The 288,358-nt window shown below is 43.6% G+C and overlaps 8 protein-coding genes across 9 annotated transcripts in view; 3 read left to right on the forward strand and 5 right to left on the reverse strand.

The window, feature by feature from the left end:
- Positions 1-3,340: 3,340 nt before the first annotated feature.
- LOC310992044 (phosphatidylinositol transfer protein beta isoform-like) lies at positions 3,341-21,389 on the reverse strand. Its single transcript, XM_083980010.1, has 11 exons — positions 21,315-21,389; positions 18,161-18,191; positions 16,595-16,740; positions 16,259-16,350; positions 16,086-16,093; positions 15,883-15,957; positions 15,710-15,793; positions 13,244-13,321; positions 9,022-9,132; positions 8,571-8,693; positions 3,341-6,120 (listed from the first exon to the last, which is right to left on the reverse strand). Exons 1-11 carry the CDS (start codon positions 21,332-21,334, stop codon positions 6,073-6,075), a joined length of 816 nt encoding a protein of 271 aa, XP_083836136.1. The 5' UTR covers positions 21,335-21,389; the 3' UTR covers positions 3,341-6,072.
- Positions 21,390-22,045: 656 nt separating this feature from the next.
- On the reverse strand, positions 22,046-194,117 carry LOC310990925 (tetratricopeptide repeat protein 28-like). Of its 2 annotated transcripts, XM_083978487.1 has the most exons (25): positions 194,047-194,117; positions 191,105-191,404; positions 89,181-89,328; positions 84,331-84,603; positions 83,033-83,163; positions 58,835-59,342; positions 48,788-49,584; positions 48,109-48,653; positions 45,469-45,992; positions 40,619-40,728; positions 37,411-37,540; positions 37,102-37,320; positions 34,936-35,095; positions 32,195-32,335; positions 29,052-29,196; positions 28,702-28,881; positions 27,963-28,507; positions 27,056-27,303; positions 26,826-26,950; positions 26,490-26,721; positions 26,169-26,245; positions 25,488-25,511; positions 24,580-24,709; positions 24,340-24,447; positions 22,046-24,241 (listed from the first exon to the last, which is right to left on the reverse strand). In XM_083978487.1, exons 1-25 carry the CDS (start codon positions 194,074-194,076, stop codon positions 22,629-22,631), a joined length of 7,443 nt encoding a protein of 2,480 aa, XP_083834613.1. In that variant the 5' UTR covers positions 194,077-194,117; the 3' UTR covers positions 22,046-22,628. The 2 variants fall into 2 exon arrangements, with proteins under 2 accessions (XP_083834613.1, XP_083834612.1); XM_083978486.1 differs by lacking the exon at positions 25,488-25,511.
- Positions 194,118-201,451: 7,334 nt separating this feature from the next.
- LOC310990892 (L-serine dehydratase/L-threonine deaminase-like) lies at positions 201,452-203,769 on the forward strand (the record flags this gene model as incomplete). The annotated part of the gene is made up of 8 exons (XM_083978432.1): positions 201,452-201,501; positions 201,600-201,756; positions 201,977-202,016; positions 202,119-202,258; positions 202,442-202,533; positions 202,999-203,226; positions 203,347-203,471; positions 203,576-203,769. Exons 2-8 carry the CDS (start codon positions 201,604-201,606, stop codon positions 203,767-203,769), a joined length of 972 nt encoding a protein of 323 aa, XP_083834558.1. The 5' UTR covers positions 201,452-201,501; positions 201,600-201,603.
- A 2,007-nt stretch (positions 203,770-205,776) lies between these two features.
- hectd4 (HECT domain E3 ubiquitin protein ligase 4) lies at positions 205,777-241,864 on the reverse strand. Its single transcript, XM_083979236.1, has 76 exons — positions 241,163-241,864; positions 237,060-237,613; positions 235,294-235,383; positions 235,078-235,205; positions 234,218-234,326; positions 233,256-233,394; positions 232,768-232,938; positions 232,464-232,656; positions 232,201-232,362; positions 231,495-231,608; positions 231,258-231,398; positions 230,927-231,162; positions 230,676-230,818; positions 230,473-230,543; positions 230,271-230,376; positions 230,060-230,180; positions 229,804-229,932; positions 229,270-229,394; positions 228,744-228,897; positions 228,534-228,637; positions 228,140-228,338; positions 227,888-228,007; positions 227,697-227,801; positions 227,411-227,574; positions 227,045-227,290; positions 226,511-226,703; positions 226,020-226,124; positions 225,812-225,904; positions 225,563-225,731; positions 225,074-225,209; positions 224,825-224,969; positions 224,539-224,705; positions 224,187-224,333; positions 223,907-224,091; positions 223,577-223,730; positions 223,184-223,464; positions 222,887-223,073; positions 222,706-222,787; positions 222,410-222,612; positions 221,448-221,583; positions 221,079-221,261; positions 220,778-220,942; positions 220,505-220,674; positions 220,214-220,329; positions 219,985-220,088; positions 219,496-219,657; positions 219,199-219,347; positions 218,981-219,060; positions 218,561-218,724; positions 218,169-218,406; positions 217,889-218,025; positions 217,668-217,794; positions 216,984-217,121; positions 216,744-216,880; positions 216,496-216,656; positions 216,228-216,409; positions 215,930-216,135; positions 215,697-215,827; positions 215,385-215,590; positions 215,113-215,292; positions 213,148-214,547; positions 212,845-213,052; positions 212,514-212,737; positions 212,268-212,413; positions 212,056-212,159; positions 211,780-211,903; positions 211,126-211,316; positions 210,768-210,914; positions 210,469-210,588; positions 210,213-210,368; positions 209,998-210,101; positions 209,466-209,687; positions 209,196-209,362; positions 208,866-209,061; positions 208,492-208,714; positions 205,777-207,972 (listed from the first exon to the last, which is right to left on the reverse strand). Exons 1-76 carry the CDS (start codon positions 241,307-241,309, stop codon positions 207,836-207,838), a joined length of 13,359 nt encoding a protein of 4,452 aa, XP_083835362.1. The 5' UTR covers positions 241,310-241,864; the 3' UTR covers positions 205,777-207,835.
- Positions 241,865-247,432: 5,568 nt separating this feature from the next.
- LOC310991044 (phospholipase A2 isozymes PA3A/PA3B/PA5-like) lies at positions 247,433-249,923 on the reverse strand (the record flags this gene model as incomplete). Its single annotated transcript, XM_083978614.1, has 3 exons — positions 247,433-247,571; positions 248,316-248,448; positions 249,632-249,923. 3 exons carry the CDS (start codon positions 249,921-249,923, stop codon positions 247,433-247,435), a joined length of 564 nt encoding a protein of 187 aa, XP_083834740.1.
- Positions 249,924-253,281: 3,358 nt separating this feature from the next.
- LOC310990868 (rabphilin-3A-like) lies at positions 253,282-272,145 on the reverse strand (the record flags this gene model as incomplete). Its single annotated transcript, XM_083978399.1, has 18 exons — positions 271,923-272,145; positions 259,715-259,804; positions 259,579-259,590; positions 259,207-259,332; positions 258,928-259,057; positions 258,703-258,786; positions 258,445-258,613; positions 257,045-257,221; positions 256,755-256,928; positions 255,312-255,391; positions 255,093-255,167; positions 254,604-254,713; positions 254,336-254,462; positions 254,187-254,243; positions 253,911-254,065; positions 253,743-253,824; positions 253,513-253,609; positions 253,282-253,412 (listed from the first exon to the last, which is right to left on the reverse strand). The coding sequence occupies exons 2-18, from the start codon at positions 259,786-259,788 to the stop codon at positions 253,282-253,284; spliced, it is 1,860 nt and encodes a 619-aa protein (XP_083834525.1). The 5' UTR covers positions 259,789-259,804; positions 271,923-272,145.
- Positions 272,146-273,484: 1,339 nt separating this feature from the next.
- Positions 273,485-279,251, forward strand: vps33a (VPS33A core subunit of CORVET and HOPS complexes). Its single transcript, XM_083979899.1, has 13 exons — positions 273,485-273,613; positions 273,941-274,006; positions 274,164-274,291; positions 274,419-274,602; positions 274,823-274,939; positions 275,078-275,252; positions 275,675-275,868; positions 276,421-276,547; positions 276,829-276,896; positions 277,010-277,147; positions 277,285-277,422; positions 277,521-277,689; positions 278,347-279,251. Exons 1-13 carry the CDS (start codon positions 273,512-273,514, stop codon positions 278,538-278,540), a joined length of 1,800 nt encoding a protein of 599 aa, XP_083836025.1. The 5' UTR covers positions 273,485-273,511; the 3' UTR covers positions 278,541-279,251.
- Positions 279,252-282,656: 3,405 nt separating this feature from the next.
- ppp2r2aa (protein phosphatase 2, regulatory subunit B, alpha a) overlaps positions 282,657-288,358 on the forward strand; it is a 12,522-nt gene continuing 6,820 nt past the window's right edge. Inside the window, exons 1-5 of the mRNA XM_083978935.1 lie at positions 282,657-282,940; positions 283,334-283,411; positions 287,618-287,715; positions 287,889-288,054; positions 288,175-288,287. Of these exons, the coding sequence (XP_083835061.1) occupies positions 282,934-282,940; positions 283,334-283,411; positions 287,618-287,715; positions 287,889-288,054; positions 288,175-288,287 (462 nt within the window). The 5' untranslated portion in view covers positions 282,657-282,933. The remainder of the gene's footprint in view (positions 282,941-283,333; positions 283,412-287,617; positions 287,716-287,888; positions 288,055-288,174; positions 288,288-288,358) is intronic.

Consider the following 288,358-nt stretch of genomic DNA (forward strand, 5'->3'; position numbering starts at 1 on the left):
CAAATGTGCTTTAGCCTACAATGGATCCAGGGTTGTGTGTGTGTGTGTGTGTGTGTGTACGTGAGGGGGTGTCTTTCCCTCCTAAGATTAAGAGAACTGTGTAATTATTTGAAATAAAGGAAACATGTGGGATTAAAATGTACTTTCATTCACCAGCATGGATGTTTTCTTTGGTGAAAGGAGAACTCTATATTATATCTTTCCGACATTGTGGACAGTGGGCATTTAGAGAATTTGCTGTCAGACAGCTCTGTACCGATTGGGGGGGTGCGGGGGAGGAGAGGGGGTGGGCGATGAGAGACTTTTACCAAACAGACACAGTGCCACCTAGCGACTGGCGTCAGTGGGGAGTGTGTGGAATAATTGGCCACTGATGATGAAGCTTTCAGAAAATAGATTTGCATAATAGGAGGTATACATGTCTGAACTGGCATACACTGCCAACATAAACTCCAAAATCTACCTTTGAATATAAGGCATTAGGCACATGTACAATAATATGTGTATTTATTAATTTTTTGCAAAGCCTTTAGCACTAATAGTTTAATCGGTCATTTTACATTCAAGAAGTGTATTGTTTTATTTTGATTTTTTTTTTTGATCCAACCCTACTACATCTGAGGGAACCAATATTAGTTTTCTTTTTTTCCTTTAACATTTCCAGTTGAGATATAAATAAGAAGGAATGTGATGTGAGATTTCTTAGATTTGCTTATATAATCATATACACTACATTTACATTGAATTTCAGTGTTGAGGGTGTTTTCAGTGAATACGTATGTGTGTGCCACAAACTGCTGGCTTACAAACAATAAGCCCAGCCCTGCAGCTCGAGGGAAAGGCTGTATGTCAGGGGTGAGGCTGGAAACAGGTCAGGACAAGGCACTGAAAGGTGCTGGGAAGAAGTGTGTATATTTGGAACTTAGGAGGTGTGGATATACACCCCTTGCAGCTGGGAGGACAGAAGCTCAGAGCGAGGAGGCAGGGAGAGACAGTGATTGTGTTTTGAAGGAGACATGGTGTAAAGTACCTGTCTTCGAGAGGGGGAGGGAGAAAAGCATGTTGAGTTGTTGAGATGTTCTGAAGGCTGCTGTTGCTAGTGTGCTGTGCTGTGCTGCTAAAAAAGATCACACTGTCTCAGTATCACCTTGCTGGAGGACCGCCTCCATATCGGAGAGCTGGCTCGACGCTGCATCATTAGAGACAAACACAAAAGTGTGTGCATATCAAACTGTTTCAGCTGCATCTGCCATCACAGCTCTGTGAAGCCCCTTGGAAATACCAGAGTTCATGTTCACTTCTCAACCGATAAAAAGAAATGTTGTAGCGCAAAATCCCATTAAGAGCACTAGAAACAAGAATTCTGCAGCTCAACAGCAGAAAGAGAAATCAAGATATTGTTCTGACTGTAATACTAATACCCCTGTGAGACAGTTCCTGCTGGCTGTCTACAGTCCTCTCAAATGGAGACAGACAAGTTAAGTATGACAAACCGATGGCATGGTCTCTTTCCCCCTGAGTCCCCAGTGATGATAAATGCAGCTCAGAGCTGCTGCTCAGGCGACTTCATGACAATGGACAGTCTACAGGCTTTCAAGCACTGTCACAATACCACACTTCTCTGCAGTGATTTAGCACTCAATTTGTCTCAATATTTTACTCAATAGGACAAGATAGCAGAAGTGGATGTCCCTTCCCTACTCTTAATTCATGGTGTTAAGATTTTCCTCCTACAGACATACATTACTGTGGGGGTTGCCCAAAGAGACAGTTCCTTCCCTCGTTGAGGAAAACGGGGGTGGGTGGGGGTCATCCTGTGCAGTTGGGGCAGTGTGGAGCAGAGCCTCTGTGCGTCCTCTATGAGCCTGTCACTCAGCTGAGCCATCACAACTCCCCGGGTCAGGGCGGGTTAAACAGCATCTGTCATCCAGAGAAGTGCCATTGTATGAAGGGGAGGGATGCGACAGACAAACACCCAGCCCCCCCACCCCTCCCCTCCGTATCCCCCACCCCCCGCCTCTTCGCTTGGCTCCACACCTCTTCCACCTCTCTCAGAACAACAGGAAAGACTCAGGAGAATCTCTGGGGTTAAACTTGACCTGCGCCCGGAGGATGAGGAAACACTCGTGACATCACTGCCAACCCATGAACGCCAGAAATAACTTTCCTGTCCAAGAAAACCTGCGGCCCCTTAGCAAATCTGGCCCCAAGGGAAGGTCACATACACAAACACGTTAGGGCCGATTCAAACTGTGAGTTTAATCTTCACTATGCCACTTCCTCCAGAAACAGAAGCCCTCACCCCCAGTGTGTTGTCTTGTGGCAGGAAATGCATCCATGTGGTGACACGAACACTGCCGCAGCTTTTTCTTCTGTATGGTGTCGGCCTTTGTGATCCATTCTGACACATGTAAGAACACTGGGAATTCTGCTTATGACTCGCAGCAGTGAAGCTGGCTGCTCTGGCTATCACAAAGTGTTTTTAGCTCCGAACATCAAGTCTTTCTTCGGCAACATGCCTGGATGTCCTGCTGTGTCACGTCTTGAGCATCCCTTTGAGATTCATTTTTTTCCTCTTCATCTGTTGCCTCATCTATTTAAATGACAAGGGCTCACTCATGACATGTCCCTTCATCTTCTCTGCAAGCGAGACACATGGATGGATACATGCCTACTGTAGACTACTGTGAGCTGCCACTTAACAGGAGGTGTGTGGGCGACTCGGCCCATCTCCCCTTTTAGAAACAGCATTATTTGCTTGTTCTGGGGCAGATATGACTGGTTTCCTTGCAGCAGGCACATGTGACTGTTCCTCCACAAACAATAAAAAAAAAAAAGGCGGATATCTCCGCCGGCAGACTGGCGGCTCTTCCTGCTCTTTAGCACGGATTCCGCTGTTATTGTGCGACTCCTCTGACCTGCGGGGTCACTCAAAGTCTAGTCCATGCTCGAGTCAACTTTGCTGAGGGAGTGTTTACCTTATCTGATGTTCGTTTTACAGTAAAGGGCGGATAATTTCAAGCTCAACCCACATCTTCAATCAAAATCTGTTATTGTGTATTATATATTAGAGTGACTTAGACTGAGCAGACAACCGTTTAAAAGCTGGATACCTTGTGAAGACTGCATCCCTGGCTGGCCATCTGCGTGCTTGCTATTGCCATTAGGAGGAGAAATAGACACATCTCTTCAGCCAATCTACAAGCACATCCACTGCTCTGCGAATATAAATGCAAAGAAAGAAAAAAAGAAGTCTGAGCACATTCTCCTTGAGGGCCTCACCCCCAACAAACACATGTATACAACCAGACATGAGCAAAATCTGGACATTATTTTCCAGACAAAATTTATTTGATATTTAGGTACAATATGAAGACATAATGGCACACAAAGATCTACAGAAAGAAAAGGCACAAAATATCATACATTCACTACCGTGTCCCCTGAATTTCAAAAGCTGATCGGAAACATTAAAAAGCAAGCTGTCAGAAATTATACAGTTGTAGATTTCATAAATTAGGATAAGACTGTACAGTTGCTTTGTGAATACTTTCCCCTATGTCACCTTTTTTGACAGATGGCAAACTGAAACCATTAATTTGAGTTACTCTCTTTAGCCAACGTGTTTTTAACTGACAGCAGGCGTCATTTAGATAGACTTGGAAACATTGATTATACTGAAGACTTTTTTGTCGCACCTTGAAACACAGACACTCAGACACATACACACAATCCCAGTACAGTCACAAAGATCAATGGGATGTCTCGTGTACTGGAATAAAATGGACTAGACTGTGTCACGACCACCTCCCATCATACTGAAACTGTAAAACCACGTTTCCCATAGAAAAGGATATGGTGAACGGAAGTGAATGGTTTCAATGAGCAACAATATCAAAAGGATCCTTGTGTCGTCTTGTTCACCTGAGAAGATTTTGTTGTTGTTGCCTCAGAAATTTGCTTCCAATTTTTCCTATTTAAAAAAAGCCTACAAATTGCTCAATACATGTAAACATATCAGAAATCCATTTACGTTCTTTGGACAAACCAATAACCCATTACTGAGGAAGTGAGCACATTCCCTCATGAGACTGACAGAAAATAAAAACAATCTTTGAACCCAGAAGATTTCTTAACATCAGTGTCTTAAAAATGTGGAAAATAGATTTCTAAAAAAACAAATCCATAATTCCTGTTGCACAATTTAAGACATTGACACACCAGAAAATGAGGGGAAAATAACACTTACAACCAAACAACACCAGTAAGAATCAGATGAGGAAACCACCTGTACTGTAACACAAGTGATGATCAACACTGCAGGCCAGTGCCACATGATTCTGATGCCTAAAGGGAGAAAGTGCAGTATGGAGTTGAAAGCAGAGATGTAAATCTGCAGCACTTTGCAGCAGCAGTAGCAGTGTACACCTGGCTGTTGCGGGCATGACGGACAAAGTTCTGCTGGCTGAGGAATTGCACTTGCTCAGGCACTGCGACACTAATCAGGAAACATACGAGGGAAATCACATGCTATTCTATACCCTGAAGAAAACAAAAAGTTGTCACAAAACGACTTAGCTCATAAAGCTCTCTCTGCCAAGACTTACTCTTAACAAGTAGCAGCTAATAGCTAGTGCTAACAGTTAGGGCGTCAGGAAAATTGCCAGTCCAGTCAGAAACAAGGGAGGTAGCTAGAGCAATAGCTGGCAGCAGAGATAACAATTGGTTTAATAATAGGTCCAATAGATATAAGGGTCAGGAGATTAAGGCAAGCAGTGCGTGGTGCTGGTGTTGACTGGGCACTGATAAGGCAGTTATGAATTTGTAAACACACCTAGAATGAAGCAGCAGAAGAGGAGGTGGAGACGGAGAACTTCGGAGAGCCAGCTGAGTGAGACAGGCCTCTGGGGTGGGCCGGGTGAGGTGGGACGAGCAGTGCGGTGCAGTTTGGCTTGTGACAGAGGCCGGAGGGGTGTAGCACCATCTGTGACTGTTTTTCAGTGCAGTTCCTCTGGGGACAGCTGTTAGGGAGGTGAATGCTGTGTTGTATGTTGTGTGTGAATGTCTTCAGAATAGGGAGTGTGTGGGGAGGGGAGGAGAGGAGGGAAAAAATAACAAAAAAAAAAAAAAAAGAGTGAGAGCTGTAAACACTTCCAAAGTAACATCCTTTAGCTGAGCAAGCTTGCAGGGATCTGCCCCACTTGAGCTTTTAAGTGATCAGTCACCGCAAAGGCATCCACACCTGCGAGAGTGTTTATGTGTGAGAATGAAATCACATGTTTATCCTCATGTGTACAATGTATGTGTGTCACATGCATGTGTGGGTTTCTATTAAATCTGCACAGGAGTGAGAGCAAATACCTGTACGGGCATGATTGTCAGTGCTAATAAGATGCAGTACTTTGGGTAAGGTGGGGTTATGAGGGAAGGATTACAATGGGCCAAGGCGCCAAGGGTGTTAGTAATCTCTTAATGGGAGCTGTGGCAGGAAGGAACATGAGTATGACAAACAGACAGACTCGTGCCAGGGAATGCAAACCACTGAGCTGCTGTGTACAGTTAAAACCAAGAGGGAGACAGAAAGGTCAGACAGGGCATCATCTTCAGAGGAATGTTTTGGAGGGTAATATTAACAAAAGAAAGAAAAAAAAAAAAAGGAAGAAGAAAAAAGAAAAGCCGAGATAATACAGAGGAAATATTTGGTCCAACACCTGCCACTCTGGAATCAAACCAATGAATTTGCTTTTGTAAAAACTCTCTCTACTGGAAGTAGCTCCTCTTCATATCTCTCCAGAAGGCTTGGTCTCGTCAATAACATGATGCCGATACCTGGCCTTCCTCTGCCCGGGAGATCAAAATTAACCAGAGTCTTATCAGCTAGGATCGTGTTGGTTTCTAGAAATCAATTCCTCAGTGGATAGAATGTCTATGATTGGGTGCAAGTCAGGGATCCACTCTATTGATTGAAGGTAGCAGTGCCCCATCCTCCACAGCCTGAATCAGTTAAGGAAAAAAGTGGCACCGAAAGACCATCGCTGCCGTCATTGTGGGTGTTTGAAATCCTTTGCCTCTTCATTCATCTGCAGCACTGGTTCCCCGGACTTCACCCTTTTTGCGAAGCTGTGGGGAAGAGGAGAGAAATAACACACGTTAGATTTATGCAAACCTAACAGGTGAGGGCAGGTTTAGTGGGCGTTTCATTCATTGCATTCAGTGGAAGCCCTCATGAATCTTTGCTGGTTGTGGTGCAGGGTGCTGACTCATTTCTATTCATTACACATTACTAAGTTTTACTTTTTGCATCACAAACCATTAAAATACAACAAAATGTCTTTACAAACTAAAATCTTCAGCCTGCCCCTAAAATCTACTCCAGCAGTCTTATCAAGCCTCTTGTTTGTCCTCTGGGTAGATAAAAGCATCACTTTCAGATTCTCCCACCCTGAGGCTGATGGCTTTGGAAAGTCAATTAGTGTTAGAATCTGATAGCCGAACACCTTAATGGAACAGTTCAAACTAACAGTGGCACTAAACAGAGGAATAGACGGATCTGATGAAATGGCATGAGGATTCACCCTCCCACTTCTCCATCCTTTTTCCCCATCCTCCCTCCCTTTTTTCTCAATCACAGCACAGACTCCTTCTCAACTGCAGAATTCCATTTGTATGTTAATGAGGGGAAAAGGAGCCATCTTGAAGCCACCCCCCTTTCTTGTCCTTTCCTTCTCTCAGGCCCCCCACCCTCTTCTATACCACCAGCATCAGTATACACAAAACAGGCAAACAACTACTACTGGTGCATCTTCTCCATAACTTAAGAGTTTCTCATTCACACACGCCATGTTGCCAACAACCTGGATGGTTATGTCTGTATGTAAGCTTTGGTCACCATCACCTGGTGTCATCCCATACAGTCCAACTGTGACCCTGCTAACCCTTGAGCCCCGAGGTCCAGGCCTTTTCGGCCTCCTCACCACAGCCCTCTTTGATGGCACCCGCCTGTTTACTTACTCCAAAGGAAAATGGGAAACACATGCTGAATTGGGGCGAGATGTGAGGCTAGTGGAGAAGGGTGGGGGGGGGGGACTGAGCACAAAATGCTGTATGCTGGTAGTAAGCCAGGAATGTTTGAGCCTGGCCCACTTTGGCCAGTCCAGCCCGGATTCCTCCCTTTTTCTCCTTGTACGGCCAAAAGCTCCCAGACTGATATAGTTCCAAGAGCAATCCAGTGGTGAGGCTTTACAGAGAATGTGATTCACAGAAATTAAAGCCTGTGACTTAAAAGCAGACTGTTTTCCTTCTCTGCTGTGTATTTCTCTATGGGAAGGCTCTAGATTGCAGGTACTAGTCTGGAGCAGGCCTTGTGTGTGTGTGTGTGTGTGTGTGTGTGTGTGTGTGTGTGTGTGTGTGTGTGTGTGTGTGTGTGTGTGTTTTTAACTACTGGCCACCTCTTAAAAATAGCATGTGTGATTATGAGAAGTTCTGCCCAGATGTCTGGATATATCCAAAGAACAAGCCACTTACCTACACAACACATACACGCATGACACATTCATCCAAACCATTTTCACCGGGTCAGCAAAACACCTGACAACTTCACACATACGTCATGTTTCTCTGTGATCTGGTGTTATTAATTAATTCAGAGTGAGCTATGGAGTTGCATGTAAATGCATTCACACGTGCACTTATAGACATAGTGGATTAAAGCCATTTCACAACACCGAAGTACAGAGTGAGAGCAGCAACACAGAAATCCCATGAGGAGCAAAGACAGCATCTAAGAGTCTGGCCTTTACCAGTAGGAACTTACAAAGCAACACTCAGACATAAACCTGGCCTGGCTACTCGTCTGCAGCCTTTGTACCTCGCACAGAGCCCTTCTTACGCATCTGGACAAAAATAAAGTACAGTAAATCACAGAAATGGGAATGAGGAGGCATGTGGGGGCAGCTAGGACAAGGTATCAACAAGATGGTGAGTTTGTTTCTTTTAGGTCCCAAAATGCTATTCTGAAATAAAAATGGAGGCCAAGTAAATAACATTTGTAGAGCAAAATATTAACAGAGAACAGCTGAGTGGTTGTATTTGGAAGGTAGCTAGAGATACAGTCAAGTTAATTGAGATTTTGTATGGATATTCAATTAAACTTATCAATTGTTTAACAACAAACATCTGTAATCCACAGAAAAATGAACAGCACAAAGCACAAAGCATAAAAACAAAAATATACTAATTATTTCCAGTACAAGAAGTAAGCACATGGTTATAGTTTAAAAAAATATTCTTTAAAAAAAAAAGGGATTAGAAGACACATTTATAGTGGACAATGGAAAATAATTTGCAAATATGTACAGTGGATAAAATGGCGATATGAATATTCATTTTATAAAGAGTCATTAGACACCGTCACACTGCTTCATCTGCATCTCTGGCAAATATTACTAATTAGTGATGGCAGAGTGTGTACACTCCTGAGGCTGGAGGCAGTTCTGTGCACAAATCCAAACAATGACCAATATGCACAAGATTTCTAATTAATTATGGATCATTTTTATTTATACACTCACCTCGTCCAACTCCCTCTGTGTCTCTGCCTCCATCCGCCGGATGTCATCCATAGTCAGCTCCACCCACTTATCGATCCAACAGAAGAGCTGGCGGTGAAAGTTAGTGAAGATCCTCTTCTCTTGCTGGGGAGACAGTGAAATGTCTGATGTCATCACATTATCAACACCACTCTTTGACAGATATGATGGAAAACATTTTTTTTATGATAATGACTGATATGTAACATGTTTCGTCATCTGTGGGCCGGATTACCATGCAACAAAAGACAAAACTACCTTTTCATCGTAATACATATAAACTTGTGTCAAGTATCTGAATTGCGACCTGGCAGTAATAAGGTCAATCAGGAGTAAAAGACAGTGCTGCTTTTGCAAATGAAAGCCCCCAGAGTACATCCCATGAGCCTACAGTATATAAATGGAGTGGGCGAAGTGTAAACATGTTACTAACCTCATGGATGAAGTTCTCCACTTTGGTCTGCAGGCCCCACCACTTGAACTTGACTGTGACCAGTTTGTAGGCACACATCCTTGGGCAGTCGGTCTTACTAACCAGCTCTTTCTGTTGGGAGAAGAGCACAGCAAAACAACGACAAGACTTACTACCCCATCACTTTTTAACAGGATCACAGTAAATAACGGCAAAAACTAGACAGAAACTTTCCAATGAGAGAATAATCGTAAAAACAGCAGACGGCTGAGAGAATATTATTTTAGACTCATCGTGGCTGCTTTCAAAAACTAAAAATCATTAATACATAATGCTTTGGGTATGGAGCTTGCTGAAATAATTATCAATATGAAGATGTGCTCTGCACAGATAAAAGTACCCTAATCTCCAACACACTTTCTAAATCCATCTGCTGCTTGCACTCTGCCTCCCTCTGAAGAGAAGAAAAGGGAGAGGAGGGGGGTTGGGGCAGAGCAAAGTGGATAAACTCCAGATGAAGGGACCATTTCTCTGCCTCCGCCCTGACAGCGACACCGTTCCCAACAGGCATGCCTTTGTGGCCATGGAAGGCAGATAAAACGGTGCTCGCGAAGCGATAAGGGCGTCGCGGTGCAAAGCTGGTTACATTATTAACACCCAGGACCTGCTCGCCCCCAGAACACACAAACTCTCCCTCCGAGAACACCTGTTTAATTAATCACTTCATTCTGCCTCGGCATTCCAAGAGAAAATGCCACAGACCCGCCTCAATCACCCTCATCCCACTGCCGTTTGATGCTACGATCATGGAGGAGAGCGAGAGAGGGGAAATGAGAAACATTTCTAAATTTGCAGTGGGTTTAGAAAAGTTGTCATCGCTAAAGGAGAACTTCACATGAAACGGATTCTACATCAAAACATTTACGGTGACATTTCTTCTCTCCCTCTCTGTGCCCCACTCAAAGGAGCAGAAGTTTTCAGAAATACAAAGGGTACTGATATGCAAGCATGTGTGCATGCAGAGATAGACAAGAGTTTTATTGCTCTGAGAAGCTGGCAGAAATTGTGCCTCTGTTGTCACATAACTACTTTTTTTTTTTTTTTTTTTTACCTTTTCAAAAACAGTCTTTTTCCCATGTCCACAGCAGACGGGAAAGTGATCTAATTAAAAACACAAAATAAAAAGTTGTGCTTCTTTATTCATACTTTTTAAAAGCTGTTTGGGTGCCTTTGTTCTGTAAAAATTCTTGAAGCAGAGGAAAGTTTCCCATGGTGAACTTTGGGGGCTCCACAGCAGAACTGAAATTCTCAGCGCTCTAACAGTAAGCAGGACCCATTTGTGAGGCTGTGGGTTATGACAGGGTTTAGACGGAAAAGCGGCAAAACTCCTGACAAAGTTTCTGTGTGGATGAGTAACGTCTTATTGACTTATTACTTTCAATCAAAAGTATATCAAGCCTATTCCAATTTGCTGCTTTTCAAATTTAGTACCAATGTCCGTACACAGCCCCCCCCCCCCCCCCCCCCCACTCCCCCCTGTTTCCGTCTTCATCTTCTGTCACACTCGGAGCCTGGCAGGCGGAGCTCAGGGTAGAACCTTTATCTGACCCAGTGACTTGAATTTTCTATTACATCCAATTAGAGGCGAGAAAGAGGTAATTTGTCTTCATCACATTGCAGCCTTACAGTGCTGCAGACACCACTCTAGCCTTCCACCAGCTCTGCGCTCCCAGAGCCACTCAGATTACTACAGGCAATGGTGTTTAAGTCTATGTGAAAACAAATCAACATATAAGTCTAAATTATACGAATATAAAGGCCCAAAATAACTGTGCAAGTTCTAAACGGCCTCAAGTCTATGTGAACAGGTTTGAATAAGACTTGCACATCTGGACGTCGTAATTTATCTCCTAACTTCTTTGAATAACTGCATTAGCTCTGTCAAGTTACATAGGGACCATGAGTGATGTTTTTCAAGTCCAGCCACAAATTCTTGAATGGATTGTGGTCTGGACTCTGTTACTCCGGGACACGAACATTGTTTTTAGGCATTTCCTGAGTAGCTTTGGCTTAGTTTTGGGGTTGTTGTCTTGCTGGAAAATTAATCCTCTCACAAGCTGTACTTTTCTAGCAGACTGCAGCAGGCTTTCCTCAAGGATTTCCCTCTCTTCGTTCATTTTACCTGCTATCTTCATAAGACTTGTGAGACCTGGTGCAGAGGAGCATCTGAGCAGCTGCCACCAGTGAACAACACACACAAAGCTCAATCTTTGGTCTCAGACCACTGAACTTTCTTTTGCTGCATTTTATAGAGTCTCCCACATACCTTCTGGCAACACTTGCCAAAATGTCACATGTTGTTTCAGCAGTGGCTTTTTGTTTGTTGTGGGATTCTTCAACAACTGCTATGAGCATGGTGTCTCCCCATTCCCACCACTGAAGCCTGAAGCTTCTTCAGAGTTGACATAGGCCTCTCTGTGGGGAGGACAGTCTGCTCCAGACAGATTTACAGATGTTCCATATTCTTTCCATTTTACTACAACCTGACTGAGTCTCATCAGTGCTTGGAAATTATGCTTAACTGGAAGGTTACACAAGCCATGTTGCCAACTTTAAAAATAAAAATAACTGCAACAACCATTTGTAATTATGGGGAACTGCTCAGAATCATCTAAGATCACAACCGGATCTTGTATAAATGACCATCATATAGTCTGAAATGCAGGGTTGTGATATCAATTGTCATTTGTGTGTGAATGTGATAAAACCATAGACTGTATAAAGCATGGACGTAGCACCCGTGACATCACCCATTGGTTTGGGGGAGTCCGTTTTGTGATCCTACTACGGGCATTTGAACTGCGCCATCTTGGATTTTAGTGGGAGTGTACTTTCCATAATTGGGAGGAGAGGCGGTAACTCTACGGGTCAGCCGGCCGAGAACTCGCCCAATGAACTCGAAGCAAGACAAGCCAAATCGAGCTAGCCTAAGGCTAATCAGCTAGGCTAACAAGCTAAGCGGCAGCTACACAGCAGTCAGCCCCAGGTCCGACCCGACCGTTAACCGCTGGATGTAGCCGCGGGCCTCTGGGTGTAGCCTAGCCTAGCCCAGCCGATGCTTTAGCAGAGAGCTAACTGCCGGTAACTGTCTATGGACCTGTCACTCAACGTAACCACGCCCCAATTTATGTAAGAATTTTAAGCCTAAACAACACTAAAACGGTTGTGGTACAAAGAAATTCACCCCCCCAAAAGTGTTTTACAGAGGTGGAAACTATCGGTAGAAACCAAAAACCAAAAAATGTACCGGTAAAGTCGGCTATTTTAACATGGGGGTCAAAGGAGAATTGCTCACTTCTGGTCCCAGCCCCCAGTGGCAGCCGAGGAACTGCAGTGTTTTGAACGCGGAAGTGGTATTCACAGGTAAAACCCACAACTCCCCCCTTGGATAAAACTAGGGCTGCCCCCAAATAGTCGACCAAGCACTGGTCGACCAAAAAATCATTAGCCGACCAAAATTTCATTGGTCGATTGGTCGCAGGGAAAAAAAAACAAAAAACATTTGGAGCCGTGTCTTGTCAAAATTAAGCCAACATCAATGACTGAACTGTATATGAAAGGTTATGGGGCTTTTATTTTGAAGGGCCAGATACAGGAAGTCGTGACGTGACACTTTTTTTTTTTTTTTTTTTTTTACACGGCACGGCAATCTCTCTCGTATCACCGCTGTCACCGTTAGCGGGTGCTGTCTGAGCCCCGGTCCCGTCCCACAGCGCTCACCGGCAGTCAGTCTCAGTGTCACGGAGCGGATCCATGATAGTCCCCGCTGCAGTCAGAGACCCGCACCCATAGACATGTCTATGCCCGCACCGCTCCACGCCGCGGACCCCCACCCCCGCAACCCCCTCACACAGCCTGAGCTCAGTAACTTTTTACCCTCCTCATCTACTGTGTTTATTGGTGATAAATGGGCATTCTGCCGGTAATAACGGTGAAACCCGACCGGCTTGTTGTTGAATCTCGGACCCAACACGGCCGGAGTCACGGGCATTAATTAATTAATTCTCAACCTGACCGCGGGCAAAAAAAAAAATTATTATTATTATTATTTTTTTTTTTTTTTTTCCCCTCAAGGTGGGGGGTCGATTAGTCGACTAATCGCCATAAGTGACGACTACTGGTCGACCAACAAAATCTTTGGTCGGGGGCAGCCCTAGATAAAACGTATTCACAACAGCCTTACCTTCCAGGTGGGCCCAAGAGGTCCTCTACCAGTCTTAACTGACTTGAACTTGGCGGGATCCTCGTCTGGCTTGTAGTCCTGCAGTAAGAACAATTTGTACTATGAAAACACAAAGCACATTGTATCTGGTCGCTGCAAAGTCTTCAACAAATGTATCTTATACATATTTAAATAGTTATTCAAGAATATGCTTAAACATTTAAATAGTTATTCAAGAATATGCTTAAACATACATTCAGAAATAAATAGGTGTTGTGTTAGAGATATGTTAACATATACATCTTTTCCAAAAACAAAAGTGCTATAAACAAAAGACTTTCACTTAGCATTCAGTAGGTTACAGTATTGGTGATCTGTGGAGCACTGACACAATCAGCAATCCCTGTTCATTAGGGGGAAACTGGAGCTAGTTTGTCTAATGAATGTGCTTCAATCAGTGCTTGTGTTACTGCAGTGTGTGTGTGCGTTTACAGCCGCTCTGTGCAACAGCACCCCCTTATGCTATACATCCACCACTCACTGTAATGTCCTGTCAAACCTATTTTACTGAACTAAACACTTATTCCCCATTGTGCAGGAGAACCTTGATCCCATGGTAGAAAGATTTTTTAAAGGATATTAGAAAAATACCAAGCGACACCGGGTGCATTCGCCAAGCACATGAGCACATGACAAAGTTGACTTCATAAAGTAGGCAAAAGAAATAGTAATACAAATAAATGAAATGGCTTTCAAATTATCAACAGCTCAAGGGCCCAACAATTTCAAATAAATCATGATGCGCCTGCAGCTAAAAGCTACTTTTCAGGGCTATCGGCCAACAGGAGGGTGCCCAATGTGTGAAAAGAGATAGAAACATCCACACATACACACACACACACACTAATTTGGCTGTTTTAATGCTGAGAGCTCCATCACTATAACAATACAGTGTGCAGCACTAATGAGGCCTGTGAATCGATGTGCCGTGGTAGACGAAAAGGAGATACTCCTCAAGTAAGAGAGTGTGTGTTAGAGCGCGAGTGTGTTTGTGTCGTGTGTGTATTTGTCTAGTTCCGGCATACGAACCACTATGAGCCTTAATTACACTAACAAACTCATCTGTGCTGGCGGTACGCCCCAGGCCCTGCAGCCATGCCTGAGGCTGAGGGCTGATAGGGCCCTCAGACACAACACACTGCTCCAGCAAGGCAAACACGTCCGCCTCGTTAACTACCCACCGCAAACAAACACGCGCACACACACACACAAACTAGTGCTTCTCAGTCAAATAGCCACACATATGCACAAAGCACACACTGAGACACAGTGAAATGAGGCAATGTGATGTCAAATAACAGCAATAACGTGCAACATCTTCAAATAAGATTTCAGAGATTGTAAATAGGAGTATCAAAAACTTATATTTTGAAATATTGAGGCAGTCTTAGAATGCTTAAATAGTGTATAGAAGTCTTAAACACCAACATTTCAAGTAGCTGACACTTCAAATAGAGATAATGCACATATGTTCAATTCATACTGAAATGGTAATCAGAGATGTCCTGAGCCTGTTCAAGCTTATTTTCATGGATCAGTTGCAACATATCCAGCAGAGTGAGACTTCGTTCTAGTGTATCACGTGACCTCCCCTAACCCAATTAGACCTTCACTCCAGTGAAGAATATCAACTACTTGAGTTTATACTTTAGATTCCTGAACTGTGACCTTCAGTTTTTTCCTAATAGAAAGAGATTAAGTAGTCTGAAGCTTTATTACTATAATGGGATAACAGACGATTTAGTCAACATTTAAGTTGTGTAATTGTGTCCGTGTCGGTATTGGGTTCCATCATCTGACAGAAAAGACTCATATCAGGGGACAAAGACAGTTGGGTGGGACATCAAAAATGGTCACATCATTCTATTGTAACCCACTGTTAGTCCGAGGGCCATATGTCTCATTGTGCTTTACATTATGGTAATACAGACAGTTACTAAAATACATCTCCAGCCTGGGAACCAATAAAATACATCTCCAGCCTGGGAACCTCTAAAACGGCTCTTAGTATTCAAGTAGTTTTGTATGCATGTATTCAAAAAATATATACTCCCAATTGCTTTTCACGTGAATATTATTCAGTTCCTTTACTCAATTAATTAAGCGGCAACAACTGTATGTTCAAGTCAAGTCAATTATTTAAATACTCCTAACTTGCTGTGGAAATGTCAAATTAAAATGTTAAACATCAATAGATTGTGGCTCCAGTGTCATGAGTTACAGATATCTATGTTTCTAAATCAATATAATCATTTTTTTTCAATGAGGAAATCCCTGAATCAGTAATGTATTACACCCTCAAAAGATTGATAAAATAATGATAGTTATGCTTGTCACAAATCATTCCTTATGTAACGGGGATTGGGTGTGGTAGTGATCAGATTTGTCCACATGAAGGCGCCAAACTTTTCTCTAGTTTCTACTTACAGCAGAGGACACATGACTTCTGTCTGCGATGTCGATGGGCACGACGCCGACATTCTGCCATGTGGAATTGTCTAGTTTGTGCACCTGAACAACAACAACACAAACACAAAAAATAATAATTGAAAAGCATAGAGTCAAAGCTGATGTTCAAACTGGAGATTATATTTACTCACGTTTTCCTGTGTCCCGAGGTCTGGTTTGTGCCATGTCTCAATCTTAATGAAGAAATTGTCTTTCATATACTCATTCTAGAGGAGGAGTAGGGATATAAGAAAACGATATAAAAAGTGAAACCTTAAACATTGTTGTATCTATGATATGCTGATGATAAAAAAGACATATAAAAAAAAGACAAAGGCCATTTCAGGCTACCTACCGTCACAACTGGATCAAAGTTAAACATGAGGAGAAAAAGGGAGAAAAAAAAAATCATTACCCATGCAATAAAACAAACACGATAAAATCACAACACACATGTATTTAACCAAGGAGAGGAGCACAGGTTTTAGGATAAAGCAAAGGTAAAACGCTATGGGGAGGGGGACTCACTGGTTCTGCAGTAGGGATAGGCATTCCAGGCCTTTTCATGGAAGACCAGGGAGCCTTCAGGGGCTACGAGCTTGACAAACCCTGGGACTTTACTGTGGGGTGGGGGAACAGGATGGAAACAGGTAGATGAGGGGAGAGAAAGGGGAAAGGAAGACACATCGTTTCACTTTACAGGAGCTCTGAAGAGAAGACTGAACAGGAGCGAAACTTGGAATGATTCATAAAGATTAGACAACACTGCCATTGGCTGGTAGCAAGGTGCCATTACACTCTAAGAAGGCTGCTATGAGATGAAATAACTGGCTTTTACAGTGTTTCAAGAAGGAAGGTACGCACCTCTTTAAGTGGTAGATTTTGTGTGTATACTGTCCTTTCTCTCCATTATTTTCATAGGGCTCATTCTTGAGTACCTCGATGCCCTCGCCACCACCCGTCTCATTTTTACTCGCCTCTGCCACAGAGAACAGCTGACCAACTTGATACTGTAAACACAAAAACAGTCTTTTACAATATGCACAGAAAATAAATGTTACAAAAGCTATACACAGCTCATGCATCTTTTTTTTTTTTTTGCCAATTAGGGCTGCATGATTGGGTCGTGGTTAGCACCTCGCTATATAAATACAGACCATTTACCATGATATGAAACATCATGATGAAATTATACAAGCAGACATGCGATTTTAGTGGGACTGAAAATGAAATTGACAATGACATTTGTTGGGTCTCTTGTATTAAGTCTTAAGAATATGATTTGTTAATTTTGTTAATACATTTAATTTGTCTGTGTCTGTACTGTATGTGGTTTTGTGGGATCCCAAATCCCAGTTTAGGAACCACTAGATTAAAGCCCCGTGTCATGCTTGTGTTGTGATTATAGGGAAATCTATTATTGTTAATAAATCATTCATTACTTGATAAGTGTTCTAAAATTGAGCCACTAAACATGCCAAAATAAACTTGCTGAGATATGTTACTGTCCTGCAGTCACTGCAGTGGATTGCACAGTTACATCATGTGCCAAGAAAAACTAAGTACTCAAACAAGTTTGTGCCAGAACTGTGGTGTGGGAGCATGAGTGTTTTTTTTTTCTTCTTTCAAATTATACTGCTTGATTTTCCAAAACAAAATAAAGCAACAGTAATCCTAATCTGGACAGTCTAGTTGATTTGATCAGAAGATTGTGTGATAGATTTGGTCTAAAAATGTAAATAGTCTCATTCTCAGGCTATGATGTTTGAACAAGAGACGGTGTAACAGATGATGTTGTTTGCTTAGGTTTCAGCCATCAGAGCCCTTATTAGCATTTAGCCTATTGCAAAAAAAAAAAAAACGAACAAGGAATGAGCTTTAATATGCAGCTCTAATTGCTTAAGAGATTTCATCACCATATAAGGCAGCGGGGTGAGTCTGGGATTAGTGACATAAACCTCTATAAACACAAGGAACAATTGCCTGCTTATGTAAAAACCCAAGGATTACAAATTATGTGTTTTTGGATCATACAAGTGTGTTGTCTTTACTTGAAACCAGCTACCAAACACTTGACATGATAAAACAGTGATGCATTTACCATTCATTAAATGATATACAGCAATCATTTTAAAGGAAGGCGTATTACAGAGATGTATTGTGATTCCTATTAACCACTGCTCTATGACACGTTCTCAGACCAAATATGGGATTACGATTCCACTGCATGTCAGACAACAGGGAAAAAAATACACTGCTGTGGAAAGCGGAAAATATCTATTAATACAACCAGTAACTGTAAACCAGTTTAGGACCACCAAAACAAGTGTTTCACAGCCTATGCACTCTCACACATTGGCCTAATCTGATGCCAATTATGATCAGGATGAACGGTGGGTGAAAATATGGTAATAAAAACTGATTACTCACCTCTTCAACGCTACAAGGTAAAACCACACGGCTGCAAAAGAAAGAGAAGCTTGTATCATTCACTCAATATCGAGCAATTCTGCCAGAAGCACTACAGTTTTACTACAAGTCAAAATGAACAGACTTAGTGTAACATGAGCACCAAAAAGATTTACATTCATGGATAATTAACATTTTTAGGCTTGTGTTGCAAAATAAAAATTGAAAAAAATCTATGAGAGATAAAACATTACCTTAAAAATATATTGATATGATAAAAATATTACAATGAATAAAACGTATCTTTCAAATCAAACCTAGAACCTGGCATATCTAGAAACATTAGCATTTAAAAACAAAACTCTTAATGCTTTATGCATTTACAATGACGTGTAAGTTGCCCCGTCACGCTGCACACAGTAGAAGCAAAAATGAAAATGAAAACCCAGTACAGAAGATTGGGCATTAGAGATAACCTCCACAAAGCGAAGAAACCAGTACTGCTAAGGAACAGGAAGCTGGTTGTGGTCACTCTTCCTGAGGAAAAAACTACTACTGGCTACGGTAGTTTGACACACTGCTGATTTCAGCAGGAGGAGAGGAAACCACCACTAAACCAGAGTGGAAAAGTTTGAACTGAATGGAGCCAAGACTTAATATAGGTACGAGATGTGACGTGTAATTAAAAGAGAGATCAGAGGAAGTATACCCAAAGATGCAAGTGACGCCATCTTGGGTTAAAATCATTCCTTGAACAACAAATATGCTGTAACAGAAGGTGCAGCTGTTTGAAAGGTACAGTCTTTACTCAATGTGTAGTAAAGGTATACCGTGTGACTTTCCTTCGAATCCCAGCAGAAGTCAACTCCAGGGTGTGGTAAGCTCAGCTGCACTCAAAGCAATTGCAACATTTAGGCTGGTGAACATGAAACTTTTTTGCAGTGACCACGAACCACACCAGAAAAGAAACAACATGGTAGTCAGAGGAAGTTCTCTCAAAATACAAACCTGAAGGAAGGCTGTATTTGACCTGACACTGACACACACGTCTTTGCTTCCAACCAACATGCTATTTGACATGGTTAATGTTGAGCTGGGGCAAAACAGTGAGAATTTACATATGACCCGAGAATGACACTAATTTATTAACTTGTGTTTAAATGAGTCCAGTCTTCACAAATGTTTTAGTTCACTCCAAGTGGCTGTGATGAGAGTGATACCATCTCCAAAGCAAGGATTCCTAATGTGTGATGTTGCCTTTCATCACAATTATCAAGAGGCACAGGGGCACATCATAATAGTTCTCAAGTCTGAAAAATGATCTGGATAGGGGTATCTTGGGTAAATGCAGATAACTTGTTTTAAAAGCATGCCTGTCATTTTAAGTGGAAAATGATAGGAGCACATCATAGATGTGTGCAGTGCACACAGACAATCTGCTGTCGCCAACCCTAGTTGGTGACAGCCCCTCCCCCCTGTGCTTGATGCCGATTTCAGAAATGTCAGCATAATTTTCTGTTTACCACACAAGTGATGGAATAAAACCTATGCATTGCAGAAGTGCGCAAGGGTTTGTAAACATGTTTAAAAATATTATGTATTGCCACCCTGTGGTAACACTGTTACTTGTTGTCTGACCTGTATTTTCTGTGAAACACAGAATTAAACCCACACATCTAACCTGGTAGCAAAATAAACTACAGGGCTTTACAAATAGATGTATAGATGTGAGAAATACCCATTAGGCCTAAAACATAATCGATTGAGAGGTAGGTTGCAATACAACCAGACATGATGAACTCTCAACAAATAATAAGGGATAGGTTTGGGCATGTTCCTAATAAAAACATAGCATGGACTGGAGTGAAGTGCTTCAAGGGTGGGTTCAAACCACTTGCTTGATATACATACTGTAACCTACAAAATAACACTAATCTGTCAGTCAATTTAACGGGGTCTGTTTGTATTTCTCTCCACTCAATCCTAGTCACTTGTATTGCTAATACCAAGGCCATTAAGCTTCTATTTGACGGGCTGACAAACATCCATTAATCTTATCTGTTTGACTCCTGTCAGTTTCCTGTGCTACTGGACCTTTGCTGACACTTTTACATGAACTGTGACTCTTTGAAATGACTTTAATTCAATCTGAGCAGGAGACACCGCACACAGCTTTAACTTCACGATAAAATACAGTATAACTCGCGTCTTTTACAACCCAATGCAAATACAACTACCGTACTTCACTGGATCGATAGACTCATTTTGTAACAGACTTCCTGCCTGCATCTAATCCCACAGCCATTTACTGATGAAGTCAAAGTTTCAAACTAGCGTGCTTATATTTACAAGTAGCTACTAGCTACAACAACAACAGCAACAGGCACACAGGTTTTCTCAAGTGGAAAGAAAACATTAGCTAAACTTGTTTCTCTCTGTGTGTAACTTATGGTTGGATTACTGCACTGATACTTTTCCAGTTGACAGCTGATTTAACGTCAACACGAGCATCCTTTGCTTCAACTTCATGAGTCACACATCTACCAGCTAAGTTAGCTAACTTAGCCTCACCTAAACACTTCTGACGCTAGCTAGTTACTCCAATTAGCTTAGTTTGACACATACACACACTCGTGTATTTAATCAAAGTATTTATGGGGAGTAAGATTAGCTGGCGCCGACACGGGTAACTTAAGTGTCAGTGCTGCTAAGATAACATTAGCAGAGCTGGGTGACTCTGCTCCCAGGTTACACCGTTAGGTTAGCTAGCGTTAGCAAACACTGGGCTAAGTCCTAGCTCAAGTTAGTTTGAAGTTTTACAGCCTGAGCGAGCAGACCTCGATGCGCCAAGTCTTTTAAACTCCTACCACAGACCACAGCCTGACGTGTTCAAAAGTCAGCTGCTTGACGTGGACGGCTGACAGACTGTGAGATGAGAGCAGCTGTCACACAGTGCCGCTGTCAACGCCGGTAGGCCACAGCAGCAGCTCTTGAGCAATCCCACCCTTCCCTCGTGTACAGTATGTGACACAGACACCGAGGCGAGATGAAAAGTTTTCGTCCGTGTCCTGGCACCGAAAAAAAACACGGTGCCCGAGCGAATCCGCCCTTAAACGACACCGTGGTTTCAAAAACGATAGAAACAGAGCAGTTAATGCAGAAACTGAGCACTTACTACTCCTTGATGAGGACCATCGTTGCTCTCTCCTGCCTGTCGACACTGGCGCTGCCCAGCTACCGCTGATTGCCGCTGACGTCATGGGCTGCTAAGAGCTGCGGCGGCCCCTCCCTGGTGAGCGGTGATTTGCAGAGGCACCCGCTAATTAGTATAAACCAATAAGGTTTCTCTATTGATCTTAACCCGCCTATTGTACAGCTGCTCGACAGAGAGACTTACTCAGCACATCAAATTTAAACCACATCATCCAGGCTCTGGTTTATTTACACAGTGATAGAAGAAATCCTTCATTGAGATAAGCAGGGTTTTTCTGTCCGCCCAAGTTTATCTGCTGTACGACCACGAATAGCCAACTTGCTCAATATAATTTACTCTAATGACGTGTCCTAAGGCCCCAACTCCTGTCTGTTCAAACACCTTTCCTCGTGCCACAGCTGGCGTGGAAAATAGGCTGGGGGCATAAACGGTTAAAAAATGTATAGAGGCCAAAAGAGGTGAACCAAGTATTTAGTGTGGCAAATGTACTGTAGGTGTCACAGTGGTGTTAGATGCAGAATAATACGAAGGCAGGAATACAAGAAAGCAGACATGATGTTTTTATTGAAACTGTTTACTGATAAATGACAGATGGTTGTCATGAAACTTTCATGTTTAATCTCAAAAAATCATGGGCTAAAAAGTCATACATGGTACTTAACATTGAATAGCAAGAGAATCCATGCTTCAGAGGAGACAGTCAATTCACAAAGAAATCAGGCAAAATGCCCTTTTGATTTCAATAAAAAATATTAAATCTTTTTTTCCCCACTCTATCCATCTTTACATGGTACAGGTTTGTTCACTTTTTAATAATATAAAAACGCTTAATACTGATTGTGAAACACTGGAATTAATTTACAAAACATAATAATAATTATTATAATATTAATAACAATAACAAACAATAATAACAATAACCATTAAATTTAGAGAAAATCAGTCATAGCTGTTGCATCTTGGCCCACACAAACAGCAACGTTTTGGGGGAAAAATACCAAATGGCATTTACATCTACCTGACACACAGTTACACACAAACACAGTATCAGGTCGTTGAGTATTTCTCATTGCCATTTACAGTGTTATGGGCACAAAGACAAGACACCCTCTGAAGCATTCATGTGCCTCTGCAGGATCACACTCACTGACCAATCAAATCTTCTCATTGTCAGACAAACTTGGTGGACCAATAGTGGTCCTCAAAAAGTGCCCTACTCGTCCAGCACACAGGATAGTAAATGACAGATAAAAGTGGAGGACCGTTTTAAATGTCTCAGCATTTAGAGGAAGGGAAAAATCTTCCAGGCGACAGGAACTTGTATCCGTTGCCAGCAGGTAGTCGGATAGAACGAGCACCAGGGCTACTGCTTGTGGAAATAGTAGGTGACGGGGCCACTTTTCTGGGGTTGGAGCAGTGGTGTCCATTGGAAGAGTTCTTGCTGCTCCTATCCAGTGACTGCAGCCCCAGCTCCCGCAGCTCCAGGCTGTCTTGGGTTTCATTAGGGGAGCAATGACGTGGGGAAAGGTTCAGAAGGCTCAGTACATCCCTACTGCCGGGAGCAAGGGGTCCAGAGCCACCGTGGACTGCTCTGACGGGACCTAGATGTTGCTGCTGTTGCGCTGCCGCGTTAGCCCAAAAGGTCTTCAGATTGTGTATAGCTTGGACTTTTTCATCAATGACCCCTCTTCTTAGTCGATCCAAGTCTGGAGTATCAGCTGATGTAGAGCAGGCCGAGCCTGTAGAGGAGTAGGAGAGGGCAGGGGATGGAGCACTACCAGCCGGGGATTGATGACCAGAACTGGGGGACACATTACTTGGGGAACGAGATATGTGGCCGCTGTACGGGGAGCTTGGGTACTTCAATTTAAATTGTGCATGGCTGTCTAGCGTGGGCGAAGGGTGGCTGCCCTCTTTTTGGGAAGACTCAGAGACTGCAGGACTATTGTAGCCAGAGCTTATTTTCTGCAGTGAGGAGGAACGTGAGGGAGGTTTTGGTCTCGGGGAAGACTGAGCTCGGCCACTGGCACTGCTGTTAGGACGGCTGAAAGCACTGGTTTCGGAGGAGCGGAAGGCGCTGCTCCGAGCTGAGGTTCCTCCGGCTGTCGCGCCTTCTGCCCCCACACGCTGAAGGCTACCCACAGCCCGTAGATGGCTCTGCGTCTCCTCCAGAATCTTCTGGGCCAGCTCCTGAGGATCCAGAGGGACAGTTTTTTCTTCCTGAGACTTGACAGTACTGTCGGTCTCGGTACTAGACTGGTCAGATTCACCTGTATCTGAGCTGCTAACCTTACCCACTTTCTGGAACGGCGAGTTTGGGCTGGGCACCAGGCATGTCTTGACAGGGGATGTGGGGGTGCTGACACTGCCCCTTGACGATACCGATACAGTGTAGCCTCTCCCTGCTCCTGCGTTAGACCCACCAACGACCCCCCTGCCACCGCGGTGGTGGCGCTGGCTGTGGCCCGGCGGCAGAGGCAGAGAGTCACAGTGACTTCCGAGCGGCTCGCTGCTGATAATTGAAAAACCCTCATATTCCTCCTCATCCCCTCGGGCCGCTGCCACTGCAGCAGCTGCCCCATGAGGTGAGGAACGGCTGCGGGGAACGTGAGGGTGTTTGTGGACAGAGTAGTGAGCCGTGGCCCCACTGCGTTGCCGATGACTGAGGAAGTCACAGTCTGACTTGGAGGCAAAGCTCATGGAGGAGGCTACAGAGCTGAGGCTGTAGACAGAGATGGCATCTGATGCCTGGCTGTCCAGGCAAGGAGGAGAGAAGGGAAGACTTGAGTATCCCATCGGCAGGGGGTTGGACACAGACTGGGCAGAAGCTAAAGACTCAAGGGAAGATGAGCTGTCCAGGCTCAGACGCTTGGGCAACTCTGTGGAGTCTGTAGAAAGAAGAGGAGATGTATGTACTGTCAAGTGACTGAAAACATTAAGAGGAAGAGAAATTATGCAATAAACATGAGCAAATCAGTGTAGTTACCAAACAGGGCCAGCAGAGACTGGAGAGCAAAGTGCAAGGTGCGGCGGTTGGCTAGCTTGCCTGTCTTCAGCACCACTTCTTCTTGGCCTACCTCACACAAGTCGAATCCTACACAAAAGGACAACAGTTGTAACTCAGGGACTTTATCAGTGCGCCACTGTGTCTGAAAGTCCACAGGGATGCACAACTGCATTCTGGGTGAGAAGCTGGAGTAGTTTCTTCAGGTAACAGTTGACTCACCAAGAGCGGCCAGAAATTCATGGCATCCTGGCAGTCTCCATAGCTGCACACTGATGGACACCTGAATGGGCAAGAGGGAGAAGTCCTGCTCTTTCTCTCCTGTCTGGAGTTGGACTAGCACCTGGTGGAGCTGGAGGAAAAAAAGAGGGAGAAGACAAAGAGCGGATGTAGTGCAGTGGTTTTGAATGACAACAACAAAACTCACTGAGGAATTCTACTGGACATGTGATGAATGGTAAAAATGAGTTTGTGATTGAACTGTTTCAATTCTATCTAGAACATGAATGATCCAAATGCAGAGTTTGACATTTCTTTTTCATCTGTTTGAGTTCCCTAACATACTGTCAACCACATCTTATTGTGGAGCAGATGTAAAAAGAGAAAAGAAACAGCAGTAGGTATAACTGTTTCATATTCATGAGCACTTGGGGCCACAGAGTAAAAAAAGGTTTCAGCATTTTGGCGGTTTACACGTGCCCTGTTAGCACTCCTGCCTGTTTTGTTTGGGGATTAGTCTGCTTGGAACAGAGACACCTTTGTCAACTTGACGTAACTGTGCCTCTTTACCTCACATCACTCTTCATTATTATGAGAGGTTTGCGTTTACATCATAGCTTTATCCCCTCTACCACCCTGAAACATTCCTGTGACCTGTAATGAACCAGGGTTGTAAATCCTTAAATACTCAAAATCCCTAAGATCTGAAGGAAGTTGAAATGGGATAATAATTATAATCAAGACAACAGGGTAAATGTTAATGGGCTTGAAAACAGAAGTGACCATTAAACTGTCATGCAGCGTTTATACAATGAGAAGGTGTTTTAGAAAGTTTAGCAAGTGAGACAGTGGAGAGTGGAACAACAGGGTGGGAGTGGGATGGAGTCTTGGGTAGGTGAAGGCAGACTTACCATTGCCACCATATTTTTAACAGCCTTCAGACCGCACGTTAGGGGCAGGGGAGAGAGAATAAGCTTTTAATTGCATGCACACAGGCCATTCACAGAGGGTACAAGAGTCAACAAGGAAGATAACAGTAACGAGTAACATACATTTTCAATATGTTATTGAGTTTGCAGGAATCAGCTTTTATAGGTTATGTTCAGCATGTTTCGTGGTCCATGCATGGACCAACGTTTGCAGTGTGAGGCAACAAAACCTGCCAATCAGCAGGTAATTGGATAGCCTTTCAATTTATGCATGTGATAGCCAGCCACATGTTACACGTAAACAGGGATAAACCTCTGCAGCATAAGATTAAGTCTTTGTTGTCACGAGGTTGGGTGCAAGAGAACAGGACCTGGATTGTTAATAAGACTTTGTACTTGAAGGACTGCTGGTCGAGCTTCCATGCAGCATTTCAATGCAGATTAATCTGCAGCTTGAGTGTGTTAGTGGGAGTCCATTCCTGACGTCATTGAGTTATGTAATGATATATCCCTGATATTCACCTTCATGGCACAAAGATGTACCAGAGAAAATGTGAGCAACAGCCCTCGGTAGTGTTTAGTACTTCATGATAGAAATGTTATTTGTTATTTTTATCTGGTGTGTTAGATTTTAAGATCCAGCAGCATTTGTTGAGAACCTACCCGGTTGATGAGCTGCTCTCCTGCCTCTGAAGCTGTGATGAGTTTGCACAAAGCCTGGAGAGCTGGCGGCGGCAGACCTAAGGGATGGGATCAAAGGAAGTTCTTCATTATTCATACTCCAGGCACATTCGTTAAATCCCAAACTAAACAGAACTATAAGAAAACAGGTGACACCATATAAAATAAAGAACAGAACTAGCAACAATGAAAGTGGAATTCACTGAAAATGCGTTGAAAAAAATCATATGTAATGAATAAATCAGTAAAAAGAAGACTAAAAAAATAAAAAGAAGACTAATTAAGCCTGACTCAGGTACACACCCAGTAGTGATTGTAAAGTGGTGCTGCACTGCTGAAGCCTGTCTCCAGGGTCAGCAGTGGGAAAGAAGACAGCAGCAGGGATACCGGGCCCGGCAGAGTCGAGTCGGAAGCCCACAGCTGTCAGCAGGGCCTGCCAGCCCGGGACGCCCCCCACCTTGTTCTCCACACTCTGCTGAGATGTGTACATGGAGTTACGCTGGCCGTTCTGTATCCTCTGAAGAGACTTCTCCACCTGCAAAGAGGATGGTAGTGCAGCATCAGCATTTTTTTGTGGAGCGTTTTGACATTAGCTACAGTAGATAACTTCATGTCAGTGCGCATGTGTCCGTGTCTCACCAAGTGCAGTAAAACTCTCAGAGCATCACGCACTCGATCTGGATACTGCAGAATCTCTGCCAAAGCTTGGCCGATGAGGGAGGATGGACTGTTGAGCTTCACATCGTTGCCAATCAACATATATCCTGGACAGTAAAAATGCAAATAAAATAAAAAAAACTCCATTAAATGTTCATCTATTTTTAATATGGAAATGTAGAATTAAGACACGAGTGAATGCCAGCTCTAACCTGCCCAGTTGGAGGGGTGTGAGTACTGCTTGCTGCTCTGGACAGTCTTCATAGCATCTGCCAGTGCCGCGCTCGCCTTGGTCCCATTCAGCAGGGCAGTGTAGAATGCATGGACAAAAACTTTGGAGGCTGCCACAGGGACGGGCCACAAGGACACGAGAACACACTGAGCCCCAGCTGCCAGGAAGGCCCTGGTCAATCCCACAACACCGTCTGCTGTAACCTTGCTGCTGGACTCTTGGTATGAGCTGTAGCCACAATGAGACAAACATGTGGATAATTTAGTAAGGAAATATTAAAATGTTTATTTGATTAAAATGTAAAGGGATAGTTCACCATTTTGGCAAATTGGCCCATTGCCATAATCCCTATAGTCATCGCAGTAGGTTTGTTACCTTTAATTGTTGGTGCAAGCTATTTTTTAGAACGGTGGAGCAGAGCCGCGAGCTGCTCAGAGCTACGCTATACGGAGGCTAATGGGATTTCTTGGTTTCTATGAGATAATAATGGAACGTTGTGAGACAGAGTTGTTTTTCGAGCTAAATTCATGCAAAACAGCTGATGCACGTTCCTGTCAGGGGCTGTTTTTCGGCAAGCAGTCACTGCATTTGCCTCAATAACAACTCCGTTCTAAAAATAGCTTGCACCGACAAATAAAGTTAACCAACCTACTGCTATGACTAATAGGGATTATGGCAATGGTCCAATTTGCCAAAATGTTGAACTATCCCTTTAAAGCATTATTTGTTTTCTGAAGCTTCCTAGGTTAAGCTACCTTATTCTCATTACCTATGTTGTAGTATGTTTTTTCCTAAGCAGACAAAGTTCTTGGTATGCTTGTAGTTTTGATTCTTGCTTAACAAAATAGACAAAGATTTAAATTTGCTGTCCTAGTCAGTGCACCTACCCCAGCACCACCAGCTTGACAGGCAACCTCAGGTCCAATATGTCTGCAGCTGTGAGGAGGAACTCCTGGAGGGGTGGGCTGTCACAGATACTCTCCACATCACTGCTGTCATCCTGCATGTGGAGAGACTCCGGGATGGTGTAGCCGCTTCCGATGGAGCCCTTCCTGCCTCGTCCGCTGCTGCCTCTCCTGCTCCCTGCACCTCTCCCCATTGTGCCCACTCCCACACTGGCACTTGCCCCACCAGGCACGCTCTCGGGATTCGGGGTGAGCACCAGAGCTGCCAATTTCCAGGAGATGTGGGTGGCAAAGTGGGCGCACTCAGCTTGTGTGAGGGCACTCATCACCCTCTCCTTGGTCGCAGAACAGCCAGCCAGAGGTTGACATCCCAGCAGCTCAGCCACCATCAGAGCCTCCTCCTCTGCGGAGGGCATGGGTCCCCACAGCCAGCGGTCCATCACAGGTGAGGGCAGCCGAGGGTTCCCCACCACTGCTGCCATTGAGACACCACCGCATGGAGCTGGTCCTGGGCGCCGAGAGTGAGCCTGACAGCACAGAAACAAGTGTTAAATCCTAGCTCTACAATGTAAGGAATTCAATTCTGTTATCCATGAAAGATGGCCTAATAGGTTCTTGATAAAGCAGATGAATATAGAATTCATGACTGGACTATTTACAGGAATTTTAAATAGAAATATTGAATTATTTTATGAGTAATAATCTGAATGGGAAGTTCAACCTTTGCATTGGATCCAAGGCCATGGATGGAGGGAACAGCGATGAGGCTGAAGCGTTCATACAGATATTCATTCGAGGAGCTTCCCTTCAGCAGGGCGAAGGGGATGAGGTACAGTTCCCCCTCCAGCACCATCACCAGTTGCCTGTGTCTGCCAACAGGCCCACTGGAGTGCATCAAGCCCTGTCAAGACAAAAAGGATTAGTATGGAAAATACACATACACAAAATAGCATTCAAGCAATACGTGGTGCCTTTTTTGATTTCTATGTCATGGCTGCACCCCCTGTCATGCTCCTCACTACCACACAACAACCCAACAGGCAGGCAATGACCCATAGAGGTAGCACTCACCCCCTCCATAGGTGCAATGAGCAAATCATAAAGTGCCCGGAGTGGAGGCTTGCCGAGGTTACTGGAGCGGCGAGGCAGGGAAGAGTTCCCTTCTTTGGCAGGAGACATGGTGTTACTGAACAGGCTGGTCATACTCTGGCAACTCCTGCATAAACACAAAACAGCACATGCAACAACAGTGTTAATTCTGTACAGGATACTTTTATTCGGCAGGCTCGCGACGGTTTTAGGACACTCCATCATGGATATACGGTAATTGTTTCAAAAATACAGTGTCAACAAGTGTCTGTCATCCAGATATACAGAAATCTATCATTTTCATCAAGTAGATGCTTTTGTCCCACATTAAAACTTGTTGTTCAATTTGTTCAAGTTTAAGTTAAACTCTAAACGTATCACCAGCATCACTTATTCCTTGGGCTAGTCAGTTCTTTCCTCCATTCAGTCTTGCTTTATAATAACTCACGTATGTTGTGCATCAAACTGTCCTTTAACACAAAACCACTCAGCTGCTCGTAATGACATTTCCAGATGTGCTGGAAATGTGGTTGACAAGCTCTGCATCTAACTTCAACAGATATGGCTCTTGGAAAACCCACACTCATCCGATGCAGCACCTATTTTTTGTCTTTGTGTGTGTGGCAGCAGCATAAAACAGCAGCAGCAGCAGCACAATGTTTTTTTTTTTTTTTTTTAGCTGCTGGGCCATAACGTTGTGTGTGCAAATAAAGTAGTAATCTTTCTGTGGCTACCAAAATGCAGGCATACCCCCTCTCTTTTTTCTTTCAACACAGTCAACCATAAAAACTACAAATATCAAAAATCTAAGCACAAAATATGATGTAGATAAGGACAGACCATAGTGGACCTCCTCTGTGATGTGCTACTCTGTGAATGCAGATACAATTTCATATGGCATGAGCAAATATTAATAAGGGTGATATGTCAGCATTGTCAGTAATCTCCACTAGATGGCAGTATTGCACTGTGGGAGTCTGGATCTTACAGAAATAAGAGGCACTCCATGTCATCAGCTTGCCAGAATGAGAGAGCAGAGTGTATGTCTACGTTTTTTTATACAGGGAGCTACTCTACATTTAATCAAAACTCAGAGCTTCCAGATGATGGAAGATGTGTTGGAGAGTGTCCTCAGTACTCTGCCAATAACATAACTGTAGTTTGTGTTTCTGAAACTGAGAAAAATAAGGTAACAGCCCAGAGTGTTTGAGGCATGTCTGCTATGTGAGAGGACTGACAGCGCCCTGCTCAGGCACAGACACACGACATACTGAGAACTGTGCTAATGGTGGCTGTGGGGTTAGAACCCTTTGGTGCTGTCGGCACACAGGGCCAAGCTTTTATGGCTGCACTTGTCACTACTCTCCATCTGCTCCACCAGCCAGAGTTTCTTCCGGGCCCCAGCCAACAGACATCTATCCTGCCCTTCTGGTAGCCCCAGGCCACTGGCTTTCCTCCAGCCTCCCAACACTCTGTCTCTCTCCCAAGCCTTGGCATGAGCCTCCATGGGAAAGCAAACAATCGTTTGTTAGCCTGACATGAAGAATGAGGGAGAAGGCAAAGGATAAGCCAAGAGAAGGTGAGTGTCAAGTGTAGTGGGAAACAGTGGAAAGAAAAGCCTGAGAGCAGTGAGGCTGAAGGTGATGAAGGCTGAAGGCCTGGGTTGGTCTGCAGCTGAAAGGCCTGATTAACGCGTGCTCTAACTTCAACCAAGTGACCACTGCACTCTTTTGATGCAGGCATCCTGTTCTATCAGTGTTTACTGCTTCTTCACTGACAACTTCATCAAGAACATCAATCTCATTATGCCGTCGTTGTGCACAAAAACGGTTTCAATTACACACCGAGGGGATTAGACATGAGAAGACTTTCATTATCACCTTCTCATAGTAATCCTTCCAAGCTCCCTGGTGAAGATTAGATCTGTGTTAAAATAGGACAATCGATAATCACGGCAAATTACGATACTGCACCAAGGAGCACACATCTTCGAATGTTGGGTATATTGTTCTCTCACCTATTTTGATTCAAATGACATTCAATTAGAGTTTATTATGTTTTAATCCTTTCTCTTGATTATGAGTAATTGTGGAAATACTGCAGTGCTCACACTATTTAAGCTTAGATCTCAACATGTTAAGGAAAAGCGATAGGGGAGAAGTGAAGTCAATGGGAAGCCTTGAAAAGCGCATTAATGTACATTAACTGACATCAAACCCCAAGATGTACAGTGTGACTTGAAATGACAATGAGGTTTTCTTCCCTTTCTCTTGCTTTAGAAATGTGATAGACGTAGGCTCATAAGCATGAGGAGCTTTATAATTCAGACTTTTTTGAGGCCCAAAAGAATGAGTGGATTATTACCGGCAACCCATTAAAGAGGCTTAATGAGCACCAAGACTCAATTAAAGCCGGAATTACCCTCTCATCAAAGAGCAGCTCAACTGTGGACGAGGACAGGGAAGTATGACCCAGACACACACACACACACACACACACACACACACACACTCGCATGCACGCACACGTTCTATTGACATACATTACCAATCAGCGCTATGTAAATGAATACTTTGCTTAGTGTCATTGAGTAGTATTCGGAACAAGCCGCAGGCAGACTCACAGAAAACTCCACCGTTGTAAATCACTGCAACAAACACACAGACAGGGCAAACATCTTATAACCACATGGGTCTCAATGTCTGTGGCTGGCAAGCACATACGCACACACCAACACACACACACACACACACACACACACACACACACACACACACACACACACACACACACACACACACACACACACACACACACACACACACACACACACCAAGGCTTCATCAGAGTAGGCAGTTGATAAGGGCTTTAGCAGCTTGGCTCTACTCAGTCTATTTAATAAGGAGGATTCACATGCTGCCTCTGCGCTGGCTAAACAATGGAGAAAAGACTCCTTTCACAGATGAGCCACAATACCCACGAATCTCCTTACCATAGCAGATATTTTTAATCTTTTTCTTTTTTTCCCCCCCTTTTTGGTGGAAAGTAGGTCTGAGTAGAGGCTTGGTGATTAAGACAGAAGACAGTCTGTAAGAGCATCCAGGTGATTCGCAACAATCTCCTACCTGTTGAACAGGTTGTTTCTGGACACCATGCGCAGGAAGCCCGTTGGATCGGTGACAGAATTAAGCTTGTTGTTGAGCTCCTCGAATTGTTGGTCCAACAAATCTCCAGCCTCACTCTCTGTCTCGCTGCTGGAACACCCTCTGAAAAGGAGGAGGGCGGGGGGGGCGAGAGATGCAGTTAGAGACATGCACAGCCACTGAAATGTTGGCAAGAAAAAGGCACTTCAGCAAAGTAGACAATACACAGACTTAGATTGTTTCTCTGCGGATAAATCAACTACACACACTCCTCATCTGCCTAAAATACACACAGTTCGACCCACGCGCGCTTGGCCTAATTTCCCAGGCTTGGTCCAACACCCTGATGGTAAGCAGAGTTAAATCCTTTCATTATAATGCTGGTGATGCTGATCCAGTCAGTGGGGAGTCCACCACTCCCCCCACAATCACTACCTCGCCACCGCTCTCCCCCATCCCTCTCCTCAAGTCTGAACCTCTCTTCTGATGTACCCATATCATGCAACTCTTATATCAGCTTCTTGCTCTCACGGTAGCAGAGTGTGAACTTGCACCAGGGGATCTCTCATCACCTCATGCTCCCGCTACACCATTGCTGTTTCTTTTTTTTTTTTAAATCCTTGCAGTATGCGCCTCATTTGACATTCGTTCTCCCGGGGTTCCTATATACACAGATATGAGTGAACTGGAAAAAAAGTTGCAAACATAAAATTCATGTATTCATACATAAATTTCAACTGTCACAAAGGGCTGCATCCTTCCCTCTCTTTATCATTCTTTCAGTCCTATGCACACATACTCTCCCCATTCTTCTCCATCCCATTCATTTGCTCTCTCTCTCTCTCTCTCTCTCTCTCTCTCTCTCTCTCTCTCTCTCTCTCTCTCTCTCTCTCTCTCTCTCTCTCTCTCTCTCTCTCTCTCTCTCTCTCTCTCTCTCTCTCTCTCTCTCTCTCTCTCTCTCCACACATTACAGAGTCCTGCCTCCCTTTCTCTGCACTCTGGAGAATGAATGGGCTGGTAAGTGGTGCCATATTGTGCCCATCCAGGCGCAGTGGTGTGTGTGCAACTTCCTATTGGAGTAGTAAATGAGCTGGTAATGGGGCAGGAGGGCCAGGCTGTGAGGGGTGGCAGGAGCTGGCACTGGGCAGACCAGCTGGGCACTATGGATCAAACAGCAACTAGAGAAACAAGGCTAACGTCAAACGCAGTGCATGCTCATGGGTGTCGGAGGGTGATTTTTACTGTCAATATATTCCGCCACGTTTTTCCATCTCCTCCCACCGAGCCCCCTCTGGCTGTGTTCCCTGTTGTCTGTTACTGTAGCTCTTTATTCATCAGCACTCTGTCTCTTAAACTTTGATTTTACAATCTCAGCTCCACCTTCTTCCCATTCTTCCTGATGCTCTCAGTAAACCCATTCTCTCTCTTCCTTTACTTGTCACGTTCGCTGTTTGTTAGGTGGGTTCAACTGTCTGGCTATCCAAAGTGCCATTATTCCGTCTCATTTATTCCCACTGGGGAGAGAGCGGAGTACTTTAAGCAGGTAGTGGAGGGCTGTCATCACAGGGTGCAATGGGGCAGAATAATACCTTTTCACACACAGACTCTGAATGATAAAATAACCCTTCTTCAGCTAACTCCGGGGTTAAGTTGGTTTGAGTGTTAATCTTCGTTCTGTGTTTGGACTACATTTGAAGATAAAATGTTGTTTGTTGTTTTTACAATACCCTCTGATGACTGGTTAACAAGGGCTTTCCATAGAGTACTTGTTAAACAGTGTGGTCTGTAGTGCCGCTCCTTCGCTTTTCTGTCAATAAACTTAATGTGGGTGCTTTTTTTTTTTTTTTTCTTGGCCGCTCTTCTCCCTCAGTAAACTAGAATTACCGCCTTGTGGTTGCATGCCTCTGCCAGGCAGTCGAGTAGACGCAAACATGGTCACAATCTCCCCTTCTGTCCCTGGGCTCCAGCATTCAGTGTCACATTATGATGCGACAGTGAAGTTGATCACTCTATTATTTTATCCTATTAGACATTTGTGTGAAATACTTCCATAATTAACAAATGAATTCTGGGGTGATGGCCAACAACCAACATAGGAGTTCATCCTTGAGTTTAGGTGGAAGTTTGAAGAAATTCCCTCATACTGTATTGTGTTCACAACAACGGGAAGTTTTGTTACAATTGGATATGTTCTGTGATATTATGTACTCTGTTTTTATACTTGAACAACGTGATGTACGTTTTGAGATATCATGTATTCTATTTTAGTACTTGAACGCACATAACCTGATGTGTGTCAACATGAAGCCAGATAGTGTGACTGTAGCCTGATAAACAAGAACAAGATGTAACTGCTAAGTCCTCTTAATCTGTCAGTTAGGTTTGTTACTGTAGATACACACCTGATCAACAACAACAACAGACACATGTTGCTTATCACATTCTGAAATCAAATCAAAACTGAATATCAAGAAAAGATTCTTCTGTACTGAACATGTATCTGGTTAGGGCTAAATGCTGAGGTTGATCATGAATTGAGAGGAATTGTCACAACTGCTGGCCATCATAACATCAAAACCTCAAAACATAGTAAGTCATCAACTCAAGTGTGGAGTATTAGGAAAAAAATACGTTTTAATAATTACAGTTAAATGGGTATGTTATGAGCTCAAAAAAACAAACAAAGAGTTTTAATTTCCATCTTGACGCTGTTATCATCTCACCTGCTGTAATAAGACTCAACTCCGAGGGCTTCCCGGGCGCTGGCAATGTGCTGCTCCAGCGATGAGCCACTGATCACTCCACTGTTACCAGCCTCCTGGAAGTCTGATACCCCATCTGACACGCCCTCGCCCAGGTACACCTCATGAAACTTCAGGATACCTGTGGACAGAGAGTGAGAAAGAGAAGGGGGACATAGGAAAGCATGACTGACTTTTTTCAGATGTTCATGAAATGAAAGTTTAATAACAAAAAATAATTGAATGGAACCATTATTCACGCCTCTTTTTCTAATATGCTTGTTTCACTCTCTCATGAAAGAGAGTAATACTGAACCATTTCAGCTCAACACTGTGAGTGAGGCCACATGCAGTAGTGCATCTGCGGAGTGAAATGAATAAAACAAATAACGTTCAATAAAAGATAAGAGTAGGCTGCCTGTGCCATCTGCTGCCCGCCACGAGAGCTCAGCTGAGTTTCCAGCAGAACATCAGAGGGGGGCAGGGAAGAGCACGCTGGGGGATGGAGTACAGGCTGTGTATGTGTATGTATGTTGTACGCTGTGTGCGTGTGTGTGTGTGTGCAGGAGGTGTTGGAGTATCAATGCTGTGTAAGCATGAATGTGCTCATTTGAATGTCTTGCATGAAAAGCATTTGAATGGACAGTATCTGTGATCCAAGTGTACTCTGTGTGTGTGTGTGCACACGTGTGCTCACATTCAGGTCTATAAAATATCACATAATTTTTACAACTGAAGTAATTAAGACTTTAGAAGACCCTTTTTAGTGAATGTAGGCTGTTTAGAGCAGCAGCCATGTTCCTGTGCCAGCTGGATGCCAGGGAATGCCAGGAAGTGACAGACAGACGATTAGTGAGCAAGTGGCTCCCTCTTAGCCCGGGGCAACATTCAGCGCTTTGAAGATCTCCACTTGTCCCTGTAGTGTTCCTCCCCTCCGTATGACTAGTGCTTGGGGGGTCAGGTTCATCTGGTTGCCTGGGAGCTGGATTTGATCAAATGTTCGGGCCTGGTGGCGTGGGACATGGGTCACGGCTCTCATTTCCTCTTTTTACAGCAGAGAGCGGGAGAGAGCCAGAGAACAACTTACAGTACGGCAGCAACACGAGTCGTGTGACATGCACCGAGGTTCACCTGCAGCTTTGCTTATTATTGAAACTGGGATTTCATGAGTAACAGAAACAAACCGCACAACAATCTCTTCGCCTCAGTTGGTGTTACTCGTGTCAACACGAGTGAAGAGGTGCACAAAGCAGAGCAAAAGTGCTGCAATACCAAAACAAAATGAAAAGAAAAGCAAACCGAGAGAAATTATTTTTTGAGACGGTGCAAACAGCAACGTGATTTCCTGTTGGCATGTGTGAAGATGTTGCCTGTGTTGTTTGGCTGTGTCACTATCAATTAGCATGGTTCACTGGCAGATGCCTTCTGGGGTGAGGAGCGAGGCAGGGGGCAAATCCTAACAGTGGAGTGGCAGGTGGCACTGCCACTTGGTGTTAAAGCTGGCCTTCTTACCCCTGCAGCTAGAAACAAGCCACAGCCTCTAGGCCTTTTATCCGCTTTGATTCAAACAAGAAAGTGTGTGTGTGTGTGTGTGTGTGTGTGTGTGTGTGTGTGTGTGTGTGTGTATGCACCCCTGTGTATTTGTGTGTATGTACTTTCACCTTCTTTGCTGTTACAGCTTTGTTTTTTTTTGGTTTATTTTACCTTTTTGTAAATATCTTGTTAGATCACTGTAGTTAAATATTGACTGACTGCTCATATTCAATAGGGATCTATGATATATTTTTGATTTTGTGTTTTAATATCAATGTTATGTATGTTGTTGTGTGCACAGGAAATAGATCAACTTAAAAATAATGAAAAAGTAGTAATACATACAATTAGAAAATTACTTCCATCTCAAATGTGGGGAACAAAGGACACTGAGAAACACTAGTAGGTCAAGTTTCCAGTCACAGTGTCAACATATGACACATATTTCTAATCCATATTAACCTGAGTAAAAGAAATTTGAAATGAATGAACCAAATGATTATTCAAACACATATGGTCTCTAAAAGAGGCGGGCGGGGAAGCTGCCAAACATGACAGGATCTTATCATCCCATTAAGATATAGAGATATTATAATGGAAAAGACAAACTCTTACCTGCTCCTGGAGCCAGCAGCCAGCTGTACAGGTAACCAGCAGCCATGGAGAAATAAAGCACTAAGGCCCTCTGGCTGTTGACGGTGTCCAGGATGTGCTCCACCGTCACCGGGGTGTAGGGATCCGAGTCCTGCTGGCCTGTCTGCCTTTCAACCAGGAGGTCAGCGAAGGCTCGTGTACGACCCCGCTCTGCCACTGCCAGGGCCTCGTCATGGTGGCCTGTGGTTTTCAGAGGTCAGTCAGTCAGTCAATCATCAAACTTAACACCTTGGAATCTAACAAAGATATGAGAACTATGAACAAACATACCCAGGCTGACGAGGACCCTTTGGAGCGCCTGGTAGCAGGACGTTTGCAAGTCAAACAGGGAAAGTTTATAGTCTGTGCTGTGCTGGGCTTCATGGCGGATGGTCTCAAACAGCGCAGACGCCCGGTAGAGCTGATGATAAACAACAACCACAAGATATTTATTCTCAGAGTCATTGATTTGACAGTTTACATATAGTAAAATTATGAAGTGACAGTGAAATTCAGCTTTTATTGTTGAAGGTCGAGGGTGGTCCTATGGATCTCAAAAGGTAATGCATGACACTGGCATCGTTGTTATAGGATTGATTCACAGAGAGCTAAATCATACAATAAATAAAAGCAGTCAAGGGGGTTTGAGAAACATGTTGTAGATACAATTGCAACAAATTGAAACCTGCTACTATTGGACTTTTGGGGATAGAATTATTTCGGCCACTAGATGGTAGCAGACCACCTCACTGATGATCTTTGCCCAGACTTGCTTCCTTCCAATTATTGTTTCTCTCTCAACAGAGGAGAGTACTGTAATGTAGCTTGATGAATCACCATCAAACAAGTAAACCACTCTTCAGGTCTTACACGCCTTAACGTGGGAAAGGGCAATGAGGAGCTAAACCATTACCTGGCCATTTTAGATGGGCTGCATCCAAGGAAATAAATGCTTTGTGAACTCGAGAGGTCTCTCTGTCTCATTGGCCCTTTCTATTCAGCACCAGACATTGGATTGAGAGGAGAGAGACAATGGAGAGGTGGCGCAGCAGGCGTTGTTGCACACTGGCCAAGCGGGCGCTGGCCAGGAGTGCTGATTCATGGAGGCCTTTATTGATTTCCTATTTCTGTGCCTATGGCAGCCCTGTAGGATGACTGGGACTGCTATAAAGCCACTCTCTCTAGGAGTCCAGTGCCAGCAGAGACGGTAAAGCGCTCTGCTCACACTGCTTGACAATAGTTCATACAAGACAAAGAACTGCAGTAGAGATAAAGTTGCTGGTGTGGATGAAATGGATTCTATCAGCACTGTGGGTTTGGTGGGAAAAAAAGAGAGAAAGCCTGCCTGCCTGCCTGTGTGTGTGTGTGTGTGTGTGAGTGTGTCTCTTGTGAGCGTACACATATGCATACTCTGTAGCTCGTCTGACATATCCCAAGGTCATGCAGGAAAAGTGTGTCAGAGGGAGTGAAGAGGGAGAGTGGAGATCAGCAGAGAATCAGCGAGCTCTGCTGCATTAGTGCTCGTAGACGGAGCTGCTAGTCTCGGGCTGATTTTGCTGATAGGGCTGTGGGCTGATTGCTGCACTGCTAGTTTAATCTGTGAGACTTGCAGACATCCCTTTAAGAGTGAAACTAATTTCTCACAGTGCCTTTCTTCTGGCCTGACCCTCCTGGCTAACACATGAAAAGAGAAACAATCCCGAATCTGCTGCGTCCGCACAGTGACTTGCTTGGCGGCGGTTCAGGTGAAATCTGCCACATTCCTCGGCTGCTATGCATTCAGATAGCACTCCCGTGTTTTACCATCACTGACACCAACATGGCTTTTATCTGACATGTTAAGTGAATGTCAATGTCACACTGAATCGGTAGTGCGAGTGGAGCTTGATACACGCGTACCTCTAATGATTTTTGTAAAGTACCCTCCCTGGGGGAACTCTGATGACAGATGATATCAGAGGTTGAAAAAGGCTCAAGCTACAATAGACCACTGATATTCAAGTAAACATGAATGTATTGATTAGCGCTTCTCCTTAGATATGAATGTGAGCTCTGCTGAAAAAAGCTGATTAGAATCGCGACGCATCAGTCGGTGTGTCACGGTGAACATCAATGTCACAGCTGGGGTGTTCAGCTACAATTGGGTTTAAATATGTAGAGAGTGAGGAACATGAGGTCAAGTACTCTCACTCCAGCACCTATGGATGCTTGATGAATCACAACACAAGCCCGTACAAATGAGGTTTGAAGTGGGTCGGGGCATTTGTCAAGGTCATGTGTAGCAACAGGCCGGCTCATGAATAACCATGTGATCCATACTCGGGAGGATAACGGTGTCCTTTCCCACCTCCAATTCGCCCGGGGAGCTACAAGCTCATGGGGTGGTGGGGGGTGGGGGGGGGGTCTAAACATTGCTGTGGTATAAACTGTTGGTGGCAAAGCACTGGATCGCAGTGTTAACATGCACTCATGGTCAAGTGTTAAAGTGGAAAGCAAACATGCAGTGGAAAATATGTTGCACTGGCCTTTTAGAATAATATCTTGGTTTAATTGAACACATTCCTCAATATGACTCATGATCCTCTGCTTTAGTCACCACCTTGGTTCAGTCTTTCTTTCCCAACTCTTGTTACAGATAATTGCAAACAGACAACATTACTTTTTGAAGACTATGATGCAAGACCGAAAAAACAAAGCTATCTGGGTCACATAGATGTACCTAGTGTGCGTGTATCATAGCAGGAATGCTTTGGACTAGATTTTTAGAAATGAAAGCAGCTGAATAACATCCCTACAGACACACGTGACAGCCACTGCTGTTGGCGGACCGCTCACAGACTCGTATCTGGATACACAAAGCTAAAAAAAAAAACTCTTAAGCTGCGGTGTGTGGACAGACTGTAAAGAGAGATGTTAAGGGGATATTCCATGCTTGCCAGGTGGGCAGTGGGCTGAAGAGGAGCGAATATGTGTGTGATGCAGAGGCTTGGGACTCCTGAGACCATGCACACAGATACGAGAAAAAAAATCTCTAGTCATCTGTCGCCTGTCTACTGAGATGACAGCATTCGCAGCCTCAACAGACTCCCCAGCATATTGCCAGCAGACGTGTTCGAGCTCTATAGTCACATCTCCTTTTTCTGTTTCTCTCTCTTCTCTGGGCATTTTCTTTTACGATAAGGGCGTTACAAAAAACTTAAAACCCACACTCCATGTCTTTGGACATCTTCTTCCTCTGCTCATTTGTAACCTCTGCCGACCAACAGATGTGCGCTTATTAGAGGTCAGTTTTAACTACATGAGGTGGTTTTGCTGGAAGGAGTCAAGATGGAGGAGAGGAAGAGGAAGAGGAAGAGGAGAGGAGAGGAGAGGAGAGGAGAGGAGAGGAGAGGAGAGGAGAGGAGAGGAGAGGAGAGGAGAGGAGAGGAGAGGAGAGGAGAGGAATAATTGAGTCAAGGTGAGTTGAGGCAAGAGGAGGAAGAAACAGGAGATATTTTACCTGATGTTGGGCTTCCTCCAGATTCCCGCTGGCCCATAGAGAGAGCCCCAGACGATGGCGGATCTTCGCCTCGTCCTCACGCCGAGCCAGCTGCTCTGCAAGCCGCAGGCCTGTCAGGAGGGGAGGAAACCAGAGCAGATGAGAAAGAGAGAGAGAGAGAGAGAGAGAAGAGTAAAAATTATTCAGAGCAGGCAGACTCTTAGGTATCTTTCAGAGTAACAGATGTAAGCATAGCATGGTACTGATGTTCTGACAGCGAACAGGTTTGGATATTTGGCCTCAGTCGTAAGATACTGCTCACACTGGGGCTAAAACACACAAGCACACACACACACACACACGTCTGCTGTGGAGGGAGGCTGTTAGAGCACTAATCGGACTGCATAGTAATCAATGCTAAGCATCGACTGGCTGAGCAAACACAAACAGCAGCTTAATGTGCATTAAAGAAGCCACGCAATATCATGAAGACGTCCACAAATATTTGCAAACACACTGATGAGCTAATAATAGACTGGATGCAAACTCACAGCGCATGTGAGATTCTGTCTGAGAGACTTCCAGGGTTGTTTGGAAAGGTGTGAACGTGCATGTACACACTGTGTATCTGGGTGTGTGTGTGTGTGTGTGTTCAGTAAGCGTGCCTGTGTCAGATCACCTGGTGAGTGCGCAGTTTGTTTTTCACTTCCAATCCCTCAAGCGGTGTCACATCTTTGCATGTGTCCTCCTCCGAGCCTGCACAGTGTTTGGTTCTGCCCAATTACTGAGATGAAAATGCCACTCCGCAGCAGACAATGATTTAAAAAAAAAAAAAACGACAGCTGCTGGGTCACACATCACCCACAAGGTGCTAAACACGCAGCAAGCGTTCTGCTGGCTGCAATCGGCTATAGCATCGTGCACAGTCCTCACTAAAGCATTGGGCTCTGTATCTGAGTCTATTCTCTCCGCTCGCTTGTGTGGTGGAGGGGGTCTAAACATGCTTTTGGTCAAAGAGAAGGGGAAAATGGGCCAAGCCACCCTCGTCCGAGTTTGCTTTTCTCGGCATTCCTGGAAAACAGTCTGTGGCGGGACCAGATAAGCCAAGAACAGAGAGCGTGACCCAAAACAGCCAGCCTATTCCACAAGACCCAGCACACCACGCAGCCGTAGACTTCATGGCTCCTCCATGGCCACGCTAGTCGGCAGCCTTTGAAGCCTGCAACAGTCTCCCCTCTCTCCTTATCTTTCCACACACCCTCCCCTCTTTCTCCCTGCCTGCCTGCCCTCCCCCCCCCCCCCCCCCCCACCCCATGCATCCACTGCGCTCCTCTCTCCCTCTACCTCCCGCATTCATTTTCTCATCTCGGTGCCTGTGTCTCAGGCCCCCCTCTGCTCTCTCTACCTGTTTCATCTTGACTGTGGCACTGCTTGCGGGGACTCGGCACTGCTTAGGGCTCATTAGGCGCTGGAGCAAGAGAGAGGAAACAGATCTAAATTATCCTTTTCATTCTCTGACAGCATCACCCCTCACTCATCTCTCAACTCCAGCTCTGAGCCTTTCATCTGCACACACACGCGAGAACGCACGCACGCACACATACGCACACACACAAAACATGTCTTTCTCTGAGCTGCTCTGTGATAGTTCTTTATGATCAAGCCTGAATGTCAACCAACTCTATGTTTTCTTTATTCTCCAGTTGACAGTGAAATAATACATGTGAATTATGACTCATGCTGATCTCTGCCTTTCCTCTCTGCCTGCCTCTCTCTCTCTCTCTCTCTCTCTCTCTCTCTCTCTCTCTCTCTCTCTTTCTTTCTCTCCATCCCTCCTTCCATCCATTGCTCTCTCTTTCTCTCTGTTCTCCCACTCTGTATCATTCAGTGTCTGTCACTGTCACCGTGCGTGCCTTTGGTGCGCCCCGCAGGCACAGTCACGTAGCGGTGGCTGACATGAGGATGTGGCCGTGGCTGGCTGCACCCTGAAGAGCAACTAGAGAACACTTTAAAGGCTGCTTGACAGCTGGGTGAGAGATTCTCTGCAGCCCCTGAGGCCCACGCACCTCTGCCTTCAGACACAGGCTTTACGTGCAGACACCACACACACACACACACGCGCGCGCGTTGGAACAAGGGCACGAAATCTCATGCACTGTCGAACCACAAGTGTGCGGTACCAGGAAAAAAAAATCAACCCTCGTACAGGCACACACTTGAAACACTGCCCTTTGATCATGACCACATGTGGAAAAGAATAGTGTGTCACCAACATGAAGTGTCCACCATAAACAAGTGTTGAAGAAAAAAAAAAAGACAATCCTGGAGACATTTTCATGATATATATTCTAACTGCTGTGTTTCTTCTTTCTGTGTAAAAAATAATTATCCTTAGACATTGTATTATGAAATTACTGGATGATGATAGTGGCTGGTTTGCCTTGTATATTGTTGAAGAAACACACCAACATATTTTAAATTTACCTGCATAGTGCTAAAATTGCATTGACATTTTCTGAGCTTAAAGCTGTTATGTGGCAAAGCCTAATTCATAATTTATTATACAATTGCAACCAACACCAATTAATTTTTTATATGGTAGTCCAGTCTCTAATATATACACTCTATACAATGAAGAAAACGATGTTGGTTCTGAGCCTAAGAAATAGTGAACATGCAATAAACTAAACCACAGTGTGTATATAAGTAGCTTAATATAACATCAGACAAACCTATATCACTTTAAAAGCAAGCAACATTCAACTTTTATAGCAGAAAAACAGTTAACACTGAGAACTGTGTGGGATCCATATATGATGATGAAACGTTCTCACTGACATACTCAGCTTTATGTGCCTCTTGAAAAGCTCTGCTGAGGCCTATCAACATCAATGTGTTTTATTTGATACCCTGAAACACTTCTACTATTACGTTTAACATATAAAGAATTTATAATGCGGTAAAAGCCAATGTATACCGTATACGAACCTACAACCTTTGTCGATGCAAGCTGATGATGCTTTTACCGCACAGGTGTGCTTGTATGGATGGGGGTTTATAATAACTTAGTAGGTTTGTTTCTCACATAGAAAACATAATGATATAGTATAAATAGTCTAATTGTAAAATGTACATAATAGATAAAAGATGTAAGTAGAAAGTTATATAAATGTTTTTCTTTACAATATGTATACTGTAAATAAGCATTACTCCTCGCAGATGAGTTGCATTTCTAACAATTCTAACGTTCCTAATCTAGAGTCACCTTCCTTACATACACCAGCGCTGTAGGTTAATATTGTTACTCCATTACTTCTTGTTGCATAAACCAAGCATGGAGAAACTGTAATACCTCCATTAGCGGCTACAATGAGGCCATTGATTTAATGACACTATTGTGTTAATCGTCGAAAAAGTGCATCTTGGTGTGAAATGCCTCCTCTGTTAAAGATTGAGACATCTCTGTGCAGTGCACTTTAATGTGAAATCACAAGAAGATGACTTGAGGAGCAGAGTGAACACTTGAAGTGACAGAAGTGATGTTTGCCTGTCAGCAGTTAATTGGTGTGCATCTCTCTCTGCAGACTTATCATCCTCTACTACCGTGCACCACAGAAGCATCACACACACACACACACACGCATGCAAAAACATATTTACGAATACACACACACACTGACTTGGAGGTCACATGTTGTCAACAATATCTGCACTAGTTTTGGAGCTGCCTTTCTATCCCTCCCTCCAATTAATCTTTTTCAGGAAACAAAAAAAAAAAACATGCAATGCAGCATGAAGAATAATAAAAAAAAAACAACACAAAACTAGAAGTAGGAGCAAAAAAAAAAAAAAAAGAAAAAAAAAAACCTTGCCAACTTTTCGGTCTGGGTAGGTTGGCCAGAAATAATTGGCTGTCAACGATAGTGAAGGCACTGTTCTTTTTTCACAGCCATAGTGAGGAACAATACAAGGACAGTGCAGGGGACAACAGGAGGACAGGGCGGAGACAGAAAGGCTTGTCGCCTTTGTTTCCATTAAAGCTCAACAAGCAGGCCTGCAGAGGGTGTGTGGGTCACTGTGGGCCTGGCTTACTCTAATAAAGTGGACAGAGGAGAGATAAATGAGATGTACTCATGTTTCCTTGATTGCTCCATGCAGGGTGAAACATACTACTGCTCTCTTACACAACCTTCAATTTGCATAGATTCAAACAGGCTTTGGGTCAAACATGGTGGGTGTAGCCTAAGCATCAGGAATGACATTGGGGTGCGCGTGCTGGTGAGGATATTCAGCTCAGCTCGCATCCATGGACGCTTCCACTTATCACGTCTTCTGTGACAAACACTTCCCGCACTGTCACTGACATAATGAATTTTTTGAGGGGCCAAGCTGCAGGTTTTTATTTCACCATAATCTGTGGGGGACAATGAAGCGTGAGAAGCAGGAGTCTGTCAGCCACTGTGTGAAAAGATCCTTTGGCAGCTCACTGCAAAGAACCCTCTGAGAAAAGTAGATATAGAGGTGTGAAGAACAGCTAGCAGTAAACAGGAGAAATGCCTTGGCGTGCATCCTGATAGGTTTGCACAGACATACACACACAAATGCTGGTATACCTTTACAGCACAGAAGACAACACAGACACATAATACACAAAATCCCCCTGTGCACTTAGAACACATGAACACAAAAGCCCCAGACACGCACACATGCATGCGCAGGCACAGACACAAGCACACAGCCTAATAAAAATGTGGCAAAGGCTTAGCTACAAATAGGCTCGGAATTTCATATTCATGAATTCACAAACTCTAAGCCTATCAGCTCAGGCAAAAAAAGGCAATCCTCTCTCCTGTTCCCCCTGACTCACTCACCTTCCTGCAGGTACATGACAGCCTGTGAGTAGTTTTGCAGTGCGTGGTGTGTTCTCCCCAGGCTGCCGTAGGCCAGCGTCTTGGCAGCTAAGTCATTAGTCTGAGCCGCCACACTTAGGTGCTGTTCTTGGAACACGACCGCCCGCTCGTAGTTTCCTAGCGACTCGTAGGTGAGGCCCAAGTTGCCGTAAGCGCGCGCCTGGCGTGTCGGGCTGCCTGCTTCCTCTGCGATCTCCAGGTCGCTTTGGTGGCACCGCAGGGCCGTCTCGTACTCTCCCATAGCTTGGTATACGACGCCCAAACCGCAGCTGGCGTCGCCCTCCAGTAGCCTGTCCTGGGTGTCGCGGGCGATGGCCAGCTGACGCTCCAGACAGGAGATGGCCTGCTCGTAGTTGCCCAGTTGGCTGTGGAGAGCACCCAGCTCGCCGTAGGCCTGAGCTTTGCCTCCGCACTCGCCTAGTTCATGAGCCACGACCAGTCGCTTCTCAAAACACACCAGTGACTGCTGTAGGTTCCCCATGGCCCTGCAGAGGAAGACAGGAAAACCAATGAGTGTCAGAGGCAAGCAGATTAGGCATGAGAAAACAAGCCAACAAAGAAACCTAAAAGAAAAGCTGTCATTGGCACAAATACTCCGATATCTTTCAAGCCTACGATCTTTTAAGCCTTCAACAAAAACCTGTTTATCTCTCTGCTTATCTCACATCTAGGGGAAACTATATTCTTTATTCATGCACACATGTATCTATTCTCTCGTGACTGTGTGAACAGGGAAAGGAATGGACATCGGAGGAAAGCTGTCATCTGTAAAGCTGCCTTCACAGCATTGACGGCTACTGAACCTGACAGACTGAGGAGTGAGCAGGGATGGCTATATGAGAAATGTTTCAGCCATGATATGAAATTGGGCTGTTTTTGAAGGGTAACATTGTTAACCACCCTTTAATACAAGATGGATTGTCTGTCAGAGGATCCCTGCTCCCATCTCCACATTTGATTTGCTTTCACAGCCTTCAAACAGACTTTAGTCACCGTCTCAGGCATCAACAATGGGCCAACGCTGGTTTCAAATGGGGCATTGAAAGAATAAAAGCCGTCAGCTTAATTAATGTTGTGTGATAATGCTTGTGCTTGACTAAAAGCTGTTAGAAGACGAGAAAGGTTTGCGTGCAATGTCTATTATTCCCCTCTGAACTCATGCATGGCTAATACTGCTGTGTGTGATTGCTGCGGTGCCATGCTGATGACGCACAATGAGAAGAAAATCATCTCTGAAATGAGGATTTCGGCAAGCCTTTCGTGTTTTATTTTGCGCTGCGGTCTCCTCGGATGCTATCGGCCTCTTTGACAAATAAGGAGAAATGGAAGGGAGAAGCGACTAGATGTAAGAGGTTGCCTTGAAATAACTGTGCTCTCAGACATCTGTGTGCCAAAGCCTCTTTGCATACAGATAAGGCCGGGGCCACTAGGCTGCTGCTGAGACAGCTAGCACCAGCCGGCTCCGGCTGCCGAGGCCCAGCTCACCGGCAAGGTGTCTCTAAACTACGGTGGTCCTTGAAAGTGAGTGCAGGGAGAGAAATAATATGCCAAGTAGGATTATGGTGATTATTAGTAATACCCAGTCAGTGCAATTATCAGCTGCTGCAACAGCCGAGGGAAACTGATATTGATGTGTTATTCAAAGCCTGATCAGTATTTTTCTACCAATGTGATATTATGAATTCTTGTAACCAGTGTTTTTCTGAAAGTATCTACCCCATGTACTGTTGTTGTTTTCTTTCTCATTTTTCTTCTTATTTGTATTCACTCCCCTGATGCAATTGGAGTTACATGATCCTCTCATTAGACAGAGGCGTCTCCTATAATAGTAGTCTATTAGGACCAACCAGCTTTTTGGGTGTTTTTTCTCCTAACCAGCTTTTTTCTATATATATTTTTGATTGTTGTACTTTTTTCCATGTAAATGATATACTCTCTAAAGAAGTCTCTAGACAGGCTTCCTATGTTTACTTTGTGGTGGAAAATTTGCTGACATTGGTATTGAGTACTGTTCTCTTCTCTATGGAGAATGGTGAATAAACCATGTTCTTTGACTCTGCACCGGCAGAACCAAGATTTCCACGACAACTTTATAGAACTCTGCTATAGAACTATGCTGACATTACTGCACTTTATGTATACGTATGAATGTTTATATGATGTGAATTACCGTTTAACTCTTTGTGTATTTTTTATTTATTATTTTTTCTTAACTCTACCTCTTATTCCTCTGTCTGTTTATTACCTGCCAAGGGACGGCGGATGTAAATTAGAAGGCTTGCTAATTCCGACACATTTACATTTGTATAAACATACTTACGTTCATTTATGTGTATTGTCCCTTTCAAATAAATAAATATGTTTAGATTGAGGCTTATCTCTGTGAATATTTTGATAATAACATATGTATATATTGTCTTTTGCATTATCTTATAAATTAAGGTGATTCATACCAGTTGTACTGATTGACCACCTGCTGGTGGGGGCGGGAACTTGTTTATATATGTTTCGGCCTTGTCTTTTCACCAACACTGCCTTGGTGTGCAGATTTTTTATTCTTTATCCCCATATTATGAATTAGAAACATAATGCCAGGTTCACCTGTGTCCATTGCCCAGGCCTCTGTAGGCCTTCTCCTGGTCCTGCATGCGGTTGAGGCTCTGGGCCACTGACAGATACTGGTCGTAGTACTTGATGGCTTCCTCAAAGTCGCCCAGAGCCTCGTAGCAGTCTCCCAAGTTTCCGTAGGCCCTGCCTCTGTCCATTACTGCCTCGTTGCCGCTCAGCTGTTGTAAAGTGGCCAGCTGCTGCTCCAAGTAGCCGATGGCTTCCTCCATCACCCCTACATTCATTTTAGTGATGCCCATGTTTCCGTACACCTGAGCCTCCACGACGGGATCCTTCAGCCTCCGACCCAGCTCTAACTGTTCTTCGTAGCTCTTGAAGGCCATGGCGTACTTCCCCAGGGCCATGTACACAGCTGCCAGGTGACCGTGGGCTTTGCACTCTCCCGGCAAATCGCCCAGCTCTTGATACACCTCCAGCTCCTGGGTGTGGTAGCCCAGAGCTTTGTCATATTTCTGCACGAGTCTGTAGGTGGCTCCCAGGGCGGCGTAGGCACAGGCCTCCATCCTTCGTTCCTTGACCTGAAACAAGACAGAATTTCACAATATCCACATGAGGGGCATGAATGATTGATGTCAAAATTACATTCTGCATGACATTTCTTATTTATGTGATGAATTGCTCTCGTGTACACATTCGCTGCGTGCGGCCGTACCTGGTGAGCTAAGGCCAGTTGCTGCTCATAAAACTGAATGGCTCCGGCCACGTCCTTTTTACAGACAAATATGTCTCCCAGGTTTCCCAGAGCTCTAAAGCGAGCCTGTGCATTGTTCAGTGACTGGGCCAGTGACAGCAGGTATTTCTGACACTCCTCTGCCTTAGTGAAGTCTCCCAGGGCCTTGAATGCCAACCCAAGGTTACAGTACGCCTTGGCCTGACTCAGTTTATCATGAAGGTCCTTGGCCAGAGCTAGGTCCTGCTCATAGTATTTGACGGCATCCTGATAGTTGCCCAGACAGTAGTGGGCGTAACCCAGATTGTGACAAACTTTCCCTTCGCTCTCCATGTCCTGGAGGTCAGGGGACAGCCGGAGGTACTGCTCATAGTAGGGCACGGCCTGAGGGAACTCTCCTCGAGAGCAGTGAAAGTTGCCGAGGTTGCCCAGAGCCCGCGCCTCACTCTGGACGTCTCTGAGCTCGCGAGCGATGTTGAGGTGGTTCTGGTAATGCTGCAGAGCGCGGTCGTGGGCTCCGAGGGCTTGGTACGCCACGGCCAGGTTGCCGTGGGTGGACGCCTGCGAAGCGCGGTCGTTGACCTCCATGGAGATCTGCAGTTCCTGGCGGTGGTAGCGAACGGCCTGGTCGAAGGCTCCCAGGGCGTTGTAGGCGTTACCCATGTTACCATAGGCCCGGCCCTGAGCAGCATAATCATTCAGCTCCTGAGCGATGGCCAGGTGTGTTTTGTGGAGTTTCAGTGCAGTCTCATAGTCTCCCTTCATCTGGTGAATGATGCCTGTGGATAGAGGAGAGAGAGAGCGAGAGGATGAAGTTAAAGACCCATTGAGAGAGAAATGGAGTAAAATTCAAGTGCCTCGTCAGCTCTTCATGTACAAAACAAGTCATTTGGTTGTTAAAATATGCTCTCTGAGCCATCTGTTCTCTGCTTACACAACACTCTCCCACAAAATTATGGTAATTAAAATGTAGTGCCATCAAACAGAGTTATTATAACACCAAAATAGAACCTTTTGACTGTCTAAGCTGTCTTTGATGATTCTGTCTTAGAGGGGTTTTTACCAAAATCAACAACTTTTCCACAGGGTTGGAAATACTTATGAGAGAACAAGAAGGAAACACATAGGAAGTAAAAGTGAGGGACTGAAGTGCTGATGGAAAGCTCAGCAAATAACTTTAGAAAAAATGAGATAAGTGTGGAGAAACAATAAATAATGGAGGACCCAGTGCATTGAGCGTATTATCTCTGATAAAACGGCATCATCTGAAAAATAATAGCTATACCCCACAGCCAGGCAGCCATCTGGCACAAACCACGCACGCACATACATAGACACAACATCCAAACAAATGTGCACCCACACCCACATACTCATACACGCTGACAAATAAACAGCAGAGGGTAAAGAGACATCACGGCATATCCTCCGTATTGCTCCTCCTTCTCTCTGAGATTCATTATTAATCTCTCTAGGTCTCTTCTTTTGCTTTTGTCAACCAGCTTTCAATGATAATAACTGCGCCAATAATATTAAAGCTCACAGAGAGGATGGCTGCAGGCTGGCGGGGGCAGACAGAGTAACCCAACAGCATTTCTTCATCCACCACCATACAGTACAGCCCCCATCACTACTTTGCTGCATCAGCACAGCAACTAATGGGCTACTAGGACTGGGGTGCAGCCTGTGATGGGACACCAGGGATGGAAATGGTTCTGGAGCCAGAGTGGGTGGGAACCAGTGACGGAGAGGGGGCTCTGTGGCTTGCGGTGAGTATGTGATGGTGCCGCCGGGATTAGTTACCGCCATGTGTGTTTTCCCATTTATTTCATCCGAAACCTGCCACATCGTGGGTCTGAACACAAGCTACATAAACAGTGGGAGTGAAACTAAACAGACGGCTCAAACGACTGCAGATGTAATATAGTGATGTGGATGTGCGCTCGAAAGTTGGTTCAATTAAAAAGCGGCGCGTCATGCCAGTGAGGATGGAAAAAAGCTTTGGTGTGTACAGTATTAGCCACTGTGCTGCATGTTGGCCTTTGTATACACCACAAGGCATTTGCTCTATACAGTAACATACATCCAATACTTTTCTGGGTTGTTGGACAAGGAAGAAATTCACACGACCCACGAGACCCATGAAATGCACCAACACGGATACTTCACTCTACATCAAGTCTAAATGAGAGGATTATCTTCACACTGAACCTGCCTGAACTGAGTGTCTAAAAATCAAACGCAGAATAGAAACCAACTCCTTTTTTTTCTCTGCGGGCCGATTGATGGATTTTTCTGAGAAAACATCATCAAAGAGCCTCTGCCTACTTAATTCAGATCATGACTCAGCATGTAGCAGAGAATTATTGACAACTCAAACCTGATTTGTTGTTTGTTTGCTTGCTTGCGGCCTCAGGTTAAAGTGATACAACATGAACTGACCTTGTAATCATCAGGTCACTGCCCTAAGGAATTGGTATGCTGGGAGCAGCACACAGAACAGGAGGCAGTTGCACCAAATAACACAGGGAGAATTTAGATTGTGAATGACAACTTGCATGTGGTTCTTTGGACAATGTACAGTACAAATAGAGTAAAAGTGTTATTTGCTCAAGCCAAAATAAATGAATGAGGAGCAGACGATGAGGTTTTGGGGTTTCAAGGTTTTGCTGGCACAGACATTTCCTACACCCTGGACAAACCTCTTTGCTTTGCCTTTCCTGTGGAGTCTTTCCTCAGAGTGGAAGCATGTTAGGATTCACAGAAAGGCTAGTTGGAGGAGCAATGACAGCTCTCGCCACAAAGTCACTCCCAAGGTTACTCTTTCCCCAATGGAGGCTGATCTTACTGAAGATATATAATGCCTACTGATGTATTACTAGCAAACATGTCCCATTCTACAGGCTAAAACTGGCTCTGGTGTTCAACAGAGGGACAGGGGAGACAGTCAGGGCAGAGGCTGGGATGTATAGGCAGGTTCGAGGTTGGGTTTGAAAACTGCAGCCAAAATTGCCATAAGCCTCAGGCAATGCCTGGAGGCACACTTGAGGCAAAAAATATATTTCTGTGCCCCCTCCTCATATAAGAGGATTATGGGACCTATTGGGAATAGTATCCATCATGATAGTAAATAAGACCACACCAAACATGCTGGTACAGTAAATACTGCTGGGACACAAAGTTGGAGATAGTGGTGGTGGTGGGGGGTCAAGCTGGAGGAGGCACTATGGCTTTTAGTCCAAATCAAAATGACCTCAAAAATAGTATCAATTTTGAAATTCAACTGAGCCTCTATCGTAAACACTGTAAGCCTGTGGTGCACACTAAATGCCAAAATCTATTAACCATGGCTTGATTTTTTTTTTTTCCTTTCGCACACTGAGACCAAGACAGTGAAAACCCAGGATAAAGAACACCACATCATTCCGTTTCTTTTATACAGAGCCCTATCCATCCAGAGCCCTATCCATCCCCCCATAACAAAAGACATTAAAAGCATGGCAATCATGGCAATGTGTTGTCACTTTTCATTACACAGCTGGCTGTACATAGAGGGATATGCTGCAGTGATGACTTTGAGGGATGGTGTCGTGTTCTGAGTAAATCACTGTGTCATTCTTCCAGGAGCTATGGAGCTCCAGAGCGCTGCTGCCTACAGTTAGCTAAGAGGATTTTACCAACAATGGTGCTGCTGCCACTGGGCTGGGTTGATACTAGAAATAGAGTAGAGATGACCAGTCTGAGCCTGAGATAATGAGTTGGGTGTGTTCCTCATTTTATATTTTAGAATGAGGTCAACATTATATTTTACATTCACGTTTGAGAAGCTCAAAACCAGGGCAGGATGCTGAAATTGCAGTGACTGTGGACAATTTGATACTAATTTGAATCTCTGAGAAAGGAGATTAGTGTGTGTAAAATATCAAAACAGAGAGTGTCAATAGCTGAAGGAAATACCAGAGAGGGTTGACAGCATTTACAAAGCATTTTACTCAAACAGAGCAGTAGTTCATTGCCTCTGAATGCCTTTTAGGTGCAAGATTATTGTGTTGCTGTCACAAGTATTTACAAAACTGCTTGCACCAACCTCTGCTGAAAAGAATGAGTTAAAGGGATGGTTCAACATTTTGGCAAATTAGCCCATTGCCATTATCCCTATAGTCATAGCAGTAGGTTCGTTTCCTTTATTTGTTGGTACAAGCTATTATTAGAACGGCGGAGCAGAGCCGCAAGCTGTTCAGAGCTACGCTACAGAGGCTAATGGGATTTCTTGGTTTCCCTCATCAAATTCATCAAATACACAATCCAACAACTCCACAACGCTCTCTTGGACAAGTTGTGACCTGCACATTTACCACGCTATGAGATAATAACACAACGTTACGAGACAGAATTGTTTTAGAGGTAAATTCATGCAAAACAGCTGATGCGTGTTCCTGTTGAGGGCAGTTCTTGCCAATTTTTTCAAAAAATGGTGAACTATCCCTTTAAGGGTGATAGTCTGACTATGAGATCAGTAGTGTATCACACTATAGTATGAGATTTTAGTGAATGGAAGTTGAAACACTGCATTATCATATGCAAAGCTTAATAGTACAAGCCAGTATATAATAGTGTCTGTTAAGATCTTTTGGGGGAAGTAGTGAGCTGAGGTAGAGACTGGATCCTCTTGGGGTCTGCAGGAGCAAGGAGTGGGTGGAGCTGGGGGGGCTGGGTTTAGTAACAAATCCTTACTCGTAGACATAGACATCCCCTACAGTCTGACTGACGGAAAGACAGGAAGAAGGAGGATTTAAACAAAGCACATAGTATGGATAGAGGGACAAATGCTGAGTGGGTGTTCCTCCAACCGAAACACCCAAGAGTGCTGCACTTGTCCTCCTGCAGCACCAGCTGAGCAGCTTTCCTCTCTGCTCCAGCTGACCCCCTTACCCCCTCCTCCTTCAGCTCGCTAAACCAACTGTTGCCGAACTGTCCACACGCACGACATCTGATTCCTCCTACCACTTAAACCAACAATGTTCAATATCTCCACTCAACTTTTTTTCTTCCTTTTTTTCTCGCCACAATCGTCTCTCCGTTTAGGAACAGATCACGTTTCATGCTGAATTTGCAGATGTGCCTTTAAAAGGACACAGTTGCTAGACGCAGTAGAAAGCCACAGCTCTTTTGTTTCATTTAACAGTATGCAGTGAGCAGAATAATAACCGCATACAGCGAGTGAAACGTTAGTGTAAGCACAAGGACCAGAGGAGCATGTTTTGCAGGGCCTCTCTAGTCCAGTTTCTGGCATGGTCCTCTGTCAGGAGAGTGAAGGGGGCCGTGCTGGGGGAGGCAGGGAGCGTCTGCTGCTTTTCCAACAAACAGAAATTTTGGGACTAGGCTGCAAAGATCAGCTAGCCAGCCAGAATCTCTCTAGTAAGACTGGCATTTATATAGTCCTGGCCACCATCACTTCACCTCTTTTCCAACCATTGTTCCTTTTGCCCCTCTCTCTCTCTTTTGCAGGCCTGCTAATATTTACTCAGGGTATTTACCCAGTCATTAATGGACGGTTAAAGATGTCACCCATCTCAGATAAATGCTCCTTTTCTGTATTTGTTAGGCTCTTCCTCTGTCTTCCTCCTTACAGCGTTCCTTCATTCATCCTGTCTGGGCCATTAGGCTCGCTAAATTCCTCCGTAAATTCAGCACTCTCCTGCTCCCTTTCCTGGTCAGACTAATAATATATCTATGCTCGCTGCCGCTCCCAAAGGCTTAGGTACAAAACTAAATAATCTCTATGCATCATGGCCCCAGGCAAGTCTGGCCCAGGTCTTTAGTTTGTTCCTGCTGTGGCCAGTCTGAAAACAGTAGTGAAGGACTGCTGTTAAGTGTTGTTGTTATGGTGATGGTAATAATGCATTAATTGTCAATTTGTGTCATGACAGTGGATATTTATCAGATCTGCTAACGTCCTGATTATTCTGCCTCTTCATATGCCATTCACTTAAAGCCACTTCTGACCATATTCCTCTCATGACCCTTCCATGATGAGCTCTCAGCCTCCCAGGGTGAAGGGTGTCACTGTATTTCTGCACCGCTCACAACAAATATAGTGGATTAAAAACACAAATCATGGCGCTTAATCTTCTGGTGTGACATTGCTGCAGTTGCATGTGTAATAAAAATCTGTTAATCAAAAGTCTGGATGGAGCAGATTTTCTCCACTGATTCTGTGTGAATGTGGACTCCACTGCTCATTCCCACATGACCTGTAAATGGAAAAAGCTGTAATTGCGAAAGTGTTTTATCATAAAAGGAGTGAAACTAATTCAACGCAGAAGCTATGACCCGTTTTTTTTTTTTTTTTAAAGACCAGTGACGAGATGGGAAAACAGAGCATCGCACTGCACATTGTCTTGATTCTGTGTTGTTTTGTGAATTCTTCTTCCTGTTGTTTTCCTCTTTCTGTTGCTTTATTCCTGTGAACATCAGCAAGAAAGCCTTCCCTGGGGACGCGGGATAAAAAGAGGAGAGGAGGGAAAAAAGAAAAGCTTAATTAGGACTCCTACCTCCAGCGTTTACAACTGATGGAGCCGACAATTCGAGTGACTTCTTTGAGACACATGGTCAAAATGAGGAGGTGTGAGCCGAGCAAAACGCCAGCACAAGGAAGACTAAAAAGGATGAAACACAAATGCTTCCAAACAAACTTATTTAAAGTCTCTTTGAAGTGAAATGCAGGGGGAAAATAATACAATTTAGATTCTGTTTCATGAATACCAGAAATGTGAACTACATGGGAACCTACTGCTTCAGTCCTCTCCCAGATATTAAATATTGCTGACTAGGGGGTAAGTTAGCCAATTAATGAATAATAAATGGGGATGGAAAGCAACATTTTCATATCCTTTATAGGTCAGAGTGTGCTGTGCCAGGGCTGCTGGTACCGCTGGGCATCATGGTTAGATATTAAAGCAGGGTGATCTCTATACAACTGTACCTCACAGCCATGTCAGCTGCTGCTCCACCCACACTACACGCAACATTAACAACAAGCTGAGAGGGCATAATAAAAGTTTGTTCTTTTTCCTGTTTCTGCAACTTCTTCTTCCCATCTCTCGCCCAGTGTTTTTTTTTTTTTTTTGCTTTTATCACTGCTCGTTAATCTTCACTCGATCATTCTTCCCCTCTTTGTGCGCGGCATAAAGGCAGCATTTTTTGAAGTCTGTAACAACATCCTGTTAGTTTTAGCCCGTATCTTCTTGTGCTAGTCATCCTTGCGGGTGTTGATGACGGAATAACAACGCGCACCCCACTGCCGCAAACAAAAAACAACAACAACAACAACAACAACAACAACAATGGGGCAATTACAGACTGATGCTTCACAACCTCCACTTCATTCTCTGTTATCTTCATTATTCAGCTCCTCTTGAATCAGCTATTAAAGGTAATTAAGCGATTCATCAAGTCAGTTTCAATTACTGGGAGCTTGACAGCTGCAGATTACAATCAGTAGGGGTGAGGGGAGTAGATGAAGAAAGTGAGAGAGAGGGTGGCATCAAAAAGTGAGGGAAGAGGAGGGAGAAAGAAAACAGACAAGAAGTATCATCATCAGTGCAGGCAGCGTTGAGCCCCCCCTGCCTGGATGTCGAGAGTTACTGCATCCACATGATGGACCAGCTTGTCCAGACCGTCTCCATGAAGCAACAGGCTTCATAGTTACCACCCACTCATTGAGTTTCTCCTCCGTCACCAGCTGGAGGTCTCTGACATTGCACCAGCTATGCTATCATTACCCTGTCATGGATGGGAAAACTGTAATATTGAAACTAATAATGGCCACGAGCTCTCGAGCCGCCATAATGACATTCATACCACTGATAGAAATAAATTTGCCGCCTAACACGGAGCGTAGTGACCACTCGACATAAAGCTCTCATGTACTGTAGCATCATAAAATCTGCTCCCTAATTTATGACGACCAGTTGCCAACTGCACTTCTAAAAATCAGGTGTGTGTTGGAGCTGAGAGCAACACAGGACCATTAGTCCGGTCAAAGGACGACTTCAATTTATGTTTGGCTGATTAACCCCACTCTCTGCCTGCACACGTTTACTCATCAGGTTAAAGAATAATTCATCTGGGAGGAGCTATTATGCCTCTTAGTTGTCCATTAGAGTCAGCTTTACTGCCATCTTGATGGCTGTCATAAGTCATCCAGCGGAGGCTGTAACTGCTGGACTAAATACAGGAGAATTGGTCACACCATATATCTCACGGGGTCTTGAATATACTGGGACACCTTTTATTCCCAAGGTTGCTTTTACCATTATATTAGCACAAACTGCACGGGAGTATTATATTAGACTCCACAAGGTTATATTTGTATTAATTTAATTTTGAGCAGGGGTTGGCTGTAATAATTACTTTTTAAGTTTCAATCAAGAGATCTGGTTGTATATTTAATTTTGCCCATTCCCATCTTCTTTTATTTATCTTCACACCACTTTTCATCTCAAGATCTTATTAAGTCCAAGCCGGTGTGAAGGTGAGAGCTGAGCAGATTAATGTGGAGACGTTTCCCGTGAAAAATTATACATTTTTCTGGGGGTTTATTTACACTCTGACTGTGAGCGTTATATGCTGACGTTCCATCACTGTAGATACCTTACTGGGATCCAGAATGACTGCTGGCTATGACATACGCCTTTTCTCTTCTCTGGGTCCCATGCAGAAGCCCTGCACTCCACTATTTTATGTTTGCATAATCTACTGGGCACTCTTCACCGCAGGACATTATGCAAACCCTAACTACTGTATCTAAAAACAACTTAACATAAAGTCGTGATAATAGAGTAATATACTGCTGGCCTCTGCCTGAAAGTAAGAAAACACTCAGGTCTTCCTAACCATAAATATCTATGAAAACAATAAGTAAACACCTCATTTAAAAACAAGGACACAGGAAATAATGCAGCCAGCAGCAGCAGCAGCAGCAGCAGAGTGGAAACACTACAATGAAGTGGAAGCTCTTATACTGTATCCCCAAAACAATGAGAGGTTAAGCAGGACTGCATTTGCAGAATAATCAACCCAAGAACACACAGAAAGCACTGTTGCTGAATCGTAATATTCAGTCTCATTGTTTCATCCAATTTCCCCAGTGCTGTCTTATTGCAGCTAAATCCAATGTAGCTAAAAAACACTTTGAAACAAACAATGAGATCGCCTACATCCAGTATGCAAGATGTTGTATTATCTAGCTGCCAGGTGTTTCCTTATCTCTGAGGATGTGCGAAGACGAAGATTTATCATAGTGTATGTGCTGCTGCTGGACACTAACCTTCGCATTGTCCTCGACTACAAAGGTCAGAGAGGAGTCTGAACAGAAAACACGAGCTACATTCATTACATACTGTACATGCTATGAGTGGATTTCAGTCAGGTCCGTGTAGGAGAGATTGCACTATTTTGGCTGATCTCATTAATTACTTGTGTGGAGAGTATAAATAACGAAAATCAACCAGTGTGTGTCCCTGTGAGATTCACTCCAATGATCAATGCTCACACTGAAACAGAGACAGAATGGACTGATAGTGTTCAACTAGCAGACCAAGGTCATGTCCACACCAACAATAGAAGCCTCCGGCAAAACAAAGGCAGGGGGTGTTTGTAAAAAAGAAAAAAAAGAAAAAAAAAGTAGAACCTGTCTTAACATTTTACGGTGGCTAAAGATGCTAACCTCTGTCATTTTAGCCAGATAATAAAATTATTGACCTTTCAGAGCCGTAAAATCCAGTGTCATAGCAACATAAACCACCATTCAATATCTTGGTATCTTATAAATGTATAACTTAAACTGGACTTCTTTGATTTAGACTTGTGTTCTCAAGACAGGTCTGAAAGGCAAATACACTGAACACAAACCTCAGTAGTCATTTCCTCAGATTGGGGATATTGATTATTCTTAGAAATGTTACCATGGAGACCACATAAAGCAGACATATGGAGGAGGTTGTCTTTTTTCTTTTGAATACATACCCAGATTGGAGGAGGCCCTTCCCTCTGCCGCCCTGTCCTTCAGACCCTCGGCGATGGCCAGCTGCTGTTCGTGGTACTGCTTGGCCCTCTCCAAGTCCTGCATACAGCGCGCGGCGTGACCCAGTCCCGCGTAGGCTCTCATCTCGATGGACTTTTCCTCCAGCTCTTGGGCGAGCTCCAGCACGTGAGTGTGGTAAGACATGGCCTTGTCAAAGTTACGGTGGTAGTGGTAGGCGCTGCCCAGGTTGCTATAGGCCCGGGCCTCCTCTCGCTTATTTTCCAGAGCCTTGGCGATCCCCAGGTGCTGCTCGTGGCACTGCACAGCATTGTCAAAGTCTCCCATGGCGATGTAGACGGCCCCCATGTTTCCCAGCTCGCGAGCCTCAGACAGCTGATCCTTGGACTGCTTGGCTAGCAGGACACACTGCTTGTGGCTGGCCAGGGCGTTTGGATAGTCACCTATGGCTGTATATACATGGCCCAAGCTGCTTAGTGCCATTGACGCAGCCTGTGAATGGAGAGACAGAGAGAAACACAGACAGCAACGTGAGAAGTCAGCAAGGTAATATGATTGAAAAAAAATCTCAAATTGTCCCATTAATTAAACCCACATTCTGTCTACAGTGAGTAATTCTGTTGCCTTTGCATCATGTTCCCCACCCACACTTAAACACCCCTCCATCCAGAAGTACTGTAAAGGAAGTGGGAAGAAAAAAAAGTTAAAAAAAAAAAAAAAAAAAAAAAAAGTTCCCAAATCTCTTAGGAAGCTTACGGCTCAGAGACCCAACAAAAAAAACTTGATTTGATTCTGTCTTTGCTGAGTAAGGAGGGGGTAATGTGTGATGCAGATCAGCGCAGCAGCAGGCTTGCTTTAAAGCCGTCAGTTTGCCCACTGCAATCACACTCCATGGCGTGCCACCACCAACAGAACAAAGACACCGCTAATCAGGAGGGGGAGGAGAAGGGCTTTTTGAGCTTCTCACCAGAACTGTGGGGGGGCTACAAACTGACTGACTGACTGACTGACTGACTGACTGCAGGCAAGATCCCTCCAGCTAAAAACATAGAGAACAATATTCGGTGTATTCTCATCTACGCTGCCTTCCATATTCTCAAGCGGTCTCCACCTGTGAAAATAAAAAACTACACAGCGCAATGTCTCAAACTGCAGAAGGAAGAGGTTGAGCAGTGAAATGGAGAGGTTTCACAAAATGCAGTCACGACCTCCTATGTGACACATTCACTGCAGGCTTATTAACTGTTTATACAGAGGGTAAACAGCTGGGAATTGGGGTCAGCTGTCTTTGTGTGAACAGATGTTCAATTAATCATGCAGGGCCCAGCTAATAAAGCATCTCCTTCCTGAGGTCCCACTCTGCATCCTCCAGCAAGGAGGGGAGGGCTGGGATGAAGGCCAGAAGAGAGGACGGACAGTGAAGGCCGCAGCGCTGCCCATCTTGTGTAGCTTGGGGCCTCAGCAGCAGGGATGACCTGGGTCGTCTTAGGGGTCAAGTCTAAAGACAGTCAGTTACAGCGAATGGATGAGCTAGCCCATGTAGTTTCTGCTGTAAGGTATTCATGACAATACTTTTCATATCCATATGTTACAAAACTGGCCGCTGACACCTGCATTCAGTTTCAGAGCCGCGCCGTCTGGAAATTTACATAGATATTATTCCACAAATACATCAAGATGTAATTTGAAGAAATGCACCCGCAGTGGGGAGATATTTTTACTTTGCTCTAGCGCCACATAATGAAAGTATCGAGCCCTCTGAATAAATGAAAAGCAAAGCACGTTGTTGAGGGAGAAAAAAAATCAATACAACAGAGCGCTTCCACAGACACTTTTAAAGACAAACACTTTTCTTTGAATCTTTCATACATTCTTTTTCTAAATGCACACACATACACCTCAACCAACCTATCTTTCCTTCATTTCACATAGCTGCTGATGCCTGGAACCAATTACCTGCTGACATAAGGACTTCCAGCAATTTGCTCAAGTTTAAAGACTCGACAAGGCATTATACGGGCCCAGGGAGGCAATTACCCTCCGTCACAACTGTTGCTGTTTCATGTTCCCAGATAGCCTATCTAGGGCTGCTCAATTACATGTGCCTTTTGAAGCTTTGCTCCATCTCCCTGACTCAAACTTCCACTTTTCTGAGCAGAAAACAGAGAGGATTCCTCATCCCTGTCTGTCTTCAACGGGGTGCGGTGGGAGACGTGTGGGGGGGGGGGAGAAAGCGAAAAGGGAGAGCGCAATCTTTCTCCAGCTGAGATGAGTTGCTCTTGTGATCAGTGTCCCTCTAAAGTGAGACTGCAACGCTGCATTTTCTCCTCAGATGGAAGCCCAGATAGGTAGATAATGAGGAGCCAGGCTTGCCAGTTATGGAGGATGCACTGTGTTTGGCTCAGGGACAGACACTGGGACCATATCTCTCCCACTTCTGACTGCAGCCCCTCTCTCACCACTGCTCATTTTGACTCCCCCGCAGTATCGCGAAATAACATTCTGTCTGGGAGAGAAATAATTGCCCGAAATACATAATTTCTGCCAAATTGACTTCATTCTAATTTGATTCCATTTCTTTTCTGCACTTATCTATCCTCCCTCGCTGTTCTTCCTCCTCCCCCCCTCCCTACTTCACTCATCCCGTCTGCAGAGTCAGATCTGATTGTGTTTACAGAGTCCAGCCCTTCACCGGATGTGTGCTGATTTGATTAATCCTAACACCATCCTTTATAAACTGTTGATAAACTGCTGGCTCTAATCAGCAAACACATTTTACACCAAGGGCCTCCTAATGAAAGGTAAACTGGTTCTGTCTAAGAAAGGGGAGAAAAGGATGAGGGAGGCAGCAGGGGAGGGCTGAGATGACATGTTAATCAGAAATGCTTGGCTCAAACAACATTATTCCATTTCATTCCTCTGACAAGGACGGTGGTTTCGGGTTTCTTGCCGATTCTCCTCTATCAGCCTCCTCCACTAAGTATGTTTATATTCTGCAGCACATTAGAGAAATGGCTGCTTTCATAGCACATGCTAGAGGTAATGTATTGTACTTAGCATAATTAGCCCCTTATGTCATGCAGCAGAGCCGCTCTTGATGGCTGGGCCTGGTGCTGTGTGCGTATTGTGACTCTGAGCCCCTGGTGTGTGTTTTATTTCATTCCCTTGAACAACAGCGTGCTGCCCACCACTTCACCGCTGTGTTGAGCTATGTGGTTATGTCTCGCCTCGCAGCTGTGTGAATATGCCTTTGAAAATCCTTCTTATTTCACTTTGGACCCATAAGCTCTGATATACTCCAAACAATCAAGGCTATCATCAACTCAGAGCCTATGGGGACAAGTATGGTTGTCATGGAGATATAACCAGCGGGATTATGGCCAGCCAGGCCTCTTAGAGAAGACAACCACTATTAACAGAATAGGCAAACAAAGATATGGGCGTGTTTACAACCTAATTTTAGTAGGAGTAAGTAGATTTCAGAAAGATATAATTTCATGTTAGGGAATTGTTCAAGAAAAATTAAATACCCTGTATTTTTTGATGAAATTACTCGGGTTGTGAGAGAGAGAGCAATACTGAACAGGTGCGTGTGAGTGAGTGAGTGTGTGTGAGAGAGAGAGACAGAGAGAGGCTAGAACGTGTGAGGTGTTAAAGAGCCAACAGTTTGCCCTCTGTCCAAACTGCATGTCCTGCAGGGCAGCCACTACTTCAGCGAAGTGCTGTTAATGGGATTATATAGAAGAGGAGAGAGGAGTCACCCCCCTCCTGACAAGAGGGGATGAACAACAGGTTTGATTCTATTACAACCGTGGGGACAACCCTGTCTGCCACTGTACTAATACACACGTAAGGTTTGTAGCTTGGGAAACACGTTGCTATAGCATGAATGCAGAGATTGCAGACACCTGATTAAAAATAAAGACACATACAGTATTGTCACATTTCTGTATATAACACCTTCGATATGTTATTAAAAAAGCAGATGTTCAATAATTTTTATTTTATAACACAGACACACAAGAGGAATTAGCACAAAAAAACACCTAAACCGATCAAACACAATGTGTGTGTCCAAAAGCAGCAGAGTGTTTACTGAGCGTACGCTGCTACCTAACGCCTGGGTTGAACATCAGAGAAACAAACAAGCCACTGTGATATCAATCACTTCAAAAAGATGACTCATGTGACTGAAAACACTCCAGCCCTCCATACAAACACTCAACACACACATGCACACACACACACACACACATCGATGTATTCCACTGCACACACACAAACAGCTGTCTAATTAAAAGGCGGTGCAGAGGGAAGGTGAAGAGGACCATGCACCAGTGTTTCCTTTAACGAGCTGGGCTCAGGCAGCAACAGGAGCTGGCTGGCAGGGAACAGAACCGCACACTGGGGGGAACTGGGCTGGGGCGGGGGGGGCGGGGGGGCAGAGGAGGAGGATGAGGAGGGAGAGAGGGGAGGAGGGGGAGATAAAAGGCTACGGGAGGGATTGTGTTTGAAGGATGAGAGAAGAGAATGCTGGAGACATCCCCAGGGCGAGAATGTCTTTAGATCTGAATTCACCTGCAGAGATGCATTTTGACAAAAAAGGAAACATCTCAACTGCAATAAACTCAGAGACGCAGCAGACCAGCGAAGAGATTCGCTCGAATGATGCCTTCTAAAAGGTGCATGTTTCTTGACGATGCGTGTTCATGTGCAAAAAAAAAAAGGCATATATGTGGGGGAGCAGAGGAGGCACCCTGGTGAAGTCAGTGTGCGGAGGCTGGGGGCGGGGATGAATATGATAAAATATTCAGCTGGTTTTATGAGTGTATACACCATTCTCTTTTCTGGCTCGGTGTTTGCACACAGATATGGATCCTATGGGAGCCACCATTAGATCGGCCAAATGACTGCCTCTCCGCCATATCAAAACCTTCTGTTTTTTGAGCAGGCAAATGCTGTGCTCTGCCAAGCGAGTGCAGGTACAGCTGTGCCTGATTGCTCTCCTCTCACACACACACACACACGCACGCGCACTCACGAGCATAACGTGAACACACACACAGACACAAACACATACACACGTACTGTACACAGAAGGATTCAGTAGTCCGCTGTGGCTGATAAGCGCAGCACAGGCCAGGCCAAGTCGAATTCAACTTTGGTTTGTCTGGAGCCAAATTACGGGGCCCCCTCTTTTTACCTTTCCAAGTTTTGAAATAATATTCATGAAACGCGTAACTCTGTTGTTTCCAGACTCACAAATCAATGCAAAACAGGCCGTGTCCTTACTGTACCTTATTCTGGAAAGCTTACTTATGAAAAGGCTGTTTTTTTTTTTAAAGTATATTTTTTTGCCGTTTTTGCCTTTATTTGACAACACATAGTGAGATAGATAGGAAAGGGGGAGGCAGAGAGAGGGGGAATGACATGCAGGAAAGGTCCGCCCGACGCAGGATTCGAACCGGGGACGCCTGCGTTGAGGACTGTAGCCTCTACATGGGGCGGCCGCTTTAACCACTGCACCACGCACCGTCCTGAAAAGGCTGTTTTTGTTTGTTTTCAGAAGAACTCAGATACCATGCGTACCTGGCTGTTAACAAATTTCTTTAATCAATCATCAGAGCTAATCTGATCTATTAACAGTGATGAGATACCACTGGAGCCACTTGTTTTCCTACGACCTGCGCGACCTCCGACTTGTAGATAAATGACGCCAGCGGGCCTGTAGCTTGATAATTCCTTTAGCCTTCGCAGGACACGTTCACACAGGATTGATTGTCACTAAAGGTCAAGCTACGGGTAAGGGCACTCGTGACGGCTCCTATGCGGTCTGTCAGGCTGTCTGCTGCTCAGACGGTCACACACTCACAAATCCACACACAACTGTACGCTCAGAAACAAGCACGCAGACACAGAAAACACGCATGCAGCATCACATGAAGCGAACTAATGATACAGACAAGCTGCGGTGCAGGCAATGCTGGTGAAAAAGAAAGAAAAAAAAAAAAACATTTTCTGTGTCTGAGCTGTGGGTAGTCTGTGCACTGGTGCCAGGCAAATGGTGGATCATTTGTGGTTACTCCAGAGACCCAGTATATATCCACTCACACATCCTTACACAGAGGCACACAAAGTAATACACAAATCAACCAAATGTATCCCAGAGCTCTGTGGATTATATCTGTGAGTGTGTGTGGCCACGTTTTTTTTTTTTTTGCATTAGCATGTATTTGTGCATTCACGCTGGGGCGTCTACGCTCGAGCAGTATGTGCATGTGTGTGTTCGAAACTATTCTGTGCGAATTGGTGGCAAACAGCCTGCCGAGAGGAAGAAACACAAGAGGCACAGGGTAAAATTGAATCTGACAGTCTCTATTGGTGTTGGTGGAAAATTTGACTGCTCCCTTCAAGTGGTGTGGGGTTTTGATATTTCAAGCTCCCTCTCTCTGTCGGCGCTAGACAAAACCAGGTCTCCAGAAGTGCACTAATGTTAAGTGAGGAAAAAAAAGAGGGAGGGCACCACGGTAACTGAGCCGGAGCTTGGCTCCACCTTTCCAGCCCCGACAGCTTCTACCTCGGCCCCAGCTCTGTCCCTTGTGACAGGATGTCAGCATTGTTCAAATGGAAAAACAGCCCTCCTGCTTTCTGATATAAACACATGAATTTAAAGTCTGGTTGAAGAGGAAATTGAAGAGGTGGCACACAGGGGAAGCAGGGCACAGTGAATGAATCTTAATGTACTCTAAATCAGAGCAAAGCCTTGAAGGGCTGCATGGGGCTGCTGTTTATTTCTGTGCTAAAGTCAAATCTCCATGGGCAGAGCTGTGTGATGCCTGCTAGTGCAGGGAATCAATTCTTGAGAGACCTTGTGGTGACAGAAGGGGAAATCACAGTGGTGTTTGAAAGTCATTCCAGGGGAGGTTTGAGGTAAACATCAAGGTTTGCCACTTTGCAAAGCCTCAAGCTCGGGTCAAAGCAAAGGGATGCTGCCAAAGTAACACTAACAGTGGTCACGAGCAGTTTAAGTGACACTGCTGAGCGTGATCAGAAATGACTGTTCTGATCCAAAACGCTACCTGCTGGAATCACACACACAAAAAAAACAGCACAAACATAGCAAAAATGAAAATAGAACAAAGATCGTTTATACTGATGGTGAAAGTGTATTTGGGCTTAAGCACTTTTAAATGGTGGAAAAATTGGTCAATATGCACAGTTCATATGGTTTGCGCCTCTTTTAGCATATCCAAGCTAATAAACCAATCAGAGTGACATCTCCCATCTCCCTTTAAAATCACACTGCTATTTCAATGGCTTCCACATAGAGTTCTCCTCTATTTGTAGCAAGTTGATTACATATTGTATCAACGCACTGCGTACAGCACTGCAGTATGACACAATGTAACAAATCACAATGTTCACATCTTTTATGTATAATTACGAAAAGTGTAGATAAATTTGACCTTTACTGTTGGAAACTGTAGAAGAGTCAGTCAGGGTGATGAATGAGAAACACTGTGGATTCACCAGGTAGCACTGAACAAGGCTTCTCTGCAGAGCCTCGTTTATGGAGAGGATACACACACTACACAAGGCAATGTTAAGCAAAACACAATGTCGCAAAGAATGCTCCGGCCCTCTGGGGGCAGTATTGTAATTTTCCACTTGACTTCTCTGAACATCTGATGCGCATTTTCAGCTCAAACTGCTTGTGGACAGTATGTCTGTGTTCTGCACCTGCATATGTAGGCGCATATGACTCCCTTGATAATGCTGCCTAAAACAATAGCTAATACTGCACCACTGACTTCAGACCAAGGTTTTGTTGTCGGGTGAATCACACAACTGCTCTCAGATACCAACGTGCCAACAATGTGCCTCACAACTCTCAGTTTTAAGACCCACGTGTCCAGGGATTCTCAGGTGGACGTCAGTGTGGGAAAACTGACTGCATCAGTCTGAAATGACCAAAGAGAATTGCATCTTTGTGTCCAGTATGAGACAGGGCTCGCAGACTCTAACGTTAAATTAAAAGATGCAACATCTGATGATACAACGTCATTTTCAAAGTCCATCCATTAAAAGATAATTAGCTGTTGTTACGGCTTCCTGCTGCGTCTGAGGACACAGCGCCAAATATAGCATAGCTTGCAGGCCCCCACTCGCATCTGAGAGCATTCAGCAGGAAGTCGGGCAGTCAATCCAAGGACGCAGGAGGCGGGGGGTTATTCAAGGGCGTTTTGGAGGCCCAGGGATGGGAGGCACCGTCCCTGTCAGCCAACACAGCTGGACAAATCAGGCCTGACGTATAGGAGTACATAGTCCAACCCTTTTCAATGGTACATGCATATTTCTTTTGTTAGGTGGCGGAGAGGAGAGGAGAGGAGAGGAGAGGAGAGGAGAGGAGAGGAGAGGAGAGAGAGATAAGAGAACACAGGTTAAGGTCTGAGGACCCAGATCAATATGAGCTAGCCAGAGCTGTTGCCTGGAGCAGCCTGACACAATGAAAGAAATGAAGAGTGACAACCAAATGTCCAGACCCTCAGCACCTCACGGTTCTCTTTGAGAGGGGAGACAGAGCTTTTGTGCTGCTCCCCTCTGATCTATCTGTAGCCACAAGTAACTCATGCCTAATGGGTTTAGACTGCATCAGATTTCTGTGAAATAGAAGGATGCATGGCTGCTTTCAATTGCTTTGGTTTTAAGTGTTTTTTTCTTTTTGTCATATGAAAAGGCGAGATTCACAAAATTACTGTGAATCTCAAGTAGATCAATGTTGAAAGAGCTGAGGCAAGAGGACAGTCATCTACCTTTGTAACCTCAGTTCTCTCTTTTCATGTCTAAGAAATATATGAAATGTTTAACCCCCCCGGGCAGGAAGTCAGCATACAGTACATCTCTGTAGTAGTGATATAGTACTGCACATCTTTATAATGATCTGTTCCCACACATCTCATCTCAGTATCAGGTCAACACCAGCGAAACAGAGGTGAAGCGGAGGCTGCTTTCATAGCTCCTGGTTAACATAATAAACCGCCGACTGCCACAGGCCATAATGTTCAAGTCTCTCTTTTGCTTCAATTATGAATTAGAAACGTTTGTTCTCTAGTGAGTGCAGCGAATATGAGGACACCCACAACCATCTGTACTCTACACGAGAGATGGAAGTAAAAATCTGCACACCACCCTGCTTCCTTCAAGACACTTACCAGCCCTGCTGGTCGATGGGTTTTTCTGACCATGTGCGAAACACACACATGGTCACATGGAGAAAAAGATAGATTTTTAGGCTCTTTTAGGTCATTGTTTTTGTTTTCTGGCTCACAAATTCTCTCCCCATCGATCCTCTTTCCAGCAGCAGCAGGCAGCCATTGTCAACAAAGACAGCTCTGATAAACCCAGTGTGTACTATCTATCTGCCAAGGATGTTTCAGCAATTGGGTGACCATGACAGATCTAAAGAGAGAGAGAGTGAATTTTGGATTTATATTGGTCAGGTAGCCACAAACACAGCTCCAAATGAATGCTATTATTGCTGTGTCTGATGGATGTGTGAATAAACAAATATTTGCTGGCGCGTTCAACAGAAAATAAAACAAAACATGATGGATTTTTGTGAGGGAACAATATAAGTTCACAAATACTGTATGGTCTGCAAGCTGAATTTAAAGGTAGTGGCAAATCAAGGTAGGTCATATGTAATGTAACTTGTATCCCGCCAAGTGCAGCTGAATATTTTCTTTCATTCAATCCAAAAGAAAAATCAACATCTACAGTATACGAAGAAGAAAAAAACAACCTGCATCAAAGCAACCTCCGATCGCATACCTGTAAGTCCAATAGTCAGCTCAATCATGCCTTCTACTGATTCATACTCTGAAGTGGTGGGCAAATAAATCCACAATGACATGCAGCTGAGAGAAGGAAAGCACCTCGTTCTACCCCAAGCACAGCACACAGACCATTCAAATCCCTTCCTCCCTCTGTGCTTTTATTCCCCAAATGTAATTACAAGCCTGGTGAGGGTGGCTACAGTGGCCTGGACAGCCTGCAGAACACAGCATCAACACCAACACTTGGTGGGATGAAAAGAAGAGGCTGTCCCTTCCAAAGCACCTCCGCACCTCACTGGTCCAGAGACTGTGGCTGCTCCAAGCTGCACCAGACTAACCCCATGCTTTCAGCACCACTGGCTTTTTCGCTTTAGCCCCCAGGCGGACAGAACTGGTGCGCCTGATAAAGACTGAAAGGAGGATCTTACTGCTGGGCTGTATTATCACATCCATAAACACATTATGCACATATGCACACACACACACACACACACGCACACGCACACACGCACACACACACACACACACACACACACACACACACACGCACGCACATTTGTTCAAAAACACACAACCTCCCACTGTGACAGAGATTTAAGACCATGAGGATGGTAAGCTCCCTTAGTGCAGCATGATGGAAACCAAATCCCAGGAACATTCCTTTCCATGTCCCATCCAAGACACATGTGCCTCCTGGGGAGGCTCTGTCCCTGTTTTGAATGTGTGTGTGTGTCTGTGCATGTAAAGACAGAAGGATCATAACCAGAATTGCCTAATTAGTTTCCTTAAGTCCAAAATTTCCCAGGACAGTACAGCAGAGCTGCACTGATACCTTTCATTTGCGGATAATATGGACCATCGACAACCAGGAAGACAGGCAGAATGGGAGATAAAGATGATGGCAGATGAAACGTCAACGGCGTGCCAAGTTGCTGCGTCGGGCGCAGCGCAGATGAGACAGGAAGGGACGATGGGGCTGTTATTGCTGCTTTTAAGGCCTGTTTTCCAGGAGACGCTGGGCCACCTGCCAGTGGTGCCTCCAGCTGTGAGCACCCGCCACAGGACTCCGATTGACAGTGAAGGTAAATTGTTGCTAGCAGGGGCCCTGATTGTATCTTTCGCCTCTGGCAGAATAGAAGCCAGAGTGGAAGGGTGATTGGCTTTTGTTACAGCCCTTCAGCCACAAATTAAGTGGGCATCTCAGCCGAGCCCCACCGAAAAAGCGCATTTGCTTAGAGCTGCTTTCTGGCCCCTGGAACACATCCTGTGCCCACGAAAACACACATCTGTCTCCGCTCCTTAAAACAAAAGCTTTCTGAGGAAGAAGGAGCAATCCATCCTAATGGACAATGATACATGAAGGGGAAAAAAAAAGGGGGCTGCTCAGGGAGGGAGGAGGCAGGCCCAGACAGCGAGCAGAGAGGGGAATATGTTTACCAAACACTCTGCAGGGACTGTGTTGGAATTTGAAGGCCTGATTTTTCTGGAATGCCTGTTGTGTTGAGGTCACGCAATGTAAGAAGTGGGATTTGCCAGCGTAGGAGGAACACTTGGCTCTGCTACACTCTCCCCACTGAGGACAAGCTGAAGCTAAAAGAAGGTGCTCCAGGTGGGGGGAGGGGGGTAATGGGGTGGGGGTGGGGGGACTTTGTAATCATGAGCAAGAGCCAAAGACTGTCAGCTGACTCAAAGCAGACACATATGCAACACTCGAGTTCTCCTTCTTCCTTCCTACAGTCAAGAACAAGACGGTAAAGTAAAAAAAACAACAACAACAAAACAGTGTGGCTTCACACAAAGCGCCTTTAGATTGGCCTCATCACACTGTGAGTGATGCAGCAGGATACACAGCCATTACATTTGCCCAAACTGCTGCTTAACAAAAGGCGAGCGGGGCTAGTGTCGAGGACCTAAGAAAAGGAGAGCGAGGAAGGGGGCGGAAATGAGAAAGGAGGAGGGGGTTCAGCAATACAGCTGAGCCAACAGCAACAACTATTACATGACTCATCCCACATCTGCAGCAACGGATGGCTCAGGCCCAAACTGAGGTGGACTGTAACCAGAGTCTGCCGAGCTGCACAGCCAATGGACGCCCTGCTATGTACACTGGAGACTAAATAAGACTGGACTTCACATAAAACTTCCCGGACACTGCGTTACTCTTATGTCTGCTCACTAACGCTCCGACGGCGTTCTCTTCAAATTTAGTTTCTGTTCAGAAGATGACTTGTAAATCCCAATCACTACACAAAGAAAAGCTGGTTTAATGAAAACACTGACCGAGACATAAAATCCTGTTTGTGCAGCCTTCCCTGATCATCAGTGTCTGTCTCCAAGTGCACCAGTGTGTGTGTGTGTGTGTGTGTGTGTGTGTGTGTGTGTGTGTGTATATATGGTTTGCAATAAACAGGCGTAGTGCACGCTGGAGACAGGCCCCTACAAAACTCATCATCTCTGGGAACGTGTGATTCCGACATAGCCCAGATAACAGCCATAAAGTGATTTTTCTCTTGTGCATCTCCTCAGAGCTGCAGGCGCGCAAACACACAAACTGCACACACATACAAAGACAACACTGAAAAGGTCCCTTTTGTCTGCTCAACACTGATGAAAAGCTACCCACTGCGAACTTCAATCACATTGGAAAATGAGTTGGAGACGTGCTGTAACCCCGACAGTGTCATTAAGCCTGTCAGTCAGTCCCCTGGAGTGTGGGGAGGAGGAAACCGCCATTGGTCCTCTTCGGTTTGCTGTGTGCAGCCCTGAACTAGACCCGAAGGTACCACAAGCCCCTCCTGCGCAAGATCTATGTCTGACACTGGCATAATGAAGCTATATGATTAGAGATTCTACTTTGTATGTCCATAAACCCCCAAATGTCAAACATTCAGACAAAGGAATCATGCATATTCTAATGGTGCTCAGGGTAGATGATAACAAACATTATCATGTGAGAAATGATAGCTGAAATCCCATCATATATGTTCCCACGCGTTAAAAGCCATGCATGGAACACATAGCCGCACACACACACACACACACACACATTAACAGACAGAGAGAGAGAGAGACAGACGCACAATACATAGAGCAAGATAAGCCTCTGCATGCTGTCAGAGGCTGGTGTGTGATTGGCCTCTGTGGAGCTACTGCTTCTCTCATCATTAACTCTTCAGAGGATCACACTACTCTAATCACGCTAAGCCTCTCTGAATGGTGATGAAGTCAAAAAACGTGCCCATGCACATATTCACAAAATGCCCAACTCATTACACACACACATACACACACGCACGCACACGCGCGCATACCGGCACTTTCTTCATCAACACAAGCAAATAGCAGAATACACACGAGCAGCTGGATGCAATCTGCAGAAGCAAATCTGATACAAAACACTGTGTGAACCAATTATGGCCATTTTGCGGGAACATTGCAGAACTAAGAATCACTTCTGGAGTCAAGGGTGTAATTTCCACTGAGTATAACCCCCCCCCCACACACACACACACACACACACACACACACAAAATTCTATCTCTGATGCCCCACCTTTGGTTGCTCAGTTTGATTTACTCAATAAAATGTCTAAAACATCATCTTATCTTACTTAGCGCTGCCAAAATCCACTTAATCACATTGTCCGTGCTTTCATCTGAGTCACCTTCAGTCATTAAAACGCACTCATTCCAACAGGCTTTCTGACCAGCAGTGAGTCGTGAGAACATTTCATTTTCTTTCCTGCATACCCCTGATAATAATCTAGATTTGACCAGTAATCAAAGAGAAGATTATACAGTGCACTACTTATTATAGCAAATATGAAAATACATTATTTATTATGATGTATTCGGTCTCCGTCAAGAAAACATAATGTTAAGTACAGTTACAGTAATTTACACATCAGTTTTATTTACTACGAAGGCTACGCCCTTGTCCAGAGTCAGTGAACAGCATTTACCTCCCTTCAGTTTCGCTGTATGTGTGCAATTTTTTTCCCTGCAAGCGTATGTGTGTGTCTGTGTGTATGTGTGGCGCAGTATAAAAGAACCACGTCCTTCCAACCTGAGATGACCAATGATCGCACCTTGCCACAAGCAAAAACCAATAGCTGCAATTAAACCTGCTGACAGCACCAGCAATAGCTACTAACTTTTCAAAATTGAGTCTGGCTGGCTACAATAAAACAGCGGCGCAGTCTTTACCTCTGAACCTTATACTGAATATTTTACAACCTGGATTCTACTTTGTCCCTTTTTTATCTAAGACAACACATTCAAGAGCAATTTTTTTCTTGCCGAGGTTGATGTGTAGCCAGCTAAAGGCCTGTCCTGACTGTTATTTAGAGTGCATACTGTGTGTGCTGCAAGGTCAAGTATAAACAGAACCCGTAGGCCTCCGTCCCCTCCTAAGATGGAGTACTTTCATTTCACTCACTTGGGGCCTCGTATTTTCTCTCCATTTTATTGCTTTCTCTGAGCGCTTTCCACAAAGACACATTCCACCTCCTCATACAGACGCAGGGCTCCGGTCCAAGAGAGAGTGGGGAAGGTCTGGATACTGTGCCACAGGGACAAGAATGCTGACAGGGCTGTAACTCGGGACAAAAGCTAAAGATGAGAGTGAGTGGGGGAGACAGAGTGAGAAACAAGAACAAGAGCAAGTCTCGGTGTATAGGAGTTGTTAGGAGGCTGGAGCCCCAGCCAGACTGAGGAGCTATAATCCCCATCTTTGGCGTGATGTCAGGGAGTCTTGCAGAAGACCATTTCCTCACTCCGCAAAAATGCTGCCTCCAACATCCCAGTGTGTGCCGCCGCTATATATAATGCAAACATCAAACGCTTGTAGCTAAGCTGACCTCTCGCTCCCCGGGAGACCCCATGTTCCGACGTAATACAGAAACCATCCCCCCAAACACATACACACACAGTCTGGTCTGCAGCTCCAACACACCATCTGAATTTCACCTTATCTCTAAGGACAAGCTCATCTCTATTTTACAGATGGGCGAGTGGTGAGAGGACTAATCTGGTTCCTATCTTTGACTTCACCCTAAAGATCTGAGGAAAGGAAAGCACTGGGGGAGGAGGGGCTCTTCTTCACAATGCAGGGACAAGGGGAAGCGGAGGAGGAACAAGACATACTGCATCATGAGTTTTGATCGTCAATATTGGTTGCAGGAGTCAAGATACAAAGCCAAGCAATTACACATACAGCACAAAGATACATCATCTCAGGATTTTGAGCAATTACTATTGAGATGTTTTTTTGCTTAAAGAAGATCCATATTTCTTTGATGTACAAGAGAAAGCTAACATAATGGACTCTACCTACAGTAAGCTAAGAAGGGATTAAATGTTGGTCCTTTTAAAACACTCATCTTTACACACTGTGCCAGTTTCATCTTTTAAAGATACATTTTGGGGCTTTTAGTGCTTTTATTATGATAGGACAGTATGAGAGACAGGGGAGAGAGACATGGATGACACGCAACAAAGGGCCGCTGCGCTGAAGGACTACAGTATGGCTACATGGGTGAGCCATCGGAGTGCCCGCCAGTATCATCTTTTGGACATCTATTTGGATGTCATTTGTTTTATCAGAGCACTAAGCATTATGGGTATAAAATCTGGCCAGCTAGAGTAGGCATTTGGCTCAATGCATAAATCAACAATCATTTCCAAAGTCAGACTGACTAACCGGGGCCAGTAATTTCTCCAATGTGTGAAAAAAGGCGGTTTGGCCAGGCCATTGCCCAGAGGACATAGTTGGTCTACAATACTGGCTGTGCCTAACCTCTGCCCTCAGCTCCTAATCACCAATTAGCATGCAGCCTTTTCTCCATATTGACAAAAGGCAAAGGGTATCCGCTCAGAATGCTTATTAAACAGGCTGGAAACAAACAGAGTCCCAAGTTAAATGTCTGCTTCACAGGACATCTTCTAAATGCAAATGCACACGAGCCCTTTGATGCAAGCCAGTGTGCTGTTGAGGGCAGTTGTGGAGGGAGCTGCCTTGGATTTGTTGCTCTCCCTTGTCACAACAATATCTTTTTACCACAGAGCTGCTGACATGATTCATGAGCCAGAGGACTTGATGTGGTGTTGGTGTGCCGGCCAGATGAAATCCCCTCAGTCCACTAATATAGGTTTCTGTGTTGGGGTGTGCTTCACAAGTTACTGTAGCTAAGGAGCCATTTCACACTGCTGAGCTAGAAATAGGTCTTACTGTAGCTAAATCAACCCAGTCCACCCCTCCTCAACCCTTGTCGCTGGAGACAGTATTACACAGTACACACATAATTCTACACACACGTTCAATAAACACATACACACATTTCTTTTCCGCCTCTCTCTTCCCTCTTCTCTCTGCCTTTTCCTTCCTTTCCTTCATAACTACCTCTACTGGCCCTCCCTTTTTCCAAGTACCTCTCTTTCCCTTGCTCCTTCTCCGTCTCCTTCATTAAAATGGACTTCCTAAAGCCTCCATTCGTCTTGCTGACAGCTCCACTATCGATCGGGCTGGAGAAGGGGATGCAGTTCCAGAGCTTTAAATGGCTCTCTGGCTAGCCTGGATGAGGGCTGGGCTGGACCCTGGCCAGAGGGGAGGAGGAGGAGGAGGGAGTGCCAGGTTTAGCCGGGAGGTCTGCCCCAAGTCTGGACTCTGATGCATTTTTGGTCGCCAGTGAATAACACTTAGATCGCCCCGATGGCAAGGATCAGAGTTTTAATGAAAAAGACTCACCAACTCTGTAATAAGGATCGCATTGATGAGATCAGATAATGAATTAATCACGCAGGTTGAAAGCCAACACATTAGCCAGCGTCTCTCTGGACCAATTGCAAGCGTTCCAGAAAGCAAGAACTACAATGGGACCACTCCAAAATACTGGGAAGAAATGGCGGCTGGAGTGTTTCAGTTACACCGACATGCAATTCATTTCAATCAGAGCCATGTGAACTAACGTTCCTCTGGCTGGCGCCTTCAATCGCGCTCCATCCCTTATCGTCAGCCATTATCTAGAGAGGATGAGTTGGCACATTCCGTCTTCATCCCTCTCGCCGTGTGACAACAAATCCCTCTGCCAAGATTAATGATCGGACGTTTGATTTTCCTAATGATTACAATCTCTATGGCGTACTCAGTGTCCTGTGGTGCAGTGGAGAACCCAGACGCGCCTGCTGGAACCCCCACCTCCCTCTGATGAGCACTATCTATACGTCTGTTGGTTGTCATCTATAATCATATAGTGCACCACAACAGCGGAATCAGAAAGCGAGGGAGTCTCCTGTGACCGTGTCACTGTTTATTTGTTATCTAATCTATCGCCCTGTATTGCCATTGATTGGAACAGCAAGGGAGAAAAAAAGATGGACAAGGTGTAATATTCAAGACAAATTACTCAAATCCCCAACTGTGAGTTGTTCAATCTACACAAGACACTGCAGTGTTTAGATTAAGGATTTGTTAGAGTCGCATAAGCAGCAGCAGCTTGTGATGTTTTTGTATTGATGCCTCAAGTAGGGAGTCCATAGCGCGCAGCTTTGTAGAGCCAATTTAAAAATCCAAACCCCTGATGTCAAAGAGGCCTTTAGAACTGGATTGTGTGTACTCTTTCTAAAAGCCACTCTCCCACAAAATATCATGACATGGCCTAAGAGACTGTAAAATGGAGAAAGGGTAAGACAAACACGGGTAAAGAGGAGAAAAAACAGATGAAGAGAGGGAAAAAAGGAGGTGTGGGTAAGGGTAAGGTGGAACAGAAGAAAAGAATGGAAGCTGGGGTGAAGTGGAAGGGCAGAGGAAAAAAGAAATGGAGCATGGGGCACTAAGGAAAAGAGAGAGAGAGAGAGAGAGAGAGAGAGAGAGAGAGAGAGAGAGAGAGAGAGAGAGGAGGCGGTAGAAAAGCGGAGCAGTAGTCGATATAACGGCAGTCATTCATCTCTCTGACAGCCTTCCAAATGCTCCACTGGGGAAGACACAAAGCTGCGTCACCTCGAATGCAGCAAATGCACAGCGCACACACAGGTTTGCATACATGCGCACACACACCCACCGCGGAAGTACATGTTTATGATCCTTGATTTTGCCGTGCGTGCGCACACAGAGCTCCATGTTCTGGGTCAACGGTATGTTACGGGACATAGTAAGTCAGTACATACACCATTACACTGCAACCTGTACAAGCACAAATCATAGCCACAGGCGTCACTCACACATTCGCACTCTCTCACTCTCTCTCTCTCTCTCTCTCTCTCTCTCTCTCTCACACACACACACTCACACTCACACAAGCACATCTGCTGATTTGTTAAAACGATGTGTATGTGCTGCAACAATCAAATCAAGAGCAATAAATCTCAAGGGCAGTTCAAACAAACCCATAAGGTGGGAAAGCGTCTCAGATTTTACATATACATTTTTACAATCCTACATTCCTCTGAGAAATGTGCTCCATATTTCTGTGCGCACAAGTGCGTGCATGCTCCAAGACAAACATGCACATGAACGGACCATGATGCATTCACATGACATTGGAATAGGAGGAACACAGATGTGTGCTTCCATTTATACGCACATACACACTTAAAGATACACACACACACACACACACACACACACACACACACACACACACACACACACACACACACACACACGAATCCTTGTTTCCCAGTTCTGGTCATGGCCCATTGGCTGATGCCTGCCGTCCATCTCTCATGATTCATGGCTAAGCGAGCTGCTGTAGAGCAGTTCTGAACCAGTGGGCCGAGGAGAGCCTGTGTGTCATTAAGGCACAGCGGGCTGGACATGCTGTTAGAGCTGCTGCTCTGAGCCTCGGCCTGGTCTAGTGGTGCAGGTGAGGGAGCAGGTACTTCTGGATGTGCTAGTAGTACTGCTCATGGTGGTTTGAAAAAGTACTATCAACAGCTGTTTGCACTCACAGGCTACACGTTGCCCCTTTTGAGTGTGCACGGTGAGCAAGACGGGTGTTGCCTTTTATTTGATCGGACACCGTTCTCCTACCGCCCCCCTCCCCTCCCCACCCACCCTGCATTTCAGCTAAATTAGCCCCTCTAATCATCCCCAAATCCTCCTTCTTAATCAGCAAAGTAGTAGGGGCTAAAGAAAAGAGACAAGGGTGCCAAGTCCCACCCTCTGCCATCCTCTATTAGCATGAGCCCCATGAAAGGCAGCGGAGGCACACGTCCATACCCTAATGACTCCTTAATGATCCCCTCCTCTGCTAGAGTGCTGACAAACACTGACAAACCCTGACCCTGACAAGAGGAACACCCATGCTTAGCCCTCTTCCTCACCCCTTATTTAAAGGCTCATCTCTCAGTCTTCAGCCTCATTATACCAGCTTTGGATCCAAGCAGGAACCATACAGTACAGCCCCCCCAAAACTAGCAGCAAGATAAACACCCATGATGAAATAGTCCATGTCACTTTCAGAGTGAGGGGCAAAAGTTTGAGTAAATTCCTTTCGGCAGATGGAGCGAGAGCATAGATAAACAAAGCCATAGTAAAAAAAAAAAAAAGAGCGTATGGCGGTAAGACACAGTAGAAGTGCAGAGCCTGTGGAAAAAAACATTGTTTGCATCCTTTTTTTTTTGCTTTTTCCTGATCGTGATTTCCACTTCAACTTGGGGTTGGGGGAGTCGGCGGCGGAGACTCTTTTTTAACATCACACAAGACATAATTACAGAGTGCGCCGCTGCCAGCCCGCCTCAGTTTCTCCTAAATACTCACACCCCAAATTAGGGGTTACCTCTTTCTACTTAAACCTACTATTTAAGATGAAAACGTCACAGACAAACAGAGGGGACAGGAGAGAGGGAGTATGGAGAGGAAAGACCTAGTTTAACAGCTTTGTTTCAAAATGACAGAGAAGGCCTCTGATGGTTACTGGCAGGCCTTGGATAAAGCCAGGTGTGGAAACTGGGATGAAAACAAAAGTTGGAAAAGACACACACGGCTAGAAAAGACTAGAGAGTGTGTTTATGTTCTAACTGCAGTATATATGACAGCTGAAAATCTGCTAAGGATATTTCCAAAAGGCAACGAGCTAAAGAAAAACACTAACTTCACGCTAGCCTATGACCTCACTGGTTTGGACTGCAGCTCCCAGTCCCAGTCGCGGATGACAGAGCACTCACTCTTTGAGCCTTTTCCCAGCTCTGCCTTCGTCTCTGTTTTGTTTTCTTTTTTTTTTTTCAGTTTTTTGTCTTTATAGATGAGTTTCCTGGTCAGCTTCATGACGATTTATTGGTGTCACAGAGTCCGCTGCTCAGCCACAGGCAAGGGGCCAAAACTAACTCTGCCTTTTTTCTTTGCTGTGCTGCACTGTGCTGTAAAGAGCCACAGCGGAGATTATTAGAAGATGAAAAGAGATCCCATACATGGCTCCCTTACTGATACAACAGGACCAAGGTACTGTACTGTCTCTTGAATTATAGAGAACACTCATCTGTTTTTTGTCTCTGTCTGCTCCTTCATCACTCAGAGGCCACTGTTGCACTAAAGACAGGTAGCTTAACTGTTGCAGTAACCCAGAGCTTTGATTTACACCACTACTTAGACACAGTTGTGGTATTAGTATTAGTATTAGTATTAGTATTAGTGTAGCGTATAGAAGCTTGGGTATATGTTATCTAGTGGCAAACACTGTATTGTATTGTCAACTTTAATGGATCAGGTAGATAATTCCAGTTTATTAGAACTGCAGCGTATTTTCTGTGCTTTCGACATCATCTCCACCAGAATCTACACTGTACTCACAGTGCTGTGATGAGACATGTTCAACACATGTTCAACATGGCAAAAAACGCAACCAATCAAATGATCTGAAAATGTCGGCAATGAGTCCCCATTGCAAATCTGAAGCTAAGCACGGTACAGGTCAAAGTTGAACCTGGAAGTCGATTTGCAAGACGTGCCGGAGGTTTACAACAGACAGTTTGGGAAATTTGACCGTTTAACTAACCCAGATGGCAGCAATTAATGTGATAAGCTTAACAAGCTCATTGGAATCGATGGGAGTGATGGCCTAAAAGCTGCAGAAATGAAAAACTTATATAAACTGGGTTTCCTTTGAAAGGTGGCAATATTATCTAATGTGAAAAAAAGAACCAGGGGTCGGTTACAGACACGCACGCACACATATATACACACAAAATCTGTGCTTCTCAAGTTCACAGAGTTGATTAAACGTTTCTGTTATCATCTTCCAAGCTTTTCACCCACACAATCAAAACCTGAAGCTCCACAGAATCAAATCCCACACCCCGCACCATATCAAAGCCACATGCTGCACCATGTCTTTTTATTGAATCAAACATTTCACCGTGTATATTATTTCACTGAAGTCTCAAGGAAAAAAAAAAAAAAAACTCTGTGCACTCCAATCAAAGTAGTTTCGATTCACATATGGCCCGAATTCCTATATCGCTGAGGAGTGGAATGAATGCCACTTCCTCTGTTTAAGTCTCTTCTCTGTCTTCTCCGCACTCCCAGACTGTAGGCAGCACACTGGAAATCACAGTCAGAAACAACATCCTGTCTCCAGTCTCTAGGAAGTGACCTCAGTTTCAGAAAGGCCAGATAAAAAATCCACATCAGAAACAAAAACACCAGGCTGGCCGTAATGAGCTATCCGCCAGGCTCCAGTGTGTTCTGAGGGAGACCAGGTGGTGTGACACACATATGACTCTGATTAGGGGGCCTTCAGAGGAACAAGAGGAGAGGGGGGGTAGTAGGGTGGGCCGTGCTGGACCAATAGGGACGGTCCATATATGATGCAACTATTAGTGGCGCTTAATGACTTCCACTGGGCACTGGGACACTCTGGTACTCATGAGTGGCCCATTTTTCGTTTGTATGTAAGCATGGGGCAGGGGCAGGGGCAGGGGCAGGGGCAGGGGCAGGGGCAGGGGCAGGGTGGGGGGGGGGGGGGGGGGGGGGGGGGGGGGGGCTGCAGTGTGGGTATTGTTTCCCTCTAAGAAGCAACATGTGAGCGGCCTAGACCTCGTGGCTGGAAATGTGACATACTGTGAAATACAGCGAGCCTGATACTGATATGCTGATAGGGCTCTGTGAGGTCTTTAAATGTCATTGAGTGCAGAAAAATCTTATAAAAGCTCTGGATGTGGCAGCAGGGATACAGCATACACACTTGCACGCATACTCACAAGTTAAACCATTCAATCAGACATTTGGTTGGCCAATTAGTGCAACAGCCAACCATGTGCAGAGCAGTCAAACCCCTCAGAGCAGACACTAAGGACTTTGTCTGTCCTCTTATGTCTCTCGCCCCATCTCTCTCTCCAAGCTGATTACATGACAGAGGTTTTTGGCGCTGGTGTTTGTAGACTCATAATAATACTTCTGCTCTCCACGTATCCCCAAACCGCGGGAGGGAGAGATGTCAAGGGGGACCTCTGGCCTCATTCTTCAGCTGTTAGTTTCATCCCGGTGCATTGTGCTGTGTTTGACTGGACTGTTTAAATGTCTCCTGATATCAGGCAACACAAACAAGCAGGCCCCGTCGGCCTGCTGGGAAGGATAAGGAATGAAGGGGAAGCGGAGGCCATTCTTCTCCTTGTGTGACGGAAATTGTGTTGGAACAAGCACCTGTCACCCCCCAACAATGACCACAGAGGTCGGGCAGGGAGACACAGAGAGGTAGGAGACAGAGTGAGGAGGAGAAAGAGGACACCAAAGAATAAAGAACCTAATTTCTCTCTCTCTCTCTCTCTCTCTCTCTCTCTCTCTCTCTCTCTCTCTCTCTCTCTCTCTCTCTCTCTCTGTCATCCTCTTCTTTCCCTCCCCTCCATCTCCACTTTTTTTTCCTTTCTCTGCCCCATATTCAAACAACCTAATCTGTGTAAATTACATTCCACAACAGGCATATGCTCCAAAGCCCCAGACTTAGTGCTACATGAACCAGATAAACATCTGCATTATATCTGCATTAGAGGTCTTCGGAAAAAACCGACAACCCGAAAACCCGAGGTTCCGACCCGACCCGGCTCGGGTTTGGGTCCACTCACAAGAAGTGACGCCGGGGCCGGGTCGGAACCGGTAGAGTTTGCCTCGGGTCTCGGGGCTCTTATTGTGAAAGGCCGGGTCCTACAGTACCCGAGAGGACCCGGCGATTGGCTGTCACAGCTGTCAATCACCCCCGCCCTCCCCCTTCCGTCCAATGCGAGGCTGCGAGCTGCCTGTGTGACTTATGTCACGTGATCAAAACAACTACACGACTCTTATGATGACGTCTAAGGTGACAGTTCAAGCAAAAGTTAGAGCCTCGGTCAGGACTCGGGGCAGTTAAAAAGTTTGTTTATTAACGTAACGTTATGGTTAATGGTTCAAAATGGTTAAACAATCGAGTTGCCGTAGCGTGTTGTTACCGCGGTATGCTCCGCAAAGCACATGCAAACTCCAAAATGATAACGTTAATTAAACAAGAGGAAATGACCGGTGGATTGGCGTTAGCAATGGCTAAGAAGAAGGATTACAGTACATGACCATCTAAACAAGAAAAAGGAGACGTGGATTTATTTCTGTTTACATCACGTTATGGCCAGGGGGGCTGGCAGCGGCCGCAGCCGGAGCAGGTAGAAGAAGACTACGTTTAGGTAAGAAACAGAAAGTAAAAACAAGTCTTATTTAACGCTAGACAACTTGTATTAAATCATTAAGCAACTCGGGCATTTCGGGTCCACGGGTTTTTAAGGGTTCGGCTCGGGTTCGGAACTCATATTTACAATAATAGCTCGGGGCCAGTCGGGTCCGGTGCCAATTTTCACGGGTCCATTTCGGCTCGGAGCTCATATTTACAATAAAAGCTCGGGGCCAGTCGGCTCCGGGTCAAATTTTCACGGGTCCATTTGGGTTCGGGTCCGTCAAATTGGACCCGTGAAGACCTCTAATCTGCATAAATGGTTTGCATTGATAATAAAGTGAACCAGCTGCTAAGGCTATGCTATTGGCCTTTCCTTCAACCACCTCACTCACTCACTCTCTCTCTCTCTCTCCTCCCCCATCACCTTCATCTGTTCCCTGCACCAACTTGACACCCACTTTTTAAATAGACAAAGAGCAGCAGCATCTCTGTGTCCTTCACACTCCTCCTTCAGATACCCTCTAAACAGCCAGAACTAAAGAATGCTGGGCGCAGCACAATCCCACCCCTACAACATGATAAGATACTCTTGGAAAAAAAAGAAAAAAAAAGAACTTTGTAACCTCAATTCATTGTCCTCTGCAACAGCAGTTAGCACTATCCATTTTAAAAACCGCTGTAACTGCTTTCAAGCCCCGTCTGTGTGTGCCTCCTACCTCTCTGTCCTTTAGCTTCATGGCCAGAACCAGCTGGTTGCGATGGTTGGTCAGAGCTTCGCGGTAGTTTCCCTTGGAGAAGAATGCCGAGCCCAGATTCCCATGAGCACGGCATTCCCCTGTTTGGTCACCTGGAGGGAGGAAAAAAGAAAGAAAAAAAAAAGAGTATTTACAGTACAGACCGGATGATTACAAAGCAACTAGTGTTTATTTCACATCATCCCACCGTCACTGGTGAACAGTGATGTGATGAGCCACATCTATGCCACCGACATGCCACTGCTCCCTTAAAAGGGAAAGTGGCCACTCTATGTTCTCCACAGTAGAGCGGCTTCCCTGACAGCTGCTTGTGTTGATCTCAATGCTCCAGAGGGTGAGAGGGGAAAGCCTTATTATTTCTGCCTGACAGAGAGGCCCCACAGACAGGGCCAGAGCTGAGTCTCTGTGCTCCACCTGAGAACCACAGCTCCTTATCTCCAGCTGCTTTGCCCAGTCATGTGTCAAAGTGTGTGGGGGGGAAGAGTGGAGCCAGTCAGTGCTACTCTCCGTTTTTCATTTTCTATCTTCTATCTTAGTTATTCTCTCCTTCTCTGTATGTCTGTCAACCTCTCTCTCATACTCCTATATTAGCAAAAAAAAATGTTTTCTCAGTTAAACACAGCGTTACTCATTTTCCCCCTCATTTTGGCTGTGCTAATATTTAGAGATTACACTGTTATTCTGCTTTTAGATACACAAGATCAAGGGTTTGCAGTCATTCTAGCAGCGCTTCAAGCTAAATGCTAAAGATAGCATGCTGACTTGTCTGAAGGAGATTTAGGTTTATAAGGTCGGGCAGTGTGCAGGATTTTTTGACTTTGGATCCAGTTATCTTGCTCCTACACACCTGCCTCACAAAACAGATGTTTGCTCCTGCTTTGGGTTAGCATGCTAACATGATCATGTTTAATTGTTGTAGTGTTTACAATGTTTCACAACTTTTTTGTGTGCTAACATGCTAAAATTGCTAATCAGCATAAACTAAAAAAAGATGAAACTCTCATTGTTTTAGTCATGAACCAAAGTATTGGGCAAATTAAAATTAAAAGTAGTTTATGATGCTGACTAGTGATGGTTTGCTACTTGGCTCTTTTTTATATGCTTTGAAATTAAATTTCTTTTAGATTTTTGACATAATCTGGAACATGAATGTTAATATAGGGCTGTGGGACACAGTGTGATTCAATTATGGATTGAAAAATGAACAGATAATTGAATAATGAATGATCACTCGCTCCTCCTCAGTTCAGGCCTCTTACCTAAGGTCTTGGCCACCTCTAAGTCTTGCTGCATGTAGCCGGTGCTCTTCTCGGTGTTGCCCAGGGACCAGTGGGCGCTGCTGAGGGCCGAGAAGACAGAGCCGCGGAGCTTGAGGCTGCATGTGCCGATCTTCAAAGCGGCTTCCAGCACCACAACAGAGGCCGTGTGGTGGCTCGCTGTCAGCAGCTCCTGGCCAATCACAGACACCACCACAAAGGGACTTTTGTCCAGCTTCATCTTTTGCAGCTGCTGATAGGTGGGCTCGAGAGACTCTGTGCAGGAAGGACATGAGTAAGATGGAGATTAAAAACAGACTTCAAAATATGCCACAACATAACCTTGTGCTGACATGGTAACTGACAACAATATCTGACGTTAATTGCGGCGACTGTGTTACGTGTTTACCAAGGCTGACAAATGTGACTGCTGTCTGAATTCAGACTCTACTTTTCTCCAGTAATGGGTGTGTTTTGTCTGCCTGGGTAAGCATAGCCTGTAGCTCGGGAGAGTGACGGCTTTCACTGACAATAACTCAACGTATAAGCCATTTTTTCTGTTCCCTCCACTCAGGCCAGAGTAATCTCGGGCAATTTCCGACAGAGCTGCACAAAAATGGCACAAGTTTAGACCAGTGTGGGCAACTGTCTTTATGAACCGCACAGCAAAAAAATTATATTTCTGCGTTTCTCTTGGTGTCAGTTGATACGGTTGTTGGAGAGAATAGAAGCGGCCTGGGTGGGATTTGAGATACAGTTTGAAAGGAGTGACGGGGAAACTAATGCGGCTAATGCACAACAGTAGCGACAGCAGAGGAATGCAGAGTAAAGGAGACACACAAGGTGACCTTTGAAGAGGCTGAAAACGCACACAATGACATAAATCAATGGTGGTGCCGCGCGGGATTCAGGATCCACAGCCCCTTCAGATTACAAAGCCCTCTGGCAGACACCAACATCGAACAACAGGAAGGAGGGGGCAAAGGAGGAGGCACGCCCATATCTGTGTGTGTGCGTACGTGTGTCTTCTGATGCATGTATCACTACATATTTACATCCATACATACTGTAGGTGCATCTCACTGCCCTGTATTTGCAAATATGTTAAGCAGAACTGTTACTAATTAGGTCAAACTGCTTTACAGAAGACTGCACAGTGTTAATGTGCCTGTACAAACTGGCTGTGTGCAACTGTGTGTGTGTAGTTTACATTTTCTCATAAGGCCCCAGCTTTCATAAACTGTTACTTTAATTTGTTTAGACAAACATTTAGGCGCAACAAGCTCACAGCCACAATATCTGAACAAACTCAATAGTTCTTTGAAAACACACACAGATGCTAATTCACCTAGACGCATGCACACACACACACACACACACACACACACACACACACACACACAATATGAGATGCTTCCACACACAAGCACTCAAAAGCATAACTGATGATGCTCTTTCAAGAGCATCGCTTGTGTTCCAGCGCTTGGCAGAATGTCGTGCTTACAGAGACAGTGCGTGCATATAATATCCATTCATAGCTTGTAATTGCCTTCAGAGTGACACCGAGCGCTGAGTCATAAATCAAACACTGAGAGAATGCTTTTTTAAAAAGGTGCCATGGCTGCTGCATTCAAAACAGGTAGTTGTGACAACATTCGAGTGCGTCGTTCCACACGTGCACATACACACACAGTCAAATGTTTTAGCCGGTGTTTGCTGAGCTTTGTATCAAGAGTTACAAGCTCGCCTACATTGACATTCCTCCTCTACTGTATCTTCCTCCCTTTTGTGTTGTATTTGACAATGTATCATCAGTGAGAATGGTGAAGCTGTGAAATGCTGCAAATTTTAAAATATTATATAAATTTAATTCCTTGCTAAAAAAAAAAGCAGTCACAATTTCAGTTTGGGTGATTATGTGATGTTTGTTGGGTTTTGCACCAAATAAGGTGCAGCTGTAATTAATACCATGCTGCCGTACAATGTCAGCTAATGAGCATTATAATTGTATCCTATTAAAATGAAATATTCCCGTAACCACCAGGCTTGTGCTGTGCTTTTGGATCTGTGTTTATGGCGAGATAAACACAGAATCTTCTTGAAAATGTAAGTAATACACATTTTTGGTGTATCATATAATCTTATCATGTAAGTGATAATGTGACACAACGGTTATCGCTGCAGAAAAATTCTCCCCCGTCTTATTCTCTATTTTTATTTCAAAGATCAGATGGTGCGTGTGGTGTTTAAGAGTCAAAGGCACTTTGCTCAAAGGCACCTCAGCAGGACGGATGCTAATGAACACAGGATCCAGATCCTCCAGTTAAAGGACAATCTTTTCAACCACAAATGATCCGGCCGGGGTCAATAACTGCCTCACTGTGAAACCCTCTCCTCTATGGTTTATCTGAAGGGAATCTTCAAGTGGAAAACCCTTTTTAGTTGGCATACGCAGGAAAACAATCCAATAATTAACAGCCAATGGACCCTTTGCACACTCTCTGGCCCTGAGCAGCTGAATGAGAGACAGAACTGGAGCAGGATGAATAGCAAGAATATCACCCATGTGAAATGCATACATACTAAAACACAGCTTCCAATATATAAAACTGTGAGAGGCTGATTTCCCACAGCTCGTTCAATGACACAGATGGAAGATGCTGATATTGGAGGAAAATCTGCTGCCAGGGTGATCGGAAGTGGCAGACGGAGAGACAGAGATACAGTAAGGAGAGGGAGGTGAGACTGCACCAGTTTCCACTTGTGCGAGAGCCTGCTGTTGTGGGAATTACAGTACAAGCCACAGGAGAGCACAACAGCTGTTTAAATCTGCAATAATGAGCAGAAACCTTGATCTGTGCAAGGAGGAGTGGTGGTGTGTGTGTCAGAGACAAAGGGCTGAATTGTATATGACACAGTCAGATTTGGGGAATTATTCATCTAATATTAAATTTACTTTGGAAACAAAGCAAGCTTTGATGAGCTCAACACAGCGAGTCCTTGAAGACATATGCCTTGATATTGTTCTCTCAGGTTCATTATGTGACTTCCTCTATCCTGATTTATTTATTTGCCTATTTGGGTATGAATGTCATCAGCTGGATCTCTTTGCTTGGCGGCACAAAATAAACACAAAGGTGCTTGGGGAGGACTGGAAACATCAGAGTGCAGCGAGATGTTTGTGGTAAGATAAATGACTGAGATAAGTGAACACTGCAATCATAGTTAGATACAATCAGCTCTTTCTTGGCAACACGGGAACAACATTGAGTTTAGACGCAGAAGGGAGTACAGCAGTGTTTACCATACGGGTATAAGAGATTTAAGTGTAATTACAAAGGGATTACAGCTTTTTAGTGTCATTACAATGTCCTTACACACAGAAAACAAGCAGGTGGAAAAGCCTTTTAATTACAGTCATATAATGTATATATATATATAGGCTTTTTGTGACTTGTTCCATATCTGTGGATCAAACAGAAACCACTTGTTCAATTACATTAGTAGGACAGGTAATCAACAAGCTGGATCCTGGGATGAGTGTGCCATGCGGCCGATAAACACGGATGGCAGGACTGTGACGCTCCTCTAACGCTCACCTACCTTTCACTTATCAGGGGACTTTGGCTGAGTAACACTGATTATCCCCCCTGTTTGCTGCCGTAACATTGATTATCGTCCCCCTGTGCCAGGAGCCCCTGCGAGAGGATCATTGCTCTTAATCCTCTGACCTAGCTACCTCTCCTCAACACACCTTGGATTAGGTCCTCTGATGGTTGCCTGGCACTGTGGGAAATAGGGTAAACAATTAAGAGATTAAATGGCTTGGGCTAAATGTTGGTTTTCCCCTACTGAGAGGACCCATTCTGGTCCATGATACACAGGTCTGGGCTCACACCCAAAGCCCTTTTCTTGTTTTGGTTCCAGTGACAGGCTTATATACTGAGAGTCGCTCAGATGGGCCCTCCATTCTTCATTCTCTTTGCAATTTTTTTTTTTCTTCTGCATTTGTAGAAGAATATTCAGAGGAGCAGTGTATGAAATCAATCAAAGACAAACAGCTTTCTCACACAACAAAGCCGCTCGGAGCAACTGATCTTATTGTGGAGTTGAGTAATTTCTGGATTATTAAACCGGGCCGCGGTGATTAAAAGGCAGAGTTTTCAGCAGACTTTGGAAAAAACAGGTGATGACAAAGCAAAGACAGCAGGATGACTCAGTCTTCGCTGGCAGTCTGTGCCTTCCTGATCTGAGGCATATTAAATCCTCTGCAGTGGTCAAGTAAAACTGTTGCCAGGTTTGTGTAGAGGCTCATTAGGCCGCCCCACACATATTACTCATGGACAATCAGGTCACTGCACTTGGCTGATACAACAGATAATAATGCATAACAGAAAAAAAACACACATTTTAGTAACAATCTTGGCTTGAATGTGCTACTTATAAATCCACTCAGCTTTAGGAAAACGGCTTACACAGGGGCAGACAGACAATGGCATTAGTGTTGGATGCTCATTAAGATAAGGGGCTATCTGTGTGTGTGATCAGCCTGAATGACAATAAGATATGCTGAAGCTGCAGGCATCAGGCCTCAGAGTCTGGAGGTAAGTACTTGACACCAGCAGTCAGTCACAAAGGCAGAGAGGCAGAGAGAGAGATAGAGAGATGGCCTGCCTGCCGAATGGGTAAAGAAATGACAGGTAAAGTCACCCTAACACGATTACTGACTGACAGAGAGCGAGGATTATCCGTGGGCAGGCTTTTAGGGTAGCCGTGGGACAAAATATGAGGAGACAGTGAAACAGAAAAGTCACGAACACGCCGTCAACGCTCAGATACAAACATTTTCTTACCTCGTAGTGGCGATTTCATGGCGGCTTCTACCATGCCCACCAGTAGCTGTAGGCTCTTGGGGTCCTGGGCCAGCCCGGAGGCGAAGGCGGCCAGTGCGTCGGCATGGCGACCAAGGTACTGAAGGGCAACACCCTGTCGGAAGTATGCCTGCGGAGAGGGGAAACAGAGAGAGAGAGAGATCAGGACTCCATTCTAGTGCCGCAGCGTGAGTCTTTATACAAACACATTACCAGACACACTCATTTCACGCCATTTGCATTTTTTCCACATGAGTAGTTTTCGGAACATAGCACTTCTCTCCTTTGTATTCCCATAATAGAGTGATCACTGGGTTTTTTGTACTTGTTAATTGGATTATAAGTTTTACATAAATGCACATGTTACACTCTGGCTGGCTGCCTTCTCAGGAGCAACTATTGTTTTTCTACACAGTATTTTATTACTTGTGTTTGCTGTGGGAGTGAACTGCACACATGTAGAGCTCTGGGATTTCTCTTGTCTTGGCTGTGTTGGGGAGAAAAAAAAAGTGAGAAAGAAAGAAAAAGGAGAATGAGAGAGAGCTACTTACTCAAGTCGGTCTGTAGCTCAATAAAAAGAACACCCATAAATACTTCAGCTTGTGCGTTCTCTTTGTCAGGCCGCAGTTGTGAAGTAATAACACAACTGGCCTGGTCTGTTTTTGCCGTATTTTTTTACATCAGATGTGCTATTGTGTCATGTTTTGGATACGTGAACAGCTCTTCAAGCAGGCAAAAATTAAACACATTTGTCATCCAGTCATTTATTCACAGAGCAGAGAAAGTCACATTCTTGCGAGCACGATAATTCAGCACCACTGAGACATAAACTGCACGCTGCTGCTGACATACTGTATCTTTCTGGGAGAGACTAAAATGTTTTGGAACATTCTTCAGTTTGAAAACTAAAACAGACGCCGTCTCTCTGATCCAAAGCTCCATCAATAAGTGTGTTTTTTTTTTGTTTTTTGTTTTTTCATTTTTCTTCAACATGTCTGTTTGGACACTGCTGAAAAAAAAAGAAAGATGTTTCATCCAGGCAAGTTTATGATTCAGTATGTTTGTGTCTAAGGCCTGATCAGACAATAATCCCAGAGAGTTGTTAAACCTGACTCGGGTCCAGTCTAAAAACAGCAGCAGAGAGAGATGGAACTGGATCCAGCTCATTAGTCATACTCCAAACCACTAAATCCCCCCAAGAGAAAGAAAACTGTCTCTCTGAATAGTTGTATCTGTGCTCGTGTGTCAGAAACACACAATTACAGCAACAAAGAACGGGGAATGAAACGAGGGATAAGCATTGTGTGAGGCAGAGACACAACAGCCTGTCTAAAATGTATACTATCTCTAAGAGTCCTGACCTTTTCCTTCTCCCATGTACTTTGTATGTGTGTGTGTGTGTGTGTGTGTGTGTGTGTGTGTGTGTGTGTGTGTGTGTGTGTGTGTGTGTGTGTGTGTGTGTGTGTGTGTGTGTGTGGCAGCAGCAGTAGTAGTAGTCCAGGCTGCTGTCTGGCCACAGCCTGACTGAGTATAATCACAGTCACTCCACTCACAGCTTCCAAAAGTGACACAAGGGCTAATTTGCTATTAGCATCTAAGAGGCCTTTTCATTAGTCTTCCCAAGCTTCTCTGTTAGCACCGTTAGGAAGTGAGAAAGGCAGGGAGGATTAGGGAAAATGAGACATGACATCGAATTTATAGAGACCAGTAATTAATTTTGCTTCCGTCTGAGCCCCCCCACTGACTACCAATCTCTCCAGACCTACTGCCCCCCCCCCCCTTCAACATTTCTACTTCCCTCTCACTTCCATCACAACTCCATTGGAAATGACGAGGACAGAGATTAGATTCAAAGCATTAACCTTTGTTCTAACGCTGTTATTATATGAGCGGAGTGCAGGCCTGGGTATCCGCTCAATATTAATTGCATCTAGTGGCGCTGGAGTTTTGGGCAGGACGCACTGGCAGGAGAGAAGAGGCCCACCAATGTTTCGCCCAAGGGAACAAAAGACATTTAAAAGCATTTCTCCCTTTGATTAGATTTAGCCTACAATATGACCGCTCTCCCAGAGATCCTTCTTCCCTAGTCTGAAGCGGCGTGCCCTGACTGAGACAAAGAGACGAGAGACGAGATGAATAAAACGCGGCTCCCTTGACAAGAAAAAAAAAAAAAAAAAAAAAAACGAAAAACAAAACAAAACATTGGCATCCACTTTAATCCTTTTATTTTACCCTATGCTGTCCTACATAAGGTTGAAAGACTAAACTGTGTGGCGAGTGCATTAAAATACTGCAAACACAAGCACGAGAATAAATGCATAAACGAAAGAGGCACGGCAAAAATGACAGAATCAATGTGCCGTACAGCGTTATAGGATTTTTTTTCTTCCATTAATCTCTCCCTGCCTTCAAAACACATCATGTGGCTTCACAAAGACACACACACACACGCACACCCGAGATACAACCTCAGCTTTTGCATAATCCAACAAGTCAATTCAACCGGCGCTGCTCATAAAAACAGAGGGTTCACTTGAATTTACATTACAGTCACTGAATATTAATTCAGGACAAAACTGACAGTGATACTGGTGAGAGGCTCAAGATAAACTGAGACTGGCATATTTAAGTATGAGCGAGCACCGGGAGCACATACAAGGACCAGACTGAAGAAATAACACCAATAGACTGGCTATGCTATCGGCATGAAGCACTATGGGTGAAGGGAGAGCAAGATTTTACCCCTACACAACATTTTTTTTTTTTTTTTTTTTTAATTCACGCTTAACAGGATCTTTTCTAAAAACACAACAGCATCTGCTCAGAGCTGGTGCTACAGTGACTGGCACAGCAGCCTCTAGCGTAGCCACATGGAGAGAAGAACTGAGGTAGGAAGGTTCGGTACAGGCGCACAGAGAAAGAGAGAGAGCATTACAGGGAAAGAGAGGGCTCTAAAGATAAACTTGTCAACATACGGGCGATACATACATACACAAACCAAACTGGTACGAGTCAGTGCTTCATCTTTCAGCCAAAAAAAACACCTCCCTGAACAGGATGCACATTAGAGAATAACTCCACCAGAGGCAGAGTTCTCACAGAGCGCAGGCCCTCCTGATTTGTGACACATCTGTTAGGCATCTTGTACAACATGACACGCACAAACCAAGACTTCTGATACAGTAATTGTGTTTTGCCTGAAATTCTATCCGGGGTAAATTATTGAACCTTCCTGCATCTTTGCCTCCTCTATTTAATGCAGCAATGTGCTGATACCACAGAAGAGCAGATCGAGTGGGAAGGTTTGTCGTTCTTACCCGTGGGTAAATTCTAGGGGAGTGCTAATGCGCATGTGTGTTGCGTTTGTATGCGTGCGTGTATGTGTGTGTGTATGTGTGTGAGTATAAGAGAGAGGGAGCAAAAGAGAGAGGCTAGAAAAGACATGCGAATAAGAGAGAGGATAAAAGCTTTTCTTGTTTCTCGAACATTTTAATATTTCATGAACGCTTGTTTGATGTAGTCTTAAATATTCATGTTTTTATGCTTAGGAGGAAGAGGGAAATGATGCAAAAAAAAAAAAAAAGTTATTCACACTGGTACATTGTGCTACACACTGTGGGGACTCGACACTCTCTGCACACATACGCACAAAGAAGCACATGCACGCTCCACAGTTGCACACGCTCACTTTCTCTCTAACAAGACACTTACAATGAAACATGGACAATTTTCTTCCAGTGACAGCTCTGTTGTTCACTCTTAGGCCCACAGTCAGAGCAGCTGAACGGAAAGTTGACAAGATTAAGATTGGGAGTTTGGCGCAAGACCAGCTGTTGGAGGCTCCTTTCCTATTAGCAGATTAATGCCCCGGCATATGTCCTTGCCCCCTCCTCAGTACACTGTAACCCCCATGGGTGTCCTCAGCCCCTGGGAGCACGTCTGTGTTTGCACTTGTCTGTCCTCATTCGAGAGCTGAGCCTAACAGGCTTAAAGGAAGAATTCACTGAAAATGTATCTAAGCTAGACATGCTGTTTCAGCAAACTGAAGAGTGATCAACGGGATACAGAACATAGTGTGTCATAGTACGAAGCTCCTAAAACCTTCTCAGGTCAACCTACTGCAGTGGTTCCCAACCTTTTCTGGCTCATGACCCCATTGTGACATCACAAATTTCTGGCGACCCCGTCAATCAAGATGCACCAGCTCAGATATTTGTATGCTGCATTTTATTGGAACTCGATTTAAATTTGAGAAAGTGAAAGTATAGAATATAGTTGTTTAGGATTGTGTGTGGTGTTTTTAATCATATTTTTAAAATGAATAATAATAAGTTTTAAAAATATTTTTATCAGTATTTTTTTTTTAATCAAATACTGGACCTTTCAGGTGACCCCATTTGAATTCCAGGCGACCCCACATGGGGTCCCGACCCCAAGGTTGGAAAACACAGACCTACTGTATTGTTGCACATTTTCAAGACTCTACATACAGTGTAGTGCATTTCCACTGGTTGCTGTATGAAGTGCTTCCAAAACAAAATGCTCACCAAAGACTGCCAAATCTATTTGTTTATCCGCTCCCTGATCTGTCATTTTCAGCAAGGAATCAAATTGCTGAGGTACTTTGTTAATGCTTTGTATCAACGGCACTGCAGCTGGAAACCCGCCCCTGTAGTCAGGTTATTTACAGACAGCTGAAGCTGTTTTCTGCCACACATTCAGAGTTGTAAAATCTCCACCACAATGATGTCTCTCTAAACAAACAGCATAACTCCTCGCCCACAGCGCAGGCAGCCTGTCATTGAACTGACTGCTCCAGCTGTGCTCCAGTGGCCCAAAGCCTATGCGCGGCTTGCTGCGCCATGATCGGTGATCAGCAATAATAGAGATGCTCTCAAATGTGGAAATCAATAGAAGCAGTGTAAGCTCGGTATAAGACGGTGCCACGCCCATCGCTGCTATAAGCGTGTTTAGGATGCTCCTTCTGCAGATGCTTTCTGATCACCCACAGGGCGGTCGGAGCCCAAACAACGACTCTGAAAAGAACCCCCCACTGGTGATAAAATGGAACCCAAATCAGACCATCAAACAAGGACAGCAGGCTGCAAATACACTACACACACACACCCACACACATATAAGCTGAAGAAAAATACGTCAATAACTCCTCAAGAAAACCACCCGTCTGTCTCAAACAAACATGTATTATTTGAAATCAGCTTTCCACATAGAGCCGGACGCTGGGATGGGATTAGCACTAATGGTGTGACAGGAACAAAGGGATTGTTGCTTTTCTTCCTCCCTGTTTCTTGGCTCTTGAACTATAGGTGTTGTTGCCTGGTTTCCAATGTGACCCAGAAATGTCATGTGTTGACCGGGGGTTTAAGACATGTGCCTCCGCCATCCCTTGCACATCTCCACCGCTACACTTTCAAGGTGACACGGTCGATTCGCAGGATACACAAAATGTCAACTGCTTAATTTAATATCCAGGGATAACTGTCGGCCATGACAAATTAGCTGGCAGAAAAGCTCAACCAAAAAAAAAAAAGTGAAATGGAATGATTGCTGCTTTCGGCCTTCTGCCCTTCAACTTGACAAGCTGAGAGCCAAAGAACGGCACAATGGACTCTGTACTTAATTAAATCTATTTCAGAAGCCAATTGCATGAGTTTCTATATCATCTCCCTGCAGGTACAGATCTCCTCCCCCAGGACTGAAGAGGTCTGAGGTCGGTCCTCACAGGGGTAGTGGTGGGGGCATCGCAGCCATCGCCTTGGGTCAAACATAGACCTCTGCCCCCGGGGTCACAGGGATATAATCATGACACAGCTGCCTGTCTATTACTATCTCCCCAATCTAATAAGACCGAACCCTAAACCAGCAAATAACCCTGACCTGAATCGATCAAGTGCATGTTTATCTGTGTGTATGTGTTGCGTCAGTGAGAAAAAAAAAATAGTGACAGCCTCATTTTGCCTCACAGCCAGTGAAAAATTTCTACATAAACCTGGCTAATCAATGAAAAATGTTGCTTTTTCAGGGTTTTGTTTTGTCCTATATGCTGACTATCTGAGAGCTTTTATGGCACACCCGTGGTCAAGTCTACAGTGATTTTATGTTAACAACATAAGCCACATCAAAGGTGCATGTTAAGCACTTATGCAAGTCAAAATGAGGCAACTTACAATCTCCATGTAGGTAGACGCAGTAAAATATTTATGATCCATTGATGTATTCCTCCCTGAGGGCGTTGTAGACTCTGGTGATTGCTGTTCTATCCAAAGCCCTTAATAAGCCCATTAGATTAGATGCCTTTAATGAGAGCAAATTAAACTGATCATTCTTTCTGGAGCCGGCAATTAAAGGGTAAATGTTTCATTATTCAGTGAGCGGTGACAAGAAGACCCAGGTATAATCCAGGTTGCCGGGTGGAGTGTTCAGTGTGAGAGACATTGTAGTAGACTCTCACGGCTGCGAGGAATCGATTAGCCGGCTCACATCAAACTGGCAGCCAACGCAGGACTTCAGATTGGAAAAGGTCATAGTCAGGTATGTGGAATCAATGCTGAGCACTCTGTATTCACTGTGTCTCACATTATCCATCTGGGGGATGGTTTAACGTTTTCTAAAAACAATTACTAAAAGACAAAGAGAAGCTTCAATAAAGAAGGTCAGGGCTTGTGATCGGGGAAGTGTCGTGTGGTGCACATCTATTTTGACAGTCGGTGAAACAGACGGGAAAAACTGATATTTGCTCATTTATCACAAACAGACGAAACAGCACAATAGTGGCAAGCTGTGGGGTTGTGCAGTGACATGCTGTCACAATACACTGTTTGGCAGAGGGAATTCAATTTTCTTCCCGCTACGTGCATGTCCACCATAACTGATGCTTTTCACAAAGGAAATTGACCAATGGAATGTGATAAACCGGCAGATAAAACGGCAACATGCCTGCGGCTCGTTCCAATGTTGGGAAAACCATGTCACACTCCACCACTATGATTTATAGCATGATTTGTCACATGGATGCGGCTAGCATACTTGCATTCTTATTAGCATCTTAAAGAGTCTTGAGATGTGAGGCTGAGAGGGTCAGGGTGCTAAACAGATTTCCGTGCCCCTCTCAACTAGATCCTCGGCTCTGCTCTGGCTGAGCATCGCGCACGAAACCCCACAGCCACAGGGGCTGACTCTCAATTAAAGTAGGCATTAATTACTTAAAGGAGCTTTAATCAATCAAGGCCAGATGGTGAACCTGAAAAAGAGAGCAAACTCTAGGCTGTACAAGTGCTTTCTGTCCAGACCAGACCAGCAGTGGCCATAAAAGGTTTTTATTAGAAAATACCTACAAGGCTTACGTTTTTATAGAGTATACTCTTTGCAACCAAAAAGAGTTGTCAAGCGTAGAGCTGCAATCTGTGTTCGATTTTTTACATATTAATGGCCTTTTCTACCCTTCTAACCAATTATTATGACACCTATTTAATTCAAAAGTGCAACAAATGAGCTCTCTTTGGAGCTAAAACTCACTTATTTCATTTAAACCTCAGGTTCTGAATATTTTAAATCAACACCAATTAAAAAGGCAGCCCTGACCATATGTGTCCTAGGTCTGTGTAGCTGGTCTGTGATGACAGAGGAGGCTACTTGGCCCTGGTGTTGTACTCTCCTGGCCTGAGGCACCACATCCTCCATCTTCATTTGTACTCCCTTAATTGGCTTTGACAGTGAACTCAAGCATGGCAGAAAAATACCCTCCGCTTAGTAAACACTAGCTGAGAGACACATGTTCAGAACATGGTGAAACCAAGCATCTCCATTAAGCATTACGATGGGCAGTCATGTCCAACTGACCCTCTCTCAGCGCCTCTTCAAAGCACGACACTCTGAGCTTCACATCTCACATCGTTCTGCCATGTACAATGATAGATTGACTTTCTAGGGGGAGACAAAGGCTGTTGCGGTAAAAGAAAAAGCAAATAACAAGACGAGGTCAAAACCTAGTACATGGCTAGTGGACCACATCGTAGGCTATTTTGCATTCTGCCCTGTGTCAGCCAGTTTCAGCCCCTCATCTGTTTGCTTCTCCTACTCTTTACGCTCACAAATAAATTATTTCAGAACAGTTTAAGTTTCAATGAAGCTGTAGTAACTTCCTTTGACCAAATTACACCAAATCTTTTTGCAAAACACAATGACGAAATGCAAAGCAAACCTTAGTGCTTAGTGTTCATAAGGGAAATGCAATATGGACTTGAACCTCACACCAAGAGATGGTCTCAGCAAACCAAACTCCATGTTGGTGACATTGCAGGCTGCAAATATCCCTTTAATTTTGAATTACCCAACAGCCATTATAGTGAAACCCAAGTCACATGGCATTCAGCTGATAAATGGTGGGATTATGATGACTCAGTGAGAGACATTTGCTATTATTGCACTAGACCAGCTGTCCAGCCAAAAACGAAACATCCTACTCACTGTTTTACCTGTGCAAAATGAAAACTGGGATGTTCTGAAGTGTGAAGTGATTTTTTCAGACTGGTTTGAAGATCCCAGAGAGAGTCTAAGCCTAACAAGTCATTACCCCCATTTCACTGTCACACAGCAGTCAGAGCTCCCTGTCAGTGTCAGCACTTGTGCTGGGTTCATTAGGTTGGCCTGGCCTTAGTGGGAAGTTGCTTCATCAAATAAGAGTCAGCAGCACAGGCTGCCTGACAGTGTGGCTTCTCCAAAGCTGCCCTGCAATACTTCAAAAGACGCACAGTCAGCCTTTATGGAGAGCTCTAATGAAAAGCATGGCATGAGCCCCTCTTGCTTTTGATACTGTTAGTGAGGAGTCATACATGATTGAGTAAAGGCAAGCTGAATCACAGATAAGGCACTGAGAGGCTGAGAGGACTGAAGAGAGAAGAGGACAGAGTGAAGAAAGACAATGGTGATGGAGCTCAAAGGGTGAGGCATAGACTTAAACCAAGGAGGAGGTGGGAAGACAGAGGAAGAGAGAGAGAGACAGGGAGATAAAGGTTAGCACATGAAGGAGACACCGAGATGCCTCTTGTTATTCCATCCCTGTGTGCTGTACATGTCTACTGCCATCCAGGCTATCAGAGCTCTTTATTGCGTATGACCTGTTTCTCCTTCGCATCTCCCAGTGCAGCAGCTGTATCAGTATACGGGGCTGTTGTGGCTGCAGCACCACTGCTTTGCCATGCTTGTGCACGCAGAGATCTCCCCCGCGATTACCAGATAAATGCACTTTAATTCACAACACATGCGGCGGGGGTTTATATATAGACTCGCTAATTCCCCCTCGGCCACACTGCAATATGAACTCCATGCCGCACCAATTTAAGTGTGTGATGAGTCCCTCGTCGACAAGCTCCTCTGCTTATCATATATATGACATGCTCCGGCACATTACTCGTCCAGGGGAAATTTCAGAGGCTAAAAAAAAAATCAAGATTATGGGTGGACCGGTGTGAATTTTTCATTATTAATGAGGAGAGTAGTTTTCAGGCCAGATTTCCTATTGAGAATTATCGGACAATCCCAGATGTAGTTGAGCTGAAGCGTAGTACCATTTTCATGGAGATGTATCACACCCACAGAGGGGTGGAAAAAAAAACATGCATGGTGCTGCACATTTTAACAAGCGCAGCACTGCTAATGCACATTTTAGCAACAAGTACTCACTATTTTAGAGTGAAATCCTGACAGTCGACTCCCATAATAAGGCTAATTAGCAGAGTTCTACTGAAAGGAGGTGTCCGCCTCTGATAACACTGAGTGGTCCTGTAACACATCTGCACAGCCTCTGTGTTAGCTCATTAAACAGCAAGTTCCCTCAGCGTTCTTTGGCCATCACCATGCATCATTAATTGTGTCCGCCTGCTAATCACGTTAGCTGCATTTCCCTGGCTTTGATATCTATCTCTGTGCATGCTGCGTGACTCGATGGCCTGTCCGGTAATAAGATGAAGGGAACAGGTTTTCTCACCACCTGTGGATACTTCATATGTTTGGGGGAAAAAAATAAACAAAGAAAATAAAACCCTGAATATTGTCATCTGGCCACCAGTCTCTACATAAAAGTAATCCTCCGCCAGAAGACACTCAGGCATGCAAACACGCACATATACACACGGCAAGACAAATAAAGACACTTGCTCAGAGCTATGAGTCATACTACTGTGGGTGCCAACAATCAATGGGGCTCACTGCACCCAGCTGGCTATAGTAGCGGAATGTATTAATTTTCTCATTTAGAAACAAACATATACTACAAATAGATTAATGTTGTTTGATCAGCTTGGCAGAGCGATGCCAATTAGTATGCACGGATGGCAAGAGGCTTGATGGTTGATTTTTGTATGTACTGGTTTTAAAGCATATGGCAGCTGCTAAACACCAGTTCCAATGAGATGACATGACTGTCCATCTCAGCTGTATTCCAGAGCAATATCACTTCCCAAAGAAAGTGTTGCATTACAGGGGGAAAAAAAGAAAAAAAGATGGAAACACAGGGGAAAGAAGAGATGAGGAGCAAGAGGAGCCATGGGAGCTAAGAGAGTGGGAGCTACAGGCGTAGAAATTTGAGGCTATGGTTAGCTTAGGACCAGGGAGAGGTGAAAGTGGCCCTCATTTCATACTACACAGAATTTGGCAATTACTGGTGACAGCGGCTCGCACCAAGACAGGGAAAAAGATTGATCCGGACAAGCAAGACTATGTTTGCTTTGTTAAAAGTAATTAATCACTGTGGCCACGGAGGACTGGCGCCCTGAGTGCTATACGCCTCTATGCGTTTGGCCACATGTGAATATATCCGTGTCACAGCATACATTCCTGCGCACGTGTCGAAAACAGCTGAAGTGAGAGAAAAGGATGGAGGAGAGGGGCAAGGAGAACTTTGGGGAGAAAAAAAGGGGAGGAGGGGGCAAGGAATATGGATGAAAGAGGGAGGGAATGGAGGAACATGCACACACTGCAGCCATTTATTCACATGCATGCACTCAAGAGCACCAGTGGAGCAATCCATCATAAGAGTCCTATCCACACCCACTGAGCAGAGAACTACAGTAAAGGGGAACTGTGGATGAAAGAGGTAGGAATGGGGGGAGAAGAAGGTAAAACTCTCCTTCTTTCACCTTCACTTTGGTCTAAGTGAAATGACGGAGTTGCATCTGCTGCAGCAGGTCTCTTACACATCCCTCGTCATTCTATTTAACCAGTCCCTCCACTTATTTTTTTTGCAATTTAGCAGCATCCTTAAATCCAATCTTGTATTCATCATATTTTAATTGCTCAGAAAACAGTCTCTAATTGAGAGACAAATCTAAAAATGGACTTGTTTTTATCACATTAGACACCCTACTCCTACTTGTGATTACAGTGATTGCAAATCCTGCGTATACCCACTGTTAATGCCTCCTGCATTCTCCCTTTACCTTTCTCCTGCTGGACAGTTATCCAGCTGTCAGACCAAACAGACCATAATTATGGTTTAATTGTCTAAATTGTTGGTCTTGTTGCAAATATAAAAGCTAAGAGAAAAAAACTTGGACTGTGCATACTGTAAATCCCATTAGATCACACACCACACACACACGTACACACTGCCCTGAAGCTCTAAGTGCTGTGAACCACGCTGCCTCCTCCCTCCCCATCCTCCACACTGCAGTGATAACAGCAGCAGGAGCCTAGAACCACAGAAACACAACCCTGATCAATAAGAGCACACACACACACACACACACACACACACACACACACACACACACATTCACAGGGGAGTCTGGTGCTCCTGCAGTACCTGGGGGTCTTAGGGGAATGGGCGTCACTGGGTGAAGGGAAAATTGGATGTGAAATCGTGGGGAGTAAAGAAGAAAAAAAGACAGAGGGGTAAGGCGTAACAATACTATGGGTGTTCTCCAGTGTCATATTTCTATCCCTAAGCAAGAGAGTTAGAAGGGCAGCAGCTGCAGCAGAGAAATGGCCATGCGTTGAGAAAGCACTCATTGAAGTGTTGGCTGTGCAGCCGCAGGCCTGGACACTAATAGAAACAGAATCCGGGGACCTATCTATGTCAGCGCCTCAGCTGAGCAGAATACTAAATCCTCCTCTCGTGCTAATGATTACCCCGAGCAAGGTGCAGGTCCGCAACACCACTTTGCAAATGAACAACACCCAAACCTGCAAATTTAAATTAGCATATTGTCCGGACCTGCCGCTCCACACTCACAGCTCGGCGGCGCGGCGCGGCACCTCGAGGACACAGTTTGGCTAATAAGAGGAACGATTATCTGGCTGCAGCTAAATACTGAGGGCATTGTGCCTTCACACACACACACACACACACACACACACACACACACACAGCTCTTCTCGCCTCTCTGTATTGATGCAACAGTTTGCCTGAGAACAAGCCAGTAGGGTTGCGGGGGTCTGTGGCATGATGAATGGTGAAGAGGTACTGACCCCCCCTTATATAGCCAGGGTGTATGAATTACCTATCAGGCTACCCAGGGAGTGATGACCCCAGTCGGTGTAGCCAACCCCCACCATCATCATTTACTGAGCCACTAGACCCTGTTTGAGACCCTGCCATAACTTAAACACACACACACACATACTGTAGACCCTCTGGACCATTTAGGGAGGTCTCACTCTCATAACTTATCATTAGATGGCACTGTGCGTGAGTGATGTCCTATTACTTAACTACAATACAGATATTGAAGCATATTGGATCATGCTCACCAAGATAATTATAAAAGATGAGCAAGGGGTCTCACGTTGCCACATCGGCTGCATTTGGTTCTGTTTCCCTGCAGTTTGTAGTTTTTATACACAAGACAGCAAGAGCTCAGTAGGAGCGCAGTGTCACCGTTTCATTTTTATTTAACTCCTTTACTCTTCTGTAAAATATGTTACAGTACAGCTCTCTGTGGTGGGAAATATGTTCCTACACATTTTCTAACTACTTCCTATAACACTACCCCTCCTGTATCATTTATCATGTTGTGGCATTAAGATAACATCCTGCACTAAGCCATCTTCTAGTGCTACTCTATGAATAAACTTTCTAATATCAGCCAGTGGTGGCTCATTATGCCGGCCTATCATGCCAGGCCTCTTTTAAAGTGTTTTCTCTCTTGGGTAAAAACTCTATGCTACTATGCTTTTTCTATGCTGCTGGATTAAGCATCCTGTTTTAAACATTTTTCTGCTGCTTTTTTCCCCAGAGCCTGTGGAGATGAAGAGAGCTTTGGAGTGTTCAGAGAGAATTTCATTCAACCTGTAGTGCTTCATGTTCCCTCAAGGGAGTTTTCCTTTCCTCTGTCAGGGGTCTGAAAGCTAAACAACCCTGGAGGAGAGGGCCAGGGAACCACTCATCTGCTGTACAAACATGGTAAGCACAGACATGGTGGAGCGGCTTGCTGTTTACAAGGCTAACCAAGCAGATAGATCACTCCTGATCACTCTCAGAGAGGTCATACCACGATATGCTCATATACAGCAATAGCCCATACGACAGATTCATAGATGCTAAGAACTTTAAGTCATACAGATAAAAACAAATGTTAGCTCAGGACCACAGTTTGAAACACTGGAACTATGACTAATAGCTGCCTACATAAACATTACTTAACATGAGGTTTTATGTTGTTTTCTTTACTCCGTGGAAATGAAAACCACGACTTCAAGCATGTGGAATGGAAAGGTAAAAGATCATAGTTGACCACTGCTTGCAGAGAGTACGAAGCCACCCATGGAGCATTCATCCAAATCAAACCCTCACATCTGCATCAAGCGCACAAACACAAAAAGCACACAGACATAAACAAACAAAATCTATAACAATTTGTGTAACTTGTCTGGACATTTTATGTGCATGTGTGTGTTGTATGTGTGTGCGTTGTCTTATTAAAACCGTTGCCTGGAGAGACCAGAGTAATTACTCAGTCCTTCACAACACCTTTTGGACTTTGGGCCAGATTCAATGTGCTGCTCCAAATGTCACACACCTTAGCTGGCAATTAAGCACCAGTCTCCCTCATTCCTCTTTCTAATGGGCTTCCTCTATTAAAAATTAAAGCTGCAAGGTATTCTTATATCACATTGCAAAAAAAAAAGAAAAAAGTATTGTGTTTTCATAGAGTATAATTTATATTTGCAACAATGTCTTTATACTTTCAATTATTTGAAAACAGGAGATACAAAAGGCCTTTATATTTTCTTTTTGTTGTAAGAACAGGTTCTGTTTACATGCTCTACATCTTTTGTCTCATCCTGCAGTGAAGCCAGGAAATTGCAAATTATTATATTAAAACTGTGAAATTGTGTTCGGTGGCATTTTCTAACAGGTTATATCATTTCAAGGAGGTTGAACATTGCTTACGGTGCATCCCTGCGTCGGATAACGTGTTTTGACACCAGTGCAGAAACATTAGGTGATAATTGCGTACAACAAATCAAAACACAGGTCAAAGAGCAGCCGCACTTAATGCATATACACCAGCCAGAGCAAAGTCTGACACCACTCTCCTGTCAATGCTCATTCAGTGAAGCTGAGTCACATCCACTGTTCCCTATTGAGGCTCTCCACCCCTGTGTCACTCTGCAATGTGTAAAGTCCAATTAATAGACCAGTATCTTCTGCATGCATGTCACACTGGCGGCTGCCGTACCCCCCTCCCTCTTCCTGGGCACGGCTACAACGGGTGCTCAGTGTTTATGTCACCTCTTAATTGCATTTTTTTTCCCAATGGTAGAGGTATGGCTTTGTGCAGACGCCCCGAGGAAGAAAAAGAAGGTCAGGCTGCCAATTTGGAGCTGGCAGGTCGAGAGTAGCGGCAGCACTTAGTTTCGCTTGAGAAGAGAATGAAGGGCTGCTGCTCATCTATGGAAACCAGGACAAACAAAAGAGATAAGTAAAAGGGAAAGGAAGACAAATCCCTCCTCCTCTCTTTGCTGTTATGAGGCTCTGGGAGAGTGACACCAAGGCTTACAGAGAAGCCCCACGCTGCACGGCAACCTGTGAATGAACGGGGACGGCGAGGAACAGGAGGGATTTTCGGAAGGACGTTTTAATGTCTTGTACCACTGAGGATATATGCGGAACAAATACGGCGGATCTCTAATTTCCATTTACACAAAGTGTTTGTCACAGAGGACTGGCCTTGTCTCTCCAAATATGAGCACAATTTAGCAAATACACTGACTCGCTGCCTATAAAAGGCAACGGAGCGTCAAAGTTCTGACCTCTTCATACATTTGAGTTTAAATGAAAATGAATAGGTGAAAAAGAGAAGTATCAGTGACAGCTGGGAATAAATCACAAGCTTTTACTCTGCGACCCTGGCTTAGCTACGGTTTTATTAACACAACCTAGAACTTAAACAGACATGCAAAGTCACATAGAGAAGAGACGGTGACGCTGAAGTAAATCAAAAAGGCACCTTTGTATAAACATCATGTCGCCCAGAGACACTTTGATCTGCCACTGGTGATTAATGGATTTCAGTGATGTGTTCCTGTTCAATACGATGACGCTCTGTAACCTCAAACAGAGGACCTCAGAGGAAATAAATCCCCCACAAACCCCAAAGTCAGAGTGATGTTTGGAAGAAAGTAAAATAAGGAATAAAGTATATGAACTCTGGTCACTGGTTCTGATTGTTCAAGGGGAAGAAAGTGCTACAGTCGTAAAAGACTGCAAGCAAAAGAAATACAGTGCTTACACTGCCTAAATAACAAATGGCCTTTCAGCAAAGTTAAGAGATGTGTGCCCCAGTTGCTGCTATGCCTCCTCTGACTTGAACAGATATGGTTTGACAAAGAGCCAGTGAACCCTGGACTTTTCGTTTCTTTCCATTTCAGAATAATTTCCATTAAACCATCTCATTGTGGCAGTAGGGGAGGTAAGGGGAGAGGGGAGGAAAGGGAGCGAGGGGGTGAGAGAGAATGAAAGGATAAGGGGCAAAGGTAGTTAAGAGGCAGCCGGTTTGGGACTGCATACACACAAAAGAAAGGATAAGATTAGGGCCAACAGTATATCTTTCACCACTGCACTCTGTTTGAGCCCCAGCAAAAGTAGAACCTAAAAAAAATAAAAAAGAAGAAAATATGAAAAAAGAAAGAAAATAATTTGCTTGTGACGACAAATCAGTTCCAGTGAAACTAAGTTTTTTCAACATGAAATGAAAAAAAAGGCACCTATCTCTTTGACCAGGCCTCTGTAGCGGGGCTGACTGAAGGACTGAGGCTATTTAAAAAAGGGAGGCAGTATAATCTCTATAGATCCCCCCTGTTTGCATTCCAGTGTGTTCGGGTCAAACTGTCAGTCTGTCTCTGGCGCTCGCTGTCTGTTGGTCACAATCCAGAGTGTCACTGCACCAAGTCGGGAGGACATGGCAGCTCTGGTCAGGAGTTCATCATGGGTCAACAACTGGGTCCCACCCAAGGGGAACGCCAGCTATTGTTTATGGAGAGGAGATCTTTTCTGCGGGCAGTCAGCCATGACGTTCCGGCCTTATTAATGCAAATATATCTGTATTACACAGGGTGGAGGTGGTGGACTAATTGCCAGCTGATAGGATTAAACTGTGATACTATATTCTTGGGGGACACACAGCGATACATCATGCTCAGCTGAGGTGAAGGATGGAAGAGGGAGGAGGCAGGTGAAGGGTGAGGAAGTTAGGTCAGCCATCAAAAACACACCCATCACTCCAGTTGTGACCCACCTGACCTGGATAATGCGCACCCTGCACCTCCGCATATGCGTGCGCGCGCAGACCCACACTCATACACTCATACACACACACACACACAGAGTGAGGCAGAGTTATAAAAGAGCAGATGCTGCCACACGGTTTCTGCAGCTGTCTCTGCCCTTCGGTCATAAACCAACATCCGCTGTATCCAGACAAACAAACAAAAAATACAGTGGTTTCTGACACCCTGGTCAATTACAGAGGTATATTTATCACAGCCCCCCAGACAAACCTCACACACAAAGGCAGAGTCCAAGTGCTACACCACGACTACTATCTCCTTGCAGCAGATGTGAATATGGCTATTACAGGCTAGTTATCCTCAAACAGCTTCGTCCAAAACCCCCCTCGTCTGCTCATGACCCAAGCCGCTCGCATGACCCGGCGCAGCAAAGGATACGGCCATTACTGTGAATCACCCTAAACACTTGGCTTTCAACTGGGCTAAAAAACTGGAGGAGCCTTTGAACATCATGCCGCATGCTGAAAGAGAGCCTCAGCGCTGGCCCTGGGGGACCTCAAGGCTTGGCCTCAGTCTCATGTTTTTCAAAACACAACCATTGACACAAATGAAAAGAAAATAAATTTGAGGGAAAAAAAAAAAAAAAAGATTGGTGAGAGGAAAAGGACGTGGCAGTCAAGGGGCAAGAGATTTCAATGCCCCAAAGGACCTAAGGAAGACATCTGTGGTAATTTCTCCGCAGATATAAAAGTTATTAACACAAAATGAATAAATGTCTTTTCCTGACTTGCTCTCTTCGGGGGCTCCCTCCTCCTCCCATGCAACATTTCTTTCCTTTTGGGAGTGAATCCCTTTCAGAAGTGCTCGTTTTGATGATGCTGACTCTTCTTGGTCTCTGAGGAGCAATTACAGCTGCCCTGTCAAATACCACAATGCTCCAAAGGACCAGTTCACCGCCTGAGGGGCCCTCTCATACCCCTTGAAACCCCAATTTCAACCTCTGTGAAAGTTGGTGCACACCAACCCTTGAACTCTAATGAACACAGCCCAAGACGAGACCAGGACAATAATGAAAATAGCATCCTAGTCAACAGTGGGATCCACTGCCATATCTCAACCTATCAACCACTACCATTACCCCCAACCCCGTATAAAACCCCTACAGGCACACCTTTCAAAGACAACCTCTATCCATTTTTAACTCCCATGTGAACAAATCCTTATTAGTGAAGGGAATCCAATTCTCTTTCCGAGGAAGACCTTGATGTCCCCAGTAGCCCACCCACATCAGTGATGGCTCTATTCAATCAGCTCCATTGCCAGGAGGTGAGAGAGCGCAGCAGGACGTAGGGGTGGGGGGTGGGGGGTGGGGGGCTATCTAAACGTTCCTCATCATCACCGCTGCGTGTGGCTTTTGTAGGTGTGATCATCTGGCTGGCCCTCAACCGTAATTAAGCGCCTCCTGAGGTCAGAGTGGCACAACAGCAAAGAGTCCAAATCCAGCCCTGCACCTAACAGCACACACGCCTCCCCGAAGGAGGTGAGAGGTGACGAAAATGCAAAGCAGCGCAGCCTCTGTGCTAATGATGCTGTAAGCAGCTGAGAACCTGAATCCTCAGCCAATTAAATACATTTTTGCAAAGTAACACGAGTCACGAGAAAATCACATCAGCGTCTGGCTGTCTGCTGCACGTCGTTAGGTGTGATTGGCACCTGGGCCGTCACCTGCCTGGTTCATGGAGTTCAGGTGACAAAGCTGCCTGATAACATGTAGCTGCTGTAGCATCCTTCCAGAGCAGAGGTGATACCGTTATTCTTCCTTTTTCTTTTCTTTTTTTCTTCTTTTTTTTTTCTCTACACAGCACTGCAGTGATGAAGCTAATTATCAGGGCTGTGGAAAGACCAGGCTGGATAATGTAAATGTCAGTAGAAGCAGAGACAGAGGCTGTGAGCTCTCATCAGAACTGCTTTGAATCTTGCCTCAGTGATCAAAGGCTGGCAGAGAGCAGAGCACAGAGCCAGGCTCAGTTAAGTGAAGGTTAGATTACATTGAGAAACATAAAACATTTACACCACAGTCATTTGCAATAATAACCTCGTGTCCAGCATCTTAGAAGATTCTACACACAATATGTGACTCTTACATTTAAACAGAGATAAGATTAATTAGCATGTCACTATAGGGCACAATCACCCCGTATTCTCTTTATTCATACATTAATAAACACTCCTGATCAACATCTTATATGAATCTTTTTTTTTTTCTAATGGCAACCTAATGCTTTTTTAATTGCACACCTTTCCATTCATTCGCCATAATCGCTGTTCTTTAATGTTTCTGGCTGCGGCAAAGTGGCAAGCTCTACACAGCCACATGTACTGTAGCTGGTTGACACACACATAATGCTGCAGGGCCTTCCTCCCACCATGATGGAGAACCCATGTGTCTGTTTTGTGTTTCTGTTTCCGGGATTATCTGGGAGAATATATACGGGGGCCAAGACTAGATTTATAAAGTGTGCTTGTGGGGGGTGAGTAAATGTAGCCCCTGTGCTGTGTGTTTCAATCAGATTGAGCGGGTGCAAGCGCAGCACATTATTCTCCTCCTGCTCTGCATAGCGCTGTGCTAGGCTATGTCCTCCTGCTGTATTAGTGTGATGTATGACCCAAACGCTGCGCTGCGCCACACCACACCGCACACACTCCTCGCACCGCTCCAAACACCCCTCTGCGGCTTTTTCATTCCACCTGTCAAACAGTTATTCATCTCTCGCTCTCTGCTCCCTCTCTCGGTCCCTCCCTCGCTCACACTTGCTTTATCTTTTCACCCACCCCTACATCTCTCTGCCTTATTGTATCCATCACTTTACTTTGTCTTCATGAACATTCGCACAGCTTTGTTTTCCTCAAACAGAACACGGCGTTGCACATAGTTTACTGCGAACGTTGCACCTGCGTCAGTATATGATATTCTGGCTGCATCAATGCCAGCCAGGATTTTGGATGCATTGAGTATAAATTACTGTTGGGAGGAGTTAGGAGTGAAGTTGGGGGTGGGAATGTGCAATTCAAACAGGATGAAAGCACCAAGGTGTTTGTCATATTTGTCCACAGTGCAGGGCCGCTCTGACAGCGGCTGACGACTCTTTCCATCAGTTGCACTGAAGTGTTTGACAGCCAGTCAAAGGAACAAGAGAGAAAGTGGCTCTTAAGTACCACAAAGTAACAGTGTATCTGAATAACACAACCTGTCAGCTCAGTGCTACTGTGCTTAAGAGATGTGGTGCTCGCACACGGGGGAAGGAAGAAATGAGTGCAAAGGTTGAAAATGTAATCTGAGAAAGACAATTACCATCACTTACGGTGTCTTTTGTGAAGCAGGTCTGTTTTTATCAGTGGTGCTAATTTATCTCAATGGTATTTACACAGGACCATGAGGAGTGCGGAGAGTGAGAAAAAGGCTGTCAAACCAATTCCCACCAACCCCCGCTTTCTTCATTATCTATGGCTGTTGGCTACAGAGATACTTAATTAGGTGGCTAGCTGTACTGTATGCCACTGCTTTGTACGCACCCTTTGTTCTTTTTATGTATATATGCTTTATCATTAAAATGTAAAAAGACAAGAGGTGATGGCTCCTTTAATACTTGAGATGTGAATCAGAAGAGAGGTTATTGATGTTGACTTTAATTTATGTAGGCTAGGTGTTAAAAATACATAAGCGCAGGTCAAAGATTTGTTTTATATTATATATTCCCTCAAAAGACAATAGGGATGTAATTACTTCACTGCTCAAATGCTGGTGTCACCAGTTCAAAGGCTCTTCCATATAAAAAAAAGACTGGAAAGCTGAAGGATTTCCCTCCAAACTCTGCTAAACCTGCAGCAGTCATCGCTCCCACTGAGCAGCTTTGATCAGGTGTGTAGCAGCAGGTGCTTCAGGCATCCGGCGAGGACGGGCCGAGACCTCTCCCCCTAAACTTGGACAGCTAAGGCAAAACTGGAGCACCAGCGCAGCCGCGTGCAAGACACCCAGGCCACCGGCTCCACATTCTTAATCACACTGTGGAACTGATTCAATTCATTTGGCCTGGGAGCAGATATGGAGCCATTACGTCCTTATTAACAGAGTGCGGAGGTGGAGCCACACCTGAATGCTCTTGGAATGGGCACAGCGCTCAGCTGATTCTACTGCAAGAGGGACGCTGTGGAGGAGGAGGGGAGGGGAGGGGGGAGGGGGCAGCTATTTAAAGATGAGGGGGCTAAATTTGATTAATCCATAAACTGATTTACTAGGTCTGATAATGTGCTGGTAACACATCCACACAGGGACTGCTATGATTATATCAGTTATGGTTCATGGCCATCTAAGATAAGGTTAAGCTCGGGGCTCAGAAGAATAAAGGGGCATAATTGAGTTAGCATTACGCCGATACCATGTTATGATTTCAACCAATGTATATAAAGTGTGACATGTACTTCAGCTTGAGGGCAATTGGCAGTGGGCAGTTAGCACATGACATGATTTTCTGTTATCCAAACCCAGTTAATCCAGGTTATCATTCAATTAGCACAAACCTGACTGTGTAGTAGGCTCTTTTAATTGAACGTTGGTTTTTTTCCCCACTACTATGTATTACGATGTTTTACACGACTGAAAAAAATGGGAATTTCCCAATTCTGATTTAGCTACATTCAGAGCTTCACCTAGCATGTTTTTCACTACTGTATTATTTGGCTCCCCGAAAGTAGTCAAATATTAGATAGAAACTGATGATAGAAATGACATGACGCACTCCCTCCATGCATCATCTTGAATGTGCAACTTCTAAGAAGTTGCTTACCTTCCAATTGGTGCTGGACTGCCACACAATGACACAACTATTCAGCCTCCACAGCCAGGCTTTAATGAAACGCAGTGCTCTTAAAAAAAACAGCATGTGTAATCAGAAAATGTTAGTCCAGTCTGAACTGCCTGTGTCACAAGGCAACAAAACAACACCAACTTGTTCTCGACTCCATAGAAAGAGAAACATGGGTTGGATATACTGAGTGACGGCTATAAATAAGACAAGAGAAGAAAACGTGCGAGCAGATGGATGGAGCACAACGTGCCAGCTGATGTGACAGTCCCATGAGGGAACTGTACATACATCACCAGACCTCAAGAGGAGAGGGAGCAGGAAGCCACTCCTCGGCTTGGTGGCTGAAGACGGATCGCCAGGATGGTATTTCCGGAATGTTTAACCAAAGCCTCGGGAAGCTCGAGGGATGCTGAAATTATACACCCCCGCTCACAGGCTGTGCAAGTCTGCGAGCTGTTACTCACGGCTCAGAAGAATGCAATTTATGCATCTGTTTACTAACACAAGCACTTTGTTCTAAACCCCAGGAGGGTCACGTTCCTCTACCAAGTCAGTTTCAATTCCCCATCAAGGTAAATACTGTGTGAAAGCGTTCCCACAACCTGGCACAGTATGATGGATGCTGGGTTGAGTTTTCCAGACTGATCAAAGAGAGAGTTTCTTCTGTTCCTACACTCACATGATACGTGGGGCTTCACGGTTCACAGCGCGCCACATGCTGACGTCAGAGAAGCTCCACACATGGAGCGGAGGGGACTCGTAAAAACATCAGGCTGACATTACATCAGCTGCTGCAGAACAGACACACACTCTGGAGCACAGATGCACGTGTTTACCTGACCAACAACACGAATGCAAAACCAGGGAGATTCTTTTGTGTGTTCTTTTGCGTGACAAACAGTATCCAAAAAAAGTCCAAAAGTATTCCTGTTGAATCTCAACAATCTATTTTTAATAAGAAGCACTTATTAGTTTTTTGAGTAAGATCTGCGCAATCAACTAATAATTACAAGTTGTGAGATAAGAAGAGAGAACAAAGAGGACAAAAATACATCTGTGAGAGTGAGAGGCAGCTACGGCACCACCGTCGCCACCCACCACCCCCTCGGGCCTCCCTCTCAGACACATGTGTCATTAGCCATCCTTTCTCTCAGGCTTGATTGATGTTCCCTCTCCTAACACAGCCATGCATCACTAATCATTTCATATGAGACTACGCGCAAAAGTGGGAAAATTGACTAACCATTAAGAAACCATTTATTGCCAAAGGACGGCATTAACTGGCTGACATTGACTGGTGCTTTCATTTAAAGTTCACCCTCATCAATGGCCAAGGAGCTGTAAGAATGTTAACATGCCCTCTGTTTATTCAGCAGAGGAATATAGAGATATCTCAACCTGTCTGACTTCTGTCTGCTGCAGCTGCCTCTCTGCTGTCCAGGAGCTTTTTTTCCAGGTGCTTGACCAATCCAATATTAGCAGTCCGCTGCTGATGAACGCATTTCTCACTCTCGTTTTCGTTGTCCGAGCCGTTCGGTGTTTGGTCAATTGGCAGACGTGATGTGCCCTCACGCTGAGACTGGGCCCTCGCTTTTCCAGTGGAGTTGCTGAATGTGTGGGAGAATGATAAGCTCAGACTAGGGGAATCCTGAGAAGGCTGTGAGGCATTTTGTGAGTAATCTGACCCAGAGGGCAGGCTTAGGCCGAGCCATGTAGAAAAGGACAATGAGCCAGAGCAGTGGAGAAATTCATACACAGCGGCTTCCCCCCCAAATGACTTTAGACACGCTTCCGTCCGCAGAAACAGATTATTGCTGTTTATCCTCTTTTCATTCTGAATTTTTACATGTGTGAATCGGAGTCTTTGGCCTGATAATGGCAGTTTCTCCACACCTCCCTCTCAGCTATCAGCAGCCCAGGCACTCCGATGTGTACTTTTAAAAAAATCAATTGCTACAGCTGTGAGATGGGAGTGTAATACTGAATACATTTTGTGTTTCCCCCCTCTAATCTTCTCCCTCAACATGTCAGACAAATTGTGCTGCCTCTGCCAAATCTAATAAAACTGGCCCCCTTCTCCCCACAATGTGCGCATATATAGGCACACAAACAAGCCCAACACACACGTGTACAGGGGAGGGGGACAGACTGGAAGTGGAGGGAGATGAGGATTGACAATGTGGTGAGTGGTAATCACAGCCAGGAGAGGATCAAATATGTATGAAAATACCGTGTTGTAGAAAAAAGCGTATTCTTCACACCCTGGAGGATAGACACGCATGTAATCTGTATGCCGTCTGTCCCCGGGCCCTTGTGTTCCTGCTCTTCAAACTCATTCACCCAGACCTGAATCATTTGTGTTTTTGTATTGAAAGATAACAACTGCCCACAATGCATTGTGGCTTCGACCATTCAAAGCCCTGCTTCCCCCTGTGTCATGGTTAAGTCCCCTCTACTCTACCACCTCTCCCATCACATTTCTTTTCCAGTTTGCTTATCGTCGCCGCTCCCTCTGAAATGCCGGCACTTCCCCCCTTTTTCAGCAAAACTGCAATTCCAACCAATGCGGATAATTTATGCGGCGATTTATCCCACCACATCTCGTGACCACCTGTCATGTGGAGATAGCATTCTTGGAACTATTAAGTCGATGCAATTACCAGACAGGGGGGTCTCTGGTTCAGTCAGCATCTTAACACCTAGCAGCCTTCCACCTTATGACTGTGTGTGGAGGCCGATATTACTGTATAAGCAGGTCTGCTGGAGCCCCAAAACCCCCTCTGCCTGTGAGATGTATGGACTTTAGACGTAGGAGCTCGAGTGTCTCACACAGGATCAGGGAGAAGGGGGGAACAACGTTGGAGTAAAATGAGCCATCATCAAAGCGTGTGCGGAGGCTTGCCCATGCTGCAAACGGCGCTGGAACGGCAGAGCGTCGCCGTCTTTCTAATGACAGCCAATTTAATTGAAAATCCACTTCTTTGTCTGAGAGCAAACAATCCAGCGTAGAGGAGAGGGGGCACTCCTCTCTGGCTCACTAGTTAATGGTGAAATACCAGTGGGAGAGAGGGAGAGAGAAGGAGAGAGAGAGAGAGAGAGAGAGAGGGACAGAAAGAGCGTAGAGGAGAGAAATAGAGTGGGAGAAATAAAACAGAAAGCAAAGAGAAGGAAAGTAATAAAAGAGGGCGCAGATATGGATGGAGAAAGGGGGAATTACAGATTGGACTGAGATAAAGAGGCAGAATGATGTGAGGGTGTGAGAAAGAAGAGGGGGGGGAGAGATAGCACGAGAGAGTGCAGAGAAGGGGGGAAGAGGGGAGGGGAGGGGGAGAGCCGAGTAAAATCCAAGCTCAGCAGTCTTCCTCGGGCTCAATTTCCAGGACATGATTAGTTTGGAGTGATGACATGTAATGGGTGCAATAAAAAAAAAAGGCCGCTTCTCTCACTCTCCCTCACTAACTCTCTTGTTCTCTCAAAGAATCACTCTGCCCAAAATAGAAGCCTTGCACTAAAGCTTAAAAACTCTGGGGACTGGTAGCCTTCATCTCTCCTTTTGTTCCACAACTGCCACGCTTGTAAACCGCTACTAAAACAACCCACTAAGTATCTGTCTCTGTATCTCTGTGTCTTCCACTGCAAAGCACCCTTGGGTAGCTCCAGCCAACTTGCTATCATTTCTTAATTCTTAACTTGAGAGCTGCTCCTATAAAAACGTGTCGTCGCTCCCTATGGTGGGAAACCGCGGCCACTTATTTTCACCCTGCACGCTTATGTTGCCGTCGGTGGCGCCAGCTGAGCAAAAAGAAAAAAACAACCTAATGCCTCTCTCATTTTCTCCTCTCTACCAAGGAGAGCTGGTTCACATTGATCTGTATGGATCCTGATTAGCGATAATCACAGCTCCCTGGCTGGCGCGACCTCTCCGAGACTCATTTGTTAGCATTTAGACAACAATAACAGAACTTGTTACAGTAAAGGGCAGGCTTTGGAGCCATGCAGCATACATATTTTGTTGCCTTCAACGGGGATCAGAATTTGCAAATGGGATGAACATTAATAGCACAAAAATGGGGAAAAATTGTGTTGTCACAACTTTTTGGCAGAATTGTGCGTCTGTAATGATTGAAAATGCTGCTTTGAAAGCACGCTGTATCCATTTTCAAAGGAAGGATGTACTGTAGAGAGAAATAGATATCTGAGAAGAGAGCACGGAGAAGAAAAAAAAAAGGAAGATTTGGCCATTTCTGCAGGGAATGTGATGGTTGGTTGACACAAACACAAGCCTCGCCTAGCAAAACACTGCAACCACCCCCCTGCGGAGAACTTGGGACTGTGATAACCACGGAAGAGAATGGAGAACAAAGGGAAATGAAAAAGCATGAATACATCAGGAAGAAAACTAATTGACTTCAAAACACTTGCAAGGGGCTTTGGGTTCGTGAGCTCCCCTCGCATGCCCTCCCCTCCTCTCACTGCGCTCACTTCCATCAACTCATAACCTACTCTTCCACTCCTTTTGTGTTGCAGTTGTACTCTCTTTCATTACCTCTCTACAGTGTACAATTTCTCTGCCGCCTGATAGTATCGCGCTCATTATGAAGCAGTCACTGAGCACAGAGTGTCTTCTTAACCCACCTGTGCTCCTGATCTCCTTAACCTTAGACAGACTGGACTCTGGCCGCACTCCGGCCCCCTGCTGCTGCTGCAGATCTCCCAGACAGGGTGTCCTGGCTTGGCTCTGCCCAAGTGAGCAACAACCTGGTCTCAGCCCTGCACACCAGATTGACTCTGTCTGTGTTAACACCCTGTGGCTAATGTAAAAACACTCCATCTGCTTATTCTAATCCATCCAGCCTTAATAAATGTACAGACTGTATGCGTTTGCTTATGTGTGGCATAAGCCCGGCTCTGAGGGATGAGATCACGTGTTATCTGATAGATGTGATTAATTGATAGCATCGCTTTTATTATGAAGCCTTTGTGTTGTCCTATCACCTGATGATCAATGATAATAAAACAAATGGCAAGCTGCTGTTGCAGAATCTCTCAACATATTTTTGTCCCACAGGGCAGACAGACATACACACACACACACACACACACACACAGCAACATCCGCTGCGATAACAACATCCACAGGAACTACACTGCAGCACGGAGAAGTGGAAATGCACACATGCAGGTGGAAAAAAATCATGCAACACACACACGTTCAGTCAATCACCACAGTAACTCAGACGCTACTACTGTACGCCGACGTGCGAAAACATCCACACTCGCACGCGCACACACAGAGCCTGAGGAGAAACATGAAAAGAGATAGAGGTTAAGAGTAAACATCACTGGGAGGATCATGAGAACTCAGCAGTTTGGGGATGCTAGGAGATTAGCCGCGGTTAAACAGAGCAGATACATGTACTAAATATGCTGCAGAGTTGTTAAGCTTAATCGCACACATCCGGGGGATTAGCCCATATACTTGTTTTAAGGAACCTTTTTGCGAGCCAACGCTGTAAACAACACATTAGTGGGCAGAAAACAAGAGTCACACAGACAAGAGGATGCACTGTCACCGCAAAACAAGAAAGAGAAGCACCGGCGCTGCTTTTGGAAGAATTCAGCAAAAACACGAGGGAGCCGAGCCCTGATGCAGTGGGACCTGTGAATGTAGGCCAAGTGTGTGCACATGTGCATTTGCATGTGTTAAGGGTGTGCGGTATACTCGCGTTTTTTGTGTGTGTTGGTCCTTGAGTGTATGCAAAATGGCTCACATGTGCAGTAACAGTGTGTGTGTGTGTGTGTGAGAGAGAGAGAGAGAGAGAGTGTATTCGGTGTGCGAAGCCTCTGACTTTGCACATCTCACACATGCTGGATGAGTTCTTTCCCTATAATCTCATTTAAATCCCCTTCACACACCATAATTCAATTCTCTCTTCTAGACAATGACCATGTCATCTTAATCTGGCAGGTAGATTATACAGCATCCCACACAAGACTGCTAATGCTGAGGAAACGGCTCTGGCTATTGTACGCTCCTTCAAGGTTGGATGGGCTGCTATAGATTGCTTTGGAGGATTGCTTCTGCCACTCATGTTTTCCACCAGTGGTTTCTTTGCTGTTAATCTGAAGAAGTATTTTCCCCCCTCTTCTTGCTGTTTGGAAAAACCTGCCTGTGTTTTTTCTGTGGCTTTGATTGGTGAAAGTTCAGCAAACCCCCCAATGACACGCTGCTCTGAATACTTTTCTCTGCTCGTCTGTTTCCTTACATGTGGTGTGGCCTCTGAATATTCATAAGCTCCCTTCAACAAGAGCCACCAATGTGCGAGCTTTCCCATCACAGGAAGGCATCTTGTTCCGAGGCCACAGCGGTTACACAACCCATCTTGACCAAAAGGCGGACCTGTTGTTGTAAATGCTTGCAGGTGTTTCAGCCACGGAGCTGTTACAGAGCTGCTGGAGATACGGCGTTGGCAGAGAGCACATATCTAGCTTACGAGCTACAGCTCCCAGGAGACGTAAGTGGGTAATTGAGCCAAAACAAAACCAGCTAATAATCTGTATTTCTACAAATCCTGCTTGATAGTGAATCAGATATAATTAGAAATTTTAATTACTGCCAGTAATCAGCTAGAACATTGAGATGAAATGGAGTGGCAGGTGTGAGCACACTGGTTGTCTGGCTGTGAGGACCTGATGCCGCCCCCATCAAGTCTCCCCCCTAGCCTGCTCAATCAGATTATAGCTAAACCATCCAGCCATAACAGGGCCTATAAGTCCTCCTTCATGACTTAACCACTTATCCCACCTTGATCCACCCAGCATGGCTCCCCAAGCACTGGGCCCAACGTCCCAATTTTTAAGACTACCAAAAAAAAAAAAAAAAAAGTTAACTTCCCAGTGTATCAAGACATAAAATGAGAGAAATTAAAAGATTATGTGTAAACCAGTCAGTCATGTGGACACATTAGCATTTTAACGAGCAGCCCCTGAGTGAGCCTGCTCCTGCTTTCCAGTCCAGCTTCCTGCTGACCTCAGTCTAAATGCTGAAACCAGAGCCTCGGGATCACAGGAACGCTAATGAAGTGTGATGCGGGCCAATGTTACGGGAGAGATGCACGACAGCATTTCAATAGCTTACATGATTTCACCCCTCCTCCTCCCACCACCACCACCCCGCTCCGTAAATCATGGGTCAGAATTCCCTGACGCAGTCCGGCTAATGAAAAGCAGAAGCCCAACAACAACATTCCTACAAAGAATGGCACAACAAGCAAACAGATACCAGCACAACTAAAGAACCGCACCATGAAAAACAGCATTACAGACCAACCGCAGACCTCTGGATTATTGTAAAGAAAAGCCAGTGGGTGCAGACAGTCATTAAATTTGCTTATTTTGTATGAAGCCACAACAAGTCAGACTTTGAATCATAAGTTTAACTCCCACAGACTTCTAAAGCTTTCTTTTCTTTTTTGCCTAATAAAACATAAAAGAAAAATCTGCTTTGTGCTCGTCACATATTTTGGCAGGCGTTGAGTGTTGACACACGGTATTGAGGGCCTGTCAATAGCGCCAGGAACTGGGGTTATCTAGTGAGTAATCATTTAAGGTGAGGCCAGCAAACGCAAGCAGCAGCCAACCAGCGCTGAAGCAGAGGCTGCTACAGCGTATGCCAAACTGTGATCCAAGCATCTACGTATATCATGTGGCGTGACTGAGCCGAGGCAGTGATCACATCAATAGTCTACTTTCATCCTGAGAGTGTTTGTCTCTTCAGAAGTAGATTTGACTGTGGAGCAGAAGGTTCCTCCTGCCTCCGGGCTGTTCCTGTGGAGGTCTTTCTCCTCCTCTGATCAATCCCCTGTGTCTCTTTGTGGGTTGTCCAACAGGCCGGCCAAGCAGACAGGCTCAGTCAGACATGCTTTTCGCCTACTTTCGTCTTCCTCTGTGGACCAGAGGGAAGTGCTCTCCAGCTGGACTAAGTTTGCCTCCATTCCCCCTTTATCTCTCCAGTTGCAGGCTGCAGTTGTTTTGGGTGACACAGTGCACGACTTGTATATTCGCCATGTGGAAGCGCATATGGATGTAAGCGCCAGGGTGTTCAATACGTCGTAACCTCCGAGGAACGCATCATGTCTCTCTGCAGAATACGTCTCCGTGTGCATGTCTCCATTGTGAGCGTCTCAACAGAACAATGGGCGCCAGTGTGAGCCGGCGCTGTAAAGTGGTCTGTGGTGCGACCAGGTGTCTCCTGAGTGGATCCCAGGGGTCCCGTGTCAAGATATGCCTCTGATATCCTAACACCTTTCACTGCTTCTGAGGAAGGAGAATAACCTGAGAGGCCCCTGAAGATCACATCCCACCACAGAAAAATGCTAAACACACAGAAAGACATCTGTTGAATTTTTCAGACACCGTAGAGTCAAAATATCCAGCGAAGCACACACTCCAGGCAGCTGTACAGGAGCGTACAGATCGACGTTTTCATATATCACACAAAACATTATTCATGGACACATCTTGATTTATATGAGCTGCCTGCTGTGATCTATTCACTAGATTTATATCAATATTATACCCGTGAAGTTAAGTCTTTTCATGACTCCAGCCTCTGACATTCTACAATACAGCTCAGTGAGTCTATGCACTGTACATGTTATTTCATGTTCTACTGCCAAAGCTAGAAAGCCGACCAGTGTAACGTTACTATAATCTCCACAGCAGAAATGAAGCCTCGTGATCCACGAGGCTGCCAGAAATCTGAAAATGGATCTGAATAAATTCCACATTAACTTATTTATATACTGAAAGTTTCTTTCAGCATCCACTATAAAGAATTATCAGCAACCCCAAAACTACTGCTGCTTTACCAGTTTTTTCCACTTTGAGTGTGGTCAAAGATGTCAGGTAAAGGAATCATGGAATTTGGTGTGTGAGCGGCTCTTTGATTTTAAGATATTAATCCAAGTCTGTCTTTGTACTTGCGCCTTGCTGCTTTTCCAGATGGAAACTAAAATAACCTCAATTGCTTTCCTTCGGAGAACTTTTACTGTAGTCGGAAACACTACTTTTTTGTTAATGTATACTCCATCGCACTGTGTTCTTAAATTGGCAGCATTTGCAGTCTCCATAAAGTTAAACTAAGAAATACAAGACTCACAGTTGTCTGCAGACATCTAAAATAGGTCTGTATGCCAACCCCCGGTTGCCGAGTTTTATCCTCGTCTGGTGTCCCCTATATTCAAAAGGACAAAGCAAGGTTCTCATAGAGGCAGGGTGCTGCTGTGAAAAGAGGAAACGGGGCTTTGTTTGGAAGGACATGGCTAAATATAACCACTCTCACCTTCCATTCTGTGTCTGCCACCAGTTGTACTCAGCCGAGGTCCCAGTTGCACCCTAGTCACAACCAAATAGACAGCTGGCAGTCAGTTATGTTCCCTCACTTCACACTGTGAACAGGGTCCCTCAGCACCTAGCAATGTCAAATGCACCATTCAGACATCCCTAAATATTTAATCAGGACAAGTAGAAGGCAATCTCCTACATCCACTAGCATTAAACATTTAATACCCGGCTGGCATGATATCTAGTCAGCTGAGATTTAGTCGTGAGACACGTCCAACAGAGAGCCGCAGACACTTGTTCTTTCCTAGTTAAATTACTCAAAGACAAATCCCAGAGCAAAAGATACAGAACACAACCCTCAACGATCTGACACACCCACCCACACACACACACACCCACACACACACACACACACACACACACACACACACAGGCAAACACACAAGGTAAATTCCAGTACAAACATATATCATCTGTGAGAGCTGAAGCAGGTAGGAGACTTGGTAAAATCCCATCAGTCATGGCTTTGGACTAAGGTTAAAAGCAGGACAGCCTCTGTCAAAGCACACAAACCAACCAAGGACAACGAGGGGGGGGGGGGGGGGGGCCTGAGGGCAACATGCAGCACCACAGTAAAGATATAAGTCCACACAAGGTCAGAGCTGCATGGTTATGACGATATTACAATACAGCCCATGCATGGAGTTGGCCTTCGCAGTTAAAGGGGAATTCCATCGATTTTACACATCAAAGTCTGTTTACAGCTCTTGGGCAGTACAACTGCATAAGAAGAAAAGGTTTGTTTAAAGCCTTTTGCGGCTCCATAGAGGGCTGCACAAAATGTACTGGCTCTCTAGACTACAGGTCTGAAAATGGAAGAAAACCAGGGTGTTTGGAGTTAGGAAAGAGTGAGCTTATGAGACCTTTGTAGCCTGCTCCTCATCTCTGCATGAGGCGGCCAGCTTCAGGCTACGTCACTCGCTACGAGCACAGTACATCAGAGTCTCTGACCAAACTAGTCCAATTGAAATTTTGTGTAACAATGTGTAGAATTAAAAAGAAGAAATCTCTGGTTCTGCTGCATTGATTCTTTTTTTTTTACTCACCACTGTGAGTCCCACAGTGATATTAATGTGTGACATTAAATCAGTGGCGTATTCTTTGAATGGAGGCTGATACTAAATGACTCTTAATAAACTGATACTATTTTAAAAGGACAAAGCTGTCTGCATAAAATTTATGCAGGCAATTGTACGGCCTGGTGAGCTGTTGACAAACGAGCAGGTACATGGTACTGGAAAGGAGTCAGTGGACAGTGACTGGTAATTTGTCCAGCAATGAATCATCTTTCAGGAAACTTGGTGTATACATTAGTGCATCAGGTCAGTGAATTACTGGAGCCCTAAAGTCTGGACCTGAACAACAAGCATGTTTGTTTGCTTGATGCGAACATGTCGTCAGTTTGCGGAGGAAGGTGACGTGTGTGGTCCGGGTCGATACTATCAAGTGGTATCAAGTATACAGTGTATACTATACATACAGGCACAAACACACACAACACACACACAGATACAGATGCAGATACTGGAGGTGACCCAGCGCAGTGACAGGATGGGACGTGACTTGATTAAGAATGGTGAGGTAAGAGTGATAAAGTACCACCTAAATCCACCCACATCCTGTGACCCTGCAATAAGTCAAACACCAACGACAGCCACATACACCATAAATAATCCTGTCTGAAGTCAGGCTGGAGCAGCCCTCCCTCTGCTCCCGCTCAGATTCATTCTTTGTCTAAATGTTGGACTGAAAGAGGAAAACTTTGCTTTCAGGAAAACAAACACAAAAAAGACATCGCCCATATAACAACTAATAAGTTGTTAAATGTGGCTTAATCTAACTTTCTCTCCTCCTGGGTCACACATAAACACAAATGGCACACAAACACACCGCACTCCACCTCGTACTTGTGATAATTCATGCAATAACACCCAAACACATGAACACATCATGTGGGGTTAATAGAGCAGGTGTCCACTGCAGAGCTCCCTCTGTACCCTTGGCTCCCGAGCCAATTTTCTGGGCTAATTTGAATAAAAAAATCAGCAAACATTTGCTGGACCATTCAGGCTAATGTTCAATCTGCTGCTCTTTGACACAGTGCCACCATACCGTGCATCTCATTTCCATTCCTGAAGCCTCACCACAAACCTGCCAGCACTGCAGTGTCGTGTGGTGGAAACAGAGATGGGAAATTATGGGGAAGAGGAAAGGGAAGAAGGAAGGGTGTGTTGAGGTGATGCGGTTTTATTCCAGCATTCGCATTGCAAAAAAAGAAAATGCCACTTGTGCACACAAAAGTGTCAGCAGAGCATCATCAAGGTCAAAGGAGAAAATAGAATTTCTGTGTCTGGTTTTAAACAAATCAGCACAGGTGAAGGAAGAGAGCAGAGGTATTACACAGAAAAAATAACGGTGTGGAAAATACATGAAATTGTAAGGGGAGTCTGGTAGCATAGGTAAACAGTCACCACAGCTACAGGCACGGGCAAGATGCTCCAGGAGGAAGCACACACACACTCACACATACAGGATGTGTATATATGTGCGTGCAATTGCGCATGTGCTTCTCAACTGATGTGTAAACATCTTACATACACAAGCTCACAACTCCCAACCTCCCAGGACATAAAAAGTGAAGCGGGGAGGCAAACTGACAACAGAAGGATAGTCTCTTTTGGAAAAATAATAAATGAGGAAAGAGGATGGAGGCAGGAAAAACATGCTCCCATGATGATATACCGCTTGCTTTTACACTTTCCACTCAATTTCCTCCTCTTATTTCGGCACCAATCCCGAAGATAATATCTCTCTCCGTCTCCTTCTCTGTTCCAATGGCATGATGAGGGTTGCATAAAATTAGCTGCTTGATAGGGGGGAACGTGTCCGGGGGCAACATGGAGGACCTTGTTTCCAAAGAGTCTCGACACACTCTGCTCAACCCCCCATATCCCCGAGTAACAACACAAGATCAGATAGAGAAAGGAGAGGCCTGTTTAAAATAGCACCCCACAGACACTCTTCTGAAGATTTGAACAACCAGCAAAAAAAAAAAAAAAAATACGGGGCATAAAATTATGAACTCGGCACTGACATTTTCTCCATGCTCGGTCTGTCATGTAGTCTCATTCCATCCAAAATGAATTAGGTATCAAGTAGTAAGTGGGGGTTGTGAATGTTATGTTGTTTATCGTGGTCAAAAGGAAACTGAAGCTCTTGTCAAAAAACCACAGAGGTGGATCTGTCATCTCATACCCTTCATGCACTTGAAAACAGACAGGTCGGAGCCTTAAATGCTCCATCTACTTTCTGGTATCCAAGTCCAATTACAATTCTTCCCACCAAGCCCTTTCTTTCCACACTCTCACGGGCTGTCAGATTCTGATATGGAGGGCGTTGCAATATTGAAGGTCGGTCAGTCTGCGCACTTAACCTCATTTCCCAACACTCTTCTCTGCCTCTCCCAGTAGAGCCTTTTGATTGGTGTCCATTTGAAAAGCGAGCTTTGGGTTTGATAGGAGGGGTACGGAGGGGTAGGGGGAGATCAGAGCTGCCTCGGCGTAGCCTGAGAAAGGAGCTTTTTGGAGCACGACTCTTGACTGCAGTCAGTTATAATGGTTTTCAATTAACCAAGGGAAAAGACTGAGAACTAATCTGGGCTAGCACAGGAGAACCAGTCATGCAATATTCATGTACACAAACTAATGAAAGCCCAGATTAGCCTACATATTTACATGGGGTCGGTGCTGTGTCGTCCACACATTAAAGGAGTCTGCTGCCAAGAGGGGAGAAAGAAAGAGACAAAAAGAAATAGAAACAGAGCCAGCGGAAGAGGGTACATTGCGAAACTGAATCAGAGTGAGAAGAGATAATGAAGAGCAGAGAGGAGATCAAGAGAGGAGGAAATCAAGGAGAAAGAATGAGAGGTCAACGGGACACAGGGAAGACCTTGAACGAGAAGGAAATGGGATCACGAGATAAAGAGGTGAAGAAAACCAAGAGGAGGTACGACTCCTCAAAAGAGATTAAGGATCATCTGCATTTTGGCTTTTCATCTGCCGTCACTGTAATCAGTCCTCTCCAAAGGCAGACACCAGCCCCCACTCAAAATGACACCAATCTGAATGAGTGATCTTGACAAATTGGGCTGCTAGGGGAAAAAAAGAGGGTCCTCTTTTGACTGAGGAGAGGGCTGCAGACAGTGGGGAGTCTACGGCAGGACAAAGATATAACTGTAATTGGCTGCTACACTCTCCTCCCTCCCCTAATCTCCGACCACGGAAAAGTGGCGGCTGGAGAAAATGGGACAGCGAGCACGAAGAGACTGCGGCAACAGCATAAATGCTCTGCAACCACAAATTTTCAATAATGCCTGAAATGTTATGTACACGCATCAGAACAATATGGCAAATTCACCCGTAATCCTTAGTAGGTCACAAAAGACTTAGAAGACTTCAAAGCTGGATTAATGTGTGACTGGACATACCAATTCCACACTGGGTAACTTCTTACCAAGCATTAACATTGTATGTCAAACAAGAAGCTAATCATGGGTTTAGTTTGAAAATATCCTTTGACCTTTTGTAGAGGTCTCAGAATTAATTTTATGCTCCACAGATATCTAATTTTATGCTTTTACGGACTTACACATTTGCAGAATAATGGAAATGTCCTGATATTTTTCTTCACTTATAGGAAGCCATTGAGCCTGGTGTGCTGCAAAATGCTCTGTGCTAACTGTCGGCTTCTGTTTCATTTCACAACCAGTATATATGATGCTTGTATACATGTGTACGCTGCTGGCTCTGCGCTGAAATGCAACACAGAGAGAAACAATTTTTTCGACTGATTTGTGGAAGAAAAAAACCCTGAGTCTCTTGTTTCAAGGACCCAGGGAGATTAATGAATTCTGTGGCTAGCAGGTTCTCCCCCCACCCGTCTCTACCTGCCTCAACTTTTGGAAATGAAATGTGAGAAATGGGCCAATTTACAGCTAAAGGCTGTTTCTTCCTAAGAGACACTGACATAAAGATGGAGTACAGAGGATATGCAGAGGTAGATGGGGAGAAATGAGGGGTTTGAATTTAGACAGAGGGAGAGAAAAAAGGCAGAAAAAGATGTGAGACAGGAAAGCAAGACGCTGGCACTAATATGAGTGTCATCTCTGAGGGTAGACAGAAGTGCTTGAATTGCATTTTTGGCCTTTAACTTCTCTCACACAAAGAGACTGGAGTTGTAGAGCAGCTCTTGATCTTTCCAATCAGCTACCATGACAAGAGTTGCTCAGATATTCAACATGCAGAAACAAAGGGGGGTGTCAGCATGAAGAAGTTCGCTCCACTCTGAGAAGTTTGAAAGGAAAGCATAAAGAAGTTGGGAGAAGCAGGCAGAACAAAAGCGGTGGAACGAAGGACGACAGAAACGAATATGAGAGGTCCTCCGCCATCTGTTCACAATTATGTCTGGAGTCCATACTGCAGCTTAAGTACTCTATAGCCCACCATTTCTTAGGGTAGTGCCATAGCTCTCATTGTTCCCCCTTTATAACCCAGCATGCATGATGCAATTTATGTTCATCTCATCACGTGTTTGAACTGTTGCCTACAGAAGGAAACATGAAATATAGAGGGGGCAGACACCTACAGAAACCAGGTCACTGTTTCCTCAAGCTGTAACTCTCTTTAATTCATAATGAATTAAATGATGAGACATCTACAGTGTGTGACATCTACAGACGCTGTGGCATTTCCATGGCAGAAAATGCAGAATGTACATTGATGGAGACAAAGCGTTCTGCCCTGACAAGTCCTCGATGGAGCTTTAAGAGGATGAGACCAGGAGGTGGGTGGGAAGCAGGGAGGGGTATCATTATAGCCCCCACTCATCACCACCACCACCACCACCACCAACTCCTCATGGGACCAGTTACATTTTCATTTGATAGGAACTGGAAAATCACCATCTGTAATTAGATTACACATAGATAGATGGAATGAGAAAAAAATGTTAGTTAATTAACTCAAAGCATATTCTAATCAGGTTTCATAACTCCCCCTCCTCTCAACAACCTCCGATCTGAATCCTCTCACAAATCCCCCCGGGACTCACCATCACACAAGCCAAGAAGAGACGGGCACTCAAACAAGATCATTTGACGCTAATTTCCCAAACAGGAAAGCACTTAAAGACGCACTCTGATTGAGACAACGAAGCACGTGCATCAATACCTAATGAGAGAGAATGGAAGTCACAGAATGCGTACATACCGGGTGATCGGCAGAGAAACATCCCTCTGTCTTTTGTTGTTTTGTGTATGTTTCCTGAGATGAACGGTTCCTGTGCCAGGGCGACAAGTTTCCGTCATGGCAGGAAACGAGGACAGGGAATTAAATGAGTCTCTCTTCATGGGATCGGGGACAAGTGGCTGTGATAGCAGTCAAAGAGGTGTCTCTGAAGGAGTGTCACCCGCCGCATTCGCATCACCATTATCTGTCAACCTGCCAGTCCATCTGTCTGTTTGCCACACAGTGCTCTGAAGACTGACAAACTCCATTTACAAAGGAAACATGTGTCACATGTGCGGTGCAATGAGGAAAAAGCAGCGCCCTAAATGTGTTGTGCTGATCCACAAGTCTGCTATTGTTCAACATTTTTCATCAGTTTCTAATTATTAATCCTGTAGTGGAAATAAAGGATCGCAAAGTATTTTCTATCAAAGCCGCCTCGCAGACAGTCATCAGACTGACAGCTCAATCACGCAGCCATTACATTTGTCTCTCACTTTGATTAGAAATCCATTTCAAATGTCAAGTCAATTTTTTTTTTGTCAAAACTAAGCACAACATGAACAAGAAAACAGAGGACAGCCACTAAGACGAGAAGAGCAACAGATTAGATGTCAAACTGTTTGTGGGTATTTCTGCTCTGACATTAAGGTATCCAGTTAATTACCTGCATCAAGGTTTGTTTGTTTATTTGCCCAAAGGACTATGCAAAAAGTACTGAACCCATTTACACCAACCTACGTAGGTGGAGGGATTGTGTATGGTTCGTGCAGTCTTTGACGAAATGCATTCTTGATAAAGTTATTGCATATCTTAGAAAAAACAATGCACAGGAGAGATTTGGTCAATTTCTATCGATTAAGGCCTTGGACCATGTAATTCATTAACTGAAGCAACAGGGAAAAACCCAACTTATTAAATTAGATTTTTAACACAGCGCCAGAAAGACACACTTTAAAACACCAACTGGCGGAGCAACTCGCAGCATTGTCAACAGATTTGCAGCAAACCTGATTTTACCAGTTTGAAATAGTTCCTTTGGGACGTGGAGCAGTCTGGCACATGGAGGACCGCTTTAATTTCTAAACACCTGCTCACTCTCTACTTAGGCCACCAAATACAACCAGCACAGAGCCTTTTCTCCTCTCCAACAAACAATCCTGGTCTGCCATTTCACTGAGAACCACAGCCAAGCCATCTCCCCTGAGTGTACCCACGACGTGCGTGTGTATGTGTGTGTGTGTTTGTGTGTGCGCGTCTGAAGAGCCACCATCACAGCAGCCTGCACCTGCTCTGCCTGAGGCCCTGCTATGCGAGCTACAGGAGCAGCAGCACAATGCGGAGCTGGAGGAGCGAGGGGATGGAGTGACAGAGAGCTGGGGGGAAATGGATCTTTTGGCTTAAATGTCAACAGTTTAGCTCAAACCAACTGCAGCGCATTTTTTGAGAACCTAATATGAATCCATACGAGTTTCAAGCTGATAGCTGTTGAGCTCGTGTGCAACTGCAACGCTATAAATAATACAATGTCCCAGTTGTTTAGAGGAAAATACAATCCGAGGCTTCCAGGTAAGAGGTTTGTGTGCAAGTTCAGCTGTGCATCCTCGCAGACGGGCAGCTTAGCCTGTTATGGGGATGCTGCTGCTGCTGCTGCTGCCGGTGAGAGACTGATGGACACACGCAGTTGTGTACACTGACAAGACTCAGGCATGGATAGTTTCACATGTCCGGCAAGGCTGTGTAACAATAATGTCCCCGGGGCACTGTTGCAAAACCGTGCAATGCCCAGCGGCAGCAAAACAAGAAGCATTCAGTGTCTGTAAAGTATAATGTATCCATTCGTTATACACAAGGCTCAGCAGGTTGAGTCAGCACCTCCGTACCTGAACTGCACCGCTGCTTCATCCAGTCCTAATGGGGCAGCTGAACGCTACTATTCTGTCAAAGATACTATTGCCTGGAAAATACTAGCACAGCAGTTGCAGTTTTCTCTTGCAGCTGCTAAAAGACAACATTGTTCATAGCAAGACGAAGAGGAGGGGCTTAATACACACTCCCAAATGTAAATTGGGAGGGTAATTTCACACCTGAAGCGTTACACCAACTGTTGTGTGCCAAGTTACAGTCTTTTGTTCCAATGAGTGATTATGTATCTTTCTTTTTTTTTCTTCAAGCCCTCATTGGAGCAGCTGGAACGAGTGAATATACTAGTTTTTATTGCAGAAGACTGAGTAGCATTCAAGGCACTAAACATGTTCTGTGCAGCGTGGTTTCATCATGCAGAAACACCCAGACAGGTGGCGAGGGCAGCAAACACATTTTTACATGGCTATAAAGGCAGACATTACTTAAAATAATGTAACGTCACACCATAGACATTGTGTAGCGTCTGGCCGGGGCCCTGCAGCAGCGCTCGGCCTCGTAAGGTATATTTAAACAGCTAAGAAGCCGCTGATGCTTGAGATTTCACAGTGGTAACTGGAGCACTCTCCAGACTGCTCGACAGTATGCGCTCTAATGTGGCCTCTGACCCCGGTCGCAGGAATATAGATCAAGAGAGAGGACTGGAGGAGGGGAATGACAGGGCTGGAGGAGAGATGGAGAAGGCAGAGTATTTCAGTATCTCTGATGGATGATAATGTTTCACAGTTTCCATCAATCATGTCCTATCTGACACCAGGATATCGCTCACCTGTCAAGACAACCATTTGCCAATAGACTTTGAGACAAACACCATAAACCGGCATTTTAAAATGCACCAATACAGTACATGCAGTATGCGGGATAAAAGTTGACACAATATATTCATGGAGGGTGGGGAAAGCATCGAGGTTCAAGTCACATCCACAAATGTAGCCTACAGACATCAGCGCAAGCAAACAAACAAATCCCCATTAGGTTTAAGTCGTACACAACCGGAGGAACATGCACAACAGGAGGTGACAGAGTTGGGGTGAACACAGAGGAGCCATAGAGAGGGGGGGGGGGGCACAGACAGCATTATACTGTAAGTAGCCATGGCTCTGTTAGACTGCAACATAACCCCTAGTTAAATATATAAAAATCTATGAGGCATGAGATCATTTGAGATGGTGAAGAATGGGGGGTGGACCACAGAGGTTTGTTCTGTGGTCCTCATTACTGAATCTATCTCAGCGTGCCTGTCAGTCACCACCTGTCTGTCTGCCTTGTTAGAGGAGCTGGAATCATGAATCTCCCTTAGGAGACAAGCCCCGTGGAGGATATGGAAGCGCTCCTGGCCCACATATCTTAGCAACTATAAACATATGCCTGACATAAGTATCCCAGTATAAGCCTCATATAAATAAATCCAAACTTACAAGAGGGAACGGCAGCTAAGCTGAGCCTGAGAGACAGAGAGGGAAAAGGCGTCTCAGTGGGTCGCACTCAGCACCATTTCTCCTTCCTTCCTGCAGGGTTTTACAGCCAGCAGTAAAAAAAAAAAAAAGAACTTTCCTTAGCTTCCTTCACCACCTTCAGGATGGCAGGAAAACGTGAGGAGAGGGAGGGCCAGATAGGCCAGGGTGACGATGAGGGGAACTAAAACAATCTGCTCCGGGCTAGGTTGTTACTGTGACCCCTGGGGGAGCAGTTTGTGTGTGTGTGTGTGTGTGTGTTTGTGTGTGTCTGCTACACCGTTGGACTGTGAAAACACAGCACAGCACCTCAGTTCCTTCTCAGAAACCGAATGGAAGAGACAAGCCGAGACTGATTTGCTTCTCTCTAGCACCGTGTGCCATTTAACCAAGTGGGCAGTTCTCATGAAGATTCCGAGGTTAATTGACTCTTTTATTTTTCACACTCAATAATCATCAATAATCTACTCTAGAGCAAGATACTGACCATTCAGGTGCCCGACCAGGCCATCAATCCAAGGAATGGAATGTCTAGTCCTGGCTACATGAAGGCTACAGCTAAGCCATGGACACACTCCTGGAAAATTGAGCCTTCAAAGACGGGCTTATGAATCCCATCTCTGACAAAAGAAGAGATGGAATTAGTGGGATTTAGGGGCATCAGTATAAGGCAGGGTGGTATTAGTGGTGCTCTTCACACGTCTCCATCCAGGCTGAATCACAGGGCCTTTTTAAAGCACACAAGCAGCGAATGTCTGTCACAACATACAGCACTGTGTTGGATGGAGACAGCTGCAGGGCCTGAAGACTGAGCCGATGCTATGCCCGGCCCACTGGAACCAGTCCAGTGCAGAGTTATAAAGGAACGTAGGAACTGCGGTTTTGGCAGCTGCACTCTGATAAATGTTGTGAAACAGAGACAAGTATGCATGTTTTTCAAGCCATATGCTGAAAGGGATGTGGCTCTAGTGCCATTGACAGTGCCTTATTCAAAACATGTTTTAGCCAGCTTATGTCTGAAACACTGGCTCTCTACAGTATATGCAAGACTGAGTACATAATACAGAAGCTTAACCAGTGAAAAGAATGAAAAGAATAGAGCTTAAGTCCTGCAGAGGACTGTTCCACCTCATAGAACAAGGAAATGTGTTCCTATTGATGTGGTCCATCAAGTCAGGCCCGCTTTATTCCCTGTGGAGGCACCCAGAGGCAGGCACCTCCTGAGCCCTAAGAGCAGCTGACCACACCCCTGGAACAATGACCTCAATAAAATCCAACATAGCTCCATTTGCTCAAACAGAACCACTGGGGGGTAAAGGAAAGCTGCAGCAAATCAGAAATGAGTGCTCTGAGGCTTGCAGGAAAGCATTACAAATGGACTGTTGTATACATAAATCAATCTTAGCATTTACCACTTGCTATCCAAAAATCCATCTCCACGCTCACAGTGGGCCGCGCAGGTACCAGGAATGAGGATTAATGAGAGCAGGATAGCCTAGTCACCATTGTCTCCATTGTTTCTCCTGTTGGATTTTGACAGTGGACTCCCCAGAGTGCCTTACCCGGCATACCCCTGCAGCCTGTACATACTGCAGACCACTGCGTCACAGCGAGAGCAAGGGGAGGCCTTGCATTCCAGGAAGCTCTTCTTTCTGTCCTCCATCTCTGTCGAGCTCTCCCAATGGGAAGCGCTGGACTGGGATTAACAGAGCGAGGGCAGCACATAAATTTTAGCCATATTGCTGAGTCGCTGTTCCCCACGCAAACCTCCCACCCCTCCTCCCCTCCCACACACACGCACACACACACACTAACACACACACCTCCTTACCTGACCCAATCCCCCACCCCCATCCTATCTTTTCACAACCCAGGAGGATGGGCCAGGAGGGGCTGGCCACACAGTCGCAGCCCGTTCCACTCGGCATGCTGGGCCGTAAATACTGCACAGCATCGGGAACAGCAGGTGCTATCACTCCCTATCATTAATTATCCCCACTGCATCACTCTAGGGCCTCTCACTCCAAACTCCAAATCTCCTGCACCATCTTATTCTTCAGCCCCCCCACCCCTTCCCATTTTCTTTCACTTTCAAATTCCAACCATCTCAAATGCCATCAGCGCACGGAGCTCTACAGCAATTCCATTTCTTCTCCTCAATATCCACCCACCTACCTACATTACTTCCTACAACCCTACACTCTAGCCCCATTCATTTGTCCCCTGATGCGTCTCAATCTTTGTCCAGCCATCTCAGCCTCTCCCAAATGATTCCTCTCCCCCACTGACAGCAGCCGAGGCTGTTTTCTCCTCTCCTCAGATGTGTGTCTTCCAGCACTTCTCTTCACATTCTGACGGGTTTTCCCCTGCTGTAAATGTATTCCAAAACTGCTGCGCTGCTGCCAGCCAGGAGACGTCACAGGGACTGATGGTGCGCTGGGGGGGAGAGACAGCCCCCTGCCCCACACCGGAGAGCTCATAAATAACACCAAATCAAAGAGGAAAAAGCAGCACGAGAAGCTCCCCGAGATGAAAAGTCAATGAACATGGTCAGAGATGTAGGAGTGTGCCTGCCGATGGTTAAGGTCCGAGTTCCCATCGAGAGTGGCCCCAGAAACACGAGCAGGGCGCCCTGTCCTTCTCAGGTGAGAAGGCTTTATGTCAACTGCGTGAAACCCGCAGAAACATCTGGCACAACCACAAAAACAAACAGTCGCTTCCTTCTGGCTTGGTCAGACTGCCACAAGGCATAATGTGAGCCCTAAGCGTAGAGCCTGGGTCCGTAACATGAGACCACCCAACATATTACCGGGCTGCAAGTATGTTGGGCTCAAGATAACACAGGGTGATGATGACTTAAAAACACATCTGGCAGCAAAAAAAAGAAGCATGGAATGTTTTTCAGCTGTTGCAAAAGAAATTCATGGACATGGAAAAAACATAGTCAGAGTCAGTGTCTGATACAGACAGGTATAAGTCACACAAGCTACTGGTGTCCATAATTCATGTCCAAACCACATTGGACAAACATATGAAGACACATAAACAGTGTTCCTTTTACCCAGTGCCTTAAAAACCAGCAATTCCACAGAATGTAACCCGTGGCTGTTTGTTCATTTCAGGACACTTTTAGGCAAGCTGCCATCTCTTACCTGGCCTACTGAGTTAGCATTCCCCCAGGACAGGTACTGTCCATATTTTCTAATGCTTACCTTCCTCTACAATGGGACCAAAGAGCACTGCAGTGTCCGCTGCTGTACACCCACCCTACTGCACTTATGCTATCAGGCAGGACAAGAGCCATGTTAGCATTCCCCAGACTCAGACACAAAACATAAGTGTATCTGTACTTTAAAAGGAAAAAGGCCAACTGTGTATTGTTGCACTCGGCTTTTAAGCTGTCTGTGGGGGAAATATTGATCATCACTGGGCTGACAGCCTTATATAACATCAGAAAACCCTGGTCTATGGCAGCCTCTTGTCATCTGCCTCCCCCTTCTTCGTTTCAACACTTTTTCCTAATCAGCTCAGATGTTCAGGGCATCTTCAAACTGCAGGAAGAGAAAGTTAATCACCTAAATCCCCTGAAAAAAAGAGGGAACTTTACTCTCTTTATCTGTTTCCAGAAGAGATAAGCTATCTGCTGGCAACAATTAATGGAATTGCTCTCTCAACTCTTCATTGTCATAGATCTGGAATTTTGACTCATTAGTGTAATCCATTATGAAGAGGCGGACACCGGACACAGTATAATTCTCCTACACTTTCCATTGATTCCCATCGACCTACACCTGGAGTAGAGAGACAGACTGCAAAGCTGATAAACAAGAAGTGAGAATGGGGAAATTCAAGGACCTTTAGTGGCATTAGTGTGAGCATGTTTTTCTAAGAAGAGCACTGTGTTGTAAAGAAATCACTTCCTATACAGTGCGGAGCACAATAGCTGTTTTCATTCCAATGTCTGCTGTCTGGCTGCTATTGGAAATATCATCCTTGGCAACAAACTAGAGTCCAGGGTGTAGGGACAATGTCACAAACACACATTATATGGATGGCAGGTGATTCAACATATTGAACGCTGCTGTGTTTTCTCATCTAAGTGCTTGTGTTCATACATATGCATCTAGCATCCAGCCTCACCAACAGGTTAATAAATCAACATCACACAAAACAAGACTAACCACTTTGCACCTTGATGAGAGACACCAACATGAGCGATTCGATGGAAAGATAATCTACATATGAAAGACTGTGTTACTTTTAAGATATTTTCAGGTTGAGCACATGTGACTGCACTGAGGCTGGGAATCAATTCCTGCAGTGTGGAGAGGCTTTTAGTCCTCAAAGGGGGGTCTCGTGGATGATTCTGGCAGATACAATGCACAGCTGCAGAAATCATTAGGGCACGCTCACAGCTTTTATTTTCTTTGCTGATAATTCAACATTAAGACGCTTGATTTTGATCATTTACTTTCATCTCTTCTTTCAGGGTGAGATTATCCACATTAATGACACTTGATGTGGAACAAACGACATACAGAAATTAATTAAGGCGAGAGGAGGCACAGGTTAGAAAAACCATGCACAATTAAGTGGATTTCAGCTTCTACCAGTAGCTGTGGTTACACTGCCTCTGGTAGTGGTTACTTGTTCTCTTTATGGGTGGTTATAAAGACAAAACATCATCATGTCTCAGATGAGAAGACAAAAATATCTGGGCCAAGGATGAAAACACACTGTGTTTATGCTACTGCTGAACAAAGTCTTTAGGGAAAAAATGTCTCAAATCATGCAAAACAGCTTAAAGAGGAAAGAAAAGAGTTGAACATCCTTTCACTTTTCTTTCCCTGACTCTACACCAGAGCAAAACCCCACTTCTGCAAAGCTGCTTTTTGTCAGACAGGCGCCCCCTGCTGGTAAAAATCCTAACCATAGGCATTTTAGTGCTACCATTTTTTTTATAGACCCCAGATGATTTTCAGACATTTTCCATGTTGTAATACTCCAAAGCTATGAAAATGAAGCAATAACAGAGAGTCAAATTTGAAAAGAAAGGGTATGTCTGAGCACGGAAACAAGAAACTGAGACACATGTCTTAGTCTTCTCAGAGGATCCTCTTTAAAAAAGCTGCAGGTATCTAAGGAGGGGTGTGTTCATTGTGAAACTTTAAGGTATGATTTTTGGTAAGACGGTAACGCTTCACTTTCAATATTTAATTCTCAAAAGCGTGTTTTCTATTCAGACACAGGACTCAACATTGTGTCTGCTTAGAGCTCCAGAGATTCACTGCAGGACACATTAATCACCGATGTCTTGCTTAGTCCAGATTAAGACTGTAGGCCTGTCTGATGTTGTAAGTAGGTGCAGCACATATAGCACACAGGTCAGAGTGTGAGAAATTAGCATGGCAACATATTCTAAGTCCCTGGGGGGTGCATTATTAATATGCAAGCACATTATAGGTGTGAAGAGTGTAGTGCAACACAGCTGATTGTCTCTCATATTCATTTACTGGGAGAGAAAATGCAAAAAAAAAATAGCGAGAAACATCAAAGTAGGAGGAGAAACTTGTCTTTGGCTATAAACTCCTCTTTGGCTACAGTTCTGTACAGTGCAATGCAGTGCAACTGTAGTCATTACTACAGTATCTATAGGTTGTATCGTTTGTAGTAAACAAATGGAGCAGCCAGTCTGTGACCGAGCCCTGTCTTTACAACTTGGGATCAACCAGACAAAACGTCATTAATCGACATGATTGAATAGAATAAATAAACGTCGGACAGACTCACCTTCTTCCGGGGCTGCCATTTCATCATATTTGTAAACCAAAATTGAACAGCATTAAGATATTATATGAGAATGGAATGTAGATTCAAAGAAATCCAGAGCGCAAGTCATGCTGCCTCTCGACTTCCCTCATTTTTGCAGCAGATTTTCTCCAAGAAGCGATGCATGATGATGTGCGAGTCTCAGCTTTGCGGTAATTTCAGGGGGGAGACAGCACAGTCAACACAAATCACACACTGGTTAAATCCACAGTTGAGCTCGGAGAATAAATCAGAGACACATGGTGTCGACTGACAGTGTTTAAGGTGAAGGTTTCCTGTGCGTAAATCCAAAGTACGAGTCCGCTATGAACCCACTCCCTCCTCACCAGGCGCACAGGAACGGCGCCTCCAGGACCAATCCGCTCTGTGTATTAGGAAAAAAATAATTCTTAAACTTTTCCGAAACGAAGTCGTCCCCCTGTAAGTAGGCTACACCGTTAGTAGAGCGCAATACGGATACGCCGTGTCCCAGTCTGTTCTCTTCGATCAGAAGGAGGCGATAGGAGGACGAGACGTGTTGCCAAAATGCAGAAATATTCATCACAGTGGTCAAATCCCGTTTTCCAGCGGCCGCAACACACTTTAGTTAAGTACTGGTGGAAAAAAGGAGTCCAGCAGAGCCCGGCGGAGACAGCGCGACAAGCGAGGAGATTACTTTCAGAGGGAGGAGGGGGGTACAAGCAGCCAAAAAAAAAAAAAAAATCCCTGGAATTTCTGTGAGGAGCTGGAAGGATATCCTGATTCCTGCAACAGCAACAAACTGGACTACAGCTCTCTGATGACTTCCTTCCCTGCGCTCCTCCAGCCTTGCAGTTTACAGACTTGGAGCTGTGGAGCTGAGCTGAGCAGGCAGGAGGAAGCAGGGTCATAGCGCCGTCGGCAACAGATTTGCCAAGAGGAAAAAAAAAAAAGGAAAAAAAAGAGTGCGCTTTAGGTTTCGGTGCTGAGCTGAAGCTGAAGCTGGTGTCCACACAGGAGGAGGGCTGCGGTTTGCTGTGTGGCTCAAGGACACTTTTCCAGGTATTAAACCTGGACACTCTTGCCAAGTGTCACCCATGTTGTGCCAGTCCAACATCATGGTCAGGGGGGAAAAATTGGTTGCAAAGTGAAAGTTGTTCTTTACATATAATTAGCTACAATGACATTTCAATGATGGTATTACAAACCTACTTATCACCAGCTGACGCTCATATTTATTTCCAGTTTACGCTTCCACCATTAAAATGCTTTACAATATCTGTAAGGAAGCCACATTTTACTATAATTTGCGTATTTTCCTTTAAAAACACTGTAGATTTGGGCAGACTGCAAACATGTGTGACAAAAATGTGACAATGTCTTTCTGCTCAACAGCTCTGTGTAAACCAGCAATGCTACGCAACCCTCGTCACAGTTTAAAGTGGCGTTAATGACCTAAGGAGATTCAAACAACATCACACTCCACTGCAGCACTGACTTGCTCAATAGAGGCTATAATGGGAATAATAAATTGAATTCTTCCATAAAAGACGGTGATTCACAAAGGACAGAGAGCCTTGGATGCTGGAGACAACCACAGCCCTGTGTATGTACACTTTTCCCTCCTTCCTCCTGCTGAGAGCAGCTGTCACATATAGTATACTGTGCAATATTTTATAGCACACACACATCAGAGGCTGCCAAACATTTCTTTTTTTGGTATTATTTGGCTGAAATGAAAGAAAATATCTGCTGTTTTTTTCCACGCTAAGAAACTGACTTTTCATCATTAATTGTGGAAGTGGGCTGAATAAAATTCAAAACAGAGGGCATGGTTATTCTGGTAAAAACCCACTCACCACAATCACCGCCACAGTCACAGAATGAAAACAGTCCCAAAACAGACCGGCTATCAACAGTTACAACACATCAACTGGTGCTGAACACAGTTGTTGCAGCACAAACCCGGAGCGGCGCTTAATACAGCAACGAGCCTGTTGTTACAGTAATCCATGAGGAATAACGTCAATGTAGAAGAAGGTGAATGAAAGAAATGGTCGATATTGATGTGAGGTGAAATCAGTTTCAACAATAGGCCTGTGATTTAAATTGGTTATGGGTGATGGACTTTATGGAGCTGTGGGCTGGTCAATAAACTGGTGTGTCTTCGGGGTCAGCGGGGTCCGTGGTGAACCTCGGGGTCACTGAGATAACAAAAGACAAGCAGGAGGAGGGGGGCATGCTGACATATGGCCCTACGGACAAACCCCTGCTGTGCACAGGGAGTCCACAAGACACTGGGTAATCCACATGGATGAGCATGAACAAAAAAAATGCCCGACACTACATCCGCAGCCCCAGCTGGTACCCAAACAGACTGGCACTCTGTGGTCAAGCACCACGATCAAAGGACGAGTTTGTATTCAAAGAGGAAGTGTGTGTTTGTGTTACAGTATCAGTGTCTCAGCGTCACTTGATAATAGATCACACTGCATGTACTGTAGTTCTTTCTCTGTTGGCTTTGAGGTATGCAGCCACAGTATGGAAACACAGCACTAAGATACTAGTGTTTACATTAATGTTCTCTTTCAGGCAGCACACACTCACACTCGAGACATCACAAAGTCCCACCATCTAAAACAGGTTTTGCACAAGAGACCGTCTGATGAAAGGCATGTCTGATGATCAATCAAAGGCCACTTCAATGTGCTGTTCACCGACAGTCTGTTCGGAGTGAAGCCTGTCATCTGGCATCTCCATACAGAAGCAAGACTCCCTGTGCGTGCCTCTGCTTTCCCAATCAGAGCCGCACAGGAAATCGGACTCCAGCCTTCGGAGGGAAACAAAAACCCCCTCTTTCATTTTCCACAACTTGGAGCTGTTTTAAAGTTTGTGCTTCCTTTTCTTGTTCTTGCCAATCATGCCCTCAAAAATGTCTCCACTGTACGTTCTGATCGGGGGTGTAACTTACATAAAGATATGTTACACCGGGGTATAGGGTTAATTTCGCTGCGAGGGCGATGTGCACGTTTGACGGCTCCACAAAAATACAGACTGACTCATGTGGAGCCAAAGAAAAAAAAAAAAAAGTTCATCATACAACTGCGAGCTATCTCAGAAGGGAAGAGTTGTGTATCCAGTGTCACAGTCTGTCCCTGAACACAGCGTACGAGCGACAGAAACAGGAAAACATGGCTTATTTTGTGGTTTGCTATAAATATTGTGGACCGGGAAATGAAGAGGGAATCGTTTTTAGAGGTAGCAGAAACGCTTCAGGAATGCTACTGCCATCGCTTTACTTAATCACATTTTTTCTTACTGCTTAAATGTCCTTGTAACTGTTACATTTTTTCCACAAGGCCCACACTCTCTGCTGGTTAGTAGCTTAAAGCTGCTGTTCAGTCAGCCACGTTTTGAGTTTAAAGAGTCTGAATTTGCCTACACATAGCAAATCAGTTCCACTTACAGCAGTCAGGAATCAGACAGTTAGTCATTAGTGGGGTTTAATGTCTAACTGAAATCTATCTTTGTGAAATATTCCCATCTGACGCAGGCTAACTCGGTGTTGTGTACAGCTGCTCATTTACTCGCACGTATGTCTGCTCGAGTGTTTATCAGTCTGCATGATGCAAAAAGTGCATCACCCACATGACAGTGAGAGAGACTGCTCAGAAAAAAAAAAGAGAAAACTGTCAGAATGGCTTTTAAAAAACACTCACAGAGGAGCAACAACTCCAAAAGCTCTCCTGACTGTCGGTGGGTAATTTATTTTCACACAGACTCCCGCTCTTAAGTCACGACACTGGAGTGTCGCTGTGCGCTATCTGTCCCCCGTTAGAACCAACGGTGGCCCTTTTTAATTACAAGGCCTCGAGTTTCGAGGCAATAAATCCCACAGCGAGAGCACAGAGATGTGTACCCTGATGTCACATTCACAAACATATGTATACAGAGAGCATACGCACAACAGTCAGCTGACCGTCAGCTCCTTTGAAGGTCTCGGGTCGACACATGCCTTTGTGGAAGATGGTACAGTACATAAAAAGAACAGATATAAGAAACTACAGCGCAGAGATCCTAGATTCATAAAGGAACAGGCCTTGAAAAGTCATGTGTTACATTTCCAGGACGTAAATCTCATAACATATGAATATAATTTACAGGGTTTGACAGATTGCTTCCACACTGAGACATGCCAGATGGATGGATCTGTTTTGAAATGCTTAACAACATTATAATAATAAAAGTGTTAAACAGCAATGACACCCACCCTCTCTGTTGTCCCGAACATCACTGAAAACAAATAACCCTCATCAGCATTCATTCATTCACCTCTTTTACAGTGCTCTATTCTTGGATGATGTTGTGTCAGAATTTAGCCTGCTGTGGACGATGTGAGACGGGTCGTGCGCAAGGGGGGGTGGGTGTGTGTGCACGCATGCATGCATGTACGTGCCCGTGTGTGTAGGTACATGCATGTGTGTGTCTTAGTTGGAGCTCGGTGTTGATTAAGTGTCTGGAGCCTGAGGGGGGATAATGAGAGCCTCTAATTAATGAGCCTGTGCATATCTCAGAGTCACAGGGTCCTATCTGCAGAGAACAACTCCACACACATGCATAGACGCACGCACGCACACACACCTCAGTGTACCATGGGGATCTTTCCCTGCACTGCACAGCAGTTTCTCAAGGGAAGCCCAGCTGGGACTGTGTCACTCTGGCTGCTGTCCCTGATAAGTGTCCTCTAATCGGGATGGATGGGGGTTAGGAGGCCCCGCTATGAGAAGGTCACATGCACTGACCACCCAACGTGCCCCGAGCAAAGGCTTGTGTTAGAGGCCCCGAAAACCATTCCAAATCTTGTTTGTTTGCCTGGTCCTGTCCACGGGGAGCAGAACAGTTCATCTCAAGAGTAGATTCCTGGCAGAACAGAGCGAGGGCAAAACACACACTCACACACACACACACACACCAGGAGGAATCGGTCGGCTCAATGTCCAGCTGCAGGCATCGCTACTCACCATGCAGTTTAATAAACAGTTCAAAGACTCCGGTGATTTGGTCTTGAATGACAAGAAGTGTTTTTTCGGTGGTGTAAAGAACACGCTGTATATTTTCTTTCTGCAGTGCCCTCAGTTCAGCCTCAGCTGGTCAGCAGGTTGCACGCTCAGCAGTTACCGCTGCAGGCAGGTTTGTCTCATTTCGGTGCCACATTGCATTAAACAACACCCAGACCCTCTAGAATCGCATTAAGTCGCATGAAGTCAGGCTGCAGTGAGGGGGCAGAGGAGAACGAGGGGTAAAAACATTCACCCTCAGACACAGCGACCTGGGTTCCTATATACTGACACTCCAGCAAATATAAGTGGGAGGCTGCTGCACCAGCAGTGTCTTCTTGATGGAGTGGGAAGATACTCGCGCAAGAAGTGGCTGAATGTGCATGAAAGACGGCACATGAAAAATCTGCTCTCACACTATAGCATCAGTCAATTTGGTGGACACACAGAAATGCTATTTGTTTAGCTTTAAGTGACAAAAGCCCCCTACTGGTCGCCATAATCATGACTTAGGGAGCAAAGGAGCAGTCAGTGAGATGTTGTTAGCGCAACAGAGCCCACAAAGGAAGTAGTTGGAGGTGGATGGGTCAGCAACACGTTGGCCTTTACCATGGGAAACAATTGTGTGTTTCTCATTTCCTACTGACAGTCATTGTTGGTTTCTTTTACATGGGACAGTGGTTCTTTTCCTAACCCTGACCATGTGGTTAGTAGTGTAACCCCTGACAGCAAAGCTCCCCCAATTTAAAACAAAACCTTGATCTTTCCCCAACACTGACCGGGATGTTTTTATGTCCTAATCACACTGGTGAAAGACAAGACAATAGGCCTTGAACAGCAATGTCATGCTGACGTTATTGGCACCAGAAAATAGATTCTCTGTGTCATTGTGGAGGGGGAGGACCAGCGACATGTTCTGTTGCCCACTGCACATTGTTTTCTGTAAATGCCTACTAGAAAAAATTACAGGGGACATGGGAAATAAGCATGAATCTACAACTGTTCTTTCCTTAACATGAGCCAGCATGTCAAGATAATTAACTTAACTTATCTGTCTCAATACTGGCAAGGTGTTAAGGTATCTTAGTACATAGGATATCTAAACAAGAAAAATATTTCATTTGTACTGTAGTTAAATAAGGAGCAATAGAAATAATAATTAGTTGTTTGCGCCGCCATGTTGCCATGTGTAAAGCTTGTTCAATTCTCATTAAGATCCTAAACTATGAGACGCAGCAGCAACATGTACCTATCCATATCGGCCACACCCATTCCCACCAATAACAACTTCCTGCTCGTTCCTCCTCACAAATGCATTGTTTCAGTGTGCCCACAGAGTGTTTATTCTGTCTTTGGTAAATTTGCTTCACAGTGTGACATATTCAGATGAGCCTGGCAATCAGTAAGAAAAACAAGTATAAGCGCTGCACAATAAAAGGATGGTATTATAATTGGCTCCTACAACCCTAATTATGTGCTAATCATAAGATAAAACTGTCAGCCTTTGTGTGTGAAGTGGAGGTCATTCATGATTTGTCGGTTGAGGGTGTAAAAATGGCTTTCACCAACATCTGCACGACCATCCAAAAAAATTCATCCACAATTTTGGAGTGTAAATGTGTTTTGGTGTATTGTGATGCAGCCAAAAGCCCAGACTCAGTGCCATAGAGAAGACATAAACACCCGTATCTGTATGCTGTAAAGTGTCATAATAAAATGCTGTTGAAAGCTCGCGCTGTTGGAACATTATAGTGTTTAATCAGTGATTCTTCACACAGCGTGATTACGACATATGATTAGGATCTTTTTATTGTCTTTAAGTCCCATCCCCTAATTTTCCCTTTTTTCTTCTTCTTCTTCCAATTACACTAATGAAGAAAGGCTTGTTTATTCCCTGGAGTCGCTCAACAGTAGATTTTGTGTGAAGACATTATGCAAAGAAAGGGACCTTTGCTTTAGAAATGTGTTTAATAATTCAGTGGTCTTGGACATGGATGAAACGGGCTCCAGCATATTGTTTAAATCAGGCCGGCAGTTAAATAGACGCTGGGGTTTGATGTCTGTGGCAGGATCAATAATAACAGCGTTGCCACATTCTCCGACGCATGAGACAGAGATCCTGTGTGGTCCTCATCGGTCGATGTGCTAAACATAGAGGTGGAGCAGGACAATGTATTCAAATGTGTTTGTGTCTCTCTGCTTCCACGGATACAAATACACACACACACGTACGCACATGCACGCATAAAAACACACACAACCATGCTGTGGTCAGACCCCGCCCATCTCCAGTCCCTCATTTAGAAAAACCCCAAAACCAAACTCATGCCTCTCTTTTTCAATTACCTTTCTTCCCACCATCGTCACCACACCAAATCTATCTAAATCCTCCCACAGTCTCTTTTTTCCCCCTTTTCTCTCTCATATCAAATGTATCCATGTGTTGCCATCACAAACACACACCCACACACACACACGTGCACTCGACAATCTGGTAATCATAAAAAGCACATTAAAGCATTAAAGCCACAGTTTATGACTGATGATCTCCTCAATGGAGCTACAATTAATAGGAAATAAAAGCGCAAATATTTAACTACTTCTAAGATCCTCTTGAGTTTAGCATTTGGTTGCTGTGGTTGTTAAAATGCAGATTTATAGAAGCTAAGTATGGCTGAGCCAAACCAGGCCAGATACTGTGGCTTTGGCTTCAACAAAACATTTTTTTTTTTTTTGCCAATGATCAGGCTATAATACCTTAATACGAGAGGCTTATTATGCCAATGACAGCTCTTCCTGCCCTTACTAATCTAACCCCGTGAGAGCGCATCAAATGTGAATTAACCCTTTTGAAGTGGAGAGGGAGGAGTGCTGCACAAAAGGATTCAGTAATGACTTGAGCCCTGTGCAGACTAACAAAGGAAAAGTAGATGAACACAAAGTTGTGATAGTGAGTACAGTAAGTACTGTAGCGTGGAGCCAGCTGCTCTGTCAGATACCTGTAGTAGTCTCTGGTCACTGTTGTGAAGGGATTAGGCCAGTCCACTCCTTAAAGCACTCTGACTTCAGATCAAAGGGGTTAAAGCAGGATTAGGATGAATCTGTCTTGGTAGAACAGGTGTTAATCCTTTAAATTAGCCATGTAGCACAAGCAGGCCTCTCTTTCATCTCGACACCTGACTTATGGGCTGGAATACAGAGAGCTCAGTTACAGGAAAGTGGCGCTGTTGTTGTTACCCCACCAGAATTAGTTGTCCTTGCTCACCCTGACCACTCCGATAACAGCCGCTGCTCTAATGTATCAGCAAGATGACTTCATTTGCATGCAGCCTGTGTTTTGAGAGGGGCTGAGTCAAACAGCTGGGCTCTCTGTTCCCTTTGAAACAAGGGCTACGTAAAGCACACTTTATGATTTGTGATCCTTCATTAATGGGTAGCTTACAGGATGTCCTCGGGCAAGGTGCAGCGGATGTTTCATGAGAAATAAAACAGACCAGCGCTATTGATACGCGTCGTGTAGAGCTGATGTAGCAGAAGAAAGAAGTCGTATGGGGGTTTAACTCCACTCCCAAGGACGGGAACACTCCAGTCCTTTCCTATCAAACTCCTCAACACATGCTGCCTTCTCCCCACCGTTTTCCTCCCCTGCTGTCAAAACCTCCTTGTCATCGGCTTGACTCCTCTACTCAAATCATCTTCATCCCACTCCAGCTCAGCCTCCTGTCAGCTAAGAGTCTGCAAATGAAACCCAGTAAGGGTGCTGGGACAAAAACTACACTGGAGACAAACCGACTCTAAATCTGCACTAAACGTACCGCATGAATCCAGGACTGTCAGTCCACCTGTCTGAGGAGGGATAATTAGCATTTTTTAGACCATGCAGGGGGCGGCGGGGGGGGGGGGGTACAGGGGTGGTGAAGCTGCTTCCCACAGCGCTCCTGCCTGCTGCTGCTTTCACCAGTCTGGCCAGTGGGTTTGCCCCAGTCCGAGTCTCCGGTCCCAGTCTAGACCCCACCATCTGGCCGGTCTGGTAACAGCCGGCCCCCTCGTCCCCTGCAGGCCGGCCGAAGACAGGAAAATGACCCACAGAAGGTCAGGCCAGACTAGAATGGCCAGGAAGAGAGCGAGAGAGCCCAGTGGATGCACCGTACTACTGAGGGGAGTGACAGATAAACTAATGGACGAGAGACAGAGAGTAAGAGCGGGACTGTAAGAGACAGAGAGGACACTGCTTCCTTTAAGCTGCCACCCTCAGCGCGACTCAGTGACTGATGAATCCTTCCATCTTTGTCCCCTTACAGTGTGTGTGGATGTGTGTGGGTGGCTGTGTGTGTGTGTGTGTACTGTATGTGAGCATGTGTGCACGCATGAATAGAATCCTGCTTTTCTCAAACAGATCATGACAGCTCACAGCCGGAACGAAAGCTTCATTTACCCACAATTCAGCAGTAATTCGCAGATCCACAGCAGGACTTCCAGTGTAGATGACCATTTGGAAGGTCATTTTAAAAAAAGCACACGGGAGACGTTTCTCTTTCAGACGGCTACAGTGTGAACACTGAAGTAATTACGTTTCCGTTACTACAGTATGTCGCTGTAAAGAACGTGATTTTGTTTAATCTGGGATCATCCTCGAAAATAAGGTGGAGAAAAAAATTCTGAATCACACACCACCCGTTGACTTTGTTCCATCGCAGCGTGATATCATTCTCTTCATCTTGAAAACCAGTGCTTCTGCTCATTCGTGCATATTGGAGCGCATGAGGCACACAGATAGACATTAAACGGTGCTGTTAAGTACATCGTGCAAAGCAGCACTTTCTGGCTTTTTAAATAGCATATGCTGCATTTCCTCTGGTGTTTCTGTGCTGTGCAGAAAGACCTCAAGAAGGAAAAACTGTTCAATGCATCTATGCCATTTCTTTTGTTTGTGTGTTTTATTCAGACAAATAAAACAACACATAACGCATACATAAATAAATGCATGCACACTTATGTACATGGGGAGTGTGCAACTACAGCTCAATCACCCTCTGGCTGCCAATCTACACAACATGCACTCATCTAATTCCTGCAAACAAACACACATAAACATGTACCTACAGCCACAAACATCCACACTAAAAATGCACAACATTATAATACACATGGTCATGCTTGTAGATACACGCACGGCCATCAAATTCATATTACAACACAGAATTAATGTAACGTCTTGATCAAGACTAACAGGTCTCTGAGGTAACAAATCAAATGCAGCCTTGAATCGAGCTTTTAAATTATAAACAATCTCAATGAAACACTTAATCACAAGCTAAAACTTCCCAACTGTTAGAAAACAAAAAACAAACCACAAATTACATGTGTGAATTTAATTTTTTAAAGCTGTTATCCATCTTATCCATCATTGGTAAATTTCAACAATGACTTGATTGATGCATCGTTCGGTAATGTGGCCCTGGGATTGTTATTATTAGATTATTAGATCAGTATGTTTTTAGTCATTGTGAATAAGATTACAGAGAGAAATGTGCTTTCAAACAGAGGAAATGGGTTTAGACAATAAAATAAAAAAATTATTAATTGTGTCAGCAGAGGTTTTTGCCTTTTCAGTGTCTTCTTCATTGACACGCTGACCTTCACAGGTCTGACAGCTCAGATACAATACTTACCTGATATTTTTTGAGTTAATGCAAATTTCATTGTGAGGACCACGGTGCAGCACAGAGGAGCAAACATCAGCAATTTTGAGAGTAGGTTAGTCTCTCTCTGACCCCCATTCTTTCTTGACTCTCAGTCTCTCCATCTCTGTCTCACAGTCTCCTTCCCCCCTCCCTGGGCCGGCCTGGTCTTCTCTGTCCTTCATCCTCATTCTATTTCATGCCTCGTCCTTCTGTTGCTCGGTCCTCATCCATCACCACCCGCACCCTGCGCCGCATACACCCACACACACACACACACAAACACCCCACCCGCGGTATCAAGCCTGGCCAGATACAAATACAGCCTTCACTGCTGACACACTCCTCTGTGACTCATCACTTCATTGGACTCCATTTGGCATTCATCACATCACAACATCTCTATCACCGCCCGACCGAGACACATCAGAAAAACACTGAGTCAAATCAGCCGTATTTTATTTCATAACTACGTCAGGCCCCCTTTGTCGGAACACTTCATAAAAATTTCAGGCGGCTAAAAGCTACGCATTGATAAGATGCGTGCAGCGGTGCTTGATGTGACAACGGGCTATTTGCTGGATTTATCATTAGCTGAAATGAATCACCTCATCGCACACACACGGGGGTTGAAACGGGATCAAGTTCTACTGAAGGTGTGAGAGTTGAACAGTGGCCATAAACATCTTAGAGGGCGGTCAGGAGGATGAAGGAAAAAGTGCTGAATTACAGAAGCACAAGCAGCTGTCTTAAAGGCTCAGTGTATTTGGAATTTATTAGGTCCTAATGCATCACCACATGTATCATCACGTGTTTAAAGACAAAAGGTGTTGAGAGCAGCCACCCTGGAAGGAAGGGCAAAAAGCCATATATCATAGCTTCTTCGTGACACTGCCTCACTGGCCTCTCTTCTTTCTGTTCTCACTGTAATGAATCATACAAATGTGCTTCCACGTGACAGACGCAGCACTTGAAATGGGCAATATCGCCAAAATGGGTATGTAAAGACTAGGGAAAAAAAGTAGTATGCTACTGCGTGGGTCATATCTTCACCACCTGCGCTTATTTTTCCCTCCATCCTTCTGTTGTTTACGCTGCGACCGAACAACACGACTGATAAATGAAGGCTGTTTGCGAGTCACTAGTTGCATGCTCAATTATCAAGGGATGTGTCGGTCTGTGTTCATCAGCCAGGGAGGGAGTACGCCTGGCATTTGCTCATGCAACCTTGAACCTATCAGACTCATTTTCTTATTGCTACTGATGAAGTGTCTTCTAGCAGTACATATCACTGTTGTTTCATCACTCAGGCATACGCAGCCCCCCCCCCCTCCCCTCTATTCCTGACACTACACAGGTTGGCAGGAGGAGGGAGGGGCCATCCGGAGTTCCAACGATCAGATTGTTTGATCTCCAGAGTGAGATCAGCCGCTATCAGATTAAAAGAAACTTAATGATATTGTGAAGAATCGCACAGCCAAAACATGCTATTAAACTATCCATGCTGATAGTGATGTAGGTTGTGCCCTCATCTGATTGGACAACTCGCAGTGCACAGTAGGATGACACTGCATTACACTGCAGCAAGGACTAAGCCAGTTTCAATTATGTTTGTTTGCTAGAGCCCTCAGCGTCGTGACTCTCACTCTACCAACACAATGGACAATGTAATGAATAAGTATGCAATATTTTTTATGCACAGCTATTGTCGATGTAGATATGTTCGTACAAACTTTTGCATAAATAATTGCGTCATGGCTCAGCATCTTTTCATCACATCCATGTCACATCAGATTTAGAGTTCACAAGTGCAGGAAAACGTGAATACAAGGAGACCAGTCTCAGGGTGAGCAGCAACATCCCGGTGGAGCCCCATCTACTGCCCGTCCCTGTAAACAGGCCTCGCCTCAGGACTGTTTGATGCGGCTGGAGAAAAAGGCCAAAGGATGATGTAATCCTGGTGAAAGCTGAGTTTGAGAGTTGCAGAGTTTCCAAGCAGCGTCCCAACTGCAGCTCCCCACACCCCAGCACCTCCGAAAGGGGCTGGGCATCCCTCAAAGCTCCCCCCCGAGGAGCAACAACAGATGTGAAGATGCTCTGTGTGCATCAATCACCCATTGTCTTTCATCACGCTAGCTACACACAGTGTGTGGTCCGTGTGGAGATAAGCAAAATGACGTAATGCCTCAAGAGCAAACAACTATAATAACATACTTTGAAAACTGCATGCGTGCTATATATAGCATAGAGGATCCAGTCACAAAAACACATAGAAACATCATTAAGATTTGATCTGTAGGATTCATGCACGTGCACTCCCAATGGTAGAATACATACAGCGGGGAAAATAAGTATTGAACGCGTCAACATTTTTCTCAGAAAATATATTTCTAATAGAGCTATTGACATGAAATTTTCACCAGATGTCGGCATCAACCCAAGTAATGCACACATACAAAGAAATCCGAACATTAATGTCCATAAGTTAAGTTATGTGTAATAAAGTGAAATGACACAGGGAATAAGTATTGAACACATGAAGAAAAGGAGGGGCAAAAAGGTTTGGAAAGCCAAGAAAACAGCTGGAGTTTGTCAGTATTTAGAATGTAATCCTGTCTCCTATCAGTGCAAAGTAATATCTGCTGGTTTAGTCCTGATTGATGCCTTTTAAAAAGGTTTCTCACCACCAAGGTGTCAGACAATAAGAATTGCATGGTGGGCAATGGCAAAGGGCTGTCTAAGAGCTGTCTAAAGACCTACACAACCTTACTATTGCAAAACAGGAGTCAAAACAATAATCAGAAGGGTTCCCTAACAGTCCAGGACACTGGTGGAGAGCTTCAGACAGACCTGGGATCAGCAGGTACAGTTGTTTCATAGAAAACAATAAGTAATGCACTCAACTGCCATGGCTTGCATGGTGTGTGTGCATGGAGGCCATGATGGTTGAGTGCATTACTTATTGTTTTCTCTGAAACAACTGTACCTGCTGATTCCAGATCTTTCTGAAGCTCTCCACCAGTGTCCTGGACTGTTAGGGAACCCTTCTGATTATTGTTTTGACTCTTCTGTTTGAAATCTTTGGCTGCGTAGGTCTTTAGACAGCTCTTAGACAGCTCTTTGCCATTGCCCACCATGCAATTCTTATTGTCTGACACCTTGGTGGTGAGAAACCTTTTTAAAAGGCATCAATCAGGACTAAACCAGCAGATATTACTTTGTACTGATAGGAGACAGGATTACATTCTAAATACTGACAAACTCCAGCTGCTTTCTTGGCTTTCCATACCTTTTTGCCCCTCCTTTTCTTCATGTGTTCAATACTTATTCCCTGTGTCATTTCACTTTATTACACATAACTTAATTTATGGACATTAATGTTCGGATTTCTTTGTATGTGTGCATTACTTGGGTTGATGCCGACATCTGGTGAAAATTTCATGTCAATAGCTCTATTAGAAATATATTTTCTGAGAAAAATGTTGACGTGTTCAATACTTATTTTCCCCGCTGTAAATAATGAATAAAGTGGAAAGAAATCTAAAAATCTACCTCCCTAGGTAGCAGACAAGCTCTGATCGTACATGGGAAACTGTAGTTTACCATCAGGATTTGAGCAACTTACACATGCTGCCTAGTGTGTAACTCACTCTCAAGGCTTCACAGTCCACAACTGACTACAAAACACAGGCAAGTACACACCATTAAGAATGGATTATACGCTCATTAGCATTGACACAAAATGTATTAACACTTGGAGATGGAATCAAAAGGTATGATGACTGGCATCGCACCTTTAATTGAAAGGTGCGATGTTCATTTTCACCTTCCACTCAGGAAGAGCGCTCCACAACAGGCTGAGCAGAAGTGGTGCTTGAGAAGCGATTACTACAGTAAATGGCATCTCAACAAGAAGTGGATTTAGGGATAAAAAAGGGGATTTTCTCATCAGCTGTATTCACTATTCAGGCATTTCTGTTCAGCTGGCTTTATCAGAAACCCTCTGAACCAGACAGAGATGTGAGTTGCATAGAGGCAGAGAGGGGAGAAGCCAATTCTTTCACACCGACACTCAAACTGTCTGTCACGCAGCGATGTCTGAGGAAGGATGCAAACTTTCATTACACCTCTCAAATCTGACAAGAGAATCCTGGCTGTAAAAGCTTTCAGTGTTATGTGTTCAGTCTTCATTAGTCTGCACCGATTAACTGTTACTGAGGCATAAAGGGCTGCTCCTGAGCATGAAAGTTGTGACTGCTTGGATGATTCTGTGGGAACAGTCTGGACATCCTTGGCAGGGACTGCACTGATGCGGAGGGCTGAAGGTGTGGAAGAAATCTGTGAGACTGCTCTTAGCTGATTAAAGGAGAAAATGCTTTCCAGAGTTCAGAGTGAATGGCTAATACATTCCCAGAGTCCTGACGGTTAGACACCTGGAGACCATTCTGCCAGGTTGCATTTGTGTGTCTGCGTGGTGCATTAGTGTGCATACAGGTGAAGGGGGGGGGAGGATATACATATGGGTGTGTATGTGCCACCGTAGCGCGGCGGAGAGCAGTAATGTAATCACCTAAAGTTTGGTTTGGATGCACCAGAGGTGGAGGTGCATTGGAGGCTTCTTGCTATGCAGATCCACACAGTTCTCTAAAGAGGATAACTGGCTTTGCAGCACTATCAGCCCATCCAGATGGTATACAGGGCAGCTTTGACAGTCCAGAACAAGCTCTCCAGCTGCTCTGCCACCCCCAAATCTCCCTGACCTAAATCTGCTTCTCCCAAGCAGAGAAGAGAGCTGAAGAGTGGACACCTTCAAATTTCCCATTTTACACAGGGTAATTAACTCTCTCTCCCTCTCTTTTTCTCTCTCTCTCTCCCTCTTTCTCTCTGATGGAGCCTGAGTGGATGATACTGCATGATGCTGTCTTGTCACACAACAGATGAATATTTTTGATGCTCGACTGACTCATGTATTGTGAGTTTTTATGGATAAAATATACAAGTGAAGCCTTGCAGATACAGTCATACAAACAGTACACTGTATGGGCACCTCAGGGAAATCACATACGTTGTATTTTGAACTGAAAACAAGTAAATACAACCCCCTCAGCAAACAGCCTATATGAATATTTAAACAGAAAAGACATTAATTCTAATTGCGGCACGTGCAAAGGTCTGGGTGCAACTTGAAACGTCTAAGAACTTCATTAACCCCCCAGACTGGAGGTCACCGTTGGACAGACAGCGTTATAAATCTGGTCCCAGATTTATAACCTATAAATTATTGAGAATTATTAAATTTTGACATAGCGTTTCTTTTCTAACACATGCAGTTTTTTGGCCTGAAGGGAAATGGGCCTGAAATTAGGCCTATTTCATTTTTTTGTAATATTAAGAACATTTTTCAAAAGCCCTCTGCTACAGTAGGTACTGTACCTACCTAACCCTTATTATTTTTGAACTGAGTCAAGTAATCACTTCAGCAGACTTTGTTTAGACTTGTCAGGAAGGTGAAGAACGGCCATTATCAACTTTCCACTGATCACATTTCCAGAGTTTGATAAATTCTCTGACCCTTCAAGTCTTGTGGTATCACTGAGCAGCCACGGTCTCCTCCAAGCAACCGAATGTGGGTCAGAAAGTGAAACTGACTGATTCCTACAAAGAGGAGAGTTACAAAGAGATATCAAAGCACTGTTCAAAATGTCATGAAGAAATGGCAGATAAGGGGAATCGTCGAAGTCAAGACAAGATATGGAAGACCAGGAAAACTTTCAGATAAAACTGTACAGCAGTTGTACATCTCTTATAACTGTGAAGGAGCTGCAGGAAGGTTTAGCTGATACAGTGGTGGCGTGCTGCTCCACTGTGAGGCATTGATGCACAAACAGCGAGGATCATCAGTCATCATACCTGTGACTGCAGCGTATAAGCCAACATCTGGATCAGCCAGATTGATTTTGGAACCGAGCACTGTGGACAGATGTAGTTAAAATTGAGATTTTGGACAATATTTGATTGGAGGGGGGGAAAAAGCAGCGTTTGATGAATGGAACATATTGCAATCCATTAGGCATGGGGACAGTTATGTTTTTACTTTGGTGTTGTGCGCCAGCTAGTGACACAGGCAACGGATGGAGGGGTAGATGAATACAAATATCAGCAAATTCTGGATACAGCTGTCCAATCAGTCAGGGAAGTAAAGATGAGAGGACGCTGTCACAGGTCAGTGATACAAAGCAGACCTTGGAATCCACAGTGAATTAAAAACTCAAGATGATACTGACCTGGAGATCACTGGAATTCTGTGGATCACAAACCTGCTGCTGTGTATGAGACAGTCTGAAATATCTCAGAAATTGAAATGTAGTGCAGGGGTGGCTGAAAATTCCTAGATCGAGAACAGAAAGACTCTTGACTGCCCCAAGTGAGGAAGCTGTGGGCTCAACCAAAGCAGGGTTAGGCTCCTTTAGTATGTCTGTTTGCTGCAGGGGTTTTCTTTACTTCTTTTCAAAATCAAAAATCAACAAACTACTGTATGTAATTTTCCCAAACTTTTGCATACAGCTGTACATGACAGCACCTCTAATGTGTTTCTGTTTTTTTTTTTTTACCCTCATCAATTTAAAATGTTCCTCCATTACATTCTCATGGTCACCTCTATCAACCTACCTCTGTGGAAGTCCTTAATGTTTGTCAATGTGCAGCTCCACTGCAGCAGTTTGAGGTTATGGTAATTTACTAAAGGGCACCTCTGTAGCAGCAGCTGAGCCAGAGGAGAACAGTGTGTATTCACTTGAGAGAAAAGCAAATGTAAAAAAGAAACAGTTGCAAAATATCATTCTGAGTCCAGGGAACAATTAAGCTAACATAAACATGTCAGACCAAGTGTCTATAGGAGCAGAGGAGGTGTCACAAAGAGGACAAAAAATGGATGCACAGTTTAGAATAATTTATCATTTATTTATCATTTATTTTTCTAACTTGTTTTCTTCATACTCTTAGTTTCGATCAACCAGAGAGAGAGATATAGACACTATCAAACACTGTGCTGTTGGTGAGCTGCTGAACTATAACAACACTGATGATACTGTGGATGTCATCCAGTTCATAAACAATTTGGCATCAGGGTCCAGGAGCATCTCATAAACATTTTCATCATCCTATTCAAACTTCTGGCTGACTAATGACTAAACATGACGGGCCAAATGTGTGTGCCGAGAGGAGAAAACGCAGAATATATACAATAACAAGCTGAGAGAACAAATATGTAATTTATGTGCACAAAGTATTAAACTGAAAGCATGAATTATTCAATTGTACACACAATTTTTCTTTCTACCTGACATATCCCCGGCTACGTAATAACCAACACTGCGCAATTAAATTTCTCAGAAGGATTAAATATCCCCTTTGTCCATAGTCAGATTCCTACAATCATAAACATTTTTCCATAAGGAAAATTAAGATGTGTTTTATTATTTCGTTTAAAAAAAAAGAAAAGAAAAGTGGTACTTCTGTAAACATCTTTTCAATGACATCATATTAACCCGTAGAAGCCATGTTCAGGTTGACTATGGGTGAAAATGCTAATTAAATTCCATAAAGAGCAAATGCTCCTGGTGTAAGGCAGTTCTATCTGTGCTCAGAAAGCAGGGTATGGTAATTTGAGTTGTGATGAACGCAGATACAAATTATAATGTGCCAAGGACTCAAAATACTACAAATGACCCAGTCAAGGAGAGCGCAGAGCGAACGTGACACTATATATTAGGAGCCTCCATCTTACCAGCGCTGCCATCTGACAAACACATGCCTGGCATGGAGCCCAGAGGAGATGGAAAGACAACAGATGCCATCCAAAGCACACCAACCCTGCTGTGTGAGCCTGACTAGGATACATCCAAAAAAAAAGTGCATCCTGAGAGAGCAAACCCAAAACCAAGCCTCACCTAGTTAGCAAAGGTTTAACCAAAGCTCTGCATACACAGGCCCAAATGCTTAACTGTACACACGGTATTTCGATGCTCCAGTCTCATCATCAACATGTACAGGATGATGGTATTTGATATTTCATGTCACCTGCCTCCTCCGCCAAAAGCAGGTTTCTGAGAGCATTATTAGGAGGGACTACAAGGGAACTTCAAAGCTGCATTTCAGCACAGTTTGGTGGGTGGAGTATGTGTAAATTAAACCTTATGTCGTTCTTAGACCGTTGCAAAAAGTTCAAAAGGTAAAATCATGCTTGTGGTTATACTTTTCATGGCATCATTTACAAGTTTATTCAAATATTTATCTTACTGAACAGACAAGGGGCCAATCAAATAGAGACACAGGAGATTAGAAGAGAATCCAGTGAGAGATATGATGCTCTGCCTTGATTGTTATTCTGCACACTTTATTTAATGGCTCTTTAAACGTGGTCTAAAAAAATTTTTCCATTCAACATGCTCCGGTCCTGCAACAATAACAGTATAATGGGACGCCACGCCAGCTTTAGCAGCTCCATCAGAAAATAGGCAGCTTTCAAGTATAAAACAAACGTCATCTTGGCCGCTGAAAATCATTTAAACACTCTTTCCCCCCCACTGAAATGTGGAGTACTTTCAAATTGGAAATATTGAGAAACAGAACTGCTTCATTCAGCTACTGCAATTCTGTGCAAATTAAGAGAAGTGGCGATGTGCAATTACCACCCCGATAGCCAGTTCAATAGCCACAATCGCACAGTCCTGGCTGTCACTTCACAACAGAAGGCGCCTATGGAAATCCACATAGGCAAAGACAGGACAGATGAAGCAAGAAGAGTAATTTTTAAAACCCCTCTGGGCTGACATAAGGCATTTAATTCACAGAGGAGGATAAAAACCACCGTTGGAGAAACTCTATTGATGTGTTTGACGGTGGCATCTGGGCTAATATTGATCAGTTATTGACTGCAGCCTGCTTCCCACCGCTTTTTTTTTTTCCACAGGCATTCAAAGCACCGGTTGTAATTGCACACACACACACACACACACACAGAGGAGAGAAATACAAGGCAGACTGACAACTCAAAAGGACATGCTCTCAACAAACACACAGTCTTCGGTCGCAAATACAGACATTGATTATCAAGCTATATGGCGCAAAATGCTGCATATCTACAAGAGTGACTCTAGAGGCAAATGAAAGGAGTGCGTCTACAGCAGCTGCAGTACTTTTACCACTGAATCACCATCATCAATGGGCCGCATCAAGTAATCCAGCTACAAAACCCTCTCAGAATAGATGGAGACATATAGTAGGGTACTGTATTGCAAATAAAGTGCTTTCTCAGTGGATGCTTGAAAGCACACACATACAGTGCCTCCTGCTGGGTAGCAGCTGAAACCCCTCCCCGGTGTGCCAGCCTCTCAGAACAGAGACACACAGAGCTGCTACCCAGGGACAAGCATTCCTTTCACATGACAATTCATACATCTTTTGTGAAAGTTAATACTGTGAACCAAGACGGAAATGTGATGTATCTACAGCAGACGCTGCCCCACATATCTCTCTCGCTCGGTCTCACTCAGTCTTGTCTCCCCTCCTCTCCATCAGGACCCTCACATACGCACACGGCAGCTTTTACACTCTGCTGTCAGTGCATTCACTGCTCACCTCTCAGGCACGAGGAGACCGAGGCTCACCAAATGGCGCGTGAAATAAAATAGTGACACACGCCCCAATGAAACCTAATAAGACATCACATTACAGAGATGAGAAACTATATCATTACCATGGCAACTGTGAGGCGCACAGCCAGAGGGCTGGCTGGGTGACAAGAGAAGAAAAAGGGGTGGAGGAGAAAAGGATGGAGAACAGGAAAGAGGAGATTTGTAAAGGAGCACGTGTGAATGGAGAAAAGTGATAGAATTGGCAGAGAGGATATTGACAGTGGACTCGCTGCGAGTGATTAGTGTGTGAGAGACAGCATTAGCAGCCAGTCGCTTCTGTCCGTGCTGTCACATGATAACGCTCCAGCTCTCCGTTTCTCCTTGACACCGTCAATGCTAACCACTAATTAGTCCAGACCATAATTCCACTATAAACCACTGCCATTCTCAAACAAGCTCCTCATGAGTGGCAGGATTAATTGGCGTGCTAAGCTTAGATGACCCCCTTCAATGGGGCTCTCTCTGGACCAGAAGCTTGGACCTTATCCTGTATGTGTGAGCAAGATGTGTCAAAGTGAGAGAGAGAGAAAAGTGACGGATCCTTTACATCTTATCTGCGATTTAGTAATTGGGCCGTGTTCATGAGGCACTAAAACATTAAAAAGCCCATCTGTGCTCCAGCGTTTTGCTTCGTTCATTATCTTATTCAAACGCGTCAAGAATAGCCTTAAAAAGAGAGCGCTGAGCAGGATTCGGGCGTGCTGAAACTGCAGTAACCGTGGTATAATTTTGTGCACGGTGCCCGTGAAGAAACGCCGACTGAGCGTCTATGAAATCCCAGCCTTTCAGTGGCAGCTGCGAGCAGTCTGGGGGAGCGAGGAGGAGGGGAGGGGGCTGCAGTGTGGATGGCGTAATTCGGAGCATCTGGAGCAGGCAGGCAGCACCAACGCCACCTACGACTCACCCACCAGATCAGAGCAAAAACCCCTGCCAACATAGAAACCACTACCCTGTTTATTTTTAAAACCAGCTGGTAAAATCACAGGACACTGGGTGAGGTAGCCAAGTCATTCACAGGCTGAACAATAAGTGGAAAAGGGGGGAAGGAAGGTGAAAATATCAGTGTGAAATGAGCGGGCGAAAGAGAGTGTAAAAGGTTGAGTGTGGAGCCGGTATAGCAAACACCGCCGAGGTCCCTCCATCCAGTTACAGGAAGCACAAAAAAACAATGGGCACGGCTGTGATAGATGAGGTGCTCACAGGGTGTGTGGAGTACAATATACTGAAACTGGAAGAGAAGGAGAAGTCTGAATTATTTATCATTGTAATACAGTATAATAAGCCAGATCAAAATGCTGCAGCGCGAGACAGTCTGTGGGGCAAAGAGGCCGATACATTACATCACTGACCCATCAAAATCACACGTTGGATAATAAAAAAAATCCCAAGCGCAGTTATTATTTAATTCATTGATATTTTAAATAATTAAGTAGACTTTCTGGTGCTACATGGCTCGAGGGCGGCAGCGCAACGGGGGGAGCCGGCGCATGACACTTCAGTCTCCATGAAAGAGATGCAAAGTGCCGGCATTTAAAGCCGTTAAACATGACAGACAGATGGATGGGAGACGAATGGAAGTGGGCTGGCAGGCGGGCGATGGTGTCTGTCCCCATGTGCGTTGCATTACCCCGCGTCAACAGTCTCTCCGGCTAAAACAAATGCAAATTGAGCAAGACGTGGAGAGGGCCCGAGGTAGACGAGCACGCCGCTTGGTGCAAAAGAGTTTCATATGTATGCAAAAAAAGAGAAAATGTTTAGTGGGCAGATAATGAATTTCAGATGAGGTCACAATGCATTACTGTGAAATGCAATACTGGCAGAGTAATGAAATTCAATTAAGAGTATGAATGGCAGTAATGTTCAGAGTGAAAAATTATATTTTTTTATGAGAATTTTTCGCCAATGCGCTGACCTCTACATGTACAAATAATCCCATTATCAGTTTTTTCTACAGATAATTCAGATACAGACTCCACAGCTGAATTCTGCTCTAATACCCACAACATCGCACCGACAATTAAAGGTATAATGGGTAGGAATTACAGTACCCCCATCTAGCGGTGCGGTTGCATATCTGAACATATTCTTGATGTTGCATTCACGTGAAATCAGGCAGACGTGAGACAGACAACAGATGCTGCATGTAACAGGATAAACAAGCCTCTATGTAAACAAGTGGTCCGCCAGCACGTGGCAAAACAATACAGGCGTGACAATATGTTGTCATGGTGATGTCGTATTGTTTACCTGACCCACATTTTACCGCCTTCCTCTCGTCGAGTAAAATGACATCCGGTTGGTTTGCCGGCGGCCATCTGCCTGACTGCACCTGAATGCAACATCAGTGCCTCCGTCCTTCCTCACACTACACAGTGGTGACAGTTTTAACAGGCGCTACCTGGAAAACTTTCTCCCCAAGCCGACAGCTCCGGTGAGTTTCTCTGGTCACGCTACGGTCACGCTGCCACTGAATGTAAAAAATGGCGATGCAACATGGCCGCCAAGGTTCGGTGCGTCGCCCACTATGTATTTGTAACGACTTGTAACAACTCATTCTAAGGTACGAGAGAGCTTTCATTTGTATGCGGGTGTGATTCGACTTATACATACGTATTTATGAAAGCAATATTTGATTTTTGCGAGTAATAAGCCAAATAAGTTACATACTGGGGCTTTAAATATTTTTGAATAAATATTCAACTTTCAAAATAAGACTTTTATTTACTCTGCTAATGCTGACTGTCGACACAATATAAATAACTCAAGTCACAAAGAGAATGAGTCAGGTACTGAATGAATCTACTGTGTTCATCTGAGCAGCAAGAGAAAAATCATGACACGATCTTCTCCCCGACATACGCTGGAGAGTGTAGCGTTATTGCTGAAACAGTTCTTGCGTTGCATCATAAAGTGAGCAAAATTGTCCGCGGTGATACCAGCCGCAGAGAATTATTCTCTGACTGTACAGTTCTTTCAGTGACTCTGAATTACGCTCCGTGTTTGCATCAGCTTTTTGATCATCCCTCTCACCACGCTGCCATCTCCTTGTGCCTGATTCTGCTTCCAGCATGAAAGGACAGAAGCTTAGGAAACGTACCAAGATGCTAATGTAAACAAAACGTCCAAGAACATCCTGTCAAAAACACTTACATTTGTTAAGTTCCTGCTTTGGCGGGTTTCTTTAGTGGTGGAATTTAACCTCGGCTCTGACAAAAATGAGAATCTCCAGTGTGCTGATGCCGAGTTTCATCGCCAATTTGAGACAAAACCGTTTGCATCAGCAGCAGTCTGTCCCACAATTCTTAAAATAAGTGCGTTTATTGTGTATAACAAGACAGTACACAGTTGGTTGCAAATTCACTTAAGATCAAATCAGTGAATCCGACAAATCTACTAATTAACCAGCAGAGTGAAAAAGAAAAGCAAAACATGAGAGGAAGTCTTAATCAGGAATTATTGTTTGACTTTACAACTTAATTTCTATTTTTGATGAACTCCAGCTCTTATGTAACTAAACCTACAACTCTCAGAGCTCAGTCACAACAGTGACTCTAGCAAGAAAATTAATTTCAGTGGAATTGCTGCAATGGGAGTGAAATTGCACAGGGCTTTTTTTTTTCCCGCAGAGTTGTTGGCTGTTTGCACGACACTGCAGGTGGTGGTTATGTCATCGAGCTTCAAGCACCACCTCTTTTAAGAGGATGTGCAAGTAAATTTTACTGTGCCACGTTCTACGTAGCACTCGCAAGTCTCTACCTGCCAACCACAACAAAAATTCAGCATTTAAACATTTGACTTTCGAAGCTGTGTCAATCATGTTTCATAGAGCTGACAACAAGTCCCCTTATTGCATTTTAATGGAAGTTTTATGAAAAGAAAGTTTTGAATTTTTTCCTCCTATAAAAACTAGCTTCCTTTTTTTATTCCTACTCATTTCACATCTTAAGTCAGTCTAATGGATTTCAGGTCCAAGTCAAGTCTTAACACTTCATTTTTGTGCCCCAAGTTTCTGTGATCCGTGATCTTCCAGTAAACAAAGTTTCTGTTTACAGTCAATGTTACTCACCATCACCAAACACACTGTGGATATTTCTGCGGCCTAATAAACATTTCCTTCCTCCTACACCAACAGCAAAGATGACTATTTAAGTCTGATAATATAATTCAATTCTACAATCTACATCAATCTTTAAACGATAGGAGTCTTCTTCTTGCTGCATTATCCCTGCCTTTAGAATATAGAATACAGTATATATATGAAAGGAGAATGTGTACCACGCGCTCCTGTTTGTGCAAGAGCAAATAAACTAGTGATCCATTCATAAAACATTGCTCATTAGTTCTACTAGGGGTCACAAACACCACAGAGTAGCTTTAAACTGGAGTCTGGTGGGTGCCTGCATCTGTACGTGTGCTGCCTAACTAGACCCGAGAGTAGATTCAAATGAAATGCAATGCACTACAGAGACTCTACATCTGCAAGCAAGTAAACTGCAGATGAGCACTCAAAGTTCATACACATATCCACACACACACACACACACACACACACACACACAAACACACACACAGTGCAAGGAAGCACGATGCAACTGAGGGGGCTTTAAGTAAGGAATCAAGATAGGTTTCCTGAAAAAAAAGGTCCTGCACTCCATCAATAATTCATAGGCTTGGTTATTTACTTTTGCTGGGGTGCTAACACCAGTTCATCGTTCTACAGAAATGTCTCAGGCTGCATTTAAAAGGAAGAGGAGTAGGGGTGGAAAAAGGCAGAGGGACAGAGCGAGATGAATAAGAATAAGACGGTGACCATTTCTAAGATGAAATACAGTATTTAATCACTCTCAAGGATCGCTGAAGCACTGATTCTTCTCAGCAGACTCCAGCTGCTCGCCTTTCCCCTACCCCGAGGCCGAGCCACGCTTCGTAATGGCACGCTATACTCTGACAAATACTGTATCTGCTGTGAAATTATGAGGTCCATATGCAATAATATGATGCACGATGCTGCCGATCAGAAGATTATAGACACAGCATGCCTTTACTCCACAGTGCGGTAGCAGAGGAGAGAGAAGTGACATGGACAGAAACCACAACAATATACTTAAAAAGGCAGGCGGCGGAGTGTATGTGTGTGTGTGCCTGTGTGTGTGTGTGTGTGTGTGTGTGTGTGTGTGTGTGTGTGTGTGTGTGTCACTTCACAGCAGGCCGTGATGGAGCAGAAAAAAGCTTTTTTTAAACACTTGACTGGAGTGCAGTGTGTTGTGCCATGTTTAAGGGTCATCTCAACCAGACCTCTTCTTTGTACTGGTGTCATTACTCTCCATTTCACACTGCCTGTCAGTCTGGCATGCTGTGACTCTGTGTTTGGACAACATGGAAGCTTGAGATCTAACGGGCTGAACACGATGCCCTTGTGCATGACTGAATATACAGAAAGTCAGTGGGTTGACTATATAAATAATGCGCACAGGTATCTTCATATGAGTAAAACTGTACATGACGCTCAAGTAAGGAACTTAGAGAGGCGTTTGAAAACATCTTCACATTGTGGAGTCGGTGTGTTCTATTTCTATTGGCATTAAGCAAACCGATTTGCGGCACATGTGTCAAAAGCAAGGTCATTTTTTTATTGGCCTGCACCTTTAGGGGAAGCTGCACAGCAAGGGGTGCACTTAAGCAGTATTTTTGGCAAAGTCTAATTTTGGCTTAAAATTTCACCCACTTTACTTTGGGTAATTTGGATGGATTTTCACAGTCGTGAGCATAGTCTTCTTGATATAATTCCTGAGGGCAACTAACACAATGTCTCATTCTGAATAGTCTGCTTCATTTCTCATTCCAAAGTTGGCAGCCGAGTCTATTCTCCAATGTTGATGGCATTTGAGCTATTGTGCGCAAATTATGATGATGTTTCATCAAATTAAATGAAAATCAACGACACGCTTGGTGTTTACCAGTCAGGTTTGTTCCTACCCTCCACGGTAGTGACTATAGCTTTGGGTAGTGACTGACAGAATGAGATCACAGAGCAAGGCGAGACGAGATTTCCACAGGGTGACTTGTCTAAGTATACATAACAGAATCAGGAGCTCAGAGATTTGGGAGAGCCATTGAATTGGCCACTGCTTTGTCTCATCGAGAGAAGTCAGATGAGGTGATGTGAGCACTGAGTAAGACTGCCTCCTGGCTGCCTCCTTTTGGAGCCGTTCCCAGTACGACTGGCATGAGAGGAGACCCAAGGGTAGATCCAGGACAAGCAAAATTTTGGGTGCCCCCCAAGAGGAAGTGGAGGAAATTGCTGGCGCTGCCGCCTTTGCCACATCAACAGCCTCCAGGATAAGCGATTTGAAAATGGATGGATGGACTGTATGGACATTAGTGAAATGTATACTGATTTTGCAGTGCGGGGCTGGAGAAGAGCCATCCAGAGCAACAAGCCGCCAAGACTGAGTGGTAATACTTTAACTCCCTCTAATAGAATGGGCAGGGAATGAGACTTCTGTCACAGCACAGCTCTAATCAAATGCTCGACTCCCGTGGCCTGTGCTCAACCAGCAGCACTCGGTGACACTACATACCTCACTGTCGGCTGCAGACGCGCTCTCTACCTGCCCTCAGAATAAACACGTAAGACCAGAGAAAACTAATCAGACCTGACTTTGCTAAGAGGAGGTATGCGCGGTGATTACTCCCATTAATGGTTACAAAAACCACTTAACAACACTGAATTAATACACAATCATGAAGTGAATGACTGTGAAGGAACAGCAGACAGGTTGTATTCACAGTAATGCATTGTATGTGCCTATGACCTAATGTGCCTTAACTACCATTCCTCTACTGTGAGGAACTTCATTATGACTGGAAACAATTAGTGAGAGCAACGTATGTAATGGGCTCTCAGCTTCCAACAGCACAGTCAATAGCCTGGAAATGGAAACTCTGCTCTAATCACTAATGAGAAAATTGTGGAGGGGCAAGGGGGAGGGAGAGAGTCACTGGGGAGTGGGGAGATGGCAAAAAAGCAGCCAGACGCTAGTACAGTGAACCAAGCTGTATGATAAAGGTAGTGCAACGTTAGTCTATGAAATTAAAACTACATCTCGCTTTCCTCGTCACAACATACTGTAGATGCAAATCATAATCTGACCCGCTGCTGCTTATCAAAAAGGTAATCATCCGACTTGTTACTCTTCATCTGATCCTGATCTCCCCGTGAATAATGCGATGCGTTTACTGCCTGCATTGTAATTGGCCCAAGTCTGGGAAAGGGTGTGACAGAAATCACACTGGCAATCAGCACAGTAATGGATTAAAGCCTATATCCATAACAGGGACCAGCTCCTAGCAGTGAAAACGAGCAGCCAAAGACACAAGAGGGAATGTTTCATAAAGCCCACTCTGCACCTGCGGTAGAGGATACAAAAGCCACAGCTAATGTGCGCAGTTGGTAGGAATTCCTCTGTGTTTCTGTTTTAATGATAGTCTAAACTCTGCTTCCCTCCATCCCATCTCAACACAAATCAGTGTTAAGGAAACACTCGAGTTTCCACCGAGCAAAAGCAATTTCTGCCCAGACGGCTACATAGCAGAGAGGTGTTTTATGGTGGTAATGCCATTGCACCACGGGCTATGATTGGAAATTTAATAAGCAGGCCTGGGAAGTAGCCCCATGCTCTTTTTGGGCTCCCTATACCTTTCTCTTCCTCTCTCGAACGCCCAGTTTATAAAACCAGAAGCCTCCACACAGGCAGTAAATTAAACTCTCTGCTTGTGTGACACAGACTGAAAAAACAGCTTCTTTCAAATCAATGCAATCATTAAGCATTTTTATGGCCCTGATACATTTATATCGCTGTGAAATGCTATGAAAATAAATGGCGGGGCTCGGGTCTGCTTCATTTGCACGGTGCTTGGAGAAGATGTGTTATTCGTATTGGGCTTACTCCCCTATACCTTCACATCCTGTTTCCCTAGCAATACTGTTGTGAATTATTGATGTTACCACCATGTCTCCCTCCCTCCCCCAGTCCCTTACACGCCAGCCCCCTGTAAGAATCTCCAAGCTTGACTGGGTCTCCTAGGAACACTCACTGCACACAATCCCAGTGACAATATCCAATAAAGCAGAGCAGGGGGAGGGGCAAGATGCACCCTGACATTTAAATCAATTGCTCTCTTACAACAACTCTATGATTTTTAATATATCTTTATTACCATCTCCACTGCGACGCCCAAAGAAACATTCCTCTTCCTATCACGGTCGAGAGGAGCAGCAACAGCTAAATGAATCTCTCAATATGCCGCGTTACTTCAGCCCAGATGGCAAAAATGTGGCCTTAATATCAATATAACTTAATGCTGCTTGTGTTACAATTCAAACAGCGAGATCTGGCTAAGGGTGTCAGTTGTTTGTTAATGATTCATCCCGAGATCTCTATCTGCAAACAGTGTGTTTAACAGTGTGTGCAAAAAGAAAAGGCACAGATGTGTGTGTGAATTCCCAAGGTCTCTGAATGCATGTTTTATCACTCTGCCTCAGAGAGGTTGTGGAGGGGGGGGGTCCTGCCACCCCGAGTAGGAAACGACAGGAACTGCTGCGTCTCCATGTAGTGTAGAGAAAATCTGCATCAAAATCATAACAACTGTATGATTTATGCCACGTATTCAACTGCAATTAGTGTGTGTATTGGATTCCTCAAACATTTTTTTCTCCATCTCATTAAATAAGTGGAGCCAGATGTTGACGTTGATGGTCACTCAGTCACCACTGTACCTGAAATGTATCCACATGGAATTTAATGCCTGTTATTTGACTCCATTGGTTTCACATGGGTTACTGACACGTCCACTAATCCCACCATATCAAACAACATAATACAGGGCTGATCTTTCACGTTTAGATGGATTCGCACTGAGCTTTGAGGCATGAAAGATGGAGCGCCTTTACATCCAAAAAGAATTATGTTTCCCTCCCAATCAAGAGAGGTGGATATAAATGTCAGTCCTGTTCATTTCAAAGTGGTTTTATTAAAACCACTGTCTGATCTTGAGAGATCCTGAAATGTCAATACTGAATCTTACCCAGATTCAGTATTAAACTGCACCAACTATAGCATAGCAACTAGCCATGGTTTAAAATTATAGGGCTGGGTTTCATTCTTGCTGCCTGTATCAGACACTATAACTGGGTGATACAAATGTCTCCTCCCAGAAGCCAAAGCTCGCTTCAGCTCTATTTACATGTTGCACATTTTATATGCAGGTGAGAAGGCAACAACAATGCTTAATCATAGATTCTGAAAGTGTTGATAAACAGCTTTAATATCATTATGGCTTCCTCTTGAAATACAGCCAATAGTCAGGTTACACCATGCGTGTAAATGTAATCACTGAGAGATGAAGAGTCCAAAGCAAAACCATCGTCTATCACTGTTATCATTTATTATTCATCCTTCTTGCTTTATGATGCTGTTAGCTGAGGCATTGAACAAAACATGGCCAGCATGTACACAGAAATAACTCATGTCTGTGCTTTAATATTTGACGAAGCTGAGACAAATAGTTCCCAAGTGTGAAAACCAATAGACAACATTAAGTAGTCGGCTTGAACGAAAAAACTGAAACATTCTAATGGATGTGTTTTGTTAATGGTAAGTGGCAGCTGATTTATGCTGACAGCTCTTGTCCGGGGTATATTGGCATCTATTCCCAGGTGGGCGTCGGTCTTTATAACCTCTAAGGAAACCAGGCACTTAAACCAAATTGCTTAGGTAAATATCCAACAATATATATTGATCACACATAAAATATGTGGACTAATTAAGTAACACAAGATACTACTGAAAACAAGGACAATAACAACATTCAGTGGCTTAAAAAACCATGTGCAGCATCAAAATGTTGATGATATCGGTGGTCTGAATTATCATTATCATTGATCTTGCTCAGCAGAGTGCAGAAACGTAATCCTGTGCTTGAATCTTTGTAGCATAACAGGGAGATTGCTATGTTGTCTGGGGTAACAGAAAATGCCTGGAGCGCATCACTAGCAAGATGCAGAAGCCAGCTGACATTAAAACAGGTAAGCCACAGAGGGACAATCAGGAGGCTGTATCCACTGAAGTCCCTCGGCTGTCAAAGAAAACCAAATAGCAGCCTCAGCCGGGAAAAGACAAAATGAATAAATGGACCTAAAGTTACAATCAGCGGGAGGGGTTAGTGCTGCAGTGACAGCAACCCGAAAGTGAGACAAAGAGAGGGAGAAGGTGAGATAAAGGAAGAGCAGAAAAGCACTAAAATGTCTGCAGCACATTAATTGTTCATGAAAAGGTGCATACAGGCAAACAAAGCTGTGATGAATGGTCTCATTTGTGCAATGAGAAAGGCCCCGCCCAGCCTGTCTGCTATCCAGCTCCAGTCTCCTCTTTACTCAGGCTTATGCAAATACGGACCTCCATTAGCCGTGTTAACAGGTAACCGCTCGGAAGCGACCTCTATTGACCAGGCCGCCACGGCGAGGTGATGGATAGTCCACCGACACTGAGTCAGTGTCACGCAGGGCAGAGGGAGGTGACTTCATCCCTCTTAAAAATATGATGATCAATCAAAATCTGGAACTGGACAAGCCCAAGATTCATGTGTTGTCCTGTATCACTGGCTTTTATTGGGTGTGTGCACAAGTAGAGGAGCAGCCATGTAAACAAGAACACACACATAACCCATATCCCCCTATAGGCTAACTAAAGCAGGATGTGTGATTAAGTTATGAAACATTAATGATAATGCCCTTCTCTCTTCCCATATCCTCGTACAGCTATGTCTCTGCAGGGCAAATTAGAGGCCCCTAATCTTCCAGACCTAGTGGCTCAGCACTGCACGTGACCGCATTAATAAGGAGAAATTAGACAAATACAGAGAGCTGTTTATTACGGGGAAAAACATGCCCCGTGAGACCTCACTAGTGGATTAATGGGACCAGGACAGCCTGCATAATCAGAAGAAGAGACAGGCAGAAAGGTGCAGGAGACATAACATAATGTGAGGGGGAAAAAACATAAAGAAAGGCTCGAAATGATGGTGCTCTCACTTTTATTCTCAGCCATTCACTTCATTACAAAAAAACAATTATGGAGAAAATGAAAGGTAATTGGGCGGCCAGCTGTGGCAGTGATGACCACAGCTCTCAGTGGGAGCTCACTAAAAAGGCAACTGCTGCCATGAAGTATAGCCAGGTCGCTGTCCTGCCCCTTGCCTCCAGATCTCCTGATTAGAAGTGCAGAAATCATAGAATTATAGTTATTGATGCACCTGAATGTACTCTTGTTTTAGTAGACAGGAAGTCATTGAATGCAGACATGGCCCATATCAGATTAAATGTTGTCCAAATATCAGCAAAAATATGAGATAGCTCATAATCCCCAAGCATCTGTTTGCACTGCTGCCTTCATGTTTGATATTACGTGCCACTGCACTGCCGTGGGACGGCGCTGGGTTTGTGTTGGAGTTTCAGCCGTGTGGTGAGCTGATGTCACCAAGGGTCAGATTGACACCTGTGTTGTGAATAATGCATGAACTTATAAAGAGCTTTTTTCTTTTTTTCCTAATAAAAAGGTCCACCAAGGGAACTGCCAGTATGAAAATGCCACAAAAGCTGCAGAGAAGTCCTAATTAGTGCAACCCCCCCCCTATATGTCTGTCGCTCCCATAACAACATCTGCACACACACATACACATACACACCACGGGAAACAGAGATGGAGCATGTATCACCGCCTACCTGCGCTGTGCAATCTATGGCATTAGAAATGTGTGTCACATAGCGGAGTAAATAAAGTTGTGTGTGTGTGCCTCAGCTCCACCAAATGATACAAAAAAATGTACAGTATGTTGCATAAAGATGTGCACAGAATGCAAACAAGGTTCATAAATGAACAAAGGAAACCTGGCTTACTTACACATTACTGCTACACCAAGAATAATTTACCTTGTTATCATGAGAAAAATGACCCGGTTGTCAACTCCTTCTCCAGTTGTTTACAGAATATCTTCCTACGCCTCTACTGGATTTACTGAAAGCAATATGATGGCTTGAAATCTTTTCATAAATAGATCTGATGTGTATATTGCATGAGCGCACTATAAATGTCAACACAAAAGTCAAGCAGAGGGTGGCTCTAAAACAAGCGCTGTGCTTCTTGGAAGTGATGTCACTCTGCAAGCCGTCTCACTTAAAATACTGTCATGTTTTCACTCAAATCAAATATTATAATGACACAGTGTCCGTTATCTGCATAGAACAACAGAACAAGGAAGAGTCTGATCTTATCACAGTTCCTTGGTGTCACGCAAAAGTGGCGTCTCTTTATACAATTTGATGGTTCTCTAATAAAGTGTCATCTGAAAAATGATATTTCTCTGTGATAACAGCGCGTTATCACTTTCATCATAACCCCTGGCCTTCTCGTACGTCTTCCATCCGTCTCAGACTCTATCAGCACAGGAAGTGTTTCTGCGTGAGTGACAGGAACACAGCGTTGAGACTCTGTAATCCCGGTCCAGTTCTCCCCTCCTGTCCCCGGAGGATTTGTGGAATCTAAGCCAGGACCCAAAAGATGTACGTCGACACTCACACCCTCACAGACACGCACACGAAAAAATCCCATCCCTTCTCATCTATACTCTTATCACCAGCTTTGACCCTTCACCTCAACTCCAAAGCGAGACTCTTTATTACTCTGCCACATCCAATAAAACCTATATAAGAGAAATGAAACCCAGCCTCCCTTTCTCCTGTTGAGGGATCAGAGCCGAGGTTGAGATAGCTGTATCAGACGATCTACAGCAGTATCATAGCTCATCAAGACACACTGATGGGGTCACATAACTAGCCAATCACCTAGCCAGTAACCATAGATGCCCTAACTACCCTGGGTGTAATAAGCTCTCAAACACAGTCAATATTTCCATAGTCATTGGCAATTCCTGTCCAACTAATGTATGTGAGCAAAATAATTATTCTCTCTGTAATGAAGGGGTGGAGATGGAAACGCTTGGGTTGGCAAAAACTGTGTTGAATCATTGACAGCACCAAGAATATTGGTCAGATCGGTTCGTATCACAGTTTTGTGGTCACGGTTTTCGGTTCAGTTCGGTACATGTTGTTTTTTTTAACACCACAGATTTACCATACATCAACATAAGATATAAATCCAATAATTCACCATTTATAGTTATATATAGTTATATAAAAATCAATTATGTCTTGAATAGTCATGTAAAAACTAACTAATACAATAAGGTGCTCCTATGTAATTATTTTAATTGCCAAGTACTACTTAACTTATATGCTTTGTGTCCAAAAAAAACACTTACTGTAACTGGAAAAAATGACTTCAACACTTTCAGTGTTTCACTGTCAGCCTACTTGTTTGAACATCTTCCTCTCGAGCATGCTCATGTTCTGATTCAAGCTTGTTTTATTCAGTTTGTTGAAGGCCAGAATGTTGCGCAATTATTCTGCCTCGCAATTCTGTATAAAATATAGCAACACGGCACAGAAGGCATTGTTGTTCCACAGCGGAAGAGGTAGTCACTATAGTCACAGAGCCGAAACGACGTCTTTGCAAAAGGGAGAGCTGGCATGTAAACAAGCAAAGCCGGCATAATGAGGGGTCTTCCTTGACGGCATTATAGCGTATCCATGTCCACAACAACCCTGACTGACCACCACCCACTACCCTCCTTTGCCTCCGTAGCCTACTAAATGAAAAAAAAGAAATGTGTATGAACCAAACGACACACACTCCAAACCAAACCAAGACAGTCCAACCCAACGGGTCAGACTAGTGTTTTCGTAAACTGTTCCATCCCTAAATGGTAGCGTTGAGCCTAAGAAGAAGGTCACATAAATATTGGTACTGTTGGTTATTTGTGGACACAGAAAATTTTTAAAAAGAAGAAAAAAGTATTGTATCAAGTAACTACACTTCATCTTGAGGGGAACATGAGTGTGTGTACCAAGTTTCACAGTAATCCATCCAATAGTTGTCAAGACATTTAATCTAAAACCACAAATGTCAACTTCATGATGGCACAAGAGGAAAAGTCAGGGGATCAACAAGGCCACTGAGATTTATCCTCTGAGGATCATGATTCTCAGTGGAAAATTAATGGCAACCAGTTTAATATTAGTTGAAATAGTTCAGTCTGGGTCCAAGTGGTGAACTGACTGACCAACAAATAGACCCTCTGACACCAATAGAGCACCATAGGCTACATAAAAAAAAAAACCCTAGGAGAGCGAGATCACTCGATGGAAAAACTTGCAGTCACACAGGAGTGCATCGAGGGAAAATTAGGTTTCTATCCAAAATAAATACAAATACACTTGTGCATTAGTTGTATTCCACTTGAAACGCAATCTGTTTCTCATGCGCCTGCATTTTGTACCAACATTCTCAGCCAACACAGACAGACATCCACACCAAGCACCCACCCTCATTCACACAGATGGATTACATTTCACCCATCATAATGGAACCAGCTCTGTGAAATGGCACCAAATGGTCTGGGGTATTGACCATAACAGAGCAGCAGAGATAAAGATGAGAAACGGCAGAGCAATCAAACAATGAGTTACGATTCATCAAGGGAATAGATCAACAATGATCAGAATGGGAGCAAAGCGACCAGAGCCTTTATCCCCTTTATTGTCAATACTGGCAGCAAACTAGCCATCTTAAGCTGCGGAGAGCCTACAGATTCAATTATTACCACATCAGTTTTCTATCAGAATATCATAAAGACTGTCACAAAAATGCTTTAGCCTAACCAGCAGGCCTTAAAATGCCATTTAATTTAATAAGCCAATAAAAATGTGAGTCCTGTATACTGAAATTAAAAAAAGGAAATTGTTTAAAAAGTCAAAACATATTTACAATGACATTAAATACTTTTTAGTGTGTTACAGTACTCAACTTTAACATAATCTAATCAATTCACAACATGTACCTCTTTATTCTATAAAGCCTATGGTTTGGATTGAATACATTTTCAGCACATCCAAATGAAATATATTATTCTATATTTTGGCATCTCAATACCCAAACGGCAAAATAAAACATCTGTGCAAAGAACACAAAGACAATTTGTCTTTTAATGACAAAACAATGACAATCAAATATAATATGAATTTGAAACGCAAATTTTACATTCTCAAATGTCAGGATGGCACAGCCGTAAAATTAGGACTATTGCTGTGAAGCGAGGAGGTAATGACAGTAAACAGCATATAACATTATCAAAAGGGACCTCAAATGACCTTTCATGATTCCAGTGACCTTTCATGATCTCTCTCTCCAATATTGAGAAATGTTATCAGTAAACTATTTAATCTGTGTTAAAATGATACATATGAACTTGATTGCAAAGGGAAGAGCAGGTATTAGGTAAGGCAGGTATTAGAGCAGAAGCCTCTTTAATTTGAAATTAGGTGCAAAAGTCAGGTGGTGCAAATCACTGTATGAGATAAACAATGTGATTTAATGCTCTAAGATTGTCTATTATTTGTCATGATTATATATTTTTCTACTTTTCAGATGCACAAAACAGGGAATGACACTAAAAAAGGATCAGGCTGCAACAGAAGCATATCTTGGAAATAGAAAATAGAAGGAAAACAACTTGATCAGCTATACTGAAAGTCTGGTTAACAGGTTATTTTCTTCTAGATATGAAAAAAAGCATGTTTATTCATTCTTGTCTTTTCTAGTTATCAGAGGAGGAAGAGAAAAGAGCCAAATTTTGAAATCCCCCACCACCAGCTGCCCACAACGCAAAAGGAAAAAGTGAGACAACAGTGGAAGCAACAACAGAGAAGAAAAAGGTTTCTAGGAGAAACTCACACCCGAGCCGTTCGGGACAACAGATCTTCAACCTTACACTACTCACACTGATAGAGAGAACACTGTCAGTGTAGATGCACAGTAACCCAGAGCATCCTCAGCACCACAGAGGGTAGCACACAGCAACATGAAACTGTAAACAGAGAAAGCACGGCTGCTCAGTAAGATGTACAAAACGAATGCAAGAAATTGAAGCCGTCAAAAGAGAATCTGAAAAATTACAAAAGCACACATAAAAATTAAGGCAAAAAACAGTGAGAGGAAAAAGGGAACGGATCAAGGATTGCAAAGAAACTGGTCTTACAGAGAAATAAAAGAGCTGCTGCTGACTTCCTCTGTGGAGATGAGAACAGTCGCTGCTAGTCGGGGAGAAAGGATACAGTCACTAAAAACAAAAATATACAGCAGAGGCGTGTGTTAGTTAAACCCTTCACTGAACTCCATCTGCAGTGTAATTCTAAAATGCAAAAGTCCCTGAGGCTGTCTTACAAACAATTTGTTGGATATTGTCTTTTCTTTGCACCACAGCCAAAAGTGTCAGACAGGAACAGTCGCGGAGGCCCGGGCCATGAGAACGCCGAGCTCTCGACTGGAAAACAGCAGCGGAGGAAAGGTCCTTCTGAAAACTGATAGCTTTCCTCTGCTGTTGTCCTCAAGTGTGTGCGGCTCAGACAACACGTCATGCATGTATCAAAGTGTGTGTAATATGCAGCTCCAGTGAGGTAGAAGTTGTAACACCCCGGGTGGAAGAGACTGTGACCTGGCATTGATGGATAAGAAGGACGTGTGTCGAGGGGCATGACAGCAACATGAATTTTGTGAGAGAAGCACAAACTGGAACATGTACTCAACTGGTGCACTGAGCCAGAGGGCTTGCAGGGTTTTTTTTTAAAGCCCAAGAGAAGATGAAGTCGTCCTCCATGTGGATTTTTTAGAGAACTTCTCCTGCAAACTTAATAGTGTGGTCCAATCGTTTTATTTTGGAGAGAGTCAGAAGCAGGCCACAGTCCACACATGTGTGACTTGGACAGCAGCTGGCTCACAGTCCTGTGCCTGCATCCCTTAAGCACGATTAGTGAGCTGTGGGTCCGCTCCGAGCCAGTGCTATAGGGGATTTGATGGAGAATTGCAATCCATCTCCCACAACTTTACATGTGAGGAGTGATGGTCCAGCCACTCGGTAACATAGTATAAATTATTTTTATTTGCTCAGCACCATCCCCTTCCTCTCGGGCTTCCAGCGAGTGACCTAAGTCCCATGTGTGCTCAAAGTGATCTCAGAGACAGGGCCTCTTAATTCATGGCACACACGGTAAACTCTTTAGTGCTCACACCTTTAAGTGAGAAATTTTATCTACCAGCGTTGAACTGACGCCTATTCGCATTGAGTTTACAGCTCTTACTCTATATAGTGTTGCATTGCTGTTCTATGCATTTACTGTAATGTAACGCCGCATTATTTTTTTTGTCCTTCACGATGGTCACCAATGTCAGATTAAGACTGATAGTGGAATAAACTCTTGCTGCGTCTTGGTCGGACGACTGGCAACACTACAAGTATGACCCCAACCAATCACTGACCACGACCCTGCACGAGTTCATAGGTCATTGGGGAGGCGTAACAAGAAACTGTCAATAATGGCTACCGTAGTGCTGTGTGAGATGCTAATAGTCTTTAGCTCAGACATGATACAGAAAAAGGAAGAAAAAAGGATTGTGGAGCCGTTCCTGGGTTTGGTGAAGAGGACAGTATGGACTCTATGGGGTACGTTAAAGGGACAACGAGGAGTTTTGGAAAAGCGAAACGTTTTCACACTACATTTATGAGCCTCCGCGCACACCGTATAATTCTTTGACCGGCGCAAGACGGACTCATGTTTTCATTCATCAATAATTAAAGTCAGAGGTTCAAAGAGGTTCACATACCGTCGTAGTTCCGACCATAAACGGCGATTCGGCTGCGTTATTCTCATGACTCGCCACAAAACCGAAAGTAAAGAAACGCTGGTCGGCTCGACCAGCATTTCCACCACCACTAATAATAACAAAATAACGATAGAGACAAAACGATATATTTATCGAAAATGGGCCCATTAACAAGTGTGGGTAATGTAGATTCATCCACATTAACGTGATACTTTTTTATAACCAAATAGAAACTCCTCGTTGTCCCTTTAACGAATGTACAACTCAATACCATTAACTATCATTGCATACAGGAAGCAAGCTAACGTACCCTGTGTATAAACAATGCATCAGAGCGCTCTGTCATCCTATTGGTCAACATCAAGGTTCACATCGTAGGAGATGTTAAACTAAGCAGAGAAATGCAAAAAATTCTAACATGCGTCATAGAGCGCCCAGGATGCAAAATCGCTGTTCTTCATTTATGTTACACTAAACGTCTGTTTGTCGTTCACGACATTCATAATCAGGCCCTACGCTGAATATTTGTTGGCCAAGACAACATCGTGTGAAAAACAACCTTGTTTAGTCTGATCCCGGCATAAGATGTAACTTGAAATGCTTCAGTTCTTCCGATGACTGGATTTGGAGGATTGAAATGACACAAAGGAAATAACATCTGTTTTTACCAAAGATTGACATGGTTAAAGCAAGAATCGCGTTTAAACACATTTACACACCACATCCAATATGAAAGATTTGTTCAAATACCTTTTCAGAAATTTGACTTATCATCGCCTCACTTGTGTCAGGTATTGTGAGTCTAAGAAACAGGTGAAGGAAGCAATTGTACAGCAATCTTTTCCCCACTATATCAACACTTGCTGTCAGCTCCAGACTTATGTGTGGAGTGAATGGCAATGAAATGAAAGTGGAAACTCTCTGAACAAAACCTCTGGTGAATTAAGCCTCACATTGTTCTGAGGCCATTCAGGAGTTAAGCCACAAACCTTTGACAGCTCAACAAAGATGCTCAAATATTACATATTAATATGACTTCCATTACTGTTAGACATACGCTGAGCTGAACAGATGTCACTCAACACACTGGAGTTGTTTTCGAGGTAAATTCATGCAAAACCGCTGATGCACGTTCCTGTCGGGCCCGGGGGCAGTTTTTCGGCAAGCAGTCTCTGCATTTGCCTTGGAAACAACTCTGTCTCGTAATATTCCATTATTATCTCATAGCGTGGTTAATGTGCAGGTCACAACTTGTCCACGACAGCGTTTTGGAGCTGTTGGATTGTGTATTTGATTAGGGAAACCAAGAAATCCCAGTAGCCTCCGTAGTGTAGCTCTGTGCAGCTCGGTTCCGCCGTTCTAAAAATAGATTGCCTTGTACCGACAAATAAAGGTAACAAACCTACTCCTAAAACTATTAGGATTATGGCAATGGGCCAATTTGCCAAAATGCTGAACTATCCCTTTAACGTACAGAGAGCAACTTAATGTCAAACAAAATCAACTATAAGGTATGAATGTTAATAAACAGAAGTTCTGAACCGCTCTAAGGCAAGGTTGACCTCTACAGTCACATCAGTCTACACCAATCAGCCAAACATGCTTATTTATTAATGAAAAGGGTTGTGCACAGCAACATAAGCATCTTCTTTAATTATGCTTGGGTATAATAACAACCCGCACCAAGGACTTTACTGTAGGACTGACGGAGAAATGAAAATGTCTTTTTTTAATTCATTTATTCAGTGGCCGTGCAGCTGGTGGCCAGGTGTGCAAAAACACACAGGAGTACTGCAGGAAAATAAAACCTCATAATATCCACATTAGTTTTGTATCTAATATTAGCCCTGCTGTTAATACAGCAGCACGATATATCACATTATAGAGCATGATATGGTACCTATCCCATAAATCTGTTGAACTATTTTTGCCTTAAATGAAACCCGAATGTTTCCACAAACAGACTGAAGGAATGTAATGTCGTTCAACCACAGACTTTGTCGTGGTGAAATCCCATGTGATATGAATGAATGTGTTGTGCTGTAAGTGTAGCTCGGGGAAATGAGAGCTGTGGTGGTACTGCGGATGCAAATATGTAATTACATGAAGTACGTAGATGAAATCGAAAAGGAGACTACATCATAAATAAACATGCCAATGCTTAGGGTAAATGGGTAATTTATTCTATTTATGAGTCAATGAAAACTGTGGAAGTAATTAGAAAGATTTTTGATGCTCCATACATTTATATTTCATTATGACACACGTCGTTTGTGCATCTGTAAACAAACTTGGGAAAGGCTGGGACATAGGCTATGATAATAGTTTTACATTCCTGTGCGATCACTGTGAAACCAACTGTGCAATTAAACCATATCAGCTGATAATACTGATCAGCATGCAGTGCTTTACAACAAGATTAGTGCTCATAATATCTCCCATCACCGAAAGCTATATGTTCAATGAGGACACAGTTTGTGTGAGTCAGAGTCTTTAAATACGCTCTCATTATGTTCACATGTGATCTTAGATGCTGATACTTGGACCATTATAATCTATGTTTATGTTAAGTCTGTGTTTACAAGTTAAAAGTAAAAATTTCCTCAAAATGTTTTGACTTTTGCTGCTACGACTGTGACCCTGACAAACCGCAGAGGTCGCTTCCGAGCTTTGTTGACAAACTTCCCAACGGCTTTCCTGTTTTCAGCTCATTGTTAGATATGAGTTTCCCAAGGACCGTGTGAGCTGTGGCGGCTCTGGCCTCATTTTCATTCGGGTCATTTCACACATGCTCTTTGATGCAACATAGGAGACGATTTCATGTGGCTGGTTCAAACTAAAAACAGCTGCTGCACTGCATCTTACCAAACCAAAGTTCTAACGGCATAAGTGTCAACACAATGAGAAGAGTGTCACTGCTGCAAACATGGTAGCAACTGCAAAAAATAAAACAGATGAAAACATCAGAGTGCTTCACACCTGCTCTCTGAGTAAAAATAACAGCAGAGCTCTGGCTTCCACACAGCAGCCTGATAGGTGGGATGTTTTGTTAGGCAAAGGTTTCAGTGGCTTGAACCATTTTCTGTAAGCTGAACTTAGTGGAGCACAACCGAATCACAGCTGGTCGAAGCATCTGACTGATTTCTACCATTTAAGCAACTACAGCACAAATTGGCAACACGGTGCTGCTCTAATTACATCTGTGCGGAGGTCTTGCGCTGCTACAAAGTCTTGAACAAGCAAATCATGTTTCTTTAATAATATTCTTTTTTTGCAGCTTTCAGATTGTCTTTCACAAACTTACATCATTTAACCAACATAGTTAGGTGCCAAGCACTAATGAGGCAGCATTAATCAATAATAAACAGAAATGCTGGAGCTCACCGAACCCCAATTACGGATGCAACAATTCTCCGAGCTTAATTTGACACACTTATTCCTGCAATCTTTCAAATTAAGTTGTAACCAGCTTTGAATGACTGGAATATACATATGGCAAAACACAACTCAATTTAACTTTATTTTAACAAATGACACGGTGAGAATAAAAGAGCTGTGTGAAAATTAAAACAGAGTCAGTGCTTGATAAAAAATGACTGGACTAGATCAAGGATACAGATGGACAGTGTAGAATTTTCTATGGATTTTTAATATTCACCAGACCGATTTAGGCTGACGCATTGCTTTAATGATGCTCTGACGCTCTGCTGTGCCTGCAGGATGCCACCTGTCTGGATGTGGGTGGACGTAATTGATGTTCACATCAGCATCATTATCCTATCCACACCTCCTCTGGATAATTGTTTCAATTTTCGCAGTAATGACATAATGTAAGTAAAACAGCATCCGTGAAACATGACATTTGCTCATTGTCAACGCGGTGTTGACTTGTTGACTCGCCACCTGCTCCAACGGCCCAATGGGGAAACATTAAATTTAGACGTGTGCAGCAGATGACTTACTGTTGATTCCCTTGGACGTGACGCTTCACCTCATTTCTTTCAGGCATGACTGATGTATGGTATCTATGTATCAAGTCAGACACAAGAAACATGCACAGAAGCGCCAACAACATCTCTCTAGTTAGTGTTTCCGTTTTTTTCTCTCTAACAGGTGCACACTGAATTTATCTCCCTTAAAATAAGGAACTCAACCTTTCTAATTATGCCACATAACATAAAGATAGAAAAACTTCTGCATACCAATTTTTAAATTGCTCATAAGTAATTATTATTATGGTTAATAATAACAGGAGAAATAATTACCCCCCCGTCGAGCCATTTTTGATCTAGATTTACAGTAAACAATTAAGGTAAGAGGTTTTTCTTGTATATTTAAGAATTCAGGTGAATGTTAAAATGTTTTGCCTTCTGACTCACTTTATCATTTCTTATGTATCACGCATTGACAAAGATTGTGTGCATTGTGTGCCTACCGAGGCACTGCTTTTCATTCTTTATCTTTATCTTTATCTTTTCTTATGCCTGCGACCATTAAAGAGGGATATGGATTAAGTAATTACACTGGTGTTTTGTTTGTTTAGTTTGAACCTTTTTCAACTTTAGCTTTTTTTACTTAGTAATTTCACTCTCAATTGCTGAAGTGGGGATTTATGCTTACAAAAGGGACAGAGAATGTTCGACACAACAAAGTGGTTGCCTATGGCACCAAATGAAGTGGCTGCCAGCGGTCCAAATGTGGTTACTCAAGGTGACCAGGCAATCATTAGTGAGAAGGACTGAATATACTTATTCCTGTTTAAGACATGTTGTGACTATTTTGTCTAATATACTGCTACTCCACCTTGACAGCCAAGTGTCTGAAATTGCTGTTATTTGTTTTGTTATCTACCAGGAGTAAATGAGAAAATACGTCTGTCCCTGCAGGGTCAGGCTTTTTATTTTTCTAATCACTTGAAAAATAAAAACCCTGCCCCTGCAGAGGGAAGTGCTACTTCCCATTTGCATATGTATTCCAACATAAACAGATGCATACAAAGGGAACTCCAATTCCACGCTTGCTTTGCATGTGAATGGGTTTACATGGGTCTTAAAAACATAATCTAACAGAAAAGTATGATTGTGGGCTCCAGGAGAGTTTTGGCACTGTCAGGATCACAAAGAGTGGTTCTGTGCAACTCAACATTTCCATTGGTCGCACTGGTGGGTCTGACATTTAGCAGGTCTCTCTCTGTGTTTTCCCCGCCTGAGATTGGCTCTGACCCCGATATCCTTCTTTGCAGAATGGGGGTAGGAAAAACAATAAGGTATGGGTGTACGTGTGAGAGCGCCCTGTACACCTCCTCGAGTGGCATCACAACCTTACAATGTACCGGTGATGCAAAATTAAGAGCACTATTGATTGTATTTTCATCAAGCCCAGACTAGACCCGACATAATCAGGTGGAGGTTGGAGTGGATGGATGAGGCAACAAAAACAAAAGTCTTTCAAACAGAAGGACTCTCTTCTTTCCCACATAATGAATGTTGTTGCTATTGACTATTCCGCAACTTTAACCTTCTGTTTATTGTTCAAACTATAAAAGTCCTCTAATCTAAAAAATAAAAAAAAACTCAAACCAAACTTTTTCCAAAACAAGAATACGTAGTTTTTTTTAATACTGAAATCCACCCAAACCAAGACTTTTCCACAACCTCAAGCAGTCGTACCACAAGGTCTGGTACACCTGTTGGTTGTATTCCCCTACAGGTTGTATTGTTGTTACCATGACAATGATGATAATCCCCTGGGTTATATTTGAGAGTAGGGACAAGTGACATATAAAGTTGTTTTAGTTGGAGGACAACCTCTGAAATGTGTCAGCGCTTTACGGTCAGAGAGGTTCCTGGATTGTTGAATACCACATTTATACTTCATGACCATTATGTTCCCAAGATGATGATGTCAAACACGTTGAACCCCCTGGTTGAATTCAGATGAAATCTCATGTAGTCAACACTGCCCGCCTCAACAAGAAACGCTGGTAGGGCTGGGACGATATGCTTTTCTCCCGATTTGATTCTTTCAAGATTTTTTAGGTGCCTATTCGATTTAAATTGCGATTCTTCGATATTGATATATTTTTGCGATTTTTAGTTTGCTTTTTTTAACACCAGACCATGTGAAAAAAGTGGAATGATGATGATGATGTCTACAGACTATATCAGGAGCCATATTTGCCCTAAAAAAATTTGACATGTGAGTCAGTTTTTAAGATTCATTCAGCAGTAATATGTTTGAACCATTTTAAAGTAAACTGCTACGTTTAGCTTAACTTATACTCTCTTTTCAAAAGCCTGGTCTGTAGCGATTGTAGCGAGATTGGGTGTCTCTTTCTTTGATTCAAAGTCAATTCTCATATGCACATGCATATACTGTACTGTAGATGTGTATCATCTGCAACAACGGCACAATTTTAAAAAAGCTCCACAGACAAGCTGTCAGAGTTCCTCTCTCTTCAGCCTGGTGTTTGACTGCACTTCAAAATGTGAAGATTTAACCTCCATCTGAGCGCAGATCACAGTCTCAGAGCACAGTGGAAGTGGCTGCTCAGCTGAAGCAGAGTGTGTGTTTCATAACGGCAAGAAAGAAAAACAGCGATCGTCCTCTCTCCTCGATAGAGGGTCGGGTTGCTGATGGACACAAGCCTAGTCACAGACATTCAATAGAGTATTTTAATCTTATCAGTTACGGTTATTAATCGGTTAACGAGCGCCGGTTAGCTTAGCTTGCTGCAACGCTGTGTATGGAAGCCTGTGAGGGTGCGCAGAGAGACGGTGGAAACGTTAATAAAAAATCGATTTTTGAAGTTCATGAATCGATTCAGAATCGTAGAGGAGGATAAGAATGGCAATTCTCCCCCACCCCTACTTACAGGTGTCTTTATTGTATCTCTGAGTGTGCCAGCTTATACAGTATCAGGGCCAAATAGAAAACAGTCCAGTGAGCTACGCAGCAGAGATTTATGTTTTTCTGGTCACCGAGTGTATATTTGATTGTCCAGCTCATTAAAACAGCAACACACTCGAGTTCTGTCTGAGACCTTGTGTGTGTGTGTGATTTTCTTAACGCCTGACTGGAGCAGCTCAGCCTCTGGTCAAATACTGAGATTATATCCATAACCACAGAAGTCATTTGTCACTTTCGCACGCATAAATACACCACCTGCATTCCCGCCTTTTTTTCTGCTAATACATCTCCCCAGGCCTTTCCATTTTGCTGCTGCTGTTGTTGTTGCTGGTGCATTTCTCTGTAAAACCTATTATGGAGAGAAGGAATTAGAGGGAAGTATCTAGGTAAGAGACAGCTAATTGTAATAACCTGACACAAGTGAGTAATTTAGCTGCCTAAACACAAGCCCTGAGATCTTGAAGGAGCACTTTAGAAAGAAAGAATTAAGCTGGAGGCCATTACACACCAAGACATTTAGACAGAAAAAGAAGATCCATCTTTTTGCTGGGTTGGATTTAAATATTAAACGTTCCTGCGTACAGTCTCAGGACAGAATTCTGAAATTATCACAGAAGTTAACATAATATTGTGCATATTGTATTCTTTGTTCCCGCCTGCCCTCCAAACATGCATTATTTATTAGGAATCATCTATCATTAATCATGTACGACATGCCAGTTAAGTCAGTAATCACAGAAAAACTGTGACCATGCAGCACTCACTTAATGGACAAAATTAGGTCATACTTTAACTAAAGCCTGATTTAATTTCATGTTCTGGTTCCACATGATCGACATTGATAAATAGGACTTTGTTTTCTCCTGATATACAAAGTGATGGCTTCGCAACAAAAACACTGACACATTTTAAGTGACATATTATTTAACAAATGTGTTCTATTAATGTGCATTGACATTTTACACTGGTGTATACTGAGATTTGCAAAGGAATGTAGCCTGTTTCAATTTGCATTAATGAAGAAAGATGTCCTTATGATTCACTTCACTTGAAGTAAAACTGTGGCGGTTTGACCACGAACGCTACGGCAAAGGAAGCCAAATATAGCACAAACTCGGACCTGATTTTAAGAAGATTCAGTGAAAGAAATTGCCAACAACTAGTGTTGTTCAAATATTAGGAGTTGGATATACACCTGGTGGTGTTAATTCTCCAGTCTCCAGTCTATTAAAGGTGTTCTAGAAGAAAAAGGTGAGACAAGATGACAATTAAAATAAACCAGTCAGACTTGAAATGGAGAAAAATAATGAAACACAATTGAAATATGGCATTAATTTCTGGAACATTATTATTGCTCCACAGAGATCTGATGTCTACCACCATTTTCAGTCTCTACAGTGGAGCAAAAGCTTCAGTGAATGTACTGTATATATGAACATATCAGACAGAAGCACACTAATGATTTTAATTGACCGTTTGAACATTTCAACCTATCAGAAATGTTAAAAATTTAATGTCTCAGGTTAGTCTGATTTTTGATCCGGCAGCCATCAGAAACATTTTAAATGTCTTTATAAGTGTGTGTGTGCTCTACGCCCTGTTTATACATGCTGGATGGTTAAGTCTGTTCTGATTTGCTGATAGGCCAACTCCCCATCTGAGCCAAAATACTGTTTCTGAAATGAAACTGCACATAAAAACAAGTGGGTGGATACCAGCATGCACATGAGAATGCACATCCACATCATAAGCATGGAGTCACATCATAAGCATTTTCACTAACTGTGGCTGGCAACTGGTTTACAGGTTTTGTAAATGTATGCAGATGTATTTTTAAGTCCATAAATATGCTGCTCTTTGCAGAGTCTAATTGCTTCAAGGGAAGCCATGATCAGTATCAAACTATAACTGTCTGCAACATAAGGATAACAATAGATGGCAGAGAAGCAGAACGCACCGCAGATGTGATTCTGCTGTTCTCCATCAATAAAAAACACTACAAACCTGCCTAGGGGTAAGTAGTAGGTAATCCTATCAATATAAAAATCCCCTTTAGAGATACACAGAATACATTTCACTTATTTCAAGCAACTCAAACTATAAACGAAAATATGCAGTACCTAATTATAACGTGAATATTTCTTTTGCTTTTGCTGTGTTCAACACACTAACTGGATAGAAGTATAACTGTGACAGCAAAAAATGAAATAATCAGAACAGGAGATGATCAGAAGTAATTCAAGAAAGGTGCTGCAACGCTACCAAACACCGGTCTTGACCCAGTTTTTTCATTCATTTTAAATCAGAACTGATTTGATGCTGATTTTCTACCACGCTGGGTTTTTTTTTTTTTCAGCCACCTGGAGACAAAATTAGCAGCATCTTTAACCTGAACATCATATTTCTCAGGGAGGAACCAGGGCATATGACTCATTCAGGGTGGGAGCTTAGATCATGACAGGGTGCTATATGAAGCAGACCACAAGCTAAGAAAGGGAGACTTTCCATTACGGTGTCGGCACTGACCGAACCTTGCACCTCCTTAAAGAGGTGGGAGATATTACAATAAATCTGTGATATCATACATCAGCGGAATATCCAACAAAACAGCTGGAACTGACGCAAGGGATAAAATGAGAGGTTACTAGTCAACGAAAGGTTTGAGGTCAAGATGGCAGAATCAGGAAGCACATCAGAGCAGAAAAATAAAGCTCTGCTATTTATCTTGCCATGTTTATGCAGTGTATACTAATGGGCTTCTTGCAGGTTGCTCTCTGCTCTACCACATTTCCCCAATGGGAGTGCTTCCTCCCAGCAGCAGAGCCAGGCTGTGCTAATTCTGGAGACATCCAGGTCTGGGGCAGAGCCTTGCCAAACTCCCACGTGGGAGGGACCAGCACAATATGAGTCTGACAGCAAGATGAACCCCTGGAAGAAAAAAAAAAAAATCTGTATAACCCAAGGGGTTACGTGCTGGGAGCAGGGTGCAATTGTTTTCCTCATTTCCTCAGGCTTGTAAAGCTGATCCACTATCAGTGGCGGGCTGTTATGCCATGAGCATGGCAATGAGCTTGCTTTCTCTGGGCCTTTTGACATTTCTTGCCATGTAATAGCAAGCGAAAACCTATTAAGCTGGTAATCAAATGATGTATCCAGAGGGAAAAAGCATTCTGAGGCACAGACGTTACTTTAACATGATTGAAAGTTTCTTGTTTGAGGTGCTTACCTAAGCTTTGATATACTTTATTTAATTTGGTACAAAGAGGTCGCTGCATTTAATTTTCTGAAGAGCTTATCTTGAAAATGGCATTACAAAACAAAGAAAGTTTTATACAAAATAAAAAATATGCTAAAAGTCCAGTATTGACTTATTTAGCCAGGAAAAAAACACAGAATGAACAATGAACTTGGATCCAATATATTCTTCGGGAACAGATGATCTAAAATGACGCATCTGTGTGAGCTGGGCAGTAGGTGTTGATAGGCCAGACAGATTATCATCAGGCTGACATCAGCTCCCAGCTCTGACTCATCCGTGCCCCCAGGACAGACTAGAGAGTAGACAGACGGCTGTGAGGTGAGAGGGAGGTCATCACACACACATCAAACCAAATTACATCATCCAACCCTGAAAACCTATTCTTTATAAACTTTCTAGGACCCAGCAAAGCACCCAGATACATACTGTAACTGTACGGGGCTTATGGTTAGTGTAAAAATGAAAAGCTAGGCCAATTTTCTTTTTTTGTGCGTGTGCATGTCTCTCTCTGTGTGTGCCTGGTGTTTCATGAAAGCAGATTAAATTCTACTAAACACTACAATTTGGTGGGGCGCCTGGGTGGCAGAGAGGAAAACCACTTGGCCTCCGTCACAGCAACCCGGGTAAGCGGGATTTGAAGGCTGCCGTTCCAAATTGTTAGATAAAAAAGAAAAAGAAAAAATAGTGAACACTTCAAGAGTATTGAGTTAGCAGACTGGAAATGGCGATACATTTCTGAATACAAATTCTTACAGTTATATTACCGGCATAATTTAAGCGTGTTGTGCCTGAGCTGCATTACTCACTGGCAATTCAACAAATACAGAGGCAACACATTGTAGGAAATGGTGATGTGAGCTGATTCTAACAGCATGTGGTGGATGTTGATGTGTTCATTCAATTTTGAGGAGGTCATTAGAATGAAAGACGGTGATGTGATTTTGAATGGAAATTGCACCCATCAGATTCGTAATAATGCAGGCGCTCTGATAAATTGATGTTTAATATTAGTGAATACGACCATTAAGACACAAAACACTAATCAAATGGTATAATTCAAGAAAGGTACCTCCTTTCATGGGATATCTATAATGAAGCTAAACTGCATAGATCCTTAAAAAACAAATGCAGCATGGGTTTGGTTTCATCTTGTGTGCGTAAAGAGTGACATAACTGCCAAGGAAGCGCTGTTCAAAACAGCAGACTGTGTGTGTGCACGTGTGTGTGAGTGTATGGTCACTTTCCCCTCCATCATGGCCCTTACATAAGTGCAGTGCTGCTTAGCCACAATGGCCTTCTAAAGGAAAAAGAGAGAATTTAACTGCTCCCGCTCATTTCACAGATTTTCCAGACAAATAATTTCAGGTTTGTGCCCACTAGCGCCAACCCTCTGTCCGTCCCGCTCTTTTTGGCCTATAATTACATGCCATTCATTTGATTTGTTCATTAGTTCAAGCCTCGGCTGGGTAGAGGCAAAACGGAACCCTCTTATTAGTGGTTCATGACTCTACTCTCTCCATGGTGAGCGTTGGAGCTACGGTGGAAAACAGCAGCAGAGCAGTGGGAGAGGGGAAGCTGGCAGGGAGACCTTATTTTAACCTAGAGCACAAATCTTCATGAAGAGAGACAGTGGGGAAAGCACACTGTCATAATAAGTCTATATCCATAAAACCTCTTACATGAAAACGCTGCTGTGGTGTTCAGCAGGTCGATAAACTCTTGATCAACAAACACTGAGACTACACATGTCAAAAACTAAAGGCATAAACCAACTTTTTGGAGATCAAGCATTTTCTCTGTGTAGATCACAGTTGCATTTTTTCCATCCTATGCAACGTGGTGCTTTTCAGACTATTTAATCAAATTAAAGTTGCTTTAATCCACTTAACATACAGTACAATCATATTATCATGCAGAACAGCTGCATCAACACTTGAATGGGGGAGGATATAGAACTAGGACAGCCTACTGGATCAAGGACCTTATACGTTGTCACAGAGTTGAGTTTACTTTGGATTAGTCTTTACATTCCATTAAATCTATTCCAAAATAGTATCTACCGGTATTCATTCTGTAGCGTATATGAAGCTAATTTATTTTTATTTATGCTGTTATTCATTCATTTTCCTGATTTTTATGGATTGCTGAATGGGTGGAATTACTCTCCTGTATATCTGCCTCACCACTCAGGTTTAAGTGAGAGTCATCAGTCTTTATTTTGACAATTACAATCACAAAACACGCCTCGCCAGTGTAGCACGCACTTTGTGAGGGATGTGCAGTTGTAGATGAGCTCCTGTGGCCCATTTTTCACCATAACCCAATAATCTGAAAGCACAAAAAAGCAACAAGCAATGCAACTGATGGGAGAATTCTACCTGGTGAGCAACTTTCACTGCGCAACATCATAATGAGTCTCTGCTGTCTATCCGTAGTCTGTTAACTAGAGAGGCATTCATATTTTATGACTATTTATTCATCACTACAGGCAGGTATGCAGGTTGATGTCAGCTGCATTCAGTTCTTTCACATCAAACCAGATCATGCTAATCATAAATATGTATCAAGGGATATCATAAATATTAACTGATGCATAACACAGGCCCAACATACACTGAGTTCAGAATTCTGCCTTTAATTTTGATTTTGTCAGATTTTTATTTTATTTTCACTTTACATTTGTATAAATAGTGGGTGAGGAAATATGTGAGCTCTAACCAGTGTGCAGCATTCACTTACAGAGGTATTACTGGCACTGAAATAAATCCGCATTAAGGGGGAAAGACAAAAATAAGATGTTTTTGTTGTTTGAATGTTTGCCTTAGCAACATTAAGCCCGCAGTTATGCTGGCAGCTCCACGAGGCTACAGTTAGCACTTCAGCACGCTAACCATGACTGTGCATAGTGATGCTAAGCAGGTATAATGTTAGCCATGTTTACAATGAAAACAAAACACAACAGAAGTAAATGGGAATGTCATTAGATTTGGTATTAGATACCATATGGCATAATTGGACAGATGAGAAATTCCGACTTGATTATGGTGCCACATGGAAAGTGAGTGGATCACCAAGAATGTCATTGGATACCACATTTCAAGGCAAGGCATGTTTCAACCTCATGGTGGAGCTAGAGGTAAAGTCAGAGGATCATGAAAGTCAGTAGGATTCATCCTCTAATGAACATGAATATCTGTAGAGTTCAGTCTGGACCAAAGGAACCACACAGACTGACAATGACTGATAGGCAGTGCCATCCATGCAGGATGGTTAGCTTTAGCAATGCAAATTAATTTCTAAAAAAAAAAAGAAGAAGAAGAAGAAGAACGAAAATTATGTCAAATGTAAAATACAAATTATATTATAATTCAGAGTAGTAAATAAACATTATCTGAGACATATTTTCTGCTCTACAAACACAATTCATACTTATTGTAGTCCACTTACTGTAGCCTCACTGTGATGTTTTCAGCTCATTATTCAGCTTGTGTCAAAACAACAGGACAGGTCACCTAATGTTATGAGATAAATACTTCAGATGGTGCAAATGAAAGCGGTAAGAAAGATACAAGAGCTATAACCACTCTCCATATGAGATCAAAAGACAGGTTCTTTATTCTTTGCACACACTGAGATCAGATGAGAGCTGGTTTAAGGGACTGTCGTACCAACAGGGGAGCATTACATCCCAGTGATTTTCATCCACATGAAAAGCAGAGCACTGCTGAGAGTGGCAAAGGATGAGGTCTTCAATAACACACATAATTCTTTTCTTCCTGTTCCAAGCACAGTGGCAGCAAAATCCAGCGTAATCGCCCAGTGCGGCTGGAAAAAGAAGCTTTCTGCCTCTTCAAGGTGTCAGCATACAGTCCTTACACAATTACTGGATATGCTGCAGCTGTAATTAAAGTCCCCTTTCAGCACTCCACACACCATGACCTTTTCTAAGGCAAACACTCATTGTCTCACTTAGAACAAAGGCCCCTCCACTGGGATGTACAATGGACATTTTTATGATTGTGAAAAAAGAAAAATATATGCAAGCAATGGCATGCATGACAAAAAATGTATAGGCCCATCGGAGAAACGAGGCTGGATGGGTTTCACCCATCATTATGAGTGGATGTCAGCGGCAACTTTGGCAATTAACACTTGAGACAGAATACCCTCGATAGGCACCATCATAACCTATAATCAGAAGATATGCAAATGATAGAGATGTCTCCCCCGACACTGCAGTGCCAGTTGTCTTCTGGTTCCCTGGGAACTCTCCTGTCAGCACTCAAGCAGAAGAATGGGAGTGATAGCAGAAAGGGCTGTTTGTTTAACATGTCACTGGAACAGCCTGTTGAGAGGGAGGGAGCAGATGGAAGAGCAGAATAGACAGGGAATCTATCTAGAAAGGGTACCACTGTCCTCCAAGTCACTTGTATACGCCTAAAAAGCACTTACAGCGCAGCACAGAATCGTAAAATACTCACTGCAAATAAACACCGACACCTTTTCCATCTTACTGTAAATGGCATGCCTATTAAAAAAGGGGGTTAGTTAAAGTTTAAGAGTTTGCTACAGTATCACTCCTTTTCACGACTTAAAAATTAATCATGCACATGAAGACTTGATTATACACCACACATTTTCCTTCGGTTCCCCTCCCACAACCACGCTGTCTCAGAGACAAAATACGAAGAGACACACACAAGTGTGGCCTCTTGTCTATGAAATGACACCTTATTTTGTTCTCATTTAAGCTTTTTATATTCAGTAAGAGGGTGGGGTACAAAGGGCCTAAAGCTGTCTTGGGTCATTAAACCACACATTTTCTTTCTTCTTTCAGAATGTGTGTTCCTGGCACTTACGACAGGGAAAGCTGACAGATTAGACAGGGGGCTCCTTCACAGGCTGGCTGTGGGCTTCAGGAGGGTGGGCTGCTCGCTGACGCTTGGGGCAGCAAAACCATGCCTGTCACTGTTTGACGCGCCAGTCCACAAGTGCAGTCACAGGGAGCTATGATTGATGATATTATGTACTCACGCAGGATCTGAATGCCAGCGCACTCCTATGATTTAATCCCTGTTCCTTCATCAAACATCCAGGCGCAGCAGATGTACTGCACAACGACAAATCTTTTTTTCCCGGAGGCCAGCGCTGTTAGTGTCAAAACCACCATTACTAATCAGTTCTTTGAGGCAGCAGCACTGACTGACTACAGGAGCTGCAACACAAATCACTGTTTATATCCACTTTACAAAGTGGATGTGAAAATGCTAAATTAGCAAATTCTTATCAGAAAATTTTAATTTAGTTTCATCTTAATGTAATTTTCTTTTTCTTAACATACCAGAAAAAAATGGTAGATGGTAGATCTATTATGACCTTGGCCTCCAGTGCATTTATTGGGTAGAAAACCCACCTCCCACAATATTCTCCATGGTGGCTGTGAGCACAGTTCTACCACAGAGACAAAACATTAGGATTTCCTTGAACCCTCTGAATGTAAAAAAAAAAAAAAAAAAAAAACCTTTTTGGAAATGGCATGAATGTCTTTTTGTCCTGCACAGACAAAATCCTTCAAAAATCCTTCTTGTTTGACAAGACTGACCCCTAGTGGTGATTCAAGAAACATAATTTAAAACATGAGGATGCAGCCCTCTACATGATTGTCAACACCACAGAAACATTAATCCCTTTGTTTCATGTGACCAAGTACAACACAGGGGTCAGGCTACACACAGACATCAAGTCTGCTAACACAAACTTCAGCATGAGAGTCAAAACTGTCAGGCTGTAAATCCTAGAATAAGCAGAGCTACACTGCTGAGATTAAGCCAACCATCCCCCAGTCAGACCACAAAGAGTTCATTGTGCTTGGATAGCATATAAAAAGGAGAAAGGAGAAAGGAGAATGATTTTGGCAGTGATTTTCAGTTATAGTTTGGCCTCACTGGCCTCACAAGGTTATGAAATCGCTCCCAAAACTAGATGTATTCAATGCTGGTGCTCAGACACTGCAGAGTGAGAGGCGAGGAGATGAGAGTCTTGTTGAATTGGAAATATCAAATGACAGACAAAGAAGAAAGAAGAAAAGAAGAAAAAAAGAAAGAAAGAAAGAACTGTGCTTAAAATATCTAAAATTACAGCTGGACAGCAACTCTATATTCATAACAGCGAAAATATGAAGTGCCATAGAAAACAACAGATGCTTACAGGACTACATTTGTGACAGCCAGGTATTCATTAATGTGAGTTTCACTATTGTTTTGCGATTGAAAAGCCCATACAATACATACACTATGGGACAATACAGCAAGTAAACAGGATTATCTATGTAATAAAAAGTGACAGTTCCAGCGTCACTGCAGTGGCACATCTTTACAGAGGAGGAAACCTACCTTTACATCTGAAGATACACGACCTCAGATCAAAGAAGAGGTGGCCGCTGATGCATCATTGGTAGCGACAAATTATCATCAATACCACTCTACCGCATTATCATCAATCTCTCTCTCATAAGACAAAAGTATCTCTCCATGCTAAATCGTGAAATCGATGCATTTCTATCACTGAGAGGAATTGGTCTCCGAGTGGTCTCTGCGGCTGAGTAATGTGAAATCTATCACAGGTTAGTCCACATGGCCTGGACAAGATCAGAGACAAGACTCCAGAAAATTGTATTGATCAGCCGCCATGAGAATGCAACTGAGGAGCGAAAATGTGAGTCGAATTTGAAACACTTTGAATTGAAGATAAGCCATCTTTAAGAATAATTTATAGTACAACAATATTACACCTATAGGACTACCTTATCACCTACTGCTTTATTATTACCTACTATACTGACAAAATGCCGGTTTTAAACATAACAAAAATTTCAGCGAGTGCTTATTTAGATCTATGCAACTAATCATTAAATATCAAATTGGCAAATAAGATTTGTTTCCGATTGGCGATGACACTACTGGTGCACTTGAGAAAAGTCATTCAAGAGCTACAGTTTCACTTACCTTGGGCCACTTGGGATTGAGCTCACAAGCTTTTTCAGCATCTTCCAGAGCCGCTTGGTGATGTCCCAATTTGAGAAGAGCTGCTGAACGGTTACTATACAGGATGCAGTTCTGTGGGTCTGCTTGCAGGGCCTCGCTGTACAGATGAACGGCCGCCTGGAAGTCGCCACGCTGACACGCCTCGTTGCTCTGCTGCACTTTCTCCATGAACTCTGCTTTGCTGAGACCATACCTGGCCGTGTCGTCTCCAGGAACACATCGGATAGGTCTTCCCACTGTCCGAGAGCCGAAGATTGAAAACTGGAGAAACACATAGAGAGGCATGAAAGAGCAATAATCGGTGTGACTGAAAAATACTTTTACAGTTAAATGCAAGGAATGCCTTGCAGCAATGCCTTGCTTTTGAGTAGTTTTATATCAAACTGCTCTACTAGAGCTACACACTGGCCAGAGGTACCACAGTGGTTTGAACATGCAGCTCAAGTGTAAGCGAATATTGCATATGTGAGGTGTATGACAAATGATAAAAATATGTATGCAACGGTCCTGTGGGTTCAGTGAGATTAATAAACTTTCCACAGCATAGCACAGTTATAATTGTACATTTGTAATTGCTGAATTTCATTTATATTTGTCTGATTATGTAATGTAATTATGTAATTGCAGCCATCATTACATATTCTCCCTGTGTATTTTCTGTTGTGACCAGTCAAAGTCAATGTCAGTTGTAAAAGAAACAGCCATAAAAACCAGAGAGGATGTCAGCAATATAACTGATGAAAGCTGCTCTAATTTGGCTCAAATTAAAATTTTAAAGGTTGCAGCAAAGAACAGAGAGACAGCATCCAAAATCCACTCCAAACCCCACTCTAAAAGATTAGATAATTAACATAACACAAGAAGGACAATTGCTTTATCTTTCGGGGAATATTCTGTTATGACAGTAGTTTTAAAAGCATCTCCACAATAATGTGTTGAATTATTGTTGACAAAATTTTTTCTTACAGAATAAGCCTTATACGGCTGATTTTTCTCACGTACTGCAGTTACTCCACCTCTGTTTACAAAGGACAGATTCATCAAGGTTTAAAATGGGATGGGATTTAAGTGTACAAGGTTTTATCTTTCACGTCCTATTAGTTCAAATAAAGCCTTTATTTGTTCTGATGTTCACAGCCATTTGCTTGTTATTCTTCTATAAAGAGATTTGGACGCACAGCAGCAGTGTAAAGTTCATCCTAATAAAGACATCTTCATTACACTGATAAATCTCCCACCACAACAAGATAATACCTGCCTTAGAGCAAGGCCATCAGCATTAATGTGAGATTGAATCTATTATAGTTCCCATTCATATTTAACTTGTTGCACTCACGAACCAACTGGCAGACAAGCCATGTGAATGCAAACCAATTATCATATTGATTCAAGTCTTACTGTAACTGCATCCGACCAATAAAGTCTGATTGATGAAGTAGGCCAGTGCCGCATCCATTTAACATGGATGGTTTGCTGAGTATTGGTGAATCATGAAATTCATCTCAGGTTGCATGTTTTTTGGGCCAGCTTCCATTATACCTCTTTCTCACCACACCTCCTCAGACTGAATTCTGGGATAGGGCAGGCTTGGTAATTACTTCCAGAGGCCCAGGGAGTAGCAGCAACAGACATGAGGGCTTTGGGTATCAAGCGGATTCAAAATCTAGTTACAATGGGGGTACCTATCTGCTACTTTCTTACACCCTTTTACCTTCATCTTTCACACGTTTTCTAGTTCTTCCTTTCTTGTAACAATTAAATCGTGTGTATCTTTATAACAACAATTCGGAAAGGACTGAATGACTCATTTGCTTTGGTTGAATTCTTAACCATTGTTTGTTTTCATATTTTGCTTGTAATAGAAAATTCAACCCTTGTAGATTAGGAGGAGGTCACTCATGCTTCACTAACAGTTAAGGTGAACCAGTGGGAAATGTGCACAGAGGTTTTAAAAACAAGTGTTAACTGCTGAGTTTATTGCTGCGGGTGCCATGAGAGGCAATCCACCTCTCAGGAGTAAACAAAGAGACTGAGGGGGCGACGTCCACACACCACAGCTGACAGCACTGTCACACACACCGACATTGAAAGCCTTGCTCTTAAAGGAATGTCAGCAGAAGCATCTATTATAGATCAGTGCTTCCAGGGCCCCCGATTGCATGCATGCAGGTTTAGTCTTCAAACAAACTTCAGCAGAAATCAGCTAGTTAGCAGGATCAGAGAGAAGGCAACTAATCCAGCTGATTTTTTTTAGGGGAAGGTCCAATCTCATCTGCTACAGCATTGTGGGGGCTGCCTACAGTGTGTGGGCAGCACTGGGCAGGAAGGGTGGAGAGATAATGAAAGCCTAGACCAATACAGAGGACACCGTACCAACTTAATCACAAGGAGACAGACAGAGAGAGATTAGCTCAAGTCTCCAAAGGCAAATATAGTCTGGACTGCACATATTTACAGTTTTGTTGGGGAATTATGTGGATTTACTCATGGCAATACACACAAACTTACTGCCTGAGGGGACTTGGCAATGCAAGCCTCTCTGTTCATGCAATAACAATACAAGTGTGGTTTGAGTTTACAGTCTATTTTCTCATCTTTGTAATTTTCCACTGTCGTTAGATCGCATTTAAGTTGGATATCATCTGCAACAGTTGAGCCCACACATAGGACTGTGCAGTACAATACAGTATGCATGACTGGAAAATCGATAGAGGTCTTTTACGAGGTTTTCGCAGGAACGGTCACTTGGTATTTCCTGTTCAGGACGCGAGGTAAAAAAAAAAAAAAAAAAGAAAGAAAGGGAAAAAAAAGTGTTATCCAGGAGGCAGTTAAATACCAACAACTACAAAGGTGGCATACCGCAACACAGTGTGTAATGCAGTTTTTAAAAAAAATCCATTTACCTTTTCTTTCAGAGTCGCTTGCTTCTCCATCCTGTCTGGCTGCTTTGGTTTGTGCGGCGGGTTATCGCTCTCATCCCATCACAGTCCTTGTTGACTGTTTTTTCGACTATTTAAGCATCAAGAGGTGTTCAAAATGCAGTCAAGAAGCCCACGTAACAGTGCAGGTGTCGACAAACTGCAGAGAAAATCCACAAAAACGGAGCTGTGTGGCGTCCTGGAGAAACTTTTCTCAGGGAAAGTGCGCCATGTTGTCAAATCTTTTCCTTTTTTTTTCGTGTCTTTTTTCCCTTGTTGCCATAGCGGATTTCTGAGCGCTGTGCGGAGGGAGGCATGACGGTCTGTGGGAGCCTGAGTCAGGAGCAGGAGAGAAGAGTCAGTTAACGCATTACTTTTTCTTTTCTTTTTTTACTTTACAACATCTTACAAACTCTTGGAATAGTGATTTTCAAAGAAACTGGTCGCTAACTTTACGCACAGAGGCGTTCACTGTCTCTGTAAGGTCAGAGGTAAGGATGACAAAGGGGCCCCACCACCTGGGCTTACTGATGCCCCAAACCATGATAGGGAGGGAGAGCAACAGGTACTAGTCCTGAAACTAGGGTTAGCTTTTAGCATCAAGTCACTACCTATGGCCAGTTCAGGGGCTGCCTTACTTTCCCTGGGCTATCAACCAATGGGTGTATCCTTTGTGTCTCAACCTATCCAAAGATGCATTGCACCTCAGTAATGAAATAATGAATGAAAATAGTGTGGCACAAAACACCACTGAGAGAGTTCAAGGAGAACACTTCATTGCAAGTATTAGGTTTCAGCTCACTTGAATATTTAACAGTACAACTATTAAAATACTATGGGCCAAAACCCCAAAGGATTCCTGAAAAAAACGATTATATGTTGTTGAGGTTGCTAGGCAACAGGACTGCTGCTTTGTGAGGCAAGAGTAAGTGTGGGCACAGTTGGGGACGTAAAGTGCAAATCCTCCATAGGCCAGAGCGTCTCATTTCAGTTTGGCCTTCATGGTCTGTGATGGCTATGAAGGCCTCATAGTCTCTGTCCTCTAAAAGATTGTTGCCCCTGAATTGGGACACAGCTGAGAGGTTTTTTTGAATAGACAGCTGAAATAAGTTCCTTGGTTAACACAAGCTCAAGACATTTACACATTTTATTCCACTACATAAAAATCCAATGGGCTTTTTGTTCAAGGAACCAGGGTGAACCTCCAGCTTCATGGACAAAAATCGCTCATCCCTGCAGCACTGTATTATGCACAATTCATTAATCCAATATTAAAAGTAATACAAAGAGTTGAGGTGATTTTATGAAGAACTACACACAGTTTGTGTGTGCATCTGGTTTCATTACTTCAAATCCATGATGCAGCAAAGTTTTTTTTCATTGCAAAAAAAGATCCACATGTGCACACACCGGTGGGCCTACATTCCAGTTGCCAGAAACATGACTTCAATGCAAACTGCTGCATAAAATAGGCTACCTTCTACATGTGTAAATATGCAACTGTTTGCCAGAGGATACTCGCCAACTTCCAAAGGTTTTTTTTTGTGTGTATCTTAGAGTTGTGTTTTTAGTTTGTTCATCTGCTCCCAAGTGGCCAGAAAAATCACAATGTGGCTGTAAGCAGTGTTCCTGTGTGGTAGGACAGCATTAATGTACAGAAGACACAGTATGAACACAAGAAAAGACAGCATTTCTGTCTAGGGAGAGACATCTGGTCTCAGATCAGTAGTAAACCCTGTTCACCGCAGACACTGCGACACGTCATGGGAAGAAAAACACATGCATTATATATTTGAATTCATGGGAAAGTTTAGATAACTCTCTGTTGAGCTTGTTTGCCCCTGATGATTGACAGTAAGACCAAATTTGCAGGAATTTGCAGACCTAAGGAAGCTACGTAATAACACCAGGAAATGAGGCAGACTGATGCAACTCATGTGCTCAGAAAAAAAGTGCAGTTCTCTACCAGCAGATGGTGTAACAATCCTTTCCAGAGAAGACTTTCCCTTGACACCAGTAGTTAAGTAATTCTCCTCAAGCCTTGGAATACGCCTTTCTCAGAGCAGACATGTTTCTCCTGCTATTTCAAGATCACATGTATGTTGCCGGTATTGTCCATGGTGGCAATGGACAATACCAGGCTTTTAATGAGACATTTAAATGGTATTAAATGGAAGCGTAGCATTTTTCAATGTTGCACATACATTTATGTTAGACATTTTAAGTTAAACAAAAGGTTGTTAATTGGTCTCATTAAGTGTCATCTGTCTCTCTCCACATAACATACCGTACATGGTTTGGACTCATGATTCAAGGTTTTAAATAATGAAATGGCCTTTATACACAATACATTCTTAATTACATTAAAACATTTGCATGACAAATAGCACTAGTATTTGTCAAAATATTCACTATAAAGAGAGAAAAAAGTCAGGCCCACACTGTCATGTTATGAAATAGGCCTACGGTATGCAAAAGGATGAACATTATGCAATTCATGTTTGTCAAAGGTCAAAATTATTTAGTGGTTGATAATTTTTTTCCCACTTCAACTTATGCTCACCTAATCCAACAACTCCAAAACACTCTCGTGGACAAGTTGTGACCTGCACATTCACCACGCTATGAGATAATAACGGAACGTTATATGAGACATTGTTGTTTTGAGGCACATGCAGAGACTGCTTGCCGAAAAACTGCCCCCAATGGAAACGCGCATCAGCATCAGTATGCAAAACCGCTGATGCTCTGCTCCACCGTTCTAAAAATAGCCTGCACCGACAAATAAAGGAAACAAACCTACTGCTATGACTATAGCGATTATGGCAATGGGCCAATTTGCCAAAATGTTGAACTATCCCTTTAACGTAACATTGTACTGTAGAATCGGGCTTGGTAAAACAAATGTTAAAGATACTTGATACTTTGAAACTCAATAGTATTATTTCATGATTTAATGTATTTCATTGTAACATTATTATTTTCACTTAAAATACTTAAAAATTGAAATACACAAAACCACACAGATTTTCTGCACACACCAGATCTTTCTGGCATACCGATAGCTTAGTGAATACATTGCATTTGCTCACCCTCAGATAATCAGTGTAGTCATTGGATGGATGGTTTTGTTTTATATTTCCGTATCAATAAATGTATGAGGACTACACAAACAGCCAATAATACTGGCACTTATGTTACGGTATTTAACTTTATGTTACCTTTTGTCCTAGAGTTAATAGCTAGAGCAAGAAATGTTGAATTTCTGACAGCATACCTTAATGTTACTTGACCTTCCTTTTTCTTGACAATGGATTGCTGGAAGGCAAACTAAGCAGCTAAAGTTATTGAAACGTTTTTCATTAGGAATAGGAAGGTTGAATTTCACGGCCAAACCTGGCTGCTAAGTTGAGAACTTTTCATTTTAATAGGAAAGTTGCATTTCATGGCCAAACCTAGCAGTTAATGTTAATGGCATTTTTCTGTTCATCAGCACACACTTGTGGTGGCCAAATCACTGCTTTGATGTCTGTTTCTAAAAATAAGCATCAAAATTCATCTAAAGTAAATATTTATATTTTAAATTTTTTTCCTCTTTAAAACCTTTAATAACCAATTGAATATAAATCAACGTTTTTACTGTGTACCCCCTATGAGACCCCTTAGAGTTCAATGCTTGGTAAAGCTCCACTCTCCAGCTGAGCAGCCTGCCGCCACAACATCTGCTGCCAATGTCTTGCATTCCTGTGCAGCTGTAAACAGTTGTGGATATAAGTAGCCTACTTTGAGTGAGAGTCCCATCTTGTACAAGAAGATGGTAGACCCGATACACCTTTGTTTGCCAGACTGAAGCAGGAAAACACTGCCAGGCAGTTGGAATTCCTTGTTAAGAAATGAAATGACCAAAATGTGGAGAGAAGTGCTGTGAAAGTTATACTCAACAGTCTGCAATGGACTTCAAATGACTATATTCAGAAAATGGAATACTTTATCAAAAACCCTTTTCATTTTTTTTTCCTTTTACCTGTGGATAGGCCTACTTACAGACTAAAGAAATATTTCAATGGTGGAGGAATGGACAGACAACCTTCACAACTGCTGTGAACATAGAGTTCATGTTGAATGGTCAAATTGTGAATAATTCATACAAGGTACAGCATGATACAAACATTTAACTATTCATCTGTGCATGTGGCAGCACAACTTACCATTGCTGTGAACAGGTCACCAGCACCAGGCTTAAATTTTACAATTTACATGAATGACAGTACGTACAGTACTTGAGGGTTGAGCCTGGGTCTTTGGTTGGGCAACAAAGTGGGAACTGTCCATTCGTCAGAAAAAACATTCAATGAAAACACAATTAAATCTTTTGAACTGCGTGCTGCATGCCACCATGTTACATGGCAATAAAACATAGGCTGATATGAAACTGTTCCAATTCCTATTGTAGGGTATGTAGGCTAATAGGTTTTACATACGATATGATTGTATTGTATGTAGCTAAATGCACATATTTCATACATAGAAATTCAATATGTTTACGTTAGAGATTTGCATGGTGAATTCTTTTCTAGTAGGCTACAGTAAAGAAATCAGAAATGGCTCTTTCAGTCCTAGCAGGGCTCCTATCAAGCTTCATGTTTTCAAAAAACAGAGGTAAAATTTAGGCCTAACTTTAGATGTTTAACCCTGGCCTGTATGGCATGATTTTTTATTTTAGTATGGAAAATATTTCAGCACAGTTTTGGAAATCACTGATAATGTAGGCTATCTATCAAAAATTGGTTCACCACCAGATAACGTTACTGGTTTGTTGACTACCAGCTAGTGTGCCAGTTAGGCAGCTTGAGCTGGCAACAACAAGATGTTAATTGTTACACCTGAGCTAGTCGCCAATTTTAGTTACAAGACTCCTCATTTAGTTTGACATCTTCCCTGTGATGCACCTTCACAGGTAACCTAAGCCCTGTCAGTACCAGACCAAGAATTAGCATTAGCACAGCCGCTAACACTGTGAGCCACTGTCAGTTACAAGATAACAACCAACACAACACTCACCACTTCGGTACAGTATATCTGCTAGTCGACGAGTTTGATGCAAAATAAACTTCCAGTAAACACCTGACTGAGGCCCAGACACACTGCTGTGTGTGTCTGCCCGGGGTTTCTTCCGCCACACACGGTACTGATTGGTTAGCGCGTTACACCTGTCAACCGAGCGCGAGCGAGCAGTGTGGGTGGGCGTGGCCACAATCGCTCTGGGCGGGGCCTCAGACATGGCCCACTCTGCTTGCAGGTTGACATATGGCAGGTTGAGAATATACTGTATGGTTGAGAACAAAAAATATTATGTGAGGTGAATGCATAAAATGTCAGTGCATACAAGCTGATAATTGCACATGAACCATAATAATTAATACCATAATAATGTGATATTTTCGATAACATTGATGTAAATAGACGAAATTTTCAAATGGGCGAAAGTTAGACTACCTACCAATGTTGTCCACAACAAATTTGTTCATTTTAAATTAATAATGCCATTAACATTGTGTTGGAATGGTCTTACAGTAAAAGTGTTTTTGTGTAAATCATAAGTTATGTGTAGTGTTTCCTCAAAAGTTGTATTACTGTTATGCTAGCCTATATTACTGTCCAAACTGTGGGCCATGTTAGCCAGAATAATAGTCCAGTCATTTTAAGCCAAAATGGGGGTCATCCTTGAACAAATTGCAACAGAAGCAAACTCAACTTATTTTGTATCATCAACATGTCCTGAGTGAGGGGAAAAAAGCCCAGAAGAATCCCATTAGGGGAAAGTTTCGAAAATAGCCCGTTCATACGCCTATTAATTATTTTTCTCATGTGAATAGGGTAACATTTTTAAGCTTTAGATATCTCCATGAAAATTACTCAGATGATTACTTAAAACAAACAAAAAAATGTACAAGTTTTTTTTTTAATTGTTTGTTAACATGGGGACGTTTGCATAAATTTGCATGAATCCCATCGTTTCGACTGCACGGGTATATACTATAAAGGTGCTGTGGTGGTACCAATATGAAAAAACTTGCAATACCCGGTAATTTTCATGGTCATATTGAATGATTAAAAATGTTACCCTATTCACATGAGAAAAATAATTAGGCATATCATGGGCTATATTTTGGTCTTTTTCGAAACTTTCCCCTAATGGAATTCAGGACATGTTGAGATAAAATCTGTTGAGTTTGCTCCTGTTGCAATTTGTTCAACCTTTTTTCATAAAATGACTGGACTATAGACCACCCTGGGTTTATAGCAATGGGTGCAGTTTAGCCTCACCCCAGGCTCTGGCCCTGCAGTGGGTCAGATAATAGTGATCAGGGGGCAGGCAGGGGTCACCAAGTAGACCACTACACTAATTATACCTATAAGAATACAGGTTACAAGGCAATAAAACATACTTTTATGAAGTTACCGGTATACATAAACATACTGTACACATGATCAGATTATTGTCTTTACATCACTTACTACCATTTGCAATTTAACAGCTTAGAGAGCCAGTGTGAGACGTGTGGTCATCCTCTTTACTTTAAGTTGATGTTGGCTGCTTCAAATGATCTTGGAGAAATAAGACTCCCAGGTCAGGGGGTAAAGATACAGTCAACATTTAAACCCACTGTATGCTATTAAAACTTTTTATGTAGGCCTACCTATTTTCAAACCTGACAGACAGCGATTTTATAGCACTTTCCTTTACGGATCGAGGGTGCAGCTCTGCGTTGGAACGCCGGCTCAGTCAGGTTTGAGCCGTCCACACGGAGGCCGCTTTTGGTAGCCGAAGATCTGGGCCAAAATAGTAGTGACTCTTTTGGTAATGCCAGCGGTGTGAGCAATTCCTTTAGAGGGGAGAGAACATGCAAAGGACATCGTGTGAAAACATGCCATGGGAGGTCTCAAAGGAGGCGAGATGAGGGTGGAAATTATGCAACGAAGAATATGGGGCACACATGTTTTCAATGAGCTCTCTATCAAAGCAGAAATCATTAAAATATAGGCTATATATATATTAGGACTTAATGACATGACGAGGTGATTAGACATCTTGTTTTCTCTCTCTCTAACTGCACCGGTCCTTCCAGCCGTAGCGGTGGTGACTGGTGAACATCCCAGCTTACATCAGACAGGGAAATTGTTTGTTGTCCGGACAAATGAAGGGAAATTCAGTGGGTGGAATTTCATTCATCCTTCACTCCGACTCATCCTTACGACAACTGGGAGGGTCCGGCTGCAGCATGCCTCACGCTGATTGGTCGGCCAGTGGGCCTCTTTTGCCGAGCCCACAACATAAGCAGGTATATATGTACTTGAGCTGCAAGAGGATAAGAAATAAGGACTTTTGGGATCATTATTTACAAAGCAGCTTGTTTTCCTGTCTTCCACCCAAGTCTGGTAAGTTGAAACAAGCATGAAATAATCACCCTGAATGATTGCATTTGGAAATGTGTCTTTTTTTAATTAATGATTTCTTCTTTTTTTTTTTTCCACAGCAAGATGAAGACCCAGCAACCTCTCCACGTAGCCACACCAGTGAGGCAGAGCCTGGCCTTGACCAAAGTGGCTGGAACCCCTGTTTACCTCAAGCTGGACTCATCTCAGCCCACAGGATCCTTCAAGATCAGGGGCATTGGTCACCTCTGCAAAACCGTGAGTCATTTTCTCCTCTCCTGGGATGATGTGATTTCATGGTGTAGTCTTGTCATTGAAGAGGTGTTAGTATTGATGAAGCTGAGGCTGAGATGGTTGGTAATAGACCCAGAGGAACCAGTATGGACCAGTTTGAGTTTGTAATTTCTAATCTGAACACCGTGTTACTGTGAATCTTGACTCTAATGTCTGTTTTTTGTTTTGTAATTTTTTCATACAGTGGGCAGAGCGAGGGTGTGAGCGGTTTGTCTGCTGTTCAGGTGAGCACCGAAGCAAGAAAGAAAAGAAGAAAAAGAAAATCAATTCTAAAGTTGTCTTTGTTGGTGTGAGGATGTAACCTTTGACACTTTTGGTCCCAACAGGAGGAAATGCTGGTATGGCAGCAGCTTATTCTGCCCGTCAGCTCGGGGTGCCTGCCACCATAGTAGTTCCAAGTGTCACACCAAATCTCACAGTGGAGAGACTGAAGGATGAGGGGGCCACTGTGGTCATCCATGGAAAGGTTAGTTAACTGCATGTTGTTAACTGCATTCTTCACACCGTTAATATTACATTGCTCCCCTGCTGAGTCTAAATGAAAGAACTCTGGTTGCATCTTTCATGTATACCATTACTTTCTTATATTTATGCAATCTTTAAATAACTGTGATACAGACTGAACAAAATTATGTCTTGTCTTTGTCAGGCTCTAAATGAAAGCATCGAATATGGACAACAGCTTGTGGCAAATAACCCTGGCTGGATTTTCATCTCTCCATTTGATGACCCCCTGATCTGGTAAGACAGTGTCAGTGTGTCTGTCCCTCAGAGACTGTGTCATCATCACTGTGTGCTCGCTGAAGAAATTCTTGGATAGTAATCTCTAATGACATCAGGGTTCTGAGGGACAGACAGTGATAAGACAGTCTCTTCTCTACGCTAAGGGAAATGAACTTGTTATTACGAAGCACAAACGACAGATAGCAGCACCTGTCATATCATACGCTGTCATTATCACTCATGTAAAGAACAGTGAAAGGGGCGGCGTTGCATCAGAGACACTGTATCTTATCACAGGGATAACTTTGAGGGGCTGTCACATAATTCATTTACACATTAGACGTCACACTCGGATAGTTAAACACAGCCATAAATTACTGACATCACAGGCTACTTACAGTCAGATAAGAGCAGCATTTTACGATGCCTTTGCATTTCAGACAGAAAGTCAACTGACGCATGTGTTTGTGTGTGTGTGTGCAGGGAAGGACATACATCTCTGGTGAAGGAGCTGGAGCAAGACCTGAGGGAGAAGCCAGGAGCCATAGTGCTGTCAGTGGGAGGTGGGGGCCTACTGAACGGAGTGGTGGAGGGCCTGCGTCGTGCTGACTGGGCTGACGTACCCATCGTAGCAATGGAAACCGTGGGAGCGCACAGCCTCAATGCAGCCATGAAGGCGGGGAAGTTGGTCACTTTGCCTGCAATTACCAGGTATTGTATATATGGCCTAATCCTTATGCTACCACGCCCCCAAATTATGACACTGTGTAGTAGGCTATTTGTGTATGTTACCTCCGCTTTAACACCTCCACATTTCACCGTCCTCCCCAGTATTGCCACCACTCTGGGCCTGACACGGGTCTCTGCACAGACCATGAAACTGGTGCAGGAGCACACAGTTTTCTCAGAGGTCGTCACAGACCAGGAGGCTGTAAAAGCTGTTGAACACTTTGTCGGTGAGTAGAACACACACCTGGACAGATGTACAATGGATCTAAAATGGCAAAAAAAAAAGAAAATTAGAATGGAAATTGATCTCTGGTATCTTCACCTCCTGCAGATGACGAGAAGGTCCTGGTGGAGCCGGCCTGTGGCGCCGCGCTGGCAGCTGTGTACAGTGGTATTATCAAAAGGCTGCAGGATGAGGGCAAGCTGGCACGGAACCTCGGCCCCGTGGTCATTGTGGTGTGCGGAGGCAACAACATCAGCATGGGGCAATTGTGGAGGCTGAAAAAACAGCTTGGTATTATCTAGCACAGCCGACTACCTCGGGTCTTTCTGACCTTTATTCTTTTCCTCCGTCAGTTGGTCTCAATCCTTAAATCCCATTGTTGACGTGCTCCACTGACTGAATCATTCCACACTGTGAAAACCTCTTGAGACTAACAAATGTGAGGGGGAGCAGCTGAAGGGATTTTTATCTTTTGAAAATGTTGTAGTTGTGATGCTGCTCTGGTGGAGGTAGATTGTGACAAGAGAGAGCTCTATAGACTGGCACATTTTGGCTGCATTCACGTTTGTATTTAGCATGCTTGCTTTGTAAAATGTTCTTCCGCTTTTGTACTTTTGAAATGTATTTAAAAATGAATAAATTATGTTTCTGAATATTCTGCCCAGATAATGATTTTCCTGCACTGACAGTTTGTCAGTCCTGAATGAACATGGCATATAAAGAACAGATCGAACCACTTCTCCGCAACATGAGGAATCATACTATATATCACGAATGCACTTCTGGCTTCTGTTGACTTCCTATATCAAATGATAAATCCACCAAGATGATATTAGCTTGTTGTAGATGCATCATATTGGTGTATAAACTGATAAGATATATGCATTGCATACATATATAATAGCTATATACATATGTCCTTGGATATAAAAGGTTGCTTAAGGCATAAAGTTATTATTTGAGCTCCAACTTAATCTCAATCTCTTCCACACCATTTATTTATTTATTGGACAACAATTCAGTCAAGTTCCTTACACCTCAGGGAGTGCTTTGGCAGGCCCAACACACTCACAATCACATCCTTGAGCAGCTGCAATCCATTATGATCAACTATGAATGAAGTAAATCAAAAAGTTTTAAAGTTGACCTCTAACTTTTCATTAAGCAGAGTGAATTCAGTCAGCTCAGAGAGCATGTGTTCATGTCCTTCCTCGAGTGAGGATTACGTTACACTCTTACACCATACTGCAGCCAGGTCGAGACCTTTAGGTTGCTAAAGAAGCTGTTACTGGGTCAGTCACATGTCGCATGAGCACAGCAAACGTAACATTTCCTTTTGAATACACTGGCCTCCGGGGCGCTCAATTGGCTGGGTCGTTAGGGATGTGGCACATTTCCAAGCTGCACATTGGTCTGGTGGTCACAGACGCAAGGGTGGAGGGCCCTTGTGACAGAAAGAAAGAGGGGGACAGCTGTACGTGAGGGACAGATGACTGGCTCTTTTGAAGGAGACTAGTCAACATGCTGGAGACATTCCTGGAATACCCTCAGCTAATGTGTGGAGCTGCTGTAAAAAATTAGAAACCTTATCCTTAATTCTTACTCTGAAATATAAGGTGTTAGACTGATCTTATTATTATTATTATTATTATTAAATAATCCAATGTATAGAAGCCACACTGTTATGAGTGACAGGTCACTGTACAGTTCAGCTGGGTGAGCCATACACATAATACATCAACCATATAAAGTGAGTGTGCAGTGTAACATAGAAATACCAAATGCATAAAATTTGCTGCTGATGAAACAGTTTTGCTTTGGGAACCAGTCACTGTTTTAAACACCACTTCTACAGCTGTATGTAGTTCCCCTTGAATCTAGCACATAATGGAGCTGAGGGGATAGTGTGACTCAGTGAGCAGTGACTGGAGATCCAGCTCGAACTGGCCTGGCCCAGCACTTGCTGCTTTGAAAAGGTGTCTGGTTTACAGCCAGTAGTGATGTAACCAGAGTTGGTTGTGGGGCCTTACATAAAAAGCATGTCCGAAAGGAGACAAAACATGCTTCAAACGCATCATTCATCATGATAAACAGTCATTGTCTGTGCGGACCACTAGCCCGTGTCAAATGGCAAATGGCCCATTTTGCAGTAGAAAACACCAGTTTGACGTGTTTTCTCCAACCACTCTGGATGTTTATCCGAAACAACATGTAAAACCCATGAAGCAGCACAGTCCAACAGTGTTTTGTACATGAAGACATTTCTTTATTGTGACACAGAAATCTCAAATGCCATCTGATTCTTTACATCTGTATAATCCATTTTAGATATGTTAAGTTTCTGATGTGCAGAGGTAAGACAGTAAAAGTTAAGTTAATGCAACCATAAATAATTGTAATAAATATCAAGTAAATGTACAGCACACATTTTTTTTTTTTATCGCAACACCTCTTTGTATGGATATGTCCTTTTTCTAACCTTATCCACTCCCCCCGCCGCGGGAGGAAGTAGAAGAGAGAGCGTCCCTGTTAGCAGCGGTATATCACCCTTCAAAAGAACTGAACCAAAACCAAAAGTCGCAAGCAATTCAACAACCCAATACGTGTCAAATATCAATTTTGTTGTTTTTCAGTTCTATCCAAGTAAAATGGCGATTTTACTCACACAAGAAAACATGTTTCACCATGAGTAGAAGAAATTGATTCCATCTGAGTACAAGACAAAGGTGATAAGATTACTGGTATTTCCAAAGTTCATAAAAAATAACAACACAACAAACTGGATATCCAACAGACATCACCTAGTTTGCTCATTTTAGAATCTTTTCTTGGAAGAGTAGTGCAAACCAAAAACAAAAATTATAAGGTGAAGTGAATTAGCAATTAATAAAAACTGCCATCAAACATAACTTCAGTCTATTTACATTTTTTCTATTTCATTTTTACAAAGCTAAACATTTGGTTATGGATAAAATAAAATAAAAAAACAAAAACAGCAGAATCCTGTTTATCTTTCATTAAAGAAGACTATGAAAAGGCAGAACTCAAGATAATCCACCGCCCCCTTCCCCAGTGTGTGTGTAGATTGTGTATGTTGGGGAACAAGGGGGGAGGTGGGATCTGTTGCACATTCAGTAGCAGTAGCACACAAACAATGTGGGAGAGCAGCTCATGAGAACATCTTCTCCTTCCCACTTTCACAAACCAACGCTGGTTTCTTAAACCTGAAATGTAAAGTTCTTCAGAACCAGCAGGCCTCTCTTATCGTCCACTCTACCTGACCTACCATGCGACCACAGCTACTTGGATATCGAGAAAATCAAAGAGCAATTTCATAAACTAATAGATTAATATGACTTTTTGTACATGACTTAAATACCCTCTCTTCAGAGACTTGAATAAAATGTATTCAGTTTATATAGGCATAAGTTAGTTTGTCCATTAGCAGTTCATATTTTTTTTTAAACAGGCAGTAAAACTACATAATATCCTGTACAGCACTTGTTCACATCTTCTGCCTGCTCATAGCTGACATGGCCAAAAAAATAGGCAGCATCACGTTTCCTTTTTTTTTGGTAGTAGTCGTACCTCCGTCTCATAACGTCAGATAATAATTCCGTGAAAATCATTCGGGTTTGTCCTATCACGCACCAACCAGCATCGCTCTCCAGAGAGAGGCTCCTACTGTACAGCAAAGGCATGTTTCAGAACATCAGAGGGAGGCAGCGAGGTTAAGCAACAGGAGAATAACAGCTTGTTTGTTGCCTTTACAGTTAACAACTCAGAGTAGAGCTAGTTTAGCTGAGACAACACTTGAGAGTTCAGCGATCATGAATTGAACTTGCATCTGTAAAGTGCTGATATGAAGTCATCGTGTTAAGTTGTTAGATTCACAGAACTTGACTGAACCTCGTTAAACCCTCTGTTAAAGTAAAGGGGAAAGGGAAAGGTGAACACAAAAAACTAAATAATGGTGTCACAGTTGTTTCACTTCAATGCCATCCTCATATTCAGTGCATCCAGAACAGAGACACCTGTTACCTGTGTCAGTGTAAATTCAGATTATCTTCCCTGAATTCCTAAAAAAAAAAAAAAAAAAACATTATCATGAAACATAGTATTTATGTAAACTGCAATAAAAATGTTTAAAAAAAGCAGGGAAAAACATGCAAAACATTAATGGGCAACTTAAATAAAAGTTGAATAGACTTTGTGGTTTTGTTGGAGCAGCAGAGTGAAAGGGTCTTTGTCAGAGGAAGGTCCAGGAGTGTGGGGGGAGAAAGGGAGGCGGGGGTCAAAAGTAAGAGTGGGGGGTGTGGGGTGGAGACAGGTATATACGCTGGGGGAATGTCGGGTTGTCAAGTTTTCTTAGCCGCTGAGAGGATCCTCGCGGTAGTGGATGGCGTATCGCAGTTTCTCCAGCATCACATCCAAGGAGGTGTACTGGGGCAGTTTCACCATGAACATACAGGTCTCCACACGAATGTAGCGCGAGTCTGGCTGACCTGGAGAGAGGGGAGAAACGACAAGATCACTGAGTGCTGCTCTTCCATAATGAGTCTTGTTATGTATGTTTACCACTGGAGTTTCTCATGGCTCTGCAGACAGGCCAGAAGACTCTGTAGCAAATGATAATACGCTTATCTGCTGATAAGTGAGTAAAAGTGTTAACCTACAGTATCTTATCTACAGAGGACTGCTTTTTGCCTGTGACTTAAAATAGCCACTCGGACAGATCGCACTTCTGTGAATGTGAAGATCACAGACAGTATCAGAAACACCAACACTGTGTCTTCCTGCATGGAACTGCCGAGTATATCCCATGACACACATCTACAGTACTAATTTACAAAAACATTGAAAAACAGCGTGTTCAGAGTCTGTCTGTGGTTGCAAGACGATCTAAGCTGCTTTGATAATCACTATCAGTAGTTTCTGCACCAACAGCACTAAGAAGAACATTGCACAGAGATAGCGGCCCTCGTGTCCAATCGCAGCGCGGCTGAAGCCTCGTTAGCCATTACCTGCAGCTCCATCAGGAGGGGCGATCTTCATCGGGTATGGGGGGACGTGGGCAGTGTCGGGCCCCCCGTCCTTGCAGGGGCAGGTGAAGGGGATGCGCTCCTGGTTGCAGGCAAACTTGATGAACTTGCAGAGCTCCTCCTGAGTGAACATCTCCAGAGCGGTCCAGAAGAACTCAATGTGCTGGTCTGTCTCCATCAGACCCACCTGATACATGGTGTGAGCCTGCAGAAAGACGGAGCAGGGTGAAATCACATTTGATTAAAACTAACTTTCCATTATAGCAATGAAAAGAACATGTCGAACCTACTGAGTAACACAAAGCCCTTTATAACAAATCTCTCAAAGTAAGATCTCACACAAATTGAAGCCGTACCTTGAGGAACTCCAAGTTGATGTAAGGCAAGCCGCAGGTGCGCAGCTCCATCTCTAGGGGGATGAGCATGGTGAGCAGCTGCAGAGGAATGATGGAGCCCAGACCTGCACGCACCGCCGTCATACACTCCACGTTCTCCAGCTCCCTGAGACGAAGACTCCGCACGGCCCGCGCATACACATCCTTGTTCTCCCAGCTTAAAATAAAGAAGCATACAACACATCCAGAGCGAGGACATACCAATGTGCTGGGTAGATACAATTTTGAAGAATAGGAATATAGACAAGACATCTATAGGAAAATAAAAGATTAGGATTAGTTTCCCTGTACCTGACAGTGAGGTTGCGGCCTCCCTGACAAAGCTCCACCTCCTCACCAGTCATAGTGATGTAGGTGAAGGTGCAGCAGGGTCGGCTGGGGGAGTCCGGGCTTTCTCCTGAATGGTGCTGGGAGGAGATCTCGGCACACAGAGCCTCCAGCTCCGTCTCGTCGCTCACCTGCGGTGTCAGATGAAGGCAGCATTGATTTAGCAAAAAAAAACAGAGCCTAAAAAGTCAGCAAACAAGTCGATCGCATCAGGAGCAGGGTGCCGTCGCTTACGTTTTCGAACTTCTTGACGTAGTTGTAGGTGAGCACGTCAGCTTCCTGCAGGTCCTGCTCGGGGTCGAGGGGCTCAGCCACCAATCCCTTCCAGAAGGAGCCGAGCAGGTCCAAGGGAAGTGGCACGTCTGCACGGATGGCTATTCCCAGAAGCTGACCAAAGAAGTGCAACAACTGCTCCTCTGAGTAGCTTATAGGGCATGGCGTCAGGATGTACTTCCCCTGAGGAAAGCAAAACATAACTATGAATCACACCACTTCCTGTCTGATTAACTTTGTTTTGCCAGATAATATTCATGGAGCAGCTATAGTCTTGGGATTATGATATTAACAGAACAATCTGTAGTGTTGTTTCTGTTCTCAACTTATTCAAACTCAAAACATTTTGCAGTAAAGTTAAAAAAAATTGTGTGGAAAGGCAGCATCAGGCTAATCTTTACTGCAGGATGTTCAGTGTATGTCTTGTTTTAAAGAAACTCGAGTGTCACAAACAAGACGGACTGAAAACGTATCAGTTAGTGATAAAGGTTACCTTGTTCCGGTTGGCTGCAGCACTGGGGCAGGGGAGCAGCAGAGAAAGAGCTGAACTCTGTAACTCCTTACACACCTGCCATAGGAAGTGTCTGAAGGAGCCACCTGGAGAGACAGATCCATCACAGCTACAGTTACGTTTGAAAAAGAAAAACATTTTGACAAGTGAAGCACTGGGAGGCAGTACAGATCAAGATGTGAAGGAGAACTTCTAACTTGTGCCATGAACTTCTTCTCCAGTGAAGCGGATGTTGAAGGCGTAGGTCGGGTCTCCTCCACTTGCCAGTTTCACACAGAGTTGGGACGAAGGTACGCACGATAGCTGGCGAGCTGCCTGGCAGAAATAGGTGTTCTCTGAAGATCTGATCTCACCTGAAAGACACATGTCAGAGTGTTTACAAAGAACCAGTACATGTGATATGAAACTGGGGAAAAAAACATAAACATGTAACCAAGTAAAGGGGATGTCTACCTCCTACGATCTCTAGAGGGTCCAGTGTAATCTCAGGGGCAGCGTGGTCAGCTGTTCGCTGTACTGTGGCGTTGAGTACTCGGTTCATTACTGTGACCTTGGTGTCATAGAAGATTAGACCTGGAACAAACGAGGAGAGAAGAAAAGATGAGATCTGATCACATTCACACTGTTTTAGACCACTAAGTGAGTTTCTTAAATAGGTCAATACACTGATACAGTCACAGCTCACAAACATGGCCCACATTGTCAGGCCTTGTCCCATTAACCTTCTAGATCTGTGCTGAGACCCTACTCACCTTTGGCCTCACACAACAGCGCTGCAATGCTGTTCTGATAGGTTTGTGTCTGTCTTAGCTCCACGAGTGGCAGAAAGAAACTCTCCAGTGTGTTGTTGAGGGACTGCAGCAGAGCGAAACGCAAACGCAGACTCTCCACAGGTACATCTGAAAACACACAAAATGTTATATATGTAGCCAACAACACTACACAGCCAAATTAAATGAACCCTCTATGTCAGAACCTGTGTATTACATTACGGATGACAATATGTACAATGGAGTTGCAACATCATGCCACTAGGAGAGGCTCTGTTGACTTGCATCTCTTGTGAGTGAGTGTACAGTCATGCTTTCACTCCACAGGCAGGTGTCTTACTGAGCAGAGAGGCCACTCTGGGATCAGCGGTGTCACTGGGGTCCAGGTAGACCTCGTGGGGGTGTAGTCTGGCTGGTGTGATAGCCAAGTGACGGCACAGCCTGTTGATGTACTGGACCAATGCCACATCCATTTCCAAGCTCCACTTCCTACAAGCCTTCTGAGCGTGACGAGTGTCTATACAGGTGCACCTAGGAGGGAGGACAGCTGCTTTTAAAAACCCTAACCCACATAGTATATACAGCTTTTACACACACTACATAACACATATACAATATATAGATTTTAGAACACAATTATAGGAATGATATGATGCAGATTACATCTCTTTTTGTTGATAATTTGGGTGAAAACATAAGTAATAAATACAATTTCAAAATACTGAATTAGCTTTGTCATCACTTCTAATTAATCAAATAAAAACTTTAGTATGTATTAGATTAATACGCTATTGTATGTTTTTCCTTCTCAAACATAACATCTCTGTATATGTCATGGGGCACTGCATTTTAACTGTCTATTGTTTATTATTTTTTCAGGGATACGTACATTTTCTCCCAACAAAACAACAGCATTTTGTGTTTCAAGAGTGTCCACTGTGTGGCAGTTTCAGCAGACTGCTGGTTACTGGTGGTCTGGCTCTGACGTTCTCACCTTTCAAAGTGGAGGTCATAACCACAAGCCAAAATTGCCCTCCAGACGCTGCGGATGTCCTGCTTGGCACGGTCGACGGCAAATTTATGGAAGCCTTCCAGTGTCAAATACTTCTCCTCTGGGACTAAAGGAAACAAAGTGGTATGTGAAGCAGCTCACAGCTCTGGCTTTCCAAACTCAACCTTAGCTTGAAACATTCTGTAAACACTATGTTAATCCCACTGTGTACAACCATCCATCAACTAAGGTATTCAGTGATGAATGTTTCATACCAACCTTCAGTCTTTTTTGCAGGAGACTTTTCCACATCTTTCTCATCGGGTCTTGATTTCTCTGGAGATTTTGGCTTCAGTACTGTCTTCTTCTCACTCAGTGCAGTCCTGGCAGAAGCAAGACAACAGAAACGTTTTATTTCATACTATGTCAATATGTAGATCTAAATAAACTCATGCTTTTGTTTGAAAGTGTTGTGTGGGGAAATGTCTCACCTGACACTGTTAAGCACAGACTTTTCCTTGGTGGGGGGTTTGGTGATGGGCCTCTTGGTACTCACAACCTTCCCTTGATGCTGCTCTTTTCCTGCCTTGCTGTACTTGTTCTTATTGGGTTTAGGAGTACCGTACTTCCTTAGAATCTGAATACAAAACACATTATTGTGACAAACCAGAAGGTACATACAATATAAAGTTTATTAGTTGATCCTATTACTGTACTGTACATCACTTGCTGTGTACCTGGGTCAGTTGGTCTTCAAGCACTTTCTTGGGTGGACGAACGTTAGTGAAGAAAGTATGCAGGAGGTTGCCAGGCGTCTGAGAGTTGATCTGCTCTTTGCTGAGGTAAATGTCAGATACTTTGACTGGCTTGGCTGGCGTGAGGCTGAGCATCTGCTCCGAGTGCACACAGCTCTTAAAAATATCCGTCAGGACATCTCGTGCTCCAGGCACAAGCTTGTCACCTTAAAAGAAGGGGAAGCATCACGTAAGATTTTTATATTGGCAGAATTAATATCACTGTGAAAAAGCAAAAAAATCAAAATAAAATAAAATCCATTCAAAAACCAACCTCTGACTGATTTGTCCAAGAAGTAGTCTTCAAGGGCGGAGCTTCCCTGTGTGTCAAACAGGCTTTGGTTAACACTGGAGGCTGTGAGGATCTCCTCATTTGTCAGTTCCATGAGCTCCTCTTCGCCTTCCAAACTAGACAAACCAATCAGGTCACTGCTGTTGAAAAGACTGGCACGGATTTTTTCAACTTTGGCCCGAGAACGAACCTATAAATTAAGAAGACAATGATTAGCATATTTTAATAGAACAAAACAGAATCAAACATCTTAGATCTACGAAAGTGCTCTGCATTAACCCTAACCTCAATGACAGCATAGCCTTTGATGGGCCGAGCCATGACTGCATTGCTCTCCAGTGAGGTGACCGTGTGCACAGAGCCCCCGTCTGACACCGACGGCGTGTCTGCACTGTCGAGAGGCTCCCCCAAGCTGCCCAGACTCCCCAGGCTTCCAGTACTACACAGGGAGGTGTCCAGACTCTCCTGACTAGAGACAGTCTGAGGGTCTTGGGGGCCCTGTTGTGGGTATGTAACGGCTGCACCCGCGGCAGCAGGCGTCAGAGGTTGAACGGCTGACAGCTCCTGATCGACGGAAAGTTCACTGGCAGTGCGGGAGACTCCCTGAGAGGAGCTGCAGATGGAGGTCTGGCTGGTAGAGGCTGAGGCGCTCACGCTCAGAGCTGGAGTCACGCTGCTGGAGCTGTCGGGACTCTCCGGACCTCCGTTGTTAGGGAAAGGGCGCTCAGGGTCGGGGCCTGCTTTGCCGTCCTGAGGGCTACAAACCCCGGCTCCTGCTTTTGGCTTCTTGGGGTCCTCTTCCTGCAGAGGGATGAACACTTCATCTTTGAAGAGCCCACCGTGTGCGTTGCAAGCCCTGCGGATGGCGTTTCGAACCACGGCCTCCTCCAGGTGCGTGGGGATACCTGAGAGCACCAGCAGGCGGCTGTGGGCGGTGGGGCCCACCAGCGCCTGGCAGGCGTCCGTCACTGCATCACTGGTCACACTTAAACCCTGTGGGTCCTTGTTGGCAAGATGTCGCAGGATCATCAGGAGAGTGAGGCAGCGGTGGAACCACAGCATGTCCTCCGGTTTACTGCCCGCCATGTTCAGCAGAGCGCTGTCACTCTCCGACAACCGCGCACCTCCGCTTCCGCGTTTCCCAGACACCGCTGCCGCCACCGCGGCCGCCGCTCTCTCGCGCTTCATCTTCACCTTCTTGCGTTTGGAGAGCAGACTGGGGCTCTGTGGCGTCTGACCAGGGGACGACGACGACGACGACGAGGAGTCGCTCAGGTTGGGGGCGCTGGTGGAAGACAGCGCTCCCACCGAAGAACCGCCGACGTTGAGGGGAAGCGTCACCTCGGCCACAGCCAGACACACCTCCATCAGAGCGTGGAAGTAGGTGGAGAAGCGGCTCTGCTCCGCCCCCAGAGCCAACGGGATGCCTCCAGATGAAGATCCCCCTGCTCCAGCGCCTCCAGCAGCCCATCCCTGAGTCTCCCGGTCGTACAGCTTCCTGAGCTCAGTCTGCAGGGCCATGAGCACGGCGAGGCAGGGGTTAAGCAGCAGAGCGATGGAGCTGGAGAGGCCAGCTGGGCTCTTGCGCTGCTCCAAGTGGTGAATCTTCCGCAGTACTTCAGCTAACAGGTGAAAGATGAGTTCTTTGATGGAGGGAGCCAGATCAGTGGTCCAAAGCAAACCGCCTGAAACAATAAGCACAATAGGGTTTGGGGAACGTTTATTTATGTTTATTTAGCTCACAAGCTTTCACAGTGCTTCTATGACTTATGGAGCTATCAGGGAAAAGTAATGTGTGTTTAAGCAGCTCACAATATTTTAAAACAGAAAAGCCATTTTTGCCCTTGAAAGAATGTGGATCTTTCTTAGGGGTGTGATGTAAAAAAAAAAAAAAAAAAAAAAAAAAGGGAAAATGACTGGATGTTCAAAGTGTGACATTTTCACTGGTATGTTTTTTTTTTAATATTTTATTTAAATGGTTTATTTAAAAAAAAAGAAGAAGTCCGAAATAGAAAATTCCAGAAGGGCAATATGGACAAAATCACAAAACTTCCTGCAACCATCTTTATCTATGTCCTTGAATGACTAAGGCTGTAATAAATGTATGTGATGGAAATTTGCCTTTCAAAATAAAAAAATAAAAAAATCACCACATCAGCATTGAATAATATCCAAGGACAAAAACAAAATCACACTAACAGGTTAATAAATTAGACTTGTAGAATGTGGTGAAAAAGGAGTTCAACCTACCTAGTAGTTCGACCACCTGCAGCAGCACAGACGAGGGCACCGTGTCCAGCTCATCCTCTGACCGCTCACTGTTCTCTCCCAGCTTCCACGTCAACAGCTGCTCTGCAAACGCCATGGCCAGAGGAAACTCCAGTGGCAGGGAGTGCAGCACCAGCACAGCACCAGGAGGGGGCGACACCCCTGTAATCAAGAAATGGGATGTTTAATTATTTTTTATCCCTTAACAGGTTATTTTTAGACTCAAAGTTGCAGCAGCCTTTTGGGATACTCACCCAGTTTGATGTGGACCTTATCAGTGGGTATGATCACAGAGGGGTATTGGTTGGTAGTGGGAGGGGGAGTAAGGCCTGTGTTGGTAGGTGAAGCATCCAGGGGATAGCAGACAGCCTCCATCAGATTTAGTTGGCCATTTCTACGCACTTTGTGACCCAGACCATACACCATGACTCGAGCCCAGGGAGCCTTGTACAGGCTTGAGCTAAAGGGGTGAAAAGAGAAATTTTAAAAATTCAACAGGAAAATGGATGATAAGAGATGTAAATTCATTGAGAATTGCTTTGGTATAAGAGAGCCAAGCAACTCACTCTTTGCGGCAGCCGAGCTGGTTCTCTTTGCAGGATACAATCACAAATGCAGCACCCGGAAAGCTGACGTCCATGCTGACCTTTGACTCTGACACAGGAAACTCCTCGGATGTGAACTGCTCTGGCGCATTCTGTAGAAATGAATAGAATCAGCACAAGTTTAGCAGCTGTACAAAGTGGCACAGATGGCAGAGTTCATTCATTCAAGTGAAGCAGTGATCAACAGAGCTGACCTGTAGGAAGCAGCAGATCTGCTTTGTGAGCTCCAATAAGCTTTCCTCTCCTTGATGCAAGGCACGGGTGATGGCTACTGTCAACCACTCCCGGATGGGCTGAGCGTTGCCCTGATAGAAGAGGTCTGTGGGAGAGCAGCTTTGACCCTGGAGGTTATTAAGCACCGACTGGGCCAGCAGGATAGAGCTTGAACTAATAGTGCCATCTGCAGGAAGAACAGCGGAGCATTTAGCACAGAAACACAACAAAACACTTACATCACATTGAGAAACTAAGATATTCACAATTGATACTCACCAGGGAGGGGTGGAGCCAGCAGCTGATTGGACAGAAGCTGCAGGTGTTCCAAGGTGATGTCACGGATAGCAGGTATGTGGAAGAGACGGGTGAAGGTGTGGGGGCTCTTGGGGGCGAAGATGTTGAGCAAGGCCATGCGGCAGTAGAGCCGGGCCAGGGCGCTCTCGCAGCGAAGCAGCTCCCTGATGTAAAGCAGTGACACAGATGAGACTGCGAGTACAAGAAGAGAGAAGCGCAGAGAAATCACGCATCATCCTCATCAACTCACCTATGAATCTGAATGTTGCTGCTGTCCAGTGAGACCAAGCCGTTTGCTGCGGTGCGTCGAGATCCAGCAGGTGGGCGCTCCAGCATCTCAATAGGATACCAGTACCTCACCAGCACCCCCTCACTGCGCAGGTAGGTCTCCACCTGTACAAGTTCATTCACCTGAACAAACACACACATACACTAAAAGGTTAGTTTATTGATAAAGCAAAGGTACTGAAGTATTGTACTTAGGAGTGTTGTACTTACAGAGTCCACATCCAGCACCACCCCGTGCAAACCAAAGGTCTTCAACATTCCCCGGATTGCAAACTTGGGCAGTGCCGTTCCCCCTGTGGTGCTGTTGGTGTTGTTGCTGTCGGGACAGCGGATGACCACAGTCAGGCCTGTGTTGAAAAAGCAGATTATAAACAAGGTCAGTGAAAACGCAGATCCTGAGGTTCGATCACCGCAACGTGTGTATTTGTGTGAATTTGTATTGAGTGGTACCTTTGCGAACTTTGTCAATGGTGAACTTGTTGGCCTCATCCTTGATATCTTCAATGGTAGGAAGGTAGAGGTCACGAGGGATACCGCCATTCTCTTCATAGAGGAACTCCACTGTCTGTCTTGCAATGTCCACCATACCTGTTCCCATTCAAACGCAGAGGTTAACACAGTTCCAGCTCTCTTCGTCCATGAATGGATATAGTTCAGTAAACCATTCATTCAATAAACAAGGTTAATAACTTTTGTCAGTTAATTTCTTGTCATGTTTATCTATGAGCATTGCTTTACCTTGCTCTGAGTTTATTGAAGGATAATTCATCTCTGATTACATTCATGACAGCATCTACTTTTATGCTGCGATAGTGAACCTTTAGCATCAGTCAATAAATAGAAGCATTTAAACAATTGAGTTAATCTTTATTTTCCATTTATTTGCTGTTCCATTTTTTCCGCTCAAGCAATGCTGTGACTAATATTTTCTGACTGCGATCCACTTTTATTCTGTTTGTGGAAGATACACGATTAGATTCAGACAGGATCATTCAGGATATGTTGGGCAGTTTATCTCTTCTTCCTCCTCTTAATTAAATTATGTTGTCAGAATAAACGTTTTCTGTTACCGTAGTTTGCTGTGCTTTATTCGACTTTTGGTCTGTATTTTCATTATATTCATTCATTTCTTACCAAGTTGCAGAGCTCCTTTGATTTGGTCCAATCCAGATTTCCTCTCTGCTTCGTTTCGGAAACGCCTACGAATGGTTGGAAACACTTTGGTCTCCCAGGCCTTGACCAGCAGGGCATAGTGGTCCTCCTAATGTCAAATCCAAATTGAATTGTATAAAACATAAAATATACACATCACATCAACATTTTCTGGACACAGCGCGGATAAGCCTCTAACTTACCCTTGGAACATCGTCATCATCCTCATCATCACTCTCATCATCCGCAATAGGTGGAGGATGCGAGTCAGGCCCGGAGGTGACTAGGTTCTCGTAGCTCAGCTCCACTTTGTAATGGCACGACAGGTCACTGTTGTACTCTGCTCCACAGGGAAAGACAAACAGAAACAGGTGATTTAACACATGATACAAAACAGAAGATGATACCCCAAAGAAATCTAGAAAAATAACATTAAAGCATGCACAATTTTGGTTAAATCTGAGATGAAAGTCATCGACATACGTTGCTGAGCAACGGCAACAGCTGCAATCCGGCAAGGGGGTCCATGGGAGCCACTGTCTGATGTAACACTTGCACCTGCATCATTATCACTGTCTGACGCCATAGCAAAGGGCAGTGCTTCAAAATTTGCACTTATTTCCTCTGCAAGGTCCACACACAAGTCAGCTGCATTTCTGTGTGCTTGGCCCTCAGCGTACGCGAAAGGCCGGCTGCCAAAGTTGGCACGGATCTTTGAGTTCTATAGAAAAACACAAACAGAAGATCAGTCACATTCACTTTGTGGGAAACCTAAAAAAATATATGTTACATGTATCTGATGAACTGAATTTTGCTCAAGCATAACAACTGTGTAAATATAAATGTCAATTTCATTTTAGCCATCAGAAACCCACCTTCTTCTGAATGTGTACCAGGGGCCACATTCCACCAGCCACATCCTCAAGGATGGGGCTGAGCCGCTGGCCGCAGTAGGTGAAGTAGACCCTGCCTTTAGGGGCCTGACCAGGGGGTGGAGGAGTGCCCTCGGAGCGCTCCCAGCCTATTCCAGCCACATCACCTGTGTTCACGGAAATGTAGATCACATCTCAGCTATGATGTTTAACAGGTAATGACATATTTAAAACATGTGAACACTGGATTTGCGTGAATTGAGGAAGCAAGATACTTTTCAAAAAGTTTTTTTTTTTTTTGAAAAAGCAGCCAGTTAAATATAGGTCAAATCCATAACACACATTGTTGTTTGGATTTCTATATCAAAATAAAAGAGATGAAGATTATATAAAGAGAAGAAGATATTTTGTCTCCTGTCTCACCAGGAAGTAGAGCCACATCCAGCCTGACACTTTTCCACTGCAGCAGACTGGAGCCATTGTAATGCACTGCCCTACCATTACTGACACACAGAGGGACAGTGGACAGACGCACAGAGACGCAATGACACAAAAGAGAAAGATAGCGGTCAGCACTCGAGTCAGAAACAGAGCAGTGAGAAAGGAGATGGAGTCTCTCAGATTTATGCTGCTGAACATACTTATGAAACAGACATGTGCCGACTGGATTGGTCCACGCTCCATCTCTCTTCTCCGCCTCAGTGGCAAAACCAAAGGACACAATTGGGCCACTGTCCTCCTCAGAGTCTCCATAGGAGACAATTTCTATCTCCCAGTAGAAAGAAGGTGCCTGCAGGGGGGGAAAAGAAGGTAAATAGGAGACTGCAGGCGGGCAAAAGTATCAGCAAATTATTTTATTGCTTTAATACGTGTTCAAACAAACTGAGAAAGCAAACATTAATGCAGGTGTGCGGTGCATTCCATTGTGATCTTCCCACCTGAATTGGAACAGGAGAGGTGGCGTAGATGAAAGTGCCTCTAGGCAGACCTCCCCCAGCGCTTGGATCAGCCAAGAAGGTGACAGACGTCAGACGGGACGAGAACATGCAGGCACGGACGGGAGGGAACACTCTGGATGGACACCAAGTGATCTCCTTGGGCTGGTGCAGCAAGCACATCAAAGAAAGATCAAACAAATCAGAATCACAGTACATCAAAATGTCTTTGAAGGTTTCTGAGAGCATTATGAGTTCAGGCTTGCAACAATGTAAGATTTGCATACTATAATTATCTTGGCTTCAGTTGTCTATTATTTCTACAGACTTTCGTAGTTTTCCATCAACACTTTATTCCGAGACCGTAATTAAAGTCTTTGACAAGGGAAGATCTCAGTTATTGCTTTTTCTGTTCCATGATAACGTGTGTCTTCCGCTACATGAACATGTTTGTCCCATTAAGGGGGGGACTTTTAATTTGGTAACTCTCACCTGGCGCCTGTCTGTCTGCAGAGGGGGAGGTGGTGGACGAGCACAGTCCCGGTAAAGCATTCTCACTCTTTCACACTGGGCCTCCACCATGCCGAGGCGCTCTCCTGCACGGGATGACAGAAAACTGTCACAAACAGCTGACAACAGCATGTGATGTCACAGATCAAATGTATTATAGTGTATTTGAGAGGTTTGAGTGTGCAAATGATTTGCTTGGGTAGAAGCTCACCAGGGCTGCACTCCTGGGCAACCAGGTTTAGAACCTCAACAGCAGCCGGACACTGTTGAATAAACTCTTCACAGAAAGAGCTATCCTCCAGGAGCTGTGCCATCACCAAGCAGGCCCTAAAAAAACAGCAGCAAAAACCTTGTGATCTGAATGCAAGTATGGTTTTGCTGTGTGTTGCAGCATTTTTAGACAATGTTAGATCATCAGATTTCACAGTCGTCCATCACTTTCATGTCAAGATGCACAGATGATTCGCAGACGAGTTTACTTGATGAATGAATCTCTACTGACCTGGTTCTGATTTCAGCCAACAAGCGCACTGCAGCCATTACCGGGCTGGAGCCATCTCCTGTAGCTGGCAGAGAAGTGTGAATGGAGAGACTGCCCTCCTGTGGCAAAAGCATGGACTGCACTGCTTGTACCACCTTTTCTGTGATTGAGAGCTTATACAGTGGGAGAGCCTGTTGGACGTGGGTTGAAGGTTGACAGGGAGACACGAGTGAGATTCAGCTATTTTCTATTTAAAGAAAGAGGTTGTGTTGTGTTTGACGCTGGAATTCTTACTTCAGATCTGGGAGTGCAGAGGCGTGATATCGGTACAGTCAGGATGTCTGAGGCTTTGCAAGCTCTCCTGTATTCACACGAAGGAAACTTGACTGTAGCGATGCCCTCCTGCTCATTTATGGACATAACTATGCCCACGCTGCCTAGTACCCCTTTACCTACCACCTGCAGAGCGGAGGAATCACAGCAGTTAACATTTCATTGCTTTCAAATGAAAAAAAAAAAAGATATCATGTTGATGTTTTTTTACTGGTGGAAATTCTAGCAAACAAGTTAATACGCATTTTCTCCTTTAACTAACCTGGACCTCAGAGCCGATTTTAATAGTTTCTTTGAAGCCTCCGAGGGCACAGAGTGCAGCAACGGCCTGTCTGCCAATGGCCTGCAGTTTAGCCAGTTTCCTGCCACTGCTGCTGCCATTTTCCAGAATACTCTCAGCATACTTCCCCAGCTGAGGGATAAACATCAGTGCCCTGGAGAGCACCTACCACAAAACCCAGAGGAAAAAGCATTAAGGGGTTATGAGGAGCAGAATCATGAAGGGTCAAATAGATGTGGAAATTATTTTTTATGAGTTCTAATGATCAGTGACCCCATTACAGTATCAGTTACAAGCACCAAGTACTGGTATAATGAAAGCTATAAAAGCAGAAAACATGACAGTCTTTACCTTTTCAGCAGTGCTTGTCCAGATCTGAGCGGTGTTGGACTCAGGAGCAGTGAGCAGACTGTGCAGCAGAGCGATAACCTCAGCAGCCATACTGTTGGCGACATGGCCACTGATGAAAGGCCTGACAGGGTCCGACCTATTCAAGGCAGGTTTGAGAAGAGACATAAAAAACACAATTAGGATTGATGTTGATCACATGCATGTGTTGATCAAATTCCATATTCATATGGTCATATTCCATCTATAAATTGAAATGGGGATGTGAGCTACTTTGAATACTGAGATGTTAACTTGCGTATATCTAACGTCTGGTACACACATGAAGATAATCTGGATGTTTTTGGTCCGATTTTCCCCCTTCCGACCAAAGAAAGAAATTGCCCGATTATCTGATGGCTCATCAGATCCTTCGAGATTATCCTCTGGTGTGAGGTGTATTAAGAGTCAATTTCCCCCGACAATCTGATCAGAAAATGGTCGGGGCCGACGATCGTAAATGTTAAACCTGTTGTTGTTTATGATCGTTGGCCCCGGTCGTTTCGATCAAAAGTCGGCTTGTGTGTGGGGGAAGCCGACGATCCCGAGTCAATGACTCAGCGGATTGTGATGTGAAATTGAATGTAGCCAATAAAGAAGTGAGCTGACTCAGGAATACAAAGCATAACAAACCAGTTTGGCTACCACCTCCATGGCTACCATCAGCAAAGCGAAATTCAAAGTGCATTTCTGGCGTGGGGGACGAGGCTCTAGTGTGTCATAAGACAAATCTTTATTTGTGTGGTTTGCTGTATTTGGAATATCGGAGCACACCCCACACAATACAATCAAAACTGTTCAATCAAAGATTTTTTATCATCATGTGTGGGATCTCTCACAGATAAAAAAAAATCTTTTGAGATTTAGAAAATCTTCGTGTGTGTACCAGGCTCAATGTGTATCTGATGACTTGGATCAGATAGTACCTGGCCAGGTCAGCATTTCTGTCCCTGCAAACAGCAGTCTGGGCAGTCTTCTTCTTGTCGCCAGTGGTGATGCCTCCAGCGGCCTCCTGGGCCAGAGCCTCCACAGGTGGACCAATGCTCACTATCAGACCAGACTGCGCCCATTTGTTGGCTTTCCTCAGGGCGGCAGCTGCTTCCTCTGTGATCACCTCGCAGCTTCCACTCTAGGGAGGGATTCATATAGGAGGTGAGAAAAGGCGACAGTAACACCACTTTTTATGTAAACACAAACTGTTTAACTCCTGTTAAACTGTTACCTTAGTCATGTCTCTGTCCATCTTTACCACCTTTTCCATGTTGGCCCCCGTGCCAAGCCGAAAGGGACGTCCCTCTGAGCTGCTGTATTTAGAAGAGGACGGAGGAACACATGTCAGAGAAGCCAAAGAAGCCGAGTTCCCCAATATGAAACACCAACAACGACATTAAGGGAGGTTATACCTGAGAAGTGGCTGTAGGACCTCATGAGAAGACTGGTCCTCTCTCTTGTGGATGAAGATTGACAGCTTGCCATCAACAGCCTCTCCCTCCTCCCCGACATCCTCAGACTTCAGAGCTCCTTTAGAACTGGCTCGGGACAGACAAGTGTCTGGCTCAGAGGAACTGGGGGAGAGCAGGGTCTGACATCCTGGTGAAGAGGGAATTTTAAAATGAGCTGGTGAGTATTTCTTTCCTTTGGCAACCACCCCTCTTCACGCAAATTCATTTAGTACTCCTAGGGGGAAAAAAGAGACCAACCTGGTACTACATAGTCTGCCAGCTTGGCTAGCAGCAAGGCAGCGATACGGGAGGCAGGGTCGCTTGCATCTTGCTGCTCAGCATCTAGCGTGTTAATAGAGTAGCTCCAGGAGGGCAGGGCCACATTCCCACAGTCCTCCACACTCATGAGAGGTAGGGCGGCTCGGCAAAGCTGGAGGATGATAAGTACCAGCTTTGGAGAGGGTCTCTGATCAAGCAGCAGAGATAAAAGCTTAGAAACACAGGCTGGCTGGCTAAGTATAGCTTTCCCTATGTGGCTCCTGAAATACAAAACAAAGAAACACACACTGTATTAATATACAAATCATCACACATGAATATACATACATATAAATAAATACATAATGCACATGACAGGACATAAAAGCTTACCTGGAAAGGTCATTGAGCAGACTGAGCACATCCTGTAAGGCATCATTGCCAGCTGCCTGATTCCCACAGCATTCTGTGGCTCTGGCCAGGTGATTGGTCAGCAGGCTGGACACCTGCCGTGCCAGACCAGAGTGTACTGCATCTGTAGACCCACCTTAGACGAGAAAAAAACACTGATTAATGACCTATCATTGCAACATATGACTAATTATTTCAGCTGCCAGCATGGAAAAAGCCTTAACATCTTTAGAGTGCCCTAATTACTCAAAAATATTTCCAGATCGACACTAGATGCTGTACACACGCAAGCAGTTGCTCCAAACGTCATACCTTCCACCTTCTCCCACTCAATGCATCGGTTGGCCAGCACCTGGAAGGCGGCCCAAGCCATGGTGGCCACTTTCTGCTTTTTGGTCTGCTTCTCATTTGAGCTGCTTTCCCTCTGACCACTCAAACTACACAGGCTGTCCATGAGCTGAACCAACCCACTCCGAACTAGGCACTGCTCCTCGCTCCTATTACACAGACAAACAAATGCAGGTCAGCAATGTCAGGGTGTAGTAACATAGGAATAACAAAAAGGGCTATAATTCAAGATTGATTCTCTTGCCTGGTGTAGGGGATTGTGCAAAGCAAGCCAATACTGTTGGCACAGGCAATGGGGTAGCGAGCACATAGTGACACTACGGACGTCATGGTCTCCCCAAACGCCTCCTGCACCTGCTCCACCATCCCACCACAGGTCAGCTCCTCAATCCTGCACAGATGGCACACAAACACAGATGTGAACAGGAACCACACACAATCAAACATTGTTTACTGCACCATTTATTTCAATATGGTGGCTACAATGCAAACCCTTTTATGTTTTTGTCGTGGCTACAAATTGTTAATAGTGATTATTTATTATTATTATTATTATTATTATTATTATTATTATTATTATATTCTTGTCCTCTTACCTTGGGCCACCTTGCAGTACCATAGTAACAGGCCCCACCAGGTGGGTGACCCCTCCAACTCGAACAGCAGCAGTGAGCAACTCCCTCATATGAACGAGAGCCTGCTTCCGCGTGCTGCCGCGCCTCCAACGCGTCTGCGCAGCAGACAGGAAACTGCTGCTGGACACCTAGAGAAATGACAGATAGAAAGTATGTCAATGTTAAACCAACATTCTCTAATTAATTCTCATGCAGCCATTGCAACAAACGACTCTGTGTAACTCTGAGTCATGAGTAAGACACTAACAGCTTGATCGGGTGTAGTTCCAATAAAGGCAAAGAGTTGTCCCAGCAGCACACTGTATGTTGGCTTGTCACGGTTGTCCTCTATAGCCAGAGACTGCAGCAGGGTAAATGAGCTACTGCGATGACTGGTAGGGTGGTGTCTCCTCCTAAAGATTAAAAAAAAAAGAAAGAAAACAAGTCAAGGAGTAAATTCAATCTCTGTTACATCTCAATGATTCTCAACTATTAAACTGATCTTATCAAAACAGACCTTTGAGGAGCATGTGTAAACTCCAGGTCTTGGTTAGCAATCATCTCCAGGTCGGAGGGTGCAGACATGCTGCGCAGGAAGACCGGCTGCTTCACCAAGGGAATCACAGTCTTGGCATCTGACACCGACTTGGAAGCTGAAAAATGAGATGAATAAGGTGGAACTCAAACTCATCTCCTGTCACCAATGCCCTCGGTTAACTAACACTTAACAAGCAGGATTAAATTTAATAACTGACAAATTGATTTTCAGAAATTAGGCAACGATACAACACATTCTAGTAATTCATTAAAGTCAGACTCCCGTGTGAGTTACATAACTGTACCCACAAATTTAATAAGAACACTAGCTCAAGGACATTTAAACAGTGCGAGTGTCTGACAACTCAGAGCTTGAACGTCTGTTTGCAGGAACAAGTCTCTGATCGAAACGAGGTTCCACTTTGCATCTAATTAGCAATATATGAAGACATAAAAAGATGATGTGTACCTGGACCTGGTGTGCCAGCAGGTGTGGTGGTTAGGCTTCTGCAGTGTGGTGCGATGGTAACATGGAGCAGCAGCTCAGTGCGGTTCATCAAACTTTTAACAAGTGCCTTCGTTTTGACGAGCGGGGTGCTGCTTCTGATGTGTGTGGAGTTTACCTCCTGAAAGAACTTCTCCCTGTTGGTGCAGACACATAGCGTTAGAGTACTGACTTACATAAATATACCTCAGCGAACTGACTTAAATGAATTACTTGCCTCAATGCGAGAACAACGTTTTCCAAGTCACTAAAGTCAAGCGGGACCTCCTTCAGGGAGCAGAGTAGTTCCAGCTCTTTAATTTTGTTCTGGTACAAACAAAACAAAACATTAATTACAGCAAACTATCGTGGTTATGGGATTATCTTTTAAGCAAAATAGTATTAGTAATAGTAATAGTATTATTTGAAGAATGAAAGGTACCTCAAAGAAGTGGTAGTCATGAAAGAAAGGAGTGTTGTTCTCCAGCTTTCCCTGCTGGGCCTCCTCTACCTCATTCTGCCACTTCTGTTCCAATTCTGCTACACTCTGAATGGAGCACAGGGGACAATTAGACACAGATTAACCGTCTCTTGGCTCTGTTCAGGTTGGTAACCTGATTTATTTTACTTTTTGGGTTAGCTTTCGCTGATCATCTATTCTGCTGCTTTTGATACTGCTTTCAAAATGCCTAATTTTTCAGTTTATACAAAGTATTATGTAAATATTTCAAATGTGTTGTCACAGCATCAGCATTGTGGTAATTAGAAATATATCAACATAATGTAAATAATAAATATATGTAGCAGATATAATATCCACCTATTAATCATATTTCCTCTAGCCAATATCAAATACTACTGATAGTGTGTATAATGTATCTTTACCAGCAAAAATGATTGAAGGCACAATGTTTGTCTGTTGTGTAATTTTACCTGCAGCTGACGCTGCATAGCATTGATCTTCTTGAAGGTTTCAGCCATGATCTTACAGACCAGGTCATACTCCTCTGCGTGATCCTCGCGGTACTGATAGTTCACAAGTGACTGAAGGGCATCCACCAGGCTCAGATGTTTTATGACACAAGACACTATAACCTCCTCCATCACATCTGGTCTGATCACCTCCCTTACAGAAAAAAATAGTAAGAATTCAAGTTCAATTTGACAGGAAACAGTAAAGGTGTTTTTTTTTTAAGGTATTATGATCATATGTGGACAATTTTTTAAAAGTATTAGACCTACATACATCACCCACTCACAAACTCTGTGCTTTATATCTCACAGTTACACAGAGAGAAATAGAGAAGTATCAAAATGGCCTCTCCTCTATTCATCAGGATACCTGATTTTGCTTAATGTTTGTGTTTGCCACTTGGGGGCAGTGACTATTGTAATTTCTCCATATGATTACAGTATGGAGCTGACACAGGTGTAGCCTCTAGTACTGCGACAGCATGAACGTCTTACTTGATACTGGGACGGAATTGTGGTCGAGCCCTTCCAGACACCTCTCGTAACCTTCCCATGATGCCTGGGGGGAGGCGGATACGAGGCAAATCAAAGTAGGTCCCTGGCATGAGGCCTGGGGGTGGGATGAGCACGTCTGAGGGGTAGATGAACTCCCGGTCCTCATCAATAGTGAGTGGCAGAGGAGAAGGGCTGGGCGTGAGCGCAGGAGAAATCGCACCATTTGCTTCCACCTGCCACTGGCACCTAGAGAGAAAACACAGCCCGTCTGTCATCTTGGCTGCCAGGAGCTTGCATTGTACTATAGCTATCACATGGGCAAACAGTAACCATTATGGGCTATTTGTGCCGTTCTAACTGTGTCACCTTTGCAGCAGCTTTGAGCAGAGCAAGTCGTGGCAGGCTTCTTCCTCCCTTGTCACCTCTGGCCCGTTATACAGGATGCGGAGCATTGAGCAGGCCAGCACTGACAGACCCAGGGCGAGGTCTGCTAGGAAGGGGAGGCCCCCAGAGACATCCTCAGATGACTCCTGCAACCAAAAGCAAACAGCATCTTCAGGAGAAGTTGATGTTCTTCTTCATGTTCCACACTGCCAGTACGATTAATGCTTAGTACAGATGTTTGTCATGTTCCAGTGTTCCCATGTATTACCTGAGCTCTGACAGTGCAGGAGAACCCCCACATGGCTTTATCAGGGGTGTTGTGTTCACGTCCGCTCCTCATTTCAAAGGAAAAGGTAACAGTGTCTCCTTCAACCTAAAGCAGAGAGCAGAAAACAATGTGGCTCCCCAGGACAGTATCTGTGTTCAGTGTGTATGTTCATGCAAAACAGCTTCTTGTACCTTGACAAGGTCTTTAGGCCATCCTGTCCCCAAGACACTTCGACTGCCATATCCCAGAGTGTTCCCTCCATACTCTGTCACTTTACGGCTGTTGGTGTTGGGACCAGCATAGATGACCAACTGAAATATCAAAAAACAAATTAAGAGAGAAAATCCCCCCCCCAAAAAAATGGCACAAAACACATGTAAGAGCTGCAAAGAGTGAGGTGAAGCATGAAGTGCCTACAGCCGGTGTGTTGTGAGGGTCATTACCTTGTCATAGTCGTACTGCGAAGAGCAGCGAGAATCAAAGCGGAGGTATAGGCAGCGTGCTCCTGGGATGTGTACCGTCTCCTTGAACTTATAATTGTCTCTCACGGGGTGCACCGTCTCTACTGTTTTCCCAGCAGCCCATGGGGCTGGGATCTTCAGTCCGGTCAGGAAACCCGGCTCCTCGCGTTCATCAAGAATTCTAATATCGTGGGTAAAAACACATTTCAGCTGGCACTCAGGGTATCATCTGCTTTTCTGTAAACATGGTGAGATAACATTGCACTCATTCAAATTCTAAATCATGCACAAAAAAGTGATCCAAAATGTGATCGGATGAATTTATTTGAATTTTGATTTGGAACAATTTCTAAAATTCTTATCGTGTAATACGTACTTGTCATCAGTTGCACATGCCTTCGACCCCTGCCCTAAAGCGCCACCCACAGGGGGAGGTTCTTCAGTGAAAAGTGGAGACTGAGTCTTCAGTAACAGGGCAGTCTGGAAAAACACAGAGTGGAAAAAATACTTTATGGAAAAGAAGAGAACAGAAAATAACCTTTTATTTAAAGACACCAAGGTCTTTTTGACCAGCAAGATTACGAACCTGGCTGGTGTAGAGGACCAGCTGCACCAACTGGGGCATGAGGGCATCAGCGAGGATGAGGGTCTGCAGGTTGGGGTGCATCAGAGTGGTGAGCAATACTGGCAGCAGGTGTCCAAGCATGGTGGCCTTGGTTACCTGTTCTAGGCCTTTCAACCTGGGGATATAAGGAAGAGAGTGGGGAGAAATGTTCATGAATACTAAGCGGAAAAACATGACAATAAATGGAAAACTCTCGGTTGAGAGTTTAATAGCCTGCGTCCATAAATGACTTCTCAGGCAGTCTTTTAAAAGGAGGCTGCTGTATTACTCAGATTTAACTAAATCTTGTTTCACGGTGATATACTGCATTAGAGCTAACTATGAGAACATCATGTCTGGGTTTTATTTTTGTCAGTTACATTATGTTATTATATGAAAAAGTCTGGTCGTTAAATATAATAAATGGCTTGCTGGTAGACAATCAGATTATCAGTCAATCACTGCTCACCAAAAATCAGACAGAAAACAGCTGACGTGAAAAGCTCACCTTGTTTCTCTGTCGGGGATGTCGCTGTTTATCAGGGCTGTGGTCACCTGCTGCAGGGTTTCCAGTACTTCATCACATCCCACCAGGATCTTGGTTGCCAAGGATAAGATACTGCTTTGCAGCTCCTGAGGACAGCACACACAATAGGCCCACACTTACGTAACTCTGCTTTCAAGATTATTGGTGACCACATCATCTTTGTCAGGCAACACAGGAAGTTTACACACTATAATTATTTTATTTCAACACCTACAGATAAGAACAGACTCAGCGTATTAGCACAATCTGTGTTGTTTAAAGATAAGATCATTTGTTTTTATCCTTTTATCAGAAAGACAACACATCCTTAGTTGATATAGCACAGCTAATTGATATCATTTACACTGCAATAGGCACAATTTACTAAACATTGTCATAAACACATATTCCCCATTGCTCCATTTCACATATTGACCTCTTATTGACAGACAGATACACCAACACTCCTCATGCTTCACATGCACAGAGGAAGGGGTATTTAAAGGGGATGTTTACCTGTACCTTCATTGTTTCCCCCTGTAGGGAGCTGTCACTGTCGTCGTTATCATCTGGACGGATTAGAATAGTGTTACTGAGGAGGTGGTTCTGAACGGCCATGAGGTAGCGCAGACAAGGTGAGACCACCTGCAGAGAGAGAGAGAGAAAGAGACCATCTCAAGTTGGCACAAATGCAATCTTGCTTAAAAAAAAAACATGTGATCTTTATCAACACAAATGGTTTTGGAATGTGTTGCCCAGCAGATATTCATACTGGCACAGTGGAGAGCAGCTTCTGGAAGTCGTCTCGGGCGACAGTCTGACATTTGGTAATGAGGAGGCAGGATTCCCGGACTACAGTCTTGAGGATACAGTGCAGCAGCTCGTCGCTCAATCTGTAGAAGAGAAAGATTTCAATCACTCTAAACAAGTAGAAACCTACAGAGTAACTTTGACTTAATAAGGTTTGTAAACACAGAACTTACCTGTAGTGGTCGTCCTCTTCACTCCCAAATCTGTTCTTTTGCAGCTGGTCTGCCAAGTTAGTGAGGATGACGTCCCGAAGCTGAGACAGGCCGCTGTTTCTTTCCCCTGGGTGTCACACATAAACACATGCCATGTGAGATATAGCTGCAATAAAACGGTGGAAGTGCCTGTTGTATTTAAATGAGCATGTTCAATACTCACCTTCAGTGAGAACAAGTTTCAGCAGTTTGCTGAGTTCAGCCTCTCCCTGATACAAAGTATTCAGGCCTGAGCTAAAAGGGTAGAGAGAAGAAGAGAGTACTTTTAAATCATTATGATCACTGATTACACAAAATAACATTGTTACTCCTGTTTTATAAGTATAGCACAAAATACTGTACACTGTTTTGTTTTTTTGGACTTACCTGATGGCCAGACACACCTCCCTTTGAATCTCTGTTCCTATCTGGTCCACTGGAGCCATGAGAAGCTGCCAGAGGAGTAACCCAGAACGGCGCACACTCTCCCTATTCTGCTCCGACTGAGGATTGAAAAATCTAAACACCACCTAAAGGAGACAGACAGAAAAAAATTATAAAAATTATTTATAAATTAACTAAGAAACAAAGTGTTAGGGTTATGGTAACTGAGACACCGAGCAGCAGCTGATACGAACCTGGAACACCACCAAGATGCAGCGGATGATGCACGTATCTCCATTGACCATGGCCTTCTCCATGATGTCACAGATGCTGCTGAAGTGACGCGCCTCAATGGGATGTTGTTTACCCAGCAGGGCGCCTAGCGGCAGGCTGTTGCTGCTGGCTGCCAGCAGGTTGAGCTGGTGGATACACATAGCACCTACATGATGAAGCAGCTGGTTGATCACCTCGCCAGTGGCCACAGTTTCCTCTGTGAAGGGACAGGTTTTGCAGATGATGAAAATTTCTGATGTAACCTCATATAAAAGATCAACTTGTGGTTTGCAGTGCAAGCGCGGTGTCTACCTTTGGGTTCTTTGATGACATGGCTGACACCGAGCCGATGGCACACATGATGAAAGGCTTGGTTCCCAGGGTTGCACCACTGATCTATGTAATCACTGGAGCAGGTCCAGATCAAGTTGTTCAGTGCATCGTAACACGCTCCTGTGAAGTCAAGAGTTGGCATAATCAAACGTCTTATGTGACAATCTTCTGCCAGTTCAGAATATACCAGAGGAATGTAATGAAAGTGGGACCCACCTAGCCCAGCCACCTGGGCTCCCCTGCCTAGAGAACTGCCTGGAGCATCAATGAGGTCTGCTCGGCTGCTGAACTGACCATCAGCCAGGTTGAAGACCAGGCTGGAGGCTAAAACTGAAGAACATGACACTGCAGATGAGTGGTCCTATCTTTTTTTTTTTCCATCAAAAATGTCATTGGCTCCACTAATATCAGAGGATATGTGATGCTGCCCTTTTATTTATTCATATTCATTTTCATTTTCTCCCGATGTGTTTGTAATCTGTTTTTTTCTTCTCTCTTTTTCTTTTTTCTTTGGGAAATATGGGGAGAATAGGGATGTGGGCACACAAAAAAACTGTACAGTCCATCTGTCATTGATACTGTATTAGGATGGATGTGTTTTGTTGTCTTTTTTGCTGAATCATTGTGAAATAAAAATACATACTGTATAAAGCAAAAATGTCATTAGCCATTAAAATGACTAAAATACTAAATGCTATTCCACTTTATTTAAAAGTAATCTGTGTTCAAGTGTAATGCATTATAGCAGTTGGTACTATTCATCCTAATTTGTCCCTAACCTATTGAGAACATTTATGAGGAGCTAAAAATGAGGTAAAATGCTTGCTTTATTTTGAGACTTTTCCAGAAAATATAACTGTCAAACATTATGATAAAAAAGTCAACACAGTGTGGATTTGGTGGCGTCTGTGTGTGCTCTTACTTTTGAGAGAGGACAGGCTGCTGGTGCCTCCAAATAAGGAGCGTGTGGCAGAGCTCCCAGATACACCAGGGGGTGAGACCAGCATCACTAGGTAGGTTCCACACACATACATTGGGGTCTTTCTCAGCGTCTTTAGAGGGAGTCCACAGCTAGTGTTGACAGCTTTGAGAGGGTGTAAGAAAAACAGCGTTACCAGTGTGATATAGACGTTCACATATATTATGCGCTCAATTTGTGAGTTAAAGCATTTGCTGATAAATTACCTGACTGTTCCTCTTTGACTGTGTTGGTAATTGCAGAGCCTGTGAGAGCGGCCAATGTGGCAGAATGGGAGGCCCGGAAGCGTGACATTCGACTCAAGAGAAGTTCATTCAAGCACTTGGAAGATTCGCCTTCCTTGCGAGTAAGAATAACTCTCTCCTGCAAGATGTCTGCGACGCACAGCCCTGTCTGTGTCTGCACCGTGGACAGGATAGAGAAAACATCAGAGACGGAAAGCAGACGTACAGTGTAAACAGACTAAATGCCGTTGAATCTACTGTGCATGAAGGGGAACGTTTTACTCACAGACAAGTGAAAGACATCCATGAAGACCGAGTGGCCTTTCTGCGTCTTCTCGTTGAGACTGGCGGGCGACCAGACCCAGTACAGGTAGGTTCCATCTGAGCAGAGGTGCAGCGTGGTCATGCTGCTGCCCACAGGGAAGTGATGGGCTGGCATGGGCACAATCTGGCACACCTGAAAATGACATAGTGAACGTTAACTCTGGCTCTGGCCATGCACAGCTGGTTGGATGTTACTGTCCACAATTAGATTGATCAAAGTTTTTATCTAGCCCACCGTCTCTGTGTGAATTCATTTACTGCCCAAGCGCGAGCCTTGTTTGTACGACAAGGTCACTTTTATTGCGCTATTATGTGACAATAAAACCTGCACTGAAATGACCAACACAGCTAGAATTTTATGCAGAATGTGGAAAGATTTATGTTGCCAAATATACTCAATGATGCATCATCAAAGACAAAACAATAGTAGATCCATAGAGACAGCAGTACCTGGAGGGTGAAGGGGTCAATGACCTGGCACAGCTGATGAGGCTTGGCATCAAAGGAGGAGGGACGGTGGAGGAGGCGACCGGTGCTGAACACCACCCAGCCTGGCTCCAACTCTTCATTCCGACAGTACACAAACCCCCTGCACAAACACAGAGCCTTCATTTCACCGGAGTAACGGAGTGCTTTATTCTCTGCTTGACATCGTTTGTCAAAAAGAGCAGGGTTGATGTTAAATACGTCAGTATTTTAACAAATTATTATCTCCAGAGACATTATCTTCAAACTGATAAAATCATCATATCAACAGTTCTCTGCAGCATTATAAATAATTTCAACTTAAACACTGTGTCTACTGAGCGCTGAATATGACACAATGTTGACAGCATGTCCTTAAATCTATCTAACCTGCCATGATAACGAATAATTGTTGCTAGAGGTTATTTAACAGTGGTTTTCCCAGAATTTCCCCTTCTGAAATGTTTACATTTTTAAATCACTACTTCTAAGATGCAATCAACAAAACAGGGATACTTTTAGCATAAAATCAGCTAAATGACAGGCTGAAATCTGACACGTGTGTCCTTACTGCAATCTATTCTGCAGGGGGAAAAAATAACTCTGACCTCTTTGGATTCTAAAAACTTCCAGTGTGGAAGGATGCTGCTTGCAAATTAGGCAATTTACTACCAGAGCATAGAATTATGACTCAGTGCACATACCACACCTCTGCCCCTTTCAAAATCAACTGAGTCAATCAAAGACAGTTGGCGAGGATGGAGACCGTGTACACCAAATATTGGTTTAAAAACGTCCAGGAAACAATGTGGCATCATTATTGCCTTGGGACGGGTAAGTGATAAGGAATATTTTTAGTATTTCACTCTCTCATTCTGTCTCTGTCTCTTTCTGTTCCCTGAATGCTGCAGACAAAGAAAGGCAGGCGGGAAAGAGTGTCACATTACCTCAGTGTCCCATGTAAACCAGAGCCCAGCTTGCTGAGTCCTCTCCCAGAGGAGTTAGTGGTATACAGATAGAGGCCGTCTGTGGCTAGACAGCGCCCCAGGTCAGTGTCTACAAGACACACGCACAAAAAATACAAAATTCAGCTGGACATTAATGACAGACACTTGAAAGACAATTGAGATGAAGAGTATGGGGGAGGGGGAGAACAGCTGAAGAGTGGACAAAACCAAGCAGGAGAATTAGGACAGCATTAGGCAGCAGCTCTTTGCTTTGTTTACATTTTGAATTTGAGGTGTGATGTACAGAAATCTGGGTAAAGAGACTCATACTAATCTGGGGTCAGATTAGTCTAGATTATGTAAATGGGCTTCATATAGATATACACCCTGATCATTTTCCATCACACACAAGGTCAGCTGATTGATCGCTAGAGAGTGAGACATCACTCTCCTGTCCTCTGCTATATCCCCACTCACAACTCCAGTCTTTAGTTTCACCATATGCCCAAATGTCTCCATAATAAAATATAAAGAAATGAGGCAGAATGAGCCTGACATTAAAATGTGCTCGCCACCCTTTAGTTGTTCTGACACTTCGTATATTTCAGACAAAGGGGATCAGAAATAATCCAAAAGGTGAATAAATACATCTGAATAAAGGGCAGTTTCATAATGTAAGGTACGACAAGCACAGTTCTCTCTGTAAGCCAGAATACTAGATGAGTGCATAAGTGTACATGTGAAGATAATTCATCACTACTGGATAACAGATCTGCATCCAGTGTGATTAACTATCCATGCTTTTTAGTTCCACAAATGTTGAGGCTAATCACACAAACATTTAAAGAAGGGTTTTGTACCTTTACTCTCTGCTGCTCCAGCAGAATTATCAGGTGTAGGTAGCATGTCCTCAAAACCCCAGGATACACTGTGTTTACCCCCCAGGAGGCAGGATGGAGAGCCTGGGCCTCCTTCCAAGAGCAAAAGTCTGAAGCAGGAGAGATGCAGAATGGTTGCAAGTTGGGAAATGCACTAAGAATAATTACCTTCCAGATAAAGCAAAGTAATACCCTCACCTGTACAGCACATCTGAGACAGGGAGCTGGCCCAGATCGGTTTGCTTCTGCAGCAGGTGAACTGTGTGGATGAAGGTCTTCAGAGATCCCCTGGAAAATAGTTTGTCAGATTAGTCAGGAGGCCTCAGCATGAAACACAAGTGAAAGCTCATTGTTAAGTATTTCTGGAACTGTGAGTGGAATAATGCTCAGCTTGAATTATGGAGGCTATCCAGTGTAATGTGCTGGGAATTAAAATACTATTAAACTAATCTTTTTTGAATCTGAATAAAAGGATCTTTTCCATTAGGAATGAAAGAGATTATTTTATGGTGCCACCCTCTGCAGGGTGTAATGAGCAACCTACTTAAGTTTGTGCAGTGTGCATTTACTGCTTCTCTTCATCCAGGACTTAACTATCAACTACATTTAAGTAATTCTGCGTTCAGGGAGTCGATCGAAGGAGGGCTGCTGGGATGTTATTCTGGTATCCCCTGAGGTTTGCCTTGGAAAACAGCAAACAAAAAGGAAGGATGATAACAAAATAATGATATTGTTTGCATTACCTATGGTGACAAATATTTGACCATCCATGATATCCGATACTAGCAATTGTACTAAAAATTAAGAAATTTGACAATCATTTTTATATACAGTACTACTGGGAGACTAGGGCTATCAAGGGAAATCCTGCTGTGTCCTCTACAGGGTTGTTTAAATGTTTACAGTGTTTAAATGCTCCATAGGCAGAAATGAGTCAGCCTTGTGTTGGTGGCCCTCTTTAGACTGCACTATGTAAACATCTTATCAACAGTCAGCATCGAAGCACATGGCTCTGTAGTCTCACATCGTGAATTTGCGAACTGTCCCCACCAGAGTGGAGGGGGAGTAAAGCTGATAGCTCTTTAATTAGCTTCCACTGTCGGTGAAAAGGCACCAGGGCTGGATCGTTCCCCACAACAAAGAGAGAAAGAGCTCTCAGCCTCAACAGAGGCTAAACAAAGAGTGGAGAGTTCTGGTTTTGACAAGTCAAGATCAGTTGTCACCAGCAGAAGCCATAGTTCAGGCACAAAAACCACAGGCACAATCTGCTCTTCTGTGGCCTAGGTGACAAATGCAAGAAATATCAAACCAATTATATGAGACTAGCAACTTTGACGTATTTTTCTATTGTTGTTTTTTTTTCATGTAAGCACAAAGGCGTACACAGTAACCCCTTCCTATACACACACAGACAAACTCTGCGTTGGGCCTGTCTTTCCTCTCCCTATTCCACAAGCTGTGGCTGGAGTTACAGCAGTTCCGACTACAGCAAACTCTCTCTGTTTACAATCACACATTTGAGATGAGATGATATGCACGATGGAGTATATGCAATAATAGGAATAGTGTAAACACCGGAGCAGGACTGCAACAGTGTGTTGTTGATCTGAATTCTGAATCGGCCATGATCGTTCATGTTGCATGAACACTAGATACTGTAGGAGGACAGGAGATCAACAAATCCCTTTGGATAGACATGTGCTGTTTGACCTTTGACTTCAAGGGATACCTGAGTTAATGATGTTTAGTAGTGTAATCACATAGCATTTACACGATTTTACTCATTTAATCCCTGTTACTTCAAAAGCAACAGTGGCTCCTCTGTACAGTAAATGTTTGGCCACTCACTCACTAATAACCTTAACCCTGAATATTATGGGTTCAGCTCCCTGTCTACAACAGCCAACATAGGGATCATAGGAATGGTGATGGTGGGACGGCAAGGAAAGAATGTATGGCCTCACCTAGCACAGGCAAGGGCCACGAGTGCAGCAGCAGCGTTTTCCCTCTGTCTGTGCGTGTGGAGGATCTGCATCTGAGCTTGCCCCTGTTGTTGGCCTGACTCCTGGACACCGTCTTCCAGCCAGGAGCAGAGCAGCCCCTCCAGGCCATTGAGGCAGTCGGCGGGCTCTTTGCTGAGGCTGAGCGGCTGGCAGTCCCGGAGGCAAGCCAGCAGTACCTCTGCTGTAACACCGCAGAGCGCCGGGTCACTGCGGGTCTGGGACTGCAAAAGGGGGAAGACCAGCAACAGACCAACACGGGAGGTGAAGGGCGCCTGCTCGGGTTGCTGGAGCAGACCTTGTCTTTTGAGCAAGGCCAAGGTCTCCTCATCAGCCCCTCCAGTCCCCTCTCGCTCCTGTTGCTCCTCCAGGGCCAGCTGCCGCTGCGCCCCCCAAAGGCCACGCAGAGCATTGAGTCGGTACTCCAGCAGGCGGGCGTATGCATTGCTCTGATTCCCACAGACAGCACGCAGACGCTCAGCTAGCTCTACCGGGTTCTTTGTCTCAAATGTTAGAATCTGGAGTGATGGACAGGGGTGGAGGGTAGGAAAGAAGGAAGGACAAGATAAAAAAAAAATTACATTAACAGGAGTTACAACTGTGACAATTTGTCTGCAGCTTTATAAAAAAGGAAGACTGGTCTGGCTACAGACAAATTAAATTTTGCATGTCAAAGGAAAAAAGATGAATTCAACGACAGAAGAAGAGCACAGTGGTGGAGAATTTAAATGACTGTGACATGGATATCAGTTTGTGGTTAGGAGATATATATCTGTGTTGTACTTTACCTAAACCTGAAAATAACTTCACAGAACATTTTGCTTCAGCCATAAGGTGTATCTAAACAGCATGATGATTAAAAAATCTTTTACAACTCATGTTGCTGAAGTACCATCTTCAGAAGAATATAAAACGGCATAGTTGACCATGAGGTGTATTACACTAGTGACGACTAATATTTAAAAAACAAGCAAATCATTTCTAACATGCGTATGACTTCTCAGGGGAACTTAAAGAGTTTCTAATGAATCATTTTCATAGCACGAACCTTTGTGTGTATAGTTGTGTGGAGTGTGAAATAATGGTCAGAGATAGCAAAGCAAATTTGGGATACCCTATCACAAGTGAAACAATGTGCTTCATGTGCACTTAGGCAGCATTTCAGGTATTGATTACACTCTGTGGCCCACGAATCATGGGCTAGAAAAAAAAATCCATTATACCATTTAGCAGGCACAATTTGTATTGATTCAATTTCAGAAATGCTACTAATGTTACAGCAACACTCCTTAACTGGATGCTGGGCCTTCTCCACCTTGCTCTGCAAAACACTGCTGCAAGTGGATAAAAATAGGCAGCATCACAACACCTACGAAAACGGCAGTGGATGACCCAGTCAGACTTAATGCTGGACACAGTAATGTAGAATATAACCTGAAATAAGACGCCAGACTGAGGACTAACAACGAATGATGCAAGGATTCTTTTGGGGCGATGTGTTGAGGTACGATCTCCCATGAGCAGGAGGGGTTGACACAAGCAATTATGGCTATTTAACTTCTATTTGCACCTCCCCATTTCTAAAAAGCTTTAATTAACCCACCTTGTTGTATTTGTTTAATCATATATCTTTCTTCTCAAGTATTTTTTTTAACTCTTTTGCAGGTCACTGTGGTTGGCACTGTTAAACTTCTTAAAAGGGTACCAGGGCAAAGATTAGACCAGTGTAATAACACAAAAACACCTTTAATTTGCGCATGCTGCTAAAATTAACATTAATAGACACACTTTTTCTATTTTGTGCATTTTTCCAGCTGTCAGTTATCATGACTTCACCAGCACGTCCACATTGTTTCTTCTTGTTCTAGAGCAGCTTAAACAGAAAGCACCAAATCAGAGACACTGTCTGGTCACCGCAGGTCTGCTGTAGAGCTTAACAATCTGACAAAACAAAGGCTGTGGGGTAAAGACCAAACCTGCTCATTCACATTCAGCAATAATAAACCAATGGTGTGCAATCTGTCAGAGCTGCCGATAGAACATATGTACTTAAATCAGCCAAAGCAAACAGCATGTGGCTGATGGCTGAACAGTAAAAGGAGCCATCTGCAGCTGCTGCATTACTAAAACTGGTACGACTATAATACTAGTAGAAATAAATCATGTGGTAATGTGAGGAAAGGCAACTAACAAACTGGTCATATACAGGACCAGTTAGATACTCGGCTGAGAGGTGAAAACAAATGAGGTTATGTTGTAGTAAAGCACACAGCTGAATGCACCCCACTGTACATTGTAAAAACTAAATCAAGCAGACAGTGTCTGTTGATGAGCACAAAAGCCTTACACCACTCTCAGTATAGTTCCTGTGTTAAAGAAAAAAACATACTCACATTCAAACATTCTCATCATACAGCTATACAGTAAGCTTAACCACTGCTATGATTTACTCTAAAACAAACCCATGTATTGGAATAGTGGTGCATTCACATACATTTCTTCGCTGAAGCCCAAGGTATTTACAAACTCCTATTGCTGAATTTAACAGATGCAAAACCTTAGAGGTAACTATAGCGTATAGTGTTACTCCCTTATAGTGAAAATCCTGAAATGTGAATTATGCTGTTGATTTTAGTTCAGTAATGTATGTATAATTTACTTAAATAACTATAAAACTATAATTAAAGCTTAACACGGCTTTATAAATGGCAAAGCATCAGTGTAAAACCATATTATGACTATTAGGCTAGTTAAACATCCCTGTCGGTTAGTGGCCAGATATTAGACACTGTCATGAACATGTGACATGAGAAGTGCCACATATCAACTCTTCACAGTGATGGATACTGGCTCTTTTTTTTTTTTGTCATGGCGACATAAGCAAGGATGTAGGGATGTGCATGACATGTACATTGATAGCTCGAAGTTTCTATGAGCATTAGAGTAAAGCATTGGCAACCTAACAATTTAGAAACTTCCGGGTTCTAGATGTTGCCTTCAAAATAAAAGCCTGCTTCACAGACAAAAAAAAACATTAAATGTACATCATGTACATTTAACCTTAGCACTTCAGTTACAATAGCATCTACAATGCACATATTTTATTTAGGGTTCACAAAGTCTTAGTGATGGATTACATGATAAATAAAATGGTGGGCTAAATGTTGGAAATGGATAACTACATGTACGACAACCCCCATACACACAATGTTCAGTCTACTCTTTAATACTAAGAGGCACTAGATTTAACAGCGCTTCTTTGAGTTCAGAAAAGTAAACACAGATCACGAGAGGGGGAAGCTATTAGATGGATTTTCTACACTTGTCAATGGTTGTAAAACATTTGACATTAAGTGGTGTACCTGCAGTTCTGCCTCTCATGAACCACAGGAACCATGTCATCTTCAGTTATCACACATCTTTGGATTAATCATGCCTACTACAGCTTTGTTACATAAAAAATACTGATCTCCACGTAGCTATCTGTGGACCCAAAGGAATGTTTACAGATTGATGAAATTTGAGCAGTCACTTGCCTAGAAGCTGCTAGCCCGGCACTAATAATAAGGTTACAGCTGTGCAACTTGACACCCAAGGTAAATGGATAGCATGCAAAATACATGCAGCACGTCATAACTAAACTGTATCAGTTCTACACTATATTGGGGTTGCCAATTACACATGGATTTGACTTACTGACTTGCCATTAACTGTCTGACACAAGTGTCCATGTAAACTTTTCAAGGTAAAAAATTACATTTCACTTGTGGTTAGATCATTGGCTGGGGAGTGGGATGATTTATGTTGACTTCTATTTTGAAGGAAATTCCCGGATGTGAGTTGACATTGTACTGAAATTGTTGGTCAATAACAAGCAGAGCAGGAAACTTGCAAACGTTAGCGCTACCGTTTTCACTGAGGGTGTGTTGCAGTAGACACTGAAAACATATTTTTACACTCAAAGACATTAAAAGACACCACGATCACGGCAGTGTGCGTGTGTTTCTGAATATAAACGTGCGTGTGCGTGCGTGCGTGTGTGTTTGTGCGAGACGGTTTTCACCCACCTCTTGCTCGGTGTCCCCCTGCTCCGACACTCCGATCTCACTGGGCAGCTCGGCCAGATCTGTGACCCGAATGAGTCCGTCGTGGAGGAAAATTGTTTCCTCCTTCACCGAAAGCCACTGGGACGAATCCACAGCCCCGGAGCCCATCGCTCTCTCCTCCGACAGTGATGCCAAAGGGGTCGCACATTAAAAATTCAGTGACAGAGTGACAGAAACGCCCTAGCTAGCCTGCTAGCGAGCTACAATAACACAACGGCCGTCCCCGTCCGTCTCTGTTATCTGATGGTGTTGTTTGACTGGAGCGGGGAGAGTGTAGGGCTAAAGAAAAAACAACAACGACAGTGGAGCTGTGAGCAGGCAGCAGCAGCGGCACGTCCTGCTCACATAACACCCGTGCTGGTGTCGTGCTAACAGCGGCTGCTAGCTGTCTGGCTGGCTGGCTGGCTCGGTTAGCTGGGAGCGGAGCTAACTTACCGTGCGGTCCCGTCCTAACGTTACCGAGCAGAGTGGGCGTGACACTCGTACAAAATCCGTTATCGCGCTGCGCCGTTAAAACGACGGGGGTTTTCAGGACGAAGACTTCATCTGTAGCGAGCTCGTTGCACGGTTGGAGGCTGGAGGCAGGCGGCTCCGCTGTCGGCCCAGCCGCTGTGTCAGTGGCTGGAGAAGATAATGAAAGTCTCCCAGCTGTCAGTGCGACGCCATGTTTCCAAGGCCAACTAGCAGCTCCCAGCATGCACCGCGGGCCAGAATAAAAGCTGTCAAAAATTCATGAGTTCATTCTGGTGACTAACAGAGCAACTTACTACCACAATAACGATTGTAATAAGAAAAGAAAGAAAGAAAGAAAGAAAGAAAGAAAGAAAGAACTATCATGCAGTCTAGAGATATTGTACAATATTATAACAAAGTTCAGGACGGCTTCTGCACATTTGCTGTCTTTACTGAACATCATAGACTTATCAGACCACAATGAAATAAAATCTAGTTGTGTTATCCTTGACATTAATGGTTTGATTTCATGTGGTGTTAAATATACTGATTTATATCATTTTAATACAGCAATACATTCTTGAGGTCACAATTAGGCTTACAACTAGGCCTACCCTACTTGTACGTTGCGGTGTTATTTGGGAAGGTAAAATGATGCCACTTGTCTAGTTGAACAGGAATGAATGTTTGAATCAGTTTCAAACAAATGATGTTGCCAATTTCAATCTCATATATTGCGAAGAAAAAAACGTCTAAGAAACAGTGATGCAACACATTGTAAGACATTGGAGTTTATGAAAGTGCAGATGAGGTGCACATTGAACAGGTCGAACAGGGTTTTTTGGATCAGGGCTGTGTTATAATTGTTGTAAGAAATATACTTTTGCATGAAATGATATTAGGGGTAGGGGTATATCACACAATACTAAAGTAAAATAAAGGTAGCAAGCTAATAATGAATAATTAATAGCTATAAAAGGTAAACCAAGAAGTTGTTGAACTTTTCATTAAGGATTGTGATGACTGGAAGGCTGTGAGCTATTTTGTAAAGCAATGACATGTCTATTGATGATTTTTTCCTGGCTAAATGAATATGTAGTACAGATAATGGAATGTCTTTGAAAATGCTTAGACACATGATTTTCAAACAAAACAAATGAGTATATTACATTTTCTAAGCACAACTGGACAAATGGATGATTTTCAGTTTTGTTGTACAGTTCTTTATAAATACATTAAATTCACATCCATGGCTTACTCACAAAAATATTACTGGATTCAAGGTCTTGAGTCCCTGAGTATTTTCATTGCACTGCCATTTTAAACCATCAGACAGAAACGGAAAATGCTGCATGAATTTCAAAGCTGTTAAAAGTCATTGTTGCTGCGCATGGCAGCTTAGTCTGTAATCATCTGAGCTGTGCCATATCAGCTTCTCCTTTCAGCCTAAGGCATCGCTTATAAAGGCGAACAGGAATCCCTCTTTTTCTGTCATTGCTTGAATTTCGCACCCCAGCAGTGTCTTTTTCCTCTATCTTCTTAAGTGCCCGAAGTAGGTCTAAGGCTTTACTGAAGCTCCCGGAACAGCTGGAAAAGAAACATATCAAAAAATATCAGGAAAAGAGCCCAATCTAATAATCTGTTATATGGAAGCAAAGTGAGTTGACACGTCAGACTGCTACTGCATGCCCCCTAAAGTTGTCTGAGATAAACATGAAAAAGTATATCTCCACTTTAAACCTTTTTTTGTTGTGGCACTTTTTCTCCCTCGGCAGTCTAAAGCAGTGTGTGGAGACGAAATCCATCAGTAGCGTAGGGAGAACACTGGGTTGCTTGAACCTTTTGATCTGAGCAGCCAGGCTGTAAAATTGACAAAAAGACAAAGGTTATTTACAACATCACATACAGAAATAAAGGGGAAAAACAAGGCAGGGATGAAAGCATATGGGATATGCATTTGAGTGTGTGACTCAGAGAGCCACAGACAAAGAAAGAGAAAGCTGCCTGAGGGGGCAGGCCTTCCTCATTGTTTATAGCATACTATAGATGGGAATGAAGAAGAATAGTCTTACCATACATGCACTTCTATAACCTAAGTGCGAGCGTTACATACAGAAGTAGGAGTTAACATCCAGCAAATAAAATTAAATCCGCCAAATGTTAATGACAAAAAGTAACCCGTTATCTACATGTTGACTGGTCTGACAATGACAGAGATGATAGCTCTGTCTCCATTCAATGTGACAATGAGTCTGCGTTCACTGTAGGCCATTTCAAAGGAAGACATTTTGTCATGTTGCAGCCAGAAAGCCATGAGTGAAAATAATTAAATCATGGATGGCTGAATTCCATTTAGCTTTGTCACTGTAACAGCTACAGTTTAAAGGGACAGTTGAACAAAACGGAGTCATGCTATTAGTTAAACCCGAGGCAAAAAGTGTGCTGTAAAAAAAAATAAAAAAGAAAGGTCAAGGGCAAAACCCTGCACCTGGTAAGCTGAAGTGGAATGCAGCCATTCTTAACATTATTGATCCCCCTTGCAGCAGTTTTCCTGCTAAGACCTGCCAAAGTGTTTAAAGTGACATGTAGGTCATTGATAGGTCATCTAAAGGTACAACTAGGCAACAGGTACATTCAATCAGTTTCATTTATTTTAGAAAGCCTTGTTTAATATGCAGATATGCATATTACAGTTTAGTTTATCTTCTTGCCCCAGTTTCTTCATCTCGTTACAACCTGCAGGTGTAACAAAGAAAGTAGCTCAGGAATGCATAATACAGTCATAATGGTCTGTTAGGGAAATAGCTTTGAGCAACATTTGCATTTTCTTGTCTAAGTGAACCACATTTAAAAGCTGCTTCCAGGGGTGACAGTAGGGTTATGCTGATCTCTTGATACCGTGACCAAAACACCCACCAAAGTGCAAAGCAAAATGTCTCACACATATGAAGTTAGAATTTCCATCAAATCCTTTCAATCCTTTCAAAAGTTTGTTAGATTAATTTGTTTATACTTAACCTGACACAGTAGGGTCCTGTCTAATGGAGTAAGGGTCACAAAGCTGAAAAGACAGTTTTGCTATGAAATAGAGTAATTTGAAGAAAAACACATCTTAGGTAATTATCAAGTTCCATAATGAATACATGCCCCTGAAACATATTTCAGTGACTGTAAATTTAGGAAAAGCACTATATTTGTCATCTTTGAGACTGCGGTTGCATATCTGACTGTACAAATTATAGAGGGGGAAAATTGGCAAAAATGCTGTTGTGTTACCGGCTGGTGCAATCACAGTGGTAGCTGGTCTTTGACTCCGTGTTCTGCAGATGATATTTCTTCTCCAGAGGAGGGATTTGGTATTTACATTCATCCAGATGTTTGAGGCTTTCACACAGGAGCCGATTATCTGCAGGCGCAAGACGAAACACAGGTAATTGTAAATCACCCAAGGTAGCATCAGTGGTGAAAATGAGCGTTCTCTGCCACCTGTAGGGGGCATCCCATTGTTTTTTAAACGGAGCTAAAAAATAAATAGGGTTAAATTAATATTTTACTCATCCTGTCTATCATCAATTTAACAAATAAATAACACATCTTATTTTGATGGGTTCAATCAAATCGCCAGTGAGACAAGTGACTCAACTGAGTGATTAATGGAAGGTCAACATTCAGTTTTGATATGTTCGGCTGATATACCGACGGCTTAGGCATCAGTGCACCTCATTGCTTGTTTGGTATCATCATAATCACTCATAATATATCTGGTTGTGTTGAAAGCAGAAGCCTGTTATGCTGCAAAAGGCCCTAAGGGAAATGATGGGAGCTGCATGCACTCACCTGTTATATTACGTAATGCATTTTTTGCTTTTAAGATTCTGCTCTCCTTTATACTTTGGGCTATGGTATCTCCCATGGACTCCTGGCCTTTATTTTCCTGATGACGAGAGGTCACTGTCTTGAGTTTTGTCGTGATGGGTGAAGAAAATGTAGCTGTGCTCCAGTGTCTTCTCGAAGTGTCTTGTCTGGGTGTTTCTGTTGTGTTTCTGAGCCGTGGGGCCTGAGGTATTGTCACTCTGACTAACAATCCATTTGTAGCTGTTGCAGTTGTAACAGTTGTCATGTGAGATGTTGTTGTTTGCTCCAGACAACTCTTACAACGTGGCCCAAAACCCCTCACAGGCATCCTGGATCCACAACAGCCACTCTGCTTTGCTTTTTTGTGCCTTTTTGCAGTTTTGGTTGTGATGGCTGTGGGTCTCTTTGTAAACAGTGGTGTGCTTTGTGTTGAAGATGATGTTCGTGAAAATGAATGTATGGTCCCCTGTAATGAAACATGGCTCTTCTGTGTGGGGTGAGCCAACAGCCCCTTCCTCACGTGATTCTTTTTTCCAACTTTTTTTTTAGTTGAGATCACTGACTGACTTTTAGCAGGATTTAAACGAACTGCTGAAGGAGTAGTGGTGTGTGTCCGTGGAGTTGGAGGAATTCGGGATGGTGCAACTGTGGACACTTTATGTTGTCTTTTACATCCTCTCCTTCTTGTCCCACTGCTGATGAAAGTGTCTCCTCTAGGTGGGTCTCTGGGGCCGCATCTATGTTCAGTTTTGGGAAACCTCTTGCGTGGGCTGATCACAGGACTTTCAGTCACATGTTGCTTTCCCCCACCTCCTCCAGAGTTATATTTGCTTGTAACATCAGAGGTGTTGAACGGGAGGGGATTTTGGAAGACGGCATATGGAGCTGGTTTGGCTACTTTGCACCTGTAGTGAGTAAACATGGATGTTAAAAAACAGGCCACAGAAAAACAAATCTATTTTTCATTTTTTCAACATTTGTTGTATTTTCAAATCATATAAACTAAATTCCCTGCATATTTGTTTGATTAATCCCTCATGTTGTGTTCATTTCATGTTAAACACTTTTGTGTTCCCGGTCAAAAATGACCGCTCTATTAAGACTCATCATAAAACTGTAATAATACATATATTATCATCATTTGTTTCATTTGTTTTCTTAATCAACTTAAGTTCTTGTGAACATTACAGGTTTTTAATTTTTAATCTGTTATTTATGGCCCATCTGACAAATGAGGATGTAGCCTACTGTACTTGAGCTCAGTTTTTTACACTAATTGTAGTTCCCCCATTCATTTCTAATGGCCAGTCATTTTTGACCAGCACAACAAGGGTGTACAAAAGTTGAAAAAAAAGCACAAAATTGTATGCAAATAAATCTCTGAATCTCTTTGTAGACAAAGTCGTGGAATCTTAGGTCAGTCTGATCACATTAACTAAATTATTCAGAGATAAAACTTTTAAAACGGTCAAATTTGACCGGAACATGAGGGTTAAAGAGAAGTACAGTAGGCTGCATCTGTATTGCTATTTGGGATATCTGTAATTTCAAATAGACTACTTGTAACTAGTGTTGTCCCCAGGAGGTAAACACAAAAAATAAATTATAATCAAAATAGTCTAATTTTTAATCAAATGTCATTAATGGTAAAAAAAAAAAAAAAAAAAAGAAGAAAAAAAAAGGTTGATTCGATTATATGGCTATTTGTCAGTAAGCTGTTGTGGAAACTGAGCAGAGGATTGGCAAAGTGCCCTTCATGATTTTATGAGCTTTGGCAGGTTATCAGACGTGTTTCTACAAGCTGCAGAGGTACATCTGCTGCTCTTACTCCCCATTGGACCATATACCCGCATTTTCCACAGAACCAATGTCTTGCACAGTCGTGTGTGGCAATATGCAGTAAAAGTGGATTCAGTGTTTCTCTTACATTCCCCACCAGTACATCTGGGTGCATCGCTTCTGGTATTTGAGCTCAAAGCAGGGAACCCGCAGGATGTTGAAAAAGCTGTAGCCCACCATAGAGGACACGGTATCATTCACTTCCTGAAGACACTGTCGAAACCTGCAGTGAGGTAGACAAAGAAGCTTTAGTGTTGTCACTCTCTTGCATTTTGGACAAAGGCATCTGCAGATGAGCTAAAATAAACACATCCATGGTCAGTAAATATCTATGAATGCCGCACCGATCTGTCTACACACCCTCTGCCCAGTCCAAAGAAATTATGAGGAGGAGAGATAACATTTTAGCTGTGGCTGAATTCCTAATATGTGTGTGTAAGCTCCTTATGGATGAGCACCAGAGTTAGAGGGCAAATGTAGTACACATGCACCTGTCAGCACTAGATGTGAAGTGAGAAGAAAGCAGACGTCTCTGCAGGTTTAAATAATAGATTGTGAAGGAGGAATGGAATGCAATCATAAAAACAGCAAGCAACATGTTCAGTCTTGACATACAGTTTACCTGAAGGGATGTTTGCAGTGATATATTTATTGCTTTTGAATGAATGGCAATGCCGTATGGCCCCAGGTTCTTCTACTTAAATTGCTTTGTAGTGACAAAATACTCACAGGAAGAGCTCATTTTTTGTATAAAAAAAGTATAAAATGCACCAACTACCACAGTATTTATGAATTCAGCCTTGGAGCAGGTCTGTCCTCATCTGACCGGCCGTGACAGTCAGAGTGTAATGAGGATAGGTCAGAAGCGGGTGTGATTTACAAGTTGCAGGAGTTTCCCTTGAGGCAAGGAAAACGTAAGCGTCCCAACTCAGTATTAGATGCCTGGGGTGGGCATTAGGACGCTCACCTTTGGTCACAGTCACAGTGGGACACAGTGTAGAGGTTGGAGTTGAAGACTCCATATTTCACTGTGAAAGAAGAGATGATGTGCGAGCAGTGGTCGTGCTCACGGCAGCATCTGTCTGTGTCCTCAAACATCCCTGTGCAAGAGAGAGCAAGATGAGACTTCAGTCATTTATCAAATGATTTTAGGTATTAAGACAGCTGCAAGCAGAGACATATCTGATTTAAAGCACTTCAAAGACAGCTAACCTATTGGAAAATTAAAGATGTATGGGCAAGAAATCCACCTCTCAAATTAAAAAAACAACAAACTACTGAGGCACACATCTTTATGACATGACTACTAGGCTATGTAATTGCCAGGCATACTGTCTAATTAGTTTTCTTATGATGTGAGTCAATCTTTGTTCTCATTTCTGTTGATTTTATGGAATACAACTTTTATTTTCACTTTTACATTTTACTTATGACTTTTTATTTGCATTTTTTTCACAGGAGGTGTATTAGCAGATTTCTATTGTAAACTGTAATTTGGGTATAGGCATAGGCCTATAGCCTACTATATTAAGTAAAACAAGTGAGAGACTGCATTGATTGCAGAAATTAGTCCTTCACTAGCCCAGCTCAGTTCAGTCAGTCACACAGAGAAACTGAAACATGTGATGAGTTATCAGTGAGCAAGTTTTCCTGTTTTTTTCCCTGCTTATCCACTTTACAGATCTGTTCTTGCTAACATTAGCTCACAATACCTGCTGATTGCTTGTGTACAGTGTAGTTGTCTACCTGGGGTGGTTGAGTCAGCACAGACTCTGAAAATATTTAAACAAAAGTCCAATGCATCACTTTGAAGACAAACACTCCTTTTTTTCCTTTTTTTTTTTTTTTTACCCCAACCCCTAACACAGTAAAGGATGGTTTTAAGCTACTTCTGCAAGGTAATAGCCTGCATCAATGTGCTGCAATTAAAAAGACTATCCTGTTGACAGGTCCACTTAAATCAACTAACAAATATAATATTGCAGCTATAAGTGAAAGATGGTAATGCTTTGAGGAAGATGGATTTAGAGATTTTAGATTCAGAGTTTTAGATTAGCCTACATTTTTAGATTTGAAATCAAATTAGTTTACTGCATTTTTTCAGAGCATACATTTCATATGGCTCTTAACAAATACACATACATGTAGCCTACCATATGGAAGTAATTCTGGGATGTTTGTACCCATTAACCTTTCCAACGCGATTTCCCATTTGTTACCAATGTCTCCCCAAAGCCTATACCTCACAGGAGAAAGTAAGAAGTTTAACATCTCATTCCTCACCCAGCTGTTCGTATCTTGCCGCTTCGCTTCCTCTGCCGCACCACAGCGTCCCTGGCATGATCAAGGAGCGTTTCCTCCGAGCGTTTCCCTCTGTCCCGTCCCTGTCTGAGCGCCTGGGGAACTCTGGCGCACTGTGGGAGACTGGCGCGCAGGACGCGTCCAGAGCCAACAGTGCACTGCTGTTAAAGCTCCGGGTGGTTTCTTGACCCTGACTGCCGCTTCTGTCGCAGAGAGTACGGTAACGCTCAGTGGCCAGAGGACTGCGGTTTACCTCGCATGCTTGCAGGCGCATGTCTCCGGACCACAGGGTGAGGTACAAGGAGCGCAGACCGGCCGGGTCCTCCCGCAGGAAAGTAATGCGAGTCTGACCATCAGCATCTGCAGGACTTGATCTGACACAGGAGAGACCTGCTCCGACGGCAACTTGTGCGTTTGAAAAAAGGAGCCATGATAGGGAGAGAAGAACTTGTAGGAATCTGCTTTGCATCTCACTGTGAAAGTGGAGTAATAGGCTATAACCAATCCTGTTTAAGACCGAGCTGAGGTTTTAGATTCCTATGCATGAAGAGCACCTGTCTGTTTCAAGGAGCCTGCCTCTGTTCAGGAAAGTCATTAGTGTCTGAGGTTGATGTTGTTGGGTTAGAGGGTCTTCTTATTGGTCTGCTGCGGAGATGAGTCACACCTTACTGCTTCAGTTAGTGTGCATGCGTAGCTTCGTTTATAGGCTAGGCCTACTCTACAGAACCAAATAACACTGGGCTACAGTCTAAACATATTGGAAGGAAGGTGCAGAGCTGCCTTAAAACTGGAGTAGTTTGCGGTTGGTGCAAACTTATAGTCTTGTTGTCCTGACTGACTTATAGTGGCTATATAGGCCTATGATTTTATAAAGATGTCGCACAGTTAGGGCTCATAGCCATAGGGCTCATAGCCATATTCCTTGTTGGACAGTCCCATTCTTTTGTATTTTGTAAACTGGATAACTCTTCTACAAGATGCACACAGTGATCAAATTTACAAGTCTGGTACCTGTTATTAAAAATAGGACTGGTCTCAAGTATTTTATTTCATTTAGGCCTACTAAATGTGCAGCCTGCACATTAAAATTATAGTGGTAGGCTAAATGATATAGAATAGAAATCATGTTCACCTGCATAAAGCAGGTAAACAAAATTTCATTTGATGTGATTTGAGTAGGCTACAAATTATTGCAGAACAACATAAACTTTTATTTTGTAGGAAAAAGAAACAGAAAAAGGTGTGTGTGGGCACATGTTATTCAGTTGACATGTCAACAAAGTGAGGACTGCATGCATTGAAAGTGGAGCCTTTGCTTTATTATTTTGAACTCATAGGCACCCAACGTAACTCAGTCTTGGAGCGTGAATCTGGTGGTTGTGGCCTGGGATGGTATCAAATTGTCCCAGTCCGCCCCTGGATAGTTGCCTGCTATTTGAGCTCATTTAATTACCATTGTCTAATTTATGAGTGGATGTGTTGTTCCCCTTTACCTCAGAATCCATCCTCACTGATCACACACGAGGCTTACTGTCATTTTTCATTAGATTTTATTGATCTGTGTAAACTCTCTGCAAAATCTTTACATGCACAGTTATTTGCAAACATACATAATTCCAGTGCATGCACTATCTATTTACAGATACAGAGATAAACCAAGAAACATTCCACTGAAAGGGCAGAATCAAGTAGAAGACAGCTATAGGTTTAGCTTAGAGAGAAGCCTGTGTGTTTTTTAAAAATAATATATATCTATATTGGTTATAATTTATGTTGATCATCATGTGATGATCACTGTAGCTGAAGTAGCACAATGTAGGACAGCCTGTAAAGCTGTAATGACGGTTGTCTCGATCCCTGCCACAGGGGGGCAGAGTAGTTTTACAGAGGAAACAGGACTCTGGAGGGATTTGAGTGTATGAATGTACAGAGGGCTTCCTTCAAATAATGAGAACAATCTCAGTGTCTGCTACTGATAGAGTTGGATTAGGTCTTGTTCTTTGTTTATGTGCTCAGTTTATCATAAATTTATCTTGTGAATGCTATCAGACCATCTTATTCAGATTACACCGATCATAGTCATCATAGTCATGCAGCATATGGCCTCTTGTGTTTAAAGTATCAACAGGAATGTTATGGGGAAGAAGTGTAAACATTAATGGACTTACAATAGCATTAATTTCTTACAAAGTATATATATCTTGAACCACAAGACATTTCATGCATAGGTTTTTTTGTTTTCATCTTTGCTTTGACATTGGAATAACTTGCAAACAGCTGTATAAATTGAGGTCATTCCACTTTGTAAGGTGTGCTTTCCTTGGTTTGCTGTGATTAGTGAACAAACACACACTAAAGCTTTGAATGACTGGGACGCGGCAGTGGGGAAAGCGCCCTGCTTTGTGCAAAGGGTGCGTTGATGTAAAAGCGGGCCACCACTGCCCCAGGCACACTAGAGTCACGAGCACAGTGCATGCAGGTAAAGCTGCACATACTTATGACATAACCTGTTCCGCCATCTCTCACTTTGAAGCAGAGCAGCCAAATTTGTTACGGAAAACCTGTAAGAAACATCACTGTGTGTGCATTCAGTGTAAACACTGCAGTAGAAAACCTCTGAGGTGTCAGAGTGAACCGCGAGCTTCAGAAGAGAACAGGTAGCAGGTAGGAGAACCCTTTCTTCCCACCAAATCTAACCACAACTAAGAAATAAACATGAAAAATAAACACTGTTGGTCACGTTTCACCTCCTCTAATCAAGCAGATAATACTTCCCACCAACTCAAAATTCACAGCTTGAATAACCATACATAAAAACTCCTAATGTTCAACTAGTGTGCTATAATTTCCAATAACAAATTAACAGCAACTGATGAAAGGTTCATTTTAGCTCATGGTCCACTGACTTATGAATCATCTGTCTATCAGATGTCTATCCTAACCTGAGCAATGTATCAGTATGTAAACATTTCTTCATGGAAATATACACTATGTGCAGGCCAGTGGGCACAGTTGAAATATCTTAAGGTGCAGCTGCGTCTTTTCTTATGTCAGTGGCTCGGCATGCTCAAACAGTTCAAGTGTCACAATACGCATGTTTTAATCACAAGAAAAATCAAAATTGATAACCCTGACAATCTAATGAGTTTCAGGCATGAAGCATTTATGAGCCTGACAATCGCTTTTGACCTCAGACACCATATCATATTGCTTTTCTTGTCCTGTGCCAGTGCAATTCAAACTTTATTTCCTTTAGCGGAGAATGTGTCAAGTTCAGCACACTATTAGCCTATAACATCACTGACAGGCATGATGGTCTTTATGCAGCTGTTCGTCGACAGATGTCTTGGTTACATTTAATGAAATCTCTAATTCATTTATGCCATGATTTTGTCCCAGAGGCAGATTAAGTATCAGCACAGGCAGAGAAATTGTTAATAAGAAGACAGGAAAGAAGAGTATATACTACATCAGGGGTAAAGGATCAATGCGAGCAGTGCCTGTGTGATGGTCAGGTAGCGAGAGAATAGATAAACACAACAAAATGAGTGGGGGGAAAACAAGTGCTCTCAGAGGTGAATGCAAACCAAGTAAGGGAGGATAGCTCATGCTGCACTGGGGTGAAAGAGTGGTTAATCACTAGCGACGTGATTCTCATTCATCAAGGTATGCCAGCGCTCAATCCTCTTGTCCTTGTTCTTCAAACACTCGTACCAGTGCTTCAGCCTCTCTCCTTTGGCGGTGATTCCCAGCTGACACCCACCTGTCGGGGGGAGAAAGTGAGGTGTGAGAGGCAGCGAGGTGAGCGGGGGGAGGATTTCACATCGATTGCAGCAAAGCAGCGGCGATGATCAAATATTTACCAATGTAGTCGTTGGACTTCCCGATATCATAATCCCACACGGAGATATCTAAAGTCTTCTTGGCCAGTTCACTGTGTTTGATGTCATAGCTGAATTCCTGAAATTGAAAGCGGGACATTTAGGCTACTCATGAATTCCAAATTTTTTCAATACCTGAGTCAGAGAAAATATAAAAATACAGAAGTTGGATAAAAAGCTAGTTGCCTTTCACTGTGAACGCTCTTACAAACCTCATTAAACTCTGGGTTTAAAGTCCTCTTTTTGATTTGTGTTTTGCACTTGGCCTTCTTCCCCATGTCAGGTTTTAGACATCTGTAAATTAGACAGACATATGAAATTTCATTTATGTCACATCAAGAGTCAGAGACAGACAAGCTGAATGTACCTCCTCTACCTACATTTTGACATATGGGTCAGAGTAGCCATTAGCATCCATGGCAGCAAGGTGAACGCAGCGCACGACGCCCACAAGGAGGCGGTTCAGCTGGGTGCTGTACATGAGCCAGATCAGGATCCGACCACGCTCTTCCACTTCTCCGCCATCTTTCGCCGACTAAGAGAAGAGAGGTGGAAAAAGAGATATATAGCCGATTAGGATTCCTGATAAGCTTTTATGTCTACTTCTGTTGGAATCTGCCATGTTTAGACATGCTGGGAAATAAAAAAGGCATTGCCTCGTCTTCGTAGAGAGAGATGCCTCTGGCTCCTCCAGCTGTTGCAGTTCTCTTCGTCTGTGAAGCAGGGAACAAGATTACGCCCGGTCAATAAGAGATTCAGACAAGGAGAACAAAGCGCTGTTTGACTACAATTGAGTTTCACTCACAGGGACAACCCTCTCGAGACACACGTTAAAGTTTTTCTTCTGGTTCATCTTCAATTTCTTCAGCGCCACTCGGGTTTCCCCAATAAACTCATTGTGCCCGAACTTGTCTTCATCACAGACAGACAGCCTGTGGAAATCAAACGAGATGCTTAAATCTGCTCCAGCCTTAGACAAGTGGCCTAAAGGTGCATCTTTAGGAGAGGGAAACATGAATGAACGGTGCTACTGCTGCTGCAGCTGAGGGAGTGTCTGATGAAGGAGCATCCACCTGAGGGTCTTACGCTGCATGTCCTCATCCGTCAGGCCATGGTAGGTGAGCGTCTCACTCCACATAGGGTTGCGGGTGTTTCTCAAAGTCTTCGTGCGCAGCTTGTTTGACTGTTTGATGAAGGAAGGATCAGGACATAAGACGTCACAATATCTTTGGGTTATCTTGTGTTGCTTCCAACCAAAAAGTGTTTTTGCACCTCAGACCTACACTAAAGCACAATATACTCACACTCTACTCTACAAACAATGCTCCCTCACTTCAATTTTTACTTGAATGACTTAATTTCCAGACATCATCCGTCCGCCGATTTATAAGATTTTGTCAACTGGGTCCACAAGGTGTCAGGCTTGAGCTGCCAGAACGATCCCTCACCACCCAGTGGGGTCTAAAATCACCACCCTTCCTTTCTTGCTTAGCAGGCTATTAAGGTAAAACAATCTTTAAAAAGGAGTAAATGCTTAATATGGAAAAAAGTGTGTATTTTACCTTACTAGCTCCTGGCAGCAGATGGAGCTTGACATAAGGATCTGCCAGTCCATTTGAATCCATTGGCTTCAGTCCCTGAGGAGAAACAGCACGGTGTCCATCTCATCACCACAAACAGCACAGACCAATTAAGCTAAAGTGCCATTCAGGAGCTTTTTAACATAAACCACTTGATTGCAATTGTGCCGCTGTGTTGCAGAATGAGGACGACAGTGGTACCTTTGCCTTGAGGATGCTACAGTGGAGGCTGTTGCTTTCCTGTTCGTAGAGCAGGCTGAACTCTAGAGAGCCCAGAGTGGCTGAAAGAGACCCAGAGCAGTCGTCACATTAGACCACTGAGAGACAGCAGGTCTGCTCTTGAATAATTTAAAGTGTACATAGAAAGAGATAAAAGGGGATATAAAGGGAAGTACGCTCTTGTAATTAAACAACTCTCCATCTGTGAATAGAAGGGAGAACAAGTGCCAGCCCAGAGTGGTCAGAAAAGACAGATCAAAAAGTAACAAGTGATTTCTTCACCTTCATTCATGAAACATTCACAGCCTTCTTCAGTAAACCTAAACCTAACATTAAGTAAATAACTGAAAAATCTTATTACACATCAGGGTTATGTGATATAAAAGAAACCACATAAATACTCAAATCTCAAAGGGAGGCTTTCAGAAAATAAGGATCTGGGTTATAAAAAAAAAAAAATGCTGAAGTGCTGCCCACACAGTTTTGAAGGAGTTTCATTGCCAAGCATAGCTGTTGGGGGACAAAATAATCAAATGTCATTTGTTAATTTATTTCTTATATAACTGTTAAACTTGTCTGGGCTGAGATTCACTAAGAAAATCACACAGGTTATAACCAGCTGAGCTCCTGTAACCAGTCAGCACCACTGGCCTTTGCTGTTCCCATCATCTTAACTCCAACAGCCACATGAAAACCAGTGCTATTTCTGCCATTTTCCCCTCCCAGCACAGGGGACTGGATCGAACACATGGGGAATCTATATCCTGTCAGCCCCGGTGTATGGCAAATTATTTGTACAGCTCCATATTCCCAGACCTCAATAAAACAAATTAATGCCCAGTCCCCCAGAGAATGAATGCAGGCCGCTTGATGCTGCAGGCGCAAGGCATGAATGACATGGCACCATTCTCACCATGGGATATGGGATACACGAAAGAAAGAAGAAAAAAACCGATTACATAGCTTATACATCACTATTGATTTAGCGAATCATGTCCTGATACACATCTTCCTCTGCTTTAGTTCCTTAGACATCGATTTTCATGCTTCAGTAACATATGGTGTTTATCATTTATCATTTTCTACCCTGCTCAATAGATACTGCCAGAACCATTTTTGCTGTTTGTCGTGACTATTGAGCAATTTATAGATATGAATTGTTTCCAGACAGAAGTCAAGCATCAACACTTGGATTCCCTAAGGGGAACAGAAATGCTGCCAAACGAAGGTCATCAGGGCCCAATACGAGGCTATATTACAATATGTTTGGCTCTATTGACAAAAGAAACACACACCCCATCTGCTTCTATTTACCTGAAACGAGCAGGAAGAAATCATCAATGTCAAGCTGAACATGAGGTGAAATGAAACTAGACACATCAGCCACACTACTCCATGAGAAGCGTGAGCAGATGGTGCACTCACTGGCTTCATCAGAGTCATAGTCGTTGGCCTCCTCCTCCTCCTCGGCTGGGGGAGGCTGCTGTCGGGCGGGAACAGCGGCGTGGGCTGCGGGCTGCCTCCTGTCCTCTCTCATTGCAGGAGGCGCTCTCTGCTCTGGAGGAGCTGCACCGGAGGAGTAAGCACCTCCATCTGGACCTACAACCACAATGGATCACATGAGACTGACTGCACCAAACGACCCCCCCACTGGGGAGCCAGTATTTGGCCAATGCTTGAGGCTTGACAGAGATTGTTTCCTAGCTGTCTCTCACCCTGCTGGGCCATGCTGACTGATGCGGCAGGCTGCGGCCTGGAGCTCTGGACGGGAACCATCTTCTTCATCACCACTGGGCTGCCCTCTTGAGGACCAGCCCCACCCGTGGCCATGCTCACGGCTGATGGTTTAGGGGCCACAGGTGGATAACCAGCACGGCCCTGCGGCTCTGGTCCTAAAAATAAAATGTGAATAGCGTAATACAGTAAACACGCAGACATACGCTATACATTAGGGAGACACGCATAATCACACCACTCCAGGCCCCTACTGCAGTGGAATCTGTAATACTCCCTAGTCCCTCTGCATACTTTTGATGTTGCAGCTTTTTCGTTGCAAAGGCATTGACCTACATACATTACAACAAGCTGTGTCGGCCGACTATCGACTACTGTACATGCAGCAGCCATATATTCCCTGTCTGCTCGAACTACCCCTCTGTTTTATGGGCAAATCGCATTGCGCAGGTAATCACGCTGAAAGTGCAAAATGATACAATGTGACCCATCATGCCAGCACCACCTGGAGGCTCATCGCATGTCACAGCGTGCACCTTCCGACAGCTTAATTGAGCTCTTCACCCCCCTCCACTGCAACAGTGGGCGGTAGCTTACTGCCAAATTTGGGAAGCTGATAAAAGGTTTGATGCTTGGGAAAAGAGCAATGAGAGGCGGGATTGCCAAAAGACTTGTGTACAGATGCCGAACTAATGAGACTGAAGAGGTGGCCCGTTGGAAAATAGTCAGACTGAAATTAAAAATATATATGCTGTATATCCCTGGTGTTTGAGTTGACACGCCTATTTTTATGGTCAAAATTGTAATTGTATATATCATAAAAGCATGATGGGACTTCCAAAATGCTGAATGTTGTAAAGACACATCGTTTGTAGTTTATACAGTATAGCGCTTTCTACTCAGGTTGTCAGATGTGAGTCTGCCAGGGGAAACGCCCACCCAAGGGCTTTCAGCTTAGATGCTATTTCCATAATATGTCCTAATCTGGTTTTATCCCCTTCTGAAAAGTATCCTGTTTTGAGGAATTTGCACACTCGCTGTAGTGTTTAGTTTATTTCCTTCCACAAAAAGTGAGTTGAATTAAATTTCCTGTTCAATATGAAATCACAACAGGCAGCACTGCTGAGAAATGGAAGTCTCAGATGCAGTTTGGGGTCGTTTGGTAGATCCCGTTGTAAAGATTTAGAGGTAGATATTAAAAACAGAAGCAGCAGCAGCCTGACTCCGACCTCAGAGAGACGCAACGCAAACCAGCTGACAATCTAAACAAGACAATCAACAATGGTGAAAAGCTCCTTCCAGTCACCTCATGAGAAAACTCACAATGGCTGAAAAAGAACCGCAGACAAAGGCTGGAGAGGGAAATCTTGGCTGTGTTTACCTGCTGGTTGTGGCTGGGTTACTGTGTCCCTGGGCCCAGAGGCTGGAGGCCCCTGGGGCTCCGCCGCCCCCTGGGCACCTGTCTCTTTAACTTTAGATAATGCCATGGGCTGCGGCAGGAAATGCTTGGGAAAACCTTTGAAGAACCATGCACCAGACCTCTTCCACACCTGAGAAAACAGAAAAAAAACAGATAGCGAGTTACAGTTTTTTCCAACAATTCAGTTCTGTTACGTGTTCACTGGTGTGAAGAGCTCACCTCTCGCTGCTCTCTGCAGATCTTGCAGAGCCACACGGCGCGTGGCCGACTGCTGCACTGTGTACCACACTTGGTACACATGTTCTGTACGACAGGAGAAAATAAAGACTTCTGCCATTTACAGTCTCATTACATATTGCGTGACCTATTGTGTTCTGTGTGAATTGCGGCGGTGGAGGACTGGTTAGTTTTCCCCTTGTAGTAATTGGCTGACTCGTTACCTACCTTTTTGCAGTCCTCACACACCACTGAGCTGACCCCAGGTGAGCCCAGCTGCTCCCCACACAGCAAACAGCGGGACAGTCCATCCCCACACACAGTCTTCTTCATGTCGTCCAGGCGGTTTATCAAGCGCCTGTAAGCATCACAGAGTGAAATCTGACTTAAAATGTCACTGCTGATTATACTAGGTCCAAATGTGTGCGTGTCATCAGTCTCAACAGGTCAACTTGTTTTCACATACGCATATCGTGGGAAACCTCTGCATGTTTCACAGTCTCTTACCCGATTCTCTCCTGCTCCATGGCCTCCATTTTCTCGGCGCGGGCGATCACATTGTTTATAATCTCTTTCTCTTCATCCGTCAGGTCTTGACCAGAACCAGAGCCTGGCTTCTTAGTCCAGTTGCCCCTGTCAATCAACAGAGTCTCCAGTTGAGATGACACTAACTTTGATTTTTCTCTCTGATGATATCAAATTGCACATTTGCATACACACTTAACATTCAGTGTTTGAACAAACAGAGCGAACGCAGTGAATGAATGAACTGAACATTCATCCACAGCGTCAGCATCATTACCCAGCTCTCTGAGGAGCTAAAGAGCAGAGACACACAATGAGGATGAGAGGTGGTGGAGTGGGAGTTGATCTACTTACTGCTCCTTTTCACTGTGTCACAGATCACACATCAGCGAGATGTTATAGGAGAAAGAAAGGAGGGCACAGTTAAGTGTCGATGTCGCCGCCACAAACGGTTGACACAACAAAAAACGCTCTGACAATCGTGCTTTACCTGGCGTGCATGTTCCTCTGCCTGTCGTTGGACATCCAGCGATCCGAGCTGCTGCTCATCACCGTGTCCGTCATGCTGCGCTATCGCAGTCTGCAGGTGGACAGAGAGAAAGACAGAGATTGATTCAGCCTGACACAGTCAAACCAACTTTAACTGATCGCATCTCTGGATTTAGAGCTCTTAAACACTGTTTTTATCAATTAAGTAATTGGGCTCAAGATTGTTGTCTCACATGTGATTTTACAGCTATCTTCTTTCCTTCTCTCATGGTTAAACAGTACCGATTTAACTGCCATGATGGACAGTGCTGACCTTGAATTGGCAAGTCACCAGATACATTTCCTTTACTTGCAAGTTGCGACATTGATGTAAAGCCAAATGAATGATGACCACCCATTGATGACCTCCGCAAGCCAAACAACTGATGCAAAAGAAGAAAAATCCATAATAGTTTCCGGAAAAATAATAATCACTGCCTCCCCTTCCCCTTCGTCCGTCCTATGAATTTACATGCCACGACTGAAATAGCAACAAAATATCAGTTACCAGTGGAAATGTAAGCACATTTCCTGGTGCCAGTTTTACAGCCGAATCAGTGCCATCTCCTCCTGGCAAGTCTGTTTCATCAAAATCTTTTCACAGACATATTTAACCAGTAGATGGACACAGGGAAAACATTTCCAAGATGTGACACACAAACCTGATGGACGTGGAACATATGAGCAGAAACTACACAGATGGCTCTTGCATGGATGGAGTTGTTTAGTGCACGTGAGGCAAAGGGGGTAAAACTGATGATAAAGTGAGACCTCCTGCACATTAGTGGCCACAGTGAATGAAGTTGGTTGGATTCATTTATATTTTTATGTGCCTTCTGAAATAAGGGCTCAGGAGATAAGGTTTCACAAATTGGGGGTGGTAAAGGCAATTATTTTAGCAGCTGTAAGTGAAACTGTGAGGAAACTGTGAGTCTACACATTTCAAAGCAGCAGATGGTTCCATATAGCAGGAGGGGGAGGTTAATTATTATATATGGGTGGAGTGTGCTTTTACTGACGGGAATGACTAAGAGTCTTTGTCTCCGACGTTTCCGATTGTTCACAGTGTGGTGGATGAAGCTGGAGTTTTTTATCCAAAGTGATCTTTGTGTATTTACAGTTCTCAACTATTTTTCCAGGGATGCTGGCTGGGCTGGGTGTGCTGTTGGGTTTGATAGGAGGCTGATGAACAGATGTGTAGGACGTTACCATCACTCCACGTGGTGAAACTGAGTCTGGTTTTTTTTTTTTTTTTTTTTTTTTTTTTGCAGGGCATTGTTGCTGAAGGGGAGTCTACAAAAGGCTGTGTCACCAGAGTGTTTTAAGTGCATGATGACGAGAGATAAGCTCTTGCAGTCGTTTGTGTACATGGTGTGAAAAACAGACTGACGACACATGCCAGTGTTAATGACGGCAGAGGGAAACAGTGAGCTGTCAGCTGTTACCAAAGCCCTGTCCATATGACACATCAGCAATGTAACTTAACCTCAGAGTGACATGGAAAAGATGATACAAAGATGTCAACAGGGATCGCTGAGGCGAGTGCCTATAGGCAAGACTGCTGTGTGTGTGTGTGTGTGTGTGTGTGTGTGTGTGTGTGTGTGTGTGTGTGTGTGTGTGTGTGTGTGTGTGTGTGTGTGTGTGTGTGTGTGTGTGCCTCTTTGCAACTGACTTAGAGCTGCTCCAAGTGTCTGCCAGACAATATATGGAGGGACACTCCAGCCAGATGCTGGGGGAATACAACAGCGTATGTCCTGAGGGGAAGTACCAGCATTCAGAGAGAAGCAGTGCGCTCTGAAAAGAAGCAACAAGAGGAACTAAAAGCCTCTGGAGCCTCAAATATGGAGAAATATGATGGTGCAGGATGAGGAAAGTGCAGGTACTGTGTTGAACAGATTGCGAGAGATACAGCAGGGAATGCATGATGATGATGCTAAAAGGAAAATCAATACGTTTCACTTGTCCAGCTCTTCACAGCGGTAAAAACCTCGCACTACGGAACCTTGGAGAAAGTTAAAGAGGGAGTGAAAAGGGAGGGGTGCGACTCGAGTCTGTCTCCTTCGTTCAGCTGCTCGTATAATGCTGCGTAACATCAGGGTGCATACCTTTTGAGCTCTAATCTGTTGCTGCACTGCCTGCAGGATTCACAGAATAACAACAAATTCGCTGAGCTATCAATAGCCACTCTGGGTGTGGGCTTCTCCCTCTGATGCTGCTGCTGCATCCAGCCAACGGGAGCAAAACAGTCTTCAGGGAGCTTTTGTCTTTGTTCCCACTTTTCAGCAGCGATCTGACGGCTCAGACGCTACTCCAGCTGTATAGTATATATATTGTTTACGCTGGGGCTCTCGAGCATGACCCTGCTTCTCTTGCCAAAATTAATTATCCCACTTTTGTCGAACAGGATTGTCCTGGAGAGGTGCATGGAGAGAGAGAGAGAGAGACAAATGGGAGGGGGCATACAGACTTGGGCTGGGTAATCACTGACTCAGACAAGTCAGAGCTCTCTGGTGCTGGGGAAAGATGTTACTGCATCACAGAAGTGCACTCTTTGCTGAGGTGACAATCCAATTAGCATTCAGGAGATAGTCTGAAGAATCACATCCACTTTTTTTCCTCATAAAAAGCTGTCAGCATAGGCTTTGATGCCTGAGACATAGAAAAGTGCTGCTTAGTTTTAATCTACCGCACAGCCGGAGAGGGTGTTCATGTCAAAGGGCTTTAAATGTCCAGATTCAAATATGTAAAGGCCAATTATAAGGGACTGTCTTGTGAAAAATGTCATATTGATCCTCGTTATTCTGCCGTTATGTCACCAGTGACCCTCAGACTGTCATCCCCTGTGCTGTTGATCTGCGTCATCGGCGACTTTGTGTAACAGTCATCTTGTGCGTGTTTTCCTCCCATGTGAGATGATTCAGTCAGGTGGTGGGTTTTTCTCTGGAGAGGAGCTGATATTTTCAGTTTTCTTCTCCTTTCTTTTTATTCTTTACAAAAGGCCAACAAAGTGACGTGCTGCTCTGCAAAGTGGTCCCCAGCAACCGCACAAACACACCAGGCATGACTTGTAACAGATCATGTGTAATATGACAACAGGAAACACCAGAGGGAGAGCATTTCTCAAGAAAAGTCATCTGCTTGATCGTTGTAAGTCATCCACCCAGAAGGATCTCCCCCGTACAGAATTCCATATGGGGGTGGTGAGGACCAATTTAGAAACCTGTGTCTCCTCCTCGGGGGCCAGAGAAGATATAGTCAATACAAATCTGCATCTACAGTATGCATCCTCAGGGATGTATCTATGCACAACTCCCTGAGCGAACCCTACACATTTTCCATCCATTTTTAGAAACACAGACCTGCATTCTCCTTGGATACTTGAAGCGTGTGTAACTAGCTTCAGGTTTTATCAGGCTCCTTCACAGATTAATGCTGTTATGTGACTCTCATTAACAGGTGTATGACTCATTACTGTCTGTCAAACACATGACTGGAGGAAACACTCACCGCCAGCGCCTTGTTATGGCTGACAGTTGATGTTCTTTCATTTGGTACTTGCTTGTGAAGACGAGAAGTGAAGGAAGCAAGCAGAGCGACCACAAGTCAGCGGGGCATTGATGGATTGATCCAACAGGGATGATTATGGATACAGCACTCAAGAGGGGATGGGGACAGTGGGTAGAAGGTCATCTCCCTTGTACTGAGATCAGCAAAACAAAGGCTCTACACCAGTGTTTTCATATCATGATCTAGCAATTAATCCTGTTGCTGATTCACAGAAAATAATCAATCCCATGTTAAGTGATTTATTTAAGAGGAATGCCAAACATTAAGCTGCTGTCATGTCGTGTATGGATGTGCTGAGTTTCCCTTCTTTGGTGTCACCCTATGAGTATATATTGATTATATATTGAATATATTTTGGCTCTGAGATCTGCAAACTATGTCACTATGGGGCCTGGAAACCTGTGCCAGGCATTTTTCACAGTGTTCTCTGTGACATTATATGGACTAAATGATCAATCAAGTCATTGATAGACAGTGACATTGATGTTAAAGTAATGAAAATAATTAGACTAAATGCAGCTCTGAATTTTTATTGTATTCAACAGTAAAACAAGTCTTTTACGGCTGGTTCACGACACTAATGGACAGGAAAAACAGTTTTACATGTGAAGTGAACAAACCAGAAAGCCACAAAGGTAGACTGGCCTATATAGACTCAGCCCAGTGGAAGCTGATATGTGTCAAATTGTCAACAGGAAGCACCAAACCAAAGCAGTTTCGTATCTTAAGGTTGTAGTTCTGAACCATATTGGCCCAATGCATTAGCCTCTGGTTGCAGTTATACATATGATACAGGAACATCAAAGGATTGTGGTCAGTGTAACAGCAATATTAATGTATTTTGGCCACTCCAAAGTGCTTGCCACATGTTCAAAATGTGAAAAACACTTTTCATAGTCTTTTAAATTAAACAAAAGGAGGGTCTAAATGTTTTTACCCACATCAAATTAAGTGCTTCTTGAGGTAACACCCTAATCAGCCACTTTACTTCCTGCTTGAGCCTTTACCTTTTTCTCCTCCTAGTTTTTCCCTCTCCAGCTCATGTGGTCTTAACTGCCCCATTTCTTTTGCCTCGATCTCTGACTCAAGTTTCAACTGCAGCTTTAACTCTAGCTCTCTCAACCCTGGAGCTTTATCCTCAGCTACTTCCTGCTCTCTCTGCCACAACCTGGTCTGCTTCATGCATCAGTCTCCTCATTTGGCAGTTCAACCTTTACGCACATTACAATATGCCCTGATGATCAATCAAACCACAGTTCTTCTATTCTTAAATTGCCCTGAACACCAGTACCATAGTGGTCAGCTACAAAGCCAAGATCTAAGCACTGCAGAAGAGTTGCTTAGCGTCATGGGGCTCTCACAAAGCTCTCCAGTTCAAAAGCAATGATGGCAGCACAAAAACAAATACTTTGATAGGAGCATACACACTGAAGTTACACTTCCTAACCTGCTAACCAAAAAATGCCCTGCATCCCCAGGTAGAAGAAACAGACTAAATGTCCCACTTACTCTGAGCTTGCACAAAGGGGAAAAAGAGAGCTGTGCTAATAATGCACAAACAAATTACAGCTCACAAGCAAACAAGCACTCAAAACTGTCCCTTGAGCTAAAGTTTCCTTAGCATGGGTGCGCACAATAGCCTACACAAAGGCTACCAAGTCTCCGACAATACAAGGGTGAAACAAATTAGACAGCTTTAAAAATGAGTGCTCAACACTAAACCCCCCAAACTACAGCTCATTCACACACAAAGCTGGCCTCACAGGTCATCATGGGCATGCAGCCACATCTTACTCTTAAGATTTGATAAAACTGTTAAAATGTCTAACCGGGCTATGCTAGAACTAACCCAGTTCCCTGTCTAACTCTGGGTTATTCAACTAGGCTACTTATTTTGACCTCATTAACTAGAAACTAAAGGACTGGATTTCATACCCCAGAGGAGCGCCCATTATTATATAATATATAATTATATAATATTTAAGTAAATTAACCAGATACTTTTAAGGTACTATATGGCATGTATATAGTCAGCCCACAGATTTAACCCTATCAGAGCAGGTAACTGTCAAATAGTCAACAGGAAGCACCAAACCAAAACAGGACAACACCTGCTATGTGCCCTATTTGTAGATGTATTGAATATAGTCATGTTGAAACACTACATGATGCTTTACTTAAATTCCAGGGCAACAATTCCCTCGCCATCTTCCAGGAAGGACATTTCTAAAATGGGTTAATGAGAATTGGAGATCAATGAATGCACAATTGGTTTCACTCTAATTTATCCTTTCATTAGGTTTCCATTCGTATTTTGTTGCCTCGGGCTAAACCTTACTTAGGCATAATGGAGGTCGTCTTGAAACTCTGCTGTTGCCAGCACACAATCGTTCACCGACCCGAACCAGTGGCCACTGCAGAGTCCCTGTGGACTCAGATCAGCAGTTTCTTCCACACCATTTTTTCAAGGTGCTAATGCTAAGTAGATGTCACACTTGGTATTCATATCAGAACACCAAAAGTGATTTAATAATCCTGGTAAAACCATACACATTTTTGTCAGGTAGCTGTAACCATTAATGTTTCATCAGCTGTAACATGCCGTGCTTTTTCCTGTCAAAGACCCAATAATCCTACAGCCCATACACACACTCTCTCCCTGTGCTGTGAAAAATAGCTCAGCTGTAACATTTTTTAAACTTTGCCATTACTAAGCTCATACTGCCGTGTGGATTTCCATTCATAATTTATTATGTTGTGAAACTATGAACAGCGTAGTTACACCAAGCAGCACTAAAAGGATTCATCTACCCAAGAATAATCATTGTGAAAAATAGATATTTGGCATAATGGTAATGTGTGGCTGTGTCTTCTACTCTTGTTTACCATACTGCCAACATGTTGTTGTTGTTGAAATTATGAAATATAATATACAAACACCCAACAGTGCATACACTGTATACATTTTACATTATAGAAACCAAATCTCAATCTAAATAAAATGAGAGGATAAAAATAAAATGTTTTGTTTCATTCTAATATTTCCTCCGCTACCATCTGGCCTGGCAGTAACTCAGATTTTCTTATGTATTATAAAACAGGACACAGCCTGAGATCCTTAGACAGGAGAGTCTTGGCTGGTCTACAGTTTTGACTCAAGTCCTGTGGTGATCTGGAACATCATGCCTGAGGAGGGAAGACTGAAAAAGTCAATTTCTTTTTCATTTTAATCTCCTCCTCGTTCACATCTATAAATACGGAGCCAATCAGGAGTCCAATTTTCCAATATGAAGCAGAGGACAGAGGGAAGGCAATTTTCAGATCAGATTCAATCACGCTATCTCCATTTAGACCTCAATGCCTCAACGATAATTATAAGCACAGAGCTTGTATGATTGAATAAAGAGATGACATTAGGAAAATGACTGTAAATCCCATTAACGACTATTGCTGTGTTATTGTTGAATTATGAGTCATCCACAGGCCTTCAATACAATGTTCTCAAAAACATGAGCAAGTTGACAATACCTTGACTCACACGTAGGCTACATGTCATCAGAAAGTACAACCTGCTTCTCCTCCACACACACATGTGGGCTGGTGATGCTCATGTCAAAGACATTCAAGGTCTGTGCAGACTGTTTTCAAGGACAGCAAACTTTCCAACATCAAAACTGATACTGACAAGGCCACATGAACAAGTTGTACACTTAGTAGCCTACACTAGGACACCCTTCTAAAGGGGTTGTGAGTGGAAATCGACTTTGTTCCAGCAGTAAAAACTCATTAACAAGCACCATCTGTCTGCCGGTCAGTCTACTCCTTTGGTCGAGACCAAAATGTCTCAGCGTCTATTAGGCAGATTATCACAAGCAGACATTCGTTTTCTCAAGAGGATGAAATCGGCAACAGATCTCCTAACTTTGGGTTGGCACTCTCGCCTTCCAGCTTCCGCCTCCTCATCTGGGTTTGATTCCTGGACCTGGGGACCCTTTCTGGGTGGAGTTTGCATGTTCTCCCTGTTTCTGCGTGGGTTCTCTCCAGGTTCTGCAGCTTAGTTAAAAAACATGAACGACTCTAAATTAACCATATATTTTTAATTTGAGTGCGCGTTGTTCAATCAGCCTTGTGATAGATTGGTGACCTGTCCGGTGTGTGCTCCACCCTCACCCTTTGTCGGCTGGCATTGACTCCAGTCCCCCCTGACCCTGCACAGAGGATGGATGGACAGACCAGCTTAATTTTTATATAGCGATACCCTGGTTTTAGACCAAAAACTAACGCCACTACAATCAGCCTCAGCAAGTGCGAATTAACGAATGCTAGGATGTTAAAACACTGAAATTAGATGGTGAACATGTCACATTTCATACCAGCTAATCACCATGTTAGCATTATCACAATGAGCATGTTAGCATTCAGTTAAATTAACACTTAGCTCAATGGTTAAAAAAAAAAAAAAATCTTGAACAGGGCTGTTGCTAGGAATTCTGGGCCCCCTGAAAGAATACTAAAGCGAGCCCCTGCCCCCTGACTTTTCCACTTTTTTTTCTTAGACTACGTACGTATTATCATTTTTTATCTAGCCTACTTTGTTTTGATGCTAATGCAGCATTGTATTAGTCAGGGTCTTATGCAGAATAATTCAGTCAAACAAAGATTAGACTACTGGGGCCCCTAGAATTATCATCACCTTGCTCCCCTATACAAGCTGCTGATCTGCTAAAACAGGAAGAAATCAGGATGGGTGATTGGATGTTAAAGAATTAATTTACATTCCTCTGTCTCTGCGTATTGATCGTTGGATCTGATAGACTAACTCTTCACAGTCAGCTGCTGATGTCCAATGCTCACACAGCAGGCCTGCAGGGTGAGTGTGGAGACGGGGTAGGAAGGACCAAAAAACACAAGGTATCCACCCACTCCCTAGTTGCGTGGCGTCCAACTCCATCCATCCCCCATAGAGGACTGTGAGATGCCAACACACTGAGAGGCCTGGGCGAGATTGTAAAGCGCTGCACCAAGAAGCCCTCCACTGCAGGAGGAAAACATCACTCAGCATTTTTTAATTATTTACAACTCCCACCCCCATTGCCTTACACCCTTTAAGGAATTAGTGCACACTGTGTGTACTCGTATATTTAACAGACATTATGCACAGAACGGGATAAGGGAAGAAATAGATGACATAGGGCCGGACAGATTGAAAAATGATTGAGCTCTATTTTTGGAAACAGTGCTGATGTTTGTTGGTCTTTTAGGTGCGTGGCATTGACAGATTCGACATGTTTTCACTCAGACAGTGGCGTTGACAGGGACCATCTGTGGAGCCATCTGTGAAGACTCTTCACCTCTCAAATGTGAGAGTGTGTTCCACCATTTCAAACACACTCAGCTACATCCTCTAGGCAGGCATGGCTCCAGGTCCCGCATCGCTGGAGAACAAACAGGAAAGACCATCCAGTGACCGACAAGCTACCATGCTGTTTTCCTGCCATCTCTGTTGGCGCAGTCCAACAGACCTAAAGAGGTTGGGCAGGCAGGCGCAGTGTTCATTCTTAAATTTAACACAACACCTTGCACTGAATGAGCAGGGGGTATCTTATATGTCACATTTCTAGTAAATAGAGAAAAATCTCTGCTGACCCACATGCTGTCCTTCAGTGTTTTTGTCCAAGCCTTATTATAGAACTACAAAAGTAAACAGCTATTGGACACGGAGCACTCAATTAACTGCACTCCAGCAAGAGCCTGCAGTAAGTCTCACATTTGCTAAGCTGGCGGTGATTCATCCTTGTATGTCCCAGAGGTAAGAGGTGGGACTTTGAGAACTGGCTGCTGATGCACTGGCCAGTCATGCTCCTTCACTTTCCTCCCATCTTATCTCCAGGAAACAAGTGCTAGCAGACAGGGCCATTAAATCAGCGCAATAAAGGTCTATTGAAAAAAAACAACAACAACACTGTGCATCTATTTCCTACTAACCAGACGTAACCTACAGCTGCTGGTCTGTTGAGATAAACTACATGCTTTCCAACATATAAAGAAACAAGATCTACCAGTTCCTCAGTGTGATGATTCTTTTGCTCCGCTTTGAGGCTCTGGCACCGTTCAGCAGCCGGATATCTGACCCTCCCTTTTGTCCCCCCAGCAAACCAGCAGGTACAACACCCCGGGGTGTTTTTAGCTGATCTCTTTTTGGCGAACGAGAATGTGGTCTAGTGTGGAAACACTGCAACATGAAAAATTAGCTTGGCCTAACCATGGAGACAAAAACCCCTGTTGGGAAGCTTGGCTATGTGACTGGAAAAGCAAAGTTTGTTTATTCGGACGTCATTCTGAGCCTCTGGGACAAGAGCATTACTGCAGCCACAGCATTATGCACACAAGTGATTATGATCATTTAAATGTAAGTGTCGGAAACTGTGAGTAGTAGGTAAGAAATGTTGCATATAGATACTGGTGCGTACAGATTCAATCACAGTCTGCTTTGGATTTTTAACTCCTTGCTCTCCTGGGGGGACTTTGTTTAAAGACCATATTAATTACATCTGCCTTTTACAATGTGCCACAGCATTTAGGCAGATCTTATCGCATGTTTCACGTAGGCCAGTGAATCGATTCCCATCCACTGCTCTGATGAGGATTTGAAGATGAAGCCACTCCCTTCTGAAGCTGCAGCCACAAATGTGAGAACAACGTCTCTCCAACTACACATATGAATAAATGCGCTCAACAGCGGACCTCAGAGAAAAACAGATATTTAGAGCACAACATGTGATTTGGGCTCTAAGCTCCATATATGGATTGTGAAGAGCACAGACGAACATGGAGTCATGCACCTTTACCAACTGTGGCCATGGTAACGGCAAGATCAGAAGATGAGAATCAGAATGATTAAACGCATGTGTGTGTGTGTGTCCACCGGTCCGTGTGTTTGTAGTAGAATGTACCTGTGCCGAATTTCAAAGTCCATGCAGGAGAGCAAGTCGATACAGAAATAATAGTGTCAGTGGATCATCAAGAAACGTGGCAGCACTTTGTCAGAGATGAATCATCTGGCTTGGATGGTTCTTAACAGTCACAGTTGAAAAGACAGCATGGTTAGAGAGGAAGACAAGCTGAAGACACGGGATTATGGGAGCAGTCGCCTTGTATTCTTCAGCTTTAAATAATGCAGTTAGTGTGCAGAGCACTTACTTCATTCCTCCATCTTTTTTCACCTTTTCCCTAAACACCCATGTTTCCTAGTGCTCTGCATGCCTTGTTCTCTCTTGTTTGATCTTTCCTCTCTTGGCCAATTTCATTCTTCCTCTGCGCAGAAAATAGTGAGAGGCTGTCAAACAGACAGAGAAATACAGAGGGAGAGGTACCAGCTTAAACAAGGGTGTCGTCCAATCACTACTGTGGGTGCTCATGTGCGAGGAGGCAGCTGCAGATATCTCTCAGACTGTTCATTCAGTCTTTTCTCCCCTCCCCCATTTAATCCCCATGCTTCAGGTCTGTAGGAGGAGTTGGAGATGGTGGAACTGGGAGGCGGATTTCCAGCTTCTATTTTCTGTCCCACTCCTGTGCGAACACCAGCAGAAATTAAGTGGACAATGTCCAATAAGTCTGTTTACAACACACACAATTAATGTCCTGGTGTAACAACCCACCGGTGCAGGATGAGGTAACACTATACAACAAGTAGGTGGCTCAAACACCTGTCCTGTGGCACAGCTGGAGTTGAGCGCTGCCCTGCCCAGATCAGCATTTGAAGGCACCACTGATGTTTTTTCCTCCCAGTCTCCCAGTCTGCAGGCACATCAAGCCCCAGTGTGCGCTCCTAAAAAATCCTGCAGCAACGCCCAGGGACCGCAACCACACAGTCTCCCCCATGACTTACCAGGTCTGTTTTCTTATATCAGATCTGCAACAAGGAAGCACCGTGTTGCAGTAGTACAGCCAGTCACCACTCTTATTTTAATTTTTCTTGAAGGGGATCAAAACCAGCCAGGCCTACACAGGTGTTATATTTATCGTCCATTCATGAATGAACTGAGTACATAAGCATAACACCAAAACATGCCGTAGTAAATCAATGCAACAATTCAAAATAAGAGGCTCTATCAGTGCCTCTGCGTGAATGAGATGAACATCCTGCTGTCTGCTGCAGAGCAATGTTTCCAGTAGGACATGTCTTCTCTAAAACAAATGAATCAATCAAATATCCATTTATATGACTGGTGCCTCACATATATTAATTAGCAGCAGCTCCATGCATACTGAGTGCATTGCATACATTCACAAAAGCATTAATTCCTCCCTTCCCTTTCAAATGACTCAGTGGGAAACATGCTCATAAACATAATGAAAATGTGTTTCATCCCAATTAATAAATACAAGCAATGCAATATGTTCCCTCGTAAGAGATTTCCTCTAGTTGCTCTATCTTGTGAATGAAATGCTGCATTCATTCAACTTGTAAATGAGAAATACTAATGCTCTGAGTCACTGGGCTAACGCACAAACCTCACAGTAATTTTCGGTTGAGGATGCAATGTTTGAAGATCCTTCGAAGGAGATCGTAAAAAAAGAAGAAAAAAAGAAAAAGAACCTACCTGAGAATGCAGCTCCGTCTCTCTTCCTCCTCTCTCAGGGAGCTGTCAGGGAATGATGCGGACTAAATTTCTGTGCAGCGCTTAGATCCGACCACAGAGTCAGTCATTGCGCATGGTGCCTGTCACCAAAACCCGTGTTTTATTTATTTATTTATTTTTTTCCTTCTTTTGCGTGGAGGAGTAGTCTGTTGGCTGGAGGCACGGCGGATCTCCACAGTGCGTGGGAACTGGTCTTCTTCTCTCCTGCGTGGAGAGGATGGAAAGCCCTTGATACCCTGGGAAGGAAACCCCTGGATCTGAAGTGATAACACTGATGCTTAAGTGGACAGTCATCACCTGATCAGATTGTCTCTGTAGAGGCGCATAGTGGCTAAATTTGTCTCATCGCCCATCCAACTCCATTGAGAAGTCACTCACAGGTTTATAAGATAATGGGTTGACTGTGGTGGTTCATAGTATTTTTAATTGATGGCATGCTTCAACATAGCCCATAGCCTATAGTCTATACATTAGCCTATACAAGGTAGCCTATGGCTGTTGGAAGTTGTTATTTGACTGAAAAGGGTGATAATCGAATTGAGCTATAGGCTACAAATTCTATATGAAGAGCCGTTTACTTTTTTATTTTGTGTGTTTTTTAAATTTATTTAGGCTATTTAATCTTGCACAATTATTGACCACCAGACAATTGACAGAAAACACATGTGGTATCCTTAATTGGATTAGCTTCATGTTTCCTGATGATAAACTTTGCAGATACCTTCTTTCCAGTCATATGAGTTGAGTAAATATATTGTTTTGCAGAAACAAATTTAATCCAGAAGAAACAACCACTGAAATCCACGACGCCAGGGCATGCCTCCAGTTATGCTTTTACTGTGGAGGCATTGCGCCATCTAACGGCTCAAGTATTAATTGCACCAGGGAAAGGATGGAAATCGCCAATTTTCGGTTATTATATGATACGTTTTGTGTGTAATAAGAGCGGGGTCGGTATAAGACGATGCAAAAACACAATCGCAGTGAAAATAACTTTGATTCACCCCATATTGAGCATTTTAAACTGTTAGGGTAGTTTGCCACACCTAATGACAAGAAAAGACTGCAGGCGAACCAAGAGGATACCTGCTTCGTACTTCCGTGTTCGCGTCACTAAAAAAAAACCTCAAAATACGAATGGTATTCACGCCTGAGGTCTACGCATCCTATCATCCCATCTAAGACATTTTGACCTACACATAACCGCAGTAATATGAGAAGGAAACTTCAATCAAAACGTATTTTAGTATTAAGTTGTCAGAGCACCAACTGCGCAGGAGGTGGACCAAATGCTCTTGGTTAGCTGCTGCTCTGTAACTGTTTATCATAACCATAGGCCGTTGTAAAACAGTGCAGACTAACGTATACAACGTTTACATAGTATAGAGAAGATTAAGAAAGCAGTCGTATCTTTTACAATCCTCCGTGCTGGGTTGTGTGTGAACTTCCCCGATATTATTGTAGTGTGTCTTTGATTGCATCGTCTTTGGTCATGTGACTCAGTTGTACAGCTGCAGTCACCTGATGAGTTGTGTTGCTAGTGAGGAAAAATGGCTGCCCACTTGTCGTACGGCAGAGTCAATTTAAACATTTTGAGAGAAGCGGCTCGAAAAGAGCTTCGAGAGTTTTTGGACAAATGTGCGGGAAGCAAGGTAATGGACACACACAAACATGTAAAACAATGGCCGAAACAGCGACAGTTAAGGTAGTCTCTTTAGCCTCGATGTCAACATTACCATGGAGATGCTACAGGGTGGACACAAATCACAATGTTATGGTTATTCTGTCTTGAGTGTTGATACAGTTCAATAACATTGGCCCTGATAGGAAAGCTACAAGCCTATCTGACTGTGAGTTGTAGTTTTTGTTTAGGCTGTAACGTTACATCAATGGTTTATGGTAACCATTAGCTAAATGTGACCACATTTACATGATGTTTCATTTCCTGCTTATTAACTGTGTGTCCTGTTGCTCTTTAGGCCATTGTCTGGGACGAATATCTAACAGGACCTTTTGGACTGATAGCTCAGTACTCTTTACTGAAGGTAGGTGCTCCAGCTGTGCTGTTGCAAAGTATCACAGCAGACATGGCCCAGATAAAGATTCAGATGCAAAGGCATAATAGCATTTGATATAGTGTAGCTTAGTCTTTTGACAACTGTTGAGATCAAACACATGTATGCTTGTCACTTTGTTTTATAGGAACATGAAGTGGAAAAGATGTTCACTCTCAAAAACGGCAGGCTCCCGTCTGCTGATGTCAAAAATATCATCTTCTTTGTCCGTCCCAGACTGGAGCTTATGGACATTATTGCTGAGAATGTATTCAGGTCTGTTAATATGACTAATTTTTAATTTTAAAATGCATTTTCTCAGTGTCAAAGAGTCAAGTATCTTCTTTGTCAACTTTGTTTACTGTATTTGAACACCTGTCCGTCCTGGATTGTTCACCTTTAGTGAGGATAAGATGCACTCAAGAGACTTCCACATTTTGTTTGTGCCACGGCGGAGCATGCTGTGTGAACAGCGGCTGAAGGAGCAGGGTGTGCTGGGCTCGTTCATCAACATCGATGAGTACATCCTGGACCTAATTCCCTATGATGGTGACCTGCTCTCCATGGAGTATGAAAGTGCTTTCAGGGTGTGTTCAACTTACATTTCCAAATCAGACATACACCAACCAGTCTGCTGCTTTACCAAATTGTTGTTTGCAGTGTGTGTCATTTAATTTATTAATAAAATCATTATTCTTGGTCAAACTTGTGGAAATATTTTGAATTCCATACATCATTTTGATTTGTGGCTCTGGTGTATCTCTCAAAGTCATAATATATTTTTTTATTGCCTTTCATGTCATTCAGGAGTGCTACTTGGAAAATGACCAAACAAGCCTTTACCACACAGCCAAAGGCCTCATGACCTTACAGGCGCTGTACGGCACCATTCCTCAGATATATGGGAAAGGAGAATGTGCACGGGTGAGTATGGTGCAAGGTGGAATCATTTTATGATAAACATTGTTCTGTATTGAAACAGATAACTGCAAATGGACAGTTGCTCAGCAGCAGCCAGTCGAGTGAATTTATCTGAGAAAGAAATCCTCTGCTTGTTCTCAGCATGTTGCCAACATGATGCTGAGGATGAAGAGGGAGTTTGCCGGCAGCCAGAATCAGATCCTGCCTGTGTTTGATACTCTGCTTCTCCTGGATCGAAACGTTGACCTGCTCACCCCTCTGGCCACGCAGCTCACCTACGAGGGTCTCATTGACGAGATTTACGGAATCCAAAATGGTCAGAATTAACATAACCTTTTGTTTTATTCCAAATGGCCAAATGCTCAGTTATATTTACAGTTATGTTTGCATTTCCCTTCATGTTTTCTGTATGTCAGCTCCTTTTTTTCGGCTATATCTTTCTTGACAATTTTGGGCAAAATGATTGACATTGGCAGCATTATAGATTTTCTTTCAATTAGGAAAATAATTAGTTAAAACAGCCACATTGATCATATCATAATCTTGAGGTGAAAGGCATCTATGTTATTGGCTTTCTGGTTAGAACAGTATTTTAATCATCATTTGGTATGAGATTGTTGAGTTTGACTCAAGAATAACATGACAGAAAAGCAATCAATTTCTATTAGTATTTACTGCCAGCTCCTGTTTTTTTTTTAATCGTCAAATCTTGTTTTTTTTCTCCCCTCTGCCTTACAGGTTATGTCAAGTTGCCCCCTGAGAAATTTGCACAGAAAAAGCAAGGGGAAGCAAGTAAGGATTTGCCCACAGAGCCCAAAAAGCTACAGCTAAACTCAGCAGAGGAACTGTACGCAGAAATCCGGGACAAAAATTTTAACGCTGTCGGAGCAGCACTCAGCAAGAAGGCCAAAATCATTTCTGCAGCCTTTGAGGTTGGTCTTGCTTTAACTTTGCTGGTCCCTGTGTGTTTACCTGCTAAATGTTAAGATAAAATGTAGTTGATATCCTGGGTCACTTCCTTGGGCTGCAGTATACCACTTTCAGACATCCAGGCACCCTGGCTGTGATCTGCTCTGATTTTCATTTGTGTGGCATTTTACAGCAAAGGTCATAACAGAAATCTATGAGGTAAAGGAGGTGATGACAATCACCTTAGATAAAGCACTAATTGTTTAAGCAAACTCTTAATCAAGCCAGCCAGACATACAGTATTATCATTCTCATCAGGCCAGAACTCAGAAACACTGGTTCCAGTACAAACTACATTAACAGAGATGGTTGATAAGTGAAGTTTAGCAGCATTAGAATCGACCCTGGAAAGCTGTGAGTGTGAGCAGGCTGCTGCAGGGACATGTTGTACATTTTGTCATACCCAATCCTGTTCTTACACGTTATGTTTAGGAACATTAATTGTGATAATTAAATTAGTCATTTAAAAATTAGTCAGTAATCATTTTAAATGCTTTTGGTCTTGTCCCTCACAGGAGCGCCATAATGCCAAAACAGTGGGAGAAATCAAGCAGTTTGTGTCTCAGTTGCCTCATATGCAGGCAGCACGAAGCTCACTGGCTAACCACACCTCTATAGCAGAGCTCATCAAGGACATCACCAGTACGTAATATTCCCATACTTACCTCATCAAATCTTATGTCTTTTTCATTAGATTTTGGACACATTTACAAAATAAATCTTGAGATTTGTAGAAATGTGTTTATTATCCATACTTGAGAAAAATAAGCCATTGTCCATGAATGTTCTAAAGTCTTATTGTTTATATTAATGTCGTTTGACATTTTCTCTCAAGGATTTTGGTAGTCTGCAATAATTTGATGTTGCTTCCACAATTTTGTTAAAATTTGATATGTTCATTAAACTAAAGTCTCTTGTTACAGCATCAGAGGCCTTCTTTGATAATCTGACAGTAGAGCAGGAGTTTATGACTGGAGTTGACACAGACAAGGTACTATTCAAAATATCCTAACTAATTTGTCAAACAGTTTTTCATTATCATTACTTTTTACATTGATATGCCATTTATCTGCAATTCCACTACATTGTTATATATTTATTCAGGTGAACACATATATAGAAGATAGCATTGCTCAAAAGGATCCACTGATCAAGATTCTGCGTCTGGTGTGCATGCAGTCTGTCTGCAACAATGGCCTGAAGCAGAAGGTGTTGGACTTCTACAAGAGAGAGATTCTGCAGGTGCAGATGCCTTTGCCCTTACATTCCTGCTGAACAACAAAAGAAAATAGTGCACAACTGCTGTGTACTGTTAGTTGTATAAAAATAATAATTCAAACTGGTGACCGATTTTTCTCTCTCTTTTTGTTTTTGTTTAGACCTATGGTTACGAACACATACTTACACTGAACAACCTAGAGAAGGCAGGTCTTTTGAAGCCGCAGACGAGCTCAAGGAATAATTACCCCACTATTAGGAAAACCCTGAAACTGTGGATGGAGGATGCAAATGAACAGGTATGACATTTATGGAAAGAAGAAAGAACTTCGATGATTAAATATATGTCTTGTTGAGGGTTTCAAGAGGTCTTTAACGTTTTATTTTATTCCCTCAGAACCCCAACGACATCTCCTATGTGTACAGCGGCTACGCTCCACTAAGCATCCGACTCACCCAGGTCCTGGCCAGGCCCGGGTGGCGCAGCATCGAAGAGGTGCTGAAGATGCTTCCTGGCCCACACTTTGAGGAGAGACAACAGCTGCCCGCCGGGCTTCATAAGAAACGTGAGGCCCATTGCCATCTAGGTCTACTGTTTGCCCTGCCGCTCACTAAATAGAACAAAAGTAAACAGCCTCCTGCCTGGTACATGTAGATAAGACACAGGCTTTGTTTCTGTTGAGTCAAATGCAGAACAACAGCAGATTGATGGCACAGGGCTGACAATACCACAGAGCCTCTGTCAGTGTTTGTCTACAGCCTAGATAAAAAAACATACTATGCTTGATTTGACAGTGACCACCGCTGCCTTCATCCAGTTTCCCACCATCTTCTCATATTGGCAGCACTGGGTGTTCAATTGATGTGAATAATGAATTTAATTATACACTCAATATGAAATGTGCTAATTAGAACTGCGAGTTTGGGCATTAGACAGTTGACTTGTTTCCACATGCCTGCTTTAAACTGGATTGGAAAAGGTGATAATAGAGGACTCTAATCTAGGGGGAGGGTGACGGCTAAATTTGTGTTTTCACATTTCAAAATATGGTGCGTAAGCAGAGGGAACTTGGCCCTCTTTTACATTCAGCTGTGTTTTGTTAGAGGGAGGGATGGCTGGTTTACCATGTCAGGAATGTGTCACACGATTCATAATTCTGTTCAGTTTAGCGTTTACATTGTATTTTTGTGCTTGACGTGTGTCTCCTTTCTTGGTCATACAGGCCAGCAGGGGGAGAATCGGACAACACTGGTGTTCTTCCTCGGTGGCGTGACGTATGCAGAAATAGCTGCTCTTCGTTTCCTCTCTCAAATGGAAGACAGCGGGATGGAGTACATTATAGCCACCACAAAACTCATAAATGGTACAACATGGGTTAAGTCCCTCATGGACCGTCCTGAATCTCAGAGCCCCTGAGTCACCTGCATGTACACCTGGCCACATCAAACACCGCAATCCGTCAGAAAACCTCAGCTGCTGTTTTATGTCCCTATCAGTGTACTGCAGGTGTTTCATTGATGTCTCTGCTGGATAAACAGCAACAGGCTATTTAAAGGTGCCCTGTGGATTTTTTTTTTTTTTTCTTTTCTTTTTTTTTGTTGTGTAAACAAAGTTGTGTTTTCATTCTGTTACTAAGACACATTGTGTGTATCTTTGAGGCCTTGCTAATATGTTGAATGCATTAAGCCATTTTTTAATATTCAAAATTGTGCATTGTTATGTTTTTTGCTCAACTGTATAGATGTTTTCTTTTTACATTAGCACCACCAACTATTCATACAAAGCTGGAATAATGTTAAATGTGCAGCAGGAATGTGTATCATGTTGTGGACTCATGCATGTTCATGATAGAAACAAAATGCTGGCCCACTTGTAAAAACATTCCTCCATAGTGTTTCCACTGATCGTAAACTTCACAGGGTACCTTTAATTTTTTTCTAGTCCCCAATTTGCTGCCATATCATATAAAAATGGTTTAATCCCACTGTTTGCACACATCCATTTGTGTTCTGTGAAGCTACTGTATATATGTATACATGTATGATTAAATCTTTTGGATGTGTAAAAGATAAAAGATGCACTTTGATTTTCCATTTTTGGAAGCTTTTATTGGCAGATTTCTCTTTGGCTTTTCCTGGCATACAAATAGGTAAATAAAGTCTTAACTAACTGAAATTAGTCTTGTGTTACTTGGTCATTTTGACCATTGTTTTCTGGATATTTTTTAGGAAAGGCAAGCCGGCTGTGATCAGTCAGAGCAGATGAAAGGCAGGGATGGGAGTGTATCCGTCAGCAGTGGTCCAGCTCTCTGAAGGAGCAATTAGCACAGTAACAGGCCTCCCGATCAGCCGATAATGGTCCTGTGCTGTCTGGAGAGCTCAGCCCATGGCAGCCCATGATTTGACAGCGCAGGACGCTGATTGAATTAGGAGGCCATTTGCTCCATGTTCCGGTAGAGGATAACTGTGCTGTATGAGGGTGTTTGATCTCTCTCTCTCAGTCAATACCGTATCCGTGCCTTAGACTATGAACATAGGGAGCCCTGCTGACAGCACTCAGATATTTTGGTGAACTCCTCTTAGGTAAATCTTTGTTGATTTCTCCTATTTTGATTAGCTAAAATTACCGTAAATCTTGTTACTATTGCTTGATGGCCAAAATCTTTCAGTAAAGCAATTTATTTTTTTGAGGAGCAGGTGCACTGAGGACTTAAACTCCCATTAGATCATTCCCAGGGGATTTAGATGCTTGTGATCAGTTATTGCTTTTGGCTCCTCCTCTGCCATAAGAGCCTGAAACGCTCAAGACAGCACACACCAACTTGGACTTCAGGGCTGGGAGTACAGGAGCCCACTCTCTGATCAGCCCCTGCCTTGCACCAACAACACCAAGGTATGATTAGTTTTGATCTTGTCCGTGATTCATGCATGTTTGACATTTTATTAAGTTAAATCCTGGCAAACCTTTACCACAGTAATACTATATAAGTAAATACATTTTATATACTAACATTTCCTATAGCCTACAACTACTTTGAAGAAAACTCAAATGAGTGCATTCAGTGTTACTCAGCATGTTAGCCTACATACTCTTCAGCTTTGTCATGTCTATGAAAATATCTGAGACCTCATGAAAGATCAATGCGTAAGATGTTCAGCTGTTCACAATTTGTCTCTGACTGTACACAAACAAAGTGGATCAATAGTGAACCGTATTAGGGTAATTTACAGATAAATTATTAACAGTATTCTTGTGACAATGCAGCTTCTTCAGCTCCTGCTGGGCTAGGAATAAATCAATATGCACTCAGGATACAAATAAACACATTTAATAATACATTAAGTGTTCAAAATAATGTCTTTTCAGGGAACAAAGAACATGTATTGAATGTAGTTTGTCTCTTCTCCATGAGAACTTGGAACATTTTTGTCTGAAGTTTGTATTTGATTCTGAAATTTGACAAAAGTGTGTGTTTGCAGAATGGGTCGAGGTGAGAATATGGGACACCTGACTCAACCTGGTCGTAGGCAGAAGATGCAGCAGGAGCCTCTGGATGTGGAGCCTTTGATAATCCGCTTCCTCCGGACATTCAAGGAAATCCTTAAATTTGTCCTCTTCAGCTACACTGTGCTGTTTGGGGCTCTGCTCCTTGCCAGATGGACCACTTACTTTATGGTGGGAAAGTGAAAAGAGAGCGACTGTTGAGGAATGAGACTCTTTTCGCACTTAAAGCTTCAAGCTTAATGAAGTCCAACCTTCTTGGGATTTGTGAACTATGCCGTTCGCGTAAATTGTTAATGTATCCATGCACAGCTGGAGTGGTCACGCTTGTTTTGCTCTGTGATTCACACTTGCATTGGAGCCCACAGCTTTTGTACATTGTTCTTCATTCTTTGTCTTAATAATCAAGACAAGGTGTCGTTTTACTAGCCAGTTTGCATCAGTTGCATTTGTTGAAAATATGTTTAAATGTGCAATCTAGAAACTGTGACATCTGCTAAGCTGCAAAATTACCAGAATGAAGCTATAAACATGTTTGTATCTTGTGTAACATACAAAAGCTGTATTGTGTATCTTTAAAGCTTTACAACACATATGAAGTTTGGCTAAATGTTTTAAATAATGTCAACGGGAATAATATAAAATGTAAATAATATATATAGGCCTAATCTGTGCAGATGTTGGGGTCTCTTTCTCTGTGATGGTGCTACTTTCTCCCAAATGCATTAATAATACAAAGGTACCCTTCTCATCACATTGTGGGTGTTGACAAAGAGAGTCTGAAGGCTCCAAGTTTAATGAATTTGAAATACATTTTGGATTATTAGAGCCAATTTGGTTGACAATACTGTATAGGCATTGAGGCAACACCTACAGGGAGTCCTATCTTCAACTTCTCATTTAAGGACTTAATTATTTCACTCTATATTGCAGTTATATGTTTCTAAATTAAATGAACAAAAACAGGGGAGAACCTGCAGGCTATGCTGCTGATCATGAAACTGCTGGGACCCAGTTCAAGTTGCTGAGGCTGTTGTCACCTCTCTCTCTCTTCCTTCCTGCTCCTTTACTGGCTCTACATTACACTAACCAGAAAGCAGAGGGAGAGTAAGTAGGCATTATACGACATCATTTTGTAACAGCAAAGAAAACACAGGTAGGCAGTATAAAATGAATGATAGCTTGGCTGTTTCATTTTGTGCATGCAGCCACATGAATCACCTGTTAAGATCTTACTGGGAGACAATAATTAAATAAAGCCATTGTTAATGTAATTACTTCCACCTGTGCGTAAATCTGGGCCTGGTGCCAATTATTATGTCACATATAAAATTTCTGACCCCAGTGCAATGTTTGTCCTCTTCCAAGTGGCATCCAGTAATGCAGGTGGTAGTTGCCACTGTAAGTCTTATCTTGTTCTTATCTCATGTTGTGACACAAGATCCGGATGTGTCAGTTTGGCACAGACCAACCTAAGTTCAATGTAGCCTACAGCCAACATCAAATTAATTTGTTTTTGAGTAACCCCACAAAAACTTAAAATAAAATCAAGTCAAACATATAAATAAATACTATAAGTAAAATAGCCACTCACCAAAAAAAGGGTTAGGTGTGATGTTTATTAACATCATAACTATTTAACCTAAATATAAAATAGGACCTATCAAACGAATCTACATTTCTAAATCAAACGCTGTTTAAAATCAGTTGGCACTTTTATCACTTCACTTTTGCTGAATTCACCCTGCGTGCGTGGGTTAGTTTGATTTGGTCCACAGAAACAATACACACGGGCGGGGTTTAAGCTATTAAAGGGTTTTTCAAAACAAAGTCCCTTTAACTTTTCATTGAAAACGAAACGTGCTTTCAATTAATTAGTCAATTGTTTTTCAGAGGCAGAAAAAAGACCCACATCGCTGACGGTTCATGAGCCAGCCAGGTTGAAATTTCACGGTCCCCCCGCACCGCTCCCTCCGTCTGAAGCCTGCTGAACGCCGCCCGAGTTGCGCCATTTTGAAAGTGTAATGCTGGGAGAGGCAGAGGCGAGGGAAATCTTAAAGTAGAGTGCAAAGTCTAAAAGCGACTACAGCGGATTGAAGTTAACTTTCTTTGGCTGAAAACAGTTTTCTACCGATATATCCATCGGACGTGGGACTTGTGCGGTGCTCGGACTCACCAGCAGCCGTGCCCGCTTCATTCCTCCACTGCTCCTTGGTCAGAACCGCCCAGCCGACCGGGTCAGCAGTGCACTGCTCCAGCCCAGGGCCCCAGCCCGCTACAGGGATCCCCTCTGTCCGAGTCGCTCACCATGGCAGGTAAAATAAGAGAGCAAAGACTGCGAGAGAGTCTCCGCTTTAGTTTTTCTTCAGCAGCCTGTGTCCTGTCCTGCACAGAGGATGTGTGAGTCTCTCCTGTTGTGGTCAACCAGCGCAGGCTAACTAGCAGGCTAGGATACCTCCAAGATGCTACACTGTGTGCCACTGACAGCGAAGTGGAAAGTGAGCCTTTTCCTCAACAAACGTGCTTAAAATACTTCCAGTGATGAGGGGTTGTCTGCAGCAGCGACCATGTATGATTAGTGTGATGTTACCTGTGGCCTTGCTCTCACGACTATGTGTATTTTTAGCTTAGTTAGCACCAGGCTAACGCGTGTAAAGTTGTCATTGATAGTGGTGGTGTGTTAAAAGTTGGTGTTGTGTTTTGTGCAGGGGCCGGTGGTGGGAACAGTGATGTGCAGTGGTGCTTCTCCCAAGTCAAAGGAGCCATAGACGACGATGTCGCAGAAGGTAAGTCCATGTGGTGGTCACTGCCTGGTCACTAAAACCTACTGTCTGGTGCACATCCCGTGCATGCTTGTTTTGAAGTTAGCTTCAAGTGCTAGACTCAATGTCTGCGGTATTTATAAATATGAAAACGTGTATGGCTGACTGCTATGACAGAGCATCAGTCTGGCTGCACTGAAGTTAAAGGATTAGTTGTCTGGCACATACTTACACATAGCAGGCCAGTCACTGACTGGTGAAACTGGCTCATGGCTGACATTCATCTATTTTTGGCACAATTGCTGCAAAAATATCAACAGTCACTGCTTCTATAATTCCCCTGTGTGCATTTGTCCAGTCTGTGTTATGTAATGCTTGCATGCTTGGGAGTTGAATGCATGTTAGAATTGAAATGCTGCAGCTTTTTTTGTTGTTGTTACCACTGTAGGAAAAGGAGATTACGTAAACAAGTAGGAAGTAAGTCAAGCAATACGTTTATTTGGTTGAGCAATGAGTTCACGCATATGGAAAGCCATTTTAGTCATAATGAAATAAATGAATAAATAAATAAATATAGCCATGAAATGAGTCCCGAATTAAATAAATAGGATGATAAATAGATATAAATGAAATATAAATACATATATTTTTATTTTAAAAACAACATTTTTATTTTTCCAGGAGACTTTTATTTCCTAATGTCACATTTATTTATTTCCGGTTACTTTTATTTCATAACATCACATTTATTTATTTCTGGGGACTTTTATTTCATAGCATCACATTTATTTATTTCCGGCGACTTTTATTTCCTAACGTCACATTTATTTCTCTCCTCTTTTATTTCATGCTGCAATATTCAAATGAGGGGGCGGGGTTATCTGGACCCTTTCAGAGTAAAACATCACACCACGGCCTATTCACCTTATTTTGCGCTGGATCTAGTGTGAGGAAGTGCTGTTGTTGTGAATTGTTGAACAATCCACTTCCCTATCCACTTCGCTATGTGTTAGTACTGGTACTCTGGTTGAGAAGAACAAGTACTACGTTTACTGTACGTGTCTGCTCTGCTCTTTCCTAGAGAAGCAGTAGCTTACGTGAGTTTGTCATTACCGGCACGACACCGGTCCCGTTGCTGTCGGACCGCAGTTGCCCTGCTAAGCCAGACCGCAGTAACTACCGAAAATTCGAAATTGATTTTTTTGTGAAATTGAACTTGTCAATAAATGTTTTATCTTGTGTAAAATTTTCAGCGGTCAATGTTGCTCAGTTTTAGAAATATGAGGTATGAAAAATTGCAGTAACTACAAAATCACTCTTGAAACTAAGCCAAACCGCAGTAACTGCGCAGTTTCTGCACTCTGCCTCTTTTCCCCTGTACTCCAGCTGTAGTTACTGCGCTCTATTACACACCGCTAGCCAGTTACGGTAGCTAGCTAACGTTAGCTTCGGCAGGTTTAGCACGTTAGGGACGGTTCGGACCCCCCCCCCCCCACTCCGAAACACCGCTGTTCGGACCCTCGGACCCCCCCCCCCGCTATCCATGGTGCTGAACCGGTGACGTTGTTTACACTGTGCGCCTGTCTGTGAAACGTGCGCTGCTCAGGGACTGGGCAGATCTGTCCCATTGCTTTCTCCCCCACTCCGTTATGGGAGATCCACCGTCCCACAGAGTAGAAGAAATACCGGTAGGCTACACTTTTTTTCCCCCTCCCCGCTCCGCTCAGCGCGGCTGAACCCGGCTTGTATGAGGCTTGAGCCCACACGGGCACGAGTCTGCTGCAGCCCCCGCTCCTGCTGACAGCAGATGGGGGAGAAAAAAAGACATTTCTCTGCTCTGATGCTTTGGTTGAGTTTAGGCCATGAAGAAAGAAGTTTGTTAAGTTTAGTAAAAAGACCAGGTAGAGGCTAGACAGGCTAGAAGCATGCTGGAAAAAAACAATAACATTGTAGTTACTGCACTTTGCCGTAGCATTACCTGTGTATTTATTTAAGGAAATCTGGCAGCAGAGCGCAGTATGTGCTTTTTAGGGGTCAAATATAAAATATGTGGTCGTATATTTAATTGCATAAATATTACTTAATGAAAACCTGTCAAATCTAGGTGTATTTTCACTAATCTACCTACAACACATTGGAAGGCAAATCAAAAAACTTTAAAGCCATTTTCTCAGTTTCACTGTTCGCGTAGTTACTGCGGTCTGGCTTAGCAGGGCATATGATGATTTACACAATATATCCCTGCCTCTCCACTTTGTGTTCGAGACACACGGCCGTCTGCTCTTTACCCAGTTGCTGTGGCAGGGACATAATGCTAGACATAGCTAGCTGGTTAGCTACACAGCACATAAGGCAGAGAGATGTGTAACAACAACAGAAACTAGAAAAAACGAAATATGTTTAAAACACTATTCTCCTCCCCAAGTTATTGATCAAGTTGCTCAGTAGCCGTCAACAATTCACAACAACAGCACTTCCTCACACTAGATTCAGCGCAAAATAAGGTGAATAGGCCGTGGTGTGATGTTTTACTCTGAAAGGGTCCAGATAACCCCGCCCCCTCATTTGAATATTGCAGCATGAAATAAAAGAGGAGAGAAATAAATGTGACGTTAGGAAATAAAAGTCGCCGGAAATAAATAAATGTGATGCTATGAAATAAAAGTCCCCAGAAATAAATAAATGTGATGTTATGAAATAAAAGTAACCGGAAATAAATAAATGTGACATTAGGAAATAAAAGTATCTGGAAATAAATAAATGAGGCGTTAGAAAATAAAAGTCTACTGGAAAAATAAAAATATTGTTTTTAAAATAAAAATATATGTATTTATATTTCATTTATATCTATTTATCTTCGTATTTATTTAATTCGGGACTCATTTCATGGCTATATTTATTTATTTATGCATTTATTAATTTATTTCATTATGACTAAAACGGCTTTCCATACACGCAGGTTACGCTTCAAATGAGTTTCACAGAGTGCATTAATGGCCTGCTTGGCTCTGCTGGTATGTGGCCATGCAGATGTCCTTTTCCTGAAACATCTACTGCAAGTGCACACATTACAATGGAGGAACAGGGAATTTAATTCAGTCAGTTGTGTTGCTCAAAGCATTACAAGTTTCTGAGGTTTGTTTACCCAGGGTAATCCCCATTCAGGACTTCATTGTATTATTTTCAAATGGTTTCCATTGAAAACTTCTGATGGCACCGTCTGTTGTCTGTTGATTGTCCTCACTAACTGGAACAAAGTGTCTGGAAAGATGCTGCTATATTCCACCACCTGCATGGCTAGATGATCACAAAGACCATATTTTGTTACTAACTAATTCTTGCAGTGGATTATTTTAACATTGGGATAATGACTATGAATAAGGGGGAAAAGTTCACATTATGCACACTGTCAGTTTAATATTCACAGAAAGACCAGTGGCAACACCCCCCCCCCCCCCTTTTTTTTTTCTCATTGCCAATTAGTAAATTCAGAAGTGCCCTTATGTTTTCAGTACATGATGGACTTGTTTGTGTGCAGAGGACTACACAGCTGTTTACAGTAAGCTTTGCCCGAGAACAAGTATAAATGTGACAAAAATACATATCAGTGCATAGCCCTGAAAACACCACACTACAACAGTGTAGTAGTTTCATCTGACCCTTGTGGAAACGGTCTCCCTCACTCTGTCCCTTTAGTTTTATATGAGAGTCTGTATGGAGTCAGGTCGTGTCAGGCTCTTTGTGTGCTGTGCTACAAGAGGAACAACACCATAGTCTATATTAAGGGTTGTACTAGCTCAGAATAGTTCAAGCCTGTAAACAGGGATTGATTGTTGTATTGTAGGATTTGATGAGAATGCTTGTCTTTGAGAAGTGCTGAATAGCTGCAAATGGGGAGATGTTTTTTTGTTGTTGTCTCTTCCTAGTTCAAGTTCAAGTTTGTGTACATCACAGTTGTGGTTTCACCATGGTTTGCACACCTCCAGGTGGGCAAAACAGTAGCAAATGTACAGTATGTTTCATGCTGCTGGAAGAATTGTGTGCATCATTGGGAGGATATGTTGTTCAACCTGAAAGGCTCAGTTAAACCTGTGAAAAATATGTTCACATTGAAAGCCCCCCCCCGGCATACACCACTGTCTCCCTATTGCAAATGCAATTTAAACATTTAAAAGGCTGCTAATTTAAAAAAGATAAAATTATATTCTAATTACACTACCTTATTGACAGCTGACATCATATCTACGGTTGAGTTCAACCACTCTGGGGAGCTGCTGGCCACTGGGGACAAGGGGGGTCGTGTTGTCATCTTCCAGCAGGAGCCAGAGGTAAGTTTTGGTCACTAATCTGAATAAAGTAAATCTGTTTAAACAGGGGCATTCATTGATATTGTGAAGGCTGCATAGACTGCATGCTTTACTGCATTCAGAATTTAGGATGAAAACAAACATTGGGAATGAATCAAAACTTAACACTGATCTGCGGTCTGTCTTTTGTTTAGAGCAAGAATCAGCCACAGTGCCGAGGAGAGTACAATGTTTACAGCACCTTCCAGAGCCACGAGCCTGAGTTTGACTACCTGAAAAGCCTTGAGATTGAAGAGAAGATCAACAAGATTCGATGGTTGCCTCAGAAAAATGCAGCACAGTTCCTTTTGTCTACAAACGGTTGGTAAAACTCTAATTCAACTTTTTCACTTAGAAAAGAAGAAATTGGTCATATTGAACTGATCGCATCTTTTACATGATTTAGCTGCAAGTTAATGAGGTGGGTTTTCTCATTCACAGACAAAACCATAAAATTGTGGAAAATTAGTGAGCGTGACAAGAGACCAGAGGGCTACAATTTGAAGGAAGAGGATGGACGATACAGAGATCCCAATACTGTCACAACACTACGGGTCTGTATATATTGTTTTACAGCTGCAAAAATGTGGAATTTGTATGTATGATTGTGCTTTAATATGCTGGA

Source organism: Trachurus trachurus (assembly GCF_905171665.1).
Source record: "Trachurus trachurus genome assembly, chromosome: 9".
NCBI classification, from domain to species: domain Eukaryota; kingdom Metazoa; phylum Chordata; class Actinopteri; order Carangiformes; family Carangidae; genus Trachurus; species Trachurus trachurus.

Bases quoted from the DNA above. Each gene is read 5' to 3' on its own strand.
- LOC310990925 (XM_083978487.1), bottom strand. From the start codon at position 194,076: ATGGAGAAGCAAGCGACTCTGAAAGAAAAG. The intron at 37,541-40,618 runs GTAAAATATCTC...GTTTATCATCAG, and splicing joins TGGAGGAAGCCCAACATCAG to CTCTACCGGGCGTCTGCGCT. The intron at 28,882-29,051 runs GTGAGTGCTACC...TTGTCTTGACAG, and splicing joins TCATTGCACCTATGGAGGGG to GGCTTGATGCACTCCAGTGG.
- vps33a (XM_083979899.1), top strand. From the start codon at position 273,512: ATGGCTGCCCACTTGTCGTACGGCAGAGTCAATTTAAACATTTTGAGA. The intron at 274,603-274,822 runs GTGTGTTCAACT...CATGTCATTCAG, and splicing joins AGTATGAAAGTGCTTTCAGG to GAGTGCTACTTGGAAAATGA. The intron at 274,940-275,077 runs GTGAGTATGGTG...GCTTGTTCTCAG, and splicing joins GGAAAGGAGAATGTGCACGG to CATGTTGCCAACATGATGCT.
- hectd4 (XM_083979236.1), bottom strand. From the start codon at position 241,309: ATGGGCTCCGGGGCTGTGGATTCGTCCCAGTGGCTTTCGGTGAAGGAG. The intron at 228,638-228,743 runs GTTCGTAATCTT...GTGTTTTTCCAG, and splicing joins TGGTCCTCTACACCAGCCAG to ACTGCCCTGTTACTGAAGAC. The intron at 226,125-226,510 runs GTAAAATTACAC...TGCTCCATTCAG, and splicing joins CTATGCAGCGTCAGCTGCAG to AGTGTAGCAGAATTGGAACA.
- LOC310992044 (XM_083980010.1), bottom strand. From the start codon at position 21,334: ATGGTCCTCATCAAGGAGTA. The intron at 15,794-15,882 runs GTGAGTAAATAT...GTTGTTGTTCAG, and splicing joins ACCTCGGGACACAGGAAAAC to GTGCACAAACTAGACAATTC. The intron at 13,322-15,709 runs GTAAGTAGAAAC...TTCTTACTGCAG, and splicing joins GAAGTCATGTGTCCTCTGCT to GACTACAAGCCAGACGAGGA.